Source organism: Scleropages formosus, chromosome 4 (genome assembly GCF_900964775.1).
Source record: "Scleropages formosus chromosome 4, fSclFor1.1, whole genome shotgun sequence".
Classification (NCBI taxonomy): Eukaryota; Metazoa; Chordata; class Actinopteri; order Osteoglossiformes; family Osteoglossidae; genus Scleropages; species Scleropages formosus.
In genome coordinates, this window is record NC_041809.1 from 12,278,951 (window position 1) to 12,553,032 (window position 274,082).

The 274,082-nt window shown below is 41.3% G+C and overlaps 6 protein-coding genes across 9 annotated transcripts; 4 read left to right on the top strand and 2 right to left on the bottom strand.

Annotated features, from left to right (window-relative positions):
- The first annotated feature begins 12,524 nt into the window (after positions 1–12,524).
- Positions 12,525–14,407, top strand: LOC108932727 (muscarinic acetylcholine receptor M3-like). Its single transcript, XM_018749294.1, has one exon. The coding sequence runs from the start codon at positions 12,525–12,527 to the stop codon at positions 14,271–14,273; it is 1,749 nt and encodes a 582-aa protein (XP_018604810.1). The 3' UTR covers positions 14,274–14,407.
- A 7,297-nt stretch (positions 14,408–21,704) lies between these two features.
- On the top strand, positions 21,705–97,257 carry fmn2a (formin 2a). 2 transcript variants are annotated; one of them, XM_029251332.1, is made up of 18 exons: positions 21,705–23,669; positions 25,345–25,511; positions 29,467–29,620; positions 30,211–30,269; positions 32,481–33,628; positions 34,016–34,160; positions 38,546–38,633; positions 50,789–50,850; positions 55,954–56,045; positions 56,721–56,850; positions 57,213–57,359; positions 58,386–58,445; positions 59,320–59,440; positions 76,368–76,460; positions 80,917–80,968; positions 81,606–81,755; positions 95,487–95,568; positions 95,845–97,257. In XM_029251332.1, exons 1-18 carry the CDS (start codon positions 21,752–21,754, stop codon positions 95,869–95,871), a joined length of 4,695 nt encoding a protein of 1,564 aa, XP_029107165.1. In that variant the 5' UTR covers positions 21,705–21,751; the 3' UTR covers positions 95,872–97,257. The 2 variants fall into 2 exon arrangements, with proteins under 2 accessions (XP_029107165.1, XP_029107163.1); XM_029251330.1 differs by lacking the exon at positions 95,845–97,257 and having other exon boundaries at positions 95,487–95,778.
- Positions 97,258–97,862: 605 nt separating this feature from the next.
- On the bottom strand, positions 97,863–106,229 carry LOC108932711 (gremlin-2-like). Of its 3 annotated transcripts, XM_018749276.1 has the most exons (3): positions 105,885–105,924; positions 102,378–102,527; positions 97,863–98,697 (listed from the first exon to the last, which is right to left on the bottom strand). In XM_018749276.1, exons 2-3 carry the CDS (start codon positions 102,458–102,460, stop codon positions 98,193–98,195), a joined length of 588 nt encoding a protein of 195 aa, XP_018604792.1. In that variant the 5' UTR covers positions 102,461–102,527; positions 105,885–105,924; the 3' UTR covers positions 97,863–98,192. The 3 variants fall into 3 exon arrangements, with proteins under 3 accessions (XP_018604792.1, XP_018604791.1, XP_018604794.1); XM_018749275.1 differs by lacking the exon at positions 102,378–102,527 and having other exon boundaries at positions 105,885–106,229; XM_018749278.1 differs by lacking the exons at positions 102,378–102,527; positions 105,885–105,924 and adding an exon at positions 99,988–100,232.
- A 2,576-nt stretch (positions 106,230–108,805) lies between these two features.
- On the bottom strand, positions 108,806–171,874 carry LOC108932776 (regulator of G-protein signaling 7-like). Its single transcript, XM_018749347.2, has 19 exons — positions 171,664–171,874; positions 171,357–171,386; positions 170,770–170,886; positions 145,844–145,940; positions 139,981–140,031; positions 134,669–134,775; positions 132,921–132,972; positions 130,449–130,513; positions 129,981–130,057; positions 129,434–129,515; positions 119,671–119,745; positions 119,432–119,530; positions 119,158–119,219; positions 118,686–118,796; positions 117,738–117,863; positions 116,263–116,449; positions 115,145–115,234; positions 113,771–113,824; positions 108,806–109,203 (listed from the first exon to the last, which is right to left on the bottom strand). The coding sequence occupies exons 3-19, from the start codon at positions 170,845–170,847 to the stop codon at positions 109,153–109,155; spliced, it is 1,464 nt and encodes a 487-aa protein (XP_018604863.1). The 5' UTR covers positions 170,848–170,886; positions 171,357–171,386; positions 171,664–171,874; the 3' UTR covers positions 108,806–109,152.
- Positions 171,875–231,147: 59,273 nt separating this feature from the next.
- cyp26c1 (cytochrome P450, family 26, subfamily C, polypeptide 1) lies at positions 231,148–238,256 on the top strand. Its single transcript, XM_018749356.2, has 7 exons — positions 231,148–231,226; positions 231,672–232,013; positions 232,664–232,888; positions 233,847–234,122; positions 234,718–234,885; positions 235,511–235,909; positions 237,592–238,256. Exons 2-7 carry the CDS (start codon positions 231,804–231,806, stop codon positions 237,946–237,948), a joined length of 1,635 nt encoding a protein of 544 aa, XP_018604872.2. The 5' UTR covers positions 231,148–231,226; positions 231,672–231,803; the 3' UTR covers positions 237,949–238,256.
- A 3,595-nt stretch (positions 238,257–241,851) lies between these two features.
- LOC108932795 (cytochrome P450 26A1-like) lies at positions 241,852–245,222 on the top strand. The gene is made up of 7 exons (XM_018749376.2): positions 241,852–242,252; positions 242,446–242,670; positions 242,809–243,090; positions 243,193–243,345; positions 243,431–243,565; positions 243,895–244,047; positions 244,618–245,222. Exons 1-7 carry the CDS (start codon positions 242,064–242,066, stop codon positions 244,969–244,971), a joined length of 1,491 nt encoding a protein of 496 aa, XP_018604892.1. The 5' UTR covers positions 241,852–242,063; the 3' UTR covers positions 244,972–245,222.
- The last annotated feature ends 28,860 nt before the right edge of the window (positions 245,223–274,082 follow it).

Here is a 274,082-nt window from a genome sequence, read left to right on the forward strand (position 1 = left end):
AATTCTCAAACTAGCAATTTGTTTCAAACTCACTTCAAAGGCAGGAATCCCTTCTCCACCACCCCCTGGATGTTTTTTTTCTCTCAGTCTTTAGACCAGCCTATATTTTGTCATTTCCTTGATTTCCCACCTGACAGCCAGCAGGTGGTCATCATTGTTTCCTCTGAATTGTGCATCACTTTGAAGAAAAGTGTTTGCTAAATAATGATAATAGTTTAGCTGAAGCATTTCTCCAAGGTAGCTTACAATGTTAAACTTATATCCTAAGATTTTTAAGATTCTTTGCCCATTTTTAAAGCCTAGAAAGTCTTACTGTATCAAATACCTTGATCAATGATGCAAAAGTTGAGGCTGTAGAGTTTCAATTGCAAGGCAACAGCATGAACATCCATCCTTCATCAGCAACCACTTGTCCCAAGCAGGGTCACAGTGAGCTGGAGCCTACCCAGCAACACAGGGCACAAGGCCCAAGGGGTAGGGGACATACCCAGAATAGGCCACTTTTGTCACAAGGCACTCCAAGCATGGCTCAAACCTCAGACCCCCCACACCACAGCATAAATATACCTTAATATTTAATTATTGATTGATTGATTAAACCGGGCAATGGATTTTTCAAAATTGCATTTGCAAATGAAGTACTGCTTTATTTTAACAAAGCATGCATGGCCACCAGCTCTCTGTAAAACACACATCCTGTTTAGCCTTGCCATCTGCAAATAGTCTCCCTGTATTCGTGTACAGCAGGCATTGCAGTGTGCTGTACTGGAGACTGTGCATCTATCGGCTTTGGTGCCAGTCTTTTTTTGTTGTGATTAATTAAGAGAAAATGTATGAAACTTGTGGAATGCCTAGGAGTGTGTTTTTTGGACTGATTATATTTTGAAAATTAAAGTTTTTTTATGAATAGTTATAATTCATGAAAATGGTACTAACTTTAGAAGGGGGCGTGGTGGCACAGTGGGTTGGACCAGGTCCTGCTCTCCTGTGGGTCTGGGGTTCGAGTCCTGCTTGGGGTGCCTTGTGACAGACTGGCGTCCTGTCCTGGGTGTGTCCTCACGCCCTGAGTTGCCAGATTAGGCTCTGGCTCCCTGTATGGGACAAGCAGTTCAGAAAATGTGTGTGTGTGTGGGGTACTAACTTTGTTTAAACAAGAGCTATAATCAACAGCTCAAATTGTTATTATTACCTGTTTCTTCAGTGTCATAGGGATTTTATATCAATATTTTACAAATTTTTACTGTTAAATTTCTTTTAAAAAAATTTACCCAGTCACTTTTCCAGCTACATAAAGGTAGGAGGGTTGTAGGGGAACTACTGTGATATGGAACAAATACAATGTTTTTCTGGACATGGGCTGGGTGGTTGGTTTCTCCTCCAGAAAAACCTGCTGCCTCTGAAAGATAAACAAAATAATGTGTTGTTAACACAGATCGTACTCATCAAGGAAAATGTAATTGCTTGGGGATTCTTGAATAAGTGCACAGTTGTAAACAATTTCCACTCTGAGTGTCTTTGAAAAGGATTCTTTCTCCAAGTTTACACTGGGGTGTGTGTTTCTCTTCCTGTAAAAACTGACCTGGAGCATTCGCCCTTGTTACTTTTCTAGGACAGGATGTGTTTATTGTAGAAAGGACCAGTATACCAGTATACAACAGGAACACTGATATAATATAGTGAATTTAACATGCAGTATAATCTTGAATGTAATACAGTTCTTGGCTGGCATAGTTTCCAACCATAACTTCACATATATTTTACACTTTCCAATTATTGTACACTGTAGACCCGATATAACGCACATATAATGCGGTCAGAGATTGGATGCCTAATATTTTTTAATTCCTTTCTACACATTTCAAATTTGGGTAGTTCCCAAACACATTTCCAAAAGTCAAAAGGTGAAGTTATGCAATATGGCGATTAGTACAACTCAGACCTACGATGAAATATAAAAAATGTGGACATTTTGTGAGAAACTTTTTGAACGATGCCTAGTAGATCTGTGTTGTTTTTGTCACTCATGTTGTAAATCCTTGTATTTCCACAATCTTTTGGTGTAACTTTTCTCTCTTGCTGCAGAGCAGTGCGGCTTTAAATTGTTCACATGTTGGGATACTAATCTGCAAAGACTGTCAAGTAAACAATGTTGCAAAAATTTTTTAATTGCACTTTATTCAGTGTTATTAGTAGTTACGAAGTATGTACACTGCGACGTATCACTTATTTTCACTCACACAAGTGTTTGGGCGGTTGCTTTTACTTATGTTAATCTTCTCTCGGCAACAAACTGAAGTTAAACTTTCTTCGACTTTCGTCAAAACTGGAAACTCGTTACAACGCAGACTCTCTTATGACACTGCATGAAAGTTTGGACCCCGCTGTCCACATCCGGTCTACAATGTATATATACTATAGACTCTTTGGAAATGTTTACTCATAAACATTATTTTTTATTTCATTTTCTGATATGACCTAATGTAAAAGGATTCTTGCCATAACAGGTTAAATTTGATAATTTACTGGACACAGCAGCTTTCTGTCCTACTGTCTTTGCAATGCAAATATTAATAGTTTTTTATCCATCACAGAAGTGGACATCTATGAGTGATTATCCCAAACCTTATTTTCATAAATTTAAAAAGTGATTGTATTTACAACAAGCTTTCTTTGGAGACATTTCATAACAGATAAGATATGTTTTCTCCTTGCTTCAGTTGCTTACAACATTGTTGTGGAATTGAACTGGACACCACGTTTTGTTACTTTAGTACCTTATGTTGTACTCCCTTTGTGACACCACTGTGAACATTCCTAAGAGATAACATCTCTTAACATGGAAATTATGGCGTATTTATAAATAGGCCACTGTGTCCTTCATGGTTTTATTACTGATAAGCAACATTAAGAAGAATTCATGCAAACTGGAGATGCTTTGTGTTCAGCTCTGGGAGATAAAGAAATTGAAACACTTGTTAGGTCCCACTAAAATAAATGAAAATTTACGGCAGTTAGAGTGGACAGAGCTCACAGCACACATTCTGTTTATTGTAACACACAAACACACACACAAAGAAGCGTTTTGGCAATCACCCTACTCCATCCAGCTTTTTCTTCAATATCAGGAAGATTTTAAAATACTCAGAAGTATTTTAATGTCTTAAAATATTTACGAGTAAAGTTAAAGACTATCCAAAAAGTTAACTATTCTTTTTTTCATGCTGTAGGCTATACTATTTAAAATATTTTTGAAAAACAAAGTTAAAAATGCAGACAAAAGATGGCATTATAGAAATTAAATGAACAAAAATAATATACTTAAAAGAAATATCTAATATTATATTTATCTGTTTTGAGTTCCGTTACTAGAGCTAAGGTTGACAGACCCGACCTTTGCTGTCTGTACACAGATACAAGCTTCTTATATATGATTTTAAAGGCATTTCCAAGCTATGTAATCTCAGTGGGTTGTGGGTCATCCCTTTGGTCTGTGCCTTGTAGGATGTGCCCAAAAATCTTCAAAAACAGCTCCCCATCGACCGTAGTTATTAGGTGCAAAAACCACCACCATGATTCAATAATGGACTCACTGATGAATCTGCCCACAGCCCTTGTTTGCCAATAATGACTTTAAAATCGCTTATTTTCTCATTTTATTTCTCAGATTTGATGGTGGATTATCATGGTGGAGCAAGATCAAAAATATTTAATACTCCCAGTTCCTTCAACCCCCTAGTCAGTTTGAAGACTAACAGTTTTTTTTATCCTGTATTACTTGATAGTGCACATTGAAACACTTTAAAACTGCTATAATTATAATGAGTTGAACCTGTTTCTTTTTTGTCTGGTAAATGGAAAAAATGTAATATAATATTACAGTAAATAAGTGCTGGTCAAAAGTCTGATCACACATACTGGACACATTTTTTTGTTTGTACCTCTGAACATTTTGTGTCCAGGTGGGTTGAGTGGGTTGTTTTTCATTTTCCTTTGCCAGATAGTTCCTGCCCAGCTTTGAGATATCGTTCAGGTCATTATCTTGCTGAATAATGAAGTCCAATGAACTAGTTGTAACCCTGATGGAATGACATACCTCTGAAGTATACTGTGATAGGCATGGTGGTTAGGATCACCATGGACTTGGTAAAGATCACCAGCTCTGTGGGCAGCAGATTAAACCATGACACTGCCTCCTCTGTGCTGGACATTGGGAGACACTCAGACCAAATTCCTGTGCTTACCCTCTTTGTCTTCAGAATGCTTATATTATTTGACTCAACAAACTTCTGACTCAGTAGTCCATTGGATTTCCTCTTCTTAAGTGTCCAGTTTGCTTTTTGTGGTTTTGGGCTCAGGCAAACCTGACTTCAAGCAGTCTTACAAAAAACTGTCACTGGTACTGTCCTAAGGACTGAATATTTCTTCACACAAATTCTCTTCAATGACTGAAAATTAAAGTGACTTCTTCACAGGAATATTTGATTAAACATGACCAAATCTTGTGATTCATTCAAATGCATATCTATTGATAGTTTGCTGGTTCAATAAGCAACTTGTCAGTTTGCCTTTTGTTTGTCTATTTCTGGCTGAGTAGGCTGGTATTATATTTGACTTGAGTGTGTACCATATGTCCAGTATCAGCTCTCTGTACGAGCATCAGCTGGTATGGTCCAAAAAATACTAGCTGATGGTGTCAACTTTAAAAGTTTATTCTGCTTAACCCCTAAAAGGAAAAAGAAATATACAAGATTTGACTAATTATTGAAGTCCCACTTTACAAACAAAGACTACTGCAACACAAGCAGTATAGTTCTTAACTTTCTGACCACTAATGTCACATTTATGATAATTTGATCTGGAGTTACTGATGCAAAAACAATTAGTAATTAGTAAAAGCCTTCTCTTAGACTAGAATATTACCTTTTGTAATATGGAAATAATTTTGAGGTTCTTGTCTCCACAGTATTTCCAGATCACTTGTGTTGTCTCTAATTCTCTAATCTAAAGTCATTCTAAGCCTGAATAAGTCAGTATTCAGTTATTTAGAGATGTCTTCAGAAACAATTAAAATATTTAATTTAATAATTTAATTATTTCTAGGATAATTTAATTCATCTTATATTTTCAGTGAAATGACTTTCTGTCATGCTGATGGCCGGATGACGGCCAAGGCAGACTCAAGTGTTGGTGCTTGTGTTGAAGGATATTCCAGGAGGAATGGTTGGGGACAAGCAAGGGTCAAGTGATTTGCAAATGTCATTAGAAGGATTGGACAGATATCAGGGTCAAAGTACAAACAAGAGGTCAGGGAGCCAAGGGAGTCATCGAATGGGGGAGTAGGAATAAGGGAAAGGGGAGAGAAAATGGCTCGAGGCACAGGGTGCACAATGTTGCAGTCGCTCGTGGAGGTTTCGCAATCTGCTCTGGCTTGGTTGCATCCTTTTATGCTTGGCCACCCTAATTCAGGTGTGGAGGTGGAGCATGAAGTTCCCATCTCATCATAGAATTAATCTGTCTATGAGCATAAGTAATACAAAGTTTAATTTCTGGTCTCTCGAGGTAAAGTTTTCCCAGAACTGAACAGGAGTTTCAACTATATTTCCTGTACCCTTGGCAATGCTTTGTTGGAAATGCTGACTTCTTGATTCATGGGTAATTAAAATTCAAATTCTGCTCTATTTTGTTAACACTAAACGCCATCAGTGTAAATTGCTATTCCTGATATATTTCTTCTTCCTTCCATGTAATCATGGGACACCTGATTTCAGCCACAAATGCTCAACTATATAATATGTTCTAAATATTTTTTTTGAAATTCACTAAAAGCATCAAACTAAACAAAACATTATATATTGTAGTGTGGTATATATTTTTGTAGAATAGTGGATTGGCAGGTACTTTATTCTACCACTGAGGAGCAGTGGCAGAAAAGGTCATTACCTGGGAGACTTGAATTATAGCCAAAGATAATCTCTGAAAGTGAGAGGAAAACAATATCAGTGATTGAAGACAAATTGCACGGCAAGAAAATAAGGAGTAAAAACAAGATGATCTGCAGAACTCTTTATTAGTTCAAGGTGATAGATAGAGCATAGGAACACAGACCAAAGAAAAAGGATTTACCATAATCCTGATAGAAAATGTCAATAGTCTGTGCATGAAATTGCAGCAGAAGCCGTGGAGAAAAGGCACTGAGAATGAGTGTAGAGAAGAAAAAGTATCCGTATCGATCCAAGGCAGAGATATTGGGCTTCCCAAAGATGCACAGATACAGACCTACTTCCAGACATTTTTGCCAAAAAAACAGGGTTTGCAGTTTTTGCTTAAAAAACATGTTGATCATTAAAATATTAATTATATGGTAAAGTGTGAATAATGGGAAAATAGAGCACAAGAGACAATTATTTTTATTCTCTTTTTATTCTCTATAAGTAATACCTTTATTTTTTCTGACGCAAAAATTCACTAAAGCAGTAAAGGAAAATGTAACGAAAACCTGGTGGGGCTATACTGTCACTGTATTTCCACTGTTTTTTCTTATCTGCTATCTGTCTGTGCTCCAATGTGGAATGGGAAGAACGGTCTGGACACTCACAGGGACACAGTATCGCTTAGTTACCTCCAGTTAGTTAATTTGAACCACACATTCAGGAAGCAATAAATAGCAATGTTGGAGACACATTTCATATGAGCTGCATAGCTACATTATTATTATTATTATTATTATTATTATTATTATTATACTCATTAGTTGGTCAAGCAATTATTGATGATGACTGATGGATATTCATCAGTTTCTCATTCAGCTGTACATCCACACACTAAGAAACGTCAGGACAAAAGAATTTATTTTCATTCCCGTCTTATGACCTTAATTGTTTGCTCTGGAAAAAACACATGTCCACTGTCTTTTCACTATGACAACAATATTTATTTAATGGGGCCTTGAATTTTGGCCAGATTACAACTGTGGGTCAGTTTGCATGGTTCCTACATGACTGATAACACCTGGGCAGACCAGCCTACTGGATTTGGCTGCTTCAGCCTCTACTGCTGAGTGTGAGCAGAAGACCTTTCAAGGTTCTCTGCATTTTGGGTGTCTTACCAGAGTAAACTGTTTTCCTAAATGTTTTTTTTTTTTTCCAGGTTTGTTGTATTTATTTATTCCTTCCCCAATCTGACAAGCTATGGGTGTAATCGACTTTTTGTAATGACTGGTTCCAGTGAGTCATTTGAGCTTCATCCTATTTTGATTACATATTTCCTTTTTGGACAACTAAATATTAATGGGGAGCCTTCTGAATTTTTTTACAGAATACCCATGTTCTTTAGCATCTTAATCCAGAGCATTTTCAACCCCCTTTTGCTTCCATCTTGGTGGCCAAGTTACCAGTGGGGATGGAAGCAGACTTGAAAATCTTACCCATACTACACAAAAATCCCAAAAATCCATGGCCGACTACCATTTTCCCTGATGGTTCTGTTAATGTTGTTTCTCTTCCTGGTGCTTAAGTCATTTCCAATAAAAATTTATAATCCTTAGTGGAATTGTCTGTTTGCCTGCAAACCTTAGGGTATGGCTACCCTCATCTCCTGAGGCAGCAGGGATCTATGTTTTCCTGTCATCTTGTTGGTTGATTTGGATGTCTTTTGTGTCCCTTTAGTTATTCCCTTCTTGTGTTTCAGTCTGTTTATTCGAAGGACTTCAACCAATCCATTTTTTCCCAAAGAACAATGTTTAAGCGATAGCTTGGTCCACTTTCTCCTGCTCAGTAGAGAAATTCAAATTTGCAGAAGTTCTCAGATACCCTCCATGCAGCCTTGTTGCTCTGACTTCACTCTGACTCTGGAAGATCATTATTTCATGTTACTTTTTTGTTTTGTTTTGTTTGCATCAGGATTTTAATGTGAGTCATCGGATTTGTGATCTTTCTTGTTCACATTGGCCTTATTTCATACCCAGACACAGTTACATGCAGACAGCAAGTTGAAGCTATAATTGATCCCTCTATTTCCCCTCTTTTTTGAGGTGCAGTAGAAATTTTGTCATTTTGTACTAGCCTGCTAAAATAAAAATTACCTTCAGTATTTGAATATGATTGAATAATGCTCAGAATGGTTGACAGTGCAATATATAGTGGTTGGTGAAGGCTGGTATTATCGATATATCCATAATTCAGGCACTAAGAGTCACTCCCAGAACTACAAGTTTGCTTTACAGCTAACGTAAAGGTACACATGCAGCCAATGTATCTTTAATACTCTTCCAATAACACTCTCTCTGCTATTATTAAGTAACAGCTAACAACTTGTAGGCAATGTTTTGACATTGTGGTCCTTCACGTGCATGAACACAATGTATCATTGAGCTCTAAGTGCATTTCTGTGTTTGTTTCCCTTTGACACACCTCTGTGGTGCTGTGTTTCAACATTCACCACTTGCAACTTTCAGCTCATACTGGGCTTCCTGCTGAAATTGAATTTTACAGTTACAGAAACCATCAATTCTGATGCTTTTAAAGGTTTCATAATAGCCACATTGGCTCCTGGTGATAAATGGGAGCCAATTACTTTTCACATTTTTCACAGCTCACTATCTGTTCCCAGGATTAACTGTTGTGTGTCCCATTTGGATGGGTTACTTAAACCAATTTGTCTCTTGGCACATTATTCAATTCTTTGTCTTAGTATATTATTGCACCTTGTGTAGTGTTTCTTTTCTTTTTATTGCTGGTATTTCTTTGAATTATTATTATTATTATTATTATTATTATTATTATCTTCATCATTAGCTTTTTGTCCTCTTTGGAAAAAAAAAAAACTGAATTATGAATTCTGTTCAATGTTTACACATACTCTGAGAACTAAGAACAATAGGAAAGTGCCTTCTTCAACCTGTGCTCATGAAGTCAAACCTTTACTGACAGATCTCATTGTCCCACTGTAGGATGTTGCTCTGGGTTGCTTTCCTTTTGGTTTATTGCCAGATTCCTCAATCTAATGCAGCCCCAAACACCCATCTGACTTCGCACAATCCACAATCTTCTGGATCGTTGAGTTTCATTTGATCTGTTTTTCCTTGTCAGGCCCAATACTTTGGCTCTTCTTCCTATTCAGGCTATCTGTTCACTGTAATGATTCTGATTGATTTCTTTATCCCTCTCCATATCTGGAGGGAGGGAGAACCTGTGCTTATTCTTCTTGTGCATTCTTCTCATTTTGTTTATACCACTGGTGTATGACATCGATTTGTATACTTTACTGTCTTTCTCAATGTTCTGTCTCAGGTGGCCATATTTGGAATTTAAACATTTTATAGGCATGACCATCCATATTATGGATTACCTTGAGATGTGAGAATATCAGACTTAGTGTGTTATCCTACAGAAGTGTCTCACCTTGTCTGTCTGCACAGCGGAGACCAGAGACCCTGGTGTGGACCCAGTCACGGGATCATTAATTGTAAAGATACTTAGGACAAGGCAATACTTGTAGTCTGGGACAAGCATGGTAAATCATAGGCACAAACGTGGTTTGAGGGGAGGAGCTGAAGATGTGGTCGATACAGGCATAAGTTCGATTCCATAGGAGACAGGGACAGAGACAGAGACAAGGAGACGGGCAAGGGAACAAGGAGGGAGGTACATGGAGGAGGACAGGTAAGGCACTGTGAAAGACCCATGACCGAAGGAGGGATGGTTGTCTTGAAGAGATTCTGCAACTGGGAAGGGACTGGGAATTGTTTATATAGCTGAATGTTCTGATTGCAGACAGGTGCCGAATTGGAGCCAGGTGCTGCTGGTTGAGGTGTAGGCATGGTCATGACATCTGTATCATTCAGATCTCACCCAGCAGAGCTTATTTTACTTAGATCTCACATCTCCAGTAAGATTTTCTTGAGAGTCATCATGTTCTGTAATGTCCATTTGTGATGTGAGGGTCAAGGATTTCAGATAGACCAATCTTGGGAAAATTTAGTCCTAGTTTAAAAAAAAAATCATGATATTTCACTGGGGGGTGCAGTGGAGCAGTGGAGCAGTGGGTTTGGTCAGTTTCCACTGTGGGGTGGGTCTGGTGTTCAAGTCCTGTTTGGGGTGCCCTGTAGTGGATTGGTGTCCCATCCAGGGTGTGTCCTCAGTCTTGTAACTTGTGCTGCTGGGTAGGCTCCTGCTTGCAAGCAGTTGTAGATGTTGGTTGGTTGGTTGGTATTTTACCATGGCTTTAGTCAAAATTAAATACTAATTTTACTGGATCACTGACTATCGTGAAATGCTTGTCCAAGTCATGACCGTGGATGTTGGGAGCCTGTCCTGCAGCACAGAAAACTATGTTAGTCTGGACCCACCCTGGATGGGACACCAGACCTTTAAAGGTCACAGTACTGGTTTTAAGTAGTTCGTTCTCAGTTTTTGATTTTACTTTGTGCTTCTGTTTCTGCTCAACATAAAGCTGGGGAGCCTCAGACCTGATCTCTGGAATATATTTGGGTACAGAGTGAAAGGGAACATAATGGCAATTTCTGTGTTCCATAACACGTTTGCATTTGAAGATAGAAATACTTTGTTTTCAGTGTGAGATTTTGTAGCTCAAAGGAACACCTGGACAAGCCATGTAGATGTATTCACATTTCCATGCCATCAATACTGAGCTTTCTGCAATTCCCCAGATGGATTCTCGCAACATATGGTATGAGTAGGGCCACTGAGCAGGGGAATATGGCGATGGTCTTCCAGCTTGCATCGCGGTGAGTGCCAAGGAAAGGGCTCTGTTGAACCTGGGTAAAATCTGCTGGGGGTGATACATGATTTGAGTGACAGGTGTTTCCATAGGTAACCGCTCTGCTTCAGCACCCCATACCTGACCTGGCTCAGCTCCACCCAGAGCTAGAACCCAGCTGTCTGCCAGCACAGGCTGGAGACTCAGGCTATGCTGGTCACTAGGGAAAGCAGATGCTCCAAAATGATGAAGGAACTAAATGAAATTGAGTGAAAATCCTCTGTGTATGTCATGCAATGCCACCAGGAACCAGATGTTTGAGACAGATTATCAATGATTCTCAAAATCAATACTCTGTGTATAAACTTCTGACTAAAATGACAATAACAGTAACACTGACTGTAACCTTATTTGTAGTGTTTATGTCCCGCTATTAATTAAATTCAATGCATTTCATTTCTCCTTCTTAATGGATTGCCTCACAGCGCTTAACATGATATATCTGGCCACTAGACTGGCTGCCCAGTCCTCCTGGGTATGCTGTCTTTACGTAAACAGGAAGAAGTTTAAGTGTTGTGTGAGCTGTCTCTGAAGTGTGTGGTCGCAGACAGTATTCTTGGGGCCATGTGGTGAAAATGACATGTTTCATCACAACAAAGTACAGTTAAGACAAAGGTTCCTTCAGTTAGCCAAGAGATGTTCTGTTGCTTTTGTCAAGGACTAAATCATATAGTCTTGAGGACCGAGACACACCTCTTCTCTCAAAACATTTAAGCAGCTCATTATATAGTGAAGGGCTCTTCCAATGCCTTTTTACTATGCTGTGGACATCATTTTTGTAAACACACTGTGTGTGTACGTGTGTGCACGTGTGCATGTGGCAAGGTCATTGTGGTATGAAGAGGACCTTTTGACCTATTGATCTATTACCAATGAAGAAAAACTAATACACACACACACACACACACACACACACACACACATCGTCGGAACCGCTTGTCCCATACGGGGTCGTGGGGAGCCAGAGCCTAACCTGGCAACACAGGGCGTAAGGCTGGAGGGGGAGGGGACACACCCAGGACAGGACGCTAGTCCGTCGCAAGGCACCCCAAGCGGGACTCAAACCCCAGACTCACCAGAGAGCAGGACCCGGTTCAACCCAGTGCTCCACTGCACCCCCCCAAAGACTACTATAATAATAAAATAATATTTTTAGTAAGAAAATGAGAACAATTAGCTGATTTGTGAAATTCCATTTATGCTTTCATTGTGTAATTTACTTTGAGTTGTAATAATATGTAGGAAAATTTCTATATATTATAATATTTTTTAATGTTATAAATTAATTAGTCAATGCCATGGACGTGACCAATGTTTTTGTGTATAACTAAAGTATAATGTAATTGCACTGTTGCATACATAGAATTCCAATGCATGCTATAAGGGTCATATTTTGTGTTACGATTTATTTCCTTATGTAGTTAACTCTTCATCTAATATCCTTAGCAGCTGTGCAGATGTCATTGTTTAATTTGGAGTTTAATTTTGATGCAGTAGTCTAAATTATTGATTTGCTACAAAGTGTAATGCAGCATTTTCATTAGTGTGTTTATGTACAGCATTTTATAAAGCGTACAGTAAACAAAGATAGTTGTGAAAAACATTCTGCTTACTGAGTATAGGCAAATGCCAAGGTGAAAAGGGAAAGTAGTGCTCACTAGTGATCAGCATTAAGCAAAGGAAGTAAGTAGTTATTTTTACACCTTTTCCATTTTGTTTTTATTTACAGAATATGCCAGGGTGCCACAATGAATGTAAGTTACAACAGCACAAATGGTAGCCTTCATCGGAACTACGATGGGCCAGAAACTGAAGGCTCTCTGGTCACATGCATCATTCCAGGATTGCAGCAGAGTGGCCTGGACAACAACTCTTTCCTCAACAAGAACATCAGTGTGACACACTTGTACAATGGCACTGTCACACCCACTGTGCTGTACGATCCTCTGGGGGGACATAATATCTGGCAGGTAGTTCTCATTGTCTTCTTCACTGGCCTCTTGTCCTTGGTCACCATCATCGGGAACATCCTGGTACTGGTGTCTTTCAAGGTGAACAAGCAGCTGAAGACTGTGAACAACTATTTCCTGCTCAGTCTTGCGTTTGCCGATCTGATCATCGGTGTCAGTTCGATGAATCTCTACACAACCTACATAATAATGGACCAGTGGGCTTTGGGAAACTGGGCCTGCGACCTGTGGCTTGCCATCGACTATGTAGCTAGCAATGCCTCCGTCATGAACCTGTTGGTTATCAGCTTCGATAGGTACTTCTCGATCACCAGACCACTAACATACAGAGCTAAAAGAACAACTAAGAGAGCTGGGATTATGATAGGTCTGGCATGGCTCATATCCTTTGTGCTCTGGGCTCCTGCCATTTTGTTCTGGCAGTACTTTGTGGGTGAGCGCACTGTGCCTCCTGATAAGTGCTACATACAGTTCTTAACGGAGCCCATCATCACCTTCTGCACGGCCATCGCTGCCTTCTACCTGCCCGTCACCATCATGACTGTGCTTTACTGGAGGATCTACAAGGAAACCGAGAATCGCTCCAGGGAGCTGGCAGGCCTACAGGCGTCAGGCAGCAGGGCAGAGAGGGCCCGTTTCATCCGCCAGTCTGGGAGCTCTCGAAGTTGTGGGAGCTTTGAGACAAACCAGCCGGCTCCTGGAAAGAGGGCAGGAAGGGGAGGAGAAAGCCGCTTTCGCTTCTGGTCAGTCATCAAGTCTTGGGGACAAGGCTGTGAGGGAGAACCCGAGCACAGCATCAGTGACAGCTGGAATAACAATGAGGCTGGTGCCTCCGTTGAGCATTCAGGCTCGTCCGATGAAGATGAGCTGCCCGAGAGCCGTGCCATCTTCTCCATTGTCCTCGGGCTTCCCGGCTTGCAGGCAGCCGCTGCCTCCCAGCTTGTCTCTGTTGAAGGCCTGGAGCAGGATAGCGGGGAGGACACGGGGTCGCTGGGGGGTACGAGCAAGGCAGAGAACCACAGCTACCACCAGTGCTTCTCCAAGATGCCCACACTGTCCATGTCAGCTCTGGGGAGTGCCAGCAGAGGCGCCATAGCCACCAAGTCCCCATCAGCACCCATATCACTCAAAGATGCCGCCCTGGCCAAGCGCTTTGCCACCAAGGCAAGGAATCAGATGACCAAGCGCAAGAGGATGTCACTTGTCAAGGAGAAGAAGGCAGCGCAAACCCTGAGTGCCATCCTGTTTGCCTTCATAATCACATGGACGCCCTACAACATCATGGTGCTTGTGAACACGTTCTGTAACGACTGCATTCCCCAGACACTGTGGGCCCTGGGCTACTGGCTCTGCTACGTGAACAGCACAGTGAACCCCATGTGCTATGCCCTGTGCAACAAGACCTTCCGTAACACCTTCAAAATGATCCTGCTCTGCCAGTGGGACAAGAGGAGTCGGAGCAGACAGCACTTTCAACAGAGGCAGGCTGTGGTTTTCCACCGAAGGATAACCAGAGACAATTTATAACATGCCTGTTTCACATTAAGGTCATGTATCCTTGCAGTCATCGCCGACCTCTCATCATGTGCCAGAGGTAGCTGTTGTTGGGTAAAGTCCGGATCTCAGACTGTTGTTGTGTTGCGTTGCCTTTTAACTCAGTGAACTAAATATTTGGAATACAGTGAAATAATTATATAGTCTATGTCTTTGTTCTTTTGCAAAACTAGAAACCGATGGAGACCCTGCAAATACATTACAGTTATTTAAGGTACAGTTTAGAAATTTAATCATTAGCCAGAAGATCACTGGAAAAATATTTGGTTTTATTTGTTGCAAAATCTAAATTACCTAAGTGAAAAGCAATTTAAATGATTTTTTTATTTTTGCAGTTTTCAGAATTATGTTTTCTAGATCTTACCAAAAATCAAAAGAAGAGCATTGTAAAGCCTTCTTCTAATATGGATTTTTTATTTGGGCATTTGTTTAGCTTGTGAGACAGAAGGCTTTAATAATACAAATGTACAAAAGTGCCATTGTTTTTTCGAGGGACATCTAATAAAGTTCCACAATGAAGTTGCCTTCCATTCAGAAAAATTTAAGCTAGGGTTACTTTTGCCATGACATTAATTTTTATTCAGACTGAAATAAATATGTTTTTTACATGTAACTACAAAAAAGTAACATCGGCATATATTTATTATTAAAAAACCAAATTGCTAAAAGGTTTGAAAGAAATAGTTTTAGCTTTAGTGGCACTCAGTTGAATTATGTGTGTGATAAAATTACTTTAATATGTTGCCTTTAAAATGTGTGATTACATTTCTCTATTTATGTAAATCTAAATAATTTAAATCTGCTCATTTTGTAAATTGTTTTTTAAATGTTTTTAAGAGTGTATATGTTATACATACAAGAGCAGTAATTTTCTCCAGCTTGACGTTTTAAACCATTATGTGAGTGATGAACTGAAAATATTGTAATTCTACATCTTGTGTAAATGCTGTTCTGTTTTTGTGTGATATGGTGTTTACATGGTTTACAGATGTGAAAGTGTTTTAAATCTCTATGAACCTGACATTATATGCTGATATACATGATATTAATATATAACTTGGACATTACTGACCTATAGACTTTATTTTAATTAGATTTGTTTTTTGGCTATATTTATTTTGCAAGTTCAGTAAAAATGTATAATTGTCCAGTGAATTATGAGTGAAAAAGAAATGTTTTCATTTTCTCCATTTCTATTTCTGAAAAAAATCCTGTAACAGCTGCTTGTTTTGCCCAAGTGATACAATGAGAGTATGGCAGACCAACACTGACCTCTACTGTGGCTGTACAGTGTGTACAGTATGTAGCGAGGTACTGGAGTATGTACTGCAGTATGAACAGAAACAATACGGTCCATTCTCTCCATTTTGGTTCTCTCTCTTTCAGATTTCTGGGAATTCCAATGAGTAAAAATGGAATTAAAAATCTTGCATAAGAAAACAAATTGATCAGTTTCCAATGCTTTGCTGTAGGTGAAGTAAAACACCTTTAAAAATGATGTGGTTTGTTTACATGATATGCATCTTATTTTCCTGTACTGTAAGTGCTGACCTGCATGTTTACAGTAATTTTCAGATATTTTTTGTCAAATGTCTAAATAACTCAACTATCATTATGCTTTTGTTTTTTATACTGTATTATAATATTACATTTCTGGTTTACTTTTTTAACAAAGAAACTTTTTAACAAAAAATGGTTAATTTGGACAGTTAAAAACCTGAGCCCACATTCCCCCAAACAGCCCAAAATTGTGACAATAGACTGTTCACATAAAATGAGCTCATCATTTTGTACCTTTCACACAGTGAACAGATTTTCAACATGAGACATGTTGACATGTGTTTTTTCCCTATTCCAGTGTATAGTCCTGCATAAACACCGAATTAAGTATGAATGAAGCTTTTACAAAATACAGTATTTCTATGGACAATTTTGTTTATCTTCAGGACACAGAGCTGTTTTTCTTCAGGATTAATATGAAGAAATTTGAATGTGATGTTACAGTATCACACATTCATCTTCTGCTATTCCTTGGGGGATTCATTTACCTCTTTTTCAGCAGCTCATATGCTAATGGATGTGACACAAAATCAGCTTCAAAATTTGCATGAAGTTTTATTTCTTTATAAGTTTTATTTTAATTTCACTTTATTCCCTGCGTTTTGAGGAAAGTAGTAGAAGTAGCTACCTGTTGAGACTGAATAGTATTTTCGTATTGTCATTTTGTGATTGTTCTCATGTTAATGGAGCCTTATCACATGTATTCACAGTATTCAGTGTGAAATTATTGCTGTAGGAAATTGCAAAACAAATATACTAAATAAAAGAAAAAGGTAAATTCTGTCAACATGCACAGCATTTCATAAAGGGACATAAAATATTTGTATATTTTATGTCTATTTTTGTTTAAAAAATCAAAGCCCAAGTATAAGTAAATCTTTTAAATTTATTATTTGTATTTATTTTTTTAAATAGTTGAAACCAGGCATTATACAGAGCATTAAAATTCTGGTTTATAATACAGATGGGCTTTTTTCCCCATGACCTCCTCGTGTCTGCAACATGTAAAATTAGTTCGTTCTTTGCACAACAAAGAACAAGATAACGCCTTTTTTTGACAGAAGCCTTTTTACAGAAAAAAGCATCTGTTGAATGAATAAATGTAAATATAAATTAGGAGCAGAATACAGTTCATCATTCATCATCATTATTCTTAGAGCCAAAAATACATATTTTTTTTTGTAATGTTCCTCCATTGTTGATTCATTTTTCATGTTCATTGAATGTTGCCAATTTTAAGCTACCTGCAAATGTCTTCATAATACAGTGTTATTCAGAACACATTTTTAATATGAAAATGGAAATTTTATACTGTGAGTAATTTTGTGAAAATATCCATGCTGTTGATACATATTATTAAATGACTTTAAAGTGTAAAGTATTAATAGCTTTTTTATGTATTTATGTAAATATTTACCTATTCAGCAGTAAACGCTTGTGAAATACTGATGTTATTTTTGTATTAGTTGTACCTATGTCACGGGGACATGGTAGTGCAGTGGGTTTGGCTGGGGCCTGCTCTCTGGTGGGTATGAGGTTCGGGGTGCCTTGTGGTGGACTGGCGTCCTGTCCTGGGTGTGTCCCCTCCTGGGTGTGTCCCCTCCCTCTCCAGCTTGGCACCCTGTGTTGCAGGGTTAGGAACCAGCTTGCTGCGACCCCACTCGGGACAAGCGGTTTCAGACTGTGTATGTATAACTTGTTTTGCAGAAGAATACCAGCTGTATACATATATGTAATTTGGTCAGGTAAGCCCAATACTCTTCTTTGGCTATGGTGTCCAAAACAGACATGCACACACATAGCCTACATATGTGCATACACTCACACACACCCATTCATCTTCAACAACCGCTTGTCTCGGCGATCCAGAGCCTTACCCAGCTACACAGGGCGCAAGGCCAAAGAAGGAAGGGATACACCCAGGATGGGATGCCAGTCCGTCACAAGGCACCCCAAGCAGGGTTCACACCTGACTGGCTGCACTGGCTGAACCCATCCCCCCAGCACACACACACACACACACACACACACACACACACACACACTCACACACACACACACAAACACACAAAAAATCTTATTTTAAGCCAACAATTATGTTTTATATTATTTATGCACCAATGCAATATCATGCTTTGCACAGTAATCTTTTGAATATTTCCAGCATTTTGTTACACATTATTGGTTATCTGACCGTACATGGGGTGTGTCATGTCTCTTCTTCTGTTTATAATCGTGAGGAGGAAGTCAAAGTTGAATCATTATTGTTTGCAGATGATGTGGACTCATCAGACTTGATTCACCAGCATGCAGTTGGCTGGTGTGCAGCTCCATGTGACACAGTAGGGATAAAGGTCCGCACCTCCCAAGAAAAGGTGGGCTGAAGTCCAAGAAACTGATGAGTATCTCAAAGCTGCAGCTCCATTATAGTGAACACTGCACGGAAATGCAATGGTGAAGTGGGAGCTCAATCCTTGGACATATCTTGAGATTTACCATTCAGTCTACATCCTTACTCTCACCTGCTATACAACTATTACTACATCCTTGCTCTAACCTTTGTCCACAAGATGTAGTAAAATGAGGTTCCTCTGCCTCACCATCACTCATCCGTAACAGAAATGCTTCTACTCTTCTGGCTCATTGAGCTAACTGGGGTGGTTCACTGAAGATGGTTCCTGGTGCCTGGCTCCAGGAAGTGAGCCAGGCATGGCCTACTGTAAAGAGGCACCCAGACAGGCCCAGGAGACACCGGAATGCATGAGGAGCCGCAGAAGAGCGTGCAGATATATGCAGTGTATCTAACATTCCAAGTCAGTCTGGACAAAGGTATCAGATAAAGCCGAATTCTCATAACTCTTATATCATTTCAGCTTACCTTAACACAGACACACACACACCATGGAATTGCAAAAGAATACTCCAAATCATCTGCTGAATCTTTGTTAATGGAAATAGCCACATAGCTAACAAGTATAGGAATATGTTCTGCATCTGGAAAACTACTCCTTTGACAAATGGAAAACTGAATTTTTCACTACATTTTCTCACTGTTATGTTTGTGCTTCACTGATTTATTCTTTACCCAACAGGAATTTTTGTTTTTAGGTCTGGTAAAAGACCAAAGCAAGGTTTTAGATGGCCTTACATATTGCCTGTTTTAGTGTTGCACATGCTCAGTTGGAGCTAAATGGGAATGCTCATTGTTGGGGAAGTTTGTAATTAATTGGTTTTTATTTATCATTATATTTTATGAAAGTTGTAAATTATAGGGGAGAATGATATTCATACATAAATCTATTGTTGTGATTGTAATTTAACTTATGTAGCTAAATGTTTACCTGGTTCTTCTCTGGATTATTGAGAACCCTTTTTTGTGTAAATGGTTCCCTCCTTCCAAAAAAGCTGAAGGGAAGCTATGTAAAGGAGTCATTTTCTGTCCTGTAGGAGGGTGATGTAGATGTGAACTGTGTAGTTGATGGCACATGTGAAGTGTAGATGTCTATAAGTATGTAGTACCTTTTTCCTCACGTACCTTGGCACTTTAATAAACACTGTTCACCCTAAAAAGGGGACAGCTGGTAGTATCGTTATTAGTGCAACTGCCTTTGGACCCAAAGGTCAGAAGTTTGATTCACCCCTCTGGTTATAGTACCCTTGACTAGGGTACTTACCCTGAAATCGCTCTGTTTAAATTACCCACCTGTATAAAAAGGTAAATAATTGTAAATACCTTAACATTCTTGGACATTCTTTGGAGAAAAAGCATCCGCTAAACGTAAATGTAAATAATATAAAAACTTATCAATGGTTAAAAAAAACATAAAAAAACACATTCACTCCACATTAAGGTTCAAGGTGTGACTGATACTTACAGAATATAGTCTGTTAATGACTGTAAATCCTTTCATAATGTGCCACATGAAGGCATTGATTTGTTTCTGGTGTTATATTTGTAAAAGCAAAGTTACTACTTACATACCCATTTTCTATTTTGTGTCTAACTACAGAATGAGGCTTTTAAAAGTGACTGCTGGAGGGAAATGGTGATGAAAAGAACATGTGATTTTTAAACACGTATTTCATGTGACCAAGGATGAACAGCTGCAAAAGTATAAATGACAAACACTTGTTTGTTTTGCAGCAGAGCTGGAGCTGAGACTGAGGCAAGTAATACTAAATTCTATATAAAAGCCTTTTTAGGGTTCATTTTAATGGCACATGGCCTTCTCTACTTCCAGATATGTTTGTGTGTTTTTAAAATTAATTGCCATATGTATATTTTTTTGTTTACTTTTAAATATGTTCATCGTAACTGTTTTAAAACTGGTTCTTCTCAACCACTTTCATAAATGTACATGTACATTAGTCTACAGTCATGTACTTATAATAGCCTATATAATAGGCTCTAAAAGCCTTATAATAGACTTTGCGCTGATTAGGTTCGGTTTAAATATGCAAAGTGTTTTTTTTTCATATTATGTCAAAAATTTGACCTTTTAAGTATCTTCCCTTTTAAATATGAACTGATCCAAATGACTAAGCATAATCTCATACTTTTATCAGCTAATCATAAGCGATAAATAAATTTAGACTTAAAGTTAAACTTTATTATTTCGTCCAATAAGAAAACAGTTTTCAGCCTCTGAGATGACTCCTTCATTTCATTAAAATTATTAGTGTAAGTGTACTAATTTTAACTGATTGTCCTGGAAACACAGGGTGTAGCTCAATGTTTAATTTTTATAAATTTTTAAAAATTTTTCCTTAATATTTTCTATAATACCACTCAGATGAGCTGCAGTTGTAGCTTGTTTTATTGAATTTATTTTCTGATATGTACTGCACATATTTATATTTGAGAATGCATGGTTGAAAGTAGATTTTTATATTTTTAAATAAGTCTCCATACAATTCCTCTATCAATTCAATGCTGAATCAGATTTGTTTAATAGGCCTTTTTTAAACCAGATGGTTGCTTTTGACAAATCCTTTGACAATATTGCAACATGGTTATTTTTAGCATTACTACAGTGATTATGAGGGAAGTCTTCTAGTCTGGAGGGATGTTAATACACTGTACTCGCTCACTGTACTGTAGTTTTCTGCGTACAGTCCGTACAGTTTCCTCTCAGGATTCTTTTTTTTTTTTTGCTTTCCGTGCAGCACTTTCGCTCAAAATCGTGAAAGCTGAAAATACGTTTTATGTCTGTTACCATGTGTGGCGTGATCAGTGTAAAACCTGTGCCAAACCTCTAAAGCAAATGTGGGAGATCATAATGCAGGGTGGAACAGTAGCTTTTCCCTGTAGTCTAGGCCTCAGGAGACATATATGTGCTGCCTCATTGTACATGTATTAATAAGGACAACTCTCTTTTCAGTGAATTAATGCCAGTGTTTAGTCTGTCTCTATATAAAAAAACATATACAAAGTAAATTGGAATATGCACAAAAATCTAACTGAAATAATGACAAGAATTTAAAACAACTGAATTATTACAGATATAATACAAATGTTATATTTTCTAGATACATATTTTTTTAAATGCTGGTCTATATATGATTAATCTACATAGTGTAAAATATTTACTAAGGTATTAAATCAGATTTGTTTTAGATTAATTTGATGAATTTAATGAATTTGTTATTTTGACATTGACATATGATTTTATTTTTAACATGATTATTTGGTGCATTGTTCTGGTCCAAATACAAAGATGTTTTATGTCCACATTTAAGGTTGTATATGAAATAATAAGATTGTCTGACTGTTTTACTGCTTTCTGAGATAATTCTTAATTAGATAATTCTTTAATTTTTTTCTCACCAAGAGCAATCAGGTCTCTTGATAGGCCCATACTGTGGGGAAACTCAGTGCCAGGATCTCAACAATGCAGACGATTCAGACAAGAGAAACCCAGGTCCCAGTGCTGAAGGAGAGCTTTTTCAGGACCACTTTCAAAGACAGGAGAAAAGGCAGCTTGGCAAGCATGGTTAGGCACCAGCAGCAGCGACAGCATCCTCAGCTGTGGGGGGAGACTGTCATTGAGCAGGGGGGCTACCAAGAATACGTCCGGGTGGGACGATCCGCCAGCAGCCCGTCGTGCAGTGCGGTGGAGCTGGTGGGGGAGGGACTGGGAGAGAGAGTGCAGACGTCAGCAGCATCAGCAGCACTGTTTGCCTCAGCGGAAGGCAAGCCGGGATTACTGAGCAGGATTGCGCACGGGGGCAGGGCACACAATACCATCGAGCAGAATGGTCTCATTGCCAAGGGGGTGCGTCTGCTGAGGACTATGGGCAACCAGGAAGGGAGGCTGAAGAGGGGGGAGACTGGCGATGAGGCTGATGTACCGGGGGTGAGCAGGGATGCGGATAGCACTAAGAAAGGCTCCCAGAGCAAACGGCTGTCTGGTAAACAAGGGAAAGGAGGGGACACAAGCAAAAAGAAGGCCAAGTCGGACTCAAAGACATCCGTGTTCTCAACCATCCGGCTCCGTAAGAACCTGTCCAAAGCCAAAGGATCCAAGGAGGATGTTCTGGACACTCGAACCTCCCAGCATCCAGGGCAGGAATGTGCTGTGCCAGTCCAGATTGAAGCCCCAGACAGCAGCTTCTCGGCAGATGAGTTGGGACTGTCGGACACCGAAGTAAAGCGTTTCCACTTTACAGCTGACAGTCGGCAGTCAACTGTAGAGACACAAGATGGATGCAGGACAAGTTCGGGCTCTGACACGGACATGTACAGCTTCCACTCAGCTACAGAACAGGAGGATCTGCTGTCTGACATCCAGCAAACCATTAAGCTTCAACAGGGGCTTATCATATCAACGGCTGTGGACAAACCATGGAGTGAAGGGAAAACCGCCATCATAACTGGGCAACCCACTCTTCAAGGGGAGGCCTTGGCCCAGGAATGCAGTGTGACAACGGATATCAACTTCTCCCTGGCCAGATCAAATCAGGAAAACAAGCCTGTCAGCAGTGAGCAGGACCACACTGAGAAGTCAAACAAATCTGATGTAGCCCTCTGTCATGCGTCTGCCACAATAGAGCAGCAACCATTCACCGTCGGAGCTGATGGGAAATCCAAGGGCCCAGTTAACCAGACAATCAGTGAAAACAGCTTTACCCCATCCTTCGAGAGCGTAGAGGAGCCGTCAGAGGAAATGAATGGTGAAGACCTTTCTTCCGACTTGACAGGAACCTCTTTTGACTTAATGAAGAGCTATGGGGCCCACCTGGATCAACAGACTAAGAGTCAGGGTGAAGAGAGAAAGGGTCATGAAAGAAGGACAAGTTTTGAAAACGGAGCAGTGAAAAGTGAAGCAGAAGCCACAGACTCACTGGAGTGCATCAGCAGCATGGATCTGGATTCAGAGGATGACTTGACAAGCAGAAGGGGAAGTAATCTGTGTTTCTGTCAGGAGCCACCAGAAAGCCCCAGGCCAGCTCGGGTACAGAGGTCCTCTTTGACTTTAGTCAAGCCATATCCTCCCATTCACCCATCCTATGTCAATACCACCAGCCGGCAGCTGAGCTTCCCGGGCCATTCTGGCATCGCACTGCCAAACCAGAGCCCTCTGTCCTACTGGGCCGAGGGTCGTCAAGTGAGGAGGCAGAGGTCCTGCAGTACGGCTGGTCTCCTTGGATGCTCTGAGCTAGACAGGGTCCGGCTGGGGAAGGCCGACTCAGCCCACTACCTAAAGGATGAGATCTCTGAGGATGGACTGCGAACTGACAGGAAGCTGCTGGGCTGGAGGTCCTCCTGTGCGCAGGTCTCTTCCTGCAGTTTCCAGGATGTCTTCTCTGGTAAGTTTAGAGTCACATTTATATCTAACCCTTAACAACCAGCAGCAACTATTTCACATTCCTCTTTTGAAAGTTCTTAATCAGTTTCTTCTTTCCATTAATTATCTATTACTCATTCTCTTACTTTGCTCAGTTGTATCAGACGGTACCATGTACACACTCAATATCAGAGCTCTTTGTAGCATAGAAATGTTTCTAATGTCATTTCCTTCAGATGACAAAAGCACAGCCCTGGCCACTTGGCTTCAGAATTGTGGTCTAAGAGCCACAAAGGATAGGTCTGTTGGTTTGTCTCAATTCGTTAAGGCCCTGAAGAGGAACAAGTTGTTTCCATCCATTTTAACTTAGGGCTATTTAGGAGAAGGCCATTGTCCAGACAGTACTTTATACCCTCCAGGTTGTTTCCTCATGGACATTCATATTCTTGTTTGTCTGGCTGTGGTTCCTTGTTTACAGCAGTTCCGGAGGGTTCTGTTAATCGTGCCCTCTGTATTAATCTCATCTCAGTTTCAGCGTTTTCACGAGCAGATTCATTCTGTATGGAAACAAAACCCAGTAAATATTAATATTTTTCTGCTGAGAGAAGTTGTGATTTGAGAGCAGGGTAGTGCAAGTTGATTCTTTTTTTTTTCTTTTTTCCGAAGCAAGTTATATAACCTTTTTCAAAAGAGTGACTTGATGCAATATAGTCTTCTGGGGTTTATACTTCTCACAGGTACAGATATTTTATAGCTGTGACACCAACTGCTCACTAAGATGTCAGAAAAAATTATTCTCCATTTTTTTGCCTTTTATAACTGTAATAGTTTTGATTTTTCTTTTTTTTTTTTTACCCACTGAGCCTCTTAAAAGGTCCTGCAGTATCTTTGTGTGAGCTACAACTTTTCTCTGAGCTACCACCTTTCTGTGAACTCCCACTCTTCTTACATTCCTAGATAGCTTTTTTTGCTGTTGGATTTTTTTTGAGCTTTTTGTATGCCCGAGACAAATGTTGTAATAAGACACTAATAGAATAAATAGTGACATTATGAAGAAAAAAGTGTTTTGGCAAGTCTGGGTAAAGCATCAGTCAAAAAATAAATACTTGCACAGCTCTGTGAGCTGCTGGTTGTTTAGAATAAGATTATATTTTTTATTTTAAATGAATGTTACTGGTTGTTTCGAAAACACACTTATGAGCTTATGAGCTCAACATCATGGTATGTCTTCAGTATTTTTGAATATAATAATCGTAATATTTTTTCAGTGTATTGCTTTATAAATGAGTGCACTCTGTATTTCTATTACTATCTATACTAACACTGCATATTCACGCTTTGTTTGGAGAAGCTTAAGTTACACATATGGTATAATAATTTTTCTGTGACATAATATGCTCTCTCTGTGAAAGACTGGCGTCCTGTCCAAGGTGTATGCCCCTCAGCTTTGCACCAATGCTTCCAGGATAGGCTTCAGATATCTGCGACCCTGATTAGGACAAGCAGTTGGATGGATGGATGGATGGATGGATGGATGATATGCTCTTTAGTTTATTTTTGCCAGCTTTTGGCAGTGTTGCATTAAAGGAACTACTCTCAGAAGTCACATTAAGACCCCAAGTGACAAAATCTTATCATCCTTCAACATCCTTGCCTTGTCTCTCAGCTGGCTCTACACCTCATTTTTATACCTCCAGGGCGCACCCTTTTGGAGAAGTTCTTCAGGGAGCAGGAGGGCACGAAGGGCGAGGAGGCAGAGAAGCTGTGCTCCCGTATTTTGGCCATGGGGCTTCTGCTACCCTTCGGCGACTGCTTCCGTGACCAGCACACTGACAGTAACTCACAAGCTATGCCTGAGTTTAATGTGAGACAACTGTTTTCTTGCCTGTGCAATTCTTTGCCACAGTGCTCTTTTGTCTACTTCCTGGGAGTCATGTGCTCTTCTTTATAAAGTACACGGAACAGTTTTAATTTATTTATCTTCAGCTCTGGGAATTAAAGTTCATGGTCCTCACTAGTTGAGTTTTTCACTGCAGATATACAGGCTTCCTGGTGTAAAAAAGTGACACATAGTTTACTGTTTTTAGTAAATCAAACAAGCAATTGGAAACAAAAACAGATAATTGAATGACTGTAGGCAGGACAGAACTTAAGTTGTTTGGAGGCTGAACGAATGTAGTCAAATTGCTGAACTTGTACTTCACATCAATCCGCTGTTGCCAAAGTTTGCAAGATTTATGTAGAAAATCCTGAGTAGAGTTTGAAAAGAGTGGCAAAGCTGGTACAGCTCATCATTCAGGGAGAAAGTCTCTGAGTGCTTAGTTTGTCAAAAGGCTGAAAATTAAGTGACAGCTTCTTGCTAAGTGTTCCTTTCACTTGGCATCAGCAGTTTTCAGCCATTAGAGGGAATTGGTGCAGAACCTTCCACTAAAATTAGTAAACCTCTTAAAGAGGACATCCAGAAATAAAGCATTGGAACCCTAAATTTCAAATTCTTCCTTACCATAAAGCCACAATACTATGAATGTTTTCAGTGCTGTAAATAGTAATAGAACTAATAGAGCTAGACACAAACATTATAAAAAATACAATATATCTTGATGACTTTAAATTTTTCCCCGTAAAACCCACCAAGGACTTGTTTCCCGCATGAACTGAATTATACAGATTTACAGCATGCCTGAAAGCAAAATAAATAAGTATTTAAATAATGGGTCTGAAAGCTTAGCTCTACGAGACCATTTTGAACACCTCATATTCCTGTTACTACTTTTCTTTATGTCTGCTTTGAGTTGTATAGTGGCTAATGTCAGAAAGTTAGAAAGTTATGAGTTTGAATCCGTGGATGGCTTTTAGCATAATGCCTTTTAGCAAAGTACTAACCTTATAAAACTCACCCAGCTGTATAACTGGGCGTAGCTGCAAACAGTGAATAACTTAGCATACAAAACTAATATTATAAGTGGCTTAAAATAAAGACATCAGCTACATGAATAATGTTGCCTATTCATTTTTCACACAGAGAACTAATTACCCCAGTTGCTGTAAAGCTATCATTTGTGCATGCTTTGGAAAAAAGTCATGTGAATTATCACTCTGTATTATGGTTTTGCTGCATTAATACTTGTCTTGTGCAGTGTAGATGCATCCTGCTATCATGTGGGGTTTTTTTTATTGTGGCATGTGACTGGAGTGTGTCTGGGAAGATTTGATGTCCATTCCAGGCCATTTCAAGTGTTCCCACTTTAAACAGATAAGCCTTTGCATTTGGTCATGTGCACACAAGGACACACAGCACTTGTTCCATCTGCTCCCCTTGTTGCATAAGACCTCTCACAGTCCCCTGGGGGGTTGGGGGATGATTCTCAGTTTGTTGCCTCTGTGGGTATGGCAGAAGTTCTCTGGTGATGTCATCACTTCTCACTGAGTCCTGCCCTGTAAAGCTGAAAGCATCATTACCATCCACAAGACTGTCAAGCAGAAATGCCCTCCGATCACATGACATGCATCAACAAGCAATTCAGACATATATTTAAATTTATTCCTTTTGAATATGCTTTACTTCAAACTAACCTCAAACTCTAGGCATTCTGAATTGCATAAGATAGACAAAAATCTTTAGATGTAAAAGTTATTCTCAAAGGCCAACTTGACTGACACCATTATTTTTGTTGGCACAAGTAATACACAGATTATCACTGCAGGTGGTGTGGTATAAATTTATGTAGGTGTTGAGAGTTTAGGAGAGTGTGAGTCCAAAAGTGATGGGTTTTGAGACACTAATTGAATTCTGGAACTGATTCAGCAGTTCTGAGGAACAGAGGGAACTTTGTCACAGCACACCCAAACATGAGAACCAACAGGCTTTCAATACAGATGCCTCCCAAGTGGGACCACCAAGTAGCAGGAGGTGGACATGATGTAGAAGAGATTTAGGAATGAAGTGTAATGTAGCAGATTGCTTTTAGCAAATACACACACACACACACATATTTTCGGAACCACTTGTCCCATACGGGGTTGCAGAAAACCAGAGCCCACCCGGCAACACAGGGCATAAGGCCAGAGGGGACAGATCCAAGACGGGACACCAGTCCATCGCAAGGCACCCCAAGCGGGACTCGAACCCCAGACCCACTAGAGAGCAGGACACGGTCCAACCCACTGCGCCACTGCGCCACCGCACCCCCTACAGCAGACATACAATAACAATAAAGTAATATCAATCTCAACATTCATACTATACCAACTATGCTATGTTAATCATTTTATTTAGTTGCTTCCTCCAAAATATTGTTCTGAGCAATATAATATGAAACATGCTAAATGTCACCACACACTCTTCTCACATAAAGTATCAGGGAACACTGCTGTTATTCTGAAAATGCAAACCCAACTTCAATATTCAATAAGAGTGTTTCCTCACAGAGGTCAGTGAACCCCCTTCCATCCAGTTACAAATTACCACAATAAAATTGATCATATTCCATTCAAAAGTAAATAAAAAAGAAGCCCGAAGGAACTTCCATACACCATTATCTAACACAGCGCAATGAGAATGTGAAAGTCTATATAAACAGCTTTGCTACTGAGGAAGCTGAAATACTTGGAATCTGGTTGCTCACATAGGTTTCTTTTGGTCCTCATAGCAATTGGGTGCCATTAGGATCTTGAGGGTTGTGGTACTTTACAGCCAAGAATTGTTCCCTTAAAATCAGAATGCTTTTGAACTTCATTGAGATGCTCTTTCTATAAAAAAGGCAACACTGATACACATTATTATGCAGTATATAGCAAATAGCAGGAAGGAGCAAAGCCTCAAAATATGTTTACTCTAAGTGATCTGCTTGAAATGCAATTACACTTCATAGTCTTAGGACTGTGCTTCTGTCAAAATAAGAATTTTGAAACATGTATCACTCCACACCACTGTAATTGTATTAATTTATATACTTTTAGTGAACACTTAGAAATGCCAATTACTTGAGTTTCTATGCAGAGTGTGGAGGATGTAGAAATTATCCACAAGCTTGTCACTTTGATATGACACTTTGCTCTGCTCTGATGAATAAAGCTTTCAGCAATAAGCATACTTTAAAAAGGACCTAAAATCACATTTCATATTACAGTGTTTTAGCAATAAAAAAAAATCAAAATTGGAGTTTGCAGTTTGCTCTGTTATCACTAAAAATCCACTAAACTCATAATGTCATGATGAACTGCATTCTGCAAAACATAGCAACGTAACATGGCTGTTTAACTGGAATTATACAATTAATAAACATACAGTTAAATAATCCATCCCTGGAACGATACACTAAATGGGGATTGGAAGTGTCGGCTGCTCAAAAATCCTTTTGTTTCCAATGTTTTGTATTTTCCTATACTTTATGTATATTTATATAGTATACACACATACACACATACACATATACTGTATACATACATGTATGTAGTTACAAAGTTTTATTATTTGAATGTGTAGGTTCCTGGGGTGGGGGAATGCAAGTCCAATAAATAAATAAAATAAATAAAGAAATAAATAAATAAATAAATAAATAAACCAAACATTATTTTAAAAAATTATAGAGCTTACCTTATTTTTCCTTCTCATTTTGTGATGGCTGTGCTGACTGTCTACATTTTGCAGTAATTTGCAGTAATTTGATTGGTTGATACAGTATGTAATGCGAGCTGTGATTGGTCTACATGCATGTATGCATGTATGTATGAATGCATATATACATTTTTACTGTTTTCTGGGTCCACCAGTCATGTTCTCAGTGGCTTGTGACTAGCTTTTCTTCATCCTACCACAGCAAGACCAGCTATACACCTGGGCAGCAGTCAGCCAGCCGCCCCACTCCCTTGAACACCCTAACAGTCTGGTTCCTGGCCGTGTCCAGCCTGAGTGGTCCCCGAAGAAGGCTGGGGAGCAGGAGCAAACGCTGAAAAATGACAACACAGAGGCTGGTATGTAAATTATTTGACATTTTTCAACTACCATTGGGCAAAAATAGTTCCTGTACGTTTATATTTCCTCAATATCCAGCCTTTTCAAACAGTCCCCTTAAGTATCTGACTGTTCCTGTTTGAATTGTAATACACAATGTTTACTTATTGGGCACCTAGTAGTACAGTGGTTATAGCTGCTTTTTCCAAGCCCAAAGATCGTAGTTTCAAATCTTATCTCCTGCTGGAGTACTCTTGAGCATGGTGCTTACCTAAATTACTCCAGTAAAATTACCCAGCTCTATTAATGGGTAAATAATTGTAAGTTACTTTGGAGAAATGAGCCTGACAGAATGCTCTCAAAATACACATGTAACTTCCAACTACTACAGAAGTACATAAACTGCTGAAAGGATCCTGCTTGATGTTCATTTTCTGTAATACCTGTGGATCTGTAATATCTGTGGAGATAAAAAGGCTTCCTTTATAGGCATATAACATACCAAAGCTGAAATTGTTTATTTATTTACTTGTTCATTTGGCAGCTCATTTCACTAAATCCCTAGTGAATGACCTTTGAATGGGCTTGACTCTTCTGTCATCCCTTTCAGGGCATCTGCTGCTTCCTGGAATGAAGAGCCAGCAGGACAATGAAGATCAAGAGCAGCAGGTCTGATATGCGATGAGAAATGGGAAGACAAATTTTTCAGGGTCCTTCAACACCATGCAGTGTTCAACTTTAATTCTATGTGGTTTTATATTGCATCATATATTTCTATCTCTGAAAATTTTTACTTGGATCAACAAACTATTTTACCCCTTTTATTCAACTACATATTTTATGCATAAAATATGTCTGGTTAACATATTTGAGTTATACTGCTAATATCACTTAATTCAGCATGTGAAACATCATAATCATTTTCAATCCATTTTTAAGTCCAGTGTGTACTGAATTTTGTAGCTTCTGCAGCAGAAGACCTTCTTGCCATATTACGGATAATAATAAGACAATATGGCTTTATGCTGCATGGTACAGTTGAACTATTACTGCTGAGAATAGAAACATTTTCAGTTTACAACTGTTTGCAAATATGCAACCGGATATACACACACACATTTTCGGATATATCTTGAAAACCCACATGTACACTGTCTCTAGAGGAGTCAGAGTCTCGAACCTTTGGTCTTCTGATTTTCAGTTAGAACCTATAACATCTATGGTCTGCTTTAGTTACTCAGGGTTTGGGTGGGGCCTGCTGTGTGTTCGGTCTGGGGTTCAAGCTCTGCTTGGGGTGCCTTGCAGTGGACTGGCATCCCATCTGGGGTGTGCCCCCTCCCCCTCCAGCCTTGCAAACTGTGTTGCCGGGTTAGGCTCCAGTTCGTCGGGAGAAGCAGTTATACATTGTGTGTGTGTATTGCAACTCAGTTTCAAACAGATACTCTTCAAATACCGAAGAGTCCTCTGTCTTACTGCAGGAATTAGCCCTTTGAGTTCGAGAGTAAATATTAATGTTTCAAGTGGATGTCCAAGTGTTTCTCATTGACAAGTGAGCATGTTTTGCCACCACTGACCTCTAGAGGTAAATGGAAAAAAAAGAAGCTTTTCAGTCCTTGTTCTTTAGCATTTATGAATGAAAATAACTCTGAACATGTAGCTATTCAATGATTTTTTTTAAGGAAAAATATTTAAAAAGTATTAAAAACATGTTTCAAACATCTTACATTTGTTTGATGTTTCAGGTGTCATTCAGTGACAGAGACACCGTTCTGCCAGTAGATGGGAGCAGTAGGATACTTTAATTATTTCAGCATTTCAGAAACTGAACGCTGGAGTGGATATTGCTTGTGATGCAAATATTTATTATTATTATTATTATTATTATTATTATTATTATTAGAAATTAAAAGTGGTAAAAGTAAAAGCTATAAAAAATAACTATTTGTAATTTGGTCATGGACTCAAAATAAATGAACATTACAATGAAAAGCATATTTGTTGACTAAAGTAACCGAGCAGCATGAGACTTTCAAAGAATAAAAGTTCATGTGCGGTTAATGAATATATTGTGTCACAAACTGGAAAGCTAGGATCATGCACAGCCATTATGTAAGTTTCCAGCTTAATATAAAAGCAGTATGGCTTGTAGCGTGACTGGCTGTAATACTGTAGCATTCCCATTTCACTAAGCCAGGATGAGGATGGATTTAATTGCAGTGGTAAATATGCACCCGCAGCATTTGCATTTAACTTTCGCCACTGCCTTCATGGTCTGGTTATTCTGGAGCTTTTGATGCTTAGTCACTGCAGACCAGCAGTTTAGAGATTTGGTCTCCCTTCATGGAGCCTGCGATGACACCAATGAGTCTAGACTTCTGAACTTCCCTGACTTCTGACACACATCTTTGAAACCATCTTGCCCACTGTTGAGTTTTTTTTTCCTTACATTTTAAATGTGGGCTTTTTCTATTAATTTGTGCCTTTATGTTCTTCGCTGTCTGAAGCATTAGAACAGATTCTTGAGGTGATGATAAGTCAAAGGGTTGATTATCACTGGAAGAGTTTCCTGTCATTATTTTTTGCTTAATCAATATTTTTATCCAAATCCACTTAGTGTTTAACCAGGTTACTATATACAGCTGAATACCACAGAAGGTCCCTCAAGTGACTTGAACGATGAACCTCTGCATCAGGTTTCAGTGTCTACGCTTAATTTAATATCTCATAAGTAGAAGCGCTGACCTCTACCGTTTCTTGGCTGTTTTTACAATAACTGAACATGCAGTGAAAAGCTTCAGCGCTGAATTTTGGGTTATAAACCATAGTAGGGCCAAGGAAGCACAATGATGACACAGATTGCTACCTCTGTGCTGCTTGTAGGAGGAACTTGTGTCGAAGACCGTTAACCTGAAGCAGGAGCATGTTAGTGTGATTCACCAGCTGGAGCAAACCATCGAGGATTTGAGGACCAAGATAGCAGAGCTGGAGAAGCAGCATGTGTCAGTGGAAGGTGAAGACCACAGCGGAAAGGAGCTGGAGCAGAGAGATGTCTGCAACGCTGACCAGCAGACTGAGGACAGGGTGATGATGGGACACCTGGAGGCCAAATCGGCACAGACGTCACCTGTGGAGGAGAGGTTTCAGCCCAACGAGTTTGACTCCTCCCTGCCCCAGGTCCCTATGACAGTGACCCCCAAGGCAGAGCCTCATTTCATATGTATGTGCCAACAGCAGCAGAGTGGGATTCAGCCACCACCCCCTCCCCCACCTTTACCTGTCTTACCCAGAGCTCCGCCTCCACCTCCACCCCCACCCCCTTTACCTGGCCAATCAGCATCTCTGGTGCCAGGTACTATGGTACCACCAACACCCCCTCCTCTGCCTCTTCCTAGCTCTGATATGCCACCAGCTCCACTGCTTCCTCAACTGCCAGGCTCTGGACCCCCACCTCCACCTCCTCTTCCTGGGATGATACCCCCTCCTCCACCTCCTCTCCCTGGGAGGGGACCCCCTCCTCCACCTCCTCTTCCTGGCATGGAACCCCCTCCTCCACCTCCTCTCCCTGGGATGGGACCCTCTCCTCCACTTCCTCTTCCTGGCATGGGACCCCCTCCTCCACCTCCTCTTCCTGGGATGGGACCCCCTCCTCCACCTCCTCTCCCTGGGATGGGACCCCCACCTCCACCTCCTCTTCCTGGGATGGGACCCCCTCCTCCACCTCCTCTCCCTGGGATGGGACCCCCACCTCCACCTCCTCTTCCTGAAATGGGACCACCACTGCAATCTGCTGGATCAGGGCCTCCACCACCTCCTCCACCACCAGGAATGGGACCTCCACCTCCACCCTTGCCTCTCCCACCAGGATTTGGGGAGCTACCAGCATCCTTTGGATCCCTTCCACCACCCCTGCCAGCAGGCTTGTATGCACTGGGTTTGGCACAGGAGAAAAAGCCCCAAAAAGCTGCCATTGAACCCCCCCGCCCCATGAAGCCACTATACTGGACCAGGATACAACTGCATGCGAAAAAGTATGTTGATGACTAGTTTCTAGAGGACAAATGCTCACTGTAGGTGTGTTTTTAGATTTGTGAGCGTACTTTTGTGTTCTGACAAATTTGAAAATGGTTAATTTTTCCTTGACATGCAGCTTTTTCGCAGTTAAGCATAGTTTAATTGTATGCACAATATACAAAAAAACTTTCAGGTGTTGTATAATATTTTAATTGAAACATTAAATAACTGGACATATCCCTGTTTGACAGTATCTAAAGTACATTGTCTGCTTAATGACATTTCTCTGTGTGACTCATATTTGAATAAAATAGAATGGCTAAATGCATTGATCACACAATGTGCTTTAATACCAAGCTGTGACATGTAGTCCAGAGCAATAATGAAATGCTTTCTCTATCAAGGGAAGCAAGTGGATCCCTGGTTTGGGAGATGGTCGAGGAGCCATCGGTGGACTTTGATGAGTTTATAGAGCTGTTTTCTAAAACCACAGTGAAAGAGAAGAAGAAGCCCCTCTCAGACACCATCACAAAATCAAAAGCACAACAGGTGAGCTTTAAATCTCCACTTGATGTATCTTGAAGGTATTATATTAAAAACATATAATATGTGGCCAAAAAAAAAAAAATTAGTAATGGGGCATTCAGGTATGAAGTCAGTCACAAAAATGTTGCTCAAAAAAACTGGGAAGGATTGCTGTTCTGTCGAAAGGTACTTTGGAAATTATTGCTGTTACTTTGAAAAGAATGGTTACGACATTAGTTTAGCTGTCCACAGTCTGCAGATATACAGTCAGCGGGATGAAATTCAAAAGAAAAACGGCAAACGGCCATTCTGACACCAACTTAAGGAATGTTCTTGAGGTCCAAGTAATGAAAAGTCTAGACAGGCTAAGATTGGGAATAATTATGATTATGTGTGTTCAGGGTTTTCCTCAGCAGTATCAAAGTCAAATTTTCCTCACTTCAGGAGTGTAAAGTGGTGACTTTCCTTTTCCACTACCTTTGTTTACACATGTTTGCACATGATATGAGGATGGGATGTTTGGAGGTGGAGGTTGTGGGTATTGTATAGGCAGAGGTTTAGTCAGAGTCTCTCAAAGGAGCAATAAAGACAGTGGAGCAAGTATCTCGCGTGCAGCCAATGCAGGGGGTGCGGGGGTTGGGGTCAGTGTCACTCGTGTGGGTTGGGTAGATGACAGTCAGGATGGATGAGAAGGCCACAGTTCAGTGTGACAGCCAAAGTTTTGCCCCAGTCTCTTCTAGTGTGTGCTTTCTACATTCATCTCCATGTATGTTCAACGTGACATTTCTAGCAAAGGGATTCTTTCATATGGTGGAAAGGAACATAGAATCTCATGTCTCCATGTAAAATCTCTGTTTCTGTTGTAATGTAACGCACACATTGTTTTTCCCTTGAGATTCGTGTTGTTTTGTAGAAAAGCATCTGCTAAATGAATAAATGTTTCATCATGGGTGTACAGTATTCTTTAAACATTTACATGTATTTATCTATCTGGTGCTTTTCTGCAAAGTGACCTAGTGTTACTCACAATGATTGACCTATTCTTAAATCTGGGTAATCTTTCCTGAAGCAATGCAAGATACACACCTTGTTCACGGGAAGTATGGATTCAAACATGTGCTCTTCAAGTATAAGGCTGTAGCTCTAATCACTGCGCTACCTGCTACCTTCTTATGGAAGTTGTTCTTTATTGCTTGTAGCACAGCTTAGCAATTGTGGCCCACTCGCATGTTCTTCATGCCTTCTTTATTGCAAATTATTCAGTCATACATTACTTACTGTTGTATTTAATAAGCTTCAGACTTAAAGGTTCTTGACAGGTTGAGTTCATTGCAGTGGCATCTGTGACACAGTTCACTTCTTATAGCTGTCAGTCATATCAGTCGGACCATGTATGGGCCATATCTCCACTCCATCCATCCATCCATCCATCCATCCATCCATCCATCCATCCATCCATCAGATTCCTATATGCAATGAAACAGTCTTCAGCATGAAGCATAACTCTCAGGAACAATGTAGTCTGATTTGAGATTTGCTCATTCAGATCCCACAGAACATTATGGTTCTTGTCATACTTTGTCATATCACATTCATGGAACATATCTTTACATCTGGCACCATAAGTTTTTTCTGGGGAGCTTCTGTAAAAGTGTGGGAAGTTCTGGCACTCACCTCTCACAGACAACTACTGTGTATTTAGTTGACTGAAAACCCTTATGTACTGAACCAGCTCTGAAGAGATGAGGGCTCTGAGGATCCACAGGCCTCTCTTGATGGAAAGCAGGATGGCGGTGGGGGTCATGAAACCCCTTCCTCAGCATCTGAGGCAGCCTTGCCAGGACCACCCTGCTTCATGCTGCATATCCCTGGGTAAACCCACCTGGAAGTCAGTTTGCATCCGTGTTGCAAAAAAGAGAACTGCCCTTCACTATTTTTGCACAGATTCCTTCAAACATTTAATACTGTAAATTCAAATTTCCACTCCCACAGTGGTCACCAACTAATAACAAATAACCAGGAGCATTGTGGTAGTCCTTCACATGCAGCGCACAATGAGGTGGCACAACAGTGGCCACTGTTAGCTCCATTTTATTCCATTGTGTTTTCCCTGTAGCCACTGATATTAAAATATTCTGTTTTTTTGGAGAATGTCTCTGTTTGTGAAGCCAAATCAGAGTTAGGGCTTAGAGGAATATATATTTATTTATTTCCGTCAGCCGTTCCAGCTGTTCTGTCTTCTAGCCGAATACAGGATGGCAATGATCAAAGAATTTCGGCAAACGCTGTTGCTCTGGGCTAAGACTCAAACATTTGTCTGACATTACCATCCCGCACAATTCCGTGTTTGTTTATTCTTTTGCTTTGACGGTCTAATCGAGAACAAATTTGTCTCTTAGGTTCATTTCTGATCAAAACTGATAGCTTTGCAGGTCCAGTGGAAACGAGGTTGGGGAAGCTTGAGGATAAATAAGATGGTTGACTAAGTAAAAAGTCATCCAGAATTTCTTATAGATTCTACATGCATCTTGAATTATGGATACTTATGTATGTTGTATATGTTGAACAGATTTGAAAGGAAAATATTTCATAACATTAAATGAACATGTATACTTCTACTGGGTTTTTGTTATATTGCGTGCTTCTGATGGTAGTGAGCTGTATAGAAGAGGGTGTTGGTGTGTCATGTAAAAATATTTTAAAGAAATGGCCCTAAATGTCATTGTAACAGAACACTGTTACTTTTCAAACTCGTATAATGCAGTTGAAATGTTTCTGAATGTTATTGTCCATGTCATTTTATGGTTAAAATAATTATGTGAGCCATTGTAATCTGCAAATTACAAGCATATTGTTAATTAACAAATTTAAAGGGAGGTGTCAGGGTATTCTAGGGAATAATAACACATCTGTAAGGAACAATGCCAGGGTGAGTATGATATCTGTGACCAATAGTGGAAGATGTTCTGCTTGTCTGATAGTGACTAACAGTCCAGGGAGGGGTTTATTTCCCAGTAAATTATCTATCTATCTATCTATCTATCTTCTGTGTGGCATTTAATTCAGTCTTTTTTATGTGTATGTTTTATTACTTGCAAAACTTTGCTCGAATTGACTCATGTCTTCATGACATATTCAAACATAAGTGACAGCTATTTCCTTTATGGATGATGCTACAAAGCTTTTGAAAATCCATATTGTTTATTTAGTTTGACTTCTGGAGATAGTTCCTTGTGACAAATTGACAGAGAACAAAGAAAAGGCCCTGATCAGCCTGTTTACATATCTAAGGCCTAGAATTTAGTTTTGTTTATACTGTGAAATAGTTCCAGACTTCCAGGGCAGCAAGAGCTTCACTGTAAGATTCTGACCACTCAGAGTCAAGGTGCTTGGAAATGTGGCAGCTAGAGCTGGCGTTTGTTCTCTTGTTTTGGAGGTAAACATCGAACACAGCTATGTCTTTGTCCTGAAGTCAAAAGGCCCTCATCACTCAAAGCAAAATCTTGGCATGTGTTTAAGACCCCTTGAGATTAATTATTTAATCAGAGAGAGCATAAAATTGTCATAGCTGCCTGCCGCTGAGAAATGGAAGCTATTAATTTGTAACTGTTCGTTGAACCTTCCACTCCCCTTGCTCCCTGTTTCACTGTTTGCTGACCAACCGCCTGTCAAAGGAGAGCAGGGGTCAAAAGGCCAAGAATAGCAGATAGCAGAGGTTCTTCGTGATCAGGACAATGATATTAGCATAACTCATGACTGAAAATTATTTACCTGCCGCAAAGGTATTTATAAAGATTTATCCATTTGCACAGCAGAGTATTCTTACTGGAGCAATTAAGATACTTTGCTGAAGTTCAAGACTCTCAAGTTCACACTCATATAAACACAAATAATTGTAAAATGGAAAAAAATATTGATAAAATAATGCTTTTTTTGGAAATCATTTTCTAAATACAATTTTAGGTCATTGCATTATGATCAAAGAAGGCTGACTATTTCACAATCATTTGAAAAAGGTCATACAGAAATACAAAAATGCTGTATTTATGGCCTTTTTGTGGCCTATATGCTGTATTTATTGAGGAAAGCAAATACAGCAAATATGTATTTCTCCTCAAAGATATTTAAACCAAAGGCAGATATCTTTTCTGTAAAAAAAAAAAAAAAAAAAAACAAGAAATACCAGTCTTGTAGCACTTTGTGTCTTCTCCTTGTAAAATTCTGTCTGCATCCCTCAAAAAAATTAAACTGAACTTCCTTTCATAAGAAAAAGATGAGCCTGACTGTTATAGGATCCAAAATGGACTCTGAACAATTGCACTTGTCTCATTCTGTTCCAGGGATGTTAAGCAGGTACTAAATGGTCTAAACTGACAGTATGATCACTGGTGTTCTTCTCTGTTCTCCAGGTGGTGAAGCTGCTGAACAACAAGCGGTCACAGGCTGTGGGGATTCTTATGTCCAGCCTTCACCTGGACATGAAGGACATCCAACATGGTGAGTAATCAGTCTCTGCTTCATCCCCTTTGGTACTCCATGTGTAAAAATCTCAACAAAATGTTCTCTTGAAATGGGTGGAAGAAACAGCTGGAATCAGCCACATCTGCAGAGATTTTTCTTTCCTGTTTCAAGAAGTCATACAGCCAAAGATGATGGAAAACAAGGCTGTTGATCTTGCAGATTCCCCCCACCAAGAAGAGAAAAAAAAAAACCCACTTGAGGCCATTATCACATATATGTTCAGCTATCTGACATGTGTCAGTAAGTTTGTGTAAAATATATCTGCTGATGATGCAATACTTAGAGCTGTTCTCTGTGGATCCAAATATTGCCAAATCTCATTTACTGTTGTAGTATCCTTGAGTGAAGTGTAAAGTACTTACTCTAAGTTGCTCCAATAAATTACTCAGCTATGTTAACTGGATTAGTAATTGTAGGTAACCTAACATTGTAAATCACTTTAGAGAAAAGAGACAGCTAAATGAATAAATGTAAATATCTATCTATTGTAGTCAGATTTGGAGGTGGTGGGAATTCTGTCTGGGAATCAAGAAGAGTAAGCAGAAAAGACTGCAAGTCAATGCATTAACATTTACCTGTATTCGGGGGGCAGGGTGGCACGGTGGCATGGCAGCACGGCAGGTTCAGTCAGTGGCTGCTGTGTGGTAGGTCTGGGGCTCAAGTCCCGCTTGGGGTATCTAACGACAGAGTGGTGTTCCATCCTAGGTATGTCCCCTCCCCCCTCAGCCCTGCACCTTGTGTTGCTGAGTAAAGCTCCGGCTTGCCATGACCCTGCTCAGGACAGGTTGTTATTGATGGATGGATTCATTTACCAGACACTTTTCTCCAAAGCGATGTACATTACATACAAAATACAATGTGTTCATTATATTAGCAGAAAGAGACACTTAGATGCAGACACGTAATTCTTAAGTACAGTTAATTTGTTTCTTTCCACCATATGAACCAATGTTCATCACACCGGTAGCTGCGTAAAATTTTATCAGAATATCGGTGATTCCAAATCACCTTTCTGGTAATATTCTTTTTGAGATACATAGAAACATTTACGTTACATTACAGGAGTAGCTGTGTAAAGATTTATCCAGGCATGATCTTAAAGTTATAGTGCATGAACATTTACACCTCACATGAACTTAAAAGATCATGGGCGAAGTGAATCTGGAAGAGGTGAGAGGTAAAATATACACAGTCATCCATATTAATTTTGTTTTTTTCTGCACTGTTTCACCACTTTTGTTGTATAAATACCATATCAAAAAAGAAAAAAAAAAAAACTCCCGCTACAAACATTTCCTCTTCCCCTTATTTTCACCTCTCATTGACTTGGAAGTAAAAAAAAAAAGTCCTAAACAGATTTCCACCACAACATGGGGACCATAATCAAATGTGCTTTTATTTGGTTTTTGCTGAAGTTAAGAGCCGAGAGGTTCCCCGCTGGTAAACCTCCCTGTGCATGGGATGCCAAAAGGGCCGTGGGTGACCGCTGTCTCCTCGCTGCTTCTCCTGCTCAGGCAGCTTCTGAGGTTTGCTGGGAAATCAATAAGGGGTGCAGCACAACGAGACTGTCTAGAAAGGGTCTGCCGTTCATAAATCAGGCAGTATGTGATGGCGGCGTCCCTCAAGGAATGCATTTCTCAGCACTCATCTCAAAGACCGAACACATATTTCCCTTAAATTGTTGCCAGTAACATTCATTATTTCTGGCTATATTTCTTGCTCCCATTCAGAAAAATAAAAAATGATAAACAACACCATTGTACTTCTGGGCACTTAGGAGAGATTTCGCTTCAGATCTTCAAGTGGTTTCATATTGTGGAAGCTCACATATCCCCGTTTCTTTATTTTCAAGCACATATTTTTTGTGTCTTGCTAATAATTCTTTGGATAAGAACATGTGTTGAATCACTCTGTATAATAATGGCTGCATGTGGCCATGCTGTTAGTAAGCATCTTTTAATTTCAGGTTCACTCTTTTTCTAACCTGAATATAAATGTCATTACAAGATCTGCTTTTGGCAAAAGCTTGTCTGAAGTACCTTCAGAAATTATTTTTAATCTATTCTCTGCCATGATAGATAACTCATTATTATAAAGATTTCCATCTGTGACTCTTTGTTCCCTTTAAAAAAAAAAAAAAAAGAAAAAAAAAAAAAAACTGGCTTCTTAAACTGCAGATAATTGGCATTCAAATTTTTGAAGATAAAAATGTTCTATATTCAATTTAATTTTTCTCATGTTTAGATGAAAACTATTTTTAATATTTAAAAAAGTTTTAAAATTTCTGTTGTAGCAGAGCAGATGTCCGTCGCCTGTCTTTACCCTCTGAGCTGATACATGGCAGTAACAGAAAGAAAGCAGAAAACAGAGAGGAGTGTCAGGCTGCTGTATTCGAAGTGAAAATTGAAAGTGGTGTGAAGATAATGAACACTAAACACACTTCTGGGATGGACTGGTCAACACTGCCTATCAATTTGTGCAGACACATTTACAAAACTCATAGAAAATTAAGGTATGCCTGCTTAAAACCAAGTTGATTAATTACATGTGCTTCAAGATATGTAAATATGCATCAAAAAAGACAATTAAAAATGTTGTACTTTTCAATGAAATGACCACCCATAGGAAAATATCATCATTTATGATAAACAATTAACTTCCAGAATGTACTTACAGAATATACAGAATAAATAGAATATACGGAGTATACTTAAACTTTTGACTCATTCTGCATATTTGAAGTAATGTTACATTACTCTAATTTTAATGTAGCTTGAGGATATAAAAAATTATTATCCCAATCTTCAGCTGCCAGTTCAACGTGGAGACCCAGTGATCCAAAGCTTGTCCTAGAGCTTAGGTACAAGTCCATAGCAAGCTAAACACACATACACACACAACATGCAATTGAGTCTGGACTGGAACACATGTTTGGTCTGGGAGAAGAAGCACATGAACATGGGTTGAGCATATGAACTCCACACATTATTGGATTTGAATGAATGATGAAAAGCACAGCCCAGGTGCTCATGAGGCACCTACCTGCTGTGCCACTGCTGTCGGTTATAAAAATTTTTCATATATAAAATAAATATTTTCTATAAATAAATATGTATATATAACTAAATTGTACTGAATTTTACTTTAGTAAAAGAGTTTTACTTTAAGTAATATCTTGTAGCTATATGCCATGTTTAACAGACCATGCAAATGCATCAAGGATTATTGTATTATTATTACTGAGCTTTTATTGATTGTGATTTACTGGTCAAAATGACTGGGAATTATAAACAAGGTACAACAAGGTACAAATAGTCATCGGTCCTAATTTGTAAGTCCAGGAACAAGTATGTATATTGATTGTTTTCAATAGCATGTGACAAGTAAGTAATATAAAATAATTCACTGTGTAATTTACAACTTTTTTATAAAAGATATGTACCATGAGAACAGCCCTAAACGTGTTTCACTGCTGTGTGTATCTACAGTACCTGCTGTAACATTTTAAATGCCACCTTTCTCTTCATCAAAGTTTTCCAACACACAAGGTAATAGTTACTTGAGGAAATAAAGTGAATCCCTGCGCCGAGACAGCTACATCTGAGATACTGGTCATTATCCTCAGTGTGAGAATAATGGCCATGCACCTCCATGGCCATAGTCTTTTCCGCAGCCTGCTGGGCATCCTTCCAAGCAACTGGTTTAAAAAGCTATCTGGTTTAGAAGTTACTGGAAGTAAGTTACTGCACAATGGAAAGTAATTTACTAGGTCAGTCTGATTTTGAATGAATCCAATCTGTGTCATTCATTCATTTGCATATCGTTTTAAAATACTGTAAAAGAAAATGCATAAAATTTTGTTTTAATCTTAACTGTGTGTAGCATTTAAACTAAATGTCTATGAAATCCCTATCAAATCAGATTAAGGGTCCTAACTTAATGTCGCCGTTTTGCACTCCATGTTTATTCATTTAACTTGTGCTTTTCTCCAAATCAACTTACATTTATTTACCCATTTATACAGCTGGGTAATTTTACTGGAGCAATGGAGGATAAGTACCTTGCTCGAGGGTACTACAGCTGGAGGTGGGATTCAAACCAGCAATTTTTGGGTCCAAAGGCAGCAGTCCTAACCACAACATTACTAGTCCCTGTCTGCGTATGTTCCTGCTATAGTAAATACTCTTCATTGTTCAGCCATACATTAATATTTGATAGTAAAAAGATTCAGCATGCAGTTGAAACAGGGAATACCAATACCAATACCATCACGTATCAGGAGGTGATCAGGATTTAACTGTTGATATATGGCAGTAAAGCATGCAAAAATAAACCCATTCCCGAGGAGTCTGTGGGACCCTCACAGCTGTGGACAATAAGTGATGCACTGCGGCAAACATATTGGATCCAGTCGGCAGTAAGAGGCGGGAGCATGCAAGGCCTAAAGAAGCTATGACGTACCTTATTCATAATAAAGCAATTGCTGACACACAAGCAAGTACCAAACAACAAACTTTGATCATTGTTATGAACCCAGCTCTTTATTTGGTTTAATTCACACTGAATTAATTGCAGAGTCAAGCTGGACGGCACGCAATGGTTCAGCACAGACTTGAAGTTCAGTGTGTTTTTCGAGGACATGCAAGTTTTTTTGTGACTTCCTGAAACACTTTCGGTTGCAGTTACATATGTAGAGAGAGGCGCCAGCGCTGGCGCCAAGAGGTACTCGGTATTTTGGAAGCCGGCGGACAGAGTGCCGTTAAGTCATAGGGGGAAATCTGAAAACAATGATATGGTCCCTTCCCTCAGTCAAATATTTGACTCTGTTTGAGTTAATAATGAGAACCAAATGATGGAGGAGGCCCTGCCCACATCTGGGCTTGTGGTAACCGCGGAGCACAGCTCCACTGAAATATGGCAGTTATCAAGAGAGGAGGATAGTAAAAGAGAGGGAAAGTTTTTTTTTTTTTTTGGAGGGAGGAGGTTGAAAGTGATGCGGTGTCAACTGTTTTCCTTTCTTTCAGTCATTTTTTAGGCAAAGGACATATCAGCCAAATCAGGGAAAAAAAAAAAAGCTGTGCTGATATGTGTCTTAAATCATTTCATAATTATTAAACGTGATTTATTTTTATGCTACATTAAGTTCCTTCTCATTTTAACTTAAACTTTTGCAATTACTACCAGTGTAATTTATCTTTCCTCCTTTTTCTTCCTAGTCCTAAATATTATCTCTTACATATGGTTAAATAGTTATCTAATATTTCATGAATATTTGACAAACAACATTAATCTCTTGCAATGTGTATCTAAGTAATATCTCAGTTATTTCACAGATTTTAACTGTAGATGTTAACTGTATGTATGGCTATTTCTTTATTGAAGACATCTGTTAAATAATATAAACCATAAGTATATGGTTATTAAGGAATTAAGTATTCTGCTGTGGATGACTAGATTTATTGTGAGTTGCTTGAACCTTTTGAAAGGAGGAAAGAACGACTGTTGGTCACTGTTCTTTCAGTATTTCACATTATTATGTAAAAAGTATGTATGTAGTTTTAACTTTTAACTGATGCCAATAAAATTTGTATTTAAACTTTATCTGATTAATGTAAGCCATGTGGTTTGTATATACATGGCTATTTCTAGATATGCTCTAGCCATAAGGATTATACAGTTATTTTGATGCATGTTACATTGGTATTTTTCAGATATAAAATCTGCAATGTGATTTTACTCACAATCACCATTAGTCTGTAGAGGCTAAACTTAAATAACTTTAATTAAAACAACAAATTAAGAACATGTTTTTAGAAATGTGAGAAACTGTTAATCCAACTGTAATTATAACCCATATCCTACAACTTTTATTTAGTCATCTGATTGCACTGCTGCTGCTGCCGGCTGTTCAAAATTAAAAAAAAAAAAAAAAAATGAAATGGCTTCCATTTGCATGTGCACATTCCCACGACTCACAGGGTGATTTGCTTCCTGATCTACAGATGAATACTGCCGTTAAAAAGGGAGTCATAATTTACAGGAGTATAATTTATAAGAGGATGAGTATAAATCACATTGTACTCCTGGCGTTTTTCTCCATACAAGAGGCTTTGAAGTTCAGTGGTTATTCACTGTTCTATGGAGAGGACTGTCAGGCCTATTACTTGCCCAGAATAACATTAGCCATGCGTGGCCACGGCACCAGGTTTACTCCTAAGTCATTATCTTGAGATCTGAGGCTCGATGTGCGAGACTTGGCAAGAAAAATATCTAAGGAACTGACAGCAAGTGGCTTAGCAGCACAACACATTGCTGCTGGTAACAGCAGACACATCCAAGAGCTCTTTCGTTCCGGTTAAGATGCTTATTGGACACCTCTGTTTTCAGAACCCTGTGGGCTGGTACTCAATGAAGAAGGCAAATAACTGTACTTCATTATTTTCTTTTCAAAATATTGATGTCTCATGAACATGGCTCCAGCCTTCACTTACTGGAAATACATTTGTAACTCCTTAACAGGGCTGGACACTGAGACCTTTCTATCTGTATTTTTAATGGATCAGTATCAGGCGATAAAGCTATTTTACAGATATAGCAGTAGCTTTAGTAATAATGCTCTTAGTCTCCGGTGACAGCATGATGTTTTACTGTTTATATGTCTTATTTAGCTAAAAACCAAGTAATACTGCAGATTAAGTGGAAATTTGGAGTTTAATTTTCCTTTGAAAAAGTCTTTTTCTTGAAATGAATGATTGCCTCCACTAGTATTATTTATTTTACATTTTCCTTTGTTCAAATGAGTTGCAAGTTAATAACTGTAATAGCACCAATAAATCATGACTGAGTCAAAATCCATGTAAACCATTTTTAGGTTTTATTTCATTTCACTGGAAAGAAGTCTGTGCAAAAATCGGAAAATATAAAATAAATGTATGTAATTTAGATTTTTTTTTTCTTCCTTTTTTTGTGGCCACAGAATTTTTATGTGGTGGCTAAAACTCTGACAATGAATAACTCACTTCCTAGTCTTGCGCTGATTCTTTGTTCAGTGTTTGCCAAGTCATCAAGTTTATTTTTCACTGAACCACACGTTAAAAGCCATTACAGTGATGTTGTTAGGTTACTTGCATAACTACGGTTCCCCAAAGAGGAAATGTTCTGCCAGATTTATGGGATGTCCACTGGGTCTAGACTGGCTGAGGTTTGGACATCAAAGTTGTGAATTGGCCAACCAGCAATTAAAATCCCATTAGATATCCCCTTTGCAAATTATACATACTTGTGATATGCTGTCTGTGAAATCTTTCACTGAAAATATGTAATTTCTCATCCATAATGTATGCCCTTTGCTGAGCAGAGGGAAAATTAGTCTTAATTCAAATCCATATAACAATAACATGACGACAGAAGAATATGTCTATGGCTAAGGTCTGCATTGAACTTGCAGTGTTCTTTCTCATTATTGGTCAATGTTGAGAGTCCAGTATCATCCACCAGAGACCATTAGCCAGTGGTCCCAGTTGTGAGGGCGTCTGTGGTTATCACAAGCATAGCAGACCTAAATGTAAGCCAGCTGTTACTGCCCATATTAATAATACATAATAACATTTTGTTTATTAGTTAATGCTTTCATCCAAAGCAACTGACCTTAGCCTGGTTCAGTTCCTTGCCAACAACCTTCAGGTGATAAATCTGTGTTCTTAGCTGCCCAGGCCTTCATACACAGGTTTACTCCTCCAGCAACCAACCTACCTTTGAGTTCACTCCGCTTAACCCAGGAGGGACGAAGCTTCTCTCCTTTGTGAAAGAGAGTGAGACAGAGTCAGAGGCACTGTTTGGGCTTCTGTCTGGGACACTGACTGACCGCACTGTTAGTGCCCCTTAGGGTGCCTTCCACAGATAGTTACTAGGATGTGAGTGCAAGAATCATGGCTTTTTGAAAGCTGATAGAATAAAGAAAAGGAAGGATTTTAAACTCTTTAGGTTAATGTAAATGTGAGCAAAAATACTGACAGTATGATAGGTTTCTAAAACATTGGGGGTTACAATCTGAAAACCCCTTGTTAAAACTCTTGCTCTTGTCATGGTACCCTTACGTTCAAATTTTCTCATTTCGTGGACATTTTTCTCCAAAGTGACGTATATCTCATAGAAAATACAATGACGGAAAGAGAGACTTGGATGGAGACTTTAAAGCACAGTTAATTTGTCACATTCCAAGAATTAACCAATATATATCTCACAAGCAGCTGCATAAAGATTTATCCATTATTCAACAGTTACCTTGATCAACGTATTTACCTTGATTTGCTCCAGCAAAATACATTGCATTATAAATGAGTAAATCATTCTCAGCTGCCTTGGCAAAATGTGTCGACTATAGAGAGTAATAATTAGTAATATTCATATGTATTTTTGCTCCCCCTCCAGCTTTACGCCCTGAGTTGCCGGGTTAGGCTCCGGTTCCCCGCGACCCCGTATGGGACAAGCGGTTCAGAAAATGTGTGTGTGTGTGTGTGTGTGTGTGTGTATGTATTTTTGGCAAACATACAATGTTCGTACATAAATAAAACTTATAACATTATAAGGAAACTAAGATACTGAAACTCACTATTATTATTATTGGAATTTGACATGGTTTTCAGTGGGGAAAAAGGTGTCCCCAGGACTGGGGCAGAACATGAAAAACTCTGGTTAGCTCCAAGGAAATGACCATAGAATTTTGTGTGGTTTGACATTTAGTTTTTTGTGGTTTGCTACAGGGTCAAATGTCACTGTTTTATTTGATTATTGTTAAATTTCTTTAAGTGATTAAATAAATTCATTACAGTAAACTAAAACTTCTGCTGTGCTAACCTGTATAATTTGGCAATACATGTAAAAAGTGCATTTAATTATCTTTATTTTGATAGCCGTCATGTGCCTGTCTGCTGTTCAGTCTGTATGTACAGTACTATTTTACTGAAACTTTCAAAAACAAAGTATTGTAAATAAAATAATCATGTCTAAGGCTACACTCCAAGCTGTTAGCTTTTAGTTTTATAGGCTTAAGTAAGCACACTCTGAACATGTTTATTTTAGTTTAGATTTCCATGATGAGAATATGTCTGGCGTGCTTTTATGACAGTAGTCTGTAAATGCTTAGATGTCTGGTTTATGTCAACCTGAGTCTTAAAATGTTAATTTTTCCTTTTAATTCTATCTCAGAGGACAGAACTGCCATTTGGAGCAATTTCAAATTTCTTTGCCAGTAAACAGTACAACCAACCACACCCTTAATATTCCAGTTGATCTTAACAAGTCAAACTGTATGTCCACCCTATATTACAGGGGTCTTCACCTTATTCCAGAGAGGTCCAGTGTGTGTGCTGGCTTGTGCTTTCACTGCTATAATGAAACAAAGCATTAGTGTACTTGTTCCCAGGTGTGTATGAGTTAAGTGCTGTCTGTTCATAAATTATAAGAAACAATATCAGATTATTTGCAAAAACATGGAGAAGCAACTGAAACTAAATATACATGTGGCAATAAATTACATATTAATATAGCTTTAACTGGATTTACTAGGTATACTAAGGCAAGTAAGGCTTCAGTAAAGAAGAAGCTTCTGTAGCATAAGGCTTACACTAGAATGCTTCAGTGGAGTACAGACTGAAAAAACACGTTCACATAAATTCCACAAACATAAGAAATAAAAGAATAAAGTGGCCCAGAATGTTCTAGACAGACTGTCTGTATCAAGAAAACATGCAAAGCCATAGGAAGCAGATGGACAAATTCGGACAAATTCGGTCAAATGTCTGATCTAGACAATAAGAAACTATAATACATACAGTATAGACTTTCATATGAAATTTATCAAAATGTTTCTTTAGGCATTTAGTCTATTATCTGTACTGTTTTAAGTTTTTTATTCATTTTGGAGAGAATTACTACCTGTTTTTAATACCACTGCTTGCTATTTTTTTTTTACGAATGTGTTTAAATTTGCAGTCTGAAATATTGCATCTGTGTGGTCTCCGTGAAATGAAAAAAGCATTCTGTATCATGAATCGGGTCTGGGCAAATGTGAAATTATCTGCCTTGTTTTGCTTTGCATCACATTTGCAGTGGTATTGAACACTAATCGTGGAAAGTGTGGGGAAAGGAGTGTGGGGTGGGTAGATGTCCCCTCTTAGCTGACAAAATCCAGCCAGTAGTACTGTAAATCACATGCAGCCTTTATGCTCAATATTAAACATTTATTAATTCTGCCTCCTTTGATATATTGTGAAAGATCAGCATATTCAGCCTCTCTATTGTGATGCAGCAGTAATATTGTCTTAAGATTTCCAGATCCTGTAATAGTTATGTCACCTGTCAGAATAACCCCAAATATCATACTGCAAACTCTCTTGGTAATTCTATTGTTTGATATCAAGCCATTATCAAGCCACTGTATTTTTTCCACACCGTGATGGTGGGATTATTAATGATTATTCCTTTGTATGAACTTAATTTACCTGATGCATTTATCCAAGGCAACTTCCAATTTACAATGATTTACCAATTTATACAGCAGGGTATTCTTAGCTAATCAATTCAATGTAAGTTCCTTGATCAAGGGTACTACCACAAGACTTGAGATTCAAACCCGGGACCTTCAAATTGCAAGGCACGGACACTGTCCCCAACCTTACCCTCTTCTGAATACTCTATTTTATTGATATGTAATTCTCCTGTTATCTAGAAGGTGGTAATGAAACTTTTACTGTGATATACTCCAGGGAGAGTCCTTGTACAGGGAAAGATTAATTTGGCAGTGTTAAATATCGTACTGAGTAACTGTAGAAACTCGTGGAGCTTGTTCATGTTTTAATGAAGTACAGTATGAAATGATGAGCTGGTAGATTAAACATAACTACCCCATGATGGACCATTCAGGGTATACTTTCCACCCCAACCCTCCTTGCCTTGCACCCACTCATTCCAGGATAGGCTCCGGGCTACTGCAGCCCTGACCCAGAGAAGCAGTTATCAAAAGTGAATGAGTGACATGAGACATAATTATGCACCCATGGGCCATTTTAAGAAACTTCCCAGTATTACGCATCAACAAGTTTTAATGCTCTAACCTACATTTTTTGGCTTGCATCCTAGAATTCATTCATTTTTCTTACCCTGGAAAACAAAAATTAGGAAGATGATGTGTTTTATTTCCCTAATTCGGGAGTGCTGGCCAAATTATATTCTACTTCATACAAAATATAATATATAGTATATCCATCTTATTATATAATAAATTAATATATTTATAATAATATAATATACGGTATGATAAATCTATTTAATTCATTATATAATTATTTTTAAAATAGCTTGAAATAGCTGAACAGCTGGTAGTACAGTAGTTAGAGTTGGAGCCTTTGCACCGAAAGGTCATAGGTTAGATTCTCGCCTCCAGTTGTTGGAACGTCTTAGCCTAAACTGCTCCAGTAAAAATTATATAGGTGTATAAATGGATAATTAATTGTAAATTGCTTTGGACAAAAGCATCAGATAAATATATAATAAAATATATAATGAAACCCTAATGGAACCAGTCTCTGGAAATAACTAAAAAAGCATTTTCTGAAATATATGAAAATATTTTGAAAACCTTGTACTGTGCTTATTTGTAAAAAAAAAAAAAAAAAAAAAAAAAGAAAAAACTTACTGTTTCCAAACATTAGTTTTACAGGGCTGGCTCTGGAATATTAATAGTAATATAACAATGAGTTAGAGAATAGTCTAATATATTTACTGCAAAGAAGACAAATTAATGCATACATAAATTTAACATGTAAGTCTTTTTAAAGTACACATTGGGTAACTTTTTGAGTACAGGAAATAACCGTCAAAGAACAACAACATCAAAAAATGACAGCTGTGTGTTTTCTACCGGGTTTATTTCCTTTTACTTATTTTTGCTGCTGTGGTATTTTTGTAACGTGAGCGTAATCTATGTTCCACCTTTGCATTATGACACTGTGGTCTGTAGTTAAATCTTCAAAAACCTATCTTCACACTACCAGTAACTATTTATAGTATGTTCTGTCCTTCAGAACTCATTTCGCATATCTAACTTATAGCATTTACCGTCACCTCCACAGCTATCTTGAACCTGGACAACACCGTCGTGGACCTGGAAACCCTGCAAGCCCTCTATGAAAATGTAAGTTTTCTAGTGTTGTTTTATGTGGTATTCGTCAAGTCTTTGACTTCTAAATTTCATTTCATTACATGAATATTGCTTAGTCATAAATCCAAACGCTTGTGTTTCTCACCAACCTGTGATTGGCTTTATTCTGGATTACACCATACCATATAAGATCTTAAATTCTCACCTACTTCATTTATGCCCTGTTACCTTTAGATAGTTGAGAAAGTACTGTATAACAATGACGTCAATCTTAAGAAGTCGGAGACAAAGGAATGTGAAAAACAAACATCTGAAAAACCAATTGTAGTGATAAACATTTTTTTATTCAACTTGCTTTTGCACCAGATAAAAAACTTGGATGTAATTTTTAATAGTCTCTATACCAGGAAAGGGTGACATTTTTCTTGGACTTCAGTGTTTATTTCCACTACGGATTTTTTGGTCTGGTGTTTCTTATGGAAACCTTTGCTCATTTCATGGGAGATGATTAATGAGTTTGTTCAAACTATGTTAAAATAATGCCAAACATTTTTTGATGAAACCTTTTTTTTAAAAAAAAAGAAAAAAAATGGTGTAGCCGGAAAATCATATGCTGTGTAAAACTGTCTCTCTTGTGTGTTTGCTCCAGGCATTTTTAAAGGACAAAATCTATGTTTACCAATGATGTTAGCTTTTCAGGTACTAGGAATCTAAAAAATATTAGCAATATTATCTAGTGGTATTTTACAGAGGCTTGCTTACACCTATTATGCATTATTGAATTGTATATTGGAAAATGTATGTAAATATGGGGGTGCGGTGGTGCAGTGGGTTGGACCACAGTCCTGCTCTCCGGTGGGTCTGGGGTTCGAGTCCCACTTGGGGTGCCTTGTGACGGACTGGCGTCCCGTCCTGGGTGTGTCCCCTCCCCCTCCGGCCTTACGCCCTGTGTTGCCGGGTAGGCTCCGGTTCCCCGCGACCCCGTATGGGACAAGCGGTTCAGAAATGTGTGTGTGTGTGTGTGTGTAAATGTTACAGATTTGAAGAATGACATGTTTAGGAATGCAGGTTATACATTTCACATGCATGCTTCAGGAAATATAAGTTTAGAATATTAGTTTAATTTCTGAGACTGAGAAACAAAGACATACACTATGGAACTGAACAAAATACATACTGAAGACAATAAGGAATTTATTGATATTTTGACAGTGACACAAAGAAATGTGTAGCTTTGTGTTTCATGTCCATGGTTCACGTTTGAAGTACTCTAAACAATTCATGTGCATAATCATGTACATATTAATCCTGGTCACTATGGATAAATCCTTTATGTCATTTTTCTCTTTTACAAAGACTGCCTGCAGTTACCCCTCCGTGAACCGCCACCTTACCGTGGTGGAGGGGTTTGAGTGCCTGAATGACTCCAGGAGCTATGTTGCCTGGGGCTATATGCCCCTGGTAGGGTATCCCATGGCAAACAGGTCCTGGATGACAGACGAGATAAAGTGCGGTTCAAAAGCCCCTTTTGAAGAAAATAAAATCAAGGCTTTTGTTTACCCTGTCTGGTATGGGGTCACCGGGGCTCCACCCTGGAGCCAGGCCTGGGGGGGGCTCGCATGCGAGCGCCTGATGGCCAGGTCTATGCCCACGGGGCCTGGCCGGGCTCAGCCCGAAGCCATGACGTGGAGCCGCTCTTCGGTGGGCTCACCACCTGCCGGAGAGACCGTAAGGGGCTGGTGCATTGTGATTTGGGTGGTGGTCGGGGCCGAGTGCCTGGCCGACCCAAACCTCGGGCGCCAACTCTGGTTTTTGGGACTTGGAATGTCACCTCACTGGCGGGGAAGGAGCCTGAGCTGGTGCGGGAGGTTGAGAGATACCGTCTAGATATAGTCGGGCTCACTTCCACTCACAGCTTGGGTTCTGGAACCACTCTTCTCGACCAAGGGTGGACTCTCCACTATTCTGGCATTGCCCAGGGTGAGAGGCAGCGAGCAAGTGTGGGCTTATTAATAGTCCCCCAGTTTAGCCGCCATGTGTTGGAGTCTACCCCGGTGAATGAGAGGGTCATCTCCCTGCGCCTTCGGGTCAGGGAACGGTCTCTCACTGTCGTTTGTGCTTATGCGCCTAGCGGCAGTGTAGAGTACCCGGCCTTTTTGGAGTCCCTGGAGGGCGTGCTGGAAAGCGCTCCCACTGGGGACTCTGTCGTTCTACTGGGGGACTTTAACGCCCACATGGGCAGTGATAGTGACACCTGGAGGGGCGTGATTGGGAGGAACAGCCTCCCTGATCTGAACCTGAGCGGTGAGTTGTTATTGGATTTCTGTGCTAGTCACAGTTTATCTATAACAATCACCATGTTCATGCATAAGGGTGTCCATCAGTGCACTTGGCACCAGGACACCCTAGGTCGAAGGTCGATGATCGACTTTGTAGTCGTTTCTTCTGATCTTCGGCCATATGTCTTGGACACTCGGGTGAAGAGAGGGGCTGAGCTGTCAACTGATCACCACCTGGTAGTGAGTTGGATTCGATGGTGGGGGAAAAAGCTGGACAAACCTGGCAGGCCCAAACGTATAGTGAGGGTCTGTTGGGAACGTTAGGTGGAGGCCCCTGTCAGAGAGGTCTTCAACTCCCACCTCCGACAGAGCTTCAACCAGGTCCCGAGGGAGGCGGGGGACATTGAGTCTGAATGGACTATGTTCCACGCCTCCATTGTTGGGATGGTCTCCGGCGCCTGTTGCAGCGGCAATCCCCGAACATGGTGGTGGACACCGGAGGTAAGGGATGCCGTCAAGCTGAAGAAGGAGTTCTATCGGGCCTGGCTGGCTCATGGGACCCCTGAAGCAGCTGACGGGTACCGACGGGCCAAACGGAGCGCGGCTCTGGCAGTCGCCGTGGCAAAAACTCGGGCTTGGGAGGAGTTCGGTGAGGCCATGGAAGAAGACTTTCGGTCGGCCTCAAAGAGATTCTGGCAAACCGTCCGGCGACTCAGAGGGGGGAAGCAGTGTTCCACAAACACTGTTTACAGTGGAAGTGGTGCGTTGCTGACCTCAGCTGAGGATGTCCTCAGGCGGTGGAAGGAGTACTTTGAGGATCTCCTCAATCCCTCCGACACGCCTTCCGTAGAGGAAGCTGAGGCTGGGGACTTGGAGGGGGACTCGTCCATTGCCCTGGCTGAAGTTGCTGAGGTAGTCAAAAAACTCCTCGGTGGCAAGGCTCCCGGGGTGGATGAGATCCGCCCCGAGTTTCTCAAGTCTCTGGATGTTGTGGGGCTGTCTTGGCTGATGCCTCTGCAGCATTGCGTGGAGCTCGGGAATGGTGCCTCTGGACTGGCAGACCGGGGTGGTGGTCCCTCTTTTTAAGAAGGGGGACCGGAGATTGTGTTCCAACTATAGAGGGATCGCACTCTTTAGCCTCCCTGGGAAAGTCTATGCCAGGGTACTGGAAAGGAGAATCCAACCGATAGTCGAACCTCGGATTCAGGAGGAGCAATGCGGTTTTCGCCCTGGCCGTGGAACACTGGACCAGCTCTATACCCTCACTAGGGTGTTGGAGGGTTCGTGGGAGTTTGCCCAACCAGTCCATATGTGTTTTGTGGACCTGGAGAAGGCATTCGACCGTGTCCCTCGTGGCATCCTGTGGGAGGTACTTCGGGATTATGGGGTTCGGGGCTTGCTGCTACGAGCTGTTCATTCCCTGTATGACCGGAGCAGGAGCTTGGTTCGCATTGCCGGCAGTAAGTCAGACCTGTTCCCGGTGCATGTTGGACTCCGCAAGGGCTGCCCTTTGTCACCGATTCTATTCATTATCTTCATGGACAGAATTTCTAGGCGCAGCCAGGGAACGGAGGGTGTCTGTTTTGGTGGCCGCGAGATGTCGTCTCTGCTTTTTGCGGACGATGTGGTCCTGTTGGCTTCATCAAATCAAGACTAGCAGCGTGCACTGGGGAGGTTTGCAGCCGAGTGCGAAGCGTCAGGGATGAGAATCAGCACCTCCAAATCCGAGGCCATGGTTCTCAGTCGGAAAAAGGTGGATTGCCCCCTCCGGGTTAGGGGGGAGTTGCTCCCTCAAGTGGAGGAGTTTAAGTATCTCGGGGTCTTGTTCACGAGTGAGGGAAAAATGGAGCGGCAGGTTGACAGACGGATCGGTGCGGCGTCCACAGTAATGCGGTCATTGCACCGGTCTGTTGTGGTGAAGAGGGAGCTGAGCCGTAAGGCGAAGCTCTCAATTTACCGGTCAATCTACGTTCCTACCCTCACCTACGGTCATGAACTCTGGATCATGACCGAAAGAATGAGATCGTGGATACAAGCGGCAGAAATTAGTTTCCTCCGCAGAGTGGCTGGGCACACCCTTAGGGACAAGGTGAAGAGCTCAGTCACCCGGGAGGAGCTCGGAGTAGAGCCGCTGCTCCTCCGCATCGAGAAGAGCCAGTTGAGGTGGCTCGGGCATCTGTTCCGGATGCCTCCTGGACGCCTCCCTGGTGAGGTGTTCCGGGCATGTCCCACTGGGAGGAGGCCTCAGGGCAGACCCAGGACACGTTGGAGAGACTATGTTTCCCGGCTGGCCTGGGAACGCCTTGGGGTTTCCCCAGGGGAACTGGAGGAGGTGTGCGGGGAGAGGGAAGTCTGGAGGACTCTGCTCGGACTGCTGCCCCCGCGACCCGGCCACGGATAAAAGCGGAGGAAGATGGATGGATGGATGGATGTCTGCAGTTATGCTTTTCAGTACCTCATTGCCCTGTTGCCTTTAAGACACTTATACTTCTCTTGTAGATGTTATTTCCAACCCTTGCATTCTCTCTACTTAAAAGGGTTTAAACCACATTTTTAGTTGTGTTATAACACATTTTGTGGAGGAAATGTTTAAGACAATGTGGTTTTGTTCACAATTTTTTGGTATTGGTTTTCCTTAAGGCAAAGTGTTTTATGTTAGATTGTTGTGCAAACAAAATTCAGGTTCTGTGCTTGAAAATGTCAACTTTGATAATAGGGCTGTTTCTAATTTCAGCATAAAAAGTCCCTCTTTTTCAACGGTGTATTGTAAATGTTGAACCACAAGTTTGTTTGTGTCTTTGTTTTGGAGAAAAAAATGTTTTTGTCTGAGGTGCTTTTATTTCAATATACATTTCAGAGAGCCCAAGAAGATGAGATGGATAAAATTGAAAAACACATAAAGTCATCAAAAGAAAAGGAAAATGCAAAGCCATTGGACAAACCTGAACAGTAAGAGTGTCTGTTTCTCTTTAAGCTCCTCCCTTACTTCAACACCATTCGTAGATTCAACACCAGGGCAGATATTCTGACCTACAGTGAGCCTATTAACAAAATAAAGATAGAAAATTTGGACAGGATCGAAGGATTACTCCCAGCAAGAAACCCATCACAGGCAGTCAAAATAACAAAATAGCTGCTACATCACTTGACCTCCCCAGTACAGTCTTTTTGTTCTTGCCTGCCTTCTTATTTCTCTCCATCTGGCAACACATCTGGCCCTGAAGTCCAAGTAATGGAGAGAAAGGAGCCAGCTGTCACAGCTTCACTTGTTTTTTCTAGTTGATGGAAATGTCACTTAGGCCCTATAATTTAATGTGTTGTCACTGAGACCATAACTAGTTAACTTTTCTAGACCTTAGTATTTGAAATCCCACTTCACACCACAGTGGAACACCCACTTCACACCACATTACTTAACAGCTAAGTAATTTGAATAGTGCTCTCCGGCACACAAAAGCAGATGGACATAGGCGAGTGAAATGTCACATGGCATGTTCCCCACATCTTGGATGGGATGAATTTCTTGTAAAACCTGAGCTAAACACTGCTTGTATAATGAAGTGCAATATGGGGAGCGAGGTTTCTGTTTCAAGTACATTCTAACACATATTTTCCTTTCTATAGATTCCTATTCCAGTTGTCCCAAATCCCCAACTTCTCGGGAAGAGTATTCTGCATCCTCTTTCAATCATCCTTTGCAGAATGCATGTCCTTAGTCTTTCGCAAGCTTGAAATCCTTCAGAAAGTTTGTACGGTAATTTTCACTGACTGACACCAGTACATTAAGGCCTCTAATTTCTGACATTTCATCTCTGGCTAGTGAACTGAGGAGTGTTGGAAAGCACATGTCTTAGTTAAAGTTTTAGTTCAATGAACTGACATGTTCAGAGATTTTGTTAAATCTACAGTTGAGTCAGTGGATAAGCTCTTACATGTCAGTGCTGCTGCAGCAGTATTTTAAGGGTGAAATTGTTGCCTCTGCTGTAGTGGATGGCACACAGGCTTTGGAGAGCCATCCATACGTGATCCATCATCCCAGCAGGGCTGTCAGATTTCTTATGGATACCAGATGTGTCCACATGAAACTCACTCTGTTTGTTGGACCGTTTATCCAAGACTCTCCAGAGCAGCTCGGGGGTGCGGCAGGTTTTGGGCCTGATTCTTGCCTTTGGGAACTTTATGAATGGAGGGAACAGAACCAGAGGGCAAGCTGATGGCTTCACTCTGGACATCCTCCCCAAGCTAAAAGATGTGAAAAGCAGTGTAAGTGTGTAAATGGTTATTTTCACCGTTGTTAGTGGCATTATGATGGTGGAACTGAGCATCTTTATCAAATGCAATTTAATATTTTTCTCACTAATAAACCCCTGTGGGCTCTACTTTTCAGAAGTGTTCAACAGCATGGTGGGGCTAGAATGTAAACTAGCAACCTTAAATGCTTTTACCCAGGGATATTTCAACCAAAAATAAGTCTTATCTGCATTCAGTGCTGTTTTTACAATGGTGGTGCATTGTAAAATATTGCCTGCACGTTTGAATATTCTCAAGCTTAATACAGTTAAAAGGATGTACAATAGCAATACAGAACAATTATGATACACTTTTATAATTTTGTAATAAAGCTAAGACAGTATTGACTAAATGTCTATTCACTATTAAAGCGTAATGCAGTCATTTTTGTGTTTTGAATTATTTATATGTCAATATAAATGTGCACATCTTAGTTCACTGGTAACTCAGGCTGATGTTTCACTTCTTTGCCTCTTTTTGAAATCTATCGCCTGCTGGTTTTGCTACCTGTTATATTCCTTCCTGCTACCTGGTGCATTTTTCCATAAAGGATAAGTAGTATTTTTTAAATAGAACAATGTATTCATATAAGGGTATTATTATTATTATTATTATTATTATTATTATTATTATTATTATTATTATTATTTCAACCAATAATGCAACAATAAATACTAAATATTTCTCAGAATAAGTTGCACTGTTGCTTTACAGCTGTAGGGTTGTGGCAATGCCAACCCCAGCTCTTTAGTATAGTTTAATTCAACTGGTGTCTTTTGAGAGATCACAGCAATTAGACAAGTACTGAATGGCTGGAATCATAAATTTAGTTCATTCTTGCCAGTAGACTGTTACACTCCAGGAGACAATAAAATAACATTGATGCTATTGACATTTTGCCCATTGCAGTCACATGGGCAATTTATAATAATAAGCTTTAAAAAATATATCTGTGTAAAATGTGTAACAGGCTTTTCAATGTTTATTTTTCTCTTTCAGGATAACACACAGAGCCTTTTGTTATACATCGTTGCTTACTATTTGAGGCACTTTGATGAGGTATGTCTTGGTTCTCCTATATGTGAATCGTGTTTTAAACTCTCTGATTTTTTGGTAATGTTGGAAAGCCCTTTAATCTTTCCTCTTGAGTGAGATATCATGAATAGTGTTTTTATTCATCCTATTTGTTTTACCTTGTCCTCATTAGGAAAAGTCACCAGTGTTTTCTGTTCTGCAGGGCCTGTAGTTAGTAACGTCTGGCTTTAGTTCCAAAGGGCGCCTATTGTAAACAAGTTGTTTAGCCAGATAATATGAAGTCAGACCAGCAGGCTGCCAAAGTCAACTGACATGACAAGATCTTGGGTTCAGTGTGGCTACATGTATTTGAAAATCCTGTGGTTCTTGTTAAAAATTGGGTTCTTGAGCAGTTCCACTGTTGTAGTAATTTATGGACCCTCATCAACAAGCAAACTACATTTTTTGGAGTGACCTTGCTGTTGATAAGAATCTGACAGTTAAAAATGTATTTTTTCCCAACATGGCAATCTTCATATTGAGATATTCAGAGATGTAGTGTTTCAGAGCTTACTACTAAGCTCTTTCTGTTTTCTTCATTTGCTACAATGCTTTGTATTCCTAGTTTAACTGGCTGCTGGGTAAAAGATAAAATGCAATGTGTCAGCATTTTTATTTGGTTTCAAAGGAAACACTTTTTGAAATATGTAAATGGGAATACTCAATGAATCTATTCCATTTCCATCTGATTTTTGCAGAGAGGTAAGTATCCATATGTTTAATTTTTAGGAATGAGCATTATGGCACATTCTCTGACAATCCTCTAAACTCATCACTTCCTTCTAAATAATTTCTCAGTTGATTTCTGTGGATTCAGAATTGGTGGTTTGGATCCTGAGGTCTGTATTTTGGGTTTCAGGACTCAGACAAGGAGACCTCTCTGTACCCCCTCCCAGAACCACAGGACCTCTTTCACGCATCACAGATCAAGTTTGAGGACATTCAGAAGGACCTACGAAAGCTACGGAAGGACCTCAATGGTATCTCACATCTTTTCAAGATCCCTTAGTCAGCTGTGAAGAGAATTTTCACCTAGCTATTACATCATATTACCTCAGCAGACCTGACAACCTTGCACTAGGGTTCTATGCTTTAGTTGATAACCTGCCTTTGCAGGTGGTTTTCTAGTCATCCCCTCAGATACAGACACCACTTAACTTACACAAATAGACCATTCTTCAGCCCCTTAAGTAAGTCAAAATTTCTGTACATCGGAGTCCCCCTCCCCCTCCATTACAGAGCCAAGCCTTCTCATTTTCTTTGCATTTGTTGCAAACACGGGTATTAAAAAATTACACAATATAATTCTCTAGTAAATGTCAGACATATTAAATACTGTAATAACACATAGGCCTAGTCAATGAAATAAATATTTATATTTCTCTAAAGCATAAATTTAATTAAAAAAAATGGACTACTGCATATGGTATGCGTATGGTATTGGACTGTGCATTCTTACCTTATATCTAGTAGTATGCTGGCACACAAGAGGGTGCTGTTGTTGCGTAATTTATCATTATTCCATCTCAGTTATTGCACCTTGATGTTTCTTTGTAATTATTGTTGTTTTCATGCTAGCTGTTCCTTTCTCATGCTTTTTATACATGCAGCATCCTTCACTATCGTATTCGCAGTCGATACAGATAAACCTGGTTCCTGTGCTATAAACAATAATCTTTGTCCACCTTCATACTTCGTTATTATGTTTAATTTCATTTCCAAATCGATTGCTATATTCTTGTGAGATGGTTATCATTTTTCTTCAATGGCATGTTTAGCACCAGGCATTGTGAATAATGAAAATGGTAGAAAATATGCAAAAAAGCACTACACAAAGGATGTGTTCACGATTCAAAATACGCGGGAATTGGGAATATGCAGCTTCCTGCCTTGTCTGGCTACACCGACATGCACTTAACGTATTTCAGATGTTTTGCATAAAATAAAACCGCTGTCCCTAGATAATGTGTATACCAGGATTTATGTAAGTTGAATTTAAGTACGTAGAAGGGTGTTTGTATAACCCTTCAGGTTAAGAGAATTTGGCTTTATGAGGAGTCTCGCTTAATTCACACACTTTGGCTTGCGAAACATTGTTTCACATTTGCAGGGACCAAATCTGGATGCTGTGTTACAAGAGCCATCACGGTTCATTTTGTGTTATAGTCTCAACCCCTATTACCCATTGTTTACTCCTTTTACCTGCTACAACTTCAGTGATCGTTGCTCCCCTTTGAAGTATTGCTTACTGCTCTGTTGCAGTAATGTTTGCATTAGTAAATAAAGATTAAGCATTATTTTGTTGAGCCCTCCTGTGATGCTCCTGTAGAAAGGTCTGGGAGAGCTTTTGTTAAAAAAAATGGCAAATAATAGCTGAGAAAGAGCTGAATGAGTGCACCTGAACAGCAAAACAGTATTACAGAATAATTAATAAAATTTCCCTCTTATGATGTAACTGTGAATTTTTGTTGAATGTTTGTGATATTTTAGTTGAAATGGGTGTCAGTTTCAGGGGTCAAAAATTCATAAAAATTTTAACCATTGAAACTAACGGAAATTGTCCCTTGAATGTATGACAATTTGCCTGACGAAGGCTTTTTTGGGAAAGAATTACCTTCATAAGATGAGAAAAATCTTTCATTTTAAAAACTCATTAGGTCTCTGGCTCTAAGTCTGCCACTGAACAATATGAGACAAGGGGCAATACTTGAATTTCTTTTTCTTTTTTTTCCTTTTTTTTGATGTTAGCTAAGACCACTCCTGTGTGTAAAAATTTGTACCTTACCCCAGTGCTGTGCAGACAGAGGGGGACATCTTTACTTCTTAACAGTCAGCTGCCAAAACAAAGTCATCACAGTGCAGCCAACTGTCAGCTCACACACATTGCCCGCAAAGATGCAGGAACCTAACCAGAACAAGAACCATATTTGTAAAATTTTATAAAAACACATGGGTCTATTTATATTTTTGAAATTACAGTATAGTTGCACTTGCCCTTTCATTGAATTCTAAATTTAAACAATGTGTTTGTATTAGGAAATATTTTAGTGGTTGAATGTACAGTTTGCAAGTGGAGAGGCTTACACTTGCATGGATTTGTACTCACTAATGGAAAGTTGGCTTCAATAGAGCAGTCAGTGTTTTTAATGTTGAATCCTCTTGTTTGTACTTTAATTTTTTTCATTTAGCTTAATTTTTTCTCCACACCAGCAGATAATGTTAAGCTACCTACAATTTGCAGTTTTTACAGTGGGGCAGTTAAGAGTAAGGGCCTTGTTCCATGGATGGTACTACAACTAGAGGTGGGATTCAGACCTGTGGATCCAAAGACAGCAGCTCTAACCACTAGACTACCAAGTGCCTCTTGAGATTGAAAATGTTCAGCCTTAATATCGGTGCTGTTCATATATTTTACTCCCAATTTACTTGAGCTATTCTAATGTCCTGCACATGTGTTGCAGTTCGGAAAAAAATATGTCAATTTGCTTGTATTACCTTTCATCCCTTATTCCAGAAACAAGAAATACTTCAAAAGAACAGTAATAATTTAATAATAATTCCATGACCTTAAAAAGATGTGTCATGGTCAACAAATGCATAACAAAGGGACTGAAAAAATTAAGTCTGAAATTCCCCATTGATACCTTCTTTGGGCTTTTCGTGAATGATTGTCCTAGAATCTTGAATGAATGCATGAATCAAATCTGAATCACACTGGTGCAATGACAACATTTTTGTTGTTTGAACTGTTTTGTGTCCTGCCAGAAAAACAATGGGCTTTCCAGGTTATATTTCTTGTGTTGCTTGGCCTGATTAAAAACATCTGTCTCTTGGTTATTTCACAGCTCTTTTTCCTTAAAGTACATTATGAAGGTTAGACCATACTGCTATGCCTCCATTTCTTTTTTCCCTTAATCAGACTTAATTATGGTATCACAATGTATAGAAAGTTTTTCTTTTCGTTGGTTTTAATAGGAAGTATTTAATAACATGACTATTATTTAGTGGGTATCATTTTTTTAGCTGACATACTGTTTACCAAAATGTAAAGCAGGAAATTGTTCAGCCACCAGAATAATTAAATCCAGATGCAGGTACAATCGACTGTATGTGAGGGCCACATAGACCGTAAGCGTTTTGTATTATCTTCCTATGACTGATCTGTTGATCGAATTATACTTGTCAGATGTGAAGAGCGGTGCACTGAAATGTCATAGCACCAGCACAATTTAGGTTTAATTTAAAAGCACCAATTGTTTGGCAATAGTCTGAAGTTATAAAAAATATGTTTCAATTGATTTCTGTAATGGGGAACCCATCCGTTTATATACAGTAGAGTCTTTTCAATATATTATGCTATTGTAGCACAGTGACAAGCTGTATCAAAGTTTCAATATGTATTTTTTATCCTGTAGTATAATTGTAATTTTTGGGCACCAACATCAAGAATGCATCACAACTGACCTTCCTGATTTCTGATTCTATAGGTCTTGAACACTATGACAATGTGCAGTTGAACAAAAGACAGTAGACCTTGAAACACTGAAATAGTGAAGTTTCCCACAGTTTGTGGAAATCAGATAAAGGAAAATACTGAAATGGGTGAAAATTATGCTTGAATATTCCTGTCTATTTTGGATCTCAAAATATGGGGCATTAAATTTATACTTTTACAGGATGGAATGTATAGTTAAATATATTGTAATATATAATCTATAGTTTTATTGGAAGGAAAGGACATGACATCACTTCTTTGCAAACTGTCACCTTGAATGATACACTAAGTAGTGTCTGAACAGAAAAAAGGCAAAACTATAATTATTTTTTTTATTATTGCATAAAAGAACACACATAGCATTTCTATAAACAAAACCACAGTCTCGGCTGTCAAAATCAATTTTTAACAAGCAATAAAGATCAAGAACACGCTGAGACGGTTTCCAACAGCAAACTATCTGTCTTACTTTAAGAGCTGAACTTGGAAAACAAATAAGGGAGACAGGTTAGATTGATTTAACCAGAAATGCATGCAGTGGATTTTTCCACACGATCCAGCCAAAGACAATCACAAACATACCACTAAAACTAGAAAAGCAGTGACAACAGACGTAGTCAAAAGCCGACAGGTCAGGGTAGATCTAACTTGAACTAAAACCAGGCCCCTCTAGTGTATGCTTAACTTGTACGCTACTGAGCACACAGATCAGTCACATTTGGTGAGTGTCTGTGAATTTATATAAACAATTAATCGGCTAACTCATTGGGTCGCGGGTAGTGAAAGCTGACTATACGCTGGTTGGATTGCCACTTCCGACTGGTAAAAAAAATACCAGCAATGAGCATGTTTTCAAATGTTGTGTTAGTTACACACAACCACACTATAATAATATGAAAACTTTGAATAAACAATATAACTCTAAGGGGGCGGTGTGATGCGGTGCGGTGCGGTGGTGCAGTGGGTTTGACCAGGTCCTGTTCTCTGGTGGGTCTGGGGTTTGAGTCCTGCTTGGGGTTCCTTGCGATTGACTGGCATCCCGTCCTGTGTTGCTGGGTTAGGCTCTGGTTCCCCCAACCTTGTATGGGACAAGCGGTTTGGATGGTGTGTGTGTGTGTGTGTGATGTAACTCTATAATGTTTCACATGTTTTTCACTGGATGCACTAGTTGTTCTCATCTGCGACATACAAAGTAGTATTGTTCTCATTGTAAATTATTCACCTATTTTCTACTTTTGATGCTAAATTAAACTAGCCACAAACATCAGCTGCAATCAATCACCATCATAGACTCCTTCAAATGACACTCAACGAATTACCTTAATGACTTCATAGATACAGCCCATGAAATGTGTGAATAGTATCTATTCATTATTTTATAACTAGAAGAGACCAAGTTGGCCAAAACTTATGAATAGGAAGAAATTAACCTAGCACCTGAACTGCACAGATGGCAATTTTTAATTCTGTATTGACCTGCTGAAGAAAATGTGAGCAAACATGTGTAGAAGAGGACACAAAACCATGCACCTGGTTGACATTCTTAAATCCAGTGTAGTAATGCAAGGAGCTCCATAAATCAGTTTTTTTGTCAATATAACATGATATATTACTGATCTCCTGAATACGCTTTGTTGTGCAGGCTTCAAAATTAAATCCAGAAAAGCATTAGATGGCCTTCTTGTTGAATTAGGAGCCATGTTACACTGTCCTTATGGCACCAATTCACAGCAAGAAAACCCCCAATTTGCGAATATTGTGACAGTTTCCATTTTTATGACATTTTTAGTGAACCTGAACTCATAGAGCCCTTTCAGCATTTCACTCTATACTGCATATAGTTCAACTTAGTGTCAGAATGACACTAAGAGGAAGTTCCCTTATTAAAACAAGCTAACCTCCTATTTCTCTTTTGGGATACTGAGATTATTAAGATCTTTCTTCTACTATTTCTGGACTTTACTTTTTTGTATCCATGGGCTTGTGAGTGTGTATGCATGTGTCAGTGGAATAGCTACTACTCCAAAAAAGTTACCCAGTGCAAACAAATCTGCAATTTATGGAATCAAATCAGGACTGTGGTTGTGATTCGTTCCCACCTACTTCCCCTTGACAAAAGTGGATGGCTGAATGTGTAGCTATGCGCAATGCCATTGTGGATCCTAAAAATGTGAAACCATTCACTTGACAAATGAATGTGGATTTGTCCCAACTGGCCCCGGAAAACTCTTTAAGGAGGAGTGATTGTTCACAGAAATGTCTTACTTTTCACTTTAACTTCTCATTTTAAAATGAAAAATTGGGTCTTTCCATTTGTTCAGAAAAATTAATCAGGATGTGTACACAAAACTGATGTGATAACGTTGTCATTGAAGCCCTGAAAACTACAATTAAAGCTGTCCCTGTAGCTGCTGTTTCAACACAGTTTGAGAATTTCATCCAGAAACAGAAGGCTGTTCCAAAGAAACTGTTTATTTTGGCACCAAGGATTTTGTGAAACACTATAAACACTGCCAAGGCCTGAATGATGCTAGTACACCAAAAACCACCAAAGATACCACAACATCACTAGAAACTGGATGATGGCAGTGCACTGAAAACCACTGAGGATATAATACAACCTAAGACTGGATGAGAATGGCGCACAGAATCTGAAAACTCAGTGGCTCAGACTAATAAATGTTTGAAAATTAAATGCAGTAGAGCAGTACAGCCTAACTACAGTCGCTGATGAGAAACTTAATTTGCCATCTTGTGTGAGAGCCTCTTCTGATCATGTCAGATACTAGCAGGTTGTGCAGTGAGAGATTTGCTGAACTTGTCTGCACAAGCACAGTAGTACTTATAGTAATGCAAGAAAGCACTGTTTGTCTAATCTTAACTTCAACCTTCAGCCATGTGGTCACAGCTAGCAACAGTGTCATGCCCATGCTGTCAACCCAAGCAACAGTACCTGCACCGAATCAAAGCAGCAGGGTATAAAAGCACCACGTTGACTCACCAGGTTGTGGAACCTATTTGGAACCATCACTTCAACTTCGAGTCCACAAAGCACACAAACACCTTCCCTGTCCCGCTTCGCCCCTTCATTCTGATCCCCTGGCTCCAAGTCTTCGGCTCCAGACCAGGCTTCGCTACATTGACTTTGGCTCCTGTTTTGCCCTCGGAACAACATTCACCTCTTCACTGACCCTTGCCTGCCTCACGACTTCGATTCTAGTTTCCCCCTTTGGTGTTCTTCATTAAAAGTTCCCACAATTGGGTCCACCTACCCCTCTGTCTCCCAGCCTTGTCCATGACAGAAAGTTCTGCATATCGATAGACCCAGAAGAACTTGCATGGCAATGAACCATGGAGACCCATCGGAGGATGACGCAAGTGCTCCAGGGAAGGGGAATGACCGCACCCACAGAGACCACAACTGCCACCGACCCAGTCGCATGTCTGACATCATCAGGAGTCACCAAGCACATTCCACAAGAGGACCCCCAGCTGGCAACCCCTGAGAGTATGATGGTTCACCAGGAGTTTTTTCTACAGTGTGAGCTTGTGTTCTCCAGTCTGCCACATGTTTACCAGACAGATATTAATAAGATAGCGTATGTGATCGCCTTATTCATCAGGCCTGCATTGGCATGGGCTATGTCTGAGTAGAGCAAGCATGAGCCCACAACCTATATGGGCTTCTGCAAGCAGTTTGAGGTGGTGTTCGACCACGCGCCCATGGATCTAGATTTCGTGCACAAGAAAAATCTTCCCATAAGGAATAATGAGGTTACACTGCGGATAAGCACCCTCGATGGACAGCCATTGGGCACTGGAGTTGTGAAGTACCAAACTGAACCACTAAGGGTACAAGTTGGGGCGTGTCACATCGAGGAACTTTTTTCTCCTGATTAAAGTGGTGGACATGCCCATCATCCTGGAGTTTACCTGGCTGGTAAACTTGACCTGGTCTTTTCGTGGAGTACTGGCAACCTTGTGGCATGGGCCCCGCGTTGTAAGGAGACTTGCCTTTCCCTTCCGTTTCAGGCCACCTCCATGGAGAGCCCAGAGGCCACATTAGCTCCTGAGATACCGAAGGAGTACCATGACCTTGCCGAGATCCTGAGCAAGAGCCGGGCAGATGTGCTTCCCCTGCACCGGCCATGGGACTGCACTATAGACTTCTTCCCTGGCACCTGTCCCCCTTGGGGACGGATTTACCCGTTATTATTGCCCAAGCAGAAGGCAATACAGGATTATGCCCGAGGCATTGGGATGGGGCATTATTAGATCTTCTATGTCCCCCAGCCTCCGTGGGGTTCTTTTTTGTGGCAAAAAAAGACGGAGGGCTACGCCCATCTATAGACTATTGGGACCTGAATGCCATCACTGTAGGGTATCCTCACTCCTTGCCTTTGATCATGGCGGCCCTTGAACAGGTTCATAGGGCTCGGGTGTTTACTAAGTTGGATCTGTGAAGCGCCTATACTCTTATCCAGATAAGAGAGGGGGACAAGTGGAAGACCGCGTTCGGCACGTCCCTGGGTCACTACAGGTACACAGTTATGCCGTTTGGCTTGGCTAGCCCACCTTCAGCATTCCAGGCTTTTGTCAATCATGTCCTGGGGACGTGATAAACTAAGGAGTCTTAGTGTATCCCGATGATATTTTAATTTACTCCTGCATGATGACACGGCCCGTCCGACTGGTACATCAGATGTTGCAGCGGTTACTGGACAACCACCTTTTCATGAAAGGAGAAAAATGTCTCTCCCACCAACCCCAGGTTGCCTTCCTTGGCTTTATCCTGAGTGCTGATGGGGTGGCCATTGACCCGATAAAGGTCCAAGCCATGTTGGAGGCCAGGTGCAAAAAATACCAAGACCAACACTCTGTCCCGCATTCACAGTAAGGACCCGGGCCCAAAGACCCCAGAATTCATCTTACCTGAACAGTGTGTGGTCGCTGCCATCCGGTGGCAGTTCATGTAAAAGCTGAAGGTGGCCCAAGCAAATGATGCCGGACCCGCAAACAAGCCAGAAGGTAAAGAGTATGTCCCAGTAATCATGAGGCCTTACCTCCTGAAATGGGCACAGAACTCTCCAGCTGTCGGACACCCAGGTCACTGCCAAACGCTCATCTTCTTACGAGGACACTTTTAGTGGCCGTCCATCCAATACCTTGTACAAGAACACATAGGGGCCTGTGAGACCTGCAAACAGGCCCGGATTCCAACCCACAAACCCACCACCCTGCTCGAGCCACTCCCGGTCCCAGCGTGTCCCTGGTCCCATGTAGCTATCGACTTCTTTCTAGACCTTCCCCTGTCCAAGGGGAACACTGTGATCCTGACCATCATCGATTGGTTCTCCAAGGCGTGTTGACTGCTTCCCCTGCCTCAGTGGAGACAGCAGAAGTCCTCTTCCAGCACGTCTTCTGCCTCTTTGGCATCCCGGAAGACAGACTAAGGGCAACAATTCGTGCCTAAACTATGGAGGGAATTCTGGCACAGGTTAGGGGTGAAAGTGAGCCTAACTTTAGGGTATCACCCGCAGGCAAACAGACAGGTGGAGAGGCTACATTAGGACATTGGCCAGGTCTTACGAATCTGCTGTGGTAAGAAACAACAGCAGTGGCCATAGTTTCTGCTGTGGGCTGAATATGCCCACAGCTCCCTGTCCCACTCAGCTATGGGTATTTCTCCTTTCCAGTGTGTCCTCGGCTACCATTCTCCCCTGTTCCCCTGGCATCCAGGATCCAGTGATGTGTCAGTTGTCGATGCCAGATACATGAACGATGTGGAGATGTGGCGCGCTGTAAGGGACCATCGTTGACACAGCACTCACAGGTACAGAATACAACCAAATCGTTACCGTCGTGATGTTAACTTCCATCCAGGCCAGTGGGTGTGGCTCGCCATCAGAGACATTCGGTTACGACTCCCATCCAAGAAGCTCAACCCCCGATATATAGGCCTGTATTGGATTACCTGCTGGATCAACTTGGTAACGTACCGTGTCCGGCTATCCCCGCACATACGTGTCCCTCGTTCCATGTCTCTCGTCTCAAGCCTTACAGGACCTCCTGGCTCCAGTGGCCTACAGACGTTGCACCTCCCCAGCCAGTGCAGGTGGATGGGGCCCCAGCCTACACGGTTAAGGTGTTCCTGGATTCCAGACACCAGCATGGGGTCATGCTGTACTTCGTGGACTGGGTAGGGTACGGAGAGATACTGGGTGCCTGCACCGGACATCCTTGACCTGTCCTTGATCTCGGGCTTTCACTGGGATCGTCTGGACGGGCCAGCGCCTAGGCTCAGGGGTCACCTGTCTAGGCTCGTAGGATGGCTGGGGTCACTCGTGGAAGGGAATTACTGTCACGCTCATGCCGTCAGCCCAACCACCAGCACCTGCACCGAATCAAAGCAGCAGGGTGTAAAAGCACCACGTTGACTCAACAGGTTGCAAAACCTCTTTAGAACCACCACTTCGACTACGAGTCCATGAAGCACACGAACACCTTCACCGTCCCGCTTCGTTCCTTCGTTCCTGATCCCCTGGCTCTACGTCTTCAGCTCCAGACCCTGGCTTCGCTACATTGACCTTGTCTCCTGTTTTGTCCTCGGAACAATGTTTGCCCCTTGACTGACCCTTGCCTGTCCCATGACTTTGGTTATGGCTTGCCCCTTTGGTATTCTTTATTAAAAGTTCTTGCTACTGGGTCCAACTATCCCTCTGTCTACTGGAAAATGCTGTATATCTATATTAGTTCTGTAAGGGGATCACTTCATTTAGAAAAGACCCTTCATTGCACAGGAAAGACAAAAACAATGGACAAAAAACCTAGAAAAAACTGAAATAGTAAAACTGAATAGTACCACTGATATAGAGTATATTGTGTGCATCATATGCGTGGAGGTATTTATTGCATAGCTTTCCTATTTAAACATAATTGGTCACCTCTTACATAAAATGTCATCCCCTGTCGTCTTTTAAAATATTTTTTAAATTTCTAGATCAATCAGCAATTTGGTCAAGGTGATTTGGGGAGAAGGGGTGTGGTGGCGCAGTGGGTTGGACCGCAGTCCTGCTCTCCAGTGGGTCGGGGGTTCGAATCCCGCTTGTGGTGCCTTGTGGCGGACTGGCGTCCTGTCCTGGGTGTGTCCCCTTCCCCCTCTGGCCTTATGCCCTGTGTTGCTGGGTTAGGCTCCAGTTCCCCGTGACCCTGTCTGGGACAAGCGGTTCTGAAAATGTGTGTGTGTGTGTGTGTGTGTGTGTGTGTGTGTGTGTGTGTGTGTGTGTGTGTGTGTGTGTGTGTGTGTGTGTGTGTGTGAGAGAGAGAGAGAGAGAGATTTGGGTATTAGAGTTTACTTGAAGGCAAAGTTGTGTGTAACCTAAGTCAGGGAATACTTTGGACCATATGGCATTCAGATTCTCCTCTGTGAACTGCCACCTTACTGTGGTGGAGGGGTTTGAGTGCCTGAATGAGTCCAGGAGCTATGTTGTCTGGGGCTATATGCCCCTGGTAGGGTCTCCCATGACAGATGAGACAAAGCACGGTTCAAAAAACCCTTATGAAGAAAAAAATCAAGGCTTTTGTTTACCCTGTCTGGTATGGGGTCACCGGGACCCCACCCTGGAGCCAGGCCTGGGGGGGGCTTGCATGCGAGCACCTGGTGGCCAGGTCTATGCCCACAGGGCCTGGCCAGGCTCAGCCCGAAGCCATGACGTGGAGCCGCTCTTCGGTGGGCTCACCACCTGCCGGAGAAACCGTAAGGGGCCGGTGCATTGTGATTTGGGCGGTGGTCGGGGCCGAGTGCCCGGCCGACCCAAACCTCGGGCGCCAACTCTGGTTTTTGGGACTTGGAATGTCACCTCACTGGCGGGGAAGGAGCCTGAGCTGGTACGGGAAGTTGAGAGATACCGTCTAGATATAGTCGGGCTCACTTCCACTCACAGCTTGGGTTCTGGAACCACTCTCCTCGATCGAGGGTGGACTCTCCACTATTCTGGCGTTGCTCAAGGTGAGAGGCAGCGGGCTGGTGTGGGCTTATTAATAGCCCCCCAGTTCAGCCGCCATGTGTTGGAGTCTACCCTGGTGAATGAGAGGGTCGTCTCCCTGCGCCTTCGGGTCAGGGAACGGTCTCTCACTGTCGTTTGTGCTTATGCGCCTAGCGGCAGTGTAGAGTACCCGGCCTTTTTGGAGTCCCTGGGGGGCGTGCTGGAAAGCGCTCCCACTGGGGACTCTGTCGTTCTACTGGGGGACTTTAACGCCCACATGGGCAGTGATAGTGACACCTGGAGGGGCATGATTGGGAGGAACGGCCTCCCTGATCTGAACCTGAGCGGTGAGTTGTTATTGGATTTCTGTGCTAGTCACGGTTTATCTATAACAATCACCATGTTCATGCATAAGGGTGTCCATCAGTGCACTTGGCACCAGGACACCCTAGGTCGGAGGTCGATGATCGACTTTGTAGTCGTTTCTTCTGACCTTCGGCCATATGTCTTGGACACTCGGGTGAAGAGAGGGGCTGAGCTGTCAACTGATCACCACCTGGTGGTGAGTTGGATTCGATGGCGGGGGAAAAAGCTGGACAGACCTGGCAGGCCCAAACGCATAGTGAGGGTCTGTTGGGAACGTTTGGCGGAGGCCCCTGTCAGAGAGGTCTTCAACTCCCACCTCTGACAGAGCTTCAACCAGGTACCGAGGGAGGTGGGGGACATCGAGTCTGAATGGACTATGTTCCGCACCTCCATTGTCGGGGCGGCGGCTCGGAGCTGCGGCCATAAGGTCTCCGGCACCTGTCGCGGCGGCAATCCCCGAACACGGTGGTGGACACCGGAAGTAAGGGATGCCGTCAAGCTGAAGAAGGAGTTCTATCGGGCCTGGCTGGCTCATGGGACTCCTGAAGCAGCTGACGGGTACCGACGGGCCAAACGGAGCGCGGCTCTGGCAGTCGCCGCGGCAAAAACTCGGGCTTGGGAGGAGTTCAGTGAGGCCATGGAGGAAGACTTTCGGTCGGCCTCAAAGAGATTCTGGCAAACCGTCCGGCGACTCAGAGGGGGGAAGCGGTGTTCCACGAACACTGTTTACAGTGGAAGGGGCGCGCTGCTGACCTCAGCTGAGGATGTCCTCGGGCGATGGAAGGAGTACTTTGAGGATCTCCTCAATCTCTCCGACACGCCTTCCGTAGAGGAAGCTGAGGCTGGGGACTTGGAGGGGGACTCGTCCATTGCCCTGGCTGAAGTTGCTGAGGTAGTCAAAAAACTCCTCGGTGGCAAGGCTCCGGGGGTGGATGAGATTCACTCCGAGTTTCTCAAGTCTCTGGATGTTGTGGGGCTGTCTTGGCTGACACGCCTCTGCAGCATTGCGTGGAGTTTGGGAACGGTGCCTCTGGACTGGCAGACCGGGGTGGTGGTCCCTCTTTTTAAGAAGGGGGACCGGAGATTGTGTTCCAACTACAGGGGGATCACACTCCTTAGCCTCCCTGGGAAAGTCTATGCCAGGGTACTGGAAAGGAGAATCCGACCGATAGTCGAACCTCGGATTCAGGAGGAGCAATGCGGTTTTCGCCCTGGCCGTGGAACACTGGACTAGCTCTATACCCTCACTAGGGTGCTGGAGGGTTCGTGGGAGTTTGCCCAACCAGTCCATATGTGTTTTGTGGACCTGGAGAAGGCATTCGACCGTGTCCCTCGTGGCATCCTATGGGGGGTACTTCGGGATTATGGGGTTCGGGGCTCGTTGCTACGGGCTGTTCGTTCCCTGTATGGCCGGAGCAGGAGCTTGGTTCGCATTGCCGGCAGTAAGTTAGACCTGTTCCCAGTGCATGTTGGACTCCGCAAGGGCTGCCCTTTGTCACCGATTCTGTTCATTATCTTCATGGACAGAATTTCTAGGCGCAGCCAGGGAACGGAGGGTGTCTGTTTTGGTGGCCGCGAGATGTCGTCTCTGCTTTTTGCGGACGATGTGGTCCTGTTGGCTTCATCAAATCAAGACTTGCAGCGTGCACTGGGGAGGTTTGCAGCCGAGTGCGAAGCGGCGGGGATGAGAATCAGCACCTCCAAATCCAAGGCCATGGTTCTCAGTCGGAAAAAGGTGGATTGCCCCCTCCGGGTTAGGGGGGAGTTGCTCCCTCAAGTGGAGGAGTTTAAGTATGTCGAGGTCTTGTTCACGAGTGAGGGAAAAATGGAGCGGCAGGTTGACAGACGGATCGGTGCAGCATCCGCAGTAATGTGGTCATTGTACCGGTCTGTTGTGGTGAAGAGGGAGCTGAGTCGTAAGGTGAAGCTCTCAATTTACCGGTCGATCTACGTTCCTACCCTCACCTATGGTCATGAACTCTGGATCATGACCGAAAGAATGAGATCGTGGATACAAGCGGCAGAAATGAGTTTCCTCCGCAGAGTGGCTGGGCGCACCCTTAGGGATAGGGTGAGGAGCTCAGTCACCCGGGAGGAGCTCGGAGTAGAGCCGCTGCTCCTCCGCATCGAGAGGAGGCAGTTGAGGTGGCTCGGGCATCTGTTCCGGATGCCTCCTGGACGCCTCCCTGGGGAGGTGTTCCGGGCTTGTCCCACTGGGAGGAGGCCTCGGGACAGACCCAGGACACGTTGGAGAGACTATGTCTCCCGGCTGGCCTGGGAACGCCTCGGGGTTCCCCCAGAGGAACTGGAGGAGGTGTGCGGGGAGAGGGAAGTCTGGAGGACTCTGCTCGGACTACTGCCCCCGCGACTCGGCCCGGATAAAAGCGGAGGAAGATGGATGGATGGATGGATGGCATTCAGATTTGTACTGCTACTTTTAAAGACACTGGCATGTGAGGTTTTCATTCATTATTGCCACTGAACCTGCCAAACTTTGTCTTTCTGCAAGATTGAAATTCCACAAAAAGCATTACTTATCTTCCATTGAAAGGTACACAGGCAAATAGTGTTTAAGGCATCACATGGCTTATTTTCTCAGCCTTACTCTGATGGTACTATAATAACATAAGACTGCTGAAGGCCGAACAAAAAGGATTAATGCTTAACATTTAATCGCTGTATCCTTCTTATACCACAGTTGTGCAGTGATGCATATATCCTTCATCTGGATTTGTTTTCATGGTTGTGGTAGATAAACATTAGATGTTGCAGTCTTGTGTTACCTTTCATAATAATGCTACTCCTTTAAGTGTAACACTAACTGCCCTCTGAATATGTGAAAACTGGTTTTATCTATGACCATTAGTATTACAGATAACAGTTCTGTATTTGCACCACTTGTGCTTCATCTTCATTACATGCATTTTGTGATCTTTATGCAAGTCACGTAGTAGATAAGTCACACAAAATATGACTCACTGCATTGACTTGTCTGTCCCTAACTTTTCAAAACCAATTGATTTTGTAATTTTATGTGCTACACAATATTGTAATGGCCTGCATTATCATGAGTTTGGGCAGGAAAATGTGTTTATTGTAAATTGTTCAATTATGGGTAAAATGGAATTGTGTTTAACTATTGTGGGTACTTACGGGGACTATAAGGAAGTGATTGTATGTGCTCGTGGGAAAGGCAGAGAAAGCCTGAAGGGTGCTAAGCAGGCTAGGAAGTCTGGTTTGAGGTGTAGGTCCTTGAGGAAAGGGGTTCTTGGACCAAGAGCATTATTTCCTTGTGTGCCGGTGTTCCAACACACGCTTGTAATGAATGCTGCCTGTGCATCTTTCTTTGCCCCATCCAAACCCGGAGCACAGCACACTACAATATGTATTACTCTTCTTTTCATACAAGTCTGTTCAAGCAACAATCTATGTTTAATCAGCATGAGAGCTGAAAGATTTGACAGGTATGAAGGACATTCAAACTTGTCCTCAATTCCAGTGGTGTTGCCCACGTTGTAGTGTGCTCTTCGGTCATCTGTCTGTATCTCAGCTCCAGGTTGTAAGGTACCCTCAAAGTTCTTCTGGCAAATCATTTCATACCTTTGAAGGAGAGGATGTGATCCTGCCCAGACTGTGCTAAGCAAGGGTGGAGAAGTACTGATCATTCCTGGGGAGATTGCTGAACGCTAGAAGGGACCCAACAACCCACTGGACATGCCCTCATACCAGAAGGCAGTGTTAAATGTGTCGGATACATTAAAATCTGTAAATGTTCCTGAAACCACTACGGCCATGCAAGGTCGCCATAGTGGTAAGATTGCAAGTTTAGATGAGATTTGGCCATAGATTTTGAAAGTACTGGACAGTGTGAGGATAATATTGCCTCCACAATGTTACATGAAAGGAAAGTAAGGCACCTCTGGACTGATGTTATTCCCTATATTTAAGAAAGAGGACTGGATGTTGTGTTTCAGCTACAGGGAGGTCACCTTTTTCAGTCAGATATTCTCTCAGGGTGTCCAGTTATGGGGACTGAGAGGGATGTCTCTGCTATAAACAGATAATCTTCTTTTGTCTTGAAGAGTATAACTGTTTGTGGTGGTGGTGGGAGGCATAGTGAATAGTGCCACTGCTTTTCGATGAAAGGCCATGGTGCCAAATCCCTATTTTCACTACAGTACACTTGAGCAAGGTCATTACCATGAATTAGATTTACATTTATTTAATTAGCTGATGCCTTTCTCCAGAGTGACTTACAATTGTTTACCCATTTGTACAGCTGGGCAATTTTACTGGAGGAATTTGGAATAAGTGCATTACTTAAGGGTACTACAGCCAGAGGTGGGAATCAAGCCTCCAACTTTTGCTTCCAAAGCAGTAGCTCTAACCACTACACTACCAGCTGTATAGTTTTTTTATATTTACATAACATTTATTTATTTAGCTGATGTCTTTCTCCAACGTGGCTTATAATTGTATGCTACTTACAGTTATCTACCCATTTGTGCAGCTGGGTAATTTTACTGAAGCAATTGAGGGTAAGTACCTTGCTTAAGGGTACTACAGCAGAGGTGGAATTCAAACCTGCAAACTGTGAGTCCCAAGGTAGTAGCTCTAACCCCTACACTACCAGCTGGACCTACTAGAATCAGTTCTGGGGGGTCTACATTTTAATAGTAATGATACCTAACAGACTGACATATTTTGTTTTGTCTGTATTTAACTTGTATTATTGGTGATATCTAATTTAATTCAACCAGTACATTTAATTTCTGAAAAAATATATACTAGAAAGTAGTAGGCCTACATTAGCATATGGTAATAAAACATAAGAAATTACCTTAACACCTGAGAAGCTTTTTAAAATGATTTGTTCCTGCTTTTTTAATGAGCACTTTTACTTGAAGTACTCAGGTATTGTTTTTTGACTACCCACCTTCGAGCACTGCTTAGACAGAGGAGGTTCTTAAGGATCACTTAACTTATCCTCGTTTTTTTTTTTTTTTTTTTTTTTCTGTTATTGAAAGCTACACAGCTTTAACCTCTTCCCCCACTTTGCAGCTTGCACACTGGAGATGGAGAAGGTATGCTGCACCTCCTCTGAGGAACACCTCCAGCCTTTCAAAGACAAAATGGACAAATTCCTCTGTAAAGGTGAGCATGCCATTGTGTGAGGGGCTGTGCAGAAGTAAAACAAGTAAAGGCATGCAGGGGTGAAGGTTCCATCATGACAGCTAGTCCTAGATCTGCATGCACCAACTGGCGGTGCAGATTATGAACGAATGAATGAAACTTCAATAATCCCAGAAACTCCACTTGTCTGCAGCATCATTCAACATATATTGTACATGCAAAAACATATACAATCATGAAACTGAGGTAAGTACATCAAACTGCAATACAACGTCTACAACCACTTGTCCCAAGCCGGGTCGCGGCGAGCCAGATCCTGGCCTGGCAACACAGGGCACAAGGAGGAGGGGACACACCCTAGATGGGACACCAGTCCACTGCAGGGCACCCAAACTGGGGCTTGAACCCCAGACCTGTCACACACCAAACCCACCATGCCACTGTGCACCCACTACATCAATATGTTAGTAAGTAAATAAATAAACAAGCATACTGATTCATGGACAGCAAGGTGGTGTAACCTGTTATGACATAGCAAAGAACAAGGTCAGGACCACTCAGTCCACTATATCTATCCATCCAATGTCAGTAAACAGTCTTGAGCAGAGTCACAGTCAACTGGAGCTTATTCAGGAAGCACTGGGCACACGGCAGTGGCAGGAACACCCCAGAAGGAACACCAGCCCATTGCAGGGTAACCACACACACACACACACACACACACACACACACACACACACACACACACAAAATTACTCACTTATTCATACACTAGGGGTAGAGACACTCTTTCACCTAAACTGCATGTCTTTGAACTGTCGGAGGGAGCTAGAATGCCAAAAGGAAACTCATTCAGACAGCAGGAGAGCATACAAATTCCAGATCAACTGAGTAGGGATTTAACCCACATTCTCTCACATCTCCCAGACATTGTGAAGCAGCAATGGTACTCACTATACCAACACGCAACACAATCCACTGTCTGTCAGTACGAAATGGAACTAACAGAAAATTTAAATTAAAAGCAATGCCTCTTTGGCTTCAGCAATTGATTTTGACACTGTTCCTCTATTGCTTTCCTCAGTGTATTGAGCAGGCTACACCTTTGTATTTGCCACACTCAACAAGCAGCCTCTGTAAAGTATTTCTGCCGGAAAAATGCATTGCATTAATTAATTTAGCTGACACTTTTCTCTAAAGCAACTTACGATGTTAAGATACTTGTAGTTATTTACCTATTTATACAGCTGGATAATTTTTATTGGAGCAATTTAGAGTAAGTACCTTGCTCAAGGGTACTACAGCAGGAAGTGGAAACCCAACCTACTGTACAACCTTTGGGTCTAAAGGCAGTAGCTTTAACCACTACACTGTCAGCTGTCCATAGGTACAAATGGCTTGTAATCTGACATGAAACTCAGCTGTATTGGAGCCACTGCATCCAAGTGGAAAAGGTATTGTGATGAACGCTGCTCTTTGACAACAGCATCAAGATAGAGAGCATTGATTCATCCATGCAGCTGGGCATTGTCTACTGATATGCTTCCTTTACAAGATGTGACTTGTGACGTTTGAGTGCTGAAGTCTGAATAGCTATTATTGATTTTAAAACATACAGTATACTATATATATATATATATATATATATATATATATATATATATAGATATATGTGTGTCTTACCTGCCGTATCAACTGCTATTGCTTGTAGTCTGACCATCAAGTCAACCACAGAATCATGGACCAACAGAAGTAGCAGTATTGTGTCCAAGTCATTTACTCCCATTCTTCTTTACTTGGTCACAAGGGGCTTTGATGTGTAAGAAAGGAAAATCACCACAGCGTTTTCGTTACTGTTTATCTTTTTTGGAACCCCAGCTCAAAGCTGTGACATATACTAATAACATTAGTTTAGAACTATCATTTTCAGCAGCACTTTAGAGAACCTTATTTACAGAATTATAATTATTATCCTGCAATAGTTTATTGACTTCTATTTACACTGATTCCAGACACATTCATGGAACTGTGCATTCAGCTACACACTGACCAACAAATGATGGATACCATAACCTGAATGATCAATGGCAAGATTTAACACTGCTAAAAGTGAACAAAAGTGTCCACCGTATTGGACATGTCATGGCACTCAGACATATCTCTGGCTTCAATTACATGCATATAATGTGATATTCCTAAAAAGGGAAGCTATAGATCAGTGCCAGGCAGTCTTGAGATATATGGAACATGATATAGAACAGCTTTTTGCTTCTTTGAACTGGCAATCAACCTGCCATCTATCCAGCTAATGTTCTGTTTATTTGTGGCTTATTTAGAATTTTTACTGTTGTATTTGGTAAAATTGCAAGGATAATGTTCTTGCTTTTCCAATGTAACTGCCAAGAAAGTATAGCCACAGCATGTCCAGAATCTTCTGAAAATGCTGAAATAAAAGTATACTCCACACAGCTGTAACCATATTTACTATATACACACATTGTCTGAAGCAGCTTGTGGCAAGCCAGAGCCCAGTCCGGCAGTGTAGTGCAGGGGAGGGGACACACCCATGGCAGGATGCCTGTCTGTCACAAGACACTCCAAGCAGGACTCAAACCCCAGACCCACCAGAGAGCAGGCACATGCCAAACCCGCTGCACTGCTGTGCCACCACACCTCATCTGTATCTATTATAGTATGACATTTAAACATGTGAAATTTCACCATTTAAAACGTGTTTAAATTTCATAGTGTAATAAATATTTGAGAATGACAAATTGAAAATTGTATTTCATGAGTCCATTTTGAAATGATCACTCACCCAGTGTACAGCTAAGATCCAAAAGGACACACAAATGCTGAATCACAATAGATTAAAAGGCAAATATGGTGCCTCTGTTGTTCTTAAGACAGATTTTTTCTTATTATTAAATGTATACCGTATTGTTAGGCAAATTCAAACTTGTAAATATTACACTGGCAGATTTTTTTTTCCAGATAAATTATTACTGCATACATACTTTACCCTAATCAGTGTAACCATTCTTTTCACATGCTCACATACATATTTTTAAAATTATTTGTGGTTAAACATTTCAAATTTAAGATTCTGATTTGTTATTGTTATGTCAACGGAATTCCACAAATCGCACCATCATAGTGTATAATTTCTTTGGGGGATCTTGCCTGAGTTCCAGGTTTTTGGAACTCAATAGCATTCATCAAGCTGTTTGAGTAAAAGGTCTTGTGTGAAAGACACGTGACCATAATTTCTCAAATTTTACATTGATTTAGACCCTGTCTGTGTGTTACAAACAAAGTAATATTTCTATTAATATTCATGAATGACTGGCAATTACGACCTATCAAAGCTAAAACAAAAGGAAAAACAAGCTCTTCTGAGTTTAAGTGTATCGTGCTCAGAATCTGTGGTGTTTGAGGACTGATAATAAGATCAGGCAGCATGTAGAGATACAGAGCTACAACCTGCCCTCCTATACAAACAAAAGGGCTGAAAACAGTCTATAACCAGGTCAGCACTATGCTTTGCACCAGTCTTGTCAAAAGTTTTTTATTATTCTACTTTTTCTCTCTGTTCTGACACTGTGCCATAGTACATGATATTGTGTGTCTGTGAAGTCATTTCATTGGTTCATCATTTGAAGTTTTGCTGGACATGTCCCAGTGTTTGTCCCATCTCATATCATGCAATCTTAAAGGAATTGTGAGCAGAATAAAATCATGCACTCAAATGATGGGAAAGCTTCTAGTTGGAACCTACTGTTTAAGATATAAGATTTTTATCTGCAAATAGAAATTATATGCTTCATATTGTTTAGCATTTATGTTGTGCCAATTTCTTTACAGATTTTTTTACATGTAAACCATGAAGTGTGTTATGTGCCAAATTTATAATAAATATTAATATATTCTTTATTAGAAATATTTATGCATCAATGAAGTGATGTACAGTGTGCTATACAGGTTTTCGAGATTCTTTAAAACACATTCAGAAATAATCGAATCAGCATGTGCACATGCAGGGGTGTGGTGGCGCAGTGGGTTGGACTGGGTCCTGCTCTCCAGTGGGTCGGGTTCGAGTCCCGCTTGGGGTGCCTTGTGACGGACTGGCGTCCCATCCTGGGTGTGTCCCCTCCCCCTTGGCGGTTCAGAAATTGTGTGTGTGTGTGTGTGTGTGTGTGTGTGCACACAATGTCCACAACTGCTTGTCCCAAGCAGGGTCATAGCAAACCAAAGAACAACCCTGCAACACAGGGTGAAAGGCTGGAGGGAGAGAGGACCCACCCCAGCTGGGACACCAGGCCGTCGCAAGGCACCCCAAGTAGAGTTCAAACCCCAGGCTGCACGTGCTCACCAAATCAGCATATACTAACATACATTTCTTATCCTCTCAGTCATGTTTGTAGAGAACCTGGCTGAATGGGTTGCTAACTAAAGATCTTTTTTCTTTTTTTAACAGCAAAAACTGAACTGGAAGCTCAGGAAACACGGTTGAGTGAAACTCAGAAAACGTAAGAACTTTCAGCGTACAGTCTCAAAACAGAGAAAAGCCGATTTTTATGATTTGTTTCTGAAGGCAAGTTGTGAGAATGTAATGGTACTCGGTGTGAAGCTTATCTAACACATACAAGCAGATAGTTAAGGCTCCAGTCCCACACTTAGAAGACAGAGAACAGGCAAGAATTCTGTTAGCTGCATCTTTGAGTGTCTTGACACCTCCCTTCCCCCACACTTTCCCCTTTAAAGCAGTATGGAGCATATTTGTTAATATTTCTGTTGATCTTGGTGTTGATCTCGAATAGTATTTAAGATTTCAGTTACCTTATTTCTGCAATTTTAAAATTGCAAAGAAAACACTAGGCCTAACATGTTAATTTTACTGACCAGTTTCTACAATCAATGCAAAATAACTAAATACTTAAACATGTAGTACAAGAATATCCAAAGCAGATGTATTTTTTTTTTATTTTATCTGTATGAAAATATGTAATAAATCAATAATAAATCAGTTCCAGACTGGTGACTTACAGCTGTTTTGACTACAGTATCCTCAGATCACCCTCTTTCCCTTTTACTATGAAGTTAACATGGTCTTTTTCACTGTACTATTTTGGTAAGGATGTTGTATTTGTTCTCTTCTATTTTCAGTTTCTTGGAGCTAACCGTTTTCTTCTCCGTCAAACCCAAGGCAGGAGAGAAAGAAGTCTCGCCCAATGCATTTTTCTCCGTCTGGCATGAGTTCTCCACAGACTTCAAAGACTTGTGGAAGAAAGAAAACAAAGCCATCGTACAGGAAAGGTATACATGTCTGTAAAAGAATCCCTTTATTTACTCTGTGCTCAGTTTTATCCTCTCTCTGCACCTTCATGACAGCTGCCACACACTAACTTGTGCCATCTTTTAAATTACTTTTAAAAAAAGTGTCTCAAAACCCTGATGCCGCTGGTAACTATGGTGGAACATCAAATAACACCAAACAAACACTGAAAACTGATTTAGCAAGATGTTTTTACATTATGTTCCAGAAAAGATGAGTACATGATTTAGATATTCTTTTATATTTTTCATTATTTCAAGACAGAAATAATTTCATTTGGTGCTTTCCTTAAAGGGGAGACGATGAAGTGGTTTAAGGTGCTTGCTTACTGTACCAGACAAAAGTTTGAGTACACCTGAGCATTCTAGGCAATACCTCTATGGACAAACTGGACAGGGCAGTGAAAGGAAAGTCATTAACAAGTATCCTACATTTCGGAGAACTGATTTCCCATGCAAACTTTTTCAAGATGTGAAAAAGGGAAGAAACTAGTATCTGCCAAATGTACTGTAAATATTTAAAGAAATAAGAAACTCCAAAACTTTTTAGGGTTCATTTGCCCTACATATTAATAATGGGCTTTTTACTTCATAATTGCTTGCTAAATATTGCGAGAACAGCAGTGCCCTGTTTCTATAAAATGGAATGTTTTTAGAGAATTTGCTATCCATTTGCCATCCTGCCAGAATCCTGACATAATGTGGCATTACCTCAAACACCAGCATCTGCCGCCTCCAACATTTGTTTGTAATAAAACCAGCTGAGAGGAGACATTTTGGGTGACAAGTAGGGTTCCCATCCTCTGACGTCTGCATGCTTTTCGCAGATGAAATATCTTCTTCTTCTCCCTAGCAGACTAGACGTCAATCTGCTGTAGAGAAAAAGAACGACCACCTCACTGAGGTCAAGGTTGTTAAACTAAGTGCTTTGTCATCACTGAGCAACACAGAAGTCCTTTTTTCATCCACCAGCCGAAGATGGAAGCATTCCTGAAATTAAGTTCTGAGTGAGAAATTCAGCACAAACTTTAGTTCTAATGAAGGGGTTAGTTTTAGTACAGTTTGTCCCTTGTCTTTACTAGAATCACTAAAGAGAATTGTCACAGATGTCAATTCTGGCTCAGCCCATAAATTGTGACTCCACAATAAATGAGTAGATGTGCTAAGGGAAACCTGGTGTATGGATTCAGCCTTTTCTCACAAGATGGTAAATGCAGGAAATGGGGGTGTACTATATGTATGGTGTGTGACTTAAAATACAGGATGTAATTATATTTGTTTAATTTATTTTTTCAATTCCACTTCCACAATTACTCCAGTTGAAAATAATATCTTTGTTCGGTACGTTTTCTTTGATTTTCTTCTAATAGAAATAATAGGCACCATGTGTTCAATGTTAGATTATATCCAGCCCAATAAAATTCACTGAAATCTACAGAGGGGGGTGAAATGAACCAGAACAGTTTCCTAACCTGAATAATGAATAATAATGCTTTGTCTTACTGTGAGCTTCCACTGGTGTGATGGGACATGAAGATAAAGTTCTAAAAGTCAAGACATGCAAATTAGGCAGCACAGCTGAATGTTAATAATGTAGTACAATAACAAACAATGAAAAATAAATTTTGGAATATTTTGCTACCTACCCACTTACATACAGCTGGTAGTGTAGTGGTTAGAGCTACTGCCTTTGAACCCACAGGTCGGAGGTCTGAGCCTCACCTCTGGCTATAGTACCCTTGAGCAAGGTACTTACCCTAAATTGCTCCAGTAAAATTACCCAGCTGTATAAATAGGTAAATAATTATGACCTCAACATTGTAAGTCGCTTTGGAAAGATGTGTCAGCTAAATGAATAAATGTACATACATAGCTTCTATGAAGCACCAGTACATAACACTTAATATGTGCAATAGGTTAAATACCAACAAAGCTCTCTGGATGGTTGCCTAAAATACAGAGTTGTAACTATTTCAAAACAGAATTTCTGTAAATGGCAGAATTGAATGTTTACAGTATTTGAATGAATGAATGAACGAATGAATGAATGAATGAATGAATGAATGAATGAATGAATGAAGACAAAAAACTATTAATTCTAAGGAGAAATTCATTTTGGCTGCAGTAGCATAGATTAACTCCACCTTTGCCAGTCCCAAGCCCGGATGCAAAGAAAGAGGTTTGGGTGTGGGTCTAGCCCCCTCATCCCGTGAAAGCCCTACAGGCAACAGAAATGTTAACAAGAGCACTTCCAGCCTCTACCCTGGAGGAGAAAGGATCTTCATCAAGAAGAGTCATGTGGTGAAAACTTGGAGTCTTCGGAAGCCACAGGACCAAACACCTTTTTTCTCTGCAGGAACACCATCATTGGGATGTGGAATGTCAAGACCATGTATCAAGGCGAGAAGATTGCACAAGTAGCTGCAGAAATTAAAAAGTACAATATTGCCCTGCTTGGAATTAGCAAAACCAGATGGATGTAGTCAGGACAGAGTAGGCTGAAAGCGAAGAGATGTTGCTATACTCCGGACATGAAGGAGATGACACTTCCCATACAGAAGGTGTAGCTCTCATGCTATTAAGATCAGCACAAAGAGCGCTGATGGACTGGGAGGCTCCTGGACCAAAAACCATCACAACAGCTTTCAGAACAAAGATAAATAAGCTCAAACTGAACGTTATCCAATATTATCTGCCTACCAGTGACAGTGACAAGGACATAAAGCAATAATTCTATGGCTGACTCCAGAGCATTCTCAACAAGTGTCCAGAAAGTGACATCACCATCCTCATGGGAAACTTCAGTGCAAAGATAGGACAGGGCAACACCAGCTATAAGAAGGTGAGGGGAAAACAGGGACTTAGAGAGATGAGTGAGAATATAGACAAGTTTGTAAACACTTGCACCCTCAATAAACTCGTCATCGGAGGCAGCATTTTCTCATACAAGAAGATCCATAAGGCAATATGGGTATGACCAGATCATGTAACAGAGAACCAGATCGACCACATCTGTATCAGCAAGAAGTTCAGAAGATCACTTCAAGATGTGCGAGCAAAAAGAGGAGCTGATGTAGCATCAGACCACCACCTGTTGATTGCTAAACTGAAGCTTAAGCTGAAGAAGAGCTGGATGGAGACAGCTGAGATGAAGAGACAGCAATACAGCATAAGCCTCTTGAGAGATACCAAGGTGTAAGAAGAGTTCAGACTGAAACTCTTCTTCTTCTTCTTCTTCTTCTTCCTCCGCTTTTATCCGGGGCCGAGTCGCGGGGGCAGTAGTCCGAGCAGAGTCCTCCAGACTTCCCTCTCCCCGCACACCTCCTCCAGTTCCTCTGGGGGATCCCCGAGGCGTTCCCAGGCCAGCCGGGAGACATAGTCTCTCCAACGTGTCCTGGGTCTGCCCCGAGGCCTCCTCCCAGTGGGACAAGCCCGGAACACCTCCCCAGGGAGGCGTCCAGAAGGCATCCGGAACAGATGCCCGAGCCACCTCAACTGGCTCCTCTCGATGCGGAGGAGCAGCGGCTCTACTCCGAGCTCCTCCCGGGTGACTGAGCTCCTCACCCTACCCCTAAGGGTGCGCCCAGCCACTCTGCGGAGGAAACTCATTTCTGCCGCTTGTATCCGCGATCTCATTCTTTCGGTCATGATCCAGAGTTCATGACCATAGGTGAGGGTAGGAACGTAGATCGACCGGTAAATTGAGAGCTTCGCCTTACGGCTCAGCTCCCTCTTCACCACAACAGACCGGTACAATGACCGCATTACTGCGGACGCCGCACCGATCCGTCTGTCAACCTGCCGCTCCATTTTTCCCTCACTCGTGAACAAGACCTCGACATACTTAAACTCCTCCACTTGAGGGAGCAACTCCCCCCCTAACCCGGAGGAGGCAATCCACCTTTTTCCGACTGAGAACCATGGCCTCGGATTTGGAGGTGCTGATTCTCATCCCCGCCGCTTCGCACTCGGCTGCAAACCTCCCCAGTGCACGCTGCAAGTCTTGATTTGATGAAGCCAACAGGACCACATCGTCCGCAAAAAGCAGAGACGACATCTCGCGGCCACCAAAACAGACACCCTCCGTTCCCTGGCTGCGCCTAGAAATTCTGTCCATGAAGATAATGAACAGAATCGGTGACAAAGGGCAGCCCTTGCGGAGTCCAACATGCACTGGGAACAGGTCTAACTTACTGCCGGCAATGCGAACCAAGCTCCTGCTCCGGTCATACAGGGAACGAACAGCCCGTAGCAACGAGCCCCGAACCCCATAATCCCGAAGTACCCCCCATAGGATGCCACGAGGGACACGGTCGAATGCCTTCTCCAGGTCCACAAAACACATATGGACTGGTTGAGCAAACTCCCACGAACCCTCCAGCACCCTAGTGAGGGTATAGAGCTAGTCCAGTGTTCCACGGCCAGGGCGAAAACCGCATTGCTCCTCCTGAATCCGAGGTTCGACTATCGGTCGGATTCTCCTTTCCAGTACCCTGGCATAGACTTTCCCAGGGAGGCTAAGGAGTGTGATCCCCCTGTAGTTGGAACACAATCTCCGGTCCCCCTTCTTAAAAAGAGGGACCACCACCCCGGTCTGCCAGTCCAGAGGCACCGTTCCCGAACTCCACGCGATGCTGCAGAGGCGTGTCAGCCAAGACAGCCCCACAACATCCAGAGACTTGAGAAACTCGGGGCGGATCTCATCCACCCCCGGAGCCTTGCCACCGAGGAGTTTTTTGACTACCTCAGCAACTTCAGCCAGGGTAATGGACGAGTCCCCCTCCAAGTCCCCAGCCTCAGCTTCCTCTACGGAAGGCGTGTCGGAGGGATTGAGGAGATCCTCAAAGTACTCCTTCCACCGCCCGAGAACATCCTCAGCTGAGGTCAGCAGCGCACCACTTCCACTGTAAACAGTGTTCGTGGAACACCGCTTCCCCCCTCTGAGTCGCCGGACGGTTTGCCAGAATCTCTTTGAGGCCGACCGAAAGTCTTCCTCCATGGCCTCACCGAACTCCTCCCAAGCCCGAGTTTTTGCCGCGGCGACTGCCAGAGCCGCGCTCCGTTTGGCCCGTCGGTACCTGTCAGCTGCTTCAGGAGTCCCATGAGCCAGCCAGGCCCGATAGAACTCCTTCTTCAGCTTGACGGCATCCCTTACTTCCGGTGTCCACCACCGTGTTCAGGGATTGCCGCCGCGACAGGCGCCGGAGACCTTATGGCCACAGCTCCGAACCGCCGCCCCAACAATGGAGGCGCGGAACATAGTCCATTCAGACTCAATGTCCCCCACCTCCCTCGGGACCTGGTTGAAGCTCTGTCGGAGGTGGGAGTTGAAGACCTCTCTGACAGGGGCCTCCACCTAACGTTCCCAACAGACCCTCACTATGCGTTTGGGCCTGCCAGGTCTGTCCAGCTTTTTCCCCTGCCATCGAATCCAACTCACCACCAGGTGGTGATCAGTTGACAGCTCAGCCCCTCTCTTCACCCGAGTGTCCAAGACATATGGCCGAAGGTCAGAAGAAACGACTACAAAGTCGATCATCGACCTCCGACCTAGGGTGTCCTGGTGCCAAGTGCACTGATGAACACCCTTATGCATGAACATGGTGTTCGTTATGGATAAACCGCGACTAGCACAGAAATCCAATAACAACTCACCGCTCAGGTTCAGATCAGGGAGGCCGTTCCTCCCAATCACGCCCCTCCAGGTATCACTGTCGCTGCCCACGTGGGCGTTAAAGTCCCCCAGTAGAACGACAGAGTCCCCAGTGGGAGCGCTTTCCAGTACGCCCCCAAGGGACTCCAAAAAGGCCGGGTACTCTACACTGCCGCTAGGCGCATAAGCACAAACGACAGTGAGAGACCGTTCCCTGACCCGAAGGCGTAGGGAGACGACCCTCTCATTCACCGGGGTAGACTCCAACACATGGCGGCTGAACTGGGGGGCTATTAATAAGCCCACACCAGCCCGCCGCCTCTCACCTTGGGCAACACCAGAATAGTGGAGAGTCCACCCTCGATCGAGGAGAGTGGTTCCAGAACCCAAGCTGTGAGTGGAAGTGAGCCCGACTATATCTAGACGGTATCTCTCAACTTCCCGCACCAGCTCAGGCTCCTTCCCCGCCAGTGAGGTGACATTCCAAGTCCCAAAAACCAGAGTTGGCGCCCGAGGTTTGGGTCGGCCGGGCACTCGGCCCCGACCACCGCCCAAATCACAATGCACCGGCCCCTTACGGTTTCTCCGGCAGGTGGTGAGCCCACCGAAGAGCGGCTCCACGTCATGGCTTCGGGCTGAGCCCGGCCAGGCCCCGTGGGCATAGACCTAGCCACCAGGCGCTCGCATGCGAGCCCCCCCCCCCCAGGCCTGGCTCCAGGGTGGGGCCCCGGTGACCCCATACCGGGCGGGGTAAACGAAAGCCTTGATTTTTCCTTCATAAGGGGTTTTCGAACTGCGCTTTGTCTCGTCTGTCATCCAGGACCTGTCTGCCATGGGAGACCCTACCAGGGGCATATAGCCCCAGACAACATAGCTCCTGGACTCATTCAGGCACTCAAACCCCTCCACCACGATAAGGTGGAGGTTCACGGAGGAGCTGAAACTCTTCAATAAGTTTCAAGTACTTTAGAAGAGATAGCAACCATAGAAACCCAATGGTGGAACATCAATGATACTCTGACATCACGTGAAGAAGTAGTCAGCCACAGAAAACACCAATGCAAAGATTGGAGAACAGCAGCAAATAACCTTACAGAAGCTTAAACTGATGAGGCAGAAGGAATCAGCAGTGAATAGCAGCCACTTAAGAGCATCAAAAGCAAGAGCACAGGAAGAGTACACTGAAGCTAACAGAGTGGTGAAGAGGAGCATCAAAGTGAACAAATGAAAATACATTACAAGCCAAGCAGAACAGGCAGAACAAGCAGCTGGCATGCTTGTGACATCTATGACAACACCATGAAGCTATCACGCAAATACAGAAAACCAGAAAGACCTGTCAAGGACAAGGAAGGGAATCCCATCATGGGAAAAAAAAGACCAACTTAGCAGATGGGCAGAGCATTTTGATAAATTGCTAAGCAGATCAACCCCACCCACCCAACCTTCCTGACATCCAGCTAGCTGAAACTGATCTTCCCATCAACTGCAATAGGCCCACAAGAGAGGAAATCAAGAAGGCAATATTGAAGGTGAAGAACGGTAAGGCAGCCAGACCAGGTGACACCCCTGCAGATGTACTGAGGGCGGATGTAGACACCACTGTAGACCTGCTGTACCCGCTCTTTGACAAGATCTAGGCGAAAGAAGATTACATTCAATTCAATTTATTTTTATAGAGCGCTCTTCTCATGCAGTGACACATACACATTACATTACATTTATTTATTTAGCAGACGCTTTTATCCAAATCGACCTTAAATGAACTCTATGTAGTGTTATCAGCCCACACACCTTATTCATCAAGGTGACTTACACTGCTAAATACACTACTTGCAAAATCCGTGGAACCCACTCTCTCTGTCACTCACACACTATGGGTGAACCTGAACAGTAGGTCTTTGCACTGTAGGAAGAAACTGGAGCACTTGAATAAAACCCATGCAGACACGAGGGGAACATGTAAACTCCACACAGACTGAACAGGGATTGAACCCATGTCCTCTCGCACCACCCAGGTGCAAGCAAGATGTAAAGCAAGATGTACCAACAAAGTGGAAAGAGGGCTACCTCATCAAGCTTCCTAAGAAAGGTGACCTCAGTAAATACTCCAATTACAGAGGGATCACCCTGTTCCAGAAAAAGTTTTTAACAGAGTCATCCTGGAAAGAATGAAAGATGCACTCAACCCCCAGCTGAAGGAACAACAAGCAGGATTCAGAAAGAACCGATCATGTACTGACCAGATTGCCACACTCCACATCATTGTAGAGCAGTCTTTAGAGTGGAACTCCTCACTGTATGTCATCTTTGTTGATTATGAGAAAGCATTTGACAGTGTGGACAGAGAGATCCTGTGGAAACTGTTACGACATTACGGTGTGCCCATCAAGCTGGTCAACATGATTAAGAACAGCTACAATAGAATGAGCTGCTGTCTCACAACCACCAACAGATGCAGGGAAAGACCACAGTGCTTGCAGACATCTCTTCACAAGTAGGCCTCAACACCAACAAGGAGAAGACCAAGATCATGAAAGTGAATGCAACTAGTGCTGAACCAGTCACTCTCAAAGATAGTGCGTTGGAAGAGGTGGAGTCCTTTACCTATATGGGGAGCATCATCAATAAGCAAGATGGCATAAATGCAAATGTTAAAGCAAGGATCGACAAGGCCAGAGCAGCCTTTCTACAGCTCAAGAACATCTAGAGCTCCAGAGAAACTGTTCAACTGTTCAACTTCAACATGAAGTTAGTGCTGCTTTATGGTGCCAAGACATGGAGCATAACAAAAACAGCCTTCAACAAAGCGCAGACATTCATTAACAACTGTCTGAGAAGAATCCTTCAGATCCATAAGTGATACAAGATTAGCAATGTCCACCTATGGCAGAAGACACAGCAATTTCCAGCAGGAACCAAAATCAGAAGAAAACGATAGAGATAGACTGGGCACATGCTAAGAAAACAAACATCCAACACCACAAGACAGGGCCTAACATGAAACCTCCAAGGGAGGTTGTCCAGGAAATACCTGGCGATGGACCTCCAGGCAGACATGAAAGAGATAGGCCTTACCTGGAGCCAGCTAGAAGCAAAGGCACAGGATTGCGGATTCTGGAGATCTAAAGGTTTCTTGTTGATGACCTATACGCCAGGAGGGATGATGGGGTCTAACTAACTAACAGCATAGATTGTAAAACATATAAAACATATGGCTATAAAACAACATGTGATGCAATGTACAACATACATACACACATGACATAAATGTACATATATACTCACCTAAGCAACCAAATATATAAATACCAAAAAATAAATGTACATTTTACACATACAGTACATGTGTACATACTCACTGTGGTTATATACATACTGTGCATTACAAACACACATACTGTATATATGCCATACAGACACTTGTCATTATCTCATTTTTGGTATGTTTTGGTGTATTTACACAGAGACAGTTGTACAGCAATGCAGTGTATTTCTCAGTTATTTGTGCTTAACATGGGGGTTCTTGTTTGTGTTTAGTTTATCGGATAATTACAGTAACTCTGCAGTACTCTTGATCGAGATACTTACCCTAAAATGCTCCAGTCTGAAGACCACGTTGTTTCAATGAATAAATCATTAACCTTGACAAGTAGCCTAGCATAAAAATGTTACACTAAAAGTCACCTCGGACAAAGGAGATTGCTACATGAAAATAAGCTAAGATTGGACTATTTTAATATATGTCAAAATTAAAAGTTCCAAATCCCAAAATGAAAATGTTTAAGAACTTATGAATTTCAAAAAGTATCATAACTTTTTTATATTTCATTAGAGCTGTATGAAAACCTGGAATTAAGATAGATTTTTGACTACAGATAGAAGCTGTAAGGTTCTAAAATGTGATTATGATGGTCATAATCAGATCCTGCATGATAAAAAACCAAAGTTATGAAAAAGTCAAGGATATGGAAAAACATTTGACATGGTTATGTTTGTTTCATCGTTTCTTAGCTCTACACCCAGACAGTCTTTCTGAGTTTGTTTTGTTTTACATCTATGAGGTTTTTTTAATCCTCTGTATTGTGGCTGTCCAGTAATTTGTCACAAATTATTTTTGTTTTTAAACATATGTTAGTTGTTTTGCCACTGATCTTTGGTATAACCAACAGGAATGAGTCCATCTGGTACTTTTAGAGGAAGCTTTTGTGCATAAAGATAGCATTCCCATTGCTTATAATTCACACACACATTGGTGATATTTGAACACTTGTGAAATCAATAACAGTGGTATATAATGAAATCGACACAGCAGTTAACTTTGCTTAACTGATGATGACTTTGCTGAGACTATATTTGCAACTTTACACAAGCAAAAAAAATTAGAATCATTCATTCTTAACGCGCACATTGTCTAGGAAGAACATTAATCTTTGCAAGATAAGGAACGCATTCTAAATGGGAGTTGTATGATAATCGCCAGATTTCTCTGTCCTCCACTGTCCTGATTGGTGTAGAAAGTTCTGAAGTGCCATATGACCTTTCGGGTAACGTCACATTTGATCATACAGTATCAGACTGGCATCGGCCTGTCTGAGGACACTGTCCACTGACCTTACTAAGCCTGACAAACAAAATGCCATACAGTCTTGAGGAAGACCACACATTAGTGGCTCCATAATCTCCTTCATTCGTTAATGTCTCCAAAAATACTGCAAGATGGCCTGCTACTGTACCGATGATCTGGCTCTTGTTATCCCAGAACAGCATTTCCAACTAGTGGCATTTGCAGACAGCCTGTTGTTTTCTTGATAATGAATGCAAACTCCAGGCTCTAACATGATATGGTGAGCAGAGACTAAACACACTCCTCACAGCAGAATAGTTTTTCTTTTTCCCTTAAAATCATTCATGTGTAAAATTAATATTTACACTTACATACAAAACAAGACTTGCATGTGTATTCGGCTGAAACATAAATAATCTAAATTTCATACAGCTTTGATCTTTCAGTCCATGGCTATATACATATATGTAAGGGAGAGCTAAGCTTTCAGTATTGTTGTCCACATTTTATATCTTTGAAAACTGCTTGTTCAAGTAATATCACAGTGCTCTACAGCAATTCCTTCATAGGGCATAATGCATGGTACCACACAACTTGAATGAGAGATCAGTAAATTGCAGGGCACATACAACTTAGCTACCAAGAGGAATGCTAAAGATCATCACTCCTAACACATCAACTCTAGATATTCATATCAACAAGTGGTATTTAAGATGCAGCCATGTTTTGTAGTATTGTACACAATAGTTTAGAAAGTTTGCTGTACTGTAGTTTTCTCGTACTGTAGTCTTCTCTAATGGGGTTGTCACCCCATTACGTAAACTGTAACAACCACATTATCTGGCCTGTTCTTTTAGTTGGTGGATAATGAGGAATTTTTAAAAACACACAAACACACACACACATAGACACACAGTCTGAAGTCACTTGTCCCGAGCGGAGTCGAGGCAAACCGGAGCCTAGCCCAGTAACACAGGGTGCAAGGCTGGGGGGGGGGGCACACCCAGGATGGGATGCCAGTCCGTTGCAAGGCACCCCAAGCAAGACTCAAACCCCACACCCACCAGAGAGCAGGACTCAGCCAAGCCTGCTGCGCCACCGCACTCCCCTATTTTTAAAACATATATTTATTATAGTTTCTCCCACCCACCAGTGGTAAAGACTGTTACTCATTAAACATGAATTTAACATCCCTGCAGATGATTCTCCAAAGACGGGAAAAACCACAGATTTTGCAAGATTTGGCCGTGATTTGAGGAGTTTAAGAAACCCAAACATGTCATATTGCATTATTATTTTCAGGGTTTTGTGCCCTTCTTCTTAGAAAGTCACATTTAGAGCAGAGAGGGGGGCCTTTGGAAATACCAGTGAATGGAACAGTTTGCTTGTAAAAATGGCCACTTTTGAGTGAAAAAATATCCTCTTTAAAACTCCATTACTTCTCTCAGCTCCGTTTGTCAGCTGTACCCTCTATTGACAGATGGGGCATTTGTATTTCTCCGCTTGGTTTTAGGAAGTCTGCATTCACTTTGGCTGCTGCAATAGGTAGTGCTGGTGCTTTACAACTGCTGGCTGTGTGCAATGTACTGGAATCGTGTCCAAGGTGTACCCTGTCTCACTCCACATACCTCCAAGATAGGCTCCAGACCCTCCGGTCTGAGCCCTGGATATGCAGTAACCAATAATAGAGGGACAATACAATAACAAGAACCCTTTGATATATTCAGATTTTATTGAGTTTCCGATGAAGGGAAACTGTCAAGTGTCTGCTCAGATGAGAATTTTTGAATCAGCTCCTGGGAGGACCACAATTTTTGCTCACTAAAATTGCTTAAACTATGTAATTCTTTTTCTTATAGTTTGATGCTTGAAATGTTCAGATTCCATCACCAACAAACTTTGGTCTCCTGAAAATCCTTGACTGGAGGTTTCTCCAGAAAGTCAATTCACTTATCTGGAAGACAATTGAAAGAGTCCTAAATGTAACATTATTTTCAACAATTACATATATATTGTTTATATGTAAAATGATTTTATTTATTTACAGTTGATTTGTCAAAGCAGACAATGACATTTAGTAAGTTATCCTGTAAATATGAAAGTTGAACCACCAATGCGTCAAAATACCACTGACACTCATATTGGAGCCACAGGTAGTGTGGTGTTTACATCTCTCACCTTTGAAGTCAAAGGACCCAGGCTGAAATTCCACCTCCTGCTGCACTATATGTGATCAATACTTGTCCGCTAAAAACTATCGAGCGATATAAAAATCACTATAGGTAGCTTGATGTTGTAAATTGCGTTTGAGAAAAGTGTTACGAATAAATTATATCGATTGTAGCAAGATCATTTCATGTTCTTGAACTGTTTACACAATAGAAAAATAAATTACTAGCCAGCTTGACACGAATACTCAAATGATTATATTATAAGGTATATAATGATATCGTATTGAAAATATTCTAAAATGATTTGCTTTTCTAATAATTTTTTTCATTACAACATCGTATGTTTTACAGAATTTAGAACACAAGCATAGAGAAGAACATACTGCATGTATGGCTTAAGCAATCATTTGGCAACATTAAGGAAAACAGTGCATCATCCAAATAACTTTGGATTGTTTAAAAAAATATGGAACCATTCAAAATATGAAGCTAATTGTTTTCATTTGTGCCCTTATTCCAAAGACGTACAATGTTTGATTTTTTTTTTTTTTTTTTTGTAATTATAGTTTGTTTAATAAAATATAACAAAATAATGGAGAAGGTCAAATGAATGGTCTGGCATTTCCTGCCTTGTAATGAGGAAATGGCAATAGACGTCCCCCGAGTCAGATGATGGTTTGGACCATGTAGAGAGCAGGAGCACAGGAATGCCAGAGATCCTGGAACTGTGTGGACCAGCTAGTGCCCGGAATGGACAGAGTAATCGAGGCCAAAGGACATACTAATCCAGTCCTAATCTTCAACAGAAAACATAAACTATTTAAAACTTTGATTAAATACATATAAAACTTATACCATATAACAGCTAATCAAAAGCCAGGAGCCTGTAAAAATGCTCACTGCCAGAAATCAGCCAAGTTCTCTCAGTTTTAGTCACCGTGTGTGCTGGATGTAGTTACAGCATAACATAATACATAAACTGTCTACATTTCACTCTACCAAGTGTAGTTTGCACTTTTGCCACAAGCTCAGGTTGCAGTAAATCCTATTTTCAGCTTTGCATTATGGGAAATAGGCTTTCTACAGGTATACTAGTGTTGGACAGGTTTGGTTTTGCGAAACCCAGGGACAGTTAAGTGGTCATGCATCATCCCACCTCCTTGTCCATGTAATGTCCCTTGCAATGTCTCAAACTGTGGTTTAATATTCATTTTTAGCAAAGTACAGTACAGAGTTGATGGAGATGCATGCATCACTGTGTTCACACCTCTGTTTTTTAAACATACTTCATAACGACTAATGTATGGTGCTGGTCATTCCAGGCTGAAAATGGCAGAGGAGAGCTTCAAACAAGCCCGAGAAAAGGCTACATACAGTGTCAAACCCAAACATGCTACTGGAATAGTAAGTAACACTGCAGTCTTTGTTTTATTTGTTTACTGAATTGAATGTCAGGAGATCTTCAGACCACCAGCAGTGAAACCAATAGGGTTGCATCACATTCCAGTATAAGGCTGATGGAGCTATAACACACATAGAAAGAAATTCTCATTGAAATCCCACATCAGACACACAAATTGACCATCAGCTGTAGCTGTGCTGAGTATATATGAGCCTTAGCACACAATTAACATTATGTGGTTATATATATGTCATCCATTCCTCTTTTGTCTTTTCCAGAAAGCAAAACTGGCCCCGAAGATCTAAATGACCTTAACTGTGACATTTATTTTTTCTGTCCAAGAGAGATTAACATAGAAAATATGACATAAGTTAAAGAATGGCATGCACATTTTAATTTACTTTCTTTGAGTTTTCTTAAGGTTTCTTTTCTTTTTTATTGTTTTCCAATGATGAAAATATGTTGCATGCCACCCGAAGAACTTGTTTGATGGGTGAAAAAAAGTGAGTGAGAAAGTGAAGAACCAATATCCAATTGCAAGTTCTCCCTCTTTGGATCAACAGCATAAGTGTGTCAGAAGAACAGAAACACATGGCTCCTCCATCTAATCCAGCCTTACTGTGTTAACAGTCCTACCTTGTGTCACAATCACCAAAATACATTTTGTTGAAAGTGTAGTTAAACATATTGCAGACACATAAAAGAGTGCATGTACAGATCTGTTAAAGTTGTGTATTTGTATTTCAAAGGAAAAGACCAAACACAATACTGTACTAAAAAGCACAAAAATGTATGGAAAAGATTAGACTCACAAATATTTAAAATAATATACCTCATATCTCAAAGCCATATATCACTATCATAGATATTCCATCTTTCCACATTTCCCCATCAGTACAATTTGTTGTCTGATTTTATTTACTACTATGCAATTTATATTGATTAGTTCGTTTCAGGGTTGTGGAGATACTAGAGTCTTCTCTTATTTTCCCTCATATGTTGTAAGTGCCTTGCCTTCAAGAACTTTCCATGAACTCCATAGGAGCCCCTGCAGGAGCATCAATGTCATACTCACTACTATAGCAGAGCAGTCAAGGCTGCCAAAAAACAAATCAAAACCACAATGCAGTTTCAGACATTCATAAAATTTATCTGAAAGGTGAGTCCCACAACAATTCACTTTGGAATGAAGAACAGGATGAATCATACAGTAGTAGAAATCATATCGTGGCTTTGTCAGCTCTACTGGGGAAACGTGTCACATTGTTGATTTATGACATCTTCTTTATGAAGGACAGAATAATTAGTGATGCTGGAATTCCAGTAGAAGTGAAGCGCGATGTGGTTGGTCATGGGAAGTGAACCCATAGCTGCTGAATGGCAGGACCCCTCTGGTTCTGAAGATCAACTCCAAGCAACGTAGAATGCATTGTAATGCTTGAGTGCAATACTAGGATGAATGGATAAAAATATTTACAGATTCTATTCTATATTTTTAATGTCAGTTAGTATGAAATGGTGAAGTAACTTAGTATTTTTCCCCTCTCTACCAGCCTGCTGTTTTTGCACCAATATTACTTAACTGCATGACTGCAGAAAGTTTATTCCGATGTACAATAAAGCTGTGTTTCTAAGGGATCTTTTGACTTTGAGAAAAAAAAAGGTAATTTGTATAAAATAAAGACATAAATAAAGGGTATAAATAAATGTGATATGTTGTTATTTAATATATTTATTCTGGTATTTCCATTAACATTAGAGAAGTATCTGAAATAAGTTTAATGTTCAAATAATGAGGAATCTGCAAACATTGTCTTGAAGGTAATATTTCTTGCACATGCTCTTTTTCTCCCCTCAGGTTTATGAAGTATTTTGGTTAAGGATTTTGCTTGTTTATATTTTGTGTGTACATTGTTGGTACTGACATAACACAAATGATGGCAAACAACTAGGTTTTTCATTCTTAATTGGCCATTTGCAGCCAAGTCATGGTTTCAATCTCTTTTTTGTTTGTTTCTTTTAAATAAAAAAAAACATAATTTGCTTCTTTAAGAGATCATTCTAAGCAATGTAAGTACACTCCAGCATTAAGTATTTTACAAGGCATTTAATCATTTGGCATTTTGATGTATAGCTATTCACTTGTACTTGCTCTAGACAGATTCCTTTGATCCAATTTCTTTCCCACTTCTGTATTACATCAGAAATGGTAATTTTTTGAATTACAGAGTATATTCACAACTCTGCAGGTCAAATACTTAACAAAATCCATTGATTATTGCACTTAAAATGGTGTCAAAACAGATATAGACTTTTATTCACGTGAATATATTTATATACATTTACATTAACAGGAAAAAAAGGAGAACCTTCAAGAAGCTGCCTCAAAGTCACCTATGCAGAGATCTCGTGTATATGTTGTTTTCTCTGCCGATGATCCATAGTGGTCAGTACCTGTAATTTACAGGTAGCCGGTGGTCTTTGTCCTCAATTTGCTTTCATTTACTTTATATGCAGTTGGAAAAATGTGTGAGAAGTTCTTTGGTTTCTGAAAAGAGACTCATAAGATCTCTCCTTTAAGGAGAAATAAAGTCTGGGCAAGTTGGGCTCCGGCAGCCTGTAGCCCTCACCGCCTGCCTGGCTCCCCCACGCGGACGGAAACACAGCGGCACTGCTTCACCCGCTGGACCTTGCGGTACCGGAAAGGTGGCTGCAGCCCAGGGCAGTCCAGCTGTACAGTGAGCGTGGTGACCCGGTACGGCCTGCAAAAGGCGCAGGACTGGAAGGCCTCCTGCTCCTTCCTGACGTGACGCGGGATGTAGAAGGAGTTGCACTGGCCGTAGCAGAAGCGGTTGATGACTGCACGGCTCCGGCAGCCCTCCTCGGCCACAGTCTGCCGCAGCGGCTGTGTCTTGCACCAGTCACTGCGTAAGTATTTGCGCTCGGTCACCACCAGGGCCTCCTGGCTGGAGGCCAGCACCTCCTGCTTGCGTACCCGCGGGCGCTCTGATGCATTGCCGTTGGCTTTGTATGGTGAGGGGATGGAGCCTTGCGGCCGGCTCTTTCGGGGCTCCACGGGGGCACAGAGGATGCCAGCCAGGAGGATAGACAGCGCCACCTTCCAGAACATCCTTTAAAAACCACAACATTGTGATATGGTCAGTCATGTCAACACAGTAGCTATGGCATTCATACTTTGGTAATTTTGGTTAACGTGAATGTATTGTAAATTTTGCTTTTAGGTGTAAAGCCCAATGAATATGTGAACTTTTATTAGCGCTCTTCACTTCAAAAGTAGCACTTCAGTGTTATTCAGAAAGTAAACACAACAGCGGCTTTTCCTTTCTTACATATATAGTTATATTATTTATCCTTAGATGCTGCAAAGCTTTACTAAACAAATGGCCAAGATGCTGTTTAAAAAAAACGAGAAACAGAGCGGTTTTGTAAAAAAATGTTAGAAAACTAAAAAAGCAGGAGTGACATGCTAACTGGCTTCACCAAGGTTACACATCTTTCCCTGTGACTATCTCAATAATGCCAGAAACCTGCAGCACATCTGTACCTGCACCTACAACACTGCTGGAACTATTCATCGCTAATAGCACTTGGGGCAATAGGTGGCGTTGTGGTTAGACCCATTGCCTTTCAGCTGAAGAACCAGCTGGGAAGCCCCACTCCTAACTCCTACTTTTGTACTCTTGATCAAGGAAATCTCCCTGAATTGCTCTAGTAAAAACTTACCTTTGTATAAATGTCTAAATAATTGTCAGACAGTGACTGTGGTGATGGTACAATGGGGAGGAACAGGTAGCACAGTGTTTACAGTTGCAGCCACTAGACTCAGTCTCTGCAGGTTTGAGTTCTACTTCTTGCTGCTGTGTGTTGTTGTCTTTTGGTGAAATACGCTTTTCTTTTTGCTGAGCTGTGCATCACTTTGAAAAAAGGCATCTGCTTAAGGAAAAAAGTGTAAATGCAGTATCCTTGAGCAAAATACTTGCTCTGAATTGCACTGGTAAAAATAATTCAGCTGTGTAAATGGGTGGACCATTGTGAGTAGCTTAACACTGTAAGCCACACTGGAGAAAAGTGTCAGAAGCTTGGTGAACACCAGTCTGATTTGAAGAAAAGTGCCACCTAAATGATATAGCTATCCAAAACACCCATTGGTGATCAGTTACAGTGCAGCTAAGCATCAAAAGTCAGGCCAAACAGGGAAGTCTTACAGTTTTAAGTGGAACTTCTACATGCTTCAAAGGCGGCTGTTGAGTGCATGCAGTCTGTTTACTTGAGTGTTTATCCCTGGTACTTGGCCTTTCCACCTCACCAGAAGAGTGCTTCCTACATCTCACTGCCCTTCTTTCGATAACCTCTGCCTCAGATAACCCCGTTGAGAAGCCTCCTTGCATTCTCAGACCTACTGGTGTCTCTACGGCCGCGTTCTGGAGAAGTGCTCCTCAAACAGGAAAGGAGATCCATAAACAGGACAGGATGGGATGTCGGACAGTCACTGCTGTGATGTGTGCTCTGGCAACCCTCTGCGTACTGTGGTACTTCGCCGATAGCAGCTCAGTCGTTGCAGAAGAATGTGGCACTGAGCATTCTTCATGACAAAACCTTGAAGAGATCCATTTATATATAATCTTTCAGCTTGGGTCAGTGGTTCCATCCTTCACCCTGCTGACCAAGAGTGAAACTGCACTCTTCATCAAGGAATCATAAGCCCTCGGCTTAGCTGATCAATGTTCTAGCTGAAATGTGAAAGTAAACAGCAAGGACTTCAAGTACCATCTTCTCAAAAGTAGATTGTAAGCTTAGTTCTGCCAAGAAAGGTCAAAATGGTTGATAGCATCTGGTGATACAGTTGCATGAATGAAAACCCAGGTTGCCAGTATGACCCAAATGCAATGTAGATGAACATTTACTTTTATTCAGTTTAATTACCTCATATTCATTATATATATACACACACACACACACACACAAACACACACACACACACATACACACATCGTCTGAACCTCTTGTCCCATACGGGGTTGCGGGGAGCCAGAGCCTAACCTGGCGACACAGGGCAAAAGGCTGGAGGGGGAGGGAACACACCCTGGATGGGACGCCAGTCTGTCGCAAGGCACCCCAAGCAGGACTCAAACCCCAGACCCACCAGAGAGCAGGACCCAGTCCAACCCACTGCGCCATCGCACCCCCTTCATTTTATATAATTACGAAAAATATAAAAAACATTATTCCATCACTTTTTTTCAAATACGTGGTAAAAGGTGTCATCCTTCTTATCATTTTTAAATATTTATGTTGTGGTTTGAATTACTGTTGATTATTATGATAAATGGTATGTTTTTCAGTTACTGCACTTGATCTACTTAAGTTGAATTAGATAAGTAACCATAATTAGGTAGGGCATCTAAATTATATCAATGCTGGTATGACAATGTCCATCTTCAACAGACCAGCCAAGGAGAGATGGGTCAGGCACCACTTCATGACTCTGATGATGGCAAGAGTCGCCCTCCCCTGTGACACACAATTCATTCTACGAGAAAAATACGTTGAGCTTTTGCTATTTCCCACATAGCTGGTGGTATCCGCAGCTCGGACGTGTCACGGGAACATAATGAGAAAGGGTGATGACTTGTGCCTCGGGCCTCATGGGCCGGGTGGAGCACTTTGTGAGCGAGAGGGAGCTCTGACTCCTGCGGTTGTCTGACTTGCCTGCTGTCTTGGCGGCTGACTCAACGGGTCTCCCCTCGCTCCCCACTTCCCAGCAACACCCCCCCGGTCCTGTGGCCTTACTTTGACCGGGGAGCAGGGCTGGATGGCTGCCAGGACCCAACTGGCTCAAATTATTGTCATTATTATCATTTTGCAGCTTGGAGAATACTTATCCAAAGTGACTCAAAATTTTTGCCATTCACAGAGCAGTATTTGTGTGCTTTTTCAAGGGTACAACAGCAGTCCCCTTTCTGTTTCCAGCTGGACCTTCTGGTTTCGCACCTCTGTCCCAAAAGCAATATAGTCTGTTTACTACATTATACAGTGTGTGGCAAGTTTCAAAGGATCAGCGGGCTGACTTGGTGCATTTTTACCTCTGCTGATGTCACTTCTTTGCAGCGGGTGGGGTAGTGCTTGTAGCCAAACGACCTGGGTTTGAAACTCTACTCCTTCTGTATTACACTTCAACAAGGTATGGGCCCTGAACTGCTTTAGTCAAATTTGAAATGCTCTACAAAATGTGTAAACTGAAGCAGATTAATGTTGTAAACTTCATATTTCAAAGCAACTTGGACAGAGGTGTCCAAATTAATAATAATAAAATAAAAATTTCTCTCCAATACGTTCTCCACCTCTGTCACCATTGTGTTTGCTGAAGTGTAAACTTCAAGGTCTCTTACCGGGTTTCTTTACAGTACTGTTATACAGAAGAGGGTGGCCTCTCGGCTGTAGTGCCACACAGGTTCAACCTGAAGGGCATTCCATACTCTGTGAAGATTAGTCACATCCAGGGTAATGCACATCTTATAAACTGTTGCTCCATTTTCCACCATTTGTTAAGAATATGTGTCCTGGCAGAGCATAAATCCAAGGTCCCTCAGGGGTGTCGGAGACCCAGCTGTTTGCACAAGCAATGATGAATGTGTTTTGCAGTCACCAATATAAGTCTCGACTGCGGGGCTCAAGGTACACGAGACACCATACCGTTAGCCCTCCCTGCTCATAAACATGACGCCGTGGTGAGCCATGGTCTATGTTGGTGATGGTGCATGAAGGACACATTGGGGAAAGAAAAACAAACCTGTCTTCCTCCCAAACATCTTTCAACGACTCCATTAGGGCCTTATGCCATATGTCTTTCCTTGACAGTATGGAGCTGTCCATCAGTATCCAGAAGCAGAGCCGTCAGGGGACACAAGCTTCTTGTTGGAACTGCTTAAGCTGCCATGCGCTGATAAAATATCAGGCACAGTATGAAAAAGGGATAGAAGAGCTCACTTTTGATAAAAGCAAAAGCCAAGCAAAAATAATTAGAATAATAGTTCAGAGAAATTCTAATTATAAAGCTTCTAAGAGATTCTTTATAGCAGCCCCATGTAAGGTATTTATAAGAAAATAGTAGCACGTCTGGCCTTCTATAAGGTAAATGGTCTGGAACATTGTTGGTTAAATCCTTTCTCATTTCAGCGTTACATTATTTACATGTCTACACTATCACATGCTTGTAAATTCTAAATGAAATGTCTGAAACCATATTATCACACACACACACATTTTCAGAACCACTTGTCCCATACGGGGTCGCAGGGAACCAGAGCCTACCCAGTAACACAGGGCGTAAGGCCGGAGGGGGAGGGGACACACCCAGGACAGGACGCCAGTCTGTCGCAAGGCACCCCAAGCAGGACTCGAACCCCAGACCCACCGGAAAACAGGACTGTGGTCCAACCCACTGCACCACCGCGCTCCCCAAGCCATATTACCACTTTCCTGAAATCTTTCAGCCGCACTAATCACTTTCTCAGTCACTGTTTGTTCTTGTCAGGGTTGGGGCAGTCTGGAGCCTATATTGGATTCACTGAACAGGGAGGAGTACACCCTGGATGGGACACCAGTCCATCACAAGCCAGATTAATCTCCCCCACCATTGTCATCAGTACATCAAGTGAGCATTTCTACAGCGATATTGAGATACTTCTGTGCTCATTTGTGAGCCTTTTCTCTCCCCTGGATGAGGACACTTCACCTTCTGAACTGGTTGTTTTTTATAGGGACCTGTCACTTCCAGTGTGACTATCAACTTGAAACTTGACTGTTGGCAAGTTTCCCCATTTATATTAAAATGGACGGAGTGGCACATAACTTGTCAGTCGATTAATGTTGAAGTCACGATGGCAATCGGCATGCAGAACCTCATCCTTTCACCATGTTCCTTAGGGGTCCCTGGAAATGCACAGCTCGGGGGAATCAAAAGATAATTATCAAAACGAAATGGGCAAACAAATCGGTGGGAGGAGAAGAATGTGAACTCAGCCCCAGATAGAAGATACAGGATCCATAGAGAGGTGTCACCATAAATACAGAGCCACCCTGAACTGCTCACTGTCACAAGGCTCTTAGATCCCCACACTCATATGTTCTTTCACACGCTCTCATTCTTTTGTACTCCCACTTCAGTTTGTTACATCTCTTTGTATTTATTAGGGGAAAGAGTATTCGTGAAACAAAAAAAAAAATATCATAAAAAGGAACGCTAGTGTTCCCTTAACTCATGTGATTACTGACAGCACTGTTCTGAGCAATGAACCAGTCTAAATTTGATATCTGTCCATCTGTTCCAGGGGAACTTTGGGAAAGGCATCTCTTTCCAAAATAATACACCGATTTCTCCAAGAAACAGGTTTTCCTTCTATAGCATCTCACTGCACTCCATTAAAGATCAGGATGATCACCTCGTTTTGTTTTTGATTCTTTTAGTATGGTTGGCTGACATCTGAGTATTTTTTTTGGCCCGTTTCTCCCAAGACACAATTAATAAAAATCCACTCTAGTTGTTCTTCAGAAATCCACCATCTTGTTTAGGTAAACTGCAATAGTTTTCACTGTCATAGCATTTCTTACTGCAAACCTCATTCCACAGCAACACACTGATGTCCATACCAGCTCTTTCCATTGACATGGGGGGGGGGGGGGGGGGGGGCGGTGACTGGATTAGGTCAGGCCTGGGAAAGAATGTGGGAATATGAATTGATTTGGATATAATTTCCCAATCTTTGTACAAAGTAAACAAGGACGCATGGTGCCTGCTGGCCCTGCAGCAGGGTCTGGTGCCAATGCCTCGCTGTGTGTCTCTGCCCCAGCATTATTCCCACTGCCGACTCCACGGTCAGGAGAGAAATAAGCCCTTTTGGTGATCTGCGGAGACTTTAACGAACAAATTTCTCACTTAGGTTGTGCTGAGAAAGAGCTCATTTAATCACCACAATAAAGGAAAGAAGCAGAGATTTACTGTGCGACAAATCCTCTTTGCCCAACGAGCTAACAGTGCTAGGTGGAGCAGTCACCGGCTGGGTGACACACCACTGCTAATCGGCTCAGGAAGCCCTCCACACTGTTAGAGGGAACGCGTCCTGAAAACCTGACGCACCGCTCTGTGTTTCAAAACAGCAAGAAAACAACAAGATCCATCACCCCCGAGTACATTCCATTATTCCGAGCTTATTTCAATAAGTACCGCGATGGCGGCGATGGCGACCCTCTCCTTTAAGAGTCTAATTCACACTCTGTTAACCTCCCGGAGCAGACAGGCAGCTGCTCAGCAGAAAGCAAAGTGCATGGGACAGAGTTACTGCAGCATTATTTTTCACTGTCCCTTTCCGTTCTCTGACCTTCTCTCTGTCCAGACATAATGTTACAGTTACACTCGGCACCAGAGTAATGATTTCTCACAGCACGGCACAACTGATCTGACTGTATTTTTCATTCCGAAGTGTAATATATTAATCACATTGAAAAAAATTTAACTGATTTGTCATTCAGATAAAATGACATATTTACCTATAAATTATTCTATTTGCTTTTAATAGTTTTTTTTGTATTTACTTTACTTGAACAGTAAATAGTTTAGAGTTTAAATTTAGAGAAATATGTTTACATTTATTTAGCTGACACTTTTCTCCAAAGTGACTTACAGTCTTAATCTGTATACAGTTACATACCCATTTGTGCAGTTGGGTAGTTTTTTACTGGAGCAATTCTAGGGTAAGTACTTTGCTCAAGGGTACTACAGCCAGAGATGAGATTTGAACCTGTGACCTTTGGGTCCAAAGGCAAGAGCAAAACTAAATTTTTGTTTATATGTCTTTATATTAGCAACCTGGGTTCCTGTTGACATTGTAATATGTTGCATCATAGAGCATACTCTAGCAGATTATGATTATAATTATATAATTATGATATAATATATTATATCATAATGACACAATAATATGATTATTAATCATAATGTATTGTGGAAATCTGGATAAAGTTTTATGCAGCTACTCGTATGATGAACATTGGTTCATATGGTTGAAAGAAACTAACCATACTTAAAAATCACAAGTCTGCATCTATGTCTCTTTGCTAATGTAATGAACACATTGTGTTTTCTATGAGATGTACGTCACTTCAGAGAAAAGTGTCTGATAAATGAATACATGTAAATATAAGGTAACGTATAAAAGATGACGTATACAGACCAATAAAAGAGCAAGCGAAGTAAACAACCATGCAGCTGCTCTTTGGAACGGACAGTTCAACGACTTACCTGTCACTCAAGGTGATCCAAAGCAGAGTCCGTGTGTTTGAAGTCTGTGTATGTGTACGTGTGTGTGGGTGGGTGGTGCTCTGTGCTGCGCTGCGCCGCCTGTCAAAGGCAGCAGTCCCACACGTGGGATCCTGGATACGGAGCTGCACCAACACCCATGTGCGCGGCCTCTTCACACCTTCCTTCGAGAGCACGTGGGGGGTGCCGTTGGTCTCTGCGGCGCCAGTCTCTGGTCTGTGGACTAACCAGAGTCCCTCTCTTTCCCTCTCCGCCTGCCTTTCAGAGTGTCTGTGTCGCCCAGTGCACGCGTGTCTGTCTCTACCCCCCATTGCCTTCCCCTTTCCTCTTTCCCCCACCCACCAGCAGTGTTACTCAACCAGCCCTCCACCCCCCCCACCAAAGGCTGCCCCCTGGACCATGGCGCAGAGTCGGAGAGCTACAGAGAAAAGCAGTGACTGGCAAACCACAGGCGAACAACCACAGACAGCAAATAGGATCTTTACTTAGTACATGATGGATTTCTGTCTGTGGTTTTAATTTGTGTTGATGAAAAGTTCACATGGTCCTTTTGTGGACATCAAAACATGAAAACAGCTATTCTAGTTCATTTTTGGCCTATTTATCATTTAGAGAAAGAACTGCACTGGCTTTACCGACTTGTTTTTGCTGTTTTCTTTTTGTGTAATGTATTGTTTACTTAGTGACTCGATGTGACGTGCTGACAGTGAAAGTTCCTGTGATTCTGCTGCCATTCTGAGTGTTTTATCCTATATGTCAAAATCCCAAGCTTAACTGAAGAGCGTCCACAAAAGCAGATGTTTGCGCACAACACATTTTAATTAATGTGTCTCACATCTGTAAACTCTCAGTGAATAAGAGGAAGCAAATTGTGTGTCATATTCAGTTTTGAAATATGTGTTTTTATATTGACGTTTATTTATGTACTAGCACTGATAAAATTCCAGACTACAGAGACATAAGGTAATTAACTGAACACACACACACACACACACTTTCAGAACCGCTTGTCCCTTACGGGGTCACGGGGAACCGGAGCCTACCCAGCAACACAGGGCGTAAGGCCGGAGGGGGAGGGGACACACCCAGGACGGGACGCCAGTCCGTCGCAAGGCACCCCAAGTGGGACTCGAACCCCAGACCCACCGGACAGCAGGACTGCGGTCCAACCCACTGCGCCACCGCACCCCCTCTTAACTGAACACATATCTGTCAAATGCTGATTCTGTGTGTCCTTCCATAACTGTATGTTCCACTGAAATGCTTTCCTGGGCTGTAGGACAATACTGTATGCCTAAACAATGTCTGTTTTTTGTGTTTCTTACAGTAATTTAGGGCCTGAACATTAATAAAGAAAATTATTATATTATATTATATTATATTTGGTGTGAGATTTTGATTCCAGAGATGAAGATAATATTAGTACTTTCTATAAATCCTAACCCATTTATTGAAAGTCTGGGTGAGCTGCCATATAACAATACATATGTATGTATTCATGTATGGGTTCCAGATTCCTTCTTTTTGACCCAAAACAACTAGCAACACTCTTGAAATGACAGAATTGCGCTGGAGCTTTGGAAAGGCCTAACTCCCTCCACCTGCTGGTGGTGTCTGGCAATACAATAGCATGGTGAAGCACCTGGTAATATCCGACACTGCATGACCTGCCCTCTTCATATAAAAGTAGGTTACATGCGCAACTGTAACAATCAGGTGCTTACAGCCAAGTTCCGTCATAGAATTTACTTTGTTAATTAGCAGTACTCTTATTAGTGAAACAGTGTATTTTAGAAAGACTGTATGATGAACTGCGTGGAGTTTGCGTGTTCTCCTTGTGTCCGTGTGGGTTTCCTCTGGGTGCTCCAGTTTCCTCTCAAAATCCAAACACATGTGTTTCAGGTGAAATGGTCACTCTGCATTGCCCATAGTGTGTGTGAGTGAAAAGAGTGTGTTGCTCTGGTGTGTAGATTCACTGAGGGTATATAGCACTGTGAGTCACTTTGGGTGGAAAAGGTATCAGCTAAACAATACAGAGTTGTCATTACAAGTTGCTTCAGAGAAAAGCACCTGGTAAACACACACACACACACACTTTCTGACCCACTTGTCCCATACAGGGTCGCAGGGAACCGGAGTCTAACCTGGCAACACAGGGCATAAGGCTGGAGGGGGAGGGGACACACCCAGGACAGGATGCCAGTCCATCACAAGGCACCCCAAGCGGGACTCGAACCCCAGACCCACTGGAGAGCAGGACCCGGTCCAATCCACTGCACCACCGCACCCCCCGCGCCTGGTAAACTGATAATAAAAATAAAAAATGTACTATAGTTGAACACACTTTTTCACATGGAGGATACACTGGAGAAAATGTATGTGATTGCCAGGAGTTGCCATTGACTTTACAGCACAAGTACAGTAACAACAATAGTATATTCAACACTGTTTAAATCCTGGATGGGACAGTAGTCCACCTCAGAGCGGTCACATACACTCATTCACTCACACATACACACGGTAAGGCAGTTAGTTACCAATTCGGAAATACATGCCACTGTCCCACACTAATTCTAAACCAAGTCTATGCCAGAACACAACCTAATGAGGTAGCTCCCTTGTCACTACAGCGATCGCTCATAACAGTCACAGCCCCTCTCTGATACTTATAAAGTACCCTTTCCAATAAATGAATAGTAAATTAAATGTGAAATGTGCATAGTATTAAAATATTATTAGAATAAATACATAGGTTACAAACAGATAAAGGGCAGACTTTATTTAAATTAAAATGCACAACTGAATATGGCAGAATAAGTATAAGCTGGAAGCAGTAACAAAGAATTACACACAGTAGATAAGAGGATGTTTTTTACAAAGTGGCTTTGGCAAGTGTGATGTAAAGTGTCTTTCTTCATTGCATAAAAACTTCCACAGTGTGAAAGATTAATCTGACCTTTTTTGACATTTTTATTTTGACCTGGGGAATTAAAACAAAAAAAAAAACAGACAGCAAGTTGATGCGTGCAGTGTCAGCTGTAGAGATGGACTTGTTCAAAGGCATTAGCAGGTTGAATGGTGCTTTTCAACTCTATGATGTCCTTCCAAAGGCTCAGGAGAATGAATAGGGATGGCACCTCGGTTGCCAGCCCATGTGATCGTGGCTTTATCGTCGAGTGGGACATCTGGTTGAATGGCCAACCACAACAGCGCCAGAACGGAAAGCTCCTTTTCCCAGCTAAAAGGTGTTTTAGCAAGACGACACAAGATTTGGCAGTCGTTTCAAAGTAAGTGATTTCCCCTGAAAAACCAAGGACACAAACGAACATTAAACAACTGCAAAGTTCCCAACTCTTTTCATGATAAACATTGTTATGGCAAGTATTGCATTATCACCTTGGTCCACCAACCCGTCACGGTTTATACAGTATACGTCATAGTTCTGTTGCCTTCTGTACATTCTAGTGAACAAATTGTCCCCAAAGCATTTGAGCATTGGACCTGAGCTTATGAGTTATGGTGAGTGGGCTGGAGATTCTAGGAAAAAATCCAGTTCATGCATTAAATTTCCTTCTCCTGGATCATAACCTGCCATACGTACGAGGACTGCCTGTACGGAGTGTAGATGCCCTAAATACAACTGAGGTAATGACAAGCATACTGCTGCGTTAAGGGAACAACACAGGCAGGACAGCACAGGGCCAATGACACAGGAATAAAACAAAGGCAGGAAACATGGCCCATGTGGGCAATAGTCTTTACCTGTAAGTAAAAGCCTTCAAAATAAGTTCTTACTTTTCTGTGAACAAGCAAAGAGCACATGTGAGGGATGGCATTCTGGCACCTTGGCTTTTGGCCAAAATGAAATCCATGCAAAAGTACAATAGGTATAATAGGTACAATATTTTTCTTACTGCAGTTTACTATCTCTTTACAGCTGTCAAGAGTAGGAAGTGCATGGGAGTTTGAGGACTATGAAGTAAAACATCCATCCATCCATCCATCCATCTTCCTCCGCTTTTATCCGGGGCCGGGTCACGGGGGCAGTAGTCCGAGCAGAGTCCTCCAGACTTCCCTCTCCCCGCACACCTCCTCCAGTTCCTCTGGGGAAACCCCAAGGCGTTCCCAGGCCAGCCGGGAGACATAGTCTCTCCAACGTGTCCTGGGTCTGCCCCGAGGCCTCCTCCCAGTGGGACAAGCCCGGAACACCTCCCCAGGGAGGCGTCCAGGAGGCATCCGGAACAGATGCCCGAGCCACCTCAACTGGCTCCTCTCGATGCGGAGGAGCAGCGGCTCTACTCCGAGCTCCTCCCGGGTGACTGAGCTCCTCACCCTATCCCTAAGGGTGCGCCCAGCCACTCTGCGGAGGAAACTCATTTCTGCCGCTTGTATCCGCGATCTCATTCTTTCGGTCATGATCCAGAGTTCATGACCATAGGTGAGGGTAGGAACGTAGATCGACCGGTAAATTGAGAGCTTCGCCTTACGACTCAGCTCCCTCTTCACCACAACAGACCGGTACAATGACCGCATTACTGTGGACGCCGCACCGATCCGTCCGTCAACCTGCCGCTCCATTTTTCCCTCACTCGTGAACAAGACCCCGAGATACTTAAACTCCTCCACTTGAGGGAGCAACTCCCCCCTAACCCGGAGGGGGGAATCCACCTTTTTCCGACTGAGAACCATGGCCTCGGATTTGGAGGTGCTGATTCTCATCCCCGCCGCTTCGCACTCGGCTGCAAACCTCCCCAGTGCACGCTGCAAGTCTTGACTTGATGAAGCCAACAGGACCACATCGTCCGCAAAAAGCAGAGACGAGATCTCGCGGCCACCAAAACAGACACCCTCCGTTCCCTGACTGCGCCTAGAAATTCTGTCCATAAAGATAATGAACAGAATCGGTGACAAAGGGCCGCCCTGGCGGAGTCCAACATGCACCGGGAACAGGTCTGACTTACTGCCGGCAATGCGAACCAAGCTCCTGCTCCGGCCATACAGGGAACGAACAGCCCGTAGCAACGAGCCCCGAACCCCATAATCCCGAAGTACCCCCCACAGGATGCCACGAGGGACACGGTCGAATGCCTTCTCCAGGTCCACAAAACACATATGGACTGGTTGGGCAAACTCCCACGAACCCTCCAGCACCCTAGTGAGGGTATAGAGCTGGTCCAGTGTTCCACGGCCAGGGCGAAAACCGCATTGCTCCTCCTGAATCCGAGGTTCGACTATCGGTCGGATTCTCCTTTCCAGTACCCTGGCATAGACTTTCCCAGGGAGGCTAAGGAGTGTGATCCCCCTGTAGTTGGAACACAATCTCCGGTCCCCCTTCTTAAAAGAGGGACCACCACCCCGGTCTGCCAGTCCAGAGGCACCGTTCCCGAACTCCACGCGATGCTGCAGAGGCGTGTCAGCCAAGACAGCCCCACAACATCCAGAGACTTGAGAAACTTGGGGCGGATCTCATCCACCCCCGGAGCCTTGCCACCGAGGAGTTTTTTGACTACCTCAGCAACTTCAGCCAGGGTAATGGACGAGTCCCCCTCCGAGTCCCCAGCCTCAGCTTCCTCTACGGAAGGCGTGTCGGAGGGATTGAGGAGATCCTCAAAGTACTCCTTCCACCGCCCGAGGACATCCTCAGCTGAGGTCAGCAACGCGCCCCTTCCACTGTAAACAGTGTTCGTGGAACACCGCTTCCCCCCTCTGAGTCGCCGGACGGTTTGCCAGAATCTCTTTGAGGCCGACCGAAAGTCTTCCTCCATGGCATCACCGAACTCCTCCCAAGCCCGAGTTTTTGCCGCGGCGACTGCCAGAGCCGCGCTCCGTTTGGCCCGTCGGTACCTGTCAGCTGCTTCAGGAGTCCCATGAGCCAGCCAGGCCCGATAGAACTCCTTCTTCAGCTTGACGGCATCCCTTACTTCCGGTGTCCACCACCGTGTTCGGGGATTGCCGCCGCGACAGGCACCGGAGACCTTATGGCCGCAGCTCCGAACCGCCGCCCCGACAATGGAGGAGCGGAACATAGTCTATTCGGACTCGATGTCCCCCACCTCCCTCGGGACCTGGTTGAAACTCTGTCGGAGGTGGGAGTTGAAGACCTCTCTGACAGGGGCCTCCGCCAAACGTTCCCAACAGACCCTCACTATGCGTTTGGGCCTGCCAGGTCTGTCCAGCTTTTTCCCCCGCCATCGAATCCAACTCACCACCAGGTGGTGATCAGTTGACAGCTCAGCCCCTCTCTTCACCCGAGTGTCCAAGACATATGGCCGAAGGTCAGAAGAAACGACTACAAAGTCGATCATCGTCCTCCGACCTAGGGTGTCCTGGTGCCAAGTGCACTGGTGGACACCCTTATGCATGAACATGGTGTTCGTTATGGATAAACTGCGACTAGCACAGAAATCCAATAACAACTCACCGCTCGGGTTCAGATCAGGGAGGCCGTTCCTCCCAATCACGCCCCTCCAGGTATCACTGTCGCTGCCCACGTGGGCGTTAAAGTCCCCCAGTAGAACGACAGAGTCCCCAGTGGGAGCGCTTTCCAGCACGCCCCCCAGGGACTCTAAGAAGGCTGGGTACTCTACACTGCCGCTAGGCGCATAAGCACAAACGACAGTGAGAGACCGTTCCCTGACCCGAAGGCGTAGGGAGATGACCCTCTCATTCACCGGGGTAGACTCCAACACATGGCGGCTGAACTGGGGGGCTATTAATAAGCCCACACCAGCCCGCCGCCTCTCACCTTGGGCAACGCCAGAATAGTGGAGAGTCCACCCTCGATCGAGTAGAGTGGTTCCAGAACCCAAGCTGTGGGTGGAAGTGAGCCCGACTATATCTAGACGGTATCTCTCAACTTCCCGCACCAGCTCAGGCTCCTTCCCCGCCAGTGAGGTGACATTCCAAGTCCCAAAAACCAGAGTTGGCGCCCGAGGTTTGGGTCGGCCGGGCACTCGGCCCCGACCACCGCCCAAATCACAATGCACCGGCCCCTTACGGTTTCTCCGGCAGGTGGTGAGCCCACCGAAGAGCGGCTCCACGTCATGGCTTCGGGCTGAGCCCGGCCAGGCCCCGTGGGCATAGACCTGGCCACCAGGCGCTCGCATGCGAGCCCCCCCCCCCCCCCCAGGCCTGGCTCCAGGGTGGGGCCCCGGTGACCCCATACCGGGCGGGGTAAACGGACGCCTTGATTTTTCCTTCATAAGGGGTTTTTGAACCGCACTTTGTCTCGTCTGTCATCCAGGACCTGTCTGCCATGGGAGACCCTACCAGGGGCATGTAGCCCCAGACAACATAGCTCCTGGACTCATTCAGGCACTCAAACCCCTCCACCACGATAAGGTGGCGGTTCACGGAGGAGTGAAGTAAAACATATATACCAAAATGGGGAGTTTTTTGGGAATTGAAGGATGGGCATATAGAAAATTCAGAATGCGGGTACAGAAATTTAAAACATTTTCCCCTGCTTGATTTCTTATAAGAAATCTACATAAAAAACACATTTCACATAACAGAACTGTATAAATAACTATTATGGCACTATAGAAAGTCCTGTATAAAATGTATTCTTGCCCAGTTTTGCTGTTTTCATTCCTTCAGTGTAACTGAGAGTAATTTTAATGACAATCTTTAACTCACACAATGTGTAGAACACTCAGGAGATGGAGCAGTACAGTACAACACATAAGTCGTGAAAGAGATGAAGATTTAGAAAAGGACTCAAAAGACAACTGGGTTTTCACAGGGCCTTTGCAAAGATGCTGCATAGCCTCCAGCGTGAAAAAGCCACAGGCACAATGGCCATTATCAACATGGAGGTTAGGCTTTCTCCTTTAACGGTCCCTTGCATGCTGGGTGTGGCAACTTACCACGTTGTGAGTGAATTTCTCGAACGAGGTTCTGTGATCCTGAAACTTTCCCAACTTAAACGGATAGGAAAAACAAGGAAGGCGCAAAAAAAAAGACAGGAGCTGAAAAGAAGGAGTGGGCATGGATGAAGGCATGGCCCTGCAGAGATGTCCAGCAGGAACCGAAGAGCATGCAGGTGCTTTGATGTAAGCTGTGATGGAATCAAACATCAACAAACTAATAATAAAATTATAAAGTTTCAACTATTCAAAATTAAAAAGTAAATCAACTCTTACATGAATAAATGAATTCCTATTTAAAGAAGATTTTTAGGAAACTAAAAAAGTAAAACAGCATGTGTAAACAAGTTTTTTTTTTCTTTTTAAATACCACATTGCAAATTTAAAGGAAAACAAAATAAAATAATTATTAATCACAGAACAGCTGACATCCTCTTTGCTTTTCTTAATAATTACAATAATCATGCTTTCATACTTCAAACCGTGTCTTTAATTTTTGCAAAGTAACATTCAAGAGTAAAGAAAATCTTAAATACAATTTTCTGTAGCATGGATAGATGCCTTACCCTTAGAGGTTAAAACACTGTCCCTCCCAAAGGTAAAAAGAACATAATTAAACCCATTATCTAGAACATATCAAATGTTCAATAAAACTGGTATGAAATTCATATAATAATTAGTTTTTTGAATTATAATATGTATGAACAATTGCTTTTATATTATGAATTGTACATCAGTTTTTAGTCCCAGAATTGAGTCTCATTGTATTTCTCTGTTCCCATTTTTCCATAATGACAAAGGTCACAAAAATAATACTGAAACAGTTTCCTGTACATTATTCAATAATAAATGGGTTTTTTTTTTTATTTAAAAGGACTACAATATTTGCTTTGTTTAAAAAACTGTCTCACCAAATTCATATTATGTAACTACCACTTTTCTCGGCACCAGCTAATTATGTAGTATTCATAACTCTTCATGACCCTTCCTAAAAAATTACAAAATATGTTTATGAATCCTTATTTAATGTTTTAAAAAGTCCTTCATTTCTGTCCTTATCCCTTTGTAAGACAGTTACAACTCTGAAGTTATGACAAATATTTAAACAAGAAATTTTACAAATAGAAAAGAAGCATGGTTGATGATGATGTGTACTTTTTTCAAAACATAAATTGAATGGTTCTATGCACACTAATACATTAAAGATGAAAAACTTGGCTTATGGGGTGGTCATTTTTGTGGAAGCCATGCAGAATGTTGTCCTCTGGCTGTAGGTTTGCAACCTGTTGGCTTCTCTTGTTTTCCTCTTCCACAGATCCATAGTTCTAATTTTGGAAAAATTTTGGGCTGGTTGTCCCAAAATCAACCGCTTACTTTTTTCTTTGCTTGCAGCAGCTCCTGGTAGGCGCTAGAGCGGATGAAGCGGCTGTAGGAGTCGCTCTTCATCAGCTTGTAAATGTGCTCCTGTGAGAAACAAAAGACAGGATAGGAAGCAAATTTGCACATGGAGCAACCTGGCACATCTGGCAACCATACAGCAAGCACAGCCTGCACTGCTGGCAAGTAAAAAAAAAAACCCCAACAGATCAAGCTGTACTGTTCCAAAATGATAAAACTCACCACTAACTCAAACCATAGTGGGCCAGTGCATACCTACAAACCTTGATACAATAAGTTACAGGAGGTAGATTAGTGGTTAAAGGCACTGACTTAAATCTTAGTCCCCTGATGTTGTACCCTTCAGCATGATAGTTACCACCACCTGGGCTGGTCCAGTAAAATACCCATCTGTATAAATGGTTGTGGAGCCATGCTGGGTAAAATGACCCAGCTGTGCATATGCTGTGCAGCCAGCTATGTACCTTTAGGTACATTTACATATATTCATATCGTTGTTCTTCTTGAGTGCAGTCAATTTGTCTCATACCACTGTATAGACCAGAACACATTTCAGGAGTAGCTGCATCTTGCGGTCTTTTTTCAACAGAAATAACAAAATACATAAATATCAAGCACATAGGAGATCAGGGGTGAAGTGAGTCCAAAAAAGATGTGTTTTGAGACCCTTCTTTCAAATTCCAAATTTCAAATATGTAATACCATAATTATAAAATGTTATTCTATAAATGAATAACATGAAAATAGCTGTCTAATGCAGAAGAGGTTTCAAGTATAATTCCATATCTGTCCTATGAAGAAGGGCAAGTGAGGTTTATTTCTGCCTTCATACATGCTTATTTTAATACATTTCTTACTGCAGAAAGTCAGTGTTTTCCAGTGGAAATATGGTGAAAGAAAGCCCGAAGTTTCATAGACATGCAGCTTGATTAAAGCCACTTCTAAATTCTGCCTTAAGGTTAAGGTGGGGGGGGGGGGGGGGGCTGAGAATTTGTGCTGAATATAAAACATGATGATACACATAAAGCATTGCTAAAATGATCCTTGAAATAGTCCAGCTAAGTGGTCATATCCAGTTTGTTGTTGACACGTACCTGAGCATCTTCAAAAGCATAGCGCCCCGGATCCTTCAAATTCCGTGTGGTTTTGTCATAACTCTTGGAATCCACGTTAATCGGATTTGGGGCGCCAGCTGCCAAGAACTCCTGCCAAATCTCTTGAACCCGGTCTGGAACTTCCTTTATGGGCCTCTTCTTCAGCTCTTGGACTGCCAGCCAGAACCTGACACCAGTTGGACCCAGTTGAGCTCACAGAGCTTAAACAGGGAAGAAAGCTGTCCTGGGCAACCCTACTGTATATGGCTATGATCATACATTCATACTGTGTAAAAGACAGTGATGTGGGAAATGCTACTGTATGAGCCATTTACCAGAGCAACCCCATTGCGTGTGACTTGGACCTGTACAACGGTACCACTTGTAACCATGACTTTAACAACTCTGCTATATGTGACCATGAACTGAGCAATTCTGCTGTGTGAGACAGTAGCCTGAGCGACTCACTGTAGACATACCACAATCCCACAGGTATGTACAGAGATACTCAGAGTAAGTTTCTGTTAGAAACTTTGTCAATTTAAAATAAATTCTTTGAATAACTTCTTAAAAAGTAAGTTATTTGAAGAATTTATTTTAAATTGAAGGGGGGCACGGTGGGTTGGTCCGGGTCCTGCTCTCCGGTGGGTCTGGGGTTCGAGTCCCGCTTGGGGTACCTTGCGACGGACTGGTGTCCCGTCCTGGGTGTGTTCCCTCCCCCTCCGGTTCAGAAAGTGTGTGTGTGTGTGTGTGTATATATGTATTTTAAATTGACAAACTGATAATCAAACACTAACACCAGAATTCACTCAGTTGTAACTTTCTTTGCTCTTGGCCTGCCAGCTACAATCAAACAACAGTGCAACTGTCAACTTCCATTGATGGAAAAGACTATTATTCATAAAAAATATTTTGGATGTGATGTTTCACTTACTGAAATGGGAACCCACATGAATGTCTTTCACATATGAAATGGATTTAATCTCACACTTCAAAATGAGTGCTTTGCTAATAAAATATCCCTGAATACCTGAGAAATTGAGGGGAATTAAAATGCTCTCTGAAGATGTTCTCAAAATAGTGCCTCCAGCAGAGGGAGCAAAAGTGTTGTTGACGTTTTAAAATGATCGTTCCATGTCCATACTGTAGTTTCCTTGTTTGTGTGGATGCTAAATAAAGGTCACAGACATCTCGCTGAAAGCAGGTTTTTGGTTCATGACTGTGTAGATTGTAGACTGTAGCCTAGAAGGGCTGTTATCAAGTTTATAACTATTTTAGTACAATATTCAACCACACAGAACAGGTAACAGTGTAGACCTGAAAGCTGAGCTGCTTTGGTTAAAAATATTCCGAAGGCAGTGATTAGATGGATAAATGTTACTAATGAAAACCAAAGTACTTCAATATGATTAGCAGAACACCAGTCCTCTAGCGACTCGTTGGACTAGCACATCTCTCTGGAGGATATTCAGTACCTCAGGTTTTCTGAGCTGAACTCTGACTCGAGGAACTTGAGGAACTGCTCTCGGCCCACCTGGTCCTTCAACACTTCATTGATCCCAAAGCCCCACCTTCTCACTCTCTGCTGACTTGGTTCCTTACTGGAAACACCATGGAGAAGACACTGAGCCTGTCCGCTCAAGAAAAGCAAAAATTATATAAATTGTTCAATGCTCAACTTGTATGGAAGCATAAAAACCAAGGCAAATCAATATGAATATCTCAGTGCTTGAAGACAGCATAACTTTGTTCTTGTTTCTAGGAGACATTGTATATAGTTGTGCATCAATGTTTATCAAAGCAATCGCATGTTCAATTTAACTGTAGGTGGCATGGTGGCACAGCAAGTAGTGTGACTGTCTCACAGTGCCTGGGTGGTGCAAGAGAACGTGGGTTCAATCCCTGCTCAGTCTATGTTGAGTCTGCATGTTCTCCCTGTGTCTGTATGGGTTCCTCTGGGTGCTCTGGTTTCCTCCCACAGACCACAGACATGCTGTTCAGTTTCCCCCATAGTGTGTGAATGACAGAGAGAGTGTTGTTTGCAGATGTATGGGTGAATGACTGATTGTAAGCAGTGTAAGTCACTGTGGTGGATAAGGTGTGTGGGCTAGTAACACTACATAGTATCCACTGTAAGTTTCTTTGGAGAAAAGTGTCTGCTAAGTGAATAAATGTAACTGTAAAATCATACACTGGTATTGTCGTGAGTTCTTCAATCACAGAAACTTGCTTTACTTCAGGTTTTCAAATACGATTTAGCTACTATTGGATTTTTTTTTTTTTTTACAATAAATCATTGTCTATTTGTTAGACCCAGAAAATCTGTCTCACCCATGAGTTTGACCTTGTTGAGTGGAAAACCCTATGTTTTGCCAGACAAACAAGGACAAAATGCAGACACAAAACTATGGTTGTGTACAAACCTGACTGCCATTTCCCACATGGTTGTGTCATCAGAAATCCAAGGGTTGGAGGGTTCGAGGGATGTGAGGAATGGGTCATATTCAAGGTACTGCTCTGTGTAGCCTATCAAGCTAGTATGGAAGAGCAAAGGCAAGGCTACAACAACAAGGCTATAACATTATGGGGAGTCTGGCGTTTGAATGTGGGAACCAGTGTGCCATTTATGAAGCACAAACACATTTTTTTATATTTCATTACAAAAAACATTACTTGTACACATTTATAGCTAATACTGTATACATATGTATATACATTGAGGTTTTCTATGCTGGAAGTAACTACAAACAGTCTGTAAACTATTTTGGTTCGAAATGTTTTTACAAACTTTTACGGTTTAAACAAAGAGTGTAATGGCTACAAAATGCACTGCACATTCATGTTATAAAATAATCTGCAAAATAATCTGATTTAAAAATATAAAACCAGGCATACCTTTCTGCCACTTTAGACATTTTCATTCGATGTCTATCTAACTGTTTGTGCCAAAATTTTATCTGAAAAAAACAGCAACAATAAGTGCATCAGTAAAATGTGTTTCAGGATGGCACCTTAAAGAAGCTTATGAGAAAAAATTATTAAATTATTGTTTATAGCAAATAAGATTTTGCTGTTCAGTGAGGAAAAAACACATTATTTTGTGACATGTAGCTGTGACACAGTGATCTGTCAATACATAAAAATCACACTGATACTGCATTAATAACACCTGGTCATGTAGCTCCTCTCTGGTGGGCTGCCGGACCTCAGGGGTAGGACTGACGGTGGGGCTGTGGCTGCGGACATCATTCTGCAACCCGTACACTGACTGCGGAACCACAGCGATAAAATGGTAAACAACAAAACAGCCAGCAGGACTGGCACTGAGAACCTCTTCAACAGCCACGGCACAATTACATACATTTATTCTGTTGTGGACATCCACCTATGCATTGCTGAAGGTCTTACCTTTCTCGTTTTGTGTGGGTTTTTCATTCGTGAGGATTTCTTTATGTCGACTTCTGTCGTGTTTACACACCCAGGCTGGAATAAAAATACAAAAGACAGACTGGTATTTTCCAGTAGTACTAATAATAGTCGTATTTTCGAAACAGAATTCAACATCTTGTATGACATAAAAACATAGGAGTGACGTTGGAAAGGTTATGAATATGCAGTTAAAAACTGTAAGTGTACATATTGACTGCATATCCTTATCATTTTACACTGCATATACATTTATTTATTTAGCAAACACTTTATACCCACATCTATTTCCCCATGTACACAGCTGGCTTATTTTACAGGAGCGATTTAGAGTAAGTCTGCAATGGATTGGTGCCCCATCAAGGGTGTATGTTCCTTCAACCTTGCACCCAGTGACTCCAGAATAGGCTCCAGCTCACCATGACCCTGCTCAGTACAAGTGGTTACTGAAATTGTATGGATGTATTTACAGTAAGTAGCTTGCCCAAGGGTAAGACAGCAGTAGATAAGATTTAAACCAGTGACCTTCAGCGCTACAGGAAGCAGCTCTAACCATTAGGCTACCATCATCAGTACATATCACCTTAACATTTAATAGTAATCATTTTTTATAATCGGGTTTCATGTTTTGCAAACATGAGGTATGCATACGGTTTATAATGAAGATTTTGATTGTAAAAGCAGCCATATACATCCAATCCCTTTGCCACTTCTACAGGATATCTACCCTCAACTCTCCTCCTTCATCTCCAAGATCACTAACTCCTCGCTCTCTTTTGGCTGCTTCACAACCGCCTTCAAAACGGCCCAGATTTCACCTCTGTTAAAGAAATCCTCTCTAAATCACCAGATTCTACTCTCCTCTCTTGGACAGCTTTGGCATCAAAGGAACTGCACTGAAATGGCCTGAGTCCTACCTATCAGACAGATCTAACCAAGTGATCTGGCAGGGCTCCCGATGACTAATCACACATCGCTGCCTGCCTATTGGACATCTCCACTTAAATGTCTGATCACTACTTACAACTCAACCTCTCCAAAACAGAGACTCTTTGCCTCCCAGCTGACCCACCTTCACTCATTTTTCCTGCCTCCTTGACTAAGGGTCTGGGAATAATGACTGACTCATGTCTGTCTTTCACTAAGCAAATCAAAGTCACACCTCGGACCTGCAAATACATCCTGCATAACATCCATAGGATCTGCCCCATCTAACAATAGACTCTATGCAACTCCTTGCCCAGACCACTGATATCGTGCCTGGACTATTGCAACTCTCTCCTGTCTGGCCTTCCAGCCTCTGCCATCAAGCCTGTACAACTGATACAGATGCTGCTGCATGAGTTGTGTTTGAGCTGTCAAAGTGTTCCCTTGTATCACCCCTCCTCCCTGCTCAGGATCTGCTCCTTGATATCTACAGAACCTGATAATTCGCTACGAACCCAAGCACACTGTTGCACTACTCCACCTCTGTCCACTTGGTGTTTCCACACAAAAAAGGTCAAAAATCAAAAGTGCAAAGGCTTTCGGTTCTGGTTGAATGACCTCCCCCTCTCACTCAGAACTGCTGAATCTCTCTTTAAATTTAAGCAGGGTCTTACAACTCAACTCTTCCACACTCACTTCTCCCATGATCTAACTGCATAATAAACATGTAAATGTTTATGTCAAATAATTTTGCAATTATAACTTCAATAATGGATAGACATTTAAATACTTACTCATGTGTTATAAATACCCAATACAATACCCAATACAAGCATAACACACACACACACACACACACACACACACACACACACACACACACACATTTTCAGAACCGCTCGTCCCATACGGGGTCACGGGGAACCGGAGCCTACCCGGTAACACAGGGCGTAAGGCCGGAGGGGGAGGGGACACACCCAGGACGGGACGCCAGTCCGTCGCAAGGCACCCCAAGCGGGACTCGAACCCCAGACCCACCGGACAGCAGGACCGTGGTCCAACCCACTGCGCCACCGCACCCCCTCACTGTGTTATAAATGTCTCTTTTAATTTATGATTAGAAATTGTTAATTAATGGATAAACCTTTATGCAGGTACTTGTGTGATATACACTCAATGTGATGTTTCTCTCCGTTGATGTACATCACTTTGGAGAAAAGTGCCTGCTAAATAGTAAACGTACATGTAAATGTATACGTAAAATGAATCAAATAATGGTAAAAAGATTTGCTCATTGTGCTGTTCAATTGCGCCTTCTCGTTATTTATCACCAGTCAGTGTAAAACTGTATACTCTACATATTCAAAATACCACTGATAAATTCTTTTAACTGCTCTCATTCAGTCAGCTAATTATACACACATCCTACACAAAAGATATTTTGAAACACAAACACGTGTCTGGTGTACCCACGTAGGGAGAAGGAAGTTTTGACAAGAAACATTTCAGCAGATGGTGGGGGTCTGGTGGCGCAGCGGGTTTGGCCTGTGCCTGCTCTCTGATGGGTCTGGGGCTCGAGTCCTGCTTGGGGTGCCTTGCAATGGACTGGCATCCCGTCCTGGTTGTCCTCTCCCCCTCCAGCCCTGCACCCTGTGTTGCCAGGCTAGGCTCCGGCTTGCCATGACTCCACTTGGGACAAGCGGCTTCAGACAGTGTGCATGTGTGTGTGCATTTCTGCAGATTGTCTTACTTGAAAATGAACAGGCTGCATATTATATATATATATATATATATATCTGTATATAAAACCATCTCAGGAAACACGTGGGTGGGGAACCTACCACACATAAAACATACAGTACTTACAGTATAAATTCATGCTACTACAAAGGTAATACTAATTCTGTTATACAGACCAAAGCCACACTAGTACAGTACAGAGTTAACATTTATTCTACAAGTATGGTATTGTTTAATGTAGCAAAAGAAAAATATCCATGGAACTCAAAAGGCAATATTCCTCCTAATACAGCACAAGAGGAATCTTCTACAAACATAATGCTCATAAGGCTCTGTTTGCTCCACAGTTATGCTGAATTTAGTAATACCAAGTTAAGGTTCACCCCACTCTATGGACAATGCCTATACAAGTGAAGGGGCTACTCAATTTGTGAAATGTGTTGTTTTTTAACAAGGCTTTAAATTCACCTATCACTACCGGCGTCCGCCAGGGCTGTATCTTTTCACCGATCCTCTTTCTCGTAGCCCTTGACTTCATCATGAAAAAGGCAACTGCGTATGTTGAAGCAGGCATCCCTTGGACAGATCAAGACCGCTTGACAGATCTAGATTTTGCCGACGACGTGGCCCTGCTCGCCAAAGACGAAACCCAGCTCCAAAACACAACCGAGAGACTCAGCCACGAAGCCACCAAGATCGGCCTGCGTATCAGCTCGGAAAAATCAAAGATCACGAAGACCGGATCCGTAGGCGTGCCAGCCAACATCACCGTTGCGTTGATGCGACACGACTGGAGACAGTGGAGAAATTCACCTACTTGGGGAGCATTGTTTGTCACGATGGTGATGCCGAAACTGATGTCCGGTGCCGGATCGGGAAAGCTTCGGCCGTGTTCCGTCGCCTCCAGCACATCTGGACATCAGCTTCAATCTCCCTCAAGATTAAGTTATGACTATACGCCTCCATTGTCGTCCCGACCGCAATCTACGCATGCGAAACTTGGAAGCTAACGGCGAACACTGTTCACAAGATAAACGCATTCCACCAACGATGTCTCCAGCGGATTCTCAAGATACAGTACATCGACCGCATTACCAACGAAGAAGTCTTGCGCCGGGGAAATTCCAGCAGCCTTCAAGTTACAATCACGCAAGGACGACTCAGGCTAGCCGGGCATATTTTACGAATGCAACGACATCGTATTCCCTGGGTGGCAATGCACTGGTGCCCACTGGGGGCTAGGCGTGGCCAGGGTCGTCCCCGCACCACCTGGCGTCAAACTTTCATCAACGATCTTAAGTTCGCTGGCGTATCCTGGAACAAAGCTAAAGAGCTGGCAGAGGACCGGCAGAGGTGGAGAGACTTCATCGCCCAATGTGCCCAACAGCACGGGAGGATCTAAGACTAAGAAATTCATCCACTTATATTTAAATGATTTTCAGTAAGGATATTCTGAGGTGCAGGTTCCTCTGCATTTTAAATTTAAGAGAACATTTGTATTTGGAATGTTTACATTGCAGTTCTTTGGGGACATGATGGCACAGCTAGGTTTGGCCGATGCCTGCTACGTGGTGGGTCTGGGGTTTTAACCCTGCTTAGGGTACCTTGCAACGGACTGGTGTCCCATCCTGGACGTGTCCCCTCCCCCCTTGGCCTTGCCCCCTGTGTTGCTGGGTAGGCTTCGGCTCACCGCGACCCTGCTTGGGACAAGCGGTTGTTGACATTGACATTGCAGTTCTTGTGGTGTTGAAGAAATCTGGAAAATTACTGTGACTGTAGAATCATGGGCATATTGTGTATTAATGAATTCCTATTGTGACAAGAGACATAAATACAAAAATAACAACAAAAATCTGTTTTTCGTCAGCAATGTCCAATGCAACCACAAACAGTCTGTGTTGAAGGCTTCTGTTTTGTGCAGGGAATGTTCGTTACCAGTGTTTTTTATGAGATTCAAACTGTTGGGAAAATAGGCTTCACAATGGGGACACATAATAAGGCTTATAATCTATTAGGTCCTGGAGAGATGCTCTGCAGACTGCACTCCTTTAATAAGAGATCACCTGTAATGGAGCACTGTGTGTTTGATACATTCAGAGCAAGACATACTGCAAAGTCATATTCATACAGTACCTCCAGAGGTCTGTTGTAATGCAAGGTAGGAAACGCATCCCTCCAGTCAGGCACAACCAATTTCAGTTTCAAAGTGTGCCAATAGTCATAATAATATTTAGAGTGATAAACCTGTAAAAGTATTTTCCAGAAACAATTGTTCAGGCATAGTGCACAAGCAAGATGTCTACATTTATACATTCACTGGAAGGCTTTAAGAGAGACTGATGTGACAATTTCAACCCATTATGAAAAACAGAACTAACTAACTAAAAAACAAGGGCAATAGCAAAGAAGGCGTAAACACAGGTAAATACTCAAGTGACACAGAGAGTGACAGAAAACCAGCTAACGCCAACATCCATGGTGATACATTGCTTTTCAAAAGCATTACACCAAAGCTTTGCTTCTGAAACTAAGGGATCACATGATAAGCTTTTAGCTGATTACTTCCGTAGGTACACTGATAATCCTTCTCAGTATAATCAAAATAATACCTGCATGAAACAAGTAAACAAGCTCAACTCAGTGACAGCATTGCCCTTATAGACCAGCCACTCACAAAATGAATGACAGAGATCAGATTTAAACAAAGATCTGCACAAGCATGCTCTTAGGGACAAAATGTTAACAGACTTTTCCAGACCTTTGAAGATGCGCAAAAAAATAACTGAAAAACTTAAGTAAACCAGTATACTTAATTTAAATTATAAAAATGTTACCCAAAGCTTAATGTACAACCAAGGCCAACAAGCAGAAAATTTTCCATTTCTTGCAATAAGCAGGAAATGGATCAGCTCTTTATTTTACATTTCATTCATTACAAATTATTATTCTACTGTCTCTCCCCAAAACTGACTGCTTAAAATTATATGAAATGGAATTTGGATGAAAGACAATCAGCTTAAAAAAGTGTTTTTGTAGAGCAAATCAATAGTTTGCCAAATGGAAAGAACGCAGAACCAATTTGTTTGCTTTCTGACAAAAGGCCTGGAAATGTTGCAGCTGCAGCCAGGGAACTGCAAACCAAGCCTTCTGCTGCACAACTACTCTTTTCTGTCGAATTTTGCAGGAATGTTAGATGGAGGTACGACAGGAAAGCACTATGATCCTTCCACTTTCCTAGAAACAATTTCCAGCTCAAGGAAAAGGAACCTCTGGACACAGAGCAGTTCAAAGACAGTAGTTCTCTACAGTGCGATGCCAGAAGCACTGCAGATAGGACTGGGAGTCTATGTCAAAAAAGTTTATTCTCCAATTCAAACAACATTTGACAAGGAACTGAGAGTCAACTCCAAAGCTTTGGAATCCATTCCTCAGAGTAAAATTGATTTTGCATCTGCATGTTTCTGACAAAAGTTGTGCCTGCCCTGCTCCTCCCCGGGTACAAACAACATGAGGAGAAAGAAGTAAAAGAAGAATGTAAGTTCCGATTGGGCAGTTGATTAGAAACAACACGTATCATTATTTTGGTGGTGTTTCACTTTAGACAAATCCAAAAATAAACATTTGTAACAAAATGCTGACATATAATAAAACAACATTGCCAGTGATAAAAATCTAACAGCTACTCACCCCAAGGAATTGACAAAGAAAAACAGGTACAGGTTTAGCCCCGTTATCCAGCTAATTTAGCCAGCTCTCCAAGTTATGTCGCTATATGCATTCGTAGTTCACCATTTATGTTTAAGTTATGTTAAGACAGATTTATGAAAATCTGTGATCCATACCAGGTAATATGGAGTGTTTAACTAAAACATTGGTGCCGGTATCAGTTTAATTCAGACATGGATTGAACATAGAGGACATTTTGCGAAATCACTGCTGAACATGAGGACGGACACTCAGTCTGTACTGGCAGTATCCACCCTGAATGAGCAAGTATTTTCCAAAGACACTTTTTTCTGAAGAGCTCTAATGTCAGACCTGTAATGTTCTTGCACAGAAATTCTATTTGTAATTCTGTTTAATAAAGCTGCATCAGGAGCACACTGTTGATAAGAACAGACAGTAATTTTTGGCATCTACCTTGTACATTAGCTTCCATTGTATGTGTTCAAGAGTCAGCAGGTTTGCTGATCAAGATTCTGTTGTTATTGACAGTGTGCTGCACACATTCAGTACATAGAGACTGAATAATTCTGCAGTATCCCTTTAAATATTTTTTACTAAACTACACGTGTCTATGATGAGGTATTCAGCATGCATGCATAAAATAAAGGATATATAGTTAACAGATTTGATTTATTGAAAGGTGTCAAGATCTCTGATCATTCACAATGTACTGAATTGTTTGTTTTACAACACCGCTTTTCTCCTCATTCTTAAGTTTTTTGAATAATCTTTTGGAATTGACTCCATCGAACCCCAACACTTGGAATTGCAATCGCAGTCAACTCCAACATCTTCTTAACTGAAACAGCCCTAACTGCAGAATGGTAAGTTGAAGGTAGGGTCATCCTGCTCTCATAAAAAACCCTGCCGGGGAATTCTTTTATGAACTGAGTTCGTTTTCTCATCTTCTGTCCCGCTCGTCCTAAAAGGGTCGCGGTGGCAGCAGGGACAGCAGAGAGGCCCAGCCACCCCTGTCCCCCGCAACTTCCTCCAGCTCAGCCTGGGGGATCCCCAGCCATTTCCAGGCCAACTGAGGCGACGGAAACTGAGTTTGTTTTCTTAGTATCATTAACCAGCAACGGCACTGGGTCACAACAACATAAGATTCAGAAACATCAGATACAGAGAAATTGTGAAAACATACAGACAAATAAAAAGTTAAAATATTTGAAATATGTGATTAAGTACCATGACCCAAGAAAGAACCCAGAATCTGTGTAGAAAATGTTTATTTATCTCACCTCTACACCAATGCAAATTAAATTTACTTGTTTAAGTTACAAACTACTATTTTTTCTTGTTGAACATTGTCTCCCTACATGAGACCTGAGGAGGCCAGCCAGCGGTCATAGACACACCCCCATGCTGCCTGAAGATGATGACCAACTGCCATAATGGACAAGACGTACCATGCTGAGCTGGGGATTCAAGCTACCATACAGTAACTATTACTTGTAAACTGGCTTAGAACTGTTACTTAATCTACAATGCCCAGGAAGGGTGGGCAGCCGCTGCCTCTTGGAACCCCACAGGTTTTTTTTCTCCCTCGATTTTCAGTTGGGAGTTTTTGTTACTTTCCTCCATGGCCAGTAGGCATACTTATAGCTCTATAAAAGCATTATGTTGTGATAGTTGGTAGTCAACTGTCTTCTATATTTACCTGATGTGTTTTTCTTGTCTTATGCCTGTGTTAATGCGCTCTGTGTCACTGCGTAAGAAAAGAGCTCTATAAAAATAATTTGAATTGAACTGAATCTGTGTATGAGTTATCACGCGATCAAATCTAACATGTTGGTCATCCACATACAGTGGAAACTTCAGATATAGACCACTGCAATAAAATATGTCCATCCACTCATTACCAATAGACACTTGTCTGGTACAGAGTTGTGGTTGTCCGGATCCTAACCTAGGGGTGCTGGAGAGTACACAGCGAATGGGACCGCAGTCGATTGCGGGAAAATCACAAACAATGATTTGCTACACGCAGAGGAAACCCAGAAAACACTGAGATAACAGGAAAAGTCTTCTGGACTCAAAACAACATCGAAACCCACAACCAACCAACTGCGGGACAATGGCATAAGATGTTGCATCAACGTGCAATCTCACATACTGAGTTCTTCCTGTATAACCTCCAACTGTATAAACGAGTATAAATTTAAGTCAACTTGAAGCATGAAAAAAACACACACAGTCTGAAACCACTTGTCCCAAACTTTGGGTAACATTTTTGTAATTTAAACTGCAAACTGGAGCCCAACCCGGCAACACAGGGTGCAAGGCTGGAGGGGGAGCGGACACACCCAGGATGGGACGCCAGTCCATCGCAAGGCATGCCTAGCAGGACTCGAACCCCAGACCCACCAGAGAGCAGCACCCAGTCAAACCTGCTGCACCACTGCACCCCCTTCCCATGAAAAAAAACTTCTCTAAAGCTATTTCCAATTAACTCTATGTTGGTGAAGGAAACTAACTGTACTTAAGAGTCACACATCTGCACCTATATCTCTTTCACCTAAGGTAATTCAGAAATTTTATTTTCTATGATATGTACATCACTTTGGAGAAAAAGCATCTGCTAAATGAATAAATGAATAAATGTAAACGTATGTAGTGTTATCAGCCCACACACCTTATTCTCCAAGGTGATTTAGAATGCAAGTACTGTACATTACTTACAATGGGTCACTCATCCATACATCAGTGAAACACTCTTTCTGTCACTCAAACAGCATGGGGGAACCTGAAGTTCACCCATTGTGTGTGAGTGACAGAGAGAATGTGAGGAATAAGAATAATGAAGAATGAATATGAATAATGAAGAATAATAAAAGAATAATAAATTGTAAAGTGCACTGAACTAGAAAGAAAGACACCCATCACTGCTTTATTTGAGTACACATCCATCTGTTGACAGGACACTGATGACAATAATCTCAGCATAACATTTTAAAGTATCAGTTAGGTTGACTTTTTTTTATTTTTTCCCAAACTAAGTTAATTAAATTTTCCATCAGTATGAATTATGAATGCATTATATTAAGCATTAACTTGGATTTTTCAGTATGCAAGGGGTGCCCTGGCTGTTCAGCTGAGGCAGTAAAAAAAAGAAAAATGCAACCAGCTACAAGGCAATTTCATTTCAACATGACTTGCTAATTGTGCCAATCCTGTAAACACCTCACATGAGAAAAAAAACCAAAGTTTCAACACATTAAAAATAAAAAATCAAAAACTAGTAAAAAATAAAGGGAAAAGTTCTTTGCTGTGCAATTTATCTCATCTTTGACAAGAACTGTTCTGGTCTCTGCTGTGCAATTAAAGAAGTTAAAAAGAAGAATGGACCTACCACTGGTCTGTGAACATCCCAAAAGGCTCTTTCTTGACTGTCAAGTATTTTTCTCTCAACCTTATCTCTTTTCTTATCAACTCTAAAGGGAAAAAGGGAAGAAGCAACAGCCAAAACAACTTACAGTGGAGCACTATGCTCTGGACTGATTCATTCAAAACACAACGCCAACGTGCCTTCTGTTCCACCCTTTCTTTAATTCGACCTTTTATTTCATCGAGAGTTACAATTTTTCAATGGCCCAAGCTTTAAAATCTTTATGTTCACAACTGTCAAATCCAACATAAAAACATTACATTTATAATAATAAGTTATTATGCACATTCAACAGCTGTGATTCGACAAAAAGCCTACATTTACTGGAAATAGACAACTGAATTTCTTGTGATTATTTGTGTAGTATCTAAAAGTAAATTATCTGTGTTTACAGCAAAAAACATTATCGGTTTATATGGTTTCCCCAAGAAATCATGGCATTCCAAACTAAGGATCACTGGTATGATCAGAGCCTTCAGGTAACTCATTGCAATGCAGGTGTTTTACTTACTTTGCTTGTGCTTCTGCTTGCATAAAAATGAACTCCCATTTTCGAGCAAAGGCTCTCTGTAGCCTTGCTAAGCTCTCCTGAAACCAACATTACAGGAAGTCAATTCACCGTGCACTACATCAAGATTTAGTGTGGTTATACTTAATAAATGACTTTTAATATGTTATTAAAAGTGACTGTGGCCAGCAAAAAAAAAAAAAAAACACATTTGAGGTAACATACTGTTATGAGGACATCCTCACTGCAATGTTTTCAAATGTACTTTATTTCTGTAGTCTACATAAAGACACTGGAAAGCATGCTGTATATATAAATACCAAACGTTTAATAATTTTTTGTGAGGAATTTACAAACACCTTCTGGAGCTTTTACAACTCAATTCCCGCCAGCATTTAACAGACATTTTGTTCGATAGTCACTGCTGATAGCATATTTTAAGAACAGAAAATCATTTAAGGGAACGCTTACAGCTTCATAGTCTGCAAGTTCAAGCCTGGCTTTGTTCTGCATTGTCCTTTTGCAGAGGTAAACAGCTAGTAAAAATAGGGGAAATAAGTCACAGGGTGTCAGAGGGAGGCAGGACCTCAAATTGGATTTTTTACTTTTTTAGATCCACTGGCAAAGTGGAACCAATCAAACACAATCCTGTGTGGAACAAAATCTTAATTACAGCAAGCAGAGACCTGGAAAATACAGTTAAGACACCTTCAATTACTCTAACTCATACTGCAGACAAACTCATATGAATGATGAGAAGTCTTTCACATAAACAGAAATGCACAGTCTTACTACTACTCAGAAAGTTCAACAATGCACAGTGAGCTATTACAGTCATATTTTAAAAAGATAGTTTGCAGAAATACACGTGTAACGTTTAAGATGTAACACATGCTTGAACAAACTTGTGAAATCTAAAACTGTAAACATGAATCTAAAGCTAATGTGATAGTGAAACAACAGGAGCTCCATGAAAACTGACATTTGTGTATTTTGCATTTTAATTTCACTTCGAAGCCTCGCAGTACTTTACTTTGTGTTCTTGTTGTCCCTTAACCTTGTGTCAGTGAATAACACTGAGTTTATGTGCTTGTGCAGGCTGTTTACTACCTAAAGCCTTAAGGAGAAGAAATTAAAAAAGAAAAAATATCTTATTTACAAGACTATGAATAAATTTTGACCTGATGAGTGAAACTGAGAAATCTGCTGAAGTGTTGTATTACATTCAGATAAACATTCCTGCTTGGTGCAATCCCAGCGGATACCAAATCATCTGTAGAGACAATAATGACAAATAATGTGTGGTGATTAAATGTCACCAGTTAATGCATCTTCATCAGCTGGGAACAGCAAATATTTAAAAGACTATGCAAACATTTGCTACTAGCAGCCAACATCCAAGCTGCGTTATGAGGCCTTTTTTAAAAAAAAGCTACCCTCATTTCCTAACCTTATGCAGGTCTTTGAAGGAAACCTTTTTAGCATTTCATAATTCAATGCTTAATTTAAGCATTTCTGTTGTCAAAGGACTAATACCTAAGATATCATAAATTACACAGTTGCCTCTGAAATCAGATGCCTGACCTACTTTTGCTCTGTTTTTAGTAAGCATGTAATTAGAGGGTTACAGAGTGGTAAAATTATGGGAGAGACAGTGGTTTTCATACAATTTTCCCATAAGGAAGAACTATGTCTACATACTGGAGAAGTGAGAACTCCACTGCACATCATTAAGTCATTTCCCTTGTATTCATTATTTCTGTCAAAGCAATAGTTTCCTGACTCACTATAGTATCCCTGCAGATTTCCTCAACTCCCTTTTTCATGTAAACTGAGAATTTCTCTTTCCATGGGGCAGATGTTGCCAAGCTGACAAGTCAGAAATCTGGGAACAATTATTGAAGTTTTTGAAAATGTGCCTACTCTTTCTCTAGCTTCAACATGTGTCATTGAACAGTGCTAGTCTAGAACACAATATAAATTAATAACAGTATAAAAATACTATCCATTACAATCGTAATGTATTCTGTGCATTATGTAATGTACTTTTGCTGAGGTGTATGTCGCTTTGGACAAAAGCGTCTGCTAAATGAATAAATGTAAATGTAATGAAACATCAATACATACATATTTAAATATTTGCATATAGAAGGATTTTACTCGTATTACATATTGGTCATAATGTATATTTTCTTTCTTTGTTAGGATTATTAACATTAAACATGTTAGTCAAGTGGTGCACTACCATGGCAACCTGTAGCTAAGGAGTTAAGGCACTTCTTTGTGCTCTAAAGGATGCCGCCTTAAATCCTACTGTATACTGATTGGTGGAGATTTCCTCACTCAGTTCTACTTAGTCATGATCACATATCATCTACGGACTGTCTAAATAGTGCTGTGAATGTGGGGGGATTGGTGGCGCAATGGGTTTGGCTGCGGCTTGCTGTGTAGCAAGTCCTGCTTGGGGTGCCCTGCAGCGGACTGGTGTCCTGCCTTGGGTGTGTCCCCTCCCCCCTTTAGCCTTGCGCCCTATGTTGCCGGGTTAGACTCCAATTCGCCTCGGGACAAGTGGTTGTAGACAGTGTGTGTGCATGTGTGAGTGCTGTAAATGTTCTGTGATTCCAAGCACACATCAGCTCACATGCACAGAAGTCATCCTTCTTGATTGATAAATTGTGTGTTTTACTATCAATTCTGCAAGTCAGCTCATAGCAGCCAGTGATTGCTCAGTACGACGGGAGAAATTGCCATAATCAGTGACTTCCTCAATCAGAAGGTATTGTATAGTGTACAAGATGAAAATCTGCTAATGAAGTACATGTGATAATTGCATCATTTACAAGCGATTTTCAGCGATTCATTAAAAACTCAGCGAAAGCCGAATGCTAAATAAAAATCAGTTCACAGCTACAGCTAAGCACCACAACACAACTCACAACTCACCATAATCTGTATTTTCTGGTTCCCAGCAGTTTGATGGCCAGAAGTAAGGAGTCTGAAATAACAAATATATCTAAGTTATTACAAATCTATTTACAATGAACAAAGTATTAAATAATTAAAGCATGAACAACAGAACTGGTAAACAAAACTCTAAGAACAAATACATTCCTGGTATCTGTCAAGAGTTTTAATTAAAAAAGAGATCTCTACAACCAAGAAAACGCATAGTTGTTGACTGGAAATTTGCAATAAGACAAGCCTCTAATTTCAAAATTAGAATAACAATAAATTAACTCAGTAGAGGGTAAGCTTAATGATTACATTACATTAATGTGTATGAATATTTTCCTGCATACGAATCCATTTTAAACCTTCAGTTTATAAACATTTAAGTGCTTAAAAGGTATAAGGGAATGCACTTACCAAGAGTTTTTTGTGTGTAATCTAATACACTATGGTCTGGAGCTATTGCTGACTGAATGTAAATATCTTCAAAACAAAGACTGTTGTCTTTGTCCTTTCCCTTTTTATTATTATTTATTAAATATAATTTCCTACAAGATAAGGTTGTCATGGAAACCCACTAACCTTCATGGTCCAGTCTAATGAGTACAGAGTGAGGAAAAACAGAGGGAATTCTTCTCATAACAACTGTTGTAATTTATAAGCAGCCCATGCACTGTGAATGTGACAGTGACAGGAAATGGAAATGTTTATTGTAATTATACATCCTATGAAACTCCAAGATGCCTTTGCCATTCAGCCATTGAGGAACTCAAAGGTAACATTACTACCTCCACTTTATACTGTTTAGGGGACCATTAATGGTCAGTAAATTTGTTTATTGTGAAAGGTAGTCTGTTTGTCATTATAGAAAGATGAAAGCAGCACTAATCACAGCTATTACTTCTAATGCTAAATATACACATATCATAACTCAAAGGGACATATAATAACTGGAGATAATCATTAAGGAAGAGTTTTTAGTACACAAAGGGCAGTACATTTTGTGCAGACTTGGCAAATGTTTGTTCTCCTTTTATATTACCACTGTCCAAAGACCATTGCTTAGACATATAAATCTTTTCTGTATGTTTTAGGCTTCCTTCATAGGGGTCTGAAATGTAACTAAATTTATTGCCACAGTTGCCTCAATTTGGAACTAGATTCATATTGAAAAAAATAATATGGTCTCATGGGTTTCACTGTGGAAAAAATAAATGTTATAATTAGATCTACTGAACCCATACAGGCCCAGGGGAAGTGTGGGGTTTCAACAGATAATATGCAGATAGGTAAACAAATCAAAAACAGATGCAGTCAGTAACAGAACAAAGTAAAAAAATAAAGAATTAATACTACCATACTGCAGGATAAATGCAGATAAATTCACAAAATGTCTTCAATATATAGCTGAATGGGCATAAAAATCAGTGAATGAATAATAATACTGCCATAATGCTATTATAGGTTAAACATGTGCATGAAAGCAAATTTCATAAAACAAAATAAATAAATTTTCTCTCTGTAAGCAGCACAAACGTTACTGATTGTCCCCTTATCTGTACAGTCAGTGGATTTGTACTTGATTCAGCTACTTTTCCATAGATGGGAAAGATGAGGAATGAAAAGGTACTACAAGTGTGGAGAGGGCTTTTTAAATCAGTTATCTGTTACCATTGAATCCAAACAAAAAACTGAAGACTCTAAGGATACCTCCCACAGACAGACACATTTTCTGCTCCCACCTGAAACCTGTAGAAGGTCCCGTCATCTTTCAATGTAAGTACATGGTCTGAGATTGGGAAGAAGTAGCCATGTGCTGCCATCAAAGTGCCCAGGTGGAGGGCTTCCACTGGAACACAGCACATTCAAGTCATCTCAACTCTTTCCTCAAAATAAGCCTTTGGAATATTTGCAATGTTATACCAATGATAATGACAGCACAGCAGCACTTCTATTATTATATTTACATATAATAGTTATCATCCTTGGAATATGCAAACAATGACAGAAGAAGAGAATAATAATTCAGGGGAAATTAAAATCTTAAACAAGAACAGGAATATGAAAAAGCAACTGTTTTTCTCAAGAGAACTGAAAAAAAATCAAATGTAGAAAAAGTTGTAAGAAATGTCATAATCAGATGCATGCCTCTGTTGCAGTGCAGTGAAAACACTACTTCTAATCTTTGAGCATAAGAATGATCCACCCATCTATTTTTAGTCACTTGAGATGTGTTGGGCCAGAGGTAATTGTAGGAAGTATAGGAAGTAATCTGGGTCTAAAGTGGGTATTACCAGTATGTCTCTCTCTCTCTACGACACATCCAGAGATGCACACACTTTCAGACACATAGAAAGACTGGGCATTTACAGCAGGACATTTACAGTAGGGCTAAGGACATTTGCAGTAGAGCAACCAACGAACTTGAACAGTACGACTGGTAGGGAAAACTTGAGTACCTAGAGAAAACTCAATACAAAAATGTTGTATTGAAATACAAAGAGACAAGCTATCTCTACAAATCTAGGGTTTGGGTAGTCTATTAATCAAATTCACTGGAATAATTTCAAACATTATAAAATTCATACATTTTAAGCTACTTGGCAGATGAAAGTGGTATATGAAAAATTGAGTAAAACATTAAGTATTGACCATGTTAGGAAAAGTTAAAATGTTTGAGACTGGATGAGAGAAACTGTAATTCTTGACAAAATTACTGTAAATATGTTTCAAGAATTACATAGGAAAGTTGTCTAGTTAGATCAAAAGGTAGCAGAAAGAAAAGCATTCAAGTAGCACTGTGTGTGTGTGTGTGTGTGTGTGTGTGTGTGTGCCCATGACAAATAATTTCATTATGGGCAATGAAGTGTACTAGTCAGGGCAGCACTGAGTAAAGCACACCTTACTGGTAACTAGGCTACACTCCATTCATCCATCCATCCATCCATCCATCCATCCATTTTCTTGCCCACTTGTCCTCCTAGGGTCACGGCGGCAACAGGGAGAGCAGAAAGGCCCAGCTGCCCCTGTCCCCCACAACTTCTTCCAGCTCAGCCTGGGGCATCTCTAGCCATTCCCAGGCCAACTGGGAGATATAATCCTTCCAGCAGGACCTGGGCCAACCTCAGGGCCTCGTCCCAGTTGGCCATGTCTTGTATACCTTTAAAGGGAGGCGTCCAGGGGGCATCCTTATCAGATGCCCGAACCACCTCAAATGGCTCCTCTCAATGTAGAGGAGTAGCGGCTCAACTCTGAGCTCCTCCCGGCTGTCCGAACTCCTCACCCTGTCATGGAGAGTGAGTCCCAACAGCCTGCGGGGAAAACTCATTTCAGTCGCTTGTATCCGCGATCTTATTCTTTTGGTCATTACCCAGAGTTCATGACCATAGGTGAGGGTAGGGATGTAAACCGACCGGTACATAGAGAGCTTTGCCTTACGGCTAAGTACCCACTTCACCACTACAGTCCGGTACAGCGACTGCATTATTGCTGCCGCTGCTCCTAGTCTGTGGTTGATCTCACGCTCCCTTCTCCCCTCACTTGTGAATAAGATCCCAAGATACTTGAACTCCTCCACCTGGGGCAAATTCTCTCCTCTTAACTTTATGGGGCATGCCATCTTTTTCCGTGAGAGAACCATGGACTCAGACTTCAAGTCAGATGAAACGACTACAAAGTCGATCATTGACCTTTAGCCCAAGGAGCTCTGGTGCCAAGTACACTCATGAGCATTCTTGTGTTCGAACATGGTGTTTGTGACAGAAAAACCATGACTAGCACAGAGGTCCAATAACATTACATCATTCAGGTTCAGATCGGGCAAGCCATTCTTCCTAATCACGTCCCTCCAGATTTCCCAGTTATTGCCAATGTGAGCATTGAAGTCCCCTAGTAGGACTATGAAGTCCGTAGGTAGGGCCCAGTCCAGAACCCCACCCACCCTCTCCAAGAAGGCCGAATACTCTGAACTACTGTTTGGTGCATAAGCACACACAACAGTCAAAGTTTTCCTCTCTGCAACCTTAAGTCGCATTGAGACAACCCTCTCATCCAATAAACTCCAACTGTATGGCAGCCAGCTGGGGGCTTGTGAGTATCCCCACACCCGCCCAGTGCTTCTCACCCTGTGCAGCTCCCGAGTAGGACAGAGACCACCCCTTATCGAGGAGTTTGGTTCCAGAGCCAACATTGTGAGTGGAAGTGAGCCCAACTATATTTAGTTGGTATCTCTCAACCTCCTGCACCAGTTCCGGCTCCATTCCCCCCCAATGAGGCTACATTCCACGTGCCAAGAGCCAGTTTGTGCCGCAACGGGCCACAACACCACACACCACCCTGCCCTTTCCTGCCACCTGAAAAGCATCACACCCAACTTCCATGTTGGACCCCCCACGTTGCCTTTTTGGGCTGAGCCTGGTCGGGTTATGTGGGCTGCCCAGCCAACAGGCATTAGCCTAGGAACACTGCCCCCAGGCCTGACTCCAGGGATAGGTCCCGGTGACCCTATTCCGGGCAAGGTAAAAGGGTTTTTGGATCGTGTTAATCTGGACCTTCACTCTAGACCTGTTCGTCTTTGGAGACCCTACCAGGTGCATACTGCTCCCATCGATATAGCTCTGGAGACCCCTAGATCACACCATCCCTTCCGCCACGCCAAGGCCCCGATCCAGGATGGGTGGCTACACAACACTTACTTAAGCGTAGAATACCACATGTAACAGAGTGGGAGAATTTTGTGAGAAAAACACACAAACTTGTTATGCTCTGCAGAGTTAATGTACATTCTTTACATTTAATAGTGTGCCTCCAGTCTGAACACATACTGACCAAGCAGAGAATGTAGATTTCTGCACAATGAGACTTGTCGTTTCTCCTGTTTTGTTAAAGCAAATGTTTTCAATATGAAATCAGACACTCACAGAAAAATTGTACTTTCAAGTTTTCACATCACTCCAGAGAGGTTAGAACAAGCAGAAAAAATTAAGGAAAAAATTAGCTTAAACTGCATTTTGGGCCAAATCCCATTGAACACATTTGGACACTGAGACCCTGAAACTTTACAAGGTCACCATTCTAAATTTAAGAATTCACGGAGGAGTATTTTAGGAAAAGCACAAGCAAAGAAAAGCCCACAACTGGTGGCTAATGAGTGCAAAATGAGAACAGGGCAGATGGCAGCACAAGATCAATGCGGTCCCATATCTGGAACATTAAGGCCCATTATGCCTCAGGAAAATGGCTCCAATTTGTTTTTTTTCTCAGCTGAGTCATGTTCCCTGATGGTTTGACTCTTCATTGATTGTATTGCAAACTCTGATATTGCACAGTATACTGTGGTGCATTTTTTCACTTCTTTTTACCCTGGCCCCCATTGTTATTTCCATAGAACCAGCAGTTTACAGCACCTTCACAGTAGTGAAACACCAGCAGGCAGCATGGTGATGGATACAGGAAAGACAAAAAGGACACAGAATTTTCATATCACAGCGGCTGGTTCACATCCCAGGAACTGAACTGCTTATATAAGGTGTTAAACCTGTAATGTTCAGTAAAAGTAGCAAGATGTATACTATTCAGTTTTTACGGTACGTTTTCTAGCTGAATCTAGGTTGGCTGTTCTACGTCTATGTACCGCAGCGTTTGGAGCTGTGATTGGAGCAGAGATTTTTTACGACAGAACACCCTTTCTGACAACAACCCTCACCATTTTACCTGGACTTGGGATGGGCACTGACTAACCAGTGGCTGGAGCTACAGGCAATTTGGTGTCATCAATTCCCCTGACACATATTTGGACTATACGAGGAATCCGAAGAAAACCTATATGAACACAGGAAGAACACTCAAACTCCACACAGACTGAGTAGAAATCAAACCTACTTTTTCTAACAGCTCCCAGGGATTGTGAGGAATCAGCACCACTCGCTTTGCTACCCAAAAATACAAAGCTGTATCAACAAAGTCAAATTGAAAAACACCCCAGAGGAAAAAAAAACTGTCCAAATAAGAAAGTAGCCATGTAAGAAACTTTTACAATGCAAACATGCTTACGTTGCCCAGTGAATTTTATAGGTTCAACCAATGCAGGATGAAAAAAATCATCCTCTGTATTGCATTGTAAAAACTACTAGACTAGACATCAGACTCAAGCAAAAAACCAATATAAACTTGGATGATTGTTATATGTTATGTAAGTTACCTGGATGTGTGTTATGTTAAATAAGTTATGTATGTACATGCTTGTATTAGTTGGTTATCTTCTGGCCAGCCCTTTTGAAGAGTGTTGGTATATATGTGTGCATTTAAGTATACACGCTGCTATAAATACTTATAAACTCTTACAAATCGTTACTACTTCACATTTGTACTTTCAAGTTTAAATTTACTTATTTAGCAGGTACTTTTCTCCAAAGTAACAACCAGTGGATACTATGTAGTGTCATCAGCCCACACACCTTACACTGCTAGATACACTACTTACAATGAGTCACTCATTCATAGATCAGTGAAACACACTCTCTGTCACTCACACACTATGGGAGAACCGGACAAGCCTGTCTTTGGGGTGTGGGAGGAAACCAGAGCACCCAAAGGAAACCCACACAGAAACAGGAGGAACATGCAAACTCCACACAGACTGAGCAGGGTTCAAACCCATGTCCTCTTGCACCATCCAGGTGCTGTGAGACACCACGGCTACTCGCTGTGCCACCGTGCCACCTGATAAGTGTAACCTGATGTGGGTGGAACATGATACCCAGAGTGAAGAGGTATACCCTCAGCTGATTCACAGGTGTCAGGGAGGCCACCTTTTTTATTATTACAGTTATTTTGCCTTGCTGTCATTGCTTTCACATAAAGAAGCTTCATTTGTAGAGCTGCATATTTGACATATACAAATCAGTTTAACCTACATATCATTTAAAAGCCAATATTGTAAATTAAAGTTTCCATTGTGTCTCCTCAGCATATGATTTATCTCATTCAGAAATTCAAACTTATGCCATATAATGTGGAGAAAAGTTATAAATTAGCAATAATAAAAATATGTTACCTTGATCTTCAACGTTTAGGTTTTTCACCATCCACTGTACAATGTCAGACCCTAAAGAAAAACATATTTCTTAAATTTAGATACAATAAAATATCTGCGTGCAAACTGGTATAAGCAAAATGTTTTATTTCAATACAATCGACAGGGTGTTCATTTTGTGTAACAGTGGTTTGATTTAAAAATATACAGAGTGTATAATATACATTGTACATTCAGTATGAGTTTACAATTGGATCCGACATGTGGACTGAGTTCATCCATTCTGTCAATGTGTTCCATTGATCATAACTGCTGGTTTTAAAACATTGTAGATCTTTGGATTAATCAAAAAGGAATAATAATGTATTTCAGGTGTATTTCACCACAGTTGTGGCTGAACTTGACACGCTGTTGCCTGGATCTAAATCTCATAGATTTGTTGACCAATGCATTCTGCCTAGTTATTGTCACAACCATGCCGACACCATTAGGTCAAACAACCGCACTTGCCATACAGGGGCGTAGCTACGTGGTGGCCATGGGTGGCCAGTGCCACCCCTGACTGAAGCTCGGCCACCCCTCCTGTACAAAGCACTCTGACCACACTGACAGGTGACTTTTTTCACCGCTCAAACTTCACTTGTACGATGCACATAGTGTTCCGTGCGGCGCTATTAGGCTGAGAGCTGCAAACCACCCGCATGGCAGAAATTTCTGTGTGTAGGAGGGAGGAGTAGGAGCAGGAAAACTCAATTTCGGGAGCGTTACTCCAGCCAAGTCCCCCGCAAGAAGATTCGGTGATCAGGAGAGTAAAATCAGTGTTATTTACTTACATTTCACTACCATTTTGTGAGAGTTTGTTAAAGTTGAGGTCCTACGATGTTTCATCATGACAAACAAATGTTAGCTTACCATTAGATATTGCATAACTTAGCTACTAGGCTAATGTTAGCTAAACTTTAAGTTAACTGCCGCTGTTAGCTCGCTAATTTTTAAAAATAATGTTACCACCCATAACGCTACCACATCATAATACGCTTACATTATAGGTCTGTCAGCGTTTTTTGTAATTAGCTATTCAATTTAATAATAAAAAGTGTTTCTTGATAGGTATGTTTGTATAAACTGTAGAGAGCAAAAGGAAAGCAGGGGAAGATTAGGAAAATGAAGATACTCTCCTTTTTTTTTTACAAACTGAGGACTAGTACCAGTAAAACTGAAAATGATGAAGAGGCAGGGAAATTAATACTACAGAGAGGGAAAAAGCAGGGGAAATGTGTACAGCTAAAAGAGACAAGGGGGAAGCAGAGATACAGTCCGAGAGGGAGCTTATGGAGAAGCTCTAGAGACACAACACACATCAGATCAGAATCGGAGATGAGCAAAAACACTCATGTAGTCAGTCGTTGCCCACTAGGTATGTAGGTTACATCAGTTGTATCTGCAAACATAAACAAAAACAAAAAAATAATAATTTCCAATACCCAATTTGCATCATTAGCATCTAAATATATAAATAATGTAGAATAAGGATCGTATTAAATATCATAATTTTCCTACAGACACTTCTAAGTACTGCCACTGTAATTTCTTGTGTACATTTGTAATAAATTCTGCAGAATTTATAGAATTTCTGTCTGTAGAATTTGCTTTTGGTACAGCATGTCACAGTCAGTTGTGATTTTTTTTTTTTTTGGGCACCCCAATGAAATCACTGGGTCTTACTTGGCCACCCCTGAAAAAAAAGTTCTGGCTATGCCCCTGGCCATCAATCAGAACACCCAGAGATAAAAGAAGCAGCGCTGCCTCACAGGCTCGCAGAATCTTGTTGAGACAACTGTCCCCCTTGCGATACAAACCATGACCCCCTCCTCATTCTCCCAGTCCCCTTTCAGCAGTTCCCCCTGGTTCCTCCTGCCTGTTCCTGTGTTTGCATGCCCAAGAATAAACCACCCGCGATTGGGTCCTCACCCTCTCTTCAGTCTCCAGCCCTCATCATTGACAGTTGTGTTTATGGATAAAGTTATGTTTTGATATTATTTATGTAAATTTAAATGTAATTTCAAAGAGGAGGTGAGGCTCCTGGCAGAGTGGTGCCAGGACAACAACCTGTCTCTCAATGTCAGTAAAACTAAGGAGCTGGTGATTGACTTCAGGAAACAGGATACGGTTCATGCACCCATCTACATAGGAGGGGACATTGTAGAGAGGGTCAACAGCTTCAAATTCCTAGGAGTCACCCTCACTGCCAAACTCACATGGACTGAGCACACAGCATCAACCATCAAAAAGGCCCATCAACGCCTCCACTTCCTCAGGCGTCTGAAGAAAGCCAGGATGTCCACTATAGTCCTCACCACTTTCTACAGGTGTGCTGTGGAGTCTGTCCTTACAGAGTGTACTACATCCTGGTGTGGCAGCTGCTCCATACAGGACAAGAAAGCCCCGCAGAGGGTAGTCAAAACAGCTCAGGAAATCATCGGCACACAGCTACCAGCAGTCCAGGACACCTACACCACATGCTGCCTCAGAAAGACGATGTGCATCAGGAAAGATCATAGTCACCCCGCGTGGGCACTTTTCTCTTCTCTGCCATCTGCAAAGCAGCTCAGGTCTATTCGAACCTGCACTGCCAGGTAGAGGAACAGCTTTTACCCCAGTGCTGTAAGAGTATACAATACTCACCAATGTGCCACTTTTGGTAAACAGAGTTGGACTGTTCCTTCCGAGCACACTGGTAAATTATACTATCACTTTAAGCATTCTCATTCTCATTCTCACGTTCTGAGTTCTCTGACTGTCTATTGGCATTATTGTTATTACTGTTATCGTTATTTATTGTTATCGTTATTGTTATTGCATTACTCACTATCATTGTCAATGTTTTGTTTTGTGCAGTATTTCTATTGTCTCTGTCTTGTCCATAGTCTGTGGAGAAGCATTCAAGAAGAATTTCATGATACTTGTACACGGTACTTGTACCTATGACAATAAACTTGAAAAAATAACATTGACAGGAAATGTAACTTGGCTTGTACAGAGTTAAAGAAGATGTGGCTTTCAGAAGCCTTAAAACCTTACAATTATTATGTAACATGGCTCAAGAGATTAATTAAAGTCATTGTTTTGGTACAAAATAACATCACTTGCTCTGGCATCAAGGAGATGCAAAGACATGAAAAACTCTCAAATCTCCCTGATCCATTCAACCTGTTCCCTCTCACTCCATCCTCATTTTGCTCCAGACATTAGCCACCTGTATGGGCCACTTTTTGGGGGTTTCTGCCAAAGAGAGGGATTAGTAAACTCTTCTTTAACAGGCCTCTAGGACAGGAGTGTTGTGAATGACCCAAATGAACATGCTGAGGGTAAACAGGACTTCCCTCCATCTGTGACCCACTTTTGCTAATGGGCTCCAAACTACATTTATTGAAAGAATCCAGAGTATAGTGCACACTGTAGTGTGGTGCTGAAATACAGTAGAACTTCAGGCATACTGCCAACACAAGAGTTTCATATACTGAACTTGAACTTATGTTAAGGTTTGAATAATGCTAATTGCTCAGAATGGTAATAATATTTCAAAAATATTGATAGATGTGATATAATATAAATATAGGTGTCTGTTGTCCCAGCCTCTATCTTTCTATCAAGCAGCACTAAAGTAAGTATTGATTTGTTTTCTTACTAAGAAATTATAGTCTTTGTTTACTATTTGTGCTCAGAACAGAGCTTGTGCCCTTCAGATGTTATGTTATGTTATGTTATACTAAGAAAAATTAGACTCATGCAATACGTACTAAGTGCTATGAAAGTTACAAATGTTCAGTGATACAACCAACGTCATTTTTTTTTAGTAATCAGAGCTGTACTATAGTGTGCATGTTAAATATTGTATATTAATCGTTATTAATGTGTTTTCATTTTTATAATGTACATGTTCAACCTTGGCTGGCCCACATTTCAGCACCATGGACAGCTTCAACAAATGCACTAAAGTGTGAAGACATGGGCAGAAAGAAAGCTGATATCAGGCCAGTACCCGTGAGATCAACTGGCAATGCTGATTTGTCAATATGAATAAACCCACCAAAGTGGGACAGACAGCATGTGAAAACAGTAGCCAGCCAAGTGCAAGCATCATACAGTATGTCACAATTCTATTCTGTTCTGCATTCAGCCATTGCTTTAGAAAACCAATGGCACAGGGATGTAAATTCCTTATAAAGTAGTGAGCTTCCCTTTCAAATAATTTTCATTTTAACTAATAAGGAAAAAAACTGCACAAATGTATCATGTTAGTACATTCTAGTAATCAGAGTTGAAAGTTTCATTTTCTGAAACATATGTGAGTGGAGTTCAAGACAAAATGACTCCATTGAAAGGATAAAATTCTGTTGAAATTAACTGTTTACACTACTTATTTTTTATTGTTAATATTGCTATTCTTTTTATCCATTCTAATAATGGAAAAATGTATACAAAAAGTATACATGTAATTATGAAAAATGTGTTTCCCTGTAATAAATACAGCCATTTTGCCAATGAAGGGCAGTGAGGAAGCACCTTAAATTCTGTCTGTTATAAAAACTACAGGCAGGTTCATCACTTATAATTATATGTACATTTATCTGTATCAACACGGGACTTGTTTTTGTTGGGTATTTTGGCAGATTTACTTCTGAGCAGAGAGGCTTTGATATAGTAGCTATATACAGTTTCAATCAATTCTTAGATTATAGCATTTTTAATTCATGCTAGCAAATAGTGCTCACTGCTTCCAACCAAATGATGATAGAAGGAAAGGAAAATATGCTCAGTCATCAGGGGGATATGGTGTTGCAGTGGGCTTGGCCAGGTATTGCTTTCTGGTGAGTCTGGGGTTCAAGTCCCACTTGGGGTGCTTTGCATTGGATTGGAGTCCTGTCCTGGGTGTCCCCCCCATGCCCTGTGCTGTCAGGTTAGGCTCTGGTTCACTGAGACCCTACTTGGGACAAGCAGCTTCAGAGTGTGTGTGTGTGTGTGTGTGTGTGTGCTTGCTCAGTGTTTAAGTGTTGTATTAGCAATAAAAGAGTGAGAAACTCTAGAAGCTCACTGTTGTGAAGACATCAAGAGAAAGACAGGAGTACTGTAGCTTTCTGGCACAAACATTACAAATGCATACTTTATATCATTTACTCCAATGGTCACATAAGTCTTCAGTGTAATATTTGTGCTGTTATAATGTAGCATTGTATTTTTGTACCATTAACCAAATTGAAAATTTATCAGTACGTTATTATTATTGCCTACAAACTTCATAACAAGCACAAGGTGACATAAATTTTGCATTGGAAAGTTCTTATTGTTATACCTGTTCCCTAAAAACAACAAAGCTGAATGCCCATGAACTCAACTGTGCTTCATGGGAATGATTTCTTTCAAATACAAACTTGTTTGACTTTCACCTCATCATTCTTCACTTTAAAGGAAAACATATTAAAATGTGTAAAGCCAGTTCAATAGTTTGAATTGTTTATCTGAGACATAAAAGCAATCAGTGGTACTGTAGGTCCAAGTTTAGCACTGTTTGATCCGGGACAAGTTGGAAGTGGTTGTGGAGGCTGTGGAGTCAATAGAAAGCTTAGCAAATGAAAAGAAAGTGCCAAGTCCAAATCCCATAATGGCTGCTTTACAGAACTTCTCTTAAACAGTTTCTATAAACAAAGCCACACAAATAATGGCAGAAAATTTCTGTAATGTCTGTTCTGTAAACAAAGCCACATAAATAATGGTGTAAAACTTTCCCCCAAAATCCAAAACATCCTATTAAGAAACATAGATTTTAACAGATATATTTGTGAACTGCCAAATACAGTGGATACACATAAAGAAACAACCTTACCAGAAAAAACACTTGGGATCTTGGATAAAAAACTTTTCACTGTGCGGATAGGAATTCCATTTTTTTCATCTTGCATGCGTGCTATTAAATCTTCCATCTAATAAAGCAAAAAAAAAAACAACAAATAAACAATGTTAGACATGTTGTAAACACCCCTTTAAAGATCTGTATTTCAACAGGACAGATATAAAGATACTGGTACAAACTCCATTGTACATACACCACTCATTACCATTAATGTAACGATGTCATCCAACTGTGAATTATTATTTGCAAGTGAATTCTGCTGCTGTCATTCATACACATATATTTTTTGACTTGAATTAAAATGCACTTAATTCAAATCATATAATCAAAAACTGAATACATGAAAAAGTATATACATTTTTACTGCATAAGACATAATTTATATGTAACTATTATATATGAAGGGGGGTGCGGTGGCGCAGTGGGTTGGACCACAGTCCTGCTCTCTGGTGGGTCTGGGGTTCGAGTCCCGCTTGGGGTGCCTTGCGACGGACTGCCGTCCCGTCCTGGGTGTGTCCCCTGCCCCTCCGGCCTTACGCCCTGTGTTACCGGGTAGGCTCCGGTTCCCCCGTGACCCCGTATGGGATGAGCGGTTCTGAAAATGTGTGTGTGTGTATTATATATGATATATATATATTATTTATGTATACAATATATTTGTTATGTATTTCATATATATATATATATATATATATATATATATATATATATATATTTTAAGATGAAACCTTTGCCCAAGATGATTTACAATGTTAGATAAGCAAATTTACAATGATTAACCCATTTATTGAATACAGTATCGTAATAGAGTAATTCAGCCGGGGGGTGCAATGCTACAGTGGTGCAGTGGGTGGAACTGGGTCCTGCTTTCTAGTGGCTCTGTGGTTTGAGTCCTACTTAGGGTACCTTGTGATGGACTGGTGTCCCATCTTGGATGTGTCCCCTCCCCCTCCAGCCTTATGCCCTGTGTTCCCAGGTTAGGCTCTGGCTCCCTGTGACCCCATAAGGGACAAGTGGTTTCAGATGGTGTGTGCGTGTGTGTAATTCAGCAGAAACAGCACTTCAAATCAAAAAAACCATAAGATTATAAATCAATAGCCATACAAACTGTCAGCACTCAAAAAGACAATGGCAACTAAAGGAGTATGAAAAATGTGGCAGTCATATTCAACTTTACACCTGAAGTGAATGGAAGATGGATGTCTGACAGAATGAAAAGCCCATCTTATTTCTTGCTGCTCCTTTACTGTTAGCCTGCCTCATATAGATGTTTCGTGTGGCAATGTGTTACACTGACTATCATTTTAAATGTTGTGGGTGGTCATAATAATATACCGTAACTGTGGAAACACTGTAAAATGTACAATTGGAGGATCTGTGAATGTTTATTATGCTTAATTCTGACAACATTCTATCACACAATTAACAAAGACATTGCCTTGTCAGGGGAGGTTTAAAATGTCAGAGTCTCTCTGTATTGTATATACTCACTGATGGCTTTCTGACAGGGAATCAGTTCTTTACTGCTAAATAAACTGTAGAAAATCCTTTAAATCATCAGAAGACTACATTAATCAAAGGAAATTCAAAGCAGTAATGTACATAATCCAGCCTACCAAACTCTCTAATTAGTAAGGTTTTTACCCTACTGTCTTCATATTATTCGAGCATTTAATACAGTAAACTTGATGTCTGCATAATAATAATAATAATAATAATAAGAATAATAATAATGGTTATGATTCAAGTGGCATATAGAGAAAACACAAAATACCTTTCACAAAAAATGGCAGATGCTCATCCAATTCTAAAACAGACCTTTATTTTTTGCTTTCTGCAGAGGCAATGTGAAAAACACTGATGTTGGAGTCTGCAAGTTATTTTTAAGACCTGTCTTCAGTTGGACTGTGAAATGCAGTTAATCCTTGTCCACCTCCCCAGCTTAGAGTCCCTTCAGAGCTTTATCACATCCTTTTTGGGTCCAGCAGTGTGAACCTTGGTGTGAAGTGCCCTACTGAAAATAACAGAACTGCCAATTGCTGTGCAATTATAAAGTTCATAGAATCCCAGTTGTCAATTAGATGTAGTCTTACAACTGCATGGAACATTGGCTTTAGTATATGATCACTGCAGTGCTTTGGTATGCCTAAGGCCACAACAAAATTATACTTAAGGGACTGGAAAACAGCATTGCTTTTTCCAGATTATAAATAAATAAATAAATAAAAAAGCAAGCCTCTTTTTTACTGCATGCATGTTTCAGAAACAGCCGGATTAGATTCAGCCAACAGGTTGCGCAACCAACTTTTTAAATGCCCTCTTCCAAAGGACATCTAGGAGTTCTTAAATAAGGAATAGGCTGGTGGTAGGATCTCATAACAGGCAATACAGAAAAAGTCAGGCAAATTCACTACCACAACATTTTTATTTAAAAATGATAATGGGTAAACATTGTACACAGAAGGACAAAGGAATCCAAATAAGGCAACTGGAATTCAACCTGTCTTCAGTAAGGGCACAGAAATGATGAAGGGTATATAGCCCTGCTCAACACAAAAGAAAGAAATCAGGGTAACACATTTTTAACACATACACATGTTGCTAACAAACTTCTCTGTTAAATTCATAACTGCAAATCACAGTTCTGCTTATGAAATGCTATTATGTTGCATGGAGTGTGAACGAAATACTGCTGATGATACCCTGGGTAAATACATATAGTAAGCATTACATAAAATGTTTTCAGCTGAAATAGTTACACCTGAATGGCAATGTGTATGCTGATGCAGAGTAAGAACAGGGAATTTGTGTCTGGTTGAAAAATGACTTTGAGCTCTTACAAAGGTAGAAATCCTTGAGGTTTAGATGAAATCACTTATTTATGAAAAAGGGTGCTTCCAGTTGGTAGTAGATTATCAGCAAACCATGGCAGCAAAAATAATACGGCGATTAATTTTTATTTCTTGATTTCTGCCTCTGAAATGCCTACCTGCGAGCGGGAACAGTTGGTTTGATATTTAACCAGATAATTAACCAGCTGAAATTAAATGAGATAGTGTTGCAACCAACACAGTCAACCTAGTGCAGAAACACACACACACACATTGTCTGAACCACTTGTCCTATAGGGGGCACGGGAAGCTGGAGCCAAACCTGGCAGGACAGGGTAAAGGGCTGGAGAGGGAGAGGAAATACCCAGGACAGGACGCCAGTCCGTCACAAGGCACCCCCACCGGGACTCAAACCCGAGACCCAGCGGACAAGAGGACCCAGTTCAACCCACTGCACCACGGCACCCCCCCGTGCAGAAATATAAATGAGCAATTAGTAGTAATAGTAATATACTGTGGCTTTATGGACTAAACTGAATATTTTTAGTCAAATGAATAATTTTATGGATGAGGAAATATGAGGATGTACACAGTCATTTTAATTAACTTTACAGTTGGTCCAAGGCTTAACTTTTTTTTTTTAAAATTAGTCTAGTTTACCAGTTCAAATAATGTGCCAAAACATAATCCTCGCCCCTGCGTCCTGACCAGCTGTCTTACCATGTGGAATGGGAACTGCACAGCTTCCGACCACAAGACCCTACAGCGAATTGTAAGAACAGCTGAAAAGATCATTGGAGTCTCTCTACCCACCAATGACAGCTCATACAACAACCTCTGTATCCACAAAGCCACCAGCATCTCTGACCCCTCTCATGGACTCTTCGCCCTTCTGCCATCTGGCAGAAGGTACAGGAGCATCCGTGCCACCACCAGCAGACTCTGCAACAGTTTCTTCTCAGAGGCAGTCAGATTACTCAACACCCTGCTGCCTCCCAATGCTCACCTGGCACAGTCAAACAGGTAACCCAGCATGACTCCATACACTACAAACTGCCTTCGGTTTACAGCCCTTTTTTGTCTTGTGTATTCATTGTCCTGTACTCCCGTTCTGTGTTGCACTATGGTCTTCAGAAAAACAACATTTCATACCACTATGTACAAGCTATACAGAGGAATGACAAGAAAGACAACTTGAACTTGAGCTTGAGCTTGAACTTGAACCTGAACTTGAACCACAGACAGTAACTGTGAATAGTAAGTGTTGCCTAAATTTTTCAAAAGAGTGAACAGTGTGTTAAAGAAGTTGGAACAGTTGGTCAGCAAGCTGTAAATGACTGTATGCCTTCTAAATCTACCCTGTCTCTGGGAGGGGGAAGGAGAGAAGAGACAGAAGGTATCCCTGTTTCTGTCTCATTTAACCCCTCTCCATAGGAGCAGAGGGGTGAGAAAAAAAGGAGTTGACCTAGATGTCCGACCAACCAAATCACTGACCAACCATCCCTGAACTGCATCAGAAAACCCCTTTAAGAACCAGTTCTTAGGCATGACCCCCCCCACCTCACCTTTTAACATCTCCAAGTCATCTTGGAGCCAGCGTGTCACACAGAAAAGTAGGGATTAAGGAGCACCAACACTGATCTAGCTCTGGGGGGGGGTTCATTATTGGGTTTTCTTATTTAAAACATGTAGTAAATATTCCTTCCAGGGAACTTAAAACTACCAGTTGCATGTACAAGAAGTCCAAACTCCCTGCTGAGTATGTGTGATGCCCTGTCCTGTCCTGTTCTTGTTCCCTATCAACCCATTGAGCTGCCTGGTCTGCTGACATATAAATTTATATTTATTCATTTTGCAGACACTTTTCTCGAAAGCTAAGTACAAATCAGTAAAAAAATTAAATTTCATTGCCAGATGGACAGTTACAAATGCAGTCATATAGTCTAATACCACCATTTTTGCCCGCACGCATTATACAAGTAACTGATTAACTCTTTGAATAATGAACCAAATGTATTGGAAATTGATTTTTTTTTTTCTTTTTACTTGCATTGAAGTACAAAAGAGTGTGTAAAAATCACAGTTCACCCTGTCCTGGCTGTTTGCAGCAATTTATAACAAACTATGCTTTTACTGGAGTTGCACATGACTGATGTTCACTATAAAACCACTGAGGGATGCTCATTAAAATCTGAGAATAACACTCATTCTTTATTGTGCTGGTAAATGTCAAATTTGTCATGATAATTTTGATGGGGAAATGCTCACTTATATGTTGGAGTCAGAGATATTAATAAGTTATTCATAATACAGCTGAGTATAAGAATACAGCACTGAGATTTCAAATACCCCAAAAGGTCAAATGACAAGCAATTTAAATGACTTGGATATTATTCATTCCCTAACAATGTCTCTTAGGCAGTGCATACCAATTTTACTGAGACCAGGACTACCTTTGAACTTACATCAGTGATCATTCAGAGGACACAGCAAGATAAACAAAAGTGACTGGCATATCCATCCCAAAACTACTGCTGTAACTAAGTCCAAAGAATTACAGCCAGTTCACTAAATCTGCCATGGAAAATTATGAAAACCCTAAAGGTAACTCAGAGTCACTAAATGACCTGAAACACATGTCTTTGGTTAGGGGGAGAGATCCAAAGGACCTAGAAAACAAATTCAAACAACGGGGAGAAGAAGCAAACTCCACAGATACAGTACTAAACTGGTGTCATAACCCCCAGGGGTAAAACCCCTACAGGCCAGAGGAGGCACCACTCACTGCCGGTGACCCAGACCCAAGCACCTGTTTACAATTACATACTTGCTGAGGTATAAAGAGAGCAAGTGGCGCATGGTGAGTTGTGGAGTTTCAATAAGCACTTCCATAATACTCTCGTTGAGATTAGTAGTTTCCGCAGTTTGTTCCACAGGTGTTTATGTTCCAGTCCCGAATTCCCGTCTACTCCCGCCTCTTGTTCTCCAGTCCTGGTCCAGCGTTCCAGTCCGGTATTTCGTCATGCCTCCATGGTCAAGTCATACTCACAGATTCACGTTTCACTTTTCACCTTTGTACGCCTCTATGTTCCGCGTTCATTGTTTCACCTACACCCAGCACTTTACAGTCTGCACTGTACACTCCTAAAACCACTCTGCATGTGGGATCATTTCACTTTTCGTCCATGTTCAGGCGTAACAGCAATTTTTATTTGCCTATAAAAAATGTCTTTACTTATTTTGCTTAGCAGTTATTGAACACAGATAACAGTAGGAGTTACATTCTCTTATATTCCTTTAGCAGACACTTTTCTCCAAAGTGACACATACATCTGAGTAAACAAAAGTTTCAGTAACAGGCAGAAAGATACAGATGCAGACACGGAATTCACGGAAGGTAAGTCCTACACCACTGACATACATTGCACAAGTAGTTCCACATAGAATTATTAGAGACTTTTTCATTAAATAATCTACAGCAACTTTATGACAACGGGCATGTATGCACCTGATGACTGCTCCCACATGATGCTTTTCAGTAGGTACCTTAAGAAAGCCAGTGAAGAATATGGACATCTTACTGTTTCAGGAACTGGGAATACAGAACCAAAACGAATACAGTGCCGTCAATTTGTCTGTCTGTCTATCTTTGTGGTGTATACATTAAGTAATTTCAGTGCCAGGGCTCTAAATTTGGGCATGGGTTTGAATCTAGCTCAATTTGTGAGGGGCTGTATGTTTTCTCCACATGCTCTGGTTTCCTCCTGCTGTCTAAAGGCACACAGTTCAGGCAGACTGGTGACTCTGAATTTGCTGTACTTTGTGTGAGTGAATATGCAGCTATTCTGCACTGGACTGGCATTCTGACCGTGGTGTACTCTGCCTAGCCTAACACTGCATGCTTTTGAGGAGAAATGGTTAGAGACTGTGTGTGTGTGTTTGTGTGTGTGGCATAGCAGGAAATTAAAAAATGTTGTGTTCTTCTGTGAATTACCATTAGAGTGTATGAAGTAATGGGGGGCGCGGTGGCGCAGTGGGTTGGACCACGGTCCTGCTCTCCGGTGGGTCTGGGGTTCGAGTCCCCCTTGGGGTGCCTTGCGATGGACTGGCGTCCCGTCCTGGGTGTGTTCCCTCCCCCTCCGGCCTTACGCCCTGTGTTACCAGGTAGGCTCCGGTTCCCTGCGACCCCGTATGGGACAAGCGGTTCTGAAAATGCGCATGCGTGCGTGCGAAGTACTTTTCACCTATCTAAATGATGTTATGTGATTAACGTTAGTTCTGTCAAATTCCACTTGTTTCTTTCATTCTGATATTAGAATAAATGAGTGATGTCATGGGAGGGTATGAGTGAAGAAAGAAATATGAAACAATAGACATACAAGGGGAGGAACAGGAAGCAGAAACTGCTGGAATCAAAGCTCCAGTGGACAGTGAGGGGGATGTGCTGTGAGTGCTGTACCCATCCCCCCTCCCACCACTGGCCACCATGCACGCAGAGACCAAGTGTGTTTAAACAATAGTGATGTCAGCTGAGGAAACATCACCGACCTCCAGTAGACAAGGTTATCAGGGAGCGATGTGAATGTTAACACTCTTCATCTCACTCTCACTCGCTCTCAGCTTGTTACCAAGGCGACCTGGAAGAATTTGTCACCACTGCATCATGTGCTTTAATCAACAGAAGAGCAGGCAAGGAACAGAAAATGCAGACAGTAAGAAACACCTAGGTGTTGGAGACAGAAGTCTCCTGTCACAAAAATTTTGCACCAAAACACATTCTGTGTGATCTTACTACATATGTACACCTAGAATTTCTATCATTAAATATTTTGTTATGGCAACAGCATGAAGCATAGCTAGAAAAAACTAAACAACTTCGATAAAGACCAATTACTCATTAAATGTATTGTAAATGATTTATAAGAAGCGGGGAATGACGTGTCAGGTAAGACTTACATTTATTTATTTAGCAGACGCTTTTCTGCAAAGCGACTTCCAATGAACTCTATTTAGTGTTATGAGGCCACACACCTTATTCACCAAGGTGACTTACACTACTAGATACCATACTTACAATGGGTAACTCATCCATACATTAGTGGAATTCTCTCTCTTACTATGGGAGAACCTGAAAAGCATGTCTTTGGACTGTGGAAGGAGACCCACACAGACATGGGGAGACCATGAAAACTCTACACACACTGAGAGGGGATCGAACCCATGTCCTCTCGTATCAATGAGGGGCTTTGAGATACTACTCACTGTGCCACCATGTGTGATAACTCCAAGTGAAATTTGATAATTGCCCAAAAAAAGATGTACCCAAATCATAAAGAGAAAACAATAAGCACATGCATGAAACATTTTTTTTTCCCCACAACTGCTGATTTACATTTACATTTATTCATTTAGCAGACGGTTTTGTCCAAAGTGACGTACATCTCACCAAAAGTACAATTTATGCATTACACTGAGAGAAGGAGACATAGCTGCAGACATGAAAGTCTCAGGCAAACCTAGTTTGTTCCCTACCACTTGCTACACCGAGGTTCATCGTTCAAGTAGGTGCATAAGACACAGACAAATCCCGATACCCACACCAATTTTTAATTTTTTTTTTTTTTTTTACGAAATATTATAAGATACACAAATGAGCAGTACAATACCAGAGCAATGGCTGAATAAAGGTTGTATCTGGGGATGCTTCTGGAGTTGTGATGTGTGAACAGTTACACCATAGATGGCCTGAAGAGATCTTGGGCAAAGTGGATCTGGAAAAGGTGGGTTTGGTTTACTATAGCAGACCAAACCATTCAATTAAATTGCTCAAATTATACACAAAACCAACAAATACAATCAATTATTTATTTTTAACAGGCAAATGGCCTACTTAAATTGCACCACCTCTCCTCTGGCTTTAGTGACAGTGCTGTGTCTTTCTCATCACTGCTGTATGAGGGTGAATATGCTGAGATGATGTTTCTATGCGGATAGCTGACGGAGTGCTTTTCTTTGTCTGTTTTTTTTTTTTTTTGTTCTTGTTTTTCTTTATGTTTCAGCACAGCTTCAGTGATGGTGTCTTTTGTTGCAGAATTGCTTGTTACCATCCGTGACCAAAAAACTGTAAGTGGACTGATCTTTTTTCCACATTTTGTGACAGTGTAACATCTCTAAAACATAACTCTCACACACACACACACACAGTCTGAAACCACTTGTCCCGAGCAGGGTCACGGAAAACCAGATTAAAAACCCAGCAACACAGGACACACAGCTGGAGGGGGAAGGGACACACGCAGGAGAGGACGCCAGTCCATCGCAAGCAGCACTTGAACCCCAGACCCACCAGAGAGCAGGACCCGGCCAAGTCTGCTGCGCCACCGCATCCCCCTAAGTCATAACAATAAGATATACTAAAAATTTAATTCAAAAGGGCAATTGAAATAACTATTCAAACCGTCTTTGTAGGTGATGTCTTCCTTCATGTGATCCACACTTTTCAGTAAAGAATTGCAACCTCTATATGTGACAGAAATATTTAACTGAGCTGGGACTATCCTTTTATTTGAGGCCATTCACCAACTGAATGTGGTTTTTTGGTTTTGATAAGATAACTTTTTGGACAACAATTTGACAGTATTATTTTGACTATTCTACCCACCTGTAGTCTATGTACATTTGGTTTTGCAGCTACACAATATGCAGTAACTACCTTAATATCCACTGCAACTTCTTAAGGAGCTATGGGATTTTTTTTTTTTTTTACCTTTGATAGTTTTTATAAAGGTTTCCACACACGACCTTCAGAAACGGCACCTTACGCCTTCATGATGGAAACATTAAAAAAATCTATAAATATTTACATTAACAACACTTTCTATGAGTAGACCCAATGACAACATTCAGTACCCTTTTGTAACCTGGGTGCAGCATCTTCTTAAGCACTATTGTGTTGACACTGGGAAATGTAGCAAAGCTCTTTTGATAAGTAATTAGACTGGACAACTGCTCCATTCTTTGTTATAATTATGTGTTTATTTCTTGTTACTTTGCTTGTGTTGGATATTACTGAATTTTACGCGGGGGCAAGATGGGATAGAGGAACTCCAGATGAGCACCAGAACCCTGCTCTGTCTCTGAGCAGAGATCTTTTTTGTACTTTGTTATTTAAAAGGTGTTGTAAATACTCCTGTGAGGGAACTCAGAAAGCGCAGATGCATGCACAAGGCATCCTGGCTCACCCCCTCCTGGTCTCCATAAGCTGTTTAATGGAAGAGAGAGCACTGCACTGCTCTGTTCCTGTCTGAAAAACCCCACTGTCACCTCTCACCCTGTAGAACTGTCTGGAATCTTGCCTGCTAGGCTACACCAGGATGTAAACTTGTCCACGTCTGATGATAAAACTAGCAGATCATAAAAACTCACCTATTATAACTGCCATTCTGCAGAAGATTAGCAGATGGCTGATATAACATTCTGAGTGTGATTGGTCATTCTGCAGCCACAGAACTATATTCTCTATGTTCAGGTCTTACTCTGGCCTTTCAAATGGCATTCTGAAATGTGCTTCGGACAAACAATGGACCTTTTATATGCATTGTAACCTGACATTTAACCTAACTCACATTAACTCTGATCCAGATCAGTCCCGCCATGAGGGATATAACAATGTATTATGTACAAAAAAAAAAAGAAAAAAAATCGCACCTCTCAAAGGTAGCACCCTGTTACTAATAGTTTAAGAGGCACTGATGGAAAGGCTGAAACTCCACAGGGAATGTCTTCTGCCATCAGATACACAACTCTTCTTAATTGCTTAATGATGGGAGCATTAGGGTTTACAGGCCACTCAGTTATCTAAAAATCTATATTTTTTAGAAAAAATTAACTTCTGTACCTGTGCTGCTTTTGAGTAATATAGGAGATTAATTAACAGCAGCAGAAAGAATTTCTCAGTTGAGAACCAAATACTATTATATTAAATCTTCTCTTTCAAAATTATTGTTTTTGATGGATGCAAAGAGGGTACCTGAGTCCTTGAAAAATGTTTGGCATAACAACTTGTTAAAATAGTATGAACTAAATGAGGCCCTTCTAGTGATAACACATTTTGTTATGAGGTTTTATTTAGCATTTAATAGTTGAGCAAGTTCTCCAAATGCACAACATACAAGAAAGCACAACCTTCACCAGGACAAGTGGAAGGAAACTGATTCACTGTATATAAAAAATCCATTGCATTATTTTGGGGAAAAAAAAAAAATACTTGTACAGAAAGTATAATGTAAAGTCACTGTAAGTTGCATCTCTCATGTTAATAACACATAAAGAATAATTATTCCTTTAATGGTTTTGTTTTCATATACAGAAATCTCACCAAAGGCTTAAATTGTTTTCTGAGGGCTTCAAAACTAAACCACTAAAATTGTTTTATACAGCTTAATAAACTGCATCTTATTAATGGAATGATCTTACTCTGGGAAAATGAGGATCACTCTGGAAATATTTATTATGTGTGACACTTATACAATTTATTCCAAATAAGCACAGATACACTGATTTTTGTATAAAGGAAAAGTGCACCAATGACCTACCTGTCATGGTCCCCAGGGTTAATACCCCTACAGGCTAGAGGAGGCACCACTCAGTGCTTCTAGCCCAGGCCAAGACCCATGCACCTGTTCACAATCTGAGAGCTGCTGAGGTATAAAAGGAGCAAGCGGAGGAGGACAGGTTGCGGATTCTTAATCAGCGTTTTTGATTGTGCTCTCTTACCGATCTGTAGTTCCCTGTTTCCATAGCTTGTTCCATAGGTGTTTATGTTCCAGTCCCAAGTGCCCATCCTGTCCACTCCTGCCTCTTGTTCTCTAGTCCTGGTCCAGTGTTCCAGTCCGGTATCTCGTCACGTCTCCGTGTTCTAGTCCTACTCACAGGTTCACTTTTCACTTCACATTGGCGTGCGAATACACCGTGTCTTTCTTCGTCCCGCATTACTTATTTGACCTCCACCTAGTGCTTTACAGTTTGCACTGTGCACTTCTACATATTCTCTGCACTTGGGGTCAATTCCCTTTTCGTCCAGGTTAGAACGTAACAACAACGTGCGTCCGTGTAGGACTCCCGTCCGGGTGCTACAGAAGAATCCACCTGCTCACATGACCTCAGCAGTACTGCATGAGCTCTCAAGTGACGGTGGAGGTAAACATAGAACCTCTCACTATGCACCAAAACACACTTCTCCAAATCACCGAGTGCTTGGTTGTGTTAAAACAACTAATATGCACCAAACCCCATTTTCCCGGTGTCAATCCGGTTGGTGCACAACCGTGCATGGAAGCACCCCAACCCCACCCCCCCTCCCCGTTCCCCAGCACTGAGCATCAGGCTGCACAGCATGACAGAGAACAGGTGAAAATACGTACCGGTCTGAACTGCATTTCGCTTGATGAGCCACGCACAAAACAGGCAGCAATTTGGTGCCACAAAGGACGATCGACAGAGGAAGAGAAAAGGTGCCGTTTCCAGCAGTATCTGTGTTTTTACTGCGGTGCTGAAGACCACATTCAGGTCTCTTGTCCAGTACGACCATCTGGTGGATCCTGACGACCCAATCTACTGGTGAGTGGTGTCTCTCACAGTGCCTCCTAGTTATTATTGTTGGCTACATTGTCATGGAGCTTGCAGACATGTGGGGTCAAGGCTCTGGTGGAGAGTGGTGCTGTCGGGAACTTCATAGATAGCGATGTCACTGCGTCTTGGGGTTTGCCCTGTACCCCATGCTCGAAACCCTTGGCTATTAGCACTATAAACGGAGAATCAATTGGGTCCGGGCGGGTGGAACACCATACCGAAACTGTCATTCTGCAGGTGGGGCCGTCTCATAAAGAACAGATCTGGTTTTATTAGGTCAAATCCCCCTTCAACCCCATTGTTCTAGGATTTCCATGGTTAATCACCCATGACCCTGTTTTTTCTTGTAGTACAGGTGAGCTGCTTTCTTGGGGATAGCAGTGTACAGAACACCTTCTGAATGTGCCTTGTAGTCCACATCCATAGAGAGTCCTAATGCAAATGTGCCCCTGTGGATTCCTGGGTAGTATGTAGACCTAGCAGAGGTATTTAGCAAGCATAAGGTTGCTGAACTGCTCCCTCATAGTCCTTGGGATTGTGCCATAGACCTTCTGTCTGGCACGACGCCCCCTAGGGGAAGGGTTTATTCCCTTTCCCAACCAGAACATGAGGCTATGGAGGCTTATATAGCGGAGGCACTGGAAGCTGGGATATTCCATCTATCCACTTCTCCGGCATCCACTGGATTTTTCCTTATGGAAGAGAAAGATGGGGGGTTGTGCCCTCGTATTGACTATCAGGGGCTGAATGCAGATACAGTTAAGTATCGTCACCCTTTACCCCTTATCACCTCTGCCCTTGAACAGGTCTCAGGAGCTAAGATATTGACAAAACTGGACCTCAGAAACGCAGACAATTTGATCCGTATTCGGAAAGAGGATGAATGGAAGACTGCTTTTAGCACCACCCTGGGCCATTATGAGTATCTGGTCATGTTTTTCGGCCTGGCCAATGCACCCGCAGTATTCCAGACATTTGTTAATGAAGCACTCCAAGATATGATTAATCGATCAGTGTTGGTTTATTTAGATGATATCTTGATCTTTTCCCAGTCTTATGAGAAGCATGTATCAGATGTAACGGAGGTTTTACAAAAGCTGGCAGCATATAAGCTGTACATGAAGGGAGAGAAGTGCCAGTTCCATATGGACTCGGTGGACTTCCTGGGTTTCGTCCTTTCATCCAATGAGGTTGCTATGGACCCTAAGAAGGTCTCAGCAGTCCTGTCCTGGCCACAGCCTAAGACTGTAAAAGACCTGCAAAGGTTCCTAGGGTTTGCAAATTTCTACAATTTCATAAGGAACTTCAGTTCCATTGCAGCCCCTTTGACAGTGCTGTTACAAGAAGCACCCAGGCAACTGACCTGGACTTCCGACGCTATACGGGCCTTTGAAGAAATGAAGAAGCGTGTTATCTCTGCCTCTATCTTAAAGCACCCTAATTCCAAGTTGCCATTATTCCTAGAAGTCAATGCATTGGAAGTTGGGGAAGGGGTAGTGCTCTCACAGCAGTGACTTATTGCCTTGGCTCCAAGAACAGCAAGGCTGATGCTCTTTCTCAGTTGTTGGAGGTTTCTCCCAGTCTCACACCACCGGACACCATCCTGTCACTGGCGCAGCTGGTAGCTCCTATTCGTTGGGCTTTGTTGGATGACATCAAAGCGGCCCAACTTCAGGAACCTGGTCCCAGAAAACAGACACAGGACAAGGGATATGTCCCGTCCACCGTGCAGTCTGAGCTCTTACACTGGGCCCATGATGGTCCCAGTGCAGGGCACCCTAGAATGAACCACACATGTAAACTGCTCTCTGAGTGCTTTTGGTGGCCATCCATGAAGCAGAATGTAAGAGACTTCGTCCTCGCATGTGCCACGTGTGCCTAGGCCAATGTTCCATGACAGCATCCAGCAGGGCTCCTTGAACCACTGCCAGTCCCAAATTGTCCATGGTCCCATATAGCAGTTGACTTCATGACTGATCTACCTAGTTCAGAGGAGAACACTGCAATACTGGTAGTGATCAATCGCTTCTCTAAAGTCCGTCGACTTGTTCCATTGAAAGGGTTGCCCACTGCCCTGGAGACTGCAGAATTGTTGTTTCAACATGTCTTCCACTTGTACAGCATAGCAGAGGATGTTGTGTCTGAGGGGACCCCAGTTCACCTCAAGAATCTGGAAGGCCTTCTTTTCTTTTTACTTAGGTGTCTCAGTCAGCCTCTCCTCTGGCTATCATCCACAGTCCAATGGGCAGGTGAAGCGCCACAACCAGGAGATTGGGCATTACCTGCAGAGATACTGTGGCAGGAACTAAACTGATTGGAACAGATTCCTCCCCCTGGGCAGAGTATGCCCAAAACTCCCTAATCCATTCCTCCACTGGCCTAACCCCTTGTGTGTGCTAGGTTGCCAACCTCCATTGTTCCCATGGACGGCAGAAACCAGCGAAGTGCTGGCTGTGGATGACTGGTAAAAGAGGATTGAATGGGTGTGGAAGTCTGCACATCGCCGACTCCAGGAGACTGTGTCCTCCCAAAGGGAGAAGGCCGTAGAAGGTTCACCTGCGTACTCATGTCACTCATTTTAAAAACACGGTGCATCCATGTTAAAATTTACTGGACTTTTCCTCCTATGGTAACTTCATTTGTTAAAATACTCTCTTAAGCAACAGGAACTGGGGCCTTCCTCCAGATTAAATATGGAATGTAGTGTAGAAACAGTCACCCATTTTTCACTTGTTTCGGAAGAACAAAGGAAACTAAACTGCACTGCTGCCTTTGGACACAAGTTCAAATGCCAGCTGTAGTATCCTTGAGCAAGGTACACACACACATTGACTGAAACCGCTTGTCCCAAGCGGGGTCGCGGCGATCTGAAGCCTATCCCGGCAACACAGGGCGCAAGGCTAGAGGAGGAGGGGACACACCCAGGACGGGACGCCAGTCCGTCACAATGCACCCCAAGTGGGACTCAAACCCCAGACCTGCCAGAGAGCAGGACCTGGCTAAGCCAGCTGTGCCACTGCACCCTCCTGAGCAAAGTACTAACCCTCAAATTCCTCCACGAAAATTACCTAACTGTACAAATCGGTAAAAAATTGTAACTTAGTATTGTAAGCTGATATGGGGGAAAAGCACCAGATAAATGTAAATAACTCTTCTGAATGTTTTATTTCTTTGTAAAATGTTTCCAAGATACAGAAACTAAGCTCAGCATTCCTTTACTGCTGTTCTTGTGTTGCTGCTGTCTTTGTGCATACTGTGTCTTTGAAAACATTATATACTTGCCTTCACTAGCATTCACAGTGTGTGTTTATAAGAAACAAAATCTTTGAATAGTTTTTTTTGTTTTGTTTTCTCTTGGGGTGTTCTTTGAATAACTCTGATGTACAGTATATTACAATATAAAAGAAAACGTATAACTGTCAACCTACCCCTGTATAGAGGGCAGCTGCTAACATCTATAAAACAGAGCTATTTATTATAAAAAATGGCTCCTTAGAAGTTTGTATTCAACTTTAAGAACCACAGCTGAATAGCCCTCATTGTGCAGAGTCACCATTCAACATCTCTTCACCTCGGTAGGATGCCCTTATTGCCTGCTATTTTATACATCCTCACAGTTGTGTGATCAAATCCTTCTGGTCCAGTCGTTATAAAACACCTGGTATGCATGTGCTCCTGCTTATGTCAGAGCTGTAATTTTTATATTTTTTACCCTTTGCTCCATTTAGAATACTTCATAACAGTTGGGCTGACACATACACATTGTCTGAAACCACTTGTCCCGAGTAGGGGGTCGCGGTGAGCCGAAGCCTATCCTGGCAACACAGGGCACAAGGCTAGAGGGGGAGGGGACACACCCAGGATGGGATACCAGTCCGTCGCAAGGCACCCCAAGTGGGACTCAAACCCCAGACCCACTGGAGAGCAGGCCCTGGACAAACCTGCTGCGTTGCTACACCGCTACGCCACTGCGCCCCCCTTCAGTTGGGCTGACACAATCCTAAATTCAAGGTCCTCTTACTTTCCCTGAGGCAACTCAAAACACCAAGGAATGATGGTTTTGTGATAACACTATACCCAACACCTGATGCAAGCAAAACCTCAAATTCTAAAAATATAAGAATATTTTTAGATTTTAATGAGTGCTCCGCAGATGTCTTTTTTCTCATCCAATACTTGTTGATTCTGCAGTCAAGTGAACAACTTATGATGTGGTCTCACACACACCACAAAGTACCTGTTCAAAGCACTGGGGTCTACAAATGATTCCAACCTACATGTTGCCCTCAATCCCCTGCCCACCCTTACATCTTTCATAATCCATTTTCTGTAAAGTGGTATAAACTATGAAAGAGACAGCTCATAAAAGGTGACATGAGTATCAAATTATCTTTTCAAAATTCATTGGGATGCAATTCCACTTTCTTGTGTTTGTTTTTACCACCTTAATACAAATGCATATTAAATTGACTTGTTTAAGTTACAAATTCCTAACTCTGTTCTTTCTTCTTGTTGACCATTGCCTCGCTACATAAGACTTGAGGAGGCCGGTTGGTGGTGACAGCCCAATCCCATGCTGACTAAAGATGATGACCAACTGCCATGATGGATAAGATATACCATGCTGAGCTGGGAATTCAAGATATCATATAGCAACAATATCATTATTACTTGTTAACTTATTAACTGTCTTAGAATTGTTACTTAATCTAGAATGCTCAGGAGGGGTGGGCAACAACTGGCCCTTGGACCCTCAGAGGTTTTTCTCTCCCTCGATTTTCAGTTGGGAGTTTTTGTTCCTTTCCTCCGTGGCCAGTAGGCATACTTATAGCTTTATAAAAGTACTATATTATGGTAGTCATTAGTCAACTGTCTTCTTTGTTTCTTATCTGATGTATTTGTTGTGCTTGCCTTATGCTTGTGTTAAAGTGCTCTGTGTCACTGCATGAGAAGAGCGCTCTATGAAAAATAAATTGATTTGAATTGAACTGAATTGAATTAGGGCAATGCCAAAAACATTCTCTTGGAATTTTTGGAAAATACCCAGTTTAACCGACCTCACCACCTTGCACATGAAGTCCCAGAGAAAACATCCGGCATTGCCACTGCACAACTCAGGACCAAGGGGCTCAATCTCCTCCTCAACCACCACATCGACTCATAGCGTTCCAAGATGGGTATTTCATTGAGCATGTGAAGTGGGCACCTCCCGTAGTCGAGTAAGCCCAACGACATCTCAAGAACGATCAACAGTGAGTTCTTGTCCTAGACCCATCGCCCTCAGCACGTTAGACACCCTCCACCACAGCAAACAAACCAGCTCCACAAACTTAAACTATTCCATTTAACACCACCACACCTACTACGAAAAAACTGTTTCCCCATCTGCCACCAACTTTATAAACCCTTACAAACTACCCTCTGACCCACAACCCCAACTAACCTGCTCTCTTCTCATCCATAACCACTGACTCGCCGTCTTAGCAGCTTCAGACAGCTCCTTCACCACCACCCTTAGCTAGCAGCCTCTAACACCAAATTCCACCAACAGTGATGTAACTGATTTAGGCACAAATCCCCAATGCCTACCTTTACTGGTCTCACATGAGTGCGCCACCCACAGTTCCTTGCCTCCACCACCAAATTCACATACTTTTAACATTTTCCATTTAAACATACGGATATTAATGGTCTTCTCCTCTCCCAGTTCTCTAAACACTGTGGTTTTTAAACATCAGATCAATCAAGAAACTTCTCTCTGTTCTCAGTTTCTTTGTCCATATTAATCTTATCCTGTTTTCTTGTGCTTTCAGTATTTTCCCCAACAAGTTGTCCAAATTTCAAAACAGACTAAATTTTTCATTGTGGAAAATTTTTCAGTTCCCCAGTTGTTTCCAGACAAACTTTTTTTTATTGTGCTATAAGTGTGTGATGTGACCTTTGGTATTCACCGTTTTCTTTTAAACTGGAATAACCTGAAACCTAACCATCACAGTGTCACACGGAACCGAGGACGCGGGGATGGCTGGACCCAAGTGCAGGATCATTTGTCAGGAACCAAGGGGTCAGGCGAGTTCTCATTGTCAGGGATGGGTGAAGAGTTGGGCAATCGGTGGTCAGAGTGGGAGCAAGGATCCATGGAGGAAGTCAGGAGACAAGGTAAATAGTCAGAAGGCGGGGAATGAAGAATAGGAGCTAGGAACAAAGGAGAACAGGACATAGGTGCAAAAGGGACAATTGTCTCAGCGAGATTCCGCGAGTGTGAAAGGGCTGAGGATGGTCTTTTAAAGGAGAGTGCTTTGATTATCGTCCGGTGCTTGATCTGTGTCAGGTGCTGTCGATTGTGATGCGGGCATGGACATGACACAGAGTGAGTCCCAGACTCTCTGCAAAATTTTTGTGTTATGGAAAGTATCAAAAACAAAAATTATGTACGTGTGTTAAAATCTGCTTTTGCCTATAACAATCCATTTTGTGATAAAACTGCACTTTGTTCATGTTTTGGAAACAGGTTTCTTAATTAATTAATGTTAATAAAAGAGCATACATACAAACTCTCTTTTATATCTGTTTATTTTGTGGAAAAGCAGTGTTAAAAAAATACATACTGTTTTGGAAAAAAACTTCTAAATTATTATGGTCATATTACGATCTATATATTGAACACATACTCTTTTAATCAAAAAAAATTTTTAAAAATCCCAAATATTAGTCATATTCCCCCCCTTATTAGTACCTTATTCAATGCATGCACATGTAGAACCTATAACAGCCATCCTTTTCTTTATTTTTGTCTCCATAATGCACCTCAATGTGGTTGGTTTTCTTTCTGAAACCTTTCTGACAGTTAATTTTGTCTCCTTTCACCCTGATGGAAATTCAACACTAAGTCAATATTCTGAAATATACTGTCACTATCATTTTAACAATGCCTGCATTTGTCCTTGCTGGACACAGAGAAGCAAGCTTGTATTAAGAGACTGAGTGAAAATGGGGACTATTCTGAGACCAGGTCATATTTACACACACACCGTCTGAAACCACTTGGCCCAGAACGGGACACCAATCCATCACAAGGCACCCCAAGCAGGACTGGAACCTCAGACCCACCAGAAAGCAGGCCCTGGCCAATCACGCTGCGCCACTGCACCCCCAATCATATTTACATTTTACATTTATTTACTTATTTAGCTGACACTTTTCTCCAAAGTGACTTCCAATGAACTCTATGTAGTGTTACCAGCCCACACACCTTATTCACCAAGGTGACTTATACTGCTAGTACTGTACACTACTTATAATGGGTCACTCATCCATACATCAGTGGAACACACTCTCTCTGTCACTCACACACTATGGGTGAACCTGAACAGGATTATCTTTGGACTGTGGGAGGAAACCAGGGGACCTGGAGGAAACCCACGCAGACATGGGGAGAACACACAAACTCCACATAGACTGAGTGGGGATCGAACCCATGTCCTCTCACACCACCCAGGCACTGTGAGACAGCAGTGCTATATAAAGTCACACAGATACCAACAAGTTCTGTTGTTAGATGTGAAGCATTTTAGTCAAAGAACCATTGCTGATTACAGTATACATTTTTTTTTTTTTTACCAGAAATAAGCACATACTGTCATGCTAAAGTGAAAATGAACAACTGACTCAACAATGCCTCCCTTTCTGTGATGGCCTCTCAGTGGGAGACCAGCAGATAATGTGGCTAAGTCACCGTCAGTCATCAATCAACCCCCAGACAGGCTGTACCAAGTACAGCACAAGGAAATTAAATCTAGGAGATTAAGTCCAAAATAATAACTAGCAGAATTAATATAAACAAAACCCACGAGAAAGATAACCCTTGTAGAGAGAATGTGGCAAGAAATTATTTCAGCCTATCAGCCATTAAACAACTAAGAATGTCTGCTTCACCATGTATTCAGTCAGTCATTACCAATATTAGTTTTCACCTTAACACAGTCAGCGAGACAACAGCCACTGTGCATTTTCAAACCAACTGGTTGCCGCTATTCTTGACACCACCATGAAAGAATTTATCCTGTTTATTGAGTTCTATATTACATAACAGTCAAAGAGCAGTGTAACTTTAAGGCCAGTGTTCAAGTGTGTATTTCTCTGTGATTTTAACCAAAACAAATAAAACTTCAAAGAACAATGAGACAAAGAATGCACTCCGTTTTTTTCCAGTAATTTATACCAGACTGCCTAAGACATTTGTCGTCTTGCACATCTCTAATCTCGTTATTACTGAACTTTCTTTACTAATATGATAAATGATGATTTATGATAAAACAACTCAAAAAACAATGTAAAATTAAGAAGAGGTCATCATATGTTGTTGAAAAGTCTGAGCCTGATTAGCTTATGTCTTTGTAACTGGTGAAAAATCTGTGCGTGATTGGCTCATGACTTCTACATCATTATTAAAAAAGGCTGCACCTCAATGGCTTATGACCTTTGTATCATCTGGGAAAGGTCTACCCTGAAACACCCAAAAAAAGTGTAGTACCAGGAGCAGTAAGTCAATATAGGTAATATGGGTACAACTTTTCTACAGCCATTATAGCAAAAATCTATAAGTCGGACGTTCATATACCAGGGTATACAACAAGTGACAGAAGGCAATTATATTTTCAAGTGTGATGAATAATGAATATCATATAAGACTGATCAACACAGCAAGCTTCCAAGAGTCAATAGTCCAATATCAAATGGGAGTATTCATTCAATCAACAGTCCTTGATATAATAGCCATTTTAATCATGATCTTTGTTTCACCGAATAAACAAATACAGGAAAGTTACTTGCCGTCATTACTGACAATTACTTCTGCAAATGCAGGATCGTGGTGGTCAACAGAATACCCCGGAAGCACAGGGTTATAGGCTAGGAAGGGTACACTTTAGAACTGACTCTTGACAATTGATCACAGGGTAGCCACATACACACAATGAGCAATTTGGAGTTCTAAGTTCACCTGAAATGCATGTCTTTAGGCTGTAGAAGGAAACTGAAGCACCCAGAGGAAACCCACACAGAGGGAGAACATGCAAATTCCATACAGACTGAAGGAGGACAGGAAGTTGGCTTGATTGTACAGCTCCAGTACTATGAGGCACCCACAGTACTGACTGAACTATAATACGGGCCCACAGATAAACCAATGTCTATATATAAACAACATGAAACATGACTTTTTAATTACATTTTTGTTCTCATTTTATGCCAGAATATTTCTGAAACTAAATTTAAGAACTAAAATGCTTGTAGAAAGTGTTTACAAATACATTTTCACATAAAACTTCATAAGAACACCTTGTCCGTGCTCTTTCTATCCAAAAGCATTTAACTCCTGGGTACCAGAGTCTAATTTGAACTTCAAAGGAATGAGAGAGGAGCTATGATGCTGGTGGGAGACTGCATAGCCCGGGGGATGGGAGGAAACTGGGGCATGACAGAGCAAGAACCCAGCAAGTTTGAGGAGAAAGGCAGTGACTGCACACTGTGTCTGAATCCTCAGAACCTTCATGCTTCCCTCCTTTAAAGATTCTTCAGTGAGTCTGTAGCCAGGACGTTACACAGGTATACATCAGTTTTAATTATGTGTTGTGGCAGATGAATCTGACAGGAAATGCTGGGTAGGGGGAATTCTAGGAGACTAACAGCTCTTCACATGAAAGGGCATGCCCAAAGGTGACTCTTTCAGACACATTAGTGCCACAGCAGAGAACAAGCAGTGGTGAACTATGATATGAATGTGTCGTGCACTTAAAAAAAAAAAAAAAAAAAAAAAAAAAAGAAACTAAATTGTCTCATTTGTTACCTCTTTCCTGAACTAGCAGTTATAACATAAATCACCTGTCAGCAAGATGGACAGAATTTTATAAAACATTTTATTACTATGTATATATCTAAAATACTGATGAACTTTAGAGCTCATAAGCAAATGAAGAATATATTCCATGCATATTACTGTTTCATTTGTCTGTCATATGAGCAACAAACCACTGAGAAACCTAGATATTGTACACACTGCTGTATCTCAGACTGATTTCCATCATCCTAAAAAGAAGCTTAAGCGATTATCATTGATGAAGGATAGAAATACAACATAATTAATACATACAAGACCTACAAGCTCAATGCTCGTTTACTTGAACTTTCATGTTTTTGCCATACAAATCAAGCTAATTTCTACTTTCATAATTTTCTTGGCTGCTGTCTCCTTGGCATGCCGGTAGACTCAGGCAGAAGGCAGGCAGAGCTGTGGAGGGGAGGGGCAGACGAGTTGCCAGCTTTCATAGTTCTGGAGTAGAATCTCCACAGTAGTAACAGCATACCAGTTGGCATTCAGTGCCAAGCCTCAATGCAGGAAACTTACTCCACCTTTAATTAGGTCTACCAAGGAAGGGCTCATGTCTGCAGTCATAGGAGGAGGGTACCTAGGGGGCCAATTAGACCAAAATGAATTTCAGTTGTCAAAAGTGCAATGCTCATATAGTACTTCTTTCATGTGTCAGTTTAATATCTTAAAAATAAACAAACATTATAACAACACTGTTTTAAATCAAAAATTTAACAGCCATTCACACATTCATAAAAGGAACAAGGGAACAAAAATAATTACTTTCTGCAACATATTTCATGTCATCTTTCAATGTTTAAACATTATATAATTGCAGCTGAGGTTGCAGTTGGTTGCCTCATACTGTTAGTTTCAAATACTGCACTGCATCATTTAAATCATTCACATTTAGATAAAAAAAGTCTGATCCACAAGTGTCAAAATCATTTCAGAACGCAAGATAACATTTTTCCCCCAAAACAATTTGCCTGCATTAACTGGATGTTTGACCATCAGTATGCTTTATTTCAGGTTACATCATTATATTGGCAGATATGTTTTCCCTTGTAATTTATGAACTGAAATTCAGATTATTCAGGTGCATGAAAGGGAACTGTACTAATACTGTATTTGAGAGCCAATTAAACAAAAACCAACACACACTCCAACCTGCTACAGACTGGGTTTGACATCCCTGGAGGAACCCATGAGTTGTATGGAAACACCCTGCAGCTGAAACCCATGAGGACAATTCAAATCCCAGTGTTTTTGAGGTGAGAGGACTGAAAACCCATGATGGCAGCCTCAGCACTCCTAACAAAGATTAACAAACATCCAGGGAGAAGCTAACTCTGGCCTGTTGCTGTTGACACTGCTGGTTGCTGACCAAAGAAAAAAAATTTAAGCACACCACTGGGTCACTGGAGCAGTTCACAGCCCACAGGACAAATTAAATCGCATATGGACTACATGGAAGCATCGTTCACGACCGCATGATAATTACAATAAACTTTACAGGTGTGGATGGCTGGTTTGATTTGAATGAATTCTAAACTGTTTACAGGTTTTAAGACATAAAGCACTGGTTATTTGGGTGGGATTTGTGGGGATAAGAAATTTGTATAACTTGCTCTCACACACACACACTTTCAGAACCACTTGTCCCATACGGGGTCACGGGGAACCAGAGCCTACCCAGTAACATAGGGCATAAGGCCAGAGGGGGAGGGGACACACCCAGGACGGGACACCAGTCCATCACAAGGCACCCCAAGCAGGACTCGAACCCCAGACCCACTGGAGAGCAGGACTGTGGTCCAACCCACTGCGCCACCGCACCCCTGCTGACTTGCCATCATCTATACTGAATTAAATCATAAGAGTGCCATCACATGGATATGCTTTTTTTTTTGGGGGGAATAATCCTCTTTGGATAATATAGCATTTAACAACCTGTGCTTATTGTGGAAACCTGTGTAATGTCATAGTAACAATTACAAAAGAATTGTTCTGGCAGGACCCTGAACAGCAAGGCTGATTGTGGAAGGAAAACAGAGCACCAATAGGAAACTCACAAAAATGCAAACCTGACCCTGGAGACAGATTAGATTCATTAATTTCATGTAAATGTATAATCAGCCTTATCTCAGAGTGACACATTCTCCAGAGTATCACATCAAAATTGCAACTATGAATAAGCATTACTGTTACTCTTTATTTAGCTGATTCCTTTATCCAATGTCACATTATTACATAAGTATACAATGGTTTACCCATTTAAAATACTCAGGTATTGTCACTGAAGCAATTCAAGGTAAGTACTAAAGCACAAGAAGGGATTCATACTCAGGACTGTACCTTTACTCATCTGATCTTCCCCAAAACAACTTAACACTTAATCGATATAGAAAAAAAGAACTTCTTTTCAGAGTGGACAATCGCTGTTAAAATAATACTGTCTCAAGGTTCCCACTGAACAGGTGGGAGTTTCTCTTAGTGTTATTACATTTTGAGTTATTGTAATAGTGGTGTAAACTTACATTTTGTTTTAAAGCAGTGACTGCCCTTACCTTTCTGTAGACAAGCATGTTTGGGGATTCATCCACCACCCCATTGCCATTCTGGCCACAGCTGTTTCTCTGAGCCATGGTGGGAATTGTTCAGTAGGCCTGATATTGTTCAGTGCTCTGGAGAGAGACCGTTACACAGAAATGGAGGATTATGCATGAATGAACTACATCAAATACAGATAAATTTAATGCTATTTGATTGTTACTAGGTCAGTATCATAATGATGATGTATGGGCTTTATTATTATTATTATTATTATTATTATTATAACCAGTTTTGCAAACAGATCTTTTTAGTTTCAGCAACTACCCATACTATGCTGTCTGTGTTTGATTGTCAGCATGTCAGAAGTGATCAAAAAGACATAATTTACTCTAACAAATACGTCAAGCCATTAAACAAGCAGCAAATTCCAATATCTTTTACTGGAAGGCAGCTACATGATGTACATGTGCCAAGGCAAAGAGAAGGTGGGACAGTGATAATTTATTTAAAAGCGACGCATTTCTGCATTTCCCGCCAACAATGTCGGAGCAAATTCTTTATTTGTACATTTTTGGCAGATGATATTTCCATTACTACTTACTTAACCGTAGGAGCACCACGCAGGTGTCACCTAGGAATACCAAAGAAAGATTTCTGCATTTGAATTTGCAAATATAAATTTGTCTGCCATATGGATTTGCCTCACTGTGACAAGTCTTCTGAATTTGCTTCCTGAGGCGGGAGGCGATTCAATCCAGGACCGGGGGCGGAGGAAGAGCTAACACATGATCATGAGCACGCAGCACCTAGCTAGTCTGTCATGACTCAATAAAACATAAAACTGATAAACCTATAGCCTATAGTATAGGCTATAATATAAATAAGCTTCGTTCGACTTTTTGATTTACCTCAGGACACGCACAATCTGCCGGCCAGTGGTTGAGCGAAGCGCAGGTCGTCAGCTGGAAGACGCTGGAACGCAGCGGCAATTCATTGGCACCCACTCCAGTCTGGCACGAGACACGCACTCATACTGCTTACCTCGGCTGAAAGCAAGCGGGATAAGGCGCGCGACACAGGCGGCTTTATGTGAGCGCGCTTTACGTATAGGCGATCACGTGGCCAAGGATCGGACGTCAAACTGTGGCGAGATGCAAAAAAACGTAACGTGACGTATTGATTCTCTACACCAGTGCAGAAGTGGATGTTTATTTTCCCTAGATAGTTTCGCCAAAAGTCCACAGGTAGAATTTGAACAATAATGTTAGCTGCACTCTGTTATTATTTATCCATTAACGTTGTGAATAACATATCATAGTTAAATTATTTTTTCTTCTAGGTTTTCTTCACACATGACTGGTCTGCTCTGTGTGTTGTCCCCGTTCTGGTTCTCCGAGTAATAATTCAAGCAGTGCGAGAAGCCTGCTATTACTCCAACTTCTGGAAGGAGGGGTGGTATTACTTTCGTTTCCTAAATCTCATAAAATCTTCTAATCAAATTATACACTATTTTCTGTATTAATTGATGCGAAAACAGCAGACAGTAGTGTTTCGGACTGTCACTGCAGTCCTCAGGTAAGGTTCAGGTTCCAGTCCCACTCCTGCTGCACTGCCTTGATCAGGTGTTTACCCTCAATGAATAAGTAAGAATCCTCTGCTGCATGAATGGGTAAATAATTGTGACATTGCCTGTCAAACACTGTAGGTCACCTTGGACAAAGGCATCAGTAAAATAAAAGTGTGATTAATAATATCAGTCACCAAAAACTGTGAACTTTCAGTTTCACTTTTATTCAGTAAAGATTAATATCCATAACAGAATAGATTTGTAGCTGCCTTTGAGAAAATAAGCAAGTTAAATGCAAGAGTGAAGTGATGTGGTCACAAAGTCTTTTCAGTTATACAGGTGGAAGTACAAGTAGGAGATTAAAGGTAGCGTAGTGGTGGCTAAGGACTTACAACCTGCTGCGTGCTGATTGAATACCTACTCCTTTTTACAACTTAAACATGCTATTTGCCCTACTTTATGCCCAAAAAATGAACTTGTAGGAAGCTGGTAAATTAAATTACAGTAATAGACATATCAACCATTATGTTTTATCCTTGGAATCAAGGGAGATGCTTCAAACCACTGAGGACTTACATGAATTAATTTAGCTGACATGTTTCTCCAAAATAGGGGTGCGGTGGCGCAGTGGGTTGGACTGCAGTCCTGCTCTCTGGTGGGTCTGGGGTTCGAGTCCCACTTGGGGTGCCTTGCGGCGGACTGGCGTCCTGTCCTGGGTGTGTCCCCTTCCCCCTCTGGCCTTACGCCCTGTGTTGCCGGGTAGGCTCCGGTTCCCCGTGACCCCGTACGGGACAAGCGGTTCTGAAAATGTGTGTGTGTGTGTGTGTGTGTTTCTCCAAAGCAACTTAAAATACTAAGCCATCTACAAGTATACACCCATTTAGACCAGAACCTTTTCAGTTAATTTATTTGTGGAAGAGTAATACTGCAGTCATATGGGATTTGAACCCACAACCTCTAGATCTGGGGGGAAGGTACTAGCCACTATATTACCAGGTGCTGTTGATATGTTGACCAAGTTTCCTCCGTAGCAGTGACAGAAATTCAACCTGGACCTGTTTCAAGGTGAGAAACAACGGTTTAATGAAAAAAAATTTTCTTGACTTTTTTAGAAGCTATGCTTTCATCCACAGAGCAGCCACAAAGTGAATAATCAATACATTAAAGATTGTAACTCATGTTTTAATTGTATTTTAATGTTTTACTGAAAAGGAAGCAAGGACATTTATAAACCAATTTTGATGTGGAGAACTCATTTACAGCAAATTTACTGTACACCCAAGCAACAATGAATTACATTTATATGTGTTATTAGAAGATATTATTAATCCAAAGTGATTTACATAGGTTTACATTGCAGTGCATTCCTCATAACATCCACAGCAAAGTTAATTTTCAGAATGAACCAGCTTGTGATCTTCCACACTCTTTCAGATATTTGTTTACTTATCATAGAATGGAGATCTCCTTGTTTTACTGAGACACAGAACTGACTTAACTTTGAATTTATACTTTGAACAGGGATTTACTGAATAAGTCAACAGTATAATATATACTTGAATAATATTAACTTTGAATAAGGTATTGCATGAGATTGATATAGCATGCATCTCAGAAATAACAGCCCCAAACACTAGACTTTGTGTAACACCTCACTAAGTTATATCACACTTTACAATATTGAAAAATGGAAAAGTTTTATTGAAAAGTTACTTAGTTTCTGGGGGGTGCAGTAGTATAGCTGGTTGGGCTAGGGTTTGCTGTGTGGCGGGCCTGGTGTTCAAGTCCTGCTTGGGGTGCCCTGTGGTGAACTGGTGTCCTGTCTGAGGTGGATCCCCTCCCCTCTAGTCTTGTGCCCTGTGCTGCTGGGTTAGGCTCCAGTTTGCTGCAACCCTGTTTAGGAAAAGTGGTTGTAGACATTGGGTACATGTTGTATTCAGCTTCTTCCAGCTTTTTTCTTCTCTAGAGAGACTCTTGCAGTACAGATATAGCCCTTCTGGCACACTGAGTAAAGTGACCAAGATGATATGGTTCATATTAAATATTCCTCCAGCCAGTTACAAGTATGCAGGCAAAGATTAAGTAATTTAACCTCAGATGATTTATATTTCATACTCTGACAAAGGGTGATAGTTGTCATTTTAAATACCACAGACCTGCAAAGACTTTTTGGAAATAAACATTTACGTGTGTCTTGGGGACCTACTGGCACAGCGGGTAAAGATGGTACCTCACCCCTCTTGATCTGCTCAGCTAGTGTGGGACTTGAGCGTGGGTGTCTGGAGTTCACATGTTTTTCCCAGTATTTGCATCACCTATACTCATCCATGGAGGAAGACGCTGGCAAACCACTGCAGTATCTCCCTTGCTTTGGAAACCATGCAAGGGGTTGTTATAAGTCAAAGTCAACTTAATGGCATATCATCCATATTTTAATTATTCCTAAGGTACTCTTGGTTTTTGGAATTCAAAAGCTAGCTTTTAAACAATACATAGGAATTTTGTTTGTTTGTTCGTTCGTTCATTCATTCATTCATTCATTCATTCATTCATTCATTTGTTCATTCATTCAATATTAAACCACATATTAAACATACTCATTTGGACTAAGAAGTTACGCTATTTCCCAACTACTTCAGGTTGTGCAAAAATGTACCAAATATAGCTATTTATATCACCTTCACAGCCCCGTGGAAACTTAAACTATAAAAGTCATACAAATAATCGGAACAAATAGACACACAGATGTCAAAGAAGTCATACAATACCTTGCATAAAACCAATTGCAGTTCTGTGAAACTGTGACCCTCTTGACCTTTGGAAACTGCCAAACTGCAGTTTATCAATAATCTTAGTCAGATAAGAAAACCTTTTCTATAGAATTTCCTGCTGGAACAAGTAGATGATCATGCCACTGGATCGAGAAGGGGGTTCTCTTTTCAGTCACTGTATACTGATATCCTTATATCATTTAGTCACACCAAACCAAGGGGTACAAAATTATTTGATAAATTAACAGAACAACAAGTGATAGACTCTCAGTGTGATAGAATAACCAAAACACCTGAAAGTGGAGTAGATACCATGGCAGCTTATAACAGGCACTGGTTGTGGATTTCATGCTTCTGTTCCACTACTCAGCAAGTTTGGCTCCAGAAGACTGCTCAGTTTTAACATCAGGTTTGTTTGGATGAACTTCTACTGAACTTGGGTTCATCTCCCCTGTGGCCACTAAAGAGACCTGTGGTCATATTGTCAAGGTTGTCCACATCTTTCACACATATATGTGCACACATTGGATACAAAATACATCTAGATACCTTTGTAGATAAACATTATTCATTTTGCTGAAATGCTTCGAGATTGTTTCACTGGGAATTGAGCTGTTTATTATTCCATTTTGATTCATCTCTTAAGCTCATGTAAGGTGTAAATGTTCATGCACCATAACTTTATGATCATGCTTGGATAAGCCTTTACACAGCTGCTATTCCTGTATTGTACATAAATGTCTGTGTACCTTAAAAAAATAAATAAATAAATTGTAGGAAGGTGGTCAGGATTCATCTGTTCTGAGTTTTATGCAGCTTCTCGTGTGATGAACACTGGTGCATATAGTTGAAAGAAACTAACTTTACTTAAGAATAAGATGTCTGCAACTATGTCTCTTTCACCTAATGTAATGCACAAAGTGTATTCTCTGAGATGCATGTTGCTTTGGAGAAAAGCGTCTGCTAAATGAATAAATGTAAATGTTAATGATTGATTGATCAGTTTTTTTTAATGGTGGATCAATGATAGATTATTCATGACAGTTCAAACATCAGGAGTGAATATACAATTAAATACAGTTGCACATGCTGGTACCCACAGGAAAATGTGTATTAGCCTTCATATTAAAAATGTCATTCAATTCTCCTGGACAATCTGATGACAGTTCTCCAGTCATAATCTATTTTCCAACCCTGAAGCTAAAAAGCCTTTCAGCCAGAGGCAACAGGAGGATCTCAAGGTCTTGAACAGTCAAAATCATGAAAATGTTACTTCTACACATATTTGTTTGACTCTCATTTTTGTCAGTGTTGTGAGTATACATGGTGTGCTGATTTTTTGGCTGGACTTAATTTCTCTGTTAAAGTAGTTAAATGGATTTCAACTCACCAAGCACTGTGGCTGAAAAGCTTTTCTAGTTCACAGAAATAATTTTCTAAGATTTTATGTATTTAAAATTGGCCTTACCAAACTAATTTAACATTACAGCCTAATTAACCTGTATGACATAGTATCTAATAGGCAGAGATTTCCCCTCTTTCTTTTTGTTTTTTTTTTTAGTGGTATTATCATTTCTCTTTAAAGTGACAAACTGCATATGGATTACAGATTATTGAGTCATACATGCCCTACTTCTTCCTCCATTATGCAACACATCATGCAACTTAATGCAAACGCTTCTCATATTTCCGCCACAGGGTATGTGCAGAGGACGGTCTTAAAAAGAAGGTCATTTTACTCATTTCATGCTAACTGTGAAGTTAGACACAGAGAACATGAAGACTGACTTAAGAGAGGTAAAAAAGGATGACTTTAGTTCTCATATTATACCTTTTTGTCATAAATTACTGTAAATTATGACATTCAACTGTATCTCAGTTAAACTGCTAAAAAAACTGTCAACTGTGTCAGAGTCAATCCTTGATTGACTATACATAGAAAACCCAGGTTTTTGCTGTAAAGTCATTTCAAAAGCATCAATGTACTGTACCAATCCTGTCATTGTAAGTAGAAGAAATTAGAGAAATTGCATGGCAAATGGTCTGGAACTGAAAACCAGCATCTGGCCTCCTAAGAATGAAGCATAAATTACAACATGATAAAGTACTGTACATCACACACAGTCTGAAACTGCTTGTCTCGAGCGGGACTGCGGCAAAACAGAGGCTAACCCGGCAACACAGGGTGCAAGGCTGGAGGAGACACACCTTAGACAGGATGCCAGTCAGTCACAAGGCACCCCAAGCAGGACTTGAATCCCAGACCTGTCAAAGAGCGGGACCTAGCCAAGCTCGCTGTGTCACCACACCCCCTAAAGTACATCAGTGATTTAAAAAAAACTTTCAGGAAACCAGTTAAATACATAGAGTAGCAGATGTTTCACTGTTTTTCTGATACACCTGCTTATGGTGGTATTTATGGCATCTGGCCCATATTCTCACCAAGAATGGTGACTTTTAGCCTCGTTCCATCTTTAAGTGCGTTTCTGGCAATTGTCATCTCCTGCAGAGTGTAAATGATTATGGCATTCATTTTACACACTTTTTACACACTTACACCAATATTCGGATCTCCCCAGGCTATCCTACAGCTTATTTTATAAGTCCTTGACAGGAATTTTATAATGATTTAACCAAATGCAGAAGAGTATCTTTTCTAGAGTAATTCAGAGTATCCAATGCTCAGGAATACTAAAGCTAACTGAAGGTTAGCTATTGTTCAGTAATATATGACATTTCTAAAGGCAACTTAGGGCATGGACTTGTGAAAAGTGAGCTTATAATAACAGTACTCGCTCTACGCATTTTGTCTTTCCTGTGTTTTTCGTATCTTACAAATGTAATGTGACAAATCTGGATATTTAGGTAATAAAAATAAATTCACTTGTTTGACAAATATACTCCTTTTACATTAGAAGATCATGAAGTTGACAGTAAGACCCACTATCAGTTATTTTTAATTTAAAAGATACAACTTGCTAAATTACCAATTAAAGTTCCTAATTTACTACCCGAGTTTTACCAGCTTTTGCCTGCATTTACTGCCCAAGTTGTGTCACAGCGCCTGGGTGGTGTGACAGAACGTGGGCTCAGTCTTAGTGGAGTTTGCATGTTCTCATCATGTCTTCCCTGGTTTCCTCCAGGTGTTCCGGTTTCCTCCTACAGTTCAAAGACATGCTGTTCAGGTTCCCGCATGGTGTGTGAGTGACAGAGAGAGTGTGTTACACTGATGTATGGATGAGTGACCCATTGTAAGTAGTGTAAGTCACCTTGGTGAATAACGTGTGTGGACTAATGACACTACATAGAGTTCAGTGGAAGTCACTTTTGGAGAAAAGCATCTGCAGAATAAATAAATGTAAATGTATTACTAGACAGAAAATTTGTCTGTGTTCACAGTGGCCTTTCTTCAGCAAATGACCTTATGCAGCCATCTAGTGGTATGCTGACAAGAGATAAGCCAAAACCCCTTACACCAATGCAGAATAAATTCACGTATTCATGATTACGTGGTTGAAAGGTATAAAGAGCCCACTAATCTCATTGTTTAATTGAGCGTAGTAAAACTAATCTGTAACATTTTAAATGTTCCCTTGTACAGTTTTATTTCATCCTACTTATGGTGAATGTATACTTGTCTATTTATGTGGCTGACATGGACATTTTCACTGAAAATAAATTGTTGAAATGAAATTCATACTTCTATTTAAACCGTTCACACACACACACACACAGAGTATACATACAAGTGTGGCAAAAAGTGTGGGTGAATTTATTGCGTGAATTGAGAATTCTGAATTACTTCTTTAAAAACATGAAACATAATTTCATGTATTTGCAAAAAATTCTAACCCATTTCTATACCTTCAGGTTAAAAGTACAAACCCACTGCACTTGCTGTTATGTTTATGTAAATGTAGCCACTAGACAGACATTCAGTTATGTGCCATATGTGTGTAAAGAAACATTTCCTATGATTTTACTCACCATATTATATCCCCATACACATCTTATACATCTTATTTTTGCTACCAGATTATTTCTTTATTTTTCTTCCAATTAATAAAATTTTTACTGCAATTAAATTATTTGTAAGTGTTCAGAATTGCAATATGGCAAGCTATTACTTATATGTTTCACAGCCCGGACCATGGCCCAGCAGAGTGTACCTGATGAGAATTAGGAGCAAGTGTAAAGGAAGCAACTCCACCCCTCTTAAGAGGTGGAATCTCATAGAGGCAGTTGCCTTACCTGTGTTCCTACCTGCATCCAGCACCCTGTTTTCTGCATCCTGCCCCCTGCTCCTGCCTCCTCCAGTTTCGTCTTCGCCTGGACCTGTATCACGGATAAGGTTTGCACCTCAGCTTGGACCCGCGCTTTGTTCTTTGACTTCGACTTCGGATTTGCCCCACACCACAAACCATCTCCTTAAATAAAAACTGCACCCTCTCGTTTCCCTGTTTTCTCTGTGTATGACAATATGAATGTAATCCATTATTACTGTATTCCATTTTCTTTGTAATATAGGCCTTGCGTGAGGTGGACTTGCTGTGATTAAAGAGATCCAAACATTTAATGTCTCAATGAGTTCTTTCTTTGTACATCCAGCAGGTGGAGAAAATACTTAAGTTTAGAGTAAACATGGTTCTCAAACCTGTTAAGGTAAACATGAGTGCACAGCTGGAAGGCTGGAGTCCTACAGGTTATACAAGTAACAGTTATATAGCCTAAAATGCCCAGATTGATCACTGAAACACCAGGTGAGATGGCAGACTACCTACTTAATTACTTCAGTCTAATAAATAATAACTGAGCCTGAACAAAATCAGCACTTAAAAATACACATCTCATTGCTTTCAGTTTGAAAAAAGTACATGTATATTATATAAACAGATTAAACGTTCATCTGGTCATTCATAGATTTTTTTATTTTGCATATATAAACTTTGGAAATGATCCTGGTGTAGCCAAAAAATTACTTTTCCCATTAAAAGTGAGGTAGGATTCTATACTTGTGTCCCGGATGGTTTTGGTTTTTTCATATTTTTTCAAAGGTTAAGCAAAAAGCAGACTAGATTAAAAAGGGAGAATGTTCTTCAGAATCTATACCTCCACATGAAGTCCATCACTGCTTCATTTTGCCCAGCTGGGTACACTTTGTATTAATATGACGAAGAACACCTGCTCAGCTCAGACCATCTTGGAACCAAATAATTACTTAGAGTGCAGTCAAAAATATTTAAAAACGTAGCCTGTGATAACCTGAAGATAACCTAGTCCAATTTACACATCAAATACCTTTTTAGTTTTATGAATCACCTTAACAGTCTGTTTTGCAAGCAAAACTGATATGTGGACTTCTTTTTCAGAATCTGTGATACTGAAAAGTGCAACTGTAAAGTTTTGTTTGAAAACATCACATGAAACTATATGCAGGCAGTCCCCGAGTTACGAATGTCTGACTTACGTACAACCCGCACTTACAAACCACCTCCTTACTGACCAGAAGTAGATCTTTTTGTCACCCTTAAGTAGCAATCAAATAAAAACTTCATAATTAAACCAATTATATCAAAAAATCAAATTACCGTATATACTGTGTTTTGTAATAACATGCAGACGCTACTTTGCAACATGGCTCATAACATTGGGCATTTACAGCGGTTTTTGCCTCATTGGCAGGGTGCATAAGCCTGAGGTAGGACAAAGACTTCCTTATTTTCCTGTTAACAGTGTCTCGTGTGTTACTGGATTTGGCTTTTTTTTGTTTTAACCCTCCTAACTATGGCACCAAAGCATAAATGTGATGCAAGTGGTGGTGAATCATCCAAGAAAAGGGAAACGATCACGATTGAAAATAAAGTGAAAATAATAAAGCGAAAGGTGAAGCCAATGAACAATGGAAAAGCGAACATTAAAGTTTCTTTAATGTTTTGCATGCACGTGCGCATGCACACACACACTGTCCCCCTCTTTCTCTCTGAGAGATCACTAGGCTACAAAAGACACTTCCGCAACTGGGAGGTTATTTATCTATTTATTTATTTATCTATTTATCTATTTATTTATCTGACTCCTCTTCAGTTACTTATAATGTTAAGTCTGCATGATAATATTTACAATCATTTTTATCTCAACAGTTCAGGGTAATTACCATACTCAAGGATACTACTGCAGGTCACAGGATTTGTATATTAGTCTTTTGGTTGGCACTAACCACTATGCTACCACTTGCAGTTCACATACACACTGCCTGAAGCTGCCCGTCCCAAGCACAGTTGTGGCAAACCAAAGCCTAACCTGGCAACACAGGGCACAGGGGGACACACCCAGGATGGGACGCCAATCCGTTGCAAGGCGCCCCAAGCAGGAAGTGAACCCTAGACCCGCTAGAGAGTGGGACCTGGTCAAGCCTGCTGCCCCAACCCGCCCCCCCACTTGCGGTTCACTTTTCAAGTTTTTTATACAGTACAGACTTCTCACACACAAGAAGCAGGATTTTCTCCTGAAGATATGCTTATTAAATTAATTCTTGGAAAATTAATGCTTAGTTGCCATTAATTTAAAAATGAAAAACAAATACTTAGTTCCTAAGCCACAAAAGGTTCACCCTTTTCTTCACCAAGCATGCAAAATTCTAGTATTATCTTCTACAAACTGGGAAAATCTAATTCACAACCAAGTCCACACATGCGCACACACACTGTCTGAAACCGCTTGCCCAAGCAGGGTCGCAGTGAGCCGGAGCCTAACCCGGAAATACAGGACGCAAGGCTAGAGGGGGAGGGGAGACACCCAGGATGGGACGCCAGTCCATCGTAAGACACCCCAAGCTCCGGTCTACTGTGACCCTGCTCGGGACAAGCGGTTTCAGACAGTGTGTGTGTGTGTGTAGTCACCTTGTCAAGTGCAGGGTCAGAGTGATTGTTGTTGGCATTAACAAGGATAATGTATAATGTAATGTAATCATAATGTAATCACTCATTATGGCCTCTGCTGAGTTATTCATGAATTACCATTTGTGATAAACAAATAAACAAATAAAATAGATAAACAAATCAAATCACACAAATATTGTAACTTGTAATGAGATTGCCTTTCAAGATTGCATTTTTTGACATTTCAGATCTCACAAGACATTTCTCCTGTGAGTTCATAGTTTGTTAAATGAATTTATGGTATAAATAACAATGCTTATAAATTCAAATTCTCAAAAAAGGAAGGTTTGTCTTACAAGTGAGCTCTGTAAATTGAATCATTTTGTGGATCATCGCAATTAAGTGGTTATACTTGTACTTATATAATATACATATACATATATATATACTTATATATTTATAATTCTATAAATTATGGGTGCGTATGAAACTGTTTCTTATAATCCAGAGTCTGCTTCTATGTAGCAGGGTGGGATTTCACCACTTATCCCCTTGTTACACTTGGGGGATGACAGGGCTTCTGCACTGGGTAACAAAGCTTGTATGAAGATCCTGGGACAAATTAGAAAAGGCCACTGCTGCCTTGGCCTGCAGATGAGTGATCCCTTGCAAAGTGGGCCTCCTGCTCTCTGGAGACAGGAAGTGGAATGTTGATCATTAGATGGGCCTCTTTGTCTCTGGAGAAGTGCATACTGGGATCACTTGCCCAATTCTTTTCCTTTATATACCCTTCTACCTTCCATTGATTACTTGTCAATGTAGTGGAGACAACATTAACAACAATTAACAAATTAATTGATGATTTTCTGCAGGGAACCATTTTCCAGAGATCTAGAGGTCCCCTCAAGCCTGCTGTCAGTTGTGTTTGTATATGTATGTCTGGCTTGCTGCATGAATGTGTGATCTGGATACTTTGTTGGCAATGGTGTCTTGACTTGATGGGATTGTTATTTGTTCACACTGGAAAGTTTTCGCTTGATAGCTTTCAACTCTGAAAAGGTATGGTTTTTGAATTCATTGGAGAAATAGTACAGTATGTTCATGTCCTATCATGATTTGTGAGTTTTCACACATTTCCTAAAGGAAACAACAGAGATTCACACGAACTTACATGTGCTTTTGCAGCATCAGCATGTTTCCCTACAAACTCCCAAATGATGAGATAGAAAAAAATTCAAGAGGTGTCTATAACTGACTGGTAAGACAAATAAACAGGTTTGATCTACTCATCCTGGTCACGTAAATATAAGATTTATTTTGTATTTCTACATTTTGCGGGTCTTCTGCTGACTGGCTTGTACTGAGTGTTGGTGTCCCAGTAAGTAGGTTCTTATTATTCTTACATTTTAATACTACTTTCAACTTGGAGACATAGGGTCTCTTAGCCTCCAGTAGAAAGTTTACTCAGCCTGTTGTAGTAAACAATAAAATGGCCCCAATGTGGACAGTATATCAGGGATTGGTTGGCACTCAGAGATCTGTGATACTTTCATTTAACTTTTCCCCTCTGAATTGCAACTATGCAGTCTTCAGAGTGCAAGACTCGGCATACCTTTCACGCTGAGGTTGGAGCAAACTATGGCCCCATCTGTCTTCAGGGCCAGCCCCTTAATCCCACCGCTTAATACCCTGGGCGGAGGATAACCGCCCTAGAAGTGTTATCATGTTCTCCTTGTCCAGAGCCCCTCCTGTGTGTCTTCTCACACCCCAGACCCCCAACTCCAGCTCTTGCATCCCCAGGAGACCTCCTTTGGATGACTCTCATGCTACTGAGACCAAGAAGTACTCACAGCTGTGTCTGATGTACTAAGTCAAAACGTTTGATGGACCTATAAAAGTCGAAAAACTTAAATAAAAATAAAATAAATATGAGTGCAAAAATGTTTAACCACTGTGAACATTTTCTCAATATTAATTTAATTGGTGAAGAGACCAAATTATCTTCTTCTTCTTCATCATCTTCTTCATCTTCAAAATATTTTTCAAACACTGTGAAAGGAATAAAAGGTTTTTCATCACAGCTAATATAAATAATTAAAAAGTCTAACCGTTTGGGTTTTCCTCATGTCACAGAGGTTAATAGGGGAACTTAGGCCAATTCTCTTTAGCTCCCTTTCCACAGCTGAAAGCAAAATATGTAGCAGTTCACCCAAGGTTGCCATTAGGCAAATATTACATAAAACATATTCAGATAACAAGGGAGCATATCAGAATCAATGAGGTCACTGGGCATCTTTGTCTGAAAAATGAATGAGATTTTTAATAAACTCCAAATGTGCGCCCTTTATTACTATGACCTAATGAGTCACTTAGTATGTGGGAAAGTTCCAGGGTCACACCATCCCTGCACCTGCATCTTTAAAATGGTGCTGGGCTGCCCTGGGTTCCACATTTGATGTTAATCAGCCACCCAGTGTTTGTATTCAACTGAGGGAAAAAAAATGAAACGAACATTTAATTACCAGAAAATGCAATTGCCGTCCGGTCTAGGACAAAGGACAGTACATAGAGCTCATTGAGGTTATCAAGAAGGGACCAGTGGTCAATTGGGTCATTGATTTGAATTGTTTGACAGAGCCCAAAAGAACAAGCAAAGTTCAAAAATCCCGAGGTAAAATTGAGAAGTTTGTCACAGAATCTGTTGGAAGGAGCTGTCATAAGCGATTACTGTGCATAAAGGGCTCCGACGATCAAAAGTTCAAGTTCCCGGCTGCAGATTTAATTTGAATTTGCATCCCTTTATCTATGACCCCTCATGAAGCATGATTTGATTACAAGGGTGAGCAGTCACAACGGGGAAGCTGCGCACTTATTTGTCTAACAAAAGTGATATTATTTTTTACAGCTCAAGTTACTGATACTTATAAAAGGGCAATGCGAGGACTATGGGAAAATGAAGAGAAGGATGAACTTGGCACCCGCACCATGCTTCAGCATTGGACAGCAGGTTTTTAGCCCATGCTTAAAGGTACTGAAAGCCCTGGCACGTTAATTGTGAAGAGTTGTACTCTTTGACCTTTCTAATGTAAAATGACAGCACAACTGGATGGTGCAGGGTTCAGCTGAAAAACATGGTCACTGCTCAAAATTTTTATACCCCATCTGATTTCTGGTACCTTCAATTAAATGAACTAAGAAAACTAGATATAAATAACATGCAATGATCTCAGTGGACAAAGAGAATCACACTGAATTTATTATTCACGGGTTATTTTACCGTGTCTTATCAGACTAAGAGGTTCTCTTCTGCTGATGTCTTTGGAATTTCTGCTGCTTAAACTGCCACTCCATAGAAGTCAAAGGTATTTCAATGGCAGGCAAAATGTCCATAATGCACCTTAAAGTTATTTTCTTTTCTAAGATGTTTATGAGTAAAGAATAATAACCCTTCAAAAATCTTCTGTGAATGTATAGATTTAAGTTTTTGAAAAGTTTATTGTAAGAGAAGCTACACTAGAGTTTTAGAATCTTTTTTATATGTAGTTTTACACAATATTACATGCATATGTAATGTGATTTTTAAAATTATGAGTTTAAAATCATTTGTATGCATTTTTCTGTTTTATTTTACACGTATTTTCACCATGTCTGTTTTATTCTAACGGATGTGATGTAGTACATTATTATATTTTAAGCCTTACATTGACATTTCATTATATATTACTAATGTGAGGTTGAAAATTATGACAACAGAACAAAATGACAGGGCAACTGCGCACCAAAATGTTATTTCTGATTTCATAATCCCAATAGTATAGGTTGCGCAAACGGGGTGTCCCTTGTGAAGTACACTCAGGACGTGAAAATAATGACCCTTCCTTGTTCATTAATGTCTTCATAATCATTCATAACACATAGCAGATGCGTCTGCTATTCAAACACAGGACAATTGACCTTGTATGTGCCCTTCTTCACAGCAATGGCCTACACCAAAAAGCTGTCACAGGCTTCAACCAAATTGAGGCAATTAGAGCAATGTGTTTCTCCATTAATCTGTGTGTCTCCACTGTGCGCTAATGACTGGGCTGGGACATGGTCTAATCAGAACTGGATTCTTTCTGAGTTCACAGAAAATGTTCAACAGGGAGGACACTATGAGGGTCTCACCCCATGCAGTGTATAACATCCACTGCAATTATTTTAGCAGCTGAACATTCAGTTTTCAAAGCAACTTACAAATGTTTTTTTGCAGTTTGCACATATTCTGTGTTTCTTTCATTTCATATTTAAGAGGGCTTTGTTAGAGATAGTTGGTAGTGTAGCAGTTAGACCTGCTACCTTTGGACCCAAAAGTTGCAGGTTTGAATCTCACCTCTGGTTGTAGTATCCTTGAGCAAGGTATCTACCCTAAAATAGCTCTGCTAAAAATTACCCAGCTGTACAAAGGAATAAATAATGTATGTAATTATGAATAATAATTGTTGGCAGATTATCACTGTAAATCACTTTGAAGAAAAGCATTAGCTAAACAAATAAATATGAATTTTCTCTCATCACATACCACCTGAAACATATATATGAATAAAAATAGTGACTGTTTCCAATACTTCTTCATATATAAATGGTACAAAAAATATATATTGTAGATATAGAGGATGTCACACTCCAGACTAGCAGATCAGTGAAAGCACACCGGTAAGGAGAGAAGGGAAGGTATGAAGCAGGTAACACTACCTCACTTAAGTTGCAGAATATCACTGAGACAACTGCCTTACCTGCATTGGTGATTGACTCCTGCTCCTGACTCCTCCGGTTTCAACCTCTGCCACATCTTCAACCTGGATTTCGGATCTGCATTACAAACAACGTTTGCACACTTGGCTTTGACCTTCGTTCTGCTCTTTGACCTGGACTTTGGATTTACCCTACACAACAAAACAATCACTTTTAATAAAAACCAATGCAACTGGGAAGGGGACGATTAAAATAGGAATAGAAGCAGTGGCAATTCCAGGTAGGGTTATGCTCGTACTTAGGAAGCAAGGACCATTTTTGTGCCAGCTGCCCAGCTCGCCCAGTACCATGTTTACTCCAACAGGACTGAGAGGTGAGTGACCTCTGTATGCCCATTTCTCAACTTCTATTGCCTGTTAAACTAACATGGGGTGCGCAGAAAAACATTTACCCTGCCCGAAACAGGGTCACCGGGACCTACCCCTGGAGCCAGGCCTGGGGGTAGTGTTCCTAGGCGAGGGCCTGGTGGCTGGGCAGCCCACGTAACCCGGCCAGGTTCAGCCCAAAAAGGCATCGTGGGGGGCCATGTGGGCCCACCACCTGCAAGGTCCATCATGGGTGTTGGGTGCAATGTGTACCAGGCAGCGGGAGGGAGCGGGGTGGTGCATGGCATTGCGGCCCCTCGCAACAGAAACTAGCTCTTGGTACGTGGAATGTTACCTCACTGGGGGGGGGAAGGAGCCAGAACTGGTGCAGGAGGTTGAGAAATACTGACTAAATATAGTTGGACTCACCTCCACTCACAGTGTTGGCTCTGGAACCAAACTCCTCGACAGGGGGTGGTCTCTCTCCTACTCAGGAGTTGCACAGGGTGAGAGGCGCCGGGTGGGTGTGGGGATACTCACAAGCCCCCAGCTGGCTGCCATACAGTTGGAGTTTGTCCTGGTGGACGAGAGGGTTGCCTCAATGCGATGTAGGGTCGCAGAGAGAAAAACTTTGACTGTTGTGTGTGCTTATGCACCAAACAGCAGTTCAGAGTATTTGGCCTTCTTGGAGAGGGTGGGTGGAGTTCTGGACAGGGCTCCACCTACAGACTCCATAGTCCTGCTGGGGGACTTCAACGTTTACGTTGGCAATGACTGGGAAATCTGGTAGGGGGTGATTGGGAAGAACGGCCTGCCCAATCAAAACCCGAATGGTGAAATGTTGTTGGACTTTTATGCTAGTCATGGTTTGTCCATAACAAACACCATGTTTGAACATAAGGATGCTCATAAGTGTACTTGGTACCAGAGCTCCTTGGGCCAAAGGTCAATGATCGACTTTGTAGTCGTTTCATCTGACTTGAGGCCACATGTTCTGGACACTCGGGTGAAGAGAAGTGCTGAGCTGTCAACCGATCACCATCTAGTGGTGAGTTGGATCAGATGGCGGGGGAAACTGGTGGACAGACCCGGTAGGCCCAGACATTTAATGAGGGTTTGCTGGGAATGACTGTCAGAGGACCTTGTCCAGAATGATTTTAACTTGAACCTCCAGGAGAGCTTCTTCCATGTCCTGGAGGAGGTAGGGGACATGGAGTCTGAATGGACCCTGTTCAGAACCTCCATTGTGGAAGCAGCCAGACACAGCTGTGGTTAAAAGCTTGTTGGTGCCAGCCAGGACGGCAACCCGAGAACCCGCTGGTGGACACTGGTGGTGAGGGAAGCTGTTAAGCTGAAGAAGGAGGCCTTTAGGGCCTGGTTGGCTCTGGGGACTACTGACTCAGCAGACAGGTACCAGCAGGTGAAAAAAACAGCAGCGGCTGCGGTTGCAGTGCCTTTGGTTTGGCAAACTGGGGTGGTGGTCCCTATTTTTAACAAAGGGGACAGGAGAGTGTTTACCAACTATCGGGGTATCACACTTCTCAGCCTCCTTAGGAAAGTCTATGTTGGTGTGCTGGAGAAGAGGCTCTGGCCGATAGTTGAACCTCAGATTGAAGAGGAACAATGCCGATTCCGCCCTGGCTGTGGAACAGTGGACCAGCTTTTTACCCTCTCACAGATAATTGAAGGGGCAGATAACTGAGGGGAGTTCAAGTATCTTGGGGTCTTGTTCACGAGTGAGGGGAGAAGGGAGCATGAAATCAGCCTCAGATTTGGAGCAGCGGCAGCAGTAATGCAGTCGCTGTACCGGACTGTAGTGGTGAAGGGGGAGCTGAACCATAAGGCAAAGCTCTCCATTTACTGGTCGATCTACGTCCCTACCCTCACCTATGGTCAAGAACTTTGGGTAATGATCAAAGAATAAGATCACGAATACAAACGGCTAAAATGAGTTTTCTCCACAGGGTGTTGAGACTCCCTCTCCGTGACAGGGTGAGGAGTTTGGACATCCAGGAGGAACTCAGAGTAGAGCCGCTACTCCTCCACACTGAGAGGAGCCAGTTGAGGTGGTTTGGGCATCTGATAAGGATGCCCTCTGGGTGCTTCCCTTTGGAGGTATAGCAAGCACAGCCACCTGGGATGAGGCCCCGAGGTCAGCCCAGGACCCGCTGGAGAGATTATATCTCACAGTTGACCTAGATACGGCTGGGGATCCCCTGGGCTGAGCTGGAGGATGTTGCGGGGGACAGGGGCAGCTGGGCCTCTCTGCTCTCCCTCCTGCCACTGCGACCCTATTAGGACAAGCGGGATGGATGCATGGATGGATGGATGGATGGATGGATGGATGGATGGATGGATGGATGGATGGATGGATGGATGGATGGATGGGGTGTGCAGATGAAGTAATGCACAGGCATTCATGGACTCCAGAGGTGCGAGCAGGTTTATGGATTTAGGTATTGCAGAATCACAGGGAATCCCTGTAAGGAAGTGCAATTTAGCTCTCTATGTTGAGTGAGTTACATGAGCAACCTCTAGGGACCATTATAGTAGACTCCATGATGGAGGCATTTCAGTCACAAGTAAGACTCTGTCATTTTGAGTCCATTACTTTTTACCTCATTAAATCTCTCGACAGCCCCATAATCTTTGGGTACACCTGGCTAGCTAAGCATGATCCGGTTTTATCACGGAGAACAGAGGAACTGGTGTTTTGGGGACTATGGTGTATGATGGAATGTTTATCTAGCCCATTTTCAGTCACTTTAATAGATAGCTCCAAGGAGACAAAGCCCCTTCAGGTGCCAATTGCTTACCGCAGATCTAATCAGCCATCTTACCCCACCTAGGGAATGGGATTGTGTAATTGATCTATTGCCTGGAACATTGCCCCCTAGAGGTTGACTATATTCTTTGTCACTGTCCGAACAGAGGGGGTGCGGTGGCGCAGTGGCGCAGTGGGTTGGACCACGGTCCTGCTGTCCGGTGGGTCTGGGGTTCGAGTCCCGCTTAGGGTGCCTTGCGACGGACTGGCGTCCCGTCCTGGGTGTGTCCCCTTCCCCCTCCGGCCTTACGCCCTGTGTTGCCGGGTAGGCTCCGGTTCCCCGTGACCCCGTCTGGGACAAGCGGTTCTGAAAATGTGTGTGTGTGTCCGAACAGAGAGCAATGAAAGAATACATTTTAGAGAGTTTAGCATCCAGAATTATTTGGCCATCTTCTTCATTAGCGTTCGCAGGGTTTTTTTTAATAGAAAAGGAGGATGGGGGTCTATGCCCATGCATAAATTATCAGGGTGTAAATGAAATACTCTCATACTTTACCTCTCATAACTGCAGCTCTGGAACAAGTTCATGGAGCTGCTATTTTTACTAAATTATATTTATATAGATCTTAAAATCTGGTCTATATTTGCGAAGGGGATAAATGGAAGACTGCTTTTAGCACCTCCTGAGGCCATCATGAGTACCTCATGATGCTTTTCGGTTTAGTGAACGCACACTCTTTATTTCAGACGTTAGTCAATCATGCCCTTTAGTGACCTTATTAACAAGTGTGTTCTGGTCTATCTGGACAATACCTTTATTTTTCTCTGCCCAAACGGGAACATATACGTACATTCACCAGGTCTTGCAGAGGCTTTTTTTACAATAACTCGTATGTAAAGGGGGAAAAATGTCAATTTCATAGGGAGTAAATCTTGTTTTTGGGGCTGCGGTGGGACAGCGGGTTTGGCTGGGGCCTGCTCTGTGGTGGGTCTGAGGTCCGCGTCCTGCTTGGGGTGCCTTGCGGTGGCCTGGTGTCCTGTCCGGGGTGTGTCCTCTCCCCCTCCAGCCTAACCCTGACAGCCCTGTGTTGCTGGGTTAGGCTTGGGACAAGCAGTTGTAGAAATTGTGTGTAAATCTTGTTTTTGGGATTCCTTCTGAATAAAGAGGAGGTGGAAAGGGACCCAAAGAAGATACAGGAAATGGTGAACTGGCCTCAGCCTTGTATAGTGAAAGATTTACAAAGGTCCTTAGAGTTCACAAACTTCAACCATCTCTTCATTCGTGGGTTCAGCACATTGCCATTCCCCTGACCTCCATGTTAAAGGAAAAACACATGAGACTTTCATGGAAAATGGCTGCCCTGGATGCATTCATGGGGCTTAAGGATAGGTTCAACACCGCGCCAATCCTCCGACACCCTGACCCCACTCTACTGTTCGTGGTCGAGGTAGATACCTTCTTGATTGGGGTGGGGCAGTTTTATTTCAGCCTCAGGAAACCCCTCCAAAACTCTATTGCTATGCTTACTTCCCGTAGAAGTTATCACCGGCAGTGCGTAATTACAGTATTGAGAATCGGGAACTGTTAGCCATCAAGCTCGCTCTGGAGGAGTGGAGGCATTAGCTTGAGGGGGGTACTCATCCATTTCTGGTCTGTTCAGACAATTGCAACTTAGAGTACCTGATAAAGAGCTTGTCAACTCAACCCTTGTCAAGCATAGTGGGTTCTGTTCTTTACCCAGTTTTGGTTCACAGTTTCTTATCCAAGAGTCCAAGAGTATGAAAGCTAAGGCACTGTATAGGCTCTATGACAGGGAACTAAAGCCAACCTCACCAGAACCCATCCTTCCAGCCTCCTGCTTTGTGGCCCCCATACAGTGGCATTTTTGCAGGACCTCAGGACAACGCAGGCATTGGATCCAGGATCAGCTAACTGGCCCCATGGGAAGGATTACATATCGGCCCAGCTGAGATGTTCGCTCCTCCTCTAGGTCTACAACTCACCAGCAGCAATACATCCAGGCTGTGGAAAGATTCTCACGATGCTCCAGAAGAAATTCTGGTGGCCATCAATTTGGAATGACATCAAGAATTTTGTGGAGGTCTGTGAGGTATGTGCCCAGTCCAAGTCCTTCTGCCAGAAACCTGCAAGTCTGCTCAAACTGCTACCAGTGCCTTCCAGACAATGGTCCCATGCTGCAATAGAATTCATAACAGACCTTCACCCCCTAGATAGCCACATTGCCATCCTCATGGATATTGACCATTTATTATCCATTGATTATGTACATCAAAAGTCTTTCATCTGATTCCTTTATCTCAGCTGCCCTCAGCTTTATGGCCTCCTTGAAGACATTGTATCCGATCAAGGATCATAGTATCACTTTCAGAGTATTGAGGGCATTTTGGCACAAACTAGGAGTGTCTGTTAGTTTAAACTCTGGGTATCATCTATAGGCAAATGGCCAGACTGAACAACAGAATCAGGACATAAGACACTTCCTGTATAGCTGCTGTAGCCACTCTTAGAACCAATGGTTGAGATTCCTCCTTTGGGCCAAATATGCTCATAAGGCCCTGCCTCACTCCTCGACTGGGTATCATGATTCCAGCATCTCCTTGGTCACCAACTGCCCTTGTTCCTCAGGACCCAAACCCTGGCATCGGCGGAGCAGGAAGGTCCAGTAATCTGCCCAGGAACACTTACGGTAGATGAGCAGATGGTACAAACAGAAAGCAGGTACATGGCACCGCACAGTACTGTTTAATGCTGATTTGGTTTCCACCATTATGTTTACATTTACATTTATTGAATTGAATTGAACTGAATTTAACTGACTTGAATTGAGCTCTTAGCTACTTTTCACTCTGCTGCCTCCTCAGCTAAAACTACCTGCTTCCACAAAATACAGCCTGCAACCAAAAAACAACACAGACTCTGCCACCTTCTCATCTCTTCTGTGTCCTCTGCCACCCCCTCCTCCTTCTTCTCTCACTGCCGATAACTTTGCTTTTTTTTCAGAGACAAAGTCAATGCAATCATGGACAAGTTCTCAGCATCACCCTGCTCGGTTTGCGCTGGACCTCCCTGTGAAGTCACGCGCTCCAAATTCAAGCCACTCTCAGATCTGAAATCTCCGATCTCCTGACATCACATAGAGCCACCACCTGCTCACTTGATCTGATCCCATCATCACCCCTACAGATCAACTCTCCACCTTCATCTCTAAGATCATGAACTCCTCGCTCTCCTCTGGCTGCTTCCCATCTGCCTTCAAAACTGCTCTCATTTCACCTCTGGCAAAGAAACCCTCCCTGGATCCCAACTCAGTCCAAAACTACAGACCAGTCTCCCTCCTCTCCTTTCTGTCTAAAACTCTAGAACGAGTGGCCTGTGTTCAACTATCTGAATTCCTCACCCGGAACCATCTCCTCGATGGATATCAGTCTGGATTCAAAGTTAGTCATTCCACGGAGACGGCGCTCCTGGCAGTGTTTGATGCTCTCCAGTGAGCTAGAGCCACCTCCTTCCTCACGGTCCTCATCCTTCTCAACCTGTCTGCAGTATTTGACACTGTCAACTACGGGATTCTACTCTCCTCTCTTAGCTTGGGATCAAAGTAACGGCACTAAGATGGTTTGAGTCCTACCTATCTGACACATCCTACTAAGTGGTCTGGTGGAGCTCCCATTCTTCTCCTCTGCTTCTCTCAACCAGTATCCCACAAGGCTTGATATTGGGTCCTCTGACCTTCTCAACCTACACCTCCTCCCTCAGCCTTGTCATTGCCTCCCATAGATTCAAATACCACTACTACGTTGATGATACCCAGCTCTTCCTCTCCTTTCCACCTGGAGCATCAGACATTTCCATGGGCATTGCTGCCTGCCTGTCGGACATCTCTGCTTGGATGTCTGATCACCACCTCCAACTCAACCTCTCCAAAACTGAGATCCTACCACTTCCCAGCTGGCCTGTCTTCCTCTCATGATCTCTAAATCAAACTAGACAACTTGCTAATTTTGCCTACCTCCTTGGCTAAGAGTCTGGGAGTGATGATTGACTCAATTCTATCTTTCCCTCAGCACATTGAAGCCACGACCCGGTCCTGCAGATACAGCCTGTATAATATTCGTAGTATCCGTTCTTACCTCACAACTGACTCCACCAAACTACTTGTCCAGACTATGGTGACATCCCGCCTGGACTACTGCAACTCTCTCTTGTGTGGCCTTCCTGTTAATGCCATCAAACCTCTACAGCTGATACAGAAAGCTGCGGTCCAAGTTGTGTTTGATTTGCCAAAGCATTCCCATGTATCTCCTCTACTCGTTTCTCTGCACTGGCTTGTATTTATATTCATTCCTGGAACAGGAAGACAGCTCTATAGCTGCCCAGATCAAATTTAAGACCCTGGTTATTGCCTACCAATGCATCAATAGAACTGCTCCTAGCTCCGATCAAGGACGGTTATGGGCCAGAGGTGTGCAGTTGGTTTCCAGCGAGAGATATTCTTGACCCCTCTCTGATTTCTGATTTTCATAGGGATGATTGGCTGGCATGCTGTCTCAGAGGGCACCCCCTCTCCAGGTGCTGCCTCTGAGGGGTAGGTACTGTCACACCCCAGCAGATCAAGATAGCAAACCTGGAAGGAGTTAAAGACAGTTATAAAGAAGGCAACACCACCCCACTCGAGTCACAGAATTTCACTGAGACAACTGCTTTACCTGCATTAGCGATTGACTTCTGCTCCTGACTTTTACTTCCTCCGCTGTAGACATCCACCTGGCCTTCTACCTGGATTTCGAATTTGCATTATGAATGAAATTTGCACACTTGGCTTTGACCTTTATTCTGCTCTTCAACCTGGGATTTGCCAGTGATGAATGGTTACATACGTCTCTTCAGAGTTATATGGAGGGTGGATACAATACCTCTGGATTGGCAAACTGGGGTGGTGGTCTACATGTTTAAGAAAGGGGACCAAAGGGTGTGTTCTGACCGTAAGGGATCACACTTTTCAGCCTCCCTAGCAAAGTGTGTGCCAAGCTACTGAAAAGGAGACTACCCAATACTTGAGCCTCAGAGTCAGAAGTAAAAATGCAGATTTTGTTCTGGTCTTGGAAGAATTGAATGGTCACAGTTGTTTAAGGGAGTATAGGAATATGCTAACCCAGTCTGCATATGTTTGGTGGGCTTGAACAAGACATATAACCATTTCCTATGCTATGGGAGGTATTGCAGGAATATAGGGTAGAGGGGTTGGTAATGCATGCTCCCTGTATGATCAGTGTAGGTTGTGGCTGTATTCTTGGCTTTAACTCAAATTCACTGGATATGGGTCTCAGACTCTGCCAGACTTGTGCTTTGTCTCCATTCCTCTTGAAAATTTTCTTGGAAATGATATGAAGGTGGAGCTGAGGCTTACAGGGTGTCCATTTGGGGGAATAAGAGTGGCATCTGTGCTGTTTATAGATAATGATGTCCTTTTGGCCTCATATGAATGTGACCTTCAGTGTGCATTTAAGCGACACACTGCTAAATGTGAAGTGGCTCCCCACTGTGCCACAGATATACCTGTACTCGGAAAACCTCTGCATTGACCACAGACTACAAAACAGAGTAACTGCAAATGTATTTTCTGACTACAGAATACTTTAATCATTCATATACCTTATCAGCTATGTATAAGAACTGTACATGGTACTTCCATTACTTCAGTAATACTTCATATGAACACTTCAAAAATCATAACTTCATTCATAAATAGTGCAGTTAATTCTTGATATTTATGCCAGTTGTGTTACAGTAACAACTGGTTACTGGTTGCCAGAAACACCATAAAACAAGTTCCTGTGTCTTTCCAGGAACTATCTCTAGATTCAAAATGTCTTTTACAGTACGAGACAGGCAGATTTTATTTCTCAGTAATCAAGGGAGCTGTTTTGAGTACGTCACGTATCAGTTGTTTCAATCTGTACAGAAATGGATGTGAATCACAATAGGGTGTGACCTTACCGAATAAGAAAGGTATTTTGTGTCAGATGAAAAGGGAAGGAGGAGAACAGGACCTATTTTCAAAGAAGCTGTTGTCTCCTAGCCCTATAGTAGGAGATAGTACTGTAAACCCCTTAAAGATGTAGCAATCCAGCATCGCCACCTCTTGTAGGATTTGTAACTGTATAGTATATTTGAACCATGGCAACGCCTTTAGCTTTCAGTATGTAATCCAGAGATTTAGCTGTCTGAACAAAGAGGGCGGGACAGCCCTGAACCTGAAGGGCAGAAGTGCTATGTCTGAAGCAAACTTGATTACATTGTTTTTGTACCTATGACAGGAATTTGTGACATGGGGGTAGTAAGAAGACTAGTATCCAAAGACCAAAGGCATTTTGCTCTGTTCATCTGTTGCATTCAAGAACTGAGAACAGATGTTTAATAGCCAGTTTCACAGTGGAAGATTAGGGGTGCATCGCAGTAGCTGACCATAGGTGATAATTAGTTAGCCCATTAACCCTAATGACAACCCCAGAGACCACAGAAAATTAACAAGTAATCAGCAATGAATCGTTTATCATCTAGCAGTATTCTGAGTATTCAGACAAAAGCTCTTGTCTTAATTACTCCTACATATCCTATACAACGTAGTGCGGTTATTCTATTTTCCTGTTTGTTGGGACCTTTAAAAGAAGGTGTGTTGATTTCATGAGTTCAAACTTTTTCAGAAAGTATTAGCTCAGAGAATGTATTCAAACTCATTTAATGCTGATGATTCAGTTTAGTTTAGTTTCAGTGCTAGACATTTTAATATTATATGTATAGGTCTTTCATGTAAAATCTTTGATCATATTTGTATTTTAATGTGACTTTTGTATTACTTGCAGTTGAAAACATATGAAAATATAATTTAAACTCTTGCTTTGTGAATATAATTAAATCACAGTAAAAGTCCTGTATCCTCAGCGGAAATGAGAATGAACATACTGTTATTGTTGATATGGCTGTGAATAGATTTGAACTGGATTACAATCATGCTGAATTGAATAAATTGATTAAACTCTCAGTAGTGGCTCAGTAATGATAGTGCCTCAAAGTACCTGAGCTGCATATTAACGCATAGGTCTGAATACAGTTCAGGTACTGAGGCGTTCATGTTTTCCTCGTATTCACAACCCTAAGAAAAAGGCAATACTAAACCACTTCCTTTCTGCATATGATGTGCCAAATGCAACTTGACTGCACTCACTTTGCCATATTATCATGCAAAATCAGTAACAGAGAAATTTTTGAGATGAAGACATCATTAGGCTTTTCTAATAATGACTTTGGACAGTATTGATCTGACAATATTAAGGTCTTTTTGCATGGACTTCTATGCTGAATTGTGATTCTTTATAGCAGCTAAAGAGTATAAAATGAGAGGAAAAGTGTAGCCTTGACAAAACTGCAATTTTTTGTCTTTTACAGCATTGAATGTACATTACTTAGTTGCATGTACAATTAAAAGTACATTATACTGTATGTTTTATTATGTAATTACAGGGTATAGAAAACTGATTTCTGATTGTGAGTGAGCAGGTCTGTCCCAGTTAGTATTCAGTCAGTGAGAGAGAGCGTGAGGCTAACTTTGTGGGTGTAAGCTGTATTTTCATTTCATACACAAATATCCAGCACATACACTGAACTCCCCCATTATGTATGTGTGTGTTAGGCGTAATGTGTAATGTTTGTATTTTACTTGTGTATTAATTACCCAACATCATTGTTTGCTTTTAAGCCTGACAAAAGACCAAAGTAATCTTTAAGGTAGCCTTAAATATTGCCTGTTTCAGTGTATGAGGCTTATTTGGAGGTAAATTGGAAAATGCATTCCTGTTTGTAATAAAGTGGCTTGGCTTTCTCATTGTATTTTATGGAAATGATAAATTGTAACTTAAGGGAAAGTGATCTTCATACAGAAATTTATTAAAACATCTTTCTGTGTAATTTAACATATGGTATGTAGGTTAATATTGCACTTGATTCTGATCTATATCATTGTAAATAGTCCGAAATATCTTTATTTAAGTAGTCTAGTCCCTCCAAAATGACTGAAGGGAGGTTATTTAAAAGATTCATTTGTTCTCTTGCAAGAAGGTGGTACAGGTACTCTATACTCATTGTGTAGCTGATGGTATGTGAAAGGGACTGGACTTCAATAAATATTGTATATAGTTACTCTTCTCACTTTGTCACTTAAGTAAATACCTCTGGCACTATAAACGGTTGTTGCAACTGACAAATGATCAGAAAGATTGCAAAGGAAGCACGTTCACCCTACACCAAGCCTCAAGGTGTGACACTGACAGGTTCCAACCTTATAGTGCTTTGTTATATGGAATTAATGATGTATGTTTATTTTAAGAAATGTAATCAAAATTACCATTGTAAAAAAAAAAAGTATAATGCATGAACATAAATATAAACAGAGTAAAAAAAGAAAAACATGGCATAAAATGTTTTAAATGCTCCAAAGGAAATTCCACAAGTTTAATAAAAGCATACTATATACTAAGGAGGGGGTGCGGTGGCGCAGTGGCGCAGTGGGTTGGACCGCAGTCCTGCTCTCCGGTGGGTCTGGGGTTCAAGTCCCGCTTGGGGTGCCTTGTGGCGGACTGGCGTCCCGTCCTGGGTGTGTCCCCTTCCTCCTCTGGCCTTACGCCCTGTGTTGCCGGGTAGGCTCTGGTTCTCCGTGACCCCGTAAGGGACAAGTGGTTCTGAAAGTGTGTGTGTGTGTGTGTGTGTGTGTGTGTGTGTGTGTGTGTGTGTATATATACTAAGGGGGTGCAGTGGTGCAGTGGGGTGGACTGGGTCCTGCTCTCCAGTGGGTCTGGGGTTCAAATCCTGCTTGGGGTGTCTTGCGACAGACTGGTGTCCTGTCCTAGGTGTGTCCCCTTCTCCTCCAGCCTTATGCCCTGTGTTGCTGGGTTAGGCTCCGGCTCCCTGCGACCCTGACTGAAACAAGCGGTTCAGACAGTGTGTGTGTGTGTGTGTATGTATATACTAATACTATGTATTATATATCTATATGTTCTTTAGGGTTTGCAGTAAGAAACCCTACCTGCAAAAAAAGAATCATTTCTTTCTCCGTCCAAGAAGAAAAGAATGCAGATGTGTGGAGTGCAGGTCTTTCATGAGTGTCGTCTGTATTTGCTTGAAGGAAGGCGCCAGTGTTTCATGTGAAGGAATTGGAAAGTATGAAAAAGGAAGGGAATGAATGTTGAATGACAAGCCTCATATTTTCCTCATCTAGCCAGAATGTCTGATGTGGTTTGTGTTTTGTCTTCAGAAATGCCAGAAATAAAGGAGTTTTGTTAACCAGGTCCCGTTCTAGGCTGAAGATGAGTAGTTTGCTGCATTTGAGCAAGTTACATCATGGCTGAGCATGAAGAGACCATTTAAAGTGTTTATTCTGGTAGTCTGATCTGTTTCTCATCATCATGGACCAACACACCAGTTTCTATCATTGTCTTATTTTGTGTTAGGGATATTGCACTGCCTTGGCAAAACAGGACATGACAAAAGCAACACAGTAAACAACTCATCAATGAAATCCAGTGGTGTCAACATACCCCTGCTATCACTCCTTCATAGGAAACAGAATAATATATAATTCTAAAAGAAACTCTTTGCCTAGTAGCAGAAGCTTGACAAAGTTGGGTTTTCATGAATTTTGTGGAATCCCAAAAGATTCTTGTCTTCTTTATGTCTTTTTTATTTTCAACCTTTTTTAACAAACTCTCTTTTGGTCAAATTCATGTAGATTTATTTATTAAAGTGTTAGCAAGCAATTAATTAATAACAAGAACTATATTTTAATTCTATAAAAGTGCTTTTTCCATCTCTGGCCACCTCATATCTGGTCATTTCCCAAACTAGATGCTCCATGTCTTGCCACACCCCCACATTCACCCAAACCCAAAACATGTGTAAACACACAACTTTTTAATATGAGTTATAGACCATCTCATGACTTTTTAAAATGTTTAAAATGACACAGGGAGGTCAGGTCTTATAACCTGACACATTGCTTACATTCTCGGAGTCTGGAGCATGCCTTTTCCTTTGATCCGGCCCCAGCCCATATGAGCAGCTCCAGGTTCTGAGTTTTGCTCCTCCACCAAGAGAAGCAGGCCAGCACAAGCCTCATGTGGACTGCAGACACTCCCCTTAACCCATAATACACTGCACTCAGAAGTTGGCATCCATGGAGATCAATCAGAGATCTTCGCTGTAGAAAGTGGATATGCATTAGCAAAAAACTAAATATTAAAAAAGATACACGCATTGACTGTAGAAATTTAGGTTAAATGGCTTGCTCAAAACTACTCCAGCAGGAGCTGCGACTCAAACCCAGGTCCTAATATTGGAAGGCAGCAGCTCTAAGTACTACTTTGCCTATACACCCAGTGGATTTTATTCATACAGTGCAATTCATCACTACCAAAATCCTAAATGCTCATATGACTTTTTTTTTTCATTTTCATGTCTGCTTGCTGTTCGTTATATCCTATTTCTTTCTTTACCCAATCATACTCTTCTGAACTGTTTAAAATTTTAATTTATGGTAATTCCTGGTTTTGTGGCCTTCATAAACTGCATAAGTTAAAGTTGTTTATTCTGTCCACTCTTTTTGCTATTTCACATTTTTCCAGTATCAAATTTTTTAAAAGACTAAAGTTTCTGACAAACTGGGTTTCAACTTGTTTCTTTTAACATATCTTCCACCTTCATCTTTTTGACTCATTTGTCTGTTTTAATCTCTACTAAGGTCTGTCCGAACCGCTCGCCCCATACAGGGCACGGGAGCCTAACCTGGCACACAGGGCGTAAAGCCAGAGGGGGAGGGGGACACACCCAGGACGGGACACCAATCCGTTGCAAGGCACCCCAAGCAGGACTCAAACCCCAGACCCACCAAAAAGCAGGACCAAGACCAACCCACTGCGCCACTGCGCCACAGCACCCCCTTCCTCAACTAAGGCCATTGGGTTATATAAGAAGTTGCTTTTAACTGTAATAGGAATAATAACACTATTGTTGCTGTGCACAGGTGAGATAAAATGACCTTGGGAGTCATCTTGCATTAAACTCGGTATCTGGTATGAATTAATCCTTTATTCTTAAAGACTGCATCCTTTGATCATCTAACGGGCATGACCCAGCCACAACCTGTCACACCAACCAACCAATTTCAAGAACCGCTTGTCCTGAGTGGGTCACAGAGAGCCGGAGCCTATCCCAGAGGCATTGGGCGCAAGGCTGAAGGGGAGGGGATGTACACACTGGACAGGATGCCAGTCCACCACAGTGCCACATCTATTTACCCAGGCACACAGCTGGGCAAAGATACCGGAGCAATTGCAGGGCAAGCACCTTGCTCAAGGGCACTACAGCTGGAGGCAAAGGTCGAGCTGGCAACCTTTTGAGCCAAATGCAGTCGGGCCAACCACGATGCCACCAGCCATCCCTACAACCTAGCATAGTAAAGACAAAATATTGTAAAAGGTACACAAATTAATTGATGTCGCACATTACTTAGCCTGTGTTAAGTAGGTGGAAGTTGAACTGTAGGGAAGCTGGCCAAGAAATAGCTATGTACACTTGGGTAGGGTATCAAAACTATAGGATAATGTATCAGTTAAACCCAATTCTGTTGGGTAGATCTTTACTAATGAATACATAGGTATCCTAGGACATCAATGTTGGATTGAAGAAATCTTTACTTTTCAGTAAATCTGTATCATTCAGGTGTATGAAGGATGGAAAAGAGTGGATATGGTGAGGGAGACAGACATAATACAACAATTTCCATTAAAATTCATGGACCAAAACAATGTCGCTCAGTACTGATTTAATTGAACTCAGTTAATTCTCAGCTCCAAGAACAGTGTACATCAGACCTAATCTCAATGGGATATTTCTGTTCATTATCTACCTTATCTCCTTTGCATTGTCAAAACTGTTGAAGTGCCAGCACCTGGTTTTAAGGAGAGATTGTGTGTGATTGCATGACTGCAGAACAACATCTCTGCTTGAGTGTGGCTCATGCTGATTGTGTATCTGTGTCTGGGTGATATAACCCTGAGCACAGCATGCAGGCAGCTGCCCACAACTGATAGGCTCACAGCTGGAGGAGCCCGTAGGTCTCCCCAAAATCCAGAATCCAGTATAAAATGAAAGGTCTCAATTTACATTTTGCTTGCCTTTTCCTTCCACTGACACCTTTGAGCTTGTTGACAAGGAGTATTAACTCTTTACTCTTATTAATTAAAAACCCCGGCACCAGACCAAGTTTGACACCCATTTAATTACACAAGCTGTGGGGTTTGGTTCAAATTACAGAACTGCATGGCCTCTGGGCCTTGCTGTTCCTGGATTTCACATATAGCCTCTGTCAGCTGAACTTCAGTGACCCATGTTGGAGTGAAAGTCAGAGAAGAAACAGTATTTGCAAAGTCACTGCTTCCCTTGCTTTGTCAATGACTAACGTGAGTGTTCAGACAGGCAGTCAGGCAGACAGGAAGGCAGGCAGTTTCAGGAGAAAAAGACGTGTGGTGGTGGTCTCGGGCTCCTCGGGGAACTGGGTTTCTAGTTTCAGTCTGACAGAAATCATCTCATGACCCTCTATGACGAGATTCTCAGCTCCTCTGAGCTCCTTTATTGCAGCACGCAAGGCTCCCCTCTTGTCTTCTCACTTTCCACTCTGGATATAATAATTAATACAATACAACAGTATATTTACACACCTGCAATCAATGCCATGATCAGGAGACTGCACTCTATTCTTACTGGTCAGTTCTTGTGAAGGGGTTTGAACCTTGTTTATGGACTCTTAAAGGTCCCATTTTAAGCATCTCATGTACAAAACTGATATGAATCAATTTATGTTTCTATGTTGCTCCATAAGGCTTAGAGAACTAGCAATTAAAGTTCTGTTTTTGATTCAAATCATTTCAAAGCATAAATTTGATATATTTCACTTACTTTTATCTCTGGAAAATCTCCCTCTGGGATTTTTTATTGTCTATGCTTTGGAAAATTTTGAGTGCCTACGTGAGTGTGTGTTCATAAGTGTCTGCATGTGAGTCTTCAGTTCTCCTACACATGCCAGAGACAGAAAGTACTTGAATCGTGCCATGAGATGAGGCGTGCTGCCGTCTTTACAGTGGAGAATAATTGATTGCAATGTGCGACATGAGGTGTGCAGTCTGGCTTGTGACCCGCTAGCTGTGGAGAAGGGAAAGTCCCAGCCTCTCTAATGTGTTTACTCTGGAGTTCCTGGAGAGAAGGATCATATTTTACATGCAACACAGAGCAGTAACTGGAGCTGTGGAACATGGGCCTTTCCAAGAGTATTGTGGGGTTGAGGACCTGTTCTGTTCAGGGCTGCTGACTAGGGGTTAGTGAAGGGGCTATGATGGGTTTCCAGGAGTAGAACATCAGGGGGTGGGGTGAAAAGGAGCAGCAATACGGTTTTAAGTGGAGTATTTCATGCAAGGCTGATGAGAAGCATTTCTGTGTACTGTGGCTTTTTGTAATGAAAAGTTAGCTGCTGGGCTGGTCAGGTCTGCCTCTTTGTCCCAGGGGTCTCACAGCCTGGGGGCATCTACCTAATCCCCTCCCCCCCACCTCAACCACCATTTACAACTGACTGGCCCCTCCAAATATTCACAGTTAATCTGCTGTTATTGTTGCAATCTGTCCTCATTAGGCTCAACTGACCTCTTCATTAGATCACACTGAATGGTCCATCACTGAAAGGCTCCCACCAGGAAGTACTTCCCAATTATCATTCCAAATGTCTTGTTTTCACAATAAACTTCACCACAGAACAGCCCTGCTTTCCACAGTCCTCCTATTGGACCGTGGTGAAAAATGCATCAGATGGAATGAAGAATGCAGGGCACAGCTATGTAAGCTTACTTCAAATGTCTGAAGTGAAGCCTTGTCTTGAACTGCAATGGCGTGGAAGTTTCAGAAGTAGGGGAGACATATAATTGCTTTAGAATTGGTGCTGTCAAACGTTAACCTGTTTGAACAGTAGGGCAGGAACACCCACTCCGCCCCAAGGAATTAGGAACAATTACTGAAGTAAATAAAGGTCAAATCAAGTCAAGTTTAAAAAAAAAAACAACGTTGGTCTGAAAGGAACAGCAGACAAGTTAGTTACACAGGGCTACATTTTGTTGCCAAGGATAGTAGGCTATTCCTGGTGAACAATATGAATAGGTGGATGCATGGCAGACTGCTGCATAGCTCAGGGTCCTCCACCATTCAGTTGGGTGATTTATGCTCTCCTCTTTTGCTAGTTTGGAGGTGGAGAAGACTCCAGGGTGCTTGTGTAAACACTTAACTACCAAACCACATCATGTTCAACTCCTGAACACTTGAGCTACTGTAGGTTCCGCTATAGTCAGTGCACAAGTGTGAAGTTTGCGTCACCTGTGGGAAGCTGAAATACTGGAGCTGGATTCCTAGCGTATCTGCCATTTTTGGTGTACCCTGGTTTTCAAGCTGTCTCCCATGTGGAGCAGCACCTGGCCTCAAGCTATGGTCTGGGTCGTGACTGTCTGTGTGGACCAGGGCAGTGAAGGGTGCTTTATTACCATGGGTGGGTGGTCTGAGGGTTGGGCTGTGGAGTCAGAGACCACTCTAAGAGGGGACGCCATGCAGAAGATCCTCCCTGAACCCGTCTGTCATCGCTGTCCAAGCTGGATCACAATTACCACCCCCTTCTGCATACCCCCGATCCTACTCAGCTTTCCAAAAAACGCTCAAGAAATCCAAATTCAGCAATAAAAATCCGAATGAATGAATACCTGTGATTATTTCAGGACCGGAACTGAAAACAATTCATTCTACAGTTTATGAAAATGTGCTGTTTATTTGATTGTTTCGATTCTTCTTCACCTGAAAATCCTTTTCATCTGTATTTTCCTTTTTAAAGTTAACTGTAAATGAAGTCTAAATACTGTTTTCAACTTAAGGTCTGTATTTTAGCTCTATTTCACATACTGACACTTTCTGATTTTTTTTTTCTTTGTGTGTATTGTAGATTTTAACAATATGTCTTTTGTTTTCATTGCTCCAATTAACAGAAATTCTACAAAATGAACTTCATGAAGTTTATTTTTTAAATATTGTAACTATTCTAACTTGATCAGGTTTTGTAACTTATTCTAACATCATCAGGAATTGTCAGTGTTCTGAAATTTTATGCAGCAACTCCTGTGATGAACATTGGTGCTTATGGTGAAAAAGTAAACTAACTGTACTGAAGAATCACACTTCTGCAACCATGTCTCTCTTTTTGCTAATGTGATGCACAAATTGTATTGTCTAGGAGATGTACGTCACTTTGGAGAAAAGTGTCTGCTAAATGAATAAATGTAAATGTAAATGTACTCACCCTTGATAATAAATTGCCTGGTTTGTAGCAATTAAAAACAAATAGAAACAAGAACTACTATACATCAGCTGACTAACATACCTCACCACTTGTGTACCATTAGTATTAATTACGGGAATTATAATTAGAATAACATTATGAGTTCAATTTACAAGATATTTCTGATACACTTTTCAACACACAGTGCATGTATTCAATGGAAAGTAAGGTATCATAAAGTAATAAAATGCAGATAAGTACAAAACCTCCTTTCTAATGATTTTCATCTGATTTTCAGTGATAATATAGGAGTAACAAATCAAGAAGCTGCCATAGAGCCCTGGGTTTATAGTGGCAAAAATTAAATGTCTATCACTGGATACATGCATATACAGTTCAAGTGCTGACTTGGTCTGAAAGCTCAGCGTCACCCTCCTCCACTGCAGGAAGATTTGTGTCTTTTCACTGGGGGATTGGGATAAAGGTCGGGTTTGAAAGTGATCATGCTGAGGACTGAGTTTTAAAGGATTAACTCCCTGACCTGTGTTCTTCTTGATGCATATAAGTAACTGATTGCTTCCAAAGTTGGTTGAGGGCAGAAGCAGGGTGCATTTCTCTTAAATGAAAATTTTAATGAAACCAAACACTTCTTCATTTCTCAAGATATTTACCTCTCTTTGATACTGACTTTAAGATTTTTATTTGCTATGAATAATCCCTTTAGCCTTAGACCACTACAATAAAATGCCGGTGTCCAATATATGGTACTTGTGGGCATTTACTGCAGTGTTAATGAACTATCCATGATATAATCATCATCTAAATCTAGAATAAAAGATGCTTGAAATTGCACATACAGTTTGACATGGTCATTACTTTCTTTTGGGAACCCTGTGATTTTTCTCTTTCACTCTCTCCTTTGACTCAATTGTTTTCAGGATCTGTGAACAATAAAGATCTTGCCTTTCCCTGTGTCTATCCCCCAGCGTCCTTCACCCCATTTCCTCTGTAATTTCACACAAAATTTCAGATTGCAGGGAGTGCCACCCACCAGGCCCTGCTCTAAGTCCCCATTTGTCCCTCAAGGCCCTATTAGAGGTTTTCCACCCCACCCCCAATGCATGGCATCCCAGCAGTTTTTGCTCCTACCAGGTCGTGTTACTAAGGTTACATGCTTCTACAACATAGCCGCTTCATGTATTAATACAGAGATTACTGGTGCGGAACAATCTACAGGGATCATAATTGACAAGTGGGCTTTCTTTCAATCTACATCCAGCTGCGGCTTCTGATGACTTCCTTGTAAGGGCCTCTGTATGTGGCCTTGTCTATTATAGGTTTCGTCTGGACAAGGGGCAAGCAAGCTACATAGCTGTTTCCTCACCTTCTGTCTGGCACATACTCAATGCAGCACAACAGCACAAGGAATTAAAAAGGGTTTACTGCTAGGCACGCTGAACTTGCTGTGCACTCCTGAGTTGGCCTTTGTTTGTGCCGCAAATTATAACCCTTCATGCCTCTGCATGGTAAAGCCCCGCACCCCCACACCTGTGACTCTTTCATGTCGAAATCCACCGTCTGGAGGGTTGTTTCTTCCTACCCAAGGCAGTTGTTAAGCGTCTTTCAGCGCAATGTAATCGGCGACGCGTTGGGAGTGAGGAGTGCCTCTGTTGTGTAACAAGACGAGGCGACGCAGACATGTTTGTGTTTTATGGGGAGACGCTAAAGGAGGAAAAAGGCAGACTGTTTCTGAGGAAGACGAGGCGCTGGTGGGGGGATTTAAGAACCCATCGTCAGTAGATTTTCTTTCCTTTCACGTTGGGACTGAAAAGATTTGTCAAGTAACTCTTAAGTCTAGGGGCTTAGATGGGAGCCGACCTTTGACCTGCTCACTAATTGCATATTACAAAATAACTGTTGATGGCAGCATCCTTCCTGTGAAGAATCTTAAACAATTCCAAAAATGTAAATTGGTATAGCTGCAAATTGTGCACACTACACAGGTAGCTTAGCTCTGCATGTCAGCCTTCTTAAAATCCTGTTGGAGATGTGACATGGATGTGGGCCAGACTGAGAAATCAGCAAATGTAACAAATGTGAACAAATCAGCAGTGCACCTCAAACATAATAGTTTAGTCTGTGAAAAAATTCAGCTCAGTTCAGTTGACTCTTGCTTGTCCTGGAGAGAGTCACAGTGGTAGAACACTTAGTTGGCAGGTTCAAACTTTCCTTCACCAGCAATATCTTCAGCTCCTCTTGGGGAATCTTCAGGTATTTTCAATCCAGCCCAGAGATATAATCTTTCCAACGTGTCCTGGGTCTGAACCAGGCGCTCCTCCCAGTGTAACATGCCTAGTAGGAGCTGACCAGGGAACATTCTTATGACATGCCTAAACCACCTCAGCTGACTCCTCCCAAACCAGAGGAGTCATGACTCTACTCCAAGACTCTCTCAATCACCCACCTGCTCACTGTTGCACAGACAGTGAGCCCTGTGATCCTGCAGAGAAACCTCATTTTGGCTATTAGAGGCCACAACTTTGTTGTTTTGGTCATTACCCCAGTCAGGACTTAGATTAAGCAATAAACTGAAAGCTGTGCCAGAAGGCTTAATTCTTGCTTCATCACTAGAAATCAGTATAGTGCCCACAGGACCACTGATGGTGCATCAATCCACCTTTTTAAACTCCCCTTGCCATTTTCAGTAACTAGCGAACAGCACCCCAAGGCACTCAAACTCCTCCACTAAGGGCATTAATTCTTTTTCACCTGGATAAAGCAGCTCACTCAATTCAAGGACAGGACAATGACCTCAAACATGGTTGTACTGTTTTCGTCTAAGATGCTTCACACTCAGCAGCGAACTGTACAAGTGTATGCTGAATGTTACAGATGGATGAGGCAAAAAAAGTGTAACATCATCCACAGATACACCACCCCTCCAAGCATTGTCTCTGTCCTGATATCCTGTCTATGAAAATCATAGCCAATGTTTGGAGAAGAGGCGTATCAGCTGATTTCCAAGAATCCAATCCAGTCTTTTCATGTGTCCTAAACATGACAACTGTGCATCACCATTTTTGTTTCCAATGACAGTTCTAAGCTGATTTATTCCACAATCTATGGAATAGATCTATGGAATTATAATCTCTTAATTTCTAAATTTGACATTGTTTTCAGAGTAAGACTCTTGGGTTATAACATGAATGAAAAACCTTTCTATAAAGAAATTTTGGTGTCAGTTCATAGCATAAAAGTTTATTGGCTTTGGTCACTAAATTTCTTTTGAAAAGATTAAAAAAAACACTTGTTTTTTGGGGAATTTTATCAAGTGAAAGTTCAGATATGCATGACAAATTGACAGAGATGATTACCACTTTTTGTGATGTGACTGAGCACATCAGAAGAATTGGAAGGAAACTGAGCTGAACTGAACTGAACATATCAGTAATTTAACTGATGTCCTTGCAAACTACTAAGTTTGTATCCTTCACCTGTATTGTTTTGGCATCTCATGGTGTTATTCTTTTTTGCTTCATCATATATGCTTGAGGAGATGCCAGACAAACCCGAACAAAAATAAAATTATGGTTGTATTATACATATACATTTCACATGTATTAGGCAACTTGTAACAAGTTAACTGCCTTAAGGCCACAACAGCAACAGTTCAAGGATCTCGGCATCTGATTATTTTAATACCTCTGTTATGATATTTCACACAAACGTTTGCGTAATATTTTCAGATACATTCCGGGCTGTCATAATACATCTTTCTGGCAGTATGCATGTTCTTTTCTGTAGAAATATTTGAGGACAAAGCTGGAAGCTATTTAAATATCTTACATTGTATTGGTTCCAGCATGCTTCTTCTTGTTTGAGACACCTACAAAAAAAAATTCTTCCAATGTTTCTTTTCTGGTCAGTGTCCATATATTTCCTTTCATGGTTAATATTGACATATTGATATAGTTAATATTTGATAAATCTGAAGAAAATATCTAACCATATACCAAAAAGTCACTGGGTGGTTTGAATGGTTGATTGGAATTTCAAATATGACAAGAAAAGATCACTCTTTAGTGGAGTCTGCTTCAGTAACACTTAATGACCTCTTTATATTCTGAATTAATATGAGTTTAATCATTTGTAGCTCCTAATGGAAACAACATATGAGATGGTCATGGCTCTTTTCTAGCAGCAAAGTAGAATTTCTCACTACCTATGTACAAATTTGGTTTGTATTTGAGTTAATCCTATGATACCTGTTATTGATATGGCTTTTGAAAGATTTCCAATGTTTCTTGTTGGTATCAGGTTCAGCAAGTTTGCCAGGTAAATAGGTTATTCAGATAATATGCCTAAAGCATGCTGACAAGATTCACTGTCTAAACTTTTCAGGTATGTCATTTATCATACCATGTTGGAATATAATTTCTTTTTATGAGTATGCAAAATACAAGGTAGCTGCATTTTCACACACATTTTACACATTTGTCTGCATCTTATACGTTTTAGACTGTTTTGAATTTCTTAACAGCAAAGGCAGGAAGCATCCAATTAATAGTTTGTTCTTTGCTGGAATCCCCCTTACAGCAGACAGCAGCAGAAAGTGTGCTTGTGAAATTGCTAAAGAGGATGTGCTCTATTATTCTGAAAGAAAGGGAGCAATGAAGTAAGGGGCAGAATGCAGAATAGTGGTGAAGGCTGTCACCTTGGAGTCTGAAGATTGCTGACTTGAAACCCCACTCTTGCTGGTCTGCTTAATGAAGGTTAATTGAATTGCTCCAGTAAGAACAGTGTGGAACAAATGGGGATGGTGTAAGTGCAGTCAAAACAAATTAAGCTCATAGTTACTACTCAGTTGTTTTTCCCTGTGCCAGATACATAACGGTAAAGTACATGGATACAGAAGTGTAATGAATGGTTTGTTCAAGTCAGGGTTGCAGTTGTCCTGAGCCTGTCCCAGCACTACAGGATACACTGTCCCGAACAGCCAAGGGATTGTGATGTGGCAGTACTACGCACTGCACCATCATACTGTCCCAGAATGACCACACGAGTAAATAGTAAGAATGAGGCAGAGGTAAGGCGACAGATGTTAGAAAGATTAAACAATATCTGTTTCTGTCAAGTAAAATTTCTGGATTTTCTTTAGGTTTTGTTTGGTGTAGGTCTAAATCTATGGGTGGTACCACTGGGAATCAGAAACGTGTGAAGAGAATGCTGAAGAGACCACAAGGAAAAATGTCTCAATTTAGTAATTTAGTGTCACCAATCTACCATAACTGCAATCACTGGCTGTTGCATAATTAATAATTTTTTGGATTTCAACAAACATTTTCACAGTTATTCTCTCAGAATAAATGTATTCAACTCAAATGCTGATAAACATTTGAAACATGCAAAATAGAACATTAAATTGTGAAGAGCATAAAATTGGGCATTTAATGTAAATTGGACCTATGGTCCAAATCCATGGTTGGATCAGAGAAGCCTTGGGAAACCAGGACAGTCAAGGAAAATGATGGAAAGTTCAGCTCCTGATGGAACAAAGACCAAGATTTCCTGAAATTGGGAAGCTGTCTGAAAGTAGTTTGGGGTCTGACAAGAGCTTCAGGGTTTGACAAGATCTTTAAGTTATACGTGAATACTGGCCACCAGCTCAAAAATAAAGTACTGATGTTTCACACCACATATTACAAGCCATTGATAGATAACAGTGACAGAGAGATATGTAATGTCCTTACACTTCCACTGTGAGCATCTGAGCACATGAGCATCTCTATGTTGAAAACAGATGCAGTGACCTTAAGGAATAACAAGATACACTGTGTAGTCAACAAATATCTTGAATAATTCCTCTGAAAGCATCAAAGACATTCTAAGGAGTCATACAGATGAATAGAACAAAGAATGTTTTGGACGGAGAACTTTGCTGATGTTAGATGTCTTTTAAATAAGTAATACCCTGTTGCTGACTCTTTTATATCTTCTATAAACTCCAGTTGTTCGGTGTTACACAAAGGAAGCTCTTAAAAATCATATCAGTTCCTTAGCTGGAGGGTTACACTGAAGAACTGAGGAACATTTCTTCGAAGCCTCTTTAAATCAACTACTAGAGTACATCCAGAGGGAAACTGTGTTGCATAATTATGAGTAATTACGACAATCTGACTGTGTGCCACTGAGGCGAGAAAAAAATTGAGAGTTTTCTATCACGTAAAGGATGAGGGATGTTTGCACAATCCTCGTCGCTTTCTTGTGGCACATCATAACCTTTTACTTCAGTGGCTGGTGTTTCGCTCTTCACTAATAGCCAGTAGGTTAATCAATTAAATCCCAGGGGAGTCCCTGCTCTAGTAATCTTAAGTTAGCCAGATTGTTCTGATGTACAGCTGTATACATTGTAAGCAGCTTTCATTAAAAACATCCATTTCATACCATTTCATACTAAAATAATAATGACATGAGCTATATGTGCATAGACGTATGGATACCCTTCTTGCACTGTTCAATGGCATTAAGAATGTTGCTGTCATTAGGCTCTGGCATTGAGTAATGGCTCTACTTTTTTACAGGCATAATGCATGTTCAACCTCTTGTTTAATGCGGAATGTTGTGCCAGCAGGTTCAGTCATTTCCATTGTGATGTCATTCTTAGTTTGACAGAGACAGATGGCAGCCCATGGAAAGTCACCGACCTGGTGAAGAAGAATGCCCAATGGTTGCTCGAAGAACCTCACAAAGAAATAATAACAGTGAAGTTAGCAGGCTGAAGTCAGTTCCACATTGTATCAGTACCGAAGGGGTTTCGTTTCGAACATGCAAGAGTAATATTGTATGTCATTGGTGAGTTGATTGGACGTTTGTAATTTTTTAGCTATTCAATCTTTAATAACAGTATATAGCGACAGTATTCAGCTGGATTCAACCTCATATCCAACCCACATCTCAGTCACCTCCCCCCCGCCACTCTGCCACCCTCCTTTTAGTGAAGCAACACAGATATATATTGGAAATTTGCACAACACTATTTTGAATGAAATAATCTGAAATAAATTTTACAATCATAATTAGCTTTGTTGTTGTTTTTATTCGCTGTCGAGTCAATGTTGACTCACGGTGACTCTATGGATAGTTGTCCTGAAAACAGTCTTGAAAGTGGGGCATCCATGGCTGCGGTGATTGTGTTGATCTACCATGTATAAGACCTACCTCTTCTACGTTGACCTTCCACTTTCCCTAGCATGATGTCCTTTTCCACTGACTGTCCTCTATGCATGATGTGTCTGAAGTGAGAGAGTTGAAGCCATATCATCTGAGCTTCCAATTAAATCTTTGGTTTGATCTGCTGCAATACTCACGCATTTGTTTTCCAGGGTGAATGCAGGATTCTTCGCCAGCACCATAGTTCAAAGGCGTCAATTTTCTTTCTGTTCATTTTCTTCACTGTGCGACTCTCACATCTGTATGACGTGACTGAGAAGACCATGTCTTCAGCTAGTCAGACTTTTTTGTACAGCGTCAGATCTCTGCACTTGAGAATTTTGTCCAAGCTCTTCATCGCGATTTTGCCCAGAGCAATTTGTTGTCGGATTTCTTGCCTTCTTGTCACTTCTTTATTGATGATTGATCAAGTAGACTGAGGTTATTTATTATCTCTATTTCTTCTCCATCAAGTGTGTAGTTCTCCAATTTGCTGGTTGTGAACAGCTTCGTCTTCTTCACGTTGAGATGCAAGCCCATTATCATCAGCATAGGGAAGATTGCTGATGAACAATTAGCTCTAACAGGAAGTTTTTAACAACAGGACAGCTGGTAGTATAGTGGTTTGAGCTACTGCCTTTGGCTCCAAAGGTTGTAGGTTTGAGCCTCATCTCTGGCTGTAGTACCTTAAGCAAAGTACTTAGCCTAAATTGCTCTAGTACAATTACCCAGCTGTAGAAGTGGGTAAATGATTATAACCTTAACACTGTAAGTCACTTTAGAGAAATGCATTAACTAAATGAGTTAATGTGAACATGACAGTCTCAAAAGTGATTGCTATTTGTTTTATATTGGCCATTAAACATTCTTATATAAGGCAATATTGTCAAAAATGAATTTTTTTTTCACTTTGGATTCAAAACATATACACAGTTTGAATTAAATGAAACAAATTAAACCAAACGATTGACAAATTCATGGAACTGTCCTGCTATGACTAGAACATGACAGCATCTGTTAAATGTATAGATATACATTTAAGAGGGGAAGGATATATTTTGGTGAATTACATACACAAAGCTTGTGCAGAGTTTTACGAAGTAGCAAAACTTTTACATGTTTTCACAGTTAATTCTGTCAGTCTTTTGGTAACACATTTTGATTAGATTAAGGGATATTAAGCATGAAGTCCTAACAACAGTAAGGAGACAATAGGTGTGTGTGTGTGTGTGTGTGTGTGTGTGTGTGTGTGTGTGTGTGTGTGTGTGTGTGTGTGTGTGTGTGCAAGGTGTGGACAAAGAGGCTCAAGGTGCAGAAGATGTGCTACCCTTCCCAGCTCACTGTTCCACTCAGTCACACAGGAGCCATTTAATCCAATTAGAAAAATCCCCACAAGGGGAAGAAGACAATTACACTATTTAGACACCACACTTCCAATCCTAGGCCAGATTTAACTCCTTACACAAACACAGAGGAAAACATCTCAGAATACCACATGCAGCTTTCTGGGGCAAATCTACAGTATCTTTCCTTTAGTGGTGGATGGTCTGCTTGCCTTGTCATTATACTGTAAAATAGCTTTTCAGAATAGGGGTGCCCAAGGCAATGCATATAGATTGCACATGAGATTTCTGATGTTTCCTTGCAAAACGTTATTTTTCCATTTATCCATTACCTGTTTTTGTTATTCCTTTTAACTTGATTCTTGCTTCTTTTAACATATATACTCACAGTGAATTATTACAGGAGGAAGAACGGTTGGCATGCATTGTGTCTTTTGGATACTCACTTGACAAAATTTAAAATTATTTCAGAGTGCATTCATGCATGAATTTATGTAAATTTCTGTAAATCTGTGAATAATACTACTGCAGAAAACATATTTAAAGGAATCAGTATTTCAACTAAGTATGGAAATAATTGGTTCACATTGACAAAGAATTGGAACAGGGCAAGTGTCATATTCAGATAAAGAGCAGAACGTGAGAAAGCTTGAGCAGTTAGGTGGTATGGGAGTGGAAGTTTTTGGATCGGGGGTGGGGGCCTGTTGTTCATTGTCAGCATGATTGGCAGGGAGTCTGACACCCCAGCTGGGCAGTGAGGCGGCGGCGGGTGAGAGCCTGCATCTCTCCGTAAGAGCGATTGAAAAGATGTCAATCAGAAAGCCAGTGGGGGGGCACTGGGAAAGTGGGAAAGTGGGAGTGTAGGGGAGAGAAAGGAGCCTGCCAACTAAACACCTTCCCTCCCCCCCGACTGGTGTTGCCTCGCCCTGACTTTGATTGGGCAGCCAAGCAGCGAGGATGGATGAGGCCGTCATCATAAGGCAGCTAATTGTGCCACAGCTTCTAACTTTGCAACAGCTTCCCGACTCTGTTGCCTGGTCAATACTAAATAGATCGGCAGACAGTGGCCATATTTCTCCCGCTCCGCTCTTCAGTGTTGCCCATTAATCATACGCTGATTTTCTACCGAATGTCAAAAAACTCTGTCTGGCAATTCCCGGAGTATAGGGAAGCTGAAAGTTTTTCTTTCTCTTTAATTTCTTTGTTCTTACCTTCTTTTAAGAAAAGAATGCCATTTAAAGAGAGCACATAAATGACCTTTTGAGAATGTCCTAAGAACCATATGTATCTTTGTCGCAATTGTCCATACGCTCCAAAAGCTTTTCACTGGCTAAGAAAGGAGCCTCTGTGTCAGCGGATCTTCTTTTGAAATATAAGTTGTTTGCTAAGGGGTTTCCTCCTTGAGCAGTGTGTATGCTGTAAGGAAGGTCAAAGTGCACACGCCTGCCGGTGACTTGGGGGCCAGAGAATGGTTTGTGTCGCACTTGTGCCACCTGAAAGGGATGAGAAGTTAGTGCATCCCCCACCTTTCCATTCTGGACCGATGCTGAATGCATCCAGGGGACCAACAGTTCAGGAGTTCTCATTTTCTCTACAACTAACTCTATGTAATTATTCTGGATAAGGGAGTACATTTGGTTTCATATTCATATTCACTGTTTGGTCTCTTCTTTCTGAGACAGATTTCTCACCGGTTCTGTCATATAAACTTCATGCCAAGTTCTGCCCTAATCAGTAGCAATCATCTGACAAACAAGGTGCCAAAACATTGGGACCTTCACATCCATGCAAGTTCTGTATAAATCACTTGCATTATGAAGCCATTTCAGTTTTAATTTATGTTTTAAGACTTATATCTTAGACTTCGAAGCACTTAGGACAGTAGCGATTGGAGCTGTTGCCTTCTAGTTAAAGAACCCTGGCTCAAATCACTGCTCCTGCTAAACAAATATTGGATAAACTATGAGTTATTGTAGAAACCTAACATTGCAAATACTCTAAGAAAAAACATAATAATAATAATAATAATAAGAAAAACAGTTTAGAATTTAGACTTGGCCTTGCGGTTTTGTACTCAGAGGTAACAATACATGTACATATAATTTCATAAATGTGGTTTTTCACCAGCTCTGCCTTTGAAGTTCTGCATAAACTGGTACCAAGAACCCTGGACCGACCAAAGGAGCACAGCTTGTCTCAGAACCCCAGGTGCATCTTCACTCAAGTATAATGGATGTCCAAATTGTGTCTGACAGCCCATTCATCTGGTTATGCTCTGATTTCATTAAAGCAGCAGGATGAATAGGACCAGCAGCTGATCTGATAGAGCACTACATTAAACCTCCGACTGCCCACAAGTTTAATCCATTAAATTAAAATGGTATTTCCATCAAGTGAACCCAACCTGTTACACCGTAATCAAATGAAATGCAAGCCCACATATTGCCAACTTCCTGTCTCCTTTCATAGTGTTTGGTCCCAGCTCAAGACATGCAGGGTGTTTGGTGCTGGTGGTGCTGGGGGTGGGGTGGGAAGCTGCATTGTTTCCTGCATTCCTCATCTCCAGCCCATCTATTGCTGTCAGTCCGGCTTCCACAACCACTTTTCTCTCTGGGGTATTCACTATAAGACACCAAACAACCCATGTGAGCAGTGGACCCTGCTCAGTTCTCAGACACGCTCTGAATGGCTTTGTCTGCTTAATTCTAATAATGTGCTGTTTTGAAGGTGTGCCCTCACATTTTTAATTATTTAATCATCTACCTTTTCAGTGGTTTGCTTTCATTTTCCCCTAGAATTATTATAACTTTTATAGTTCAAGAATTGTAATTGTTTTAGTTTTTCTTTGTTGTGTTGGATATTTTTATTGTTCATCGCAGTAATGTTTTAAAAAACTCTTAAAAAAATTAAAACTTTATTCTGAATAGGAAATCCCAAACAAATCACTGAAACTGATAAAAATGCTCCCTGGATTTGAATAAATATGTAGTACATAGATGAAGCATATTATTGAACATTATGTGACTTTGGATTCATGACTAGGAGAGAATGAATGACCTCCATCAACAGTCCAGTCATTTATCATTCTTGCTCAAATTGAACAGTTCAGCACGGCTGGTCTGTAAATATGAAAAACCAAAAGTCAAAACATCCTTGTTGTAGTATCACTGTTCATTTCAAATCAGTGTGCTGCTTACAAGTCAGAGTTTACCTTGCCAGAGCAGTTTGATGTTGGATTTTGAAAGAACATGGGAATTTCGATGTGTAGATTTTGAGGCTACAAGAGTCGTCAGTACTACAGCAAAGGTTCCTGCTGTGGTACCTTTGAGAAAGATCCTTAAGCTTGAATTGCTATAGCAAAATATACAGCTCTGTAAACTGGTAAATTTGTTTCAGGTTAAAGCAACAGATAAAAAGAAAGTAGTAATAATAGCAATCTTCTTCATTGCTTAAAGTAATGACAAGCTGTGCATCATTGTTTGTCTCTTTTTCACCTCTCATCCTCCAGATAACCTGCTTGTCTTCATGAGAGCAGCATTCATCTCCTCTCCCAGTTCAGTGTCAGTGCACTTCCAGTGCAGTGCCAGTGCTCTTCCGGTGCGCTCCCACATTGCTCAGCATTTTAACATGAATATTTTCCTGCACATGAAGGTTGGGCCCATTATAATTGGGTTTTTTTCTTGTCCTTATCTCAACTATATTGTTGGGCAACTGTTCAGTCTTCTCACTCTAGATCCCCTACACGTCCTTCCTGATGAGTAAAATCCTACTGGTCTTCAACAGAGTCAGACTTTCGCATTTGGGAGCATATACATATGGAGAATCTCAGAATTTAAGTTTCAAAAGACAAACCCCACCAGCTGCAATGCCATTAATTAACTTTCCTATGTATTTTCTACAATATTGCATATATTGTATTGTCTTATATTAACACAGACTGGCAGGTATAGGGGTATTTGGTGGTATCTTTCAAACCAGCAAAGGCTGAAAAATATATGCTTACTTTGTTAAATCATTCTGCGGTTTGCCACCCCAAAGTTTCAAGGGTTCAAAGGAGGGAACAGGCCTCCCAGCTTTCTGTAGAGAACCCCTGATTTATTACAGCGTAGTGTACAATTTCAAATACCAGCTTGGCTATTAGTGGGTTTCTACCAGACGAGGTAATTACAGCTTTCAGCAGTATAAAATCAATTGATGCACATCTGAAGTGTGCGTCCTAGTCTGATACCCTTGCTGCATAGTAGTTTGTACTTGTTAGTCTCAGAACTTTTCCGACAACCTTGAGCTCTCCAAAACCACCACTGAAAAGCACCACTGGGGGACTGGTCTCGTGTGAAAGCCTGTCAGTCAACGCACACTTTTCATCTGCAAAGACTGTTGCTCTGCTGAGTTATTTTTTATCAGATAAGTAAATCATTTCGCTGGTTATTTTTTTATTGTGGTACCTTTACTTTGTAAAACTTTTATGAACACTTAACAAAGGCCCAGTACAATCTAAACTATTTGCAAAGTATAAATAAGTTTTCTTTATATTGGAAGTCCATAAATGCTTGAAATGACTAATTGCTATTCAGTAAAAGTAAATTCAGCTTGATTTATTTTGTAGAACATTTATGCAAACATGGTTGCCTGAGGAGACTAGGACCTTTTTATTGTTATTGTTTTCTTTACAATTCTCAGTCTTTAATTTGTTTTTTTCTATACTTAAACTCAAAGCATACATACAATTAGTTTTCTTCTATACGCTACATGTACATTATGGTGAATGTGTTGTATTATATGTTCATTTAGATTTTTTCAGTATGTATAATCACTTAAGTTCATTCCTACAAACACCTATCTACATACAACTACTAGGCAGTGTCAACCTCTTCTGAACCCTCACCCCACCCCCACACCACCTGGGGTGGAGCCGAGCCCCACTGCAAAGCCCACTGCACCCCGTTCATTGTGACCAAAGGGCCTCGGACCTGCACGATGAATAAAAGCAGCAGTATGCCTGAGCTGTCTTTGTTCTGAGGGGGAGGGTTCATTCACATGGTCTGTCAGGGACACATTCCAGACAAAACTCGGCTTGGGATTTCCGGTGTGCCCTGTGCACTCTCAGCAGCAGTCATCCACACATGACACCTCAGGATTAATGCCCAACCCTGTGACATCTCCATGGAATGAGTGGGGGAAGGGGTCGCAGGGGATAACTCAAGAGTGGCAGGTAACTTCCTACTGTAAATGATAAATGAGTTGCAGGGACTTGGAGTTGTGTGGCCTGCTGCAGTGCTGCATATAAGGTGTAGAGTTACATTTACATTTACATTTATTCATTTAGCAGACGCTTTTCTCCAAAGTGAAGTACATCTCATAGAAAATAAAATTTCTGCATTACCTTAGGAGAAAGAGACGTAACTGCAGATGTGACTCAAATATATAGTAGTTTGTTTCCTTCACCATATGCACTGACGTTCATCACACAAGTAGCTGCATAAAACTCCACCGGAATATAGAGTTCTTGCTTATCCTCATCCCAGACCCCAAAAACCTGATCAACAGAAGGGAGCATCAACTTTATACGTGCACTATAATAATACAATAGAAAACCTGAAAGAACACTTGGTTTTGCCAGTTTGTTCCCTTCTGATGAGTGCTGGTGACTGAAAAACATCAGTATCACAGGGATCATAGAAAGAGTGTTTGAAATAGAGACAACATATGTGCTGAAAAATGGTTGATTGTTGTCATTTTTATCATGTGATGATGACCAGAACACACAACAGATATTATACATGTTACAAAAGCACTATGCAAGTTCTCAGTGAAATTTTTCATTATAAGATTTAGAATTCCACCAGTCAGTGTAGTGTTTAGAGTTACCCTGGTGTATAAATGGGTAAATACCTGTAAGTAGCTTAGTATGCAAATCTAACATCATAAGTCACTTTGGAGAAAAGTGTGAGCTAAATTAATCAATAATAACAAAATTCTTTACATCTTGAATTATATAAAGTAAAATTATCTGGAATTCTGAGCATTTTACTTACCTATGTACAATTTACTTTCTGAATGCTGTTTCAGCCGAAGAATTTTGTATATCACCTTTAGAATGAGTTAATCAGTTAGTCCAGTGAGATTTAGTTGGGTGAGGCTGACGCACAAACAGAAAAGCACTCGCAGGGAGTCACCTAACATATTGTTCAACCTGAGCGATGACTGTGAGACCATTGTTTAGCAGGAAACACATTCTTTAGAAGAGCACACAATGCTCCCTGTTGAACCACAACAAATTTGCATGAATATCATACTAAAAAGGTGGGAAGTAGGCAAAGACTGAAAGGCATGGCTTCCATTCTACTTTTTGTTTAGTCTTTTTTGGTTTCGTTTTTCACTCCCATTGAAACTGTTTCAGCATGGTCGCACAGCAGGCACTAATGGGCTCCTTCACGTTGGCCGGACAGCAGTAGCCATCCTGGACCCCCAGGCAGGTGCGACCAGGTGATCCATGGGTCACCCTGGCTCTGGTAGTGGCAGGACAGGGAAGACCATGGTTCTCAAGTGTCACACTGACCAAAGCAAAACAGGAAACTTAGCAGGGCAACATATTGTTCTCGTTTGACTTTTTCACTTTCTGCGACATATTTACATTTACATTTACATTTGTTCATTTAACAGATGCTTTTTTCCAAAGCAACGTACATCTCAGCAAAAATACAATTTCTGCATTACATTAAGAGAAAGAGACATGGCTGCAGACATGTGACTCTTAAGTAAACCTAATTTGTTACCTTCCACTTGATGCACCGATGTTCATTGGTCGAGCAGGTGCATAAAATGCAGGATAGATGAATCCTGATAGCCTCCTACTTATTTTTTTTTTTGTAACAAGACACACAAACAATCACATACAATGCTGGAGTAGCAGTTGTATAAAGGCTTATTTTATTATTTTATATGTATTACTTTATTTATAATACACACACACACACATTTTCAGAACCGCTTGTCCCTTACGGGGTCACGGGGAACCGGAGCCTACCCGGCAACACAGGGCGTAAGGCCGGAGGGGGAAGGGGACACACCCAGGACGGGACGCCAGTCCGCCGCAAGGCACCCCAAGCGGGACTTGAACCCCAGACCCACCGGAGAGCAGGACTGCGGTCCAACCCACTGCGCCACCGCACCCCGTTATTTATAATATTTTATATTTTATTTCTGTTACAGTTTCTCACTTAAAATTATGTAGAGGAAAGTTTATTTGAGTAACAAGAGCCGGTTACATTTACATTTACATTTATTCATTTAGCAGATGCCTTTCTCCAAAGTGATGTACATCTTAGCGAAAATACAAAAGATACGGTTAGGTGTGGGGAATGTTTCGGGGCATACAGTCCAGCTGTAACGATGATAATTGTAATTCTTCAAAACACAATTAAATTTTTAAAAAAGGTCAAATGGATGCTTATTTCTCAACCAGGCTTAGGAACAGTCTCATATCTTCTTGTTGATGTATAGCTTCAGCAAGCTCATCTAACTTGCAATGATGAATGCTAAAGAAAATGTGATATCAATTTTTTTAATGAAGTTGTCAGCATTTAGAAGTATTTATTAGTTTTGTATATACAATGTATATTACTCACACACACTGTATGAAGCCACTTGTCCTAAGCAGGGTCGTGGCGAGCCGGAACCTAACCTGGCAACAGACGGTTCAAGGCTGGAGGGGGAGGGGACACACCCAGAGCGGGACGCCAGTGTGTCACAAGGCACCCCAACCGGGACTCAAACCCCAGACTGACTGGAGAGCAGGTCCTGGCCAAACCCACTGCACCTCCCTATATATTACATAACAACATTTTATAGTTAAAAAATATTACTTAATAAATGAATACCAGGAAACCAAAAGTCAGTTAGACAAATTTTCTTTCTGTATGCAGACACCTGAACAGCATTTTCAATAAATAACATCCATGTGTTAGCTTGAACATGTGAAAGGAAGAGTCAATGTTACAGCATGGTCCTGTCAGGCATTCTGTTTGGATGATGTTCCTTCAAACAGGTCTCAGAAAGCTGTTAAAAAGCAAGAACCCACACCCCTGCATAGTCATGTCTGACCAAGCTGCTATCCCAGCATCGTGAAAGCACCCCAAAGTCTACAAGGCAATAGTAACTGCTGTTTGAATTAACCTCTTGCTTATTATTGAGATGTTGGAACACAACAAGTTGCCAAAAATGTGTTAATATCCAAGGGTATGTCCTGTTTTGTCATTTTTTGAAAAATAGAGAAACAGTTAATGGTGAATGAAACATATCAGAATTTAAAAACTTTTATACAGGTCAACCCTATGAATCCTTTGTAATCGGGTGTTACCCTAATAAAACATGCAATACATGGTATGGAATTTTCAGGAAAGCGGCAGAGGTGGGTTATAGGGATGAACTGGTTCACTGTGTCAGCTGGAGAGGCTTGATGAACTCCTTGCCAGACCTATGTGTATGGAATTGCTTTCAGGTACATGTGTAATGATTGGACTGACTGCGAGGTACAATCATACCCGCAGCATTGCCCAATAGCTCATCTACACCAATATCCCAAAGGGACACTGCAGTAAGCATTCACTCATTTCCAGAAAGTGAGCCTAATCACAGGGTCCAAGGATGGACAACAGAGCTTTTCGATCTTTGTTATTTTGAGTGGGACGGGGGGGCTTAGTGGATTATGGCTTCTGGTGGTGCCTTTTGAAAGGAAATCCACAAATGGGAGACTGGTGCCTTTTGTCTTTGTTGGTGTGTCCCCCCACCCTTCTCAGCCTTACTGTGTTGTTGCACTGAAGCAAGTTTGACCTTTTAATCGTTGCCTCAGGTTGGTTTTCCACAGGTAGCAGAGGTTTTGTAAAGAAGCAAGGTGGCACTCCCTGCAAAGTGTGTATTTGAGAAGCTGCGTTTAACATGGACAAACAAACAATGCACTTCATCTCATGTTTCTTATGGGCAGAGATAGGACAGCATTCTTTTCTTGGACAGGGAAGAACACAAAGGATGTAACCAAGTTATTTTGTGTTTTTTCCCCTCACAATTCCCACTTCTGATCAAAACTAATACAGGTATCAAATCTCTGCTAAAAAAGCTTAGTGTGTTTTAATACTTTATTGCGCTTAAGAACAGGACAGTAAAAGTTGTGGAATTGTCCTTTTCTATTTAAGACAGATGAAGGAGAAGTTAGTCACTCAACAGTGCATATAAATTGAGATGTCTATCAAAAATGTACTAAGCAGAATCATATTTATCCATAGTTTCCAAGACACATAATGGACATTGTAGCATTTTATATTTTAAAAATTGTGAAATGTGAATGCAATTAAGCTACCAAAGCATCTCACAGAACTGGAAATCTGTTGAGATCTGGGTATAAAAGAAAATCATCTGAATTTGTTAAGCTGTCACCGTGGATGTGCCCATTTTGTTCTCCACTTTCACAGTTGAATGCCTTGAGTTGAGCTCTTTGATGAATGTGTTTATTTTAATTGACTGGATCACATGTGTGTTGAAATGTACTTGGGGAGAAACAGAGTTCTTTCAGAGAGAGCCAATGCAGGGGGTAGGGTGGTGGCCACAGGTCAAATTCAACCACGCTCTAGTACGAGAGAACTTCTGAAAGATAAGGAAGCGAGACCAACGGTCAGTCCTCGCCTCCTCGCCCCAGGCCTTGCCCCTGAGGTCAGCCTTCCTCCTAGCCCGGCCACTTGTGCTCCTAGGTGGTGGTAGCTGATGACAAGCCGGCGGGAAAGCACCCGTGCGAATCAAAGTGAGGGGAACCCAAGAGACACGAGATTCGATGAGGGACCATGCAGGACAGATGGGTCAGCGAGAATGGCCTCCTTTTGAAAGGGAGCTGACCTGAGACTGAAAGATGGCCATCTTTCTGCCAATCACCTGGCAGCTAATGGAAGCCAGTCATCTTCACAATGGCTTCCAGTCCCCCCCACCCCCTCTCCCTTGTTATTTCACGTACTGTCAGCAAATCCTTGTGGGGTCTTCTAAGATCTGAGTTAGTGACCTTGTGACACTTATACCTCTTCTCCCAGGCACTCTGAAATTGGTAAATTCATTTTCACAGGAAAAGTAATATTCCATTTTGTATTAATCAGTCAATCTATCAGCCAATGAAATTTTTACAAACAAGTTGGCGCAAACCATTGCATCCAGGATTTTTTACACGAGTGTAGCATTTTAGGGTATATTTTTGGAGAGAAGGGCTAGTTAAATCAACTAATGTTAGTTAATGTAAATACATTAATCAAAATTAGAACTTTGGAAAATAGCATACATTTATACCCGCATTCACTGTCGATGAATTCTTTGTGAAGGATTTGAGCAGTCGTCAGTCTTCATGAGAATTTTGATTAGAAGGATTAGGTTTTCCAACTGAGAATGATAAGATGACCTTTGCACATTCCATTTCTCCACCCACAGAATGCTCCTGTTAGTCAATGATCATTTTTAATACATTAATCATGATGAATATTGAAAAATCTGATTATACATCACTGGTTTCAACAACCACAGCAATTAATAATCGGTGTTCCTTTTTTTGCATTTCATTAATTTTTTTAGTGGTAGTCTTGTTTAATTATGCATTACTGTAAAGCTTCATTTCACAGGATGCTTCCGTCCATTCAAGCCCCTTAGATGATGTGTCATACAAGCCTACTTTCAGAAATAATTACGGAACTCACCTTTGGATGCAAAAGATGGATAAGATATAGAGAAAGAAATTACAGAAACAGTTGTGTGGTAGGGTTTACATATATCAACCACGAGTGATAATTATCAGCAATTAACAGCTTTGAAATTGTAGTATGATTGAGCTATGATATAGAACACAGGGGGGTTTTTCACATTTTATTTGAAATCAATGGTGGGTGTGGAACTTGCACCTCACACATTGGTTACACCTTCTGTGATGTGGCTCCAGATAAAACCCAGAAGCGTAATTTCACCACCCCACATAAGGTTCGGTGTACAAGGAAGCGATGAGTACAACTTTGCCCTGCAGCTTCTGTTTGGAATACCTTTAAAACTAGTCATCATGGCAGAAGATATGAATTACCTTACACACATACCAGTATAAATGAAAAATTTTTCATGAACAGTAGAGACCGTAAGAAACATGGCTGCTCAGTAAAGGACAGAAGTGTAATTATACAATGATAGGCCTGTAACACATGGAACTTTTTTATATTCATTAGATTGAATTACATCTGGATGATAAATTAGATAGAGACATATTTCTGTTGGCCTTCTATGAAAGATTTTCTTTGAAACACAATATTTTTTGCATCAAGTCTTTCCACCACTATAAGTTAAATATCTGTTTTATCCATGTAATTAAAAACATCAGTGTTTAAATTTAAATAGATCTGACTTATGTATCTGGGCTACATGAGCATTTCTGAAAGTGTTTCATATACATGTACGTGCCTGTCAGAACTGGAGCTCATGGGCTCTGCTTTGGCATTCTGTGTCCTGGCTGTTAAAATTAATAATGGCACTTACCAAGTATCTAGGCACAGGAATGTTTCCCAAGAAAAACTGTTCTTATATTTATTCATTTAGCAGATGCTTTTCTCCAAATTGACTTACAATGTTAAGGTACTTAGAAATATTTACCCATTTATACAGCTGGGTAATTTTACTGGAGCAATTTAGGGTAAGTACCTTGTTTAAGGGTACTACAGTTGAAAATGAGGCTCAAACCTGAGATCTTTGGGTCCAAAGGCAGCAACTCTACCATTACACACTGCAGCCCCAGATGGACTGACATCCTTCTGAAAGGGGAAGAGATTTGGGAGCCACTGTTCTGTACAATTCCAAGTGTGTCATAATACTCCGAATTCCAGATTTAGAGGCAGCACTAAGAAAGCAGGTAACATAGCACTCAAACACACACACACACACACACACACACACACACACACACACACACACACACACACACATTTTCAGAACCGCTTGTCCCAGATGGGGTCACGGGGAACCGGAGCCTACCCGGCAACACAGGGCGGAAGGCCGGAGGGGGGGGACACACCCAGGACGGGACACCAGTCCGTCGCAAGGCACCCTAAGCGGGACTCAAACTCCAGACCCACCAGAGAGCAGGACTGCGGTCCAACCCACTGCGCCACCGTACCCCCTTGCACTCAAACACATGAACCTGAAAGTTACTGGTTTAAGACATTCACTTTGCACCTGCTTTAGCACCTTTGAGTATGGTGGTTCCTCGGAATTGTTCCACTAATCATGCTGTATAAATGAGTCAGACATTTATATAGCTTATAGTATATCAGATACATTCAGGTGTGTAGGAGAACAAAATCTGCCAGGCAAAAGATTCATTATGAATATTTTCTGGCTACAGGTTAATACATTAGTTGTCAGCTTTGTGAGCATTTGTATTCTGTTTGTGTAGCAGAAATTATTTTTGAAAAAGGGTGTGTCTCAGTCTTTTCAAATGTCTTGATTTTGGCCCAGGCCCACCTGGAACAGGCCAACCCACAAATACAATCTTAGCTATAGCCCTCTTTGTGAAGGTCCTATATATTGACATCTTATGCCGACTCTGCTCTACATTTGGTTTTATGTTGTCTGCGAAAGAATCCAGGATGCCACAACCTTGTTCGCTTTATGTAGTTGGTTGGTTGGTTGAATGGATAGATGGATGGGTGGATGGTTGGATGGATGGATGGATGGACGGACGGACGGACGGCTGGATGGATGCATGTATGGGTAAAACTAGAACCTATTGTTTTAGAGAAAGATTTTGCAATGCAGCAATTTTAGCATGGAAGATAAGCTTCCTGGCAAATATTTAGCATATTCAGGACCTTTGCACTGCGAAACTCTTTGTCAACTGCTGCTCCCCATTCACTTCTGCTGTACTTTTGGATTTCCTCCTGTATGTCAGTTTGAGCTCTCCGAGTTAGAAGAATTGTCTCTGTTTCACAGTCTACGAAGAATATTAGAGAATGTTTACCTCAAGAAGTGAAGAAAGACAGGTTTGCTGGTTTCACCTGCTATGCAAATCTCCAGGAAAACCCCACTGGGAACAGCAAGCATCGTGCTAATGTTCGCTTCCTTTGAATGGGGCTAATCTCCTCCATGGGTTATCCAGGGGTCAGATGGGGATTTCTCGTCTTCAGCCGGCTGGTGGATCGGCACCCATGATTAAATAACAGTCTCCTTACCTCTGTTAATTATGCCTGCAGGCTATGAGAAAGCAGCATTTATCCATTGAAACACTAATGATGCAAGTGTCCTGACGTGTTTATCAGCCACACTGACTTAGACAGGGGTAATTACACTAGCAATTAGCCTGATGAGATTGTAGAAGACGACGTGTGCATTATTACGCACAAAATGCATACATAGGCCAGTACTTTTAGACATAGGCAATAGATTCTCACCTGCTTTATCAATGAAGACTTTATACCGTAAATAGCAGTTTTAAAAGTTTGGGAAGTTTCTGGGATCATATATAAATTCCTGAACATTAATTATTTATTTTCAAATAATTTAGTTAATATTTGAACGCATACCATTCCTACTATGTTTTTTTTCAGCTCACTTGTCACTTGATGTATAATGTGTATCTTTCATCAAAGGTCACATCTTCATACTTTAAGCTATGGCTAGTGTGTCATTTTTTCTGTTACATACACAGAAATAAGGATGCATAAATATTTATCTTCCTCTGGATATTACACTGAAATGTTTTTTTTTTTGAGGCCAAAAGATTTTCAGATCACTGCCCCACTACTGTGATTTCAACAGGTTGACCAAAAAATGACAATAGTTGGTCTTTCAGCCAAACATCACTATACACACACATACATTTTCAGAACCGCAGGGTCACGGGGAACCGGAGCCTACCCGGCAACACAGGGCGTAAGGCCGGAGGGGGAGGGGACACACCCAGGACGGGACGTCAGTCCGTCGCAAGGCACCCCAAGCGGGACTCAAACCGCAGACCCACTGAAGAGCAGGACCCGGTCCAACCCACTGCGCCACCGCACCCCCCTAACATCACTATAATAAAAGTTAATTTCTCATTCATTGCTTTCATAGAGTTCAGGAACATTATCTGATTTCTGTGGTGCTGTGACATAGCTGCTGGAACGTGGATTGACTGTAATGTCCATTTATATCTCTGTATGATGTGGGTTCTGCCAGACTCATTTCCCTGCTAAAATTTTTATTAAGTGCAGTTTCACAAACCTCATAGGCATCAAAAATATGTGTGACTTGCATTAAAGCAAAGAATAGAACAAAACAAATTTACTTTTTCTGAAAATAGTTCTGTAGTCTACTATGAACTGTAGTATTTATAGAGGAATTGGAAGAAACATATCGTATATGCATTTAATCCCATTTTTATTCTATACCATTTTAGGACATATTCAAGATGTTTGAGCTTGTCAAATTTAGGCTGAACACAGTGTGGTATGTTGTCAATTAGCATTTACTACATGTTTTTGAGAACAATGTGATCTCAGTTTGCTTTCATTAACCTTATCATGCACACAAAGGAAGAAAAGGCATCAGTCATCTACATGTGAGTCATTTGTTGACGTAAAACGCAAATGTCCTTCTTGGTTGTTAGGTATCTTCACTTCACACGAAAGAAAATACATAATAAGAAAAGTTCCCACAAAAAAGTCTCTTCCTGTTGTGTGTTGTAGGTCTGATGCACTGCTGAGGACACTGAGGACATCTGTTGTTTAGTGTCGATAACTATGTCCATGACCAGCAGACCTCAGACCTGTGAAGGTGATTTAGGTCCTAACATTTGCGACAGGCTCCTTCAGACCTGACTGTTGATGGAGAAATCGGCCGGATGGTTTCATCTGTCCAACAGGATGAAAGATGTACGTAAAAACAACATTTTCAACAAGCTTAGGACAGATGAGTGTGACCAGCAGAACATGCTTGAGACACCAATGGAGTACTACTGTTTTGAAGTGATTGTGATGTCAGTAGAGTTTAAAAGCTGTGACACATCTGGGATGTTTCTGTCTCACAAAAATACTGTGTTTTAATTGTTTAAAGGCCTGAATTAAATGTATCCTATATAAAACTAACAACTGAATGTACACAGAACTGAGCAGAGAAAGTCAATCTTTATTTGATTTTTTGATGTTTTGTAGTTTCTGACTGTGGGCAAATTGTAATAACTTATTAGCAAACATTTCATAAATTCAAAACATGAGTACTTTGAAACCAGTTAACACGTTTTTTATGGCACTTTTTGTCATTATACATCACTGTCTTGTTAATGTAAACAATCAGTGTGTCATGTGAAAAACAAATACCAGCCTAATATGTCTGACAAATAACTCCAGCCCTTCAACAGCTTTGACTGAAGAACAGATCGTATTAAGAAAAGAATCAACAAATGATCTTGTCAGTTATACACTGATTCTATCACAAATGAAAGCCTATTTTCACTGGCACAGTTTTAATCAGGCAATGTGACAAATTAACATCATAAAAACTTTTCAGATAACCAACAATACAACACCAATTTATGGTATAGATACACTGAATTCCCATGCTAAGATATGAAAAAGTAGATGGATTTAGAAAAAAGATCAATACAATGCCTATATACAATATTTCCTTGGTAGAATTACATAAAAATCTATACCTGGACTAAAGAAAATCCAGGTATTTTAATAACAGTTCATGAAATGCTGAGTTTGAAGTTTTCTCACGGTACATTATTATACCGATGAAACAAAACTGTCCCCACAATGTTTTTCTTTAAATTAACATTTAAATTAATATTGGAAGAAGCAAGACACATCTCAGTCAGGTGTAAATAACCCTTCTTTTAATGTTTTCAGTAAGTTTTGATGTGAAGAATTTGACCTTCTTATAAAATGTGAACACATTATTATTATTACTATTATTATTATTATTATTATTATTATTATTACTGTTGTTGCTGTCAGCAGCACATTTTTTTCTCTTTAACTTAGACACATGACATGCAATACCTGTAGAACATCCTGCATTTGTTTCTACAGTAATTGTTTCAAATACGGCGTGAATTGTTAATGTTTTAATTATTTCATTTTAACGACAATAATGTAACAGTGTAACTGTTTATGTTTTCTGCTAATTTTAAACCACTAGACCATTAATGCAACACGTGTAAAAAAATATATCCCAACATGTTCCTTACCATTGAGGCACGGAATTTCCGCAATAAAATCAATAATTTTTCTTGTGAACGCGCATTGCCACATTTTTGTTTCACTTGTTGCACCTTAAAATACAGAACATTAACAGTGTTTTTAAAAAGCCCTGTTTTTGCTGAAAATTTCTATATAAATTACACTACACGCATACTATTTATATTTCAAAAACAAAATAAATGAAGGAGCTAGTCAGTAACTGGAGATTTAACTAAAATCTTTTTCCCGTCTGATGCTGTTTGATTTCATTTCGTGAAACACGAAATATTAGTGCAAACTGGACATAAAAAGTGTTCAAGATCTGGGCATTAAGGAAATAAAAGGTACAAAACAGATGACCCAGCGCGCGCAACAGGTGTTGTGGGTGAACCGCGCACTCAAAGGGTTAAATCACAAGTGGAAATTCTTCCTCAACGGGCTCTTATTGTCCTATTAATCTTTATAAACCCATTGATTCAAGCAATGTATTTTAAACGTTTATTTTAAGCCAAATCACGCTTTGATGAAACCTGCGCTTTTATCCTTCCCATGGTCAGCTGACAGTTTCACCTTTTACTTGCCAAAATGTAGAATAGGAACAAACAAGTTAATCCAATGTAAAACCTACTTAACGCGCAACCGGTGTTAGTGGAATACACATTTTAACCAACTAAAATTCTCTCCAAATGACATTCTTAACACTTCTAACAGATTAAACAAGCACAGCAAACAAATTGCGCTTTCTTTCAAATCACTGCTGTCTCCCACTCTGTGTCCATCTGACTAAAAGTACAAAAATAAAGCGGCAGTGTTGCTATCTGGGTGCGCGCAGGGCGCGCTCACACCCTGGTGATATCCCTGGTTACCTGTATGTGCCATTCAAGCTCCATTGAGCGCCAGTGAGACAGTGTGAGAGCCTCCCGCCCTCCTTCCCCTCCTTCCCGCCCTCTCCATCCCCCAGTGTGCTGGATGATCACACACTTGGCAGCACTCCTGTTGGATGTATCACCCTCCCTAAATATTCCACGACACGGCACGTCACCAGCGAAGGTGGATCGCACCGTGTGCCAGTGTCTATAAAGCAGGGAGAAAACAGAAAGCATCCGGAGAGAGAGTGCACTTGGAGCAGAGTTTCGCTCTGGAATTCTCCCAGGGAGCCATGTGAGTGCCCGGTCATCTGCAGCCAGTAAGTCTCAGTACTTTGTGTCACTTTTTAAAAATGGATTTGGTTCTTTAAGTGCATTTCTGCTCCACAATCACTCTCTTCGTATTAAAAGAGCGTTTCAGAGTGGGGAATTTTCTGATAATAAACAGCAGCACCTGGCTCTTGCAGCCCAATATACCGTATTATCCTTTCATCTGTATTTTCTGTATTTTATAATATCTGTATTTTTTCTCGATTTAAGGATAGCCTGTTTGCATGTGATCATACATCACACTGTCTGGTGGAGTTTAAACTCAGTATATTGGGAAATAGTTGCAACAGTTTTGGTCAGTTTTATAACAAGAGACAGAGGGAAATTAATTCTTTTGGGCTTCATTATTTGTTCTCATCTTAGAAGTATATTTTTCTATTTCAAGAACACGCTATTAATTCCTATTCTTCTGATGTGTTTTTTTCTTCTTTCTAGACGTCTGAAGAAACGAACTACCACAGAGGTGTATCTGCTCAGTTGTGAAATAACTTTATTAGCCGTGTTATTTTGTTAAAACCCTGGACTATACATTGATTGAAACACACGAGCTTCAAACCTTTGCCTGTTATGGACATGGTCCTGCTGGAGTCGCAGAATTTCTCGGCGCTTGTCACTGCCCTCACCTCCGTTCTCTCTGTGCTGCTGCTGCTCGCCGTCTCCAGGCAGCTGTGGACCTTCCGCTGGACCATCACGCGGGACAGAGAGTCCAAACTACCTCTTCCCAAAGGCTCAATGGGATGGCCGATCGTGGGAGAAACGCTGCACTGGCTGGTTCAGGTATTTTGGCAAACCGCCTTTACACGTGCGTAATTGCGCATGAACGCCCCCCTCAAGTACACACGGACTATCGTCGTCTCGTACTGCATTTAATTCTCTCTTGTGCACTCTAGGGAAACCTATTAATATTTTTTGCATTAATAATTGTCACTTTACAGCTTAAGTACCAGGGTCAGCAGGTAGTGTATTGATTAAAGCCGTCCATTTGCTGCTGGAAGGTTGTTGGTTCGGATCCCACTACTGCGGTAATACCCTTTTTAACAGCATGTGCCCTGGATCTCCCCATTAAAAATGCCCTGCTTTACCAATTGTTTAAGTACTTTACTATACAGACGTAACCACAGCAGTGGCCTTGGACAAATGCTTCGGTTCAGTAAGGTTAGCAATAATAGTACAGTAATAGTAATAATGTTGGCTTGTACGTCTGCAAGCGTGGACTTGTTGGATGTGTAACTTGCCACTGCGGTGTGTATTGAAAGTCTAACTCGGCTACATGCCTGCAGCGGGATCTCCCTTCGGGAACAAATCCTCTTATATGGAATGCGTCCCGTTCCCAGACCTGGTGGATCTCAGTGAGGAGTGTACAGTAACCTCCCGAGTCATTCTCCCGTGACATTCAACATCTACTTTTCTGAACTGTGTTATGACAGGGGTCCAACTTTCACATCTCTAGGAGGGAGAAGTACGGAAACGTGTTCAAAACTCACCTGTTAGGAAAGCCTGTGATACGCGTGACAGGCGCCGAGAACATCCGCAAGATTCTGCTTGGAGAGCACAGCCTGGTGTGCACACAGTGGCCCCAGAGCACCCGAATCATTCTGGGACCCAACACTCTGGTGAACTCCATTGGAGACCTCCACAGACAAAAAAGAAACGTAAGGAACCGATATGTGGTACCACACAACACAGTTGGTGGATCATGTGTAAGGACGCACGGTAAAACGAATGCGTTTTATACTCTTAAGCCTGTGTGAGCATGACTTTAATAAATATATTCATGTCTCAGGAATCTTATTTTAATTGCATGTATGTTTTTATAAATTGTGAAAATGAATGCTAAACCGTATGGAACAACCATTTAATGCTACTTACCGGGGCTGCTGTAAAAACCCTGGTTATTGCCTACAAATGCATCAATAGAACTGCTCCTAGCTATTTACAAGACTTGATAAACCGCTACACCCCAACCAGACCACTTTGCTCATCTACTTCTGCCCGCTTGGTGCTCCCCCGCACAAAGGGTAAAGCACAGAGGTTCTTGGTTCTGGCTCCGTTGTGGTGGAATGACCGCCCCCTCGCATTCAGAACTGCTGAAACTGTTCATATTTAAGAAGGGTCTGAAAACTCACCTCTTCCGAACTCACTTTGCCCATGATCTCTCAAGCTTAGGTATGGTTCATGCACCATCACTTATGATCATGGCCAGATAGCCTTTACACAGCCGCTACTCCTGTATTGTACGTAAACGTTTGTGTACCTTTAAAAAAACGTAGGAAGGTGATCGGGAATCGTTCTGAGTTTCATGCACCTACTCGTGCGATGAACGTCGGTGCATATAGTGTAAAGAAACAAACTAAGTTTACTTAAGAATCACACGTCTCCAGCTATGTTTCTCTTTCTAAGGTAATGCACGAATTGTATTTCTCTGAGATGTACTTCGCTTTGGAGAAAAGCGTCTGCTAATGAATAGATGTAAATAAAATGTATGTAAAAACACAGGAATAACATACATGCAGAAATTAATTCAAAGGTTTCTGTTTTATCCTTGTTGAGCCGAAACTGTGTGTATGCCACTTGGTGTTACTGTTTTATTGTTCTCTTCTTTTTTTCAAGATCTTGGCTAAAGTGTTCAGCCGCGGCACCCTGGAGACATATGTCCCGCGGCTGCAGGATGTTGTCAAGTGTGAGGTTTCCAAATGGTGCTCGGACCCCGGCTCTGTGGATGTGTACAGTGCGTCCAAAGCGCTCACGTTCCGCATTGCCATCCGGGTCCTGCTGGGACTCAGCATAGAGGAGAGCCACATGGACTACTTGTCCAAGATATTCGAGCAGCTCATGAACAACCTGTTCTCTCTGCCCTTCGATGTCCCACTGAGCGGCCTTAGAAAAGTCAGTATAATTACCACACCGTTATTACTGCGTTCCGAATTAATATAATACTGCTGTAAGAGAGGCTTTCTGTTAAACTGGGTAAATCTTACCTTTTCATAACTGTTTTTAAAAGCGACATTTCTCTCTGACTTTTAAAGTAAATTGTCTTGATCGTGAACTTTTTTATTAGCATACCCTCATATCACGTGGCTGTTTTGTTAAGCAGACTAATGTTGGAAAGTTCTTAATGTTTCATGTGACTATTACAACCATTAAAATACCCTACATAAACTGTGTCTAACAGAATATAGTTGTTTTCTTGGGGAAGTTATACATAAGTTATTCTTAAATGATTTAACAATTAACTCATTTATTTCTCAAATGTCTTTAAAAGCTGCCCTCTTTCATTTAGTAGTGATGTTTAACGTATTTTTAAATTTGAACGGAAATACAAGGATAATATTACTATTTACCTCAGCAAAACCTTGGGACTACAATTTGGACAATATAAATGAGCTCAAGCCAAGGACGTGATATTCTGTGTCATTAGAAAAATTGGCGCGTATTTGTCCAGACCAGCTGGTTCTGTTATTAATTTCATTTTTAATCAAAGGGTATCAAGGCTCGTGAGATTCTCCAGAAGTGCATGGAACAGATAATTAAAGAGAAACTGCAAAAGCAGCAAGTGGAAGACAAGGATGAGGAGCACATGGATGCTTTTGACTACATGCTGAGCAGCGCTAAGGAGAACGGCCATGAATTCAGCGTGCAGGAGCTCAAGGTATGGAGCGCTCACATATTTAAAAATAACGGCTCTATTACCTTGCTGTTTTACCATAGTACTAACATGCACAACAAAATGAGCACGTCTGACAGCAGCTATGTATAGACAGAGAAGGTTACTCAATGAAAGCGGGCTTGCGACCTGGCTGGTTGAGTTTAGCTGCCGTACTGTCGTCCATTACCGTAATGAGTACCTCAGTAGGGATTTACTTTGTCGCCTTGCGGACTGAAGGTTGTTGGTTCGACTCCCTCCCTACAGAAGTTCTTTTAATCAAGGTTATTTATCCTGAATCGATACTGTAAAACTGCTATATAATAGGATAATCGTAACATTTCTTATCTAATAGATAAGAAATTAATTGAATAAATCTGTAAAGCATTTAAAACACATGTACACAACGGACGACCATACTGAATTTGCGGTCGTCCGTTGTGTTCCATGTGTTTTAAATGCTGCTGTCAGTAAAGTTTGAAAATTTCTATATATATATTTGTGTAAGTTGTCTTGCCTCTATTGATTGTCATTGATTTTAGCATTACTTGTTTGGCACTTTTACCCATACTTTTATCATTTTAATTATAATTAAAACCACGTTGTACTATGTTCCTTCTTTTAATGCTAGGAGACTGCAGTAGAGCTGATATTCGCCGCCCACTCGACCACGGCGAGTGCCTCCACCTCCCTCATCCTGCAGCTCCTGAAACACGCATCCGTGTGTGAGAAAGTCCGCTTGGAGCTGCTCGCGCACGGGGTGGCCGGGGACGCTCTGCGCGCACGGAGCGCGCGAGACAACGCTGAGAACCCGGTCGAACGGACCCCTCGATCACGTGACAATGACATCATAAGTGCGCGGAGAGAGAGCGCGGAGCGCAGCCAGCGATCGAGTTGTGGTGTGCCATATTTAACTCTGAAGAAAGTGGGTGAGCTAAGTTACCTCGACTGCGTGGTGAAAGAAGTGCTCCGGTTCCTTCCTCCTGTGTCTGGCGGGTACAGGACGGCCCTGCAGACCTTCGAGTTGGACGTAAGTGTCAAATCCGCAGCCGTTTGCATTGATTGAGGCAACTTCACATTTCAGATTTGTAAACAACAATCAAATCTATGAATGACTGATCAAGACATGGTTACTCACTGTATCCATTCAAATACCTGCAGCAATGGTTATACACCAGGTGGGGGGTTTGAATCAGGGACCTTCCGTTCCGATTTTGAGGCGACACGTTAAACATGACACGTCTGCTTGCTTGTTGTGTACGTGTTGAATGTGCGCATAGCATTCATTCATTCGCGTGACTACCGCTGGATAGTTGCGTTCAAATCCACGGAAACACTCACATTATGAGCACTCAGACAAGATTATTTTACTAGTCTTTCTCAAGTAATGAGGCGAGCGTGGTTTTGAAGCGCCTATTATGCGTGCGCGCTGGGGTGCGGTTGTCCTCAAAACAAAAGGGGCCACACACGCGCATCACTCTTTCTGTTCAAGGATTAAATAAACAAAAAAGGTCACACACAGTTCAGGGTGAACGTGATGTTCCGCTTTTTTGTTCAGTGTATAAAAAATAAGCATCATATCGTTGTTTTTGCGCTTGAACAAAAGGATTTTTTTTTTCATATATATTTTCTTCCACATATGATAAGGTGAAATTGTAACAGGTTTTTATCGCTTTTAATTATTATTACTTTGACAACTGCATTTGAAGGAATATATATTATAATGGAAAAATAGTTATGCTCAGAGGTGTTGTATATCACCTGTGTCTCTGAGAGGTGATCCACTTTTATTAACTTAGATTTCATCTTATTAACTTAAATCATTCACACACACTTTCTGAACCGCTCGTCCCATACGGGGTCGCGGGGAACCGGAGCCTACCCGGCAACACAGGGCGTAAGGCCGGAGGGGGAGGGGACACACCCAGGACGGGACGCCAGTCTGTCGCAAGGCACCCCAAGCGGGACTCGAACCCCAGACCCACTGAAGAGCAGGACCCAGTCCAACCCACTGCGCCACCGCGCCCCCCTATCTTAAATCATTCAGAAAGTAGATATTTATTTTTCTCCTGGCCTGACACAGAAGGCTTCATAATGACTTCTAAATTGTTAGTGTTGTGTATACATGAGTAATTGACTGCAGGTTTTGTAATGTACACTAGTGTATCTAGCCTTGTAATTTGCCTGAGATGAAAAGATGTCAGCTAAATGCTACTTAGTATTCATTGCAAGTTGCTTTGGAGAAAAGCATCTACTTAACGAATAAATGTAAAAATGATGTAAATGTAATAAATGAGTGTAAAACAAATAGGATACTGATTAAAATGTACAGTATAGTAAGAGTGTATTTCTGAGGTATTGTTTAGTGTTACAGAGTACTGAACAAATGAGCACATACAGTAACACATATATTGTAATAAAAGAAAACAAAGACAATAAACATAGATATTGTTAACGTAATCAGAAATGGCACAGTTCCTGGCAAGTGAGGAAAGGAAAAAAAAAAAACAGAACCAAAAGAATTGGGATAAAAATAATAAAACTATGCAACTTTCCAATGATTTCCTCATTTATAGAGTAGGGTATTCTTACAATATCATTTCAGAGTAAGTCCCTTGATCAGGGTACTATGGCAGCAAGTGGGATTCAAACCTGAAACCTTCATGTTACACTAACTGCTGCACTAATTTTCCATTTGTCTTTAACTCCAAGGGTTGTCAGATTCCAAAAGGATGGAGTGTTATGTACAGCATCCGGGACACCCATGAGACTGCTGCAGTCTATCAGACTCCAGACCTCTTTGACCCAGACCGTTTTGGACCTGAGAAGAATGAAAACAAGTCTGAGCGTTTCAGCTACATTCCATTTGGTGGTGGAACAAGGAGTTGCATCGGAAGGGAACTGGCTCAGATCATTCTGAAAACACTGGCAATTGAACTGCTCGCCACCACTGAATTTGAGCTAGCCTCCAAAACATTTCCAAAGATGCAAACAGTGCCAGTTGTACATCCTGTCGGTGGACTGCATGTTTCTTTCAAATACTTACATTCTGGTAACAGTACAACCTAGAAGCAGTGTACCAAAATGTAATCATTGTGTAAGATGTTAAATTAATTTTTTGTATTATTTTCAAGACTTAAACACTTTTAAGTTATTTTAATTGTGATTATGTGTACGACATACACTTTCATGGTAAACATGCAATTCTTCACTGAGCCTGACAAATCTAGAGAATTCAGTATTTTCAAGAAAATTTACTAGCATGGGCACATCAGTGATGTGATGGCCAGGCTGTAAACTGGATATGACATGTGATGTTGACATGATATTGTAGGTCTGATGTGATGGTGGAGAAGTCAGGCAAAGAAACTTAAAGAAACTCTCAGAAACACACACACACATTTTCAGAACCGCTTGTCCCATACGGGGTCACGGGGAACCGGAGCCTACCCGGCAACACAGGGCGTAAGGCCAGAGGGGGAAGGGGACACACCCAGGACAGGACGCCAGTCCGTCACAAGGCACCCCAGGCGGGACTTGAACCCCAGACCCACCAGAGAGTAGGACTGCGGTCCAACCCACTGCGCCACCACACCCCCCTCTCAGAAACATTCAGGTTGTAAGGTTACATATGGTTGTGGGGTGTGCTTGAATGTACCTTATCAGAGCTTCATTTCTGGGGTTGACTCATTAAAACAATATTCCCGCAGTTGGCAACATGCTGACTACATCAAATAGAAAATTGCTCTTAAAAACAAATGTGTTTCACGCTTAAGGTATTATATGGATTATGTAAATTATATGGCATTAACTTATTCTTGTTTGTATATCCAGCATTTTTGTGAACTCAGTTATATACCACCCTGTCTGTTTAAACACTAGCAAAACTGTGTTGATATTTTTGCTTCTTTTCCTACACTTTCCTTTGCAGCTATGAACATAGTGAACAATGTGCAAAAATGAAGGGAAACTGTAACTAACATAGGGAAAATAAAAGAATAGGTAGGGATATGTTGTTTTCACAGGAAAAGAAAACTAATAAGCTAGTCTACTTGTGAAATTAACAAAGAAAAACAAAACAAAAGTATTTTATAGTTTTCACTATTTAATATAGTCATTAGTTTTAACTGTCTAGGTAGAACTAGTTACCAGATATACTTGCCATCTGACCAACCCTGTTGTTAATTACTGAGTAAATGTGTTAATGATGCACATAAAATGTGAAGCGTTATGTTCAAAGTGCTGTGAATTCACACTGTGGGTGGTGACTGATGTTTGGTAAATGGAAGGAGAAATAAGCATTATAGCACTTTTCCACTTATAGAATATATTTGATAGTTGTCATGATATATTTTTTTTTGGGGGGGGGGCATGACATTACTCTTTATTGAATTAAGTATTCAATATTCTTCATATTCTTTATTCTTTATATTATAATACAATTATTGTTTTGCTATACTGTTGCTTTATGATGTCAAAATGTGAGCTGTCAGCATAACAGGGTTTTTTGCAGTCAATTTCTCCCTACTGCAGTTGAATAAAAAATACATTGCATTGTTGTGTGTTTTGCTATTTTTCAACAGGTTCATCTTTTGCAACACATTTATTAACCATTTGTAATCATGTTACGTGACCTTGTGTATAAATATTTTCCTTAACAGACTCTGTTAACCACATTATAGGTTCTACAGGATATGAAAGCCATTATAAAGGTTAAGAGGATTAGACCTAACTGGAACAATTAGGATCATGTTTCATGGAGAATCATGCTTTTCAAAGAAAAATGTGAGCAGTGTCACTGATCCTCTAAATATGTATGATTTCTGTAATATGAAGACAAATCAAGACATCTGAACAGCTAAGCTTATTTGTAGTTTATTTTGCATATTCATGGTATCAGATGTTGATTTGTGCCCTGAAATATGTTGTCTTTTTATTTCATTCCTCAAAGGCTGTTATGACAGTGCACTACCATGGGAAACAACTGGAAAAGATTACCCCCCCCCCCCCCCCCCCCCTCCCGAGTACAACCAGTAGCTCTTAGCTCTAAATATTAAACCATTCAAAATGTTTTTTTCTGCTTGCCAGAGCAAAAACTGTAAAACATCCCACCTTAAGGGATGAGAGAGCAGATTGACCCCTTTGTGAACTAAGTGCCCTTCTGACCCCATGTCTCGAGGTAGTGGTATTGTTAACATTGAGCAGCCAAATGGCAGTGTAAATCTGTGTGATTTCTTCTTCTTATTATTATTATTATTATTATTATTATACATGTTCATTTGTATTATACTGGATCATTTAGGTCTATATTATCACATGGTTAGTATAGTGGTTAGACTTTCTCCCTTTGGATTTAGTTGTTGCAAGTTTGAATCCCACTTTTTGCTTTAGGTCCCTTGAGAAAGGTACTTACCCTAAATTGCTCCAATAAAACCTATCCAACTGAATAAATGTGTAAATTATTGCAAGCAGCGGCTTTGAAGAAAAGCGTTGCTGAAATGAATAAATGTAGTAATTTTGTACAGCCTACAAATCTGAACATTGGCTAGATTTACAGCAACTATTCTTTACTTTCTTTGACTGCTGAAACGAAAAGTAGATTTTTTTTACAGTTCTTAATGCCCATTAAAATTTCTTTACAGGAGAAGAGAAAAGCTGTTTATCTCTTGTCCCAGTTATAACATTACTGTCCGTGGTGTTAATTATGCGCCTTGATTTTTTTTTTTTTTTTTTGTGTGTGACTGACTGGGCGATAATAGATAACTGTGTGCTGATAATAAAGCTGCCCCGCTGCAATTAGTGCTGCTCAGGCTCCCGTATCTGGTCATTTAATGAACGGTGAACTTGGCGTGGTTTGTAACCCCGGGTTCACAGAGATGTCACGGGCCGTGCCGAAGGTCGCGCGCGGGTCAGCGGCTCGCGACTGGGAACGAGCTCAGCGTGCGGGCGCCGCGCCGCTTTACAGAGCGTGACAAGGACCTCATTGCCGGGACAAGAGCTCATATGAAGATCATTTGAAAAGCAGGAACTGTTCGAGCATATAATGTCGTGAACTTTTAAAAGAGACTGTACCTGGTTCCTAAAACAATGACTTTTTGCATTTTACCAACCCAAAACATCTTAAAATCTCAACCGTATTAGTGGAAAATCCAATATTAGGGAAGGAATAGCGATAGCTGAACATGCACGTGCCTCTGTGAGATCTGTTACAGTAATTTAACTTCAAACAAAAAGGGCGTTTAGCTAATGTAGCCTTATTAAACAATAAAATACAGATGAGACGTGGGCACTTGACTGATTGCCATAAAGAGTAAAGCCAAAAAAAAATGCGCTTGATTATGTGGGTGTAATATGTGGGTGTGGTGAAATACCTGGGAGAGGGTTCATGCAGCTCACAGGAGAAATGGCATGAGACGTGTTACAAGTCTTCTATACGTTTATATTTACACTTATTCATTTAGTTATGCTTTTCTCCAAAGTGATGTACATCTGAACAATACAAAAGGTGTATATATCACATCGACAGAAGAGGAGAGATCTGGATGTACATAATCATGACGAGTAGTTTGCGACATACCACCGTTACTTATATTAACTGTTATTAACTAGTATTCATACAACCGTTATGATCATTAAATATGAATTGTTATTTCTATATAACGGTTTATATTATGCTTAAATATAATGTAAATTTAAGTTTACAATAACTGTTACAATTTACTTGCGGAAACACACATACATACTGTACATACATACGTACACACTGTACATAAAATGCGAGACTCACGAGCTTAAGTCAAAGGCGCGTGAGATGCGACTCACACCAAAGTTTTCCGGCTAATTATGCCCTGTGAATCCAGTGTTTCATGGAACTGGCATATTTTCAAAGATTAATCTTTGGTTAATCTTCGGTTGGAGCTGCCGTTAAAATGCGCCCGTAGCAAACGGTTAAGGAGCTGAGACTCATCGGTGGGCGGAGCGACGAGAAGGAACGGTGGCGCAATTAAATATGAACTGTGGCTGAACTAATTAACCCGAACATTGTGAGACGAGGCCAAAACGGGGTCGAATATAAAAGGGATAATGAAAACACAGTTTTACCAGAAGAGCAAGTAACACAGACAGCATCCTTGAATCTCAGAGCTTCATCACCCGGTGATCACCATTGGTGTTTTTTTTTTACCATGGTCTGGTGCACGTTATTCACCACTTTCCTTTGCACTCTGTTGCTCCCACTTTTGCTGTTTTTAGTTGCCGTTAAACTCTGGGAAATGTATATCATTACCGGACGTGATCACAGCTGCAAGAGCCCCCTTCCTCCCGGTACTATGGGGTTGCCCTTCCTTGGAGAGACACTCCACATGGTGCTCCAGGTAAACTAAACCACAAAGTGAAAGGCTGACATATTATCCTGACTTATAGTTAGTGCTTTAGAAATGTAACCAGAACGTGCCAATAAATGAGCTGTTTTTAAGTGCCATACATACTCACTGTACTGGGTGTTTGGTGTGGATGAATATAATCCATATGGCTGTCAAAAGTTTGTAATTATGGTTTTTCTTGCAGAGAAGGAAATTCCTACAAAAGAAGCGCGAGAAATACGGATATATCTACAAAACACACCTCTTTGGCAGCCCCACGGTGCGGGTGATGGGTGCGGAGAATGTAAGGCAAATTCTGCTGGCGGAGCACAGGTTGGTCACTGTCAAGTGGCCCGTGTCTGTCAGGACCATTCTGGGGTCGGACACCCTCTCCAATGTGCACGGGACGCAACACAGAAACAAGAGAAAGGTACTGGATGTTCATTCGAATAGTTTTCGGTTGGCATCCTGTGACGTTTGGACGCATGTCTACAGGCTTAATAAATTATGCAGGTGCACGGTGCAGTGCTCTTTTGCACATTTTTTGGTAAGTCTGCTTTCTTTGCAGACGATTATGAAGGCGTTTTCTCACGAGGCTCTCGAGCAGTACATCCCCGTGGTGCAGGACGAGGTGAGGCGCGCAATCGAGCGCTGGCTGCTAGGCGGCTCATGCGTGCTCGTGTACCTGGAGACGAAGCGCCTCATGTTCCGCATCGCAATGAGGGTCCTGCTCGGCTTCGAGGCCGAGCAGATCAGCAGGGACGAGCACGAGTTGGTGGAAGCCTTCGAGGAGATGATCAAGAACCTGTTTTCCCTTCCGATCGACGTCCCGTTCAGCGGTCTCTACAGGGTAGGATGTACCGCCGTGTGCCACACATAGCATGATTCATGTTTGTGGAAATGCAAGTTGTATATGATTAAATATTTTCCCAACGTTTTCATTTCACTGCAGGGCTTACGCGCTCGCAATTTCATCCATGCAAAAATCGAGGAAAACATAAAAACGAAGCTTCAGCATGCCGATGATGATGACCGCAATCCCAAAGATGCGCTTCAGCTTCTCATTGACAGTTCCAGGAGAAACGAGGAGCGATTCACTATGCAGGTACGCGAGTGGTCATTCACCTCTTCCAGATCGCAGTCGAATGTCCTGAATGGCCACGGTCACACTGTTTCATTCATTGTTACAGGAGTTGAAAGAGTCTGCGACGGAGCTGCTGTTCGGCGGGCACGAGACCACCGCAAGCACGGCCACCTCCCTCGTGATGTTCCTCGCTCTCCATCTGGACGCGCTACGAAACGTGAGAGAGGAGCTTCGCGAGAAGGTGCCTCCCTTTCTTAGATTTCCTGAAAAATTCCTCCACACATAAATCGCATGACTACTCGGTGGCTTCTTTGTTATTTGCATGTAGCTACAACTGCAGTCTGTTTTAACCCTTATTTTTCCGATTACTTAAGGCCGACTACCAGTACATTTCGATACTAACCGACTTCATTTTTTACCAACTCGTATAATAAGTGTGATCCATACTGGAGCAATTCAGCATAAGAACCTTGCAGTAACACAGGACTGGGATTCGAACCACCTTCAGACTCAAAGGTGACGGCTCTAATAGTATGTCACCTGCTAGCCCTCGGTGTTTATTCTTTTTAGCAATTGCTGGGCACGCGCTCTGAAGACAAACCCCTGACCATGCGGATCCTGGAGCAGCTCAAGTACTCTGGTTGTGTCATCAAGGAGACCCTCCGTATGAACTCCCCGGTCCCCGGCGGGTTCCGTGTAGCTCTCAAGACCTTTGAACTCAACGTAAGGTTGCCATAGTAACACATCAGAACTTTATATATAACATTTATAAATACAAACATTTTATTTCAGCTTGCTCTACAAACTTTTGCATTGACAGTCCCCATGTCTGGACCTAAATTTACAGCATGAGGAAAATCCTGTATCATTAAAATGATTATTCCCTTTATTTTGCTGATACCTGGCTTGTCCAATTTGACTTATGTCAGCCTGGTAATCAACTTTACGATGTTTTACAATTTATTACAGACAAATATTTTTATTACATAAGTTCAGGAAAGTACCTTGATCAAGGAAAGTACATATTTCATAACATAAAAATATAGGCTAAAATATATGATAATATTTTGGATCTCATTCCTGCTTTAGGGCTCTTGATCATGGTGCCTGTCCTGAATTTATGCAATAAAGAAATCTAGCTGTAATAAATGGTAAAGTTCATTATCCAACAAAGGCATCATACGTAGATTAATAACACTGATTACAGCCAACCCACCAAATGAGTATAGAAACTAGCCCCCCACCCCCCTGCAAAGACCGTATACAGTTTTTGACAAGTCTTGTTTTTTCTAGGGTTACCAGATTCCAAAAGGGTGGAACGTTATTTACAGCATTTGTGACACGCATGACGTTGCAGACGTGTTCCCAGACAAAGAGGAGTTCCTTCCAGAACGTTTCATGGCCAGAGCTGCTGAAGAATCCCTAAGGTTCAACTATATCCCTTTCGGAGGCGGACCCAGGAGATGTGTGGGCAAGGAGTTTGCAAAGGTCCTTCTTAAGATATTTTTAGTGGAGTTGACCACAAAATGCAACTGGACACTTCTGAATGGACCCCCCATAATGAAAACAGGCCCTACAGTGTATCCAGTGGATAATCTGCCCACAAAGTTCAGCAGTTACTTTGACAACGAACCCATTCACACTTAATAGACCACTTGTCATAATCTGTACATATGCCATAAATATCTAGGTTGTTTTATATGGACTGATCCATGGTGTGTATATCTAATATATGTATAAGTACAGCATGAAGAAAATAGATATTTATAAATGCAGACACTGTGTAAACTTATTGAAGCACTCTGGGTAATACTATCATCCTTTTGTACACATAAAACTGCACACTGCTTCTCACTGGATGTTAAAGTAAAATGAAAACTGAACTGAAAAAACTAAAACTGCAATATGAAGGAAATATCAAAAAAGAAAAGTTTAGGGCCTCACAAAAAAGTAAATGTAATTCATTTGAGAAAAGTACCAGATGTTGACCTTGTGTTAAATGGTGATAAATTTGCCCCATGCAGCCAATCATATTCCTGATTCCCGATATTCCCGACCCTGTGGTTTTGAATCTGACTCAGTTTGTTTGGCATTTTCCTGTTCTTCAGTTTTAAGTGGTATGATGTGAATTAATGTCTTTGACTGAAAAAAAAACACTGAAGCTGAATTCCCTGAGATGCAGTCAGAGCAAAAATAAAGAACAAATGAAAGCTGTCAAAGTAAATTTGAATTTGTATTTTCTTACATATAAATGTGAAAAAATTCTATACTTTTCTGGTGTAATATTACATGGTGAATAACTGTTTTTTAACCCAAAATATTCACTCAGTCACTCATTTTATTTAATTGCTTATCTTTGTCAGGGTGATGGAGCCTATTCTGGAATCACTGGGCACTAGACTAGGAGGGGTACACCCTGGATGGGATACCAGTTTGTCACAGAACCAGAAATATTAAATATATTAACATTACATGTCAGTCATTTATAATTAAAGACTTCAGGTAACAAAGCTGAAAATGTGTAGCATAGATGAACATAGAGCTATTGCCTTTGGAGCCAGAGTTTGCTAGTTCAAATCTCCTACTGCCATAATACCCTTAGGCAAGGTACTTACCCTAAAATTGCTCCAGTAAAATTACCCAGATATACAAATGGGTAAATAACTGTAATTTAACACTGTAAGTAACTGTGGAGAAAGGCATCAACTAAATGTAAATGTAACATCATTTCTCATTTGCAGCTGATCCCTTGCTTCCCTCTGTATTTTGTCACTTACTTCCAAACTTTCCAGTTTCTCTTTAAACAAATTAAGGGAATAAACAGTATTTCCTGGAACAGTGTTAAATACATATGTAAAGTCAATGATTATTACTTCATTGTATTGATATTGTATTGACCTAGAGCAGACTGAGGTTTCTCTGGTTGGATGTTTCATTCCATTTATTATCCAGTATTGCTACTTAGACACCATAATCAGGAAGCATAAGAGGCACCGTTAAACACTGAATGAGAAAACATGCCCTCCATACAGGGGGGCTGCTGCCTGTCTCTAGCCTGATGCTCGTGACATAATGTTGCAGTATGTAGTTCATGGGGAAGAGTCCTCTTGTGTTGAAGCAAGTTGCTTGCGGTTTGTCATGACAAATTAATCTGCAGTAGAAAGAAGGGGCTGAGGAGGAGTCTGGCTGTTCCTGCCACGTCCACTGGCCAATCAACCAATCAGAGTGCAGAAGGTAAACAAATCACTGCAGTTCAAATGCAGGGCAATGTCAGCCTTCAGTGTGACTGGTAGACTGGTTGAAAACAGGTAGAAACCTATCACATGCGTTACATTTAGGGAAAAGTTGACAGTGAGTATTCATGCTGATTTCATTGATTCTTATTAACAGCATACCTTCATTAGTAAAGGCACCAGGAGCTGTGCAAGTTAATCAGTAGTATAGGAAGAAATCTATGGGCATCACAGACAACTATTTATATGCATTGTGTTTACTACAATGTCAGTTTTTGCATTTTTCCCAGAATTTGATATATTGGTATTAGAAAAAAGCTAAGTATGGGAAACAAACTATTTTCTTCAAAAATCATCTCTGGCACATCAAAAGAGAGAATGATGAGAATACTTGTGAAACTATATAAGAACTGTCATGTTGTGGGCTTATTATTCCTCAGGCAGTCTGGGATTTCCAAGGTGACTTATACTGCTAGATACACTACTTACAATGGGTCACTCATCCATACATCAGTGGAACACACTCTCTCTGTCATTCACACACTATGGGTGAACCTGAGCAGCATGTCTTCGGACTGTGGGACCAAACCAGAACACCCAGAGGAAACCCACGCAGACACGGGGAGAGCATGCAAACTCCACACAGACTGATTGGGGATCGAACTCATATCTTCTTGCACCACCTAGGTGCTGTGAAGCATATACAATTCAATGTTGTATCTTACTAATTTAAAATGTCATAATTAAGTAGTTTATAGCCATCTCATTAAACACAAATAGTATTGTATGAACTGATATTATATCATGTGGCTTATCAAACCACATTCCTGTTTCCTTTTTGTATCTCGCCACAGCTTGCATCACCTCAGTTCATTCCTCCATCTCTTCTATTAACATACATTTGCTTATTTATTCACCAACAAACTTTGTATGTATTCATTTATCTAATTGGTTAATTGCATATGTATGTACATGTATGTGGTACCATATGTGCATGTTGTATGCTTCTACAACCAAATTGAACTTCTACTGGAATTAATTAAGTGTAATTCATTAATTTATTCATTAATTCAAAATCTTATCACCACATTCTGGTTGTTATTTTGCAATATCATTTCACAGTAATGCAGAAAAACATGCAAGTTTTATTATCAGCTACAAGAACACATTCTCAGACTAAAACAAGTCAATTTTCAGAGAAGAAGGACTTCACAGCACTTCTTAATGTGAAACCTTTTAACCATCCTGAGGCTAAATTAGGATGTACTGTAAGAAAAAAAGAATCATAAGACACCCAGGCTTTAAGGAAAAAAGAGCAAACAAAAGCTCAGTAAGGGTTCTGAAATGACAAATTTGGGAATAGCAGACAGATTACATGAGACATGCAATGAAGTGTGCCATTTTCAAAATACTTTCATTTTTTTCTAATTATTTTTCTACTCTATGATTTCATATGACTGTTTTTAATAGTATATTTTATCATTTTAAAATAATCATTGTAGAAGCAGCAATTCTTTTAAAAGAATGGGAACTGGTAACCAAAGTGGTGTAATGTGTTTCTATTTGTTAGCCAGGAACCTTCTGCAGAACTCAAACATGTCTCCTGAAACATATAGCTTGACCTGATGTCAAATGGACTTCAAATCACCTGCAGGCTCAACTGAATGTATAGTCTTTAACAGCATGCACAGTTCAGTAGCAGTTCTCTTTCCTCCTCTGTTGTCTTCCCCTGTGATAATGACCCACTGAAGACATTTTACTGCTAGCTTTCAAAGCTTTTATGCAAGACAATAGTTGTAGCTTCAAAGCACAGAGGGCCAAACTCACAGCTGATGGCAAACAAGGTAACGATTGCATTAATGGAGGTATTTTTCTCCTCATGAAAGTGAAAATGGGGACTTTTCACTTCCAAAAAGATCCTAATATCATTTGCATGTCTGGTGCACTCTTGCCCTCTTGCTGAACCATATCAAACTCCCAATCAGATTACCTATTAGCAGCCCATTACTGTTATTTATATTCAGAACAAGAGGACTACTTGGGTCAAGCAAAGTTCAGTGGTCGAAAGAACCATGACATAGTGACATGGTGTTGACTGTTCCTCCAAAAATTCTTTGTGTCACTGTGCATTTAAGTTAGCCATATTTGTTTATTTATTTACCATCAAAGAAATGAAAAAATCAAGAAGTCAGAAATGGATGTGACCTTTAGAATCTAGAATGTGGGACTTCTGAAAGATTTTGCAAAAAAAACCTTTCCCTAAAGATGTCATGTAAATTTAATAATAATTTTTATGTGAAATGTGTTTTCTTTTGTGTGTATTGATGCCTCTGTGCTATGTATAGTTGCTGTTATGAAAAGAAGGGGTATCAGCATGTAGAAAATAACATCTAGAAAACAAACAAAACAAAAAGATTATGTGAGGCCATGCACCTCATCCCTCCAAAGGAAATGTAAATTTTAAGTGACCTTTTTTAACCTCACTCTGAAATCATGTCACTTGTATTCTAGAATGGTACAAAAGATGCACATTAATAACAGTTTCTTTAAATAGCTGCTACAGGTCATTGAAAGAACAGTTAATTACAATAATGAGGTAAAAGTGCGGTCTTTAGAGAAAAATTAACTAGCAGACTTGTTGCACAAAGACACAGAATATATTTTATGTTGTGACAGATATCCCAGAACCATCATTTTTGAATTTGTATTCCAAGTCATCCCATTTTTTTCCAGGTCAGTGTCCCAAATATAGAATGCAGATTTACTATTAACATAAGGGGAGTAGCAAAAATCATGAACAGAACCAAAAGATTATTTCAAAGAAGGAATTTTAAATAGCAGGCATCCCTGTCTGTAAATGTTAATGAATTATGATATGAATTTTGTATTTGAGAATCTTGTGCATTTTAGCATTGATTGTAAATCTTCTGATTAAATAAAAACTCTAATATATGAAAAGGTCCTAGACTCATCTAAAGATAAAGATAATGAAAAGACTAGGAAAATAAATTAAAGGCAAAATAAGTGATTTGTGCATTTGTCTTAGAAGAAAAACCAAAAGACTAAAAAAACCAAGATAATTTTTTCAATCTGTCCATAAATGTACTGCTTTCAGGACAATCTGACAGCCTTAGATTGTCACAAGATGTCAGCTCCAGGGTAGCTTTCAATTATGAAGGAAATCAAGCTTAATTAAAATATGGGTTGGATTTAAATGAGCTTGTACAGTGGGTTCCTAGGCATATATACATATATATATCAAATAACATACCATCAAGAGAGTGCTTTACATCAGCCTCTCAGCCAACATTACGTCCGACTTATTTAACTAAGAAATAACATTGCTGGCTGTTAGCATGACATCACCAGCAAAGAACTGATCATAAAGAATTTCTCTTCCCAGCACACCACTTGTCAAAACAAGAAGCATGAACTACTGAAATGTCATTAATTAGCAGCAGATTCAGCAGAACTAAACTATGCTGTAATGTCATTTGAACACGTCATTTGTTTGTATGTTTGCTATATCTAATGATAAATATGAATATTACATGTAATTTTGATGTCATTTCTGAAGTCAAGCTTACCGTGTACTTTTAGATATCTTTGCAACCAGGTGTCTACACAGTTATGGTTGTTTTGAGGCGCTGCACCTTTAAGAGTGTGTATGGAGTCAGTTGTTTTTCTAGGAGAACTTGTGCACGATTACACTAGTAATTATTAGAAAATAATATTTCCTTTTGTGTGGTCAGGACAGTAAATGGCACATGAATTGTTTGTTTTAAAATACATTTTCTATACTTTTGAAAATTAACTGGCATTGTGCATGTTTGCAGCACATTCATTGCATGCTTGTTTAAGCTGCACTTCAAAAGTTATTTTCTGCATAGGGAGAAAAGCAGAGGCCAGTGGATGTGTTGGACAAACACGTGAAAATACACGTGAGTGATTTTTACCATGTAAACAAGGTGTCAGGCTGTTCTTCACTGAACTTTGGAGGGCTGGGCAGGTTTTTGCGGTCAGGCATGGGCGTATTGTCAGGTGATGGGCAAACAGGGCTAAGGCGATAATCCAAAGAGTGGTCATGGAGCTAGGCAGATGGTCATATCTGAGGGGAAAGTGGAGCAGGACTAGAAGGAAAGGAGGCAAAGGGTTTAAGATCATATCAATGAGGACAGACTTGAGAGCGCAGACAGTTGTCTCAGGGTGAGTGAAATTCTGTGACTAGAAGGTAGTGGTTTGGTGCCTTATATCTTGCTGGTCTTGACTGTAAGGGGAGCATCAGAGGGCGTGACATAAAACCTGTTAATCTTACTTTGTATGGTCAGTGCATGTATTACTTGTTGTTATGGGTATGATTTCTGTTTGTGTTATATTTTTGACGACTATAGTATTTTGTATATTTTGTTTATTGTCTAGGGGGTGCGGTGGCGCAGTGGGTTGGACCACAGTCCTGCTCTCCGGTGGGTCTGGGGTTCGAGTCCCGCTTGGGGTGCCTTGAGACAGACTGGCGTCCCGTCCTGGGTGTGTCCCCTCTCCCTCCAGCCTTACGCCCTAAGTTGCCAGGTTAGGCTCCGGTTCCCCGTGACCCCGTATGGGACAAGCGGTTCTGAAAATGTGTGTGTGTGTGTGTGTTTGTGTTTATTGTCTTTTATTTTTTGTTAGTTTCTAGCTGACTGCACTCTGTTCTTTCAGATTCTACTAGATGTGTTTGCATAACACTGTATTTTGTTTTGTTTCTGTCTCATTGCCAGTTGTCTCATTTATGGTTATTGATTCTTCTGGATGGGTTGTACTCTTTTCTGCTGAAGTGTATTTCCTTCTTTGTTGGCCAGCATCAGAATAAAGAAAACCATTACAGTTTTGTGTTCTGAGTCACTACAGTAGTCTTTATCATGTTGTAGTGAAAGACTTTATTTAATCACATTCATTACAAGTACAGCTGATTTAATTTATTTTTGAGGTTCTTAGGTGCAGTATAGACTTTGTATTGATTGATCAGAGGAAAGAGATTAGGAATTAGAAATGCTTTAAATTTACAAACAAATCATAGAATAAGGTTCTTGTAATTAGTTATACTGATGTGATAAGGAATGACAAGAAAATGTTGTTTTGGTTAAGATTTTGATTTAAGCTTAGTTTTGACACAAAAAAGGGTAAAGCTCCAGCAGTGCAGATATACTACAAATTGAAATTGGGGTAGCAGGGAGTTTAGTGGATGGACCTCACAATCTGGAATCCCCTGCTTCTGATAGCTTGCTCCTGTTGTAGCACCTTGATCAAGGTACTAACCCTGAATTACTCCTGTAAAAATGACCCTGCTGTACAAGTAGGAAAATCACTGTAAGAGTTATTTGTGTAACATTCTAAGTTGTCTCAGGGAAAAAATGGCTCAGGTGAAAATGAACACAAATAGTTTACCCTGATTTAGAAAAGTTTACCTCTGGATTTTGCCTTTATACAGGCCCCTTAAAAAGAAGACTTCAACCCCTGCCTCCACAATGTAGCACTGAAGCAGGCCTTTTGCTCACATGCCCCAACCTCCAGAGACACAAGCAGTCCTCCACAATACAAAATGCAAAACAAGACACAAATTAAACGTGATCGGCCGAGGTGAGGGAAAATTACTGCTCGTGTCAGACAACACCTGCTACAGCAGCATTCCTTTAGCTTGTTCTCTGAAGACAAGCTCAAACTTTGAACCTCCCCCCAGAGTTCATGACTGACAAAGGCCTCTGGCTGTTCCCTCATTTGCACTCCTTTACTTCCATCACAATGCGCACACCTGGCCACAGGGAGAATTCATAAAAAAAAAAAGCTTTTGTCCTCAATTTAGTTCAGAAATATCTGAGTGTTTATGTTTAGAGGGTGAAGGAATGTAGATCACAGTACCACAGCGGGGTTTTCAAAAAATTTATGTAACATTGGTCTGAAGTCTCTGCGCATCCCATGTGTTTTCTAGAAAAATCTTAAACGGTTCTCAAAGAAATTTGTGCAAATCCAGTCTTGAGGCAAAGCATGCAGAGTTTAAAAAACACAAGATGTAAGCAGCAGTACAATAGTGTAATTGTAACCTTTACACTTACATTTATTTATTTAGCAGATGCTTTCCTCCAAAGCAACTTACAACGTTAGGTTCTTACAATTATTTACCTATTTATACAGCTGGGTTATTTCTCTTTTTTTACTGGAGCAATTTTAGGGTAAGTACCTTGCTCAAGGGTACAAATGCATAATAAATGTAATAAATGCAAATATTACTGAAAATCTTCAGAATATTAATTTGAAATGTTTTTAAATTTTGCATAAGGATATTAAATTTAGTAAATTTGCTCAGCTGGTTATAAATATGTTAAATGGTTTTTTAATGGCATTGAAACACAGTTTTTTTGGATTGTCTTTACTTGAGTGTTTATCTATAGTTTTACCAGAAGATATTTGATGTTTATTGCATGTCTGACACAAGCTGAATAATCATCTGTAGATCGATTGCGTGGTTGACTTGCAAGGTATCACTGACCCTGAAAGCTGTTGAAGATGTTAAAAACAACTTAGCGGTAAATGTTTCTGATCTGAAGAGTTCAGATGTAGATTACCTGTCTTACCTCCCAGCCCTGGAGCATATGAAACAAGATAGGAAGCGTTGTTCCCATTAAAAACACTGCTATGGCTTGTTCTGGGGATGCGTGTGCAGTGATATGAGGTGCAGCTCGCCAGAAAGCTCACTGATAAATCCACATTTAAAGTGTCATTCATTTTTAACCAGTTCAAGTTTTACACAAAAACCTTTAAGCTCCTATTTCTATCACTACATATGACTGTCTTCAGGTGTCGCTTTTGTGTCATAAAAACAACTTTTTTAGCATGACTGACTTTGACAGTAGCAATGGGCCTCATAACATGCAAAGTTGAAAAGTTCAGGTGAATCATGAACTTTGTCAGGCCACAGCAGGTCATCCCTTCAGTGTGATGCACTAAAGCTGGTCTGAGAGACACATAAGGAACTAGAGCATGAATATCAGTGTTGAATGACAGACAGATAAGAATGCTTCTCCTCACCACTCCCCTTACAGCCTCTTGGGAGCTGATTGAAAACAAAGCACTTATCGTACTAGCATTAAACAGCACTGACTACGGAAAGTTATTTAAGAAACAAGAGCTGTGGAACGCATAGACGTGTGCCATGATGGCACAGTGAGTAGCGCTGCTGTCTCACAGCACCTGGGTGGTGTGAGAGGACGTGGGTTCACTCCCTGCTCAGTCTGTGTGGCATTTGCATGTTCTCCCCGTGTCTGTGTGGGTTTCCTCCCACAGTCCAAAGACATGCTGTTCAGGTTCACCCATAGTGTGTGAGTGACAGAGAGAGTGTGTTCCACTGATGTATGGGTGAGTGTTCCATTGTAAGTAGTGTATCTAGCAGTGTAAGTCAGCTTGGTGAATAAGGTGTGTAGGCTGATAGCACTACATAGAGTTCCTTAGAAGTTGCTTTGGAGAAAAGTGTCTGCTAAATGAACAAATATACATAATGCAGACCAAACTGTTGTGATATGGTCCCCTGAAGACACCCAAAGTGATGATACCAGTGGGTCATTAGCCATTCTTTTTCACTCTGAAGCCATGAAAAGGACTACAATTCCAATGTATCTGGTCAAAAAAAGAAATGTATTCAGAGCTGTCAATGTACTCACAGTGGAAATCCACACATTAAATTCGGGGGTGAATGTAGTGTGATATTATATATCTTGTGTGGTGTGAACATCGCAGAAGCACAAATAATACATCCAAGGGCTTAGCTGGGGCTCACAGCTTTGGAAATGCTTATTCATGGCTCTGAATTCAATGTGATCAAGTTTCAAACCACCATGTTTCAAGAAACACAGTAAATAGGATGTCTCATGTTGAGAGATGAGGTTTTAACCTGTTTTAGTACAGTATTGGCTGTAAACTGTGCAAAACACTGAGCACCACAGCAGAAGCAGACGCCTCACAGACTGTGTGGAGAAACTACTATGATTATCTCAAGTTCCACGTAAATCATTCACAAACACCTCCTGGGATTGCGAATTCCTAACCGATCACACAGTATCTTAACCGCAGTGACATTCAAGCACTTACGGTAATGCTGTCATGTTCCTGTAAGGCTTCTCAGTGTGTGAAATTGATTCATAAATATTCTGGTTCATAAAAAATATGAATGTATGCCTTAATGTGCAGAGAATGTTGCTCAACAGCACACAGGTTACATTTCTCAAACGGCTGTCACATGAAAACCTTTGAAAAATAAAACAAGCTGCCTGTCATGCTCTCACATGTTCTTTGTTTACAGAACCTCTGGTGAAGTGCTAGCCGAAAGTTACTTTTGTTTAAGCCCTTTTGATACACTTACATTCTGCTTCATATATACATGATTGTCTATATTTGAACATGTCTTGTTCTAGTCATTAGCCATCTGACACTTTGTCATTCCAAGTCTTCCTTTCCTTCAGAACTGCTTGTCAGTGTTGGATAAAGGTGAAATGAAGTTGCAATTTAACCTTAAGTTGTTAGTAATACAAAGTTTCATACAATTAAAACCAAATGATTATTATGTAATTATAGCATCCAGCTATTATATGTAATTAACTAGCTTAGGTTAATTTGTCATGGAAGTAGGAGGTGTGTCACTATTGTCACTCTTCTTCTGTGACGATTCTGTTATTTTGTCTTTTCTCCCCTCCTGTGCGCAATCACAGCCATGCAGTCTGAGCACCCCCCACCCCCAGCTGGCCTGCCCATGAACTTTGCTGAACTTTCTCCCCTGCACAACGAGAATGAGCAGCCTGACAGCGCCCAGCCCTCATGCACGCCCATACACTCTTAGGTAGTGACCTGCTTTTATTGTTCTGTTCTCATTCATTGTAAAAAACATTCAAGATGTTTTGATAGTAATAATAATAGCAATGATCAAATGTGTAAGCATACTGTGTAAGTTTAGTGTGGAAACACTTGAATGTTGTTGGTTGTTTTCCACCTCTTCTAAAAAACCTTTGAGCGGTGCTAATTTTTCATTATTAACCAATATGAAGTCATAATTCTTACATACTATAATAAAAAATTGATAAGGGTAATCTTCTGGAAAGTGAAATTTCTTTCAGATTTTGTTTATAAAGGTGCTTAACTACATGTTTCAAATACATTTTTAAATACATTTCCAGGATTAGGCACTGATAGGCATGTAGTCCTTTTCTGTCAAGTTCCAAATGGCGAGAGGCTACTTTTCATCATATCATTCATATAGCCTACTGTTCTTTAGTCAAAGGAATGTCTTTTATCACAGGGACTCAGGAGGAGCAAAAAGAGTTCTCAAGAATACCAAAACAAAGTATATTAAAATAAAACATGAACAAGAAAGTTATCTCTAGAACATCTCAGTGGTAACAACATACATGTGTGATTCCAGAAAATAAAAAATCTTATAATTTGTAACAAATGCAAGTTTCTGAACTTAGGGCCATTTTGGCACTAAGCGAAGGAGCAGTTAAACGGCAGTTTGGCCTCTTTAGCTGGTCATCTGCCCCATTCTTCATCCCACCCTAAATACTGGTGAAGCTTCGTACTGTTTTCACATTTGTGAAGAATATTACAGAAGAGCTGTAAAACAGGGATAATACTTAAGCACAGTTTTAAAAGTCACTTTACAAGGTTAGCATATATTGCACAGTGTTTTATTATTTTATTTAATCTGCTAACATCACTGTGCCATGATATTACCACACAGGCTTATTACTGATCAGTCTCATCAAATCTTTGTGGCCACGCACAAGTACTGGTTGAGTTGTTGATACCAGTTGACCCTTGAACAACGCGAGGGTTAGGGGTGCCGACTCCCCCGTGCAGTCGACTCCCCAAAAACTTTACTACTAGCCTGCTGTTGACCGGAAGCCTTACCAGTAACATAAACAGTCGAAAAAATCCACGTATAACCGGAGCCACGCAGTTCAAACTTGTGTTGTTGAAGGGTCAACTGTACTTTTCTTTAAAGTTAATTCTTCAGTTCATTATCCAGTGTGTCCATAAATATGTTTTTAGAAGAGCACAGCAGGTGCATTTCCTCCTGTTAGCAGGTCACTCAGGGATCACAGCTCATCGGTGCATTATTTCAGTCAAAGTGGGTGCAGCGCAGTATTTCGAGAATTAACACAGGTGATATGGTGGTGCAGCTGCCTTATGGCATATGGGTGATTTGAGAGAACGTGGGTTCAATCCCTACTCAGTCTGAGTGAAGTTTGTATGTTCTTCCTGTGTCTCTGTGGGTTTTCTCCCATAGTCCAAAGGCTAAAACATCCCAACTGCACAGTGGAATGCTTTTATTTCTGCCTTTTCAGAATATTGTCAATGAATTGTGACTGCTTGAAACCTCACGGAAGAGCTGTTTTCAAAGATGATCAATTCCAAAGATTTTATTGCCATTATCTACGAAATTCCTAAGTGGGGCCTCCGTTAAGTGGTGTCATTAAGCAGGAGACCTGCAGTCTAGCTCAACGTATGGCACTGCAGTTACGGTTTCCTGTAGGCCTTGGAGAGGCTAATTGTCCCCTTCAGCTTTTGGAAAGAAAGAGGTACAAGCAGACGATAGGTAGAACAATAGTAGCGGAAGATTTGTGTGTGTGGGCTCTGTTGTGTCATTAGAGACAGGGAAGTGCAGTACATGTCACTACATGAATGTGTGTTAATTAGCATTGTTGGGACAATTTCAGAAATTGGCACATTTCAGGCTGGAATGTTTTCTTGAAATAGATAGGACAGCAGATAATATGAACAGATATGAGATAGATTAACTTTATATGCATATTTTTATATCTATATCTATATATAAACATGTATAAACAGATATATAGTGCATAATTCTTTCATTCAATTTTAAATATATAATATAAAATCTATGAAATATGGAAATGGTATGGTGAGATAATGTGAAATTCTTTATACAAATGGTTTTAATTACTGCACAGTCTCTAAGGAACCAGCCATGACCACCCTTTGACTTCAAAGATGTAGAAACTTGTTCAGCTACTGTCTCAGCAGTATTATCCAAGCAGAAAGTAGAATGTTTTTGTTTCCATTTGTTGATCATTATTTCTGTTCATGTCTTTTTTGGAGGACCTGCATCTTCGTTGAATTAATATTCTGTTTTCACATTTGTGAAGATCAAACATCCAGTGATCAGTCAGATGCGGAAGTTTGTTTTACCTTCAGTCTTCACCCATTGTCTGTTTGCATCACAGTAAGAGAGAGAGAAAAAAAAAAAAAAAAGTAAACCAGATAGTTCACGTGTTGGGGGAATATGGAAATTGTGTTCCCATAGACAATGGAGTGTTTTACCTCTTGAGGATAATCACCAGTGTGACCTGGGTGTGACCTGAACTGGCATTCACCTGTAGCGGCTGTCATAGCTTTCGCCATCTGTCAGGCTGAGCTGTTGAACTTCCAGAGCTCCTCCTCAGAAAGGTAGGTCTGCTCCCTGCCAAAAATTACGAGAATGCGCCATGCTTGAACAGTCAAGTTAGAGCAAGCATAACACCGTCCTTTCTCTTAATTATGGATCCCATTTGAATTCCATTTAGCAACTGGTATTAGATCAAAACACTGCCCAAAGCAATCCATGCCATATACATTTTGTTCACTTAATGTACAGTACTGAGCTCTTCTACTATATGTTCCAGGTAATTTGCCAAAGGAAATATACAAAATTACAAGAGTGCTTACAGGTTAGAATATCCAACAAAACTTTCAATTGCTGGAAGGTAACAAAACTCACAGCCAAGAAAGGTCATTAGAAATAAGAACTGGAATGTCTCATCTGGTGTTTATTGGCACAAAGTTGTGCCTTTTTACAATAATAACACATGAAAGCACAAAAACAACTGAAGTGGTTGAAACATGTTAATAAAAGAAATATGCATACTCTGTAATCTGCTTTGTCCTGTGAACTTGGGGAATGTTCTGGTTCCTCTGTCTGCTGCAGACCTCCTACAGGGAGATGGGGAATGATGTTTCCCAAAGTAGATTACAACCCACAATCACACTGCTTACAAACAAACCAGGAAATCACTTTATGGTCATGTTTCTCCAGAATGTAAGGCAGGATAATTAGGTTCAAATCGTGATTTATGTTAACATTTCACATATTAGAAGAGAGACCAGGTAGCCCTAAGAACCTTGACACTTGCTCTACAATGCACTATTATTGAAGTAACCACATGATCAGTGCCTGGCAAGCTGAGTAAATGCTACCATGCTGTTCCCAGGCACTGTCCACAATAATCTAAAATATTTGCAGTTTGACACACAAACGATAGAACTCCATTTTAAAATGCAAGCTTAGCTCACAGAAACATAATTCAGGCCAAGTATCATCACCGGACTTCTTTGCCATGTGATCTCCTGGGAAGTAGAAACTACAGACATTTTTGTCCACTGGGTATGCTTGTTTATGGAAAAAGTCAGCAAGGGTACGGATAGCTTTATGCAGAAAAATTGCTTAGGGCATCACATTCTAAATCACAATCATGTCTGTCTCTAATAAAATGGGAAGCTCTGCTATACGATGCAGCAGTTCACGTCCATGTAAACACTATACCCTTACTGTCACCAATATTTAATATGGAGTGGCAGTTTTTTGAATAGGAACTGCTAAGAAACTGCCTACATTGAGCATCACTTATAGTCTCAATGGTTCTCCTCTTTTCCGTAGTGGCACTATAGTACAGGTGTTCCCCGACTTAAGATGGGGTTACATTCCGCAAAACCCTTTAGAAGTCGAAAATGTATTTAATATACCTAATACACACCGACTGGGAGATGCGGATCGTTGCCGCTGTCAAGCATCGCAAGAGAATATCGCACTGCATACAGCTTGGCCGGGGAAAAAAAAAAAAAAAAAAAAATTCGAAGTACGGTTTTTACCGAACATCTATCGCCAGCTCACTATCGTAAAGCCAAAAAAATCATAAATCGAACCATCGTAAATCGGGAACCACCTCCCTTTGACTTTGGTACATAAGTTAGCCTGTTAGCAGTTTCAGGCAGAACTGGAAAACCAGCTTTAATATTGTGGCGCGCAGCTCCGTCGGTTTGGATGGGGCGAAGAAGGACGCGGAGGCAGCGTTCACAACGAACGATTTATTCGAACACCGGCATAAAAGAAATGATACTCTCGGTCCGAGGATCCCCCTTTCCTCCAGGACCTGTGCTTACAGTCAGCCTGCCTAGCGCCCTTATGTTTTCTCCCAACACAATGGGAGAGACGATCATCCTACCATTTTCCCCCTAAGTGCCCCCAGTGGTTACACACATTTAACATTTTTTCCCATAATGCAACTATTTTACATTGAATCAGTAATGCGGGTCGTTACATAGCCCCCCGCCAAAAAGAATAGCAGCGTCCCCGCTGCTGCCTGCCCCACAAGCGTCCCAATACCCAGCGCTGTTCTCACACGCATCTGGTCGGGAGTGCAGGTCCCAGACGCTCACCGCTGGTGGATGGGGCGGGAAACTTGCAAGACACCCCAATGGCGGCGCGCTCGGGGGTCGGGGTGGCCATCCTCGTCCCCTGTCCGCCCGGCCTCGGTCCCTGCACGACTCCCTCACTCGCACGTGGCGCGTCCCAAACATGGCGGCGCCCACGTGGCTTTCGCTGACCGGCTTCCGTCGGACCCTCGCGATTGCTCCCGCAACCGCTCCGCGTTGTCCCAGCTCCGTTCTCGGAAGCGAACATCTTTTTCGCACCTCCGTTGTCTCGCCGCGCGCCTCGCTGATCGGCCGTCTTCCGGCGAAGGACTCGGCGAAACCCCTCTGCTTGCCACTCTCGCTTCTGCCGATTCGTCGCACGCTGATCCCGCCGCGACGCTCGTAAAACTGGCCGCTTCTTGCTGCGCAGCCCTCCTCTTTTTGCGGCGTTTGTTCCGCCGCGCCGCTCTTTAACAACGCTTGCCAGGGCTTGAGGCAGGCTGGGCGCTTTCTGCCCGAAAGTGACGGAATTAGCGTCGGCGGTTTCTCTCATCTCCGACACGGAGCTCTGCCTGTCCACAGATGAGGCACACTGCTCTGCGTCGTTCAGCACGGCGTCTGTCCTGCTCGGGAAAACGGCGCTCTCCGCAGGGCGACTTTCCTCCGCCTCCGCGGTCGACAGCGGTTCACTGCTTCTTCCTGCCGCTCCTTCTCTGGGCGCAGGGAGACCCCACTCGACCTGCTTGCCTGTTTCCAGCGGCACCTCGCAGCTCTTCTCTGCCGTTCTCGCCCTTCCGCACGCTTCTCCGGCACCCCCCTGGACACCCGTGCTCCGCCACGGCTCGTCCGCCTCGACCTCTGCCGTTCTCGCCCTTCCGCACGCTTCTCCGGCACCCCCCTGGACACCCGTGCTCCGCCACGGCTCGTCCGCCTCGACCTCCACCGTCGTAGGCACTTCTTCCGCCGCACAGCGTTCTTCTGTCTTGCTGATTTTCCCTTCCTGATGCTTGGTGTTCAGCTGCTCTTTGATCCAGTCTCTCATCATCCTGCCCTATCTCACTTCTGACACCAATGTGGCGCAGCGTTGTGGGTTTGGATCGGGTGAAGAAGGAGGCAGCGTTCATAACGAACGATTTATTCGAATACCGGCACGAGGAAAATGATACTCTCGGTCTGATGACCCCATTTCCTCCAGGACCTGTGCTTATAACCAACCAGCCTAGCACCCCTAGGTTCAAGGTCACCCTACCATTTTTCCCCCGAAGTGCCCCCAGTGGTTACACACATTTAACATTATTTCCCATAATGCAACTATTTACATTGAATCAGTAACGCGGGTCGTTACAATATATGTCATTTCATATGTCATAATTTGACCCAGTCATTAAAATTAATATTATCAAAATCCCAGGATGGCCATCAAAAGGTACAATGCCTGAAGGCTGATAAACTTGAAAGAACAACTCTGCTTCTCTGATATTCCTAGGGCTGTTAAATCCAAAACTATCACTGCAGCAAAATCTATGTGCGGCTGAAGTACTAGATGACCTTCTCCATTGCTGTCCCTGATTGCATTTTATGAGCATTGCCTGAGCACATTTAATTTGTTTACTGTTAGATGCTTCAGCATCCAACTGCAGATGAAGGTGCAAAGGTGGAAACCTCACCACTTCAGCAGGAGTGTTGGTGACAATAGATGGCACAAATGGTGGCAGTGTAATGGTTGCCTGAGTTGTTAGTTCTCCAGTCAGATTTTGCTCCTCCCTCTCCAGATATCTTCAGCTAAACTGATGTGACAGTCTCTGTCAGCACTGTTTTAATACAGTGAACTTTTCCTGGTCCTTACAGATCATCAGTCTCACTATGAAGGTGCAACATTTCCCAGCCTCTTGGCATGTTTGTTTTCCATGCAGCTAGCAGAGGTTGTTTCTTCCTCTTCCAAACTATTGTTCTGCCCCTCCATGTTTACTTCCTCTGCTGTCATATGTCGTTGTCACCCTGGCACTGTCTGGTGCTTCTACTGCCCTCAGTAACACACCTTAGCAACACTGGATCCCACTTCTAGCACCAATTGCTGTACATTACATGCTGTAGTCTCTTAGCAGACAAAAACAATGTACATCTCTGACAAAAATATGAAAGTACTCTAGAACGTGTAGGAATCAGCAATTAGGCTGGCCTACAGCAAATTTTAAAACATAAAGCAAACTCCCTGGATCGGGGCCTGGATCCTTCCTGGATCGGGGCCTTAGCATCGTGGAAGGGCTTGCGTGATCTAGGGATCTCCAGAGCTATGTCATCGGGAGCATTATGTTCCTGGTAAGGTCTCCCAAGGCGAACAGGTCTGGAGTGAAGATCCAGACTAACACGATCCAAAAACCTCCATGAAAAAAGTAAACAAGAGAACATTTACCCTGCCCGAAATAGGGTCACCGGGACCTACCCCTGGAGCCAGGCCTGGGGGTAGTGTTCTTAGGCGAGCGCCTGGTGGCCAGGCAGCCCACGTAGCCCTGCTGGGCTCAGCCCGAAAAGGCATCATGGGGGGGCATGTGGGCCCACCACCTGCAAGGTCCAGCATGGGGGTCTGGTGCTATGTATACCTGGCGGCGGGAAGGGGGCGGGGTGGCGCATGGCGTCACGGCCCCTCGCAACGAAACCTGGCTCTTGGTACATGGAATGTCACTTCACTAGGGGGGAAGGAGCTGGAACTGGTGTGGGAGGTTGAGAAATACCAACTAGATATAGTTGGGCTCACCTCCACTCACAGTGTTGGCTCTGGAACCAAACTCCTCGATAAGGGGTGGTCCCTCTCCTACTCAGGAGTTACACGAGGTGAGAGGTGCTGGGCGGGTGTGGGGATGCTCACAAACCCCTAGCTGGCTGCCATACAGTTGGAGTTTGCCTCGGTGGACGAGAGGGTCGCCTCAATGCAACTTTGACTGTTGTGTGTGCTTATGCACCAAACAGCAGTTCAGAGTATTCGGCCTTCTTGGAGAAGGTTCTGAACAGGGTTCTGAACAGGGCCCCACCTACAGACTCCATAGTCCTGCTGGGGGACATTCAACGCTCACGTTGGCAATGACTGGGAAATCTGGCAGGGGGGTGATTGGGAAGAATGGCCTGCCCGATCTGAATCTGAATAGTGAAATGTTATTGGACTTCTATGCTAGTCATGGTTTGTTCATGACAAACACCATGTTCCAACACAAGGATGCTCATAATGAGTATTGTGAAATGAGTTTTCTCCGCAGGGTGCTGGGACTCACTTTCCGTGACAGGGTGAGGAGTTCGGACATCCGGGAGGAGCTCAGAGTAGAGCCGCTACTCCTTCACATTGAGAGGAGCCAGTTGAGGTGGTTCGGGCATCTGTTAAGGATACCCCCGGACGCCTCCCTTTGGAGGTATACCAGGCACAGCCAACAGGGACGAGGCCCAGAGGTTGGCCCAGGACCCGCTGGAAGGATTATATCTCACAGTTGGCCTGGGAACGGCTGGGGATCCCCCAGGTTGAGCTGGAGGAAGTTGCAGGGGACAGGGGCGGCTGGGCCTATCTGCTCTCCCTGCTGCCTCCCTTTTAGGACAAGCGGGACAGAAGATTGATGAATGGATGGATGGATGGATGGATGGATGGATGGATGGATGGATGGATAAAGCAAACTGTAGAAACAGAGAGACAAGCTATTTCTGAACAGTGTCACACTGAAAGCAGAACAAAACTGTCTACAAAAGCAAGTAAAGTTCATAACAGATATCAAAAAGTGTCCAGTATTTCACATCTCACTTTCCTTTTTTTCTCAGTCGCAGGTCTGAGGCAACAAATTTTATTATGATCAACATTATTTCTACTAAAATCTTAACAACCCAGTACAATGGTAAATACCTATATAACGAGTACTAATAAAGCATGCGGGATAATGACAAAACAGTCATTAACTTACATCCCAATTGTCTTCTAAGTGTGCTTGTTTTCTAAAAAAATACAGAAAAGATGTTCATAGTCATGGTACAAATGAAAGTGTTTTGAATATGACGCTGTGTTTTTCCCAGTACTGTAAGATATTTTTCAATGGTAATAATGGAAATATAATGGGATTTGGGTTTTTAATTTTGCTCTTCATGCAATTAAATGTTTTTGCTTTGGTTTGTATTATTCAACCCAAAAGTCATCCCCATTGGGCTAATGATGTGAAACACAATACGGAAAATAATCTGAAGAGCCAGAAAGCAGGAGAAGCCTGTGATGCAGTCTTTGTGGCAGTAAAGAAGAGGATTAGCTAGGGAGTCTAGGGCTTGTATTTCTAGTCTAACACCTTTGACCACTAAAGCAGGCTCTTTGCTTCACTATGCTGACTTGTGTGATTGGGTCACAGATGTACAGACAAGAGAGACAGGATCTGAACTGGTTTGTGTCGCGTAGAGCGCTGGTGTTGGGGTAGTGACAGGTAGAAACTCTGAGGAGTGTGGAGTACAGAGTAGAGAGTACCTGATTCAGTAGCGGTACTGGAGCAGATCCAGTCCTGACTAGTTGGAATGCCTGACAGGAACAGGCAAATATTAATCAGACAGCTTCAGTAGCTGTGCTGTCTGACATAATGAGAATGGAGCAACACCGTCTTACCACAAGTAAGGGGGTAACTGGTCTTTTCATCTCTCTGCCACCTGCTTGCCATCTTCCATCCCCACTTTACCCGCAAAGCCTCCGAAATTATGCGTAACCCCACACACCCCTCTCACAGCCTCTTCAGCCTCCTGCCATCTGGGAAAAGATACAGGAGCATACGAGCCAGCTCCACCAGACTGTGCAACAGCTTTTCCCCTCAAGCTGTCAGGATTCTGAACTCTCTCTACTACCCATCACTGCACAATACATACCAGAATCCTGACCTCTGACCACCGGAATCAAACCCTCCCCATCCAGAGGGACACCAGCCACTTTCATACGGTCTGCAGAGATTGTCCTCTCAGGTCACTGATAGTCTGTGCTGAAACTTCACTTAAATTGGTGTCCATCCCAAGTATAGCTGCTGTATCTCTTTAGTACATTCCACATTGATCTACATTAGGTCACACTAACCCTCTTTCCAAACAATTATTGCACAAAAACTCACTTTTTGCACTAGCACTTTTAAATCTGTTTACATTTCTATTTATTGTAGTAGTATATGTAGTATATGTTGTCATCTATGTCACACCGTGGTCAAGGGAAAATGCTAATTTAGTCTGATGTATGTTCCAAACATATTGTGGAAGTGACAGTAAGGTTGACTTTGTCTTTGATATGTGACTACAGGCTGAGAGCCGATCACACCTCGCTACTGGGGGATGAGGCACATAGAAAAAATCAAGAACATGTAACTGCAGCATGACATAAGCACATGATGGAATATAGAACAACCCACCAAATGATGTAGGCAAATGGTATAAGGAACGCCAATATAATATAGTTGTATATTCCAACAGAATGTTGAGGAAAAATGTGCTCTTATTGATTTTGTTGTGAGAAGACTACATGGGGTCTCCATCACAGAAGCTCTCTGTCCTCAGTTCTCCCTGGCTCTTAAAAGCAGAGTTGCAACAACTGGTTTGGAATAGAGGAGTATGAAAGGTTGAGGTGGTATTTTTGACACCACAGCAAGAAGACAACAACAGGAAGACAAGAGGGACAGCTGATATGGTAGTAGTTAGAGCTGCTGCCTTTGGATCCAAGGGTGACAGGTTTGATCCCCATCCATCTGACTGTAGTACCCTTAACCAAGCTACTTACCCTGAATTGCTCCAGTAAAATTACCCAGCTGGGTAAATAATTGTAACCTTAACATTATAACTCACTTTGGATAAATGCATCAGCTAAATGTAGGAAGTATATTGGCCAGTGCAGTCCTCTCTGATGATATGTTTAATACTGTAATAGTTTAGAATTTAATTTAGAAATCCATCAGCTAGTATGGAATTGCAGCTCTTATTCAAAGATACTCTGTTTCATATGACCTCATTTAGATTTGTACATTTAAGTCCAGCTGACACTGAATCACACAGGTCTCAAGGTATGTGCTTCCAGATTAAAGGAAACTTGCATTTAAACAAATTTGTACATGAATAGTCTTCTGCCATTCCAAAAAGTATGACTGAACTGCAAATGAACCCAACTTGTTTAGGAAAAAAAACATCTGTTTCTCAACAAGTATTGTAGCCGCAAGGGTTTGGGGGAAAATTTTAAGCCCTAGTCACCCCACACCCAGAAATTTGTAGTAACAAACTGTAAAAAACTACCTTCTGCTGCTATTTCACTGGCTGTTAAATGCCTTTCTGGCTACGTCACTCTCTTCCACTGAACCTGATTCATTACAGTTGGTCTTGGGCAACCTCGTAGAAACACAGAAGTTAAAAACTTATAATCAAGTGTAACAAAAATCAGACACCAGAGAGAAACATCTTTAACCATATCAGCAGCTTTATAAACGAATAGCTTGAGAATCACACTGTTTCTCTACCAAATACTAGATTTATTCTAAATCTATTAAGGTACATTGGTGAATTGTTATGTGCCTGTGGCAAGAACCAAGATTCATATAACTAAACAAGGTATCTGTGGCAAGGGTGCCAAGCAAAAGCATATTTCCCACAGTTTTCTTGGGTCACTGATGCCTAAGTTTTGTGCCATTCATTGCTCTCAGATTTGCTTATACTGAGCCAAGCACCTATAGGGCAACAGCTGGAGTCAGACAGATACTGTACCTGATTAATTCTGCAGCTTTTTCAGGGTAAAGAAGCATGTGGTTCACAGAACACATTTCTGATGAGCTGTGTGTGTTCACCCCTTAGAGCACAAAAGCACAGCAAGACAGCAATAATAATAATAATAATAATAATAATAATAATTAAAGGCAACTTAACATCATGATCAGTGTGGTATGGAGCTTATGAAGAAATCACTGGTCACAGGGCTATGGAGGGGCACACCCTGGATGGGGCGCCAGTCCATCGCAGGGTAACCGTGTACAGCCTCATCCATTTATGCATTATGGGCAATTTAGCTTTGACAATTCAGTTGCATGTCTTTGGACCATGGAAGGAAACCAGAGCACTCGGAAGAAACCCAAGCAGATGAGCTGAATTTGAGCCTACACCTGAACAGCCCAAGTGCTGTGAGGTGGCAGCGCTACTGTGCCATCCTATTATTATTATTATTATTATTATTATTATTATTTCCTTGCTTAGGAAACTTTTTTTTATCTAATGCAGATGGAAGATTTTCCCTTTTACCCTTTTTCTAAATTTTTCATGTCAGCTTTTTCAAGGGTGCTACAGCAGAGGCCTCTCCATAACTTCACCAAGCAAACTTCGGGTTTTGGCGCAAACCCTTAACCTATAAACTACATGTTTAAACAAACCACAAGTCACTTTCAGATTGATTTCAATATCTTCAAAGAGCACAATCCCAGTTCCAGAAAAGTTGGGACAGTATGGAAAATGCTAGTAAAAACAAAAATGAGTGATTTGTAAATGTACTTTGACTTATATTCAAACAAAAATCAGCTTCTATTTTTAGCTCATAGTTTTCTCCAAGGCTGCTTACAGCACTAAACACTCTACATTAAGGCACTCACAGTTCCCTTCCCATCATCCACACTACGGAGGACTTCATCACACACTAAGGGCCAGAGGAAACCGGACCACCCAGAGAAAATCCACATGAGCTCTGGAAGAACATTCAAATTGCAGAGCTAGGTTTGAACTGATGTCTAAACCCACAGCCAAGGAGATAGAAGACACCAGGTACACCCACTGCACGACTCTGCTGTTAAGCAGTATTTTGACATAGATGTTAAAATACACAATTTTGCCAGTTAATATAGTGATATATTTTTATTGACAGATTACATACGTACATGCATTTCTTCTTGAACTGTATCATACATCCTTAGCCAATCCACTTCAAAAATCCCAGCCAGGCTTGAATTGTGTGGCTTCACAAAATTTCCACAAATTTTACCAGTTAATAATAATAATAATCATCATCATAGCCAGTTATTTGCAAACTTTTTTCTTTTTTACACTACATAGTATGCATTTAATTGAATTGTATTCAGTTTTGCAACAAAGACACTGCAAGCTTGCACCACTAATAGATTTATGCCGCGGGTGTGTGTATATTAGCATAATCCGGTGTAACATAATGTTCCAGTTACAGAACTTGAATAGAAAAATGAAGGTTCAACTGAATGTCAAAGGCAGAAAGGGGTTTTGATAGCTGAGCCAACTTTTTTTGTAAAATGTAAAAAAGGTGCCAAACTGAAACGGAACCTGATTTCCTAGTAGTCTGACAACTTGGTGGGGGCAAACTGCGCCCAGAAAATGACACTTAGAAAATAGCCAGAAGCAAAGTTTGTTTTCCTGTTAATTTGTGTTGTGTCAGTCTTCGTTCATGTCGGAGACAGCTGGCCCTGGTGGGAGAGATCCTGCCACAGACTGGCAGCATGTTTCTTATATGATGTATTTACAGGCAGAATTTCCATCATGTTTGAAAGCAGCAGAGAAGTTCATATCAGCCAGAGTGCATAAGATCAACACAAATTGTTTATCTGCACAACCCAGTCCTGCAGATACATCCTGCATAATATTCGTAGGATCTGTCCCTACCTCACTACTGACTCCGCCCAACTGCTTGTCCAGGCCATGGTGACTTCCCATCTGGACTACTGCAACTCTCTCCTGTGTGGCCTTCCTGCTAATGCCATCAAACCTCTGCAGCTTCTTCAGAATGCTGCTGCACGAGTTGTGTTTGATTTGCCAAAGCGCTCCCATGTATATCCTCTACTCATTTCTCTGCACTGGCTTCCTATAGCTGCCTGAATCAAATTCAAAACCCTGGTTACTATGTACAAATGCATCAATAGAACTGCTCCCAGCTATTTACAAGACTTAATCAACCGCTACACCCCAGACAGGCCCGTTTGCTAGTCTACTTCTGCTTGCTTGGTGGTCCCGTGCACGAAAGGTAAAGCTTGGAGGTTCTCGGTTCTGGGTCCGTTGTGGTGGAATGACCTTCCCTTGTCACTCAGAACTGCGGAAACTCTGTCTATTTTCAAGAAGGGTCTGAAAACCCACCTTTTCCAGATCCACTTCTCCCAAGATCTCTCCAGCTCATTTATGGTGTAACTGTTCACGCATCGTAACTCCATAAGCATCCCCAGATAAAACCTTTATTCAGCCATTACTCTGGCATTGTACTTGCTCATTTGTATATCTTCTAATATTTAAAAAAAATTTTTAAAAAAATGGCAGGAGGGTATCAGGATTTGTCTATCATGTCTCTTATGCACCTACTCGAACAATGAACCTCAGTGCAGCAAGTGGTAGGGAACAAATTAGGTTTGCTTGAGACTTTCATGTCTGAGGCTATGTCTCCTTCTCTCAATGTAATGCATAAATTGTACCTTTGCTGAGATGTACGTTGCTTTGGACAAAAGCGTCTGCTAAATGAATAAATGTAAATGTAAATGTAGTTCAAGTGCAGGTGTCTGCTACTGTTTTCTCTTTGTTAGTGGCGCTTGTCCCTACATTTTATTAACCTATCACATGACATTCATCCATTAGTGGGGGCAAACAAAAGGAGTGCCACAGAAATTTACACTAAAACTCTACTTTCTTTGTTCTTTGACACCACCTCATCTTATAATAGAGATAAGCCCCAAATTACACAAACCACCACAACCATGAGAAGGACAAATGGTTAACGAATATGACCAAGTGAGTAAGTGAGTAAGTGAGTGGTTCTCCATTAACAATTAAGACCCAAGGCAGAAATCACTTCACACATTCACTCCACCTATGCAAGACGTGAGTGGAAGTTCTTGTGCAATTTGCCAACTGAGATATTTATTAAAAACATTTTAAACAGCCAATAAGCAAAGAAGAATACTAACTTATTTGGCCAGTTGAAATTATATCAAAATAATAATGTGTAAATACGGTAACAACAGCTTTCCAGGTACTGGAGAGAACAATTAACAAGATTAACGTTAATTGTACTCAACAAGTTATGCTCTGCCACTTATTTTTTACACCTATGAATAAAAAATATTTGTGCTGTATGATGTCCTGACACACAAACATGTTGACGCTTCAACATGTTACTAACCCTCCCTTGCAAGTCTTCCCTGTTGTTTCTTTGCTGGATGCTAGGATAACAGGCAGTATGTGGGGACCTAGACATGGGCAGCAGAGGGCCAGCAGTGTGTGCTGTCACAGTGATAGATTTATGGAGTCCTCTCACTTCCAACAGAAGCTGTGTTTGCTTAACCCTGTTCCATAATGGCTCTGTTCAGAGGCCTGCCCCCACAGAGGGTCACACACTGGTAGACAGCTCATAAAGTCTCAGAACAAAGCCAAACTTTTAAGGAAATCAGAAGACATGAAACATGTATCACTGTATTTCATTAATTCTCTCCAGGCACCATCCTTGACAAATGTGTAGGCTAACAGTCTTAGTATCATTGTGCTGTTTATTTAGCGGGGGTGCGGTGGCGCAGTGGGTTGGACCGCAGTCCTCCTCTCCGGTGGGTCTGGGGTTCGAGTCCCGCTTGGGGTGCCTTGCGGCGGACTGGCGTCCCGTCCTGGGTGTGTCCCCTTCTCCCTCCGGCCTTACGCCCTGTGTTGCCGGGTAGGCTCCGGTTCCCCGTGACCCCGTAAGGGACAAGCGGTTCTGAAAATGTGTGTGTGTGTGTGTGTTTATTTAGCAATTACTTACTATCCTTTAATTCTGAGCTGACAGAATAGACTGGTGGATTCCGTAAACAGAAAATGTCACTGTCAACTAAAATTGACCACAAAATACCACAAACTTCAGTTACTCAAAGTGCTCCACACACATACAAGCTTCTAATGAACCTCTGACTTCTTTCAACTTCTGAATGGGATACAGGAGCCAAAATAAGTCAATCCCTTCAGTACAGCATACCTCGCCCTACGTCATTTCGCGTTGCGTCGATTTCGACTTTACGCCGGTTTTTTGTTAAATATATTGCAAAAATACAATTCGTCTTTCGAAAATATAAAAAATAGTTAAAAACTTAAAAATCACTTAAAAACAATAAAAAAGTGTAAAATCAAATAAAAATAAATGTTAAAATATAGAAAAATAATATATTGTAATCTATAAAATCAATTAAAAACTTAAAAATAAAAAAAATTGTCTTATTTACCTGCCGTTCGGCGCCGATAACGTCGCGTTCCGCCGCGTGGCATCGTTGTTTGCGGCCAGTCGATTCAAACTTGTGTTTGTGCTATTGACAGTGTCTCTTTTTGCATTGCATTTGTGACTTTAATATTTGCCCCAATGCTACAAAGAAAGTTTTTTGTTTTTTTTCTTTGCTTTACATTAATTGAAGCATATAGACTTAACAGGAATGTTTTTTAGGGGTTACTTTATTTTATGTAATTTTTCGACTTAAGACGACACCCAATTAACTGCATAGGTGAGGTATTCATTGTAATGACAACCTTATTTGTGCAATCTTTATTGTTCAGAGACAGTTGTCACTGTTCAGACACACACACTGACTGGAACTGCTTGTCCTGAGTGGGGTTGCAGTGAGTTGGAGCCTAACCCAGCAATGCAGGGCATAGGGCTGGGGGGAGAGGGGACACACCCAGGATGGGATGTCAGTCTGTCACAGGGCACCCCAAGCAGGACTTGAACCCTAGACTCACTACAGGGCAGGCACAGGCTAAACCAACTGTGCCGCCACACCCCCCACTGTTGAGACTTCAACTGGTAAATTAGACCATTGTTCTACTTCTCTATTTACTATTTTCTTTAAGTATCTAACATTGTGCTTTGCAATACTTGAATACCCAAAGAGCAGATTTTAATTAAATCTGTGGTAAGGGAATGTTTCTTAGTCCATTACAGGTTCTCAAAATTTGTATTCATGTCAGTCAAAAAATTCTAAAAGTTGGTGTCTTAACCATTGAAATGAAACTACTTCACTGAAGATTTAATGAAGGCAAGCACAGCAACAGAAAATACTAAATTATTTTTAATTAACATTTATTCATTTAGCATACGCTTTTCTCCAAAGTGATGGACATCTCACAAAAAATAAAATGTGTGCATTACCTTAGGAGAAAGAGACTAGCTGCAGATGCATGATTCTTAAGTACAGTTAGTTTCCTTCACCATATGCACTGACATTCATCACACAAGCAGCTGCATAAAACTTTACCAGAATATCACCAATTTCTAATTACCTTCCAAGTAGCTTTTTTTTTTTTGGCGATACATATAAACATGTATGTAACATTGCAGGAGTGGCTCTGTAAAGAATTGATCTGAGCACAATCATGAACATTTATACCTTACATGAGCTTAAGAGATCATGGGTGAAGTGAGTCCAGAAGAGATGAGTTAAGACCCTTTTTAAATGTGGACAAAGATTCAGTAGTTCTGAGCGAGAGGGGGACCACAATGGAGCCAGAACTGACAACCTCCGTGCTTTACCTGCCATGCGTGGGACCACCAAGCGAGCAGATGTGAAAGAGTGTAGCAGTCTGGCTGGCGTGTAGCAAATGATCAAGTCCTGTAGATAGCTGGGAGCAGTTTCATTGATGCATTTGTAAGCCATAACCAGGGTCTTAAATTTGATCTGGGCAGCTATGGGAAGCCAGTGCAGAGAAACGAGTAGAGATACATGCAAACGCTTCAGCAAGTCAAACACAACTCAGGCAGTAGCCCTTTGCATCAGCTGTAGAGGTTTGACAGCAGTAGCAGGAAGGACAGACAAGAAAGACTTGCAGTAGTCCAGAGCGGATGTCACTATGGTTTGGACAAGCAATTGTGCAAAATTGGTTGTGAGGTAAGGACAGATCCTGCGGATGTTATGCAGAATGTATCTGCAGGTCCAGGTTGTGGCTTCGACATGCTGAGAGAAAGATAGACTTGAGTCAATCGTTACATCCAGACTCTTAGCCGTGGAGGTAGGCAAAATGAGTGAGTTGTCCAGTTTGATTGATAGATCGTGACAGGAGGACAGGCCAGCTGGGAGGTTGAGTTGTAGGTGATGATCAGACATCCACGCAGAGATGTCCGATAGGCAAGCAGCGATGCACGCGGACATGTCTGATGCTTCAGATGGAAAGGAGAGGAAGAGCTGGGTATCATCAGTGTAAAAGTGGTATTTGAATCCATGGGAGGCAATGACAGGGCCGAGTGAGGAGGTGTAGATTGAGAAGAGCAGAGAACCCAGTCCCGAGCCCTGCAGGACACCCGTTGAGAGAAGCAGAGGAGAAGAACGAGAGCCTTGCCAGACCACTTGATTTAACAGTTTAGTTTAACAGTGACAAAAGAATATATAAGAAACAATGAAAACTTTTCATGGTTACTTTTATCCTAAGCTATCTTTTGATACCTCAAAGATTCGGACATTAATTTCCAGCTGTTTACTTAACCAATGGGAATTCTGCAATGGGCAATACACATAAAAACAACAGAATATAATGAAAACAACTAGCTTCAACTTTTAAGTTTGTTTTGATCTACCCGCTCAACCAGTTGCATGAGCCAATTTTGCCATAAGGTATTATTTAGTGTGAGAAAAGAAAAACATTATGTGGTTACATTTTTGCTTTGAAGCTGTAGCTACAGGATCCTGTGGTTACCCTGGGGTTTGCTTGTCTGCGCCAATGGTGACACTACCTGTAAACTGAAAGGGAGAAATTCAAACTGTTTATCTTTAGAAAATGTAAAGGTGACACCTAGTGGGTAAGACAAATAATGCCGTAAAAAAACAAGTAGTTACAATGTCTTAAATGACACGGTGACACCTAGTGGACAAATACCTTAAATGAGAAGGAAGACATGCCTTAAAAGACAAGGGTGCCATCCAGTGGCCAAACCTGTCCTGCAAAATTTTTCACTGTCCTAATTTTCAAGTAATCACAGCAGGATCGTGCAGCATAGTGCTTCACACTCAAGATCAGGACAGTGTTAAGTATGTACTCAGTGGCCTTTCTATACAGCTCTGGAAGGCTGGAAAC

What these genes read in the sequence shown, in the direction of transcription:
- LOC108932795 (XM_018749376.2), top strand. Translation starts at nt 242,064, where the DNA reads ATGGTCTGGTGCACGTTATTCACCACTTTCCTTTGCACTCTGTTGCTC. An exon ending in CACTCCACATGGTGCTCCAG is followed by an intron (nt 242,253 to 242,445) that starts GTAAACTAAACC and finishes TTTTTCTTGCAG; the next exon opens with AGAAGGAAATTCCTACAAAA. An exon ending in TCAAGACCTTTGAACTCAAC is followed by an intron (nt 244,048 to 244,617) that starts GTAAGGTTGCCA and finishes TGTTTTTTCTAG; the next exon opens with GGTTACCAGATTCCAAAAGG.
- LOC108932727 (XM_018749294.1), top strand. Translation starts at nt 12,525, where the DNA reads ATGAATGTAAGTTACAACAGCACAAATGGTAGCCTTCATCGGAACTAC.
- LOC108932711 (XM_018749275.1), bottom strand. Translation starts at nt 106,213, where the DNA reads ATGGGGGGTAGAGACAGACACGCGTGCACTGGGCGACACAGACACTCT. An exon ending in TGGATCACCTTGAGTGACAG is followed by an intron (nt 98,698 to 105,884) that starts GTAAGTCGTTGA and finishes TGGTTTTTAAAG; the next exon opens with GATGTTCTGGAAGGTGGCGC.
- LOC108932776 (XM_018749347.2), bottom strand. Translation starts at nt 170,847, where the DNA reads ATGGCTCAGAGAAACAGCTGTGGCCAGAATGGCAATGGGGTGGTGGAT. An exon ending in CAAGCAGAAGCACAAGCAAA is followed by an intron (nt 129,516 to 129,980) that starts GTAAGTAAAACA and finishes TTTTCCCTTTAG; the next exon opens with AGTTGATAAGAAAAGAGATA. An exon ending in TGCTGCAAGCAAAGAAAAAA is followed by an intron (nt 113,825 to 115,144) that starts GTAAGCGGTTGA and finishes TATCCGTTTAAG; the next exon opens with TTGGGAAAGTTTCAGGATCA.
- fmn2a (XM_029251330.1), top strand. Translation starts at nt 21,752, where the DNA reads ATGCAGACGATTCAGACAAGAGAAACCCAGGTCCCAGTGCTGAAGGAG. An exon ending in AAGCTATGCCTGAGTTTAAT is followed by an intron (nt 25,512 to 29,466) that starts GTGAGACAACTG and finishes ATCCTACCACAG; the next exon opens with CAAGACCAGCTATACACCTG. An exon ending in ATTTGAGGCACTTTGATGAG is followed by an intron (nt 58,446 to 59,319) that starts GTATGTCTTGGT and finishes TTTGGGTTTCAG; the next exon opens with GACTCAGACAAGGAGACCTC.
- cyp26c1 (XM_018749356.2), top strand. Translation starts at nt 231,804, where the DNA reads ATGGACATGGTCCTGCTGGAGTCGCAGAATTTCTCGGCGCTTGTCACT. An exon ending in TCCACAGACAAAAAAGAAAC is followed by an intron (nt 232,889 to 233,846) that starts GTAAGGAACCGA and finishes CTTTTTTTCAAG; the next exon opens with ATCTTGGCTAAAGTGTTCAG. An exon ending in TCAGCGTGCAGGAGCTCAAG is followed by an intron (nt 234,886 to 235,510) that starts GTATGGAGCGCT and finishes TTTTAATGCTAG; the next exon opens with GAGACTGCAGTAGAGCTGAT.